This window comes from Coregonus clupeaformis, chromosome 30 (assembly GCF_020615455.1).
Source record: "Coregonus clupeaformis isolate EN_2021a chromosome 30, ASM2061545v1, whole genome shotgun sequence".
Lineage (NCBI taxonomy): Eukaryota > Metazoa > Chordata > Actinopteri > Salmoniformes > Salmonidae > Coregonus > Coregonus clupeaformis.
Window position 1 is genome coordinate 2,373,365 of NC_059221.1, and position 288,358 is coordinate 2,661,722.

At 44.4% G+C, this 288,358-nt stretch overlaps 11 protein-coding genes and 1 pseudogene across 19 annotated transcripts in view; 5 read left to right on the forward strand and 7 right to left on the reverse strand.

The window, feature by feature from the left end:
* Positions 1–7,989: 7,989 nt before the first annotated feature.
* vps13d (vacuolar protein sorting 13 homolog D) lies at positions 7,990–89,552 on the forward strand. 2 transcript variants are annotated; one of them, XM_041856098.2, is made up of 65 exons: positions 7,990–8,544; positions 9,291–9,510; positions 9,744–9,821; positions 12,166–12,356; positions 13,902–13,982; positions 14,065–14,181; positions 14,270–15,110; positions 15,528–15,695; positions 17,451–17,581; positions 17,681–17,747; positions 17,891–18,070; positions 27,492–27,622; positions 27,906–28,038; positions 28,249–30,528; positions 30,679–30,833; positions 31,026–32,138; positions 32,292–32,382; positions 32,585–32,711; positions 32,889–33,069; positions 33,951–34,133; positions 35,829–36,024; positions 36,234–36,450; positions 36,767–36,938; positions 37,067–37,185; positions 37,354–37,578; positions 38,157–38,431; positions 38,554–38,687; positions 38,944–39,099; positions 39,352–39,559; positions 39,805–39,879; positions 40,003–40,206; positions 40,490–40,579; positions 40,753–40,893; positions 44,209–44,337; positions 45,315–45,389; positions 48,302–48,407; positions 48,561–48,713; positions 49,001–49,136; positions 49,300–49,347; positions 49,629–49,779; positions 49,971–50,187; positions 50,880–51,133; positions 51,535–51,726; positions 51,883–52,009; positions 57,393–57,535; positions 59,061–59,191; positions 59,414–59,589; positions 60,039–60,162; positions 60,384–60,619; positions 60,815–60,917; positions 61,131–61,288; positions 62,311–62,419; positions 62,865–63,035; positions 71,173–71,277; positions 71,696–71,845; positions 72,125–72,277; positions 72,677–72,773; positions 73,108–73,256; positions 73,490–73,624; positions 78,382–78,549; positions 82,436–82,568; positions 82,808–83,003; positions 86,902–87,033; positions 87,830–88,070; positions 88,311–89,552. In XM_041856098.2, exons 2-65 carry the CDS (start codon positions 9,414–9,416, stop codon positions 88,440–88,442), a joined length of 13,287 nt encoding a protein of 4,428 aa, XP_041712032.2. In that variant the 5' UTR covers positions 7,990–8,544; positions 9,291–9,413; the 3' UTR covers positions 88,443–89,552. The 2 variants fall into 2 exon arrangements, with proteins under 2 accessions (XP_041712032.2, XP_041712033.2); XM_041856099.2 differs by lacking the exon at positions 45,315–45,389.
* Positions 89,553–96,213: 6,661 nt separating this feature from the next.
* Positions 96,214–105,528, reverse strand: LOC121545517 (short-chain dehydrogenase/reductase 3-like). 2 transcript variants are annotated; one of them, XM_041856097.2, is made up of 7 exons: positions 105,094–105,503; positions 104,830–104,929; positions 102,774–102,920; positions 100,950–101,069; positions 97,299–97,537; positions 96,864–96,989; positions 96,214–96,653 (listed from the first exon to the last, which is right to left on the reverse strand). In XM_041856097.2, exons 3-7 carry the CDS (start codon positions 102,885–102,887, stop codon positions 96,569–96,571), a joined length of 684 nt encoding a protein of 227 aa, XP_041712031.1. In that variant the 5' UTR covers positions 102,888–102,920; positions 104,830–104,929; positions 105,094–105,503; the 3' UTR covers positions 96,214–96,568. The 2 variants fall into 2 exon arrangements, with proteins under 2 accessions (XP_041712031.1, XP_041712030.1); XM_041856096.2 differs by having other exon boundaries at positions 104,830–105,528.
* A 1,035-nt stretch (positions 105,529–106,563) lies between these two features.
* On the reverse strand, positions 106,564–140,114 carry LOC121545516 (immunoglobulin superfamily member 21-like). Of its 2 annotated transcripts, none has more exons than XM_045209401.1 (10): positions 139,786–140,114; positions 116,964–117,076; positions 113,550–113,671; positions 113,220–113,338; positions 112,335–112,450; positions 111,718–112,210; positions 110,256–110,356; positions 107,667–107,859; positions 107,527–107,565; positions 106,564–107,438 (listed from the first exon to the last, which is right to left on the reverse strand). In XM_045209401.1, exons 1-10 carry the CDS (start codon positions 139,838–139,840, stop codon positions 107,359–107,361), a joined length of 1,431 nt encoding a protein of 476 aa, XP_045065336.1. In that variant the 5' UTR covers positions 139,841–140,114; the 3' UTR covers positions 106,564–107,358. The 2 variants fall into 2 exon arrangements, with proteins under 2 accessions (XP_045065336.1, XP_045065337.1); XM_045209402.1 differs by lacking the exon at positions 139,786–140,114 and adding an exon at positions 122,939–123,077.
* Positions 140,115–141,090: 976 nt separating this feature from the next.
* Positions 141,091–177,854, reverse strand: LOC121545515 (rho guanine nucleotide exchange factor 10-like protein). Of its 4 annotated transcripts, XM_041856093.2 has the most exons (28): positions 177,204–177,854; positions 174,306–174,362; positions 164,982–165,269; positions 164,785–164,812; positions 164,252–164,316; positions 163,956–164,024; positions 161,880–162,182; positions 161,654–161,793; positions 157,670–157,750; positions 157,170–157,278; positions 156,450–156,631; positions 156,012–156,191; positions 155,748–155,864; positions 155,329–155,421; positions 154,484–154,654; positions 152,630–152,775; positions 151,210–151,364; positions 150,409–150,524; positions 150,126–150,253; positions 149,527–149,627; positions 149,232–149,353; positions 144,984–145,070; positions 144,566–144,786; positions 144,060–144,217; positions 143,622–143,764; positions 143,229–143,400; positions 142,790–142,915; positions 141,091–142,590 (listed from the first exon to the last, which is right to left on the reverse strand). In XM_041856093.2, the coding sequence occupies exons 2-28, from the start codon at positions 174,340–174,342 to the stop codon at positions 142,016–142,018; spliced, it is 4,113 nt and encodes a 1,370-aa protein (XP_041712027.1). In that variant the 5' UTR covers positions 174,343–174,362; positions 177,204–177,854; the 3' UTR covers positions 141,091–142,015. The 4 variants fall into 4 exon arrangements, with proteins under 4 accessions (XP_041712027.1, XP_045065338.1, XP_041712028.1 ...); XM_045209403.1 differs by lacking the exon at positions 157,670–157,750 and having other exon boundaries at positions 177,204–177,853; XM_041856094.2 differs by lacking the exon at positions 163,956–164,024 and having other exon boundaries at positions 177,204–177,851.
* A 720-nt stretch (positions 177,855–178,574) lies between these two features.
* LOC121545514 (protein RCC2 homolog) lies at positions 178,575–189,106 on the forward strand. 3 transcript variants are annotated; one of them, XM_041856089.2, is made up of 11 exons: positions 178,575–178,682; positions 179,664–179,884; positions 180,085–180,178; positions 180,349–180,492; positions 185,016–185,236; positions 185,354–185,468; positions 185,634–185,800; positions 186,866–187,046; positions 187,312–187,490; positions 187,666–187,743; positions 187,881–189,106. In XM_041856089.2, the coding sequence occupies exons 2-11, from the start codon at positions 179,678–179,680 to the stop codon at positions 187,983–187,985; spliced, it is 1,491 nt and encodes a 496-aa protein (XP_041712023.1). In that variant the 5' UTR covers positions 178,575–178,682; positions 179,664–179,677; the 3' UTR covers positions 187,986–189,106. The 3 variants fall into 3 exon arrangements, with proteins under 3 accessions (XP_041712023.1, XP_041712022.1, XP_041712024.1); XM_041856088.1 differs by lacking the exon at positions 178,575–178,682 and adding an exon at positions 178,715–178,763; XM_041856090.2 differs by lacking the exon at positions 178,575–178,682 and adding an exon at positions 178,882–179,010.
* A 1,444-nt stretch (positions 189,107–190,550) lies between these two features.
* Positions 190,551–194,764, reverse strand: LOC121545513 (60S ribosomal protein L22). Its single transcript, XM_041856087.1, has 4 exons — positions 194,667–194,764; positions 194,068–194,181; positions 191,439–191,563; positions 190,551–190,742 (listed from the first exon to the last, which is right to left on the reverse strand). The coding sequence occupies exons 1-4, from the start codon at positions 194,676–194,678 to the stop codon at positions 190,598–190,600; spliced, it is 396 nt and encodes a 131-aa protein (XP_041712021.1). The 5' UTR covers positions 194,679–194,764; the 3' UTR covers positions 190,551–190,597.
* Positions 194,765–195,891: 1,127 nt separating this feature from the next.
* Positions 195,892–213,198, forward strand: LOC121546460 (annotated as a pseudogene).
* Positions 213,199–215,946: 2,748 nt separating this feature from the next.
* On the reverse strand, positions 215,947–218,581 carry LOC121546556 (protein-S-isoprenylcysteine O-methyltransferase-like). The gene is made up of 5 exons (XM_041857809.1): positions 218,338–218,581; positions 217,781–217,869; positions 217,173–217,342; positions 216,528–216,745; positions 215,947–216,168 (listed from the first exon to the last, which is right to left on the reverse strand). The coding sequence occupies exons 1-5, from the start codon at positions 218,551–218,553 to the stop codon at positions 215,983–215,985; spliced, it is 879 nt and encodes a 292-aa protein (XP_041713743.1). The 5' UTR covers positions 218,554–218,581; the 3' UTR covers positions 215,947–215,982.
* Positions 218,582–233,526: 14,945 nt separating this feature from the next.
* Positions 233,527–236,061, forward strand: LOC121545510 (transcription factor HES-5-like). Its single transcript, XM_041856085.2, has 2 exons — positions 233,527–234,789; positions 234,912–236,061. The coding sequence occupies exons 1-2, from the start codon at positions 234,526–234,528 to the stop codon at positions 235,332–235,334; spliced, it is 687 nt and encodes a 228-aa protein (XP_041712019.1). The 5' UTR covers positions 233,527–234,525; the 3' UTR covers positions 235,335–236,061.
* A 5,341-nt stretch (positions 236,062–241,402) lies between these two features.
* On the forward strand, positions 241,403–242,664 carry LOC121545511 (transcription factor HES-5-like). Its single transcript, XM_041856086.1, has 2 exons — positions 241,403–241,512; positions 241,663–242,664. The coding sequence occupies exons 1-2, from the start codon at positions 241,447–241,449 to the stop codon at positions 242,101–242,103; spliced, it is 507 nt and encodes a 168-aa protein (XP_041712020.1). The 5' UTR covers positions 241,403–241,446; the 3' UTR covers positions 242,104–242,664.
* Positions 242,665–251,111: 8,447 nt separating this feature from the next.
* On the reverse strand, positions 251,112–259,938 carry LOC121546555 (taste receptor type 1 member 1-like; the record flags this gene model as incomplete). The annotated part of the gene is made up of 7 exons (XM_041857808.2): positions 251,112–252,185; positions 253,063–253,186; positions 253,346–253,567; positions 255,928–256,683; positions 257,051–257,354; positions 257,534–257,681; positions 259,917–259,938. Coding segments are annotated over 7 exons (2,502 nt in total), but the record flags the coding sequence as incomplete, so codon positions are not given.
* An 11,186-nt stretch (positions 259,939–271,124) lies between these two features.
* The window catches only part of LOC121545509 (intermediate filament family orphan 2-like), a 32,443-nt gene continuing 15,209 nt past the window's right edge, over positions 271,125–288,358 (reverse strand). Inside the window, exons 2-9 of the mRNA XM_041856084.1 lie at positions 277,217–277,277; positions 275,760–275,858; positions 274,604–274,789; positions 274,241–274,404; positions 273,565–273,736; positions 272,918–273,016; positions 272,640–272,776; positions 271,125–272,358 (exon numbers count right to left, since the gene is read on the reverse strand). Of these exons, the coding sequence (XP_041712018.1) occupies positions 272,253–272,358; positions 272,640–272,776; positions 272,918–273,016; positions 273,565–273,736; positions 274,241–274,404; positions 274,604–274,789; positions 275,760–275,858; positions 277,217–277,277 (1,024 nt within the window). The 3' untranslated portion in view covers positions 271,125–272,252. The remainder of the gene's footprint in view (positions 272,359–272,639; positions 272,777–272,917; positions 273,017–273,564; positions 273,737–274,240; positions 274,405–274,603; positions 274,790–275,759; positions 275,859–277,216; positions 277,278–288,358) is intronic.

Below are 288,358 nucleotides of genomic sequence, written 5' to 3' on the forward strand. Positions count from 1 at the left end.
TGGATATGGTGTTAGTCCAGATGTAAATGTTGCCCTGGGATTAGAATTGGCACCTGGTCGCACGAGATTGCATTTCTGTAAACCTACTAAAGAGCAGCACAAACTGGACACTGTTTCCAGTGACAGCGTTGCACAGGCCACCTTATTGGAGCATGTGGTAGGGGAATGAAATCAAACTTTTTTTCAAGTGCATTTTGACTTTTTGATACAATTTACAGTAAAATAAAGAATAAAGGTTACAAAACATATATATATACTTTTTTTAACACTTCAATCATAAAAATATGGTAAAAGACAAAATGAAAACCTAAAAGAATGAAATCATACCAGTTATAGGCTACAGTGGCTTGCGAAAGTATTCACCCCACTTGGCATTTTTCCTATGTTGTTGCCTTACAACCTGGAATTGAAATTGATTTTTGGGAGGTTGGTATCATTTGATTTACACAACATGCCTACCACTTTGAAGATGCAAATTATTTTTTATTGTGAAACAAAACAAGAAACAAGAAGAAAAAAAAAGAAAACTTGAGCGTGCATAACTATTTGTAGAGCCACCTTTTGCAGCAATTACAGCTGCAAGTCTCTTGGGGTATGTCTCTATAAACTTGGCACACCTAGCCACTGGGATTTTTGCCCATTCTTCAAGGCAAAACTGCTCCAGCTCCTTCAAGTTGGATGGGTTCCGCTGGTGTACAGCAATCTTTAAGTCATACCACAGATGCTCAATTGGATTGAGGTCTGGGCTTTGACTAGGCCATTCCGAGACATTTAAATGTTTCCCCTTAAATCACTCAAATGTTGCTTTAGCAGTATGCTTAGGGTCATTGTCCTGCTGGAAGGTGAACCTTCGTCCCAGTCTCAAATCTATGGAAGAGTGAAACAGGTTTCCCTCAAGAATTTCCCTGTATTTAGCGCCATCCATCATTCCTTCAATTCTGTCCAGTTTCCCAGTCCCTGCCGATGAAAAACATCCCCACAGCATAATTCTGCCACCACCATACTTCACTGTGGGGATGGTGTTCTCGGGGTGATGAGAGGTGTTGGGTTTGCGCCAGACATTTTCCTTGATGGCCAAAAAGCTCAATTCTAGTCTCATCTGACCAGAGTACCTTCTTCCATATGTTTGGGGAGTCTTCCACATGTCTTTTGGTGAACACCAAACGTGTTTGCTTATTTTTTTCTTTAAGCAATGGCTTTTTTCTGGCCACTCTTCTGTAAAGCCCAGCTCTGTGGAGTGTACGGCTTAAAGTGGTCCTATGGACAGATACTCCAATCTCCGCTGTGGAGCTTTGCAGCTCCTTCAGGGTTATCTTTGGTCTCTTTGTTGCCTCTCTGATTAATGCCCTCCTTGCCTGGTCCGTGAGTTTTGGTGGGCGGCCCTCTCTTGGTAGGTTTGTTGTGGTGCCATATTCTTTCAAAAAATGTTTTATGGATTTAATGGTGCTCCGTGGGATGTTCAAAGTTTCTGATATTTTTTATAACCCAACCATGATCTGTACTTCTCCACAACTTTGTTCCTGACCTGTTTGGAGAGCTCCTTGGTCTTCATGGTGCCACTTGCTTGGTGGTGCCCCTTGCTTAGTGGTGTTGCAGACTCTGGGGCCTTTCAGAACAGGTATATATATACTGAGATCATGTGACAGATTATGTGACACTTAGATTGCACACAGGTGGACTTTATTTAACTAATTATGTGACTTCTGAAGGTAATTGGTTGCACGAGATCTTATTTTGGGGATCCATAGCAAAGGGGGTGAATACATATGCATGCACCACTTTTCCGTTATTTATTTTTCAGATTTTTTTTTAACAAGTTCACCAATTTGGACTATTTTGTGTTTGTCCATTACATGAAATCCAAATAAAAATCAATTTAAATTACAGGTTGTAATGCAACAAAATAGGAAAAACACCAAGGGGGATTGTCACAGTTGAGTGTAGAAGTGGTGTGGAATCAAGCGCAGGACACACAGAGGCTTCGTACTGACGTCTTTAGTGAAGACAAAAAGAACAAGCCAAACACGGCTACATACAACCTGGCAGGCAAGCGAACTTTACGCACACCGGTAAAGTACATACAAAGGCACAAAAGTGCGGAGCACTCTACTACACCGAAAAGAGAGACAAAACAAACTAGCATCCCACAGTGACAACGAACAATTACACACAACACATGACAAAACTCAAGAGAACTTATAGGACGCATAATGAACACTAACAAGGAACAGGTGTAACAAAACAGACAAAACCAATCAAACATCGAAACGGAGACGACGACCGCCGAAGCCTGCCCGAACAAGGAGAAGGAGCAGCCTCGGCCGAAACTGTGACAGTACCCCCCCCTTGACACGCGGCTCCAGCCGTGCGCCGACCCCGGCCTCGAGGACGACCAGGAAGACGCGGAGCAGGGCGCGTGGGATGACCACGATGGAACTCGGTCAGAAGAGACGGGTCTAGGATGTCCCTCCTCGGCACCCAGCACCGCTCCTCCGGGCCGTACCCCTCCCACTCCACGAGATATTGGAGACCCCCCATCCGGCGTCTCGAATCTAGGATGGACCGAACAGTGTGCGCGGAGCCCCTCGATGTCCAGCGGGGCGGAGGAGTCTCCTCTATCTCATAGTCCTGGAGTGGACCAGCTACCACCGGCCTGAGGAGAGACACATGGAACGAGGGGTTAATATTCTTGTAATCAATTGGCAGTTGTAACCTGTAACACACCTCGTTCAATCTCCTCAGGACTTTAAAAGGCCCCACAAACCGCCGACCCAGCTTCCGGCAGGGCAGGCGGAGGGGCAGGTTTCTGGTCGAGAGCCAGACTCGATCTCCAGGTGCGTACACTGGCCCCTCACTGCGGTGGAGATCGGCGCTCGTCTTATGTCGACGGATGGGCTCGCTGCAGATGGATGTGTGCAGCGTTCCACGTCTCCTCCGAGCGCCGCACCCACTCATCCACCGCAGGGGCCTCGATCTGGCTCTGATGCCAAGGTGCCAGAGCCGGCTGGTACCCTAACACACACTGGAAAGGAGTTAGTTTAGTGGAGGAGTGGCGGAGAGAGTTCTGTGCCATCTCGGCCCAGGGAACATACCTCGCCCACTCCTCTGGCCGGCCCTGGCAATACGACCTCAGAAACCTACCCACATCCTGGTTGACACGTTCGACCTGCCCATTACTCTCCGGGTGGTAACCCGAGGTAAGGCTCACCGAAACCCCAAACGCTCCATAAACGCTCTCCAGACTCTGGAGGTAAACTGGGGGCCTCGATCAGACACTATATCCTCGGGTACCCGTAATGCCGGGAAGACGTGGGTGAATAGAGCCTCAGCGGTCTGTAGGGCAGTAGGAAGACCCGGCATGGGAAGGAGACGACAGGCCTTCGAGAACCGATCCACAACGACCAGGATGGTGGTATTCCCCTGTGAGGGGGGAAGGTCTGTAACAAAATCCACCGAGAGGTGAGACCAGGGTCGTTGTGGAACGGGCAGCGGTTGTAACTTACCCCTGAGCAAGTGTCTGGGCGCCTTACACTGGGCACACACCGAGCAGGAGGAGACATAAATCCTCACATCCCTGGCTAATGTTGGCCACCAGTACTTTGTGCTAAGGCAGTGCACTGTCCGGCCAATACCTGGATGCCCAGAGGAGGGTGACGTGTGAGCCCAATAAATGAGTCGATCCCGGACCTCGAGCAGGACGTACGTCCGACCCACCGGACACTGTGGAGGGCTAGGGTCGGTGCGTAACGCCCGCTCGATCTCCATATCGACCTCCCACACCACCGGTGCCACCAGACAAGACTTAGGTAGTATGGGAGTGGGCTCAACGGACCTCTCCTCTGTGTCATACCGCCGAGACAGGGCGTCTGCCTTCCCGTTCTGGGACCCAGGGATGTAAGTGATCTTAAACACGAACCGGGCTAGAAACATAGTCCACCGAGCCTGGCGAGGATTTAGTCTCCTAGCCGCCCGAATGTATTCCAGGTTACGGTGGTCAGTCAAAATGAGAAAAGGGTGTTGAGCCCCCTCAAGCCAATGCCTCCACACCTTTAGGGCCTGTACCACGGCTAACAGCTCCCTGTCCCCTACATCATAATTTCGCTCCGCCGGACTGAGCTTTTTCGAGTAAAAAGCACAGGGGCGGAGTTTAGGTGGTGTGCCGGACCGTTGCGAGAGAACGGCCCCGATACCGGCTTCTGACGCGTCCACCTCCACTTGGAATGGTAAAGCGGGATCCGGATGCGCCAGCACCGGAGCCGAAGTAAACAGGTCCTTCAGTCTCCCAAAAGCCCTGTTCGCCTCAGCTGACCACCGCAAGCGCACCGGACCCCCCTTCAGAAGGGACGTTATGGGAGCTGCCACCTGTCCAAAACCCCGGATAAACCTCCGGTAGTAATTCGCAAAGCCCAAGAACTGCTGCACCTCTTTCACTGTGGTTGGGGTTTGCCAATCTACGCACGGCTGACACACGGTCAACCTCCATCTTCACCCCTGACGCCGGACAACTGATAACCCAAAAAGGAGACCGACTCCTGGAAGAACAGACATTTCTCTGCCTTGACATACAGGTCATGCTCCAACAGCCTCCTCAACACTCGGCGCACCAGGGCTACATGCTCGGCTCGGGTAGAACTGTACACTAGAATATCGTCTATGTACACCGACCACTCCCTGCCCCTGCATGTCCCGGAAGATCTCATCCACAAAGGATTGGAAGACTGATGGAGCATTCATTAACCCGTATGGCATGACGAGATACTCGTAATGACCCGAGGTAGTACTAAATGCTGTCTTCCATTCATCGCCCTCTCTAATGCGCACCAAGTTGTATGCGCTCCTGAGGTCCAATTTTGTGAAGAACCGTGCCCCGTGTAATGACTCCGTCATAGTCGCAATCAGAGGGAGTGGATAACTATATTTCACAGTAATCTGATTGAGACCGCGGTAATCGATACACGGGCGCAAACCTCCATCTTTTTTCTTCACAAAAAAGAAGCTCGAGGACGCAGGGGAAGTGGAGGGCCGTATGTATCCCTGTCTCAGAGACTCGGCAATGTATGTCTCCATTGCCCTTTTCTCCTCTTGTGACAAAGGATACACATGGCTCCGTGGGATCCGCAGCTCCTGCCTGGAGGTCTATCGCACAATCCCCCCGTCTATGAGGTGGCAATCGCGCCGCCCTCGCCTTGCTAAACACGAGTGCTAAATCCTCATACTCGGGGGGAACATGCATTGCAGGCATTTGGTTTGGACTCTCCACCGAGGTCGCCCCTACGGAAACACCCAGACATAGCCCCACACACTGGGCAGACCACCCCTTAAGAGCCTTCTCTCGCCACGAAATGGTAGGATCGTGAGTAATCAACCAGGGAAGCCCCAGCACCACCGGATACGCAGGAGAGTCAATCAGGTATAGCTGAATCGTCTCCTCATGACCCCCCTGCGTCTCCATCCTAAGTGGCACTGTGACCTCCCTGATCAACCCGGATCCTAACGGACGGCTATCTAGGGCATGTACAGGGAAGGGATTATTAACCGGTAGGAGAGGGATCCCTAACTCTATACAAAATTTACGATCTACAAAATTCCCAGCTGCGCCTGAATCTACTAGCGCCTTATGCTGGGAACGAGGTGCAACCTGTGGAAAACAAACAGGTATGGTTATGTGCACGACAGAAAGCTCTGGGTAAGTGGGGCGCCTACTCACCTGGGAGGACTCCCCAATGTGTGGCCTGCCGTCTCGTCCTCCAGGAGACCCTCCCCAGCACCTAGCCGCGGTGTGCCCTCCACGGCCACAGTTGGTGCAGGGGGACGGCCCCACTCTGGCTCCTTCTCCTCCGTTCTCTAGCGCCAGCACCCCGAGCTCCATAGGACTCGGCTCGGAGGTGCTGGAGGGTGGAATGGGCGACCCCCCACCCAGGACGTCCGCGGGTGGCGAGCAGGGTGTCTAGCCGAATGGCCATGTCAACCAATTGGTCAAACGAAAGAGTGGTGTCCCTGCACGCCAACTCTCTACGGACGTCCTCCCTGAGGCTGCAGCGGAAGTGATCTATGAGGGCCCGCTCATTCCACCCTGCATCTGCCGCTAGTGTCCGGAACTCCAGTGCAAACTCTTGAGCGCTCCTCATCCCCTGCCGGAGGTAGAATAGACGCTCCCCCGCCGCCTTCCCCTCAGGTGGATGGTCGAACACTGCCCGGAAGCGGCGGGAGAACTCTGCATAGGTGATCGTTGCGGCGTCTATCCTCCTCCATTCGGCGTTGGCCCACTCCAACGCCTTGCCGGTGAGACAGGAGATGAGGGCGGAAACGCTCTCGTGTCCCGAGGGCACCGGGTGTACGGTGGCGAGGTAGAGTTCGATTTGCAACAGGAAACCCTGACACCCGGCCGCGGTGCCGTCGTACGCCCTCGGGAGCGAGAGCCGAATCCCACTGGGTTCCGGAAGTTGGACAGGTGGACTGACCGATGGTGATGGTGTGGTAGGTGGGGGCGTGGGTACCCCGCTGGCCTCCCATCGATGGAGGGTGTTCATCACCCTATCCAGAGCGTGCCTGATCTGGTTGATCCTGTCCTCCTGTCCACGAAGGCGCTCCTCAATAATCTCGGTAGGTGCGGCTGCTCCTGCTGATTCCATAGTGATGGTGTGTAATTCTGTCACAGTTGAGTGTAGAAGTGGTGTGGAATCAAGCGCAGGACACACAGAGGCTTCGTACTGACGTCTTTAGTGAAGACAAAAAGAACAAGCCAAACACGGCTACATACAACCTGGCAGGCAAGCGAACTTTACGCACACCGGTAAAGTACATACAAAGGCACAAAAGTGCGGAGCACTCTACTACACCGAACAGAGAGACAAAACAAACTAGCATCCCACAGTGACAACGAACAATTACACACAACACATGACAAAACTCAAGAGAACTTATAGGACGCATAATGAACACTACCAAGGAACAGGTGTAACAAAACAGACAAAACCAATCAAACATCGAAACATAGAACGGTGGCAGCTAGTACTCCGGAGACGACGACCGCCGAAGCCTGCCCGAACAAGGAGAAGGAGCAGCCTCGGCCGAAACCGTGACAGGGATGAATTCTTTTGCAAGGCACTGTATTTTCTACAAGGGTGTCTTAAAACCTCAATGGACGGCACTGAGCTATCTGTTCCTCTTGATTGTGAGCACTGCAGCAGTGTTATGGATAGCTAATTTAAAAGTGAATCAAGCTAATTTAAACAAAAGTGTAATCTTGTCTAATAAATACTCCATCACACGCCCATCACGGTCTGCTTTGCTGACTCATTAAGCTACAGCTCCAGGCAAACACACCCACTCCAAACACACCCACTCCAAATTCTACTACTTCGGCCAAAGATGGGTTTTGTCAACATAGTTTCCTCCTTATTTCAACTTAATTCATCAACATGGCTGTGTATCACTGTGGCAATTTGGTTGAATTAGTAAAATGTCATCATGTACACTGTTTCTGGTCTTTGTAATTTATTATCCCCATGGAATATGCCACAAGTAGGCTACAATGTATCAGCCTGGAGATTAAATCACCTTAGTTTCTGACATATTGAATGCTGGAAGGTTGTTTGGTATGCCAGGTGATTTGTAGATCAGTCTGCAGCACCAATAACTGACAGACAAATTACACCCCCTTGTGATGATAGCTAGATAGCAGGATCACATAATTAATGCATCTCTATGGGAAAGCTATAGTATACATTTTGGTCAACTGTTGAGCCATAAATGACAGCATTGCTATTTCTGAGGAAACTGAAATGGGCTCACATTTTAATTATTGATGAATTTAGTGTCGCTCAAGCCCATAGTTAGATGGTAAATATAAGACAATCAAAAAATCTCAGATCGATTTCACTTCCAGGCACTAGGGGTCCTCAGTGGCTAGCGGTGCATGATGGCTCAAAATGTATTTGTTTTTGTCACATGACAGGAAAGTCCCCGTTGGAACGTTTGCCAAACAAGGAAGAAATCCCACAGCTAGCTAGCTTGCTAATGCCCGCGACTTTGCGACAGCTAGTGGGGGTGAAGTTCGAAACAAAATATGAAGACGTTTATGATCACAGTTAACTAGCTTCACGTCCTGTGGCTAACTTTCGTTACATTTAGCAAAGACTGTCTACTCACTCTTGTCTTGCTGCTAATGCTATAAGATCCAATGAAGCTTGCAATACCAGTTTAGCTACTGGGCTAGAATTCTCCTTGTCGATTAGTGTCGAGTAGTGTGTGTGCTGTCTGCATTCCTGTGTTGAGTTTTTGACAGCGGACTTTTCACTTCTTTTGTCTTTCGCCCTAACGTTGGGTGACTGTCCTAGGTAGCTAGCTAGGTCATTGTCCACTCAGTCACTTGTCATGCTAGGCTTTTGAATAGAAAGCTAGATAGCTAGCTAGGTGGTTAGTAACGGCGCTTTTTGACTGTCATTCTTTTCCTTTGAGTTTTTGACACATCACATCGGACTAGCTGGATCATGGGCTCAAATCACCTTAACAACAACTAGCTAGCTAGCTAACTAGCTTAAGGTAAGTTGTCTTTTCTAAAGTCATTGGCAGCTGGTCTGGCAACTTTAGCCATAACTAGCTAACGTTATCTGATTTATCCAGGTAGTGACACACTGTAGCTATCGTTGTCAAAACAGAAACGACCTGTGATGTCCGCCTAGAATCTAGTTTGGCATTAGGGTCATTCCACTTCAAAAAGCACAAGAAAGAGGATTTCGACACGCACCATCTCAGATTGTTCTGAAATCGTTTCTGTTGTTAGAAACAGATAATATTAGTATTCCTGCAACATTAACGTATTTCGTTGAAATATAATTTGATCTAATTATGGTAAATAATTTCATCCAAATTGGCCATTTTAATTTATAGGATTCATATAATATTCAGTAAATATAGTACCTAACATCTGATTTGGACAACTTTTTTCTAACAATGGGTTCGGCATGAGGAATCCAAAATAATTGTCAAAAGTCACCCACGGACACCCCACATTAATCCCACCCCAACAACCAATATATAGTAACAGTTCTCTGTGTCTGACAAGTAGTATGGAGCTGTAGCTAGCTACTGTCAGATTTAGTATCTAGGCTAGCTGTCAGGGAAACTGCCATCATATGACAATTGTGAAGAGCACCATCAGGTGTTATGTTGCAATGCAATCTTAACTTTGTTCTAAATAATGTGTGTTGCCACTTACCAGTTCACTATGGAATGAGGCCTCAAGCCATGCTGCTTTAATGTTTGGTTGTCTTTACCTTTTTCACCAGATTTCATGTTATTCTGGAGAGGCTGTCACAAGAAGATTCCAGACCTTTTCATCCAAGATTTCCCCCCACACCTTCCCCACTAAGCCCCACCCCCTCTCCACTCCCTCTCCCTGACCCCTCATAATGTTGGAGGGACTTGTTGCCTGGGTACTCAACACATACCTAGGCAAATATGTCAGCAACCTAAATACAGACCAGCTCTCCATCGCCCTCCTCAAAGGTAGCCTGTCTGTCTGTCCGTTTGTCTGGCTCAGGGTGTCCACTGTCAGTTTCTACGATGACATCATCCTCGCTCTTACCCTCATTGAATTTGACAGCTCTTCAACTTGCCAAACATCCTATGCTACCAGAATCCCTGCAATATACAATATAGCACAATAAATATAATAATGTATCATGCATTTACTGTAACTGAAGTCTAGGCCCACCCTTGATAACCCTTGTCTTCCCTAGGGGCGGTGGAGCTGGAAAACCTTCCCTTAAGGAAAGATGCCCTCCGAGAGTTTGATCTGCCCTTTGAGGTCAAAGCAGGTGAGTGATCCATCAAAAAGGTTATCTTTGAAAACATTCACAATAACTATATATATATATATATACAGTGAGGGAAAAAAGTATTTGATCCCCTGCTGATTTTGTACGTTTGCTCACTGACAAAGAAATGATCAGTCTATAATTTTAATGGTAAGTTTATTTGAACAGTGAGAGACAGAATAACAACAAAAAAATCCAGAAAAACGCATGTCAAAAATGTTATAAATTGATTTGCATTTTAATGAGGGAAATAAGTATTTGACCCCCTCTCAATCAGAAAGATTTCTGGCTCACAGGTGTCTTTTATACAGGTAACGACCTGAGATTAGGAGCACACTCTTAAAGGGAGTGCTCCTAATCTCAGCTTGTTACCTGTATAAAATACACTTGTCCACAGAAGCAATCAATCAATCAGATTCCAAACTCTCCACCATGGCCAAGACCAAAGAGCTCTCCAAGGATGTCAGGGACAAGATTGTAGACCTACACAAGGCTGGAATGGGCTACAAGACCATCGCCAAGCAGCTTGGTGAGAAGGTGACAACAGTTGGTGCGATTATTCGCAAATGGAAGAAACACAAAATAACTGTAAATCTTCCTCGGCCTGGGGCTCCATGCAAGATCTCACTTCGTGGAGTTGCAATGATCATGAGAGCGGTGAGGAATCAGCCCAGAACTACACGGGAGGATCTTGTAAATGATCTCAAGGCAGCTGGGACCATAGTCACCAAGAAAACAATTGGTAACACACTACGCCGTGAAGGACTGAAATCCTGCAGCGCCCGCAAGGTCCCCCTGCTCAAGAAAGCAAATATACAGGCCCATCTGAAGTTTGCCAATGAACATCTGAATGATTCAGAGGAGAACTGGGTGAAAGCGTTGTGGTCAGATGAGACCAAAATTGAGCTCTTTGGCATCAACTCAACTCGCTGTGTTTGGAGGAGGAGGAATGCTGCCTATGACCCCAAGAACACCATCCCCACCTTCAAACATGGAGGTGGAAACATTATGCTTTGGGGGTGTTTTTCTGCTAAGGGGACAGGACAACTTCACTGCATCAAAGGGATGATGGACGGGGCCATGTACCGTCAAATCTTGGGTGAGAACCTCCTTCCCTCAGCCAGTGCATTGAAAATGGGTCGTGGATGGGTATTCCAGCATAACAATGACCCAAAACACACAGCCAAGGCAACAAAGGAGTGGCTCAAGAAGAAGCACAATAAGGTCCTGGAGTGGCCTAGCCAGTCTCCAGACCTTAATTCCATAAAAAATCTTGGAGGGAGCTGAAGTTTCGAGTTGCCAAACGTCAGCCTCGAAACCTTAATGACTTGGAGAAGATCTGCAAAGAGGAGTGGGACAAAATCCCTCCTGAGATGTGTGCAAACCTGGCGGCCAACTACAAGAAAAGTCTGACCTCTGTGATTGCCAATACGGGTTTTGCCACCAAGTACTAAGTCATGTTTTGCAGAGGGGTCAAATACTTATTTCCCTCATTAAAATGCAAATCAATTTATAACATTTTTGACATGCGTTTTTCTGGATTTCTTTGTTGTTATTCTGTCTCTCACTGTTCAACTAAACCTACCATTAAAATTATAGACTGATGATGTCTTTGTCAGTGGGCAAATATACAAAATCAGCAGGGGATCAAATACTTTTTTCCCTCACTGTATATATATATATATATAAGTAAACTCAATATGCACAATTAGAGTTATTTTGAGTTGAGCAGAAGATTGGCCTTAATTTCTGTGCACTCACTACACTTATCTCCAGTCCTTGCTGATCAGTCCTGCTTGGTTGACCTTTTGTTCACTAAAAGAACGTCAACAAACAATCAGTGTTATTTAGTCTGGTAACAAGCATGCACCCATAATGGCAAAGGAAATCAATTATTCAACATGCCTTTCTTTCAACCAAACCAGTGATTGGTTTAATTGTTAAGACAAGGCCAACTGGCCGATAAGTGTCTGTAGTCAGTGCAGCACAGTGATTAGTATTACAACAGTCTACAGTTCTTAGACATATGATAATAAATACACAACAGCAGCACAATGCATTTCACACAGTACATGACAGCCACAGCTACACTGAGAAAGTATAGAAGTACACAAAAGTCCTATTTCAGGTTGAGCAATGTTCATTTAGTCACATCGAATGAATGTTATCTCAGCTTTTATGACGTTTATCTTCATTATTTGATCTTCATTATAGTGTATAGATAAGGAAAAGGGGCATCATTGTTATCTTCAGTAACTTCTTTACTAAGATAAATCGGGACACAATACGCAGAGCATTATGAGTATTTTAGTACTTCATGCTACACCCTGCTTTCGCTCTCCAGGCTTCATTGGGAAGATCACGCTCCAGATCCCGTTCTACCGACCCCACAGTGACCCCTGGGTCATCTCCATGTCCCAGCTCAACCTCATCATCGGCCCGGTCCGACCCCAGGAGTATGACGAGGAGACGGAGAGGGAGGCCGAGCGCGAACGCAAGAAACAGCTGCTTAAGGCACTAGAGGACAAGTGGAAGGTGTGTGGGAACAGTGCCAAGAATCCTGGAATCAGGCTCAGTTGTATTCTTATCTGTAGACTGTGTATGTATGCAGTATACACTGAGTGTACAAAACATTATGAACACCTGCTTTTTCTCTGACATACACTGACCAGGTGAAAGCTATGATTCCTTATTGATGTCACTTGTTAACCTCTATGGGATGGGTGTCCCGTATACCGGACGGTTGAGCTAATGTGCGCTAATGTGATTAGCATGACTGTTGTAAGTAACAGCAAACTTTCCAGGACATAGACATGTCTTATATGGGCAGTGAGCATACATTCTTGTTAATCTAACTGCACTGTCCAATTTACAGTAGCTATTACAGTGAAAAAATACCATGTTATTGTTTGAGGAGAGTGCAAAACAACAAACCTATCACGGCAACTGGTTTGATACATTCACCTCTGAAGGTAAATAATGTACTTACATTCAATAAGCTTGCTCTGATTTGTCATCCTAAGGGTCCCAGAGATCAAATGTAGCATAATTTTGTTTGATCAAATCAATTTTTATATTCAAATGTAGGAACTGGGTTCTACAGTTTGAACCCCTGCTGTCTCTGGCTCCACACCCACCCCGCCCGGCCTCTAGATGTGTGAAAGTTAGTGTATAAGCTAATGATCCATCATGTATGACATTCCTGGGAGTGTGTAAACTTACATTTTGTATTACCATATCATTTTTGTATGTTCTCTATAGTTATGTACTTGAAAATGTATCAATTGACCAATTCAGCACATTTGGGCAGACTTGATACAAAATAGTCCAGTATTGCAATGCTTCACTGGATCAATCTGAAACTTTGCACACACTGCTGCCTGCTAGTGGCCAAAATCTAAATTGCGCCTAAACTGCAATATTATATTGTGGCCCTTCTCTTGCATTTCAAAGATGATGGAACAACAAAAAACGCATGTTTTTTTGTTTGTATTATCTTTTACCAGATCTAATGTGTTATATTCTCCTACATTAATTTCACATTTCCACAAACTTTTTCCTTTCAAATGGTATCAAGATTATGCATATCCTTTCTTCAGGTCCTGAGCTACATTCAGTTAGATTTGGGTATGTCATTTTAGGCGAAAATGGGAAAAAAGGGTTAGATCCTTATGAGGTTAAATCCACTTCAATCAGTGTAGATGAAGGGGAGGAGACAGGTTAAAGAAGATTTTTTAAGCCTTGAGACAATTGAGACATGGATTGTGTATGTGTGCCATTCAGAGGGTGAATGTGCAAGACAAAATATGTAAATGCCTTTGATCAGGGTATGGTAGTAGGTGCCAGGCGCACCGGTTTTTGTCAAGAACTGCAATGCTGCAGTCATTGTATTAGGCTATTGCAGTGAAGAGTGGATTGCTACCTACTTTTGCTATGAAATCATATGTATCCAGGAGTTCCACCAAGCCGCAAGTTTACATGTGATTGTGATATGTATAGTATGTTCAGCATTGTAATGATAGTGACATGTTGCTCATTAGACAACTAGTTGATGTCTTGATTGATGTACCTTTCCCTCAGAGCGAGTGTGAACAGAAAGGAGAGTCCTACTGGTACTCTGTCACTGCCTCTGTAGTCACCAGGATCGTGGAGAACATTGAGGTAAAATATCAAATGTCATTGTAATCCACTTGACTTGTGTTTAGAATCAGAACTGACTTTTCCCTTTGGGGTTTCTCTTCAGCTAAAGATACAAGATGTCCACTTGCGATTTGAGGATGACTTGACCAACCCAGGGAAGCCATTTTGCTTTGGTGTCTGCATCAAGAACGTATCTGCACAGAACTCTTCAATAGAACCGGTAAGTTACATGTACCAGTCAGACATCGCTTGCCATATCAAGTGGGTATGGCTGCTCGGTCTAACAGTGTGTTCCTCCTTCTTTACAGGCACAAAGGCTCATGCGGCAAAAGCAACTGGAGATTAAAGAATTCAGTGTCTACTGGGACACAGTGTCTAGCATGTTGGGTGATCTCCCCGCCAACGAGATTCAGGAGGCCATGACCAAGTGCATGCAGAGCCGAGAGCACCAGTATATCTTTGAGCCGGTGTGTGCCTCGGTGCTGCTGAGGAGGAATGCCTCCAAGGAGCCTCTGAGGTCTCGCAACGCGCCCCGCATCGAGGGCCAGGTTCAGCTGGAGCCTCTATCTCTACGACTGTCACAGGTGCAGTACCAGCAGATCATGGCCTTCCTCAAAGAGCTGGACCGCAGGGAGAGGGAGATGATGTTCCGCCAGTGGAGACCCAAAGTCCCCATCATTGGAAACTGCCGGCATTGGTGGATGTTTGCCATCCAGGCCAACCTGAGTGAGATTCGAGAGCAGAGGCGGAGGGGGAACTGGGAGTTTGCCCTGCGGAGGGCACGGGACGCCCTGCTTTACACCAACCTCTACTTCCAGAGGCTTAAAGGAGCCCCCCTCAATCCCCTGGAGGAGTGTGAATTGCAGAGAGTGGAGGACGAGCAGAATCTGGAGGAGTTGCAAAGCCTTAGGGGAGTTGTCCACGACTGCTTCCGCAAACAGGAGGAAATCGCAGAGAGTGTGAGAGAACCTATCGCTGAGAGCCCACCACCCTGTTCTCCCACAGGGAGCTCCATCCCCAATAGTGGCAGCTCTGGCATGATCCAGTACCTGCAGTCGTGGTTCCCTGGCTGGGGCGGCTGGTACGGAGCGTACCCTGAGACGGGCCCTGATGAGCTGCTACCAGGCCCTGGCACCTGGGACATCCTGGGTAAGAACTAAGGGGCAAATTCTAACTTTCACTAACAGTCATAAATTGATGTCAATGGGAGACTGAACATTTGAAGTTGAAGTTAGGATTCAACCCTAAGAGCTTTTCTCCTGGATCGTTGAACAAAAAAGTATTGTGTGTATGTTGCCATTGAGTGAGTGTAGTCAAAATAATGGGATAGCCCTTTAATACGAAAGAGAGAGAAAATGCTATGTTGGAGTGTAGTACAGATGCACTCTCAGTGTCTTTCAAGGACCTCACACGCTCTAAATTGAAAATGGTTGCTTTTCCCCCCTCGCCCATTCCCTATACATTTGTGTCCTGCTGTAAGGGACGAAAAGTCACAGTGCCATATGTCTCACAGTCTGTGCCAACCTCATCAACCAGATCGTGTCCCTCTGTCTGTCCCCTGTACAGAGGAGGACCTGTTTGACCCTCTGGAGGACTCTCAGACCCTCAACACCTTCACCAGGAGAGACCACCTGTTTGCCCGGCTAGAGTTCCTGCTGGAGACGGGGGCCGTCACCCTGTTCCACCAAGACAAGAGGGGAGCTGAGAGTGGCGTCATCGAGCTCAGGTTCTCAGGTACAGCATGGTGTCCGAAATGGCACCCTATTTCTTATACAGTGCTTTCGGAAAGTATTCAGACCCCTTAACTTTTTCCACATTTTGTTATGCAATACCCCATAATGACAAAGCAAAAAACGTTTTTTTTTTTTTTGCAAATGTATAAAAAATTACAAAATGAAATATCACATTTACATAAGTATTCAGACCCATTAATCAGTACTTTGTTGAAGCCCCTTTGCTAGCGATTACAGCCTAGAGTCTTCTTGGGTATGACGCTACAAGCTTGGCACACCTGTATTTGGGGAGTTTCTCCCTTCTCTGCAGATCCTCTTAAGCTGTCAGGTTGGAAATGGAGCGTCGCTGCACAGATATTTTCAGGTCTCTCGAGATGTTCGATTAGGTTCAAGTCCGGGCTCTGGCTGGGCCACTCAAGGACATTCAGAGACTTGTCCCGAAGCCACTCCTGCGTTGTCTTGGCTGTGTGCTTAGGGTCGTTGTCCTTTTGGAAGGTGAACCTTTGCCACAGTCTGAGGTCCTGAGCACTCTGAAGCAGGTTTTCATCAATGATCTCTCTGTACTTTGCTCTGTTCATCTTTCCCTCGATCCTGACTAGTCTCCCAGTCCCTACCGCTGAAAAACATCCCCACAGCATGATGCTGCCACCACCATGTTTCACCGTAGGGATGGTGCCAGGTTTCCTCCAGACGTGACACTTGGCATTCAGGCCAAAGAGTTCAATCTTGGTTTCATCATACCAGAGAATCTTGTTTCTCATGGTCTGAGAGTCCTTTAGGTGCCTTTTGGCGTCTGGCCCACTCTACCATAAAGGCCTGATTGGTGGAGTGCTGCAGAGATGGTTGTCCTTCTGGAATGTTCTCCCATCTCCACAGAGGAACTCTGGAGCTCTGTCAGAGTGACCATCGGGTTCTTGGTCACCTCCCTGACCAAGGCCCTTCTCCCCGATTGCTCAGTTTGGCCGGGCAGCCAGCTCTAGGAAGAGTCTTGGTGGTTCCAAACTTCTTCCATTTAAGAATGATGGAGGCCACTGTGTTCTTGGGGACCTTCAAAGCTGCAGAAATGTTTTGCTACCCTTCCCCAGATCTGTGCCTTGACACAATCCCGTCTCGGAGCTCTACGGACAATTCATTTGACCTCATGGCTTGGTTTTTGCTCTGACATGCCCTGCCAACTGTGGGACCTTATATAGACAGGTGTGTGCCTTTCCAAATCATGTCCAATCAATTGAATTTACCACAGGTGGACTCCAATCAAGTTGTAGAGACATTTGAAGGAGGATCAATGGAAACAGGATGCACCTGACATACATGTCGAGTCTCATAGCAAAGGGTCTGAATACTTATGTAAATAAGGTATTTCTGTTGTTTCTTTTTAATAAATTTGCTAGCATTTCTAAAAACCTGTTTTCGCTTTGCCATTATGGGGTATTGTGCGTAGATTGATGAGGAAAAAATTACTTTTACCCATTTTAGAATAAGGCTGAAACTTAACAAAATGTGGAAAAAGTCAAGGGGTCTGAATACTTTCCGAATGCGCTGTATATAGTGCACTACTTTTGGCCAGAGCCATAGGGGAATGGAGTGCCATTTCAAAGGCAGATTTACTTTATAGGTGACTCCTCTCCCAAATTCTGATATTTGTTTGAGAACATAAGTTGATTGAGAATGCATGCTCATGTGGGTAGTGGGTGCGGTGTGATGATTATTGATGGTTTGCCCTGAGCAATGCTGTAACAGTGTCTCCTTTCCTCAGGGGTGAAGGTGGGAGTGGAGTCTCTGCCTCGCTCTGAGTCCTCTCTTCTGTCTGTCAAGCTGGGGGGCTTATTCCTCAGAGACCTCACCACCCAGGGCACCATCTTCCCCGTCCTCGTTTCCCCCAAACCGGTGAGGGAGTAGCAGGCCTGTTTGAGTTGAACATGTGAATAGATTGAACATGTGCTATATGTACAGAATATTAATCTGTCATTATTATCTCTCTAAAAGGACCAGGTTGTGGTTGCCATAAACCAGCCTTTTGGCCAGCCTAGCAGTGCTGAAACGAGCAGCTCAGGTGAGTGTTTAGGTTTACTTGCGAAACGTCCTCTTGAAATCCCCAAGAGGATTGCAAAGTGCATTAATCACCTGTTAAATTAATTATGTTTATTTCATGAAATGGAATATAAAGACAATAAATGTTTATATTTTGTTTGGCAGTCCCTAGCTTAGAGTCATCGGCGTCCCCTGTGTTTGAAATGATATACGAGCGCAACCCGGTCAGGTGTAAATTTGAGCGGAGACTGGAGGTGAACACTAGCCCTCTGAACATCATCTACAACCCTCAGGCCATTAAGAAAGTCACTGAGTTCTTCTACAAAGGAAGAGTCCACACCTCAGGTAAGATAGATATATATATATATATATATATATATCTATATATAGTGGGGAGAACAAGTATTTGATACACTGCCGATTTTGCAGGTTTTCCTACTTACAAAGCATGTAGAGGTCTGTAATTTTTATCATAGGTACACTTCAACTGTGAGAGACGGAATCTAAAACAAAAATCCAGAAAATCACATTGTATGATTTTTAAGTAATTAATTTGCATTTTATTGCATGACATAAGTATTTGATACATCAGAAAAGCAGAACTTAATATTTGGTACAGAAACCATTGTTTGCAATTACAGAGATCATACGTTTCCTGTAGGTCTTGACCAGGTTTGCACACACCGCAGCAGGGATTTTGGCCCACTCCTCCATACAGAACTTCTCCAGATCCTTCAGGTTTCGGGGGCTGTCGCTGGGCAATACAGACTTTCAGCTCCCTCCAAAGATTTTCTATTGGGTTCAGGTCTGGAGACTGGCTAGGCCACTCCAGGACCTTGAGATGCTTCTTACGGAGCCACTCCTTAGTTGCCCTGGCTGTGTGTTTCGGGTCGTTGTCATGCTGGAAGACCCAGCCACGACCCATCTTCAATGCTCTTACTGAGGGAAGGAGGTTGTTGGGCAAGATCTTGCGATACATGGCCCCATCCATCCTCCCCTCAATACGGTGCAGTCGTCCTGTCTCCTTTGCAGAAAATAATCCCCAAAGACTGATGTTTCCACCTCTATGCTTCACGGTTGGGATGGTGTTCTTGGGGTTGTACTGTCCTTCTTCTTCCTCCAAACACGGCGAGTGAAGTTTAGACCAAAAAGCTCTATTTTTGTCTCATCAGACCACATGACCTTCTCCCATTCCTCCTCTGGATCATCCAGATGGTCATTGGCAAACTTCAGACGGGCGTGGACATGCGCTGGCTTGAGCAGGGGGGACCTTGCGTGCGCTGCAGGATTTTAATCCATGACGGCGTAGTGTGTTACTAATGGTTTTCTTTGAGACTGTGGTCCCAGCTCTCTTCAGGTGATTGACCAGGTCCTGCCGTGTAGTTCTGGGCTGATCCCTCACCTTCCTGATGATCATTGATGCCCCACAAGGTGAGATCTTGCATGGAGCCCCAGACCGAGGGTGATTGACCGTCATCTTGAACTTCTTCCATTTTCTAATAATTGCGCCAACAGTTGTTGCCTTCTCACCAAGCTGCTTGCCTATTGTCCTGTAGCCCATCCCAGCCTTGTACAGGTCTACAATTTTATCCCTGATGTCCTTACAGCTCTCTGGTCTTGGCCATTGTGGAGAGGTTGGAGTCTGTTTGATTGAGTGTGTGGACAGGTGTCTTTTATACAGGTAACGTGTTCAAACAGGTGCAGTTAATACAGGTAATGAGTGGAGAACAGGAGGACTTCTTAAAGAAAAACTAACAGGTCTGTGAGAGCCGGAATTCTTACTGGTTGGTAGGTGATCAAATACTTATGTCATGCAATAAAATGCAAATTAATTACTTAAAAATCATACAATGTGAAAAAAATTACAGACCTCTACATGCTTTGTAAGTAGGAAAACCTGCAAAATCGGCAGTGTATCAAATACTTGTTCTCCCCACTGTGTGTATGTGTATATATATATATATATATATATATATATATATATATACTGCTCAAAAAAATAAAGGGAACACTTAAACAACACATCCTAGATCTGAATGAATGAAATAATCTTATTAAATACTTTTTTCTTTACATAGTTGAATGTGCTGACAACAAAATCACACAAAAATTATCAATGGAAATCAAATGTATCAACCCATGGAGGTCTGGATTTGGAGTCACCCTCAAAATTCAAGTGGAAAACCACACTACAGGCTGATCCAACTTTGATGTAATGTCCTTAAAACAAGTCAAAATGAGGCTCAGTAGTGTGTGTGGCCTCCACGTGCCTGTATGACCTCCCTACAACGCCTGGGCATGCTCCTGATGAGGTGGCGGATGGTGTCCTGAGGGATCTCCTCCCAGACCTGGACTAAAGCATCCGCCAACTCCTGGACAGTCTATGGTGCAACGTGGCGTTGGTGGATGGAGCGAGACATGATGTCCCAGATGTGCTCAATTGGATTCAGGTCTGGGGAACGGGCGGGCCAGTCCATAGCATCAATGCCTTCCTCTTGCAGGAACTGCTGACACACTCCAGCCACATGAGGTCTAGCATTAGGAGGAACCCAGAGCCAACCGCACCAGCATATGGTCTCACAAGGGGTCTGAGGATCTCATCTCGGTACCTAATGGCAGTCAGGCTACCTCTGGCGAGCACATGGAGGGCTGTGTGGACCCCCAAAGAAATGCCACCCCACACCATGACTGACCCACTGCCAAACCGGTCATGCTGGAGGATGTTGCAGGCAGCAGAACGTTCTCCACGGCGTCTCCAGACTCTGTCACGTCTGTCACATGTGCTCAGTGTGAACCTGCTTTCATCTGTGAAGAGCACAGGGCGCCAGTGGCGAATTTGCCAATCTTGGAGTTCTCTGGCAAATGCCAAACGTCCTGCACGGTGTTGGGCTGTAAGCACAACCCCCACCTGTGGACGTCGGGCCCTCATACCACCCTCATGGAGTCTGTTTCTGACCGTTTGAGCAGACACATGCACATTTGTGGCCTGCTGGAGGTCATTTTGCAGGGCTCTGGCAGTGCCCCTCCTGCTCCTCCTTGCACAAAGGCGGAGGTAGCGGTCCTGCTGCTGGTTTGTTGCCCTCCTACGGCCTCCTCCACGTCTCCTGATGTACTGGCCTGTCTCCTGGTAGCGCCTCCATGCTCTGGACACTACGTGACAGACACAGCAAACCTTCTTGCCACAGCTCGCATTGATGTGCCATCCTGGATGAGCTGCACTACCTGAGCCACTTGTGTGGGTTGTAGACTCCGTCTCATGCTACCACTAGAGTGAAAGCACCGCCAGCATTCAAAAGTGACCAAAACATCAGCCAAGAAGCATAGGAACTGAGAAGTGGTCTGTGGTCACCACCTGCATAACCACTTCTTTATTGGGGGTGTCTTGCTAATTGCCTATAATTTCCACCTGTTGTCTATTCCATTTGCACAACAGCCTGTGACATTTATTGTCAATCAGTGTTGCTTCCTAAGTGGACAGTTTGATTTCACAGAAGTGTGATTGACTTGGAGTTACATTGTGTTGTTTAAGTGTTCCCTTTATTTTTTTGAGCAGTGTATGTATATATATATATATATATATATATATATATATATACACACACACACACATATACACACTACCGGTCAAAAGTTTTAAACACCTACTCATTCAAGGGTTTTTCTTTATTTTTTACTATTTTCTACATTGTAGAATAATAGGGAAGACATCAAAACTATGAAATAACACATATGGAATCATGTAGTAACCAAAAAAGTGTTAAACGTATCAAAATATATGTTATATTTGAGATTCTAAAAATAGCCACCCTTTGCCTTGATGACAGCTTTGCACACTCTTGGCATTCTCTCAATCAGCTTCATGAGGTAGTCACCTGGAATGCATTTCAATTAACAGGTGTGCCTTCGTAAAAGTTAATTTGTGGAATTTCTTTCCTTCTTAATGCATTTGAGCCAATCAGTTGTGTTGTGACAAGGTAGGGGGGTATACAGAAGATAGCCCTATTTGGTAAAAGACCAAGTCCATATTATGGCAAGAACAGCTCAAATAAGAAAAGAGAAACGACAGTCCATCATTGCTTTAAGACATGAAGGTCAGTCAATACGGAACATTTCAAGATCTTTGAACATTTCTTCAAGCGCTATGATGAAACTGGCTCTCATGAGGACCACCACAGGAATGGAAGACCCAGAGTTACCTCTGCTGCAGAGGATAAGTTCATTAGAGTTACCAGAAATTGCAGCCCAAATAAATGCTTCAGAGTTCAAGTAACAGACACATCTCAACTGTTCAGAGGAGACTGTGTGAATAAGGCCTTCATGGTCGAATTGCTGCATAGAAACCACTACTAAAGGACACCAATAAGAAGAAGAAACCTGCTTGGGCCAAGAAACATGAGCAATGGACATCAGACCAGTGGAAATGTGTCCTTTGGTCTGGAGTCCAAATTTCAGATTTTTGGTTCCGACCGCCGTGTCTTTGTGAGACATGGTGTGGGTGAACAGATGATATCCGCATGTGTATTTCCCACTGTAAAGGATGGTGGAGGAGGTGTGATGGTGTTGGAATGCATTGCTGGTGACACTGTCTGTGATTTATTTAGAATTCAAGGTAAACTTAACCAGCATGGCTACCACAGCATTCGGCAGCGATATGCCATCGCATCTGGTTTGGCTTAATGGGACTATCATTTGTTTTTCAATATGATTCCATATGTGTTATTTTATAGTTTTGTTGTATTCACTATTATTCTACAATGTAGAAATAAAGAAAAACCCTTGAATGAGTAGGTGTGTCAACTTTTGACTGGTACTGTGTGTATATATAGCAAAAACAGGTTTTTAGACATGTTTGCAAATGTATTAAAAATAGAAAACTGATGTTACATTTACATAAGTATTCAGAACCTTTACTCCGTGCTTTGTTGAAGCACCTCTGGCAGCGATTACAGCCTCAAGTCTTCTTGGGTATGACGCTACAAGCTTGGCACACCTGTATTTGGGGAGTTTCTCCCATTCTTCTCCATTGATCCTCTCAAGCTCTGTCAGGTTGAATGGGGAGCGTCGCTGCACAGCTATTTTCAGGTCTCTACAGAGATGTTTGATCGGGTTCAAGTCCGGGCTCTGGCTGGGCCACTCATGGCCATTCAGAGACTTGTCCCGATACCACTCCTGCGTTGTCTTGGCTGTGTGCTTAGGGTCGTTGTCCTTTTGGAAGGTGAACCGTCGCACCAGTGAGGTCCTGAGTGCTCTGGAGCAGGTTTTCATCAATGATCTCTCTGGACATTGTTCCGTTCATCTTTCCCTCGATCCTGACTAGCCTCCCAGTCCCTGCCTCTGAAAAACATCCCCACAGCATGATGCTTCTTCCACCACCATGCTTCACCGTAGGGATGGTGCCAGGTTTCCTTCAGACGTGGCACTTGGCATTCAGGCCAAAGAGTTCAATCTTGGTTTCATCAGACCAGAGAATATTGTTTCTCATGGTCTGAGAGGCCTTTAGGTGCCTTTTGGCAAACTCCATGCGGGCTGTCATGCACCTTTTACTGAGGAGAGGCTTACGTCTGGCCACTCTACCATAAAGTCCTGATTGGTCGATTGCTGCAGAGATGGTTGTCCTTCTGGAAGGTTCTCCCATCTCCACAGAGGAACTCTGGAGCTCTGTCAGAGTGACCATCGTGTTCTTGGTCATCTCCCTGATTATTCAGTTTGGCCGGGCAGCCAGCTCTAGGAAGAGTCTTGGTGGTTCCAAACTTCTTCCATTTAATAATGATGGAGGCCACTGTGTTCTTGGGGACCTTCAAAGCTGCAGAAATGTTTTGCTACCCTTCCCCAGATCTGTGCCTTGACACAATCCTGTCTCGGAGCTCTACGGACAATTCCTTCGAACTCATGGCTTGTTTTTTGCTCTGACATGCTCTGTCAACTGTGGGACCTTATATAGACAGGTGTGTGCCTTTACCACAGGTGGACTCCAATCAAGTTGTAGAAACATCTCAAGGATGATCAATGGAAACAGGATGCACCTGAGTATCAATTTCGAGTTTCATAGCAAAGGGTCTGAATACTTATGTAAATAAAGTATTTCTGTTTTTTTATTTATAATACATTTGCCAACATTTCTAAAAACCTGTTTTCGCTTTGTCGTTATGGGGTATTGTGTGTAGATTGATGAGAATTTTTTTATTTAATCAATTTTAGAATAAGGCTGTAATGTAACAAAATGTGGAAAAAGGGAAGGGGTCTGAATACTTACCGAATGCACTGTGTGTGTATGTGTGTGTGTGATATATATATATATATATATATATATATATATATATATATATATATATATATATATATATATATATATATATATATATATATATATATATATATATATATACTGCTCAAAAAAATAAAGGGAACACTTAAACAACACATCCTAGATCTGAATGAATGATATAATCTTATTAAATTTTCTTTACATAGTTGAATGTGCTGACAACAAAATCACACAAAAATTATCAATGGAAATCAAATTTATCAACCCATGGAGGTCTGGATTTGGAGTCACCCTCAAAATTAAAGTGGAAAACCACACTACAGGCTCACTCAACTTTGATGTAATGTCCTTAAAACAAGTCAAAATGAGGCTCAGTAGTGTGTGTGGCCTCCACGTGCCTGTATGACCTCCCTACAACGCCTGGTTATGCTCCTGATGAGGTGGCGGATGGTCTCCTGAGGGATCTGCTCCCAGACCTGGACTAAAGCATCCGCCAACTCCTGGACAGTCTGTGGTGCAACGTGGCGTTGGTGGATGGAGCGAGACATGATGTCCCAGATGTGCTCAATTGGATTCAGGTCTGGGGAACGGGCAGGCTAGTCCATAGCATCAATGCCTTCCTCTTGCAGGAACTGCTGACACACTCCAGCCACATGAGGTCTAGCATTGTCTTGCATTAGGAGGAACCCAGGGCCAACCGCACCAGCATATGGTCTAACAAGGGGTCTGAGGATCTCATCTCGGTACCTAATGGCAGTCAGGCTACCTCTGGCGAGCACATGGAGGGCTGTGCGGCCCCCCCCAAAGAAATGCCACCCCACACCATGACTGACCCACCGCCAAACCGGTCATGCTGGAGGATGTTGCAGGCAGCAGAACGTTCTCCACGGCATCTCCAGACTCTGTCACGTCTGTCACATGTGCTCAGTGTGAACCTGCTTTCATCTGTGAAGAGCACAGGGCGCCAGTGGCGAATTTGCCAATCTTGGTGTTCTCTGGCAAATGCCAAACATCCTGCACGGTGTTGGGCTGTAAGCACAACCCCCACCTGTGGACGTCGGGCCCTCATACCACCCTCAAGGAGTCTGTTTCTGACCGTTTGAGCAGACACATGCACATTTGTGGCCTGCTGGATGTCATTTTGCAGGGCTCTGGCAGTGCTCCTCCTGCTCCTCCTTGCACAAAGGCAGAGGTAGCGGTCCTGCTGCTGGGTTGTTGCCCTCCTACGGCCTCCTCCACGTCTCCTGATGTACTGGCCTGTCTCCTGGTAGCGCCTCCATGCTCTGGACACTACGCTGACAGACACAGCAAACCTTCTTGCCACAGCTCGGTTTGATGTGCCATCCTGGATGAGCTGCACTACCTGAGCCACTTGTGTGGTTTGTAGACTCCGTCTCATGCTACCACTAGAGTGAAAGCACTGCCAGCATTCAAAAGTGACCAAAACATCAGCCAGGAAGCATAGGAACTGAGAAGTGGTCTGTGGTCACCACCTGCAGAACCACTTCTTTATTGGGGGTGTCTTGCTAATTGCCTATAATTTCCACCTGTTTTCTATTCCATTTGCACAACAGCATGTGAAATGTATTGTCAATCAGTGTTGCTTCCTAAGTGGACAGTTTGATTTAACAGAAGTGTGATTGACTTGGAGTTACATTCTGTTGTTTAAATATTCCCTTTATTTTTTTGAGCAGTGTAATATAAATATATATATATATATATATATATATATATATATATATATATATATATATATATATATATATATATATATATATATATATATATATATATATATATATATATATACACACACACTACCGTTCAAAAGTTTGAGGTCACAAGTTTGCTAATCCAAGTTGATCATTTTAAAAGGCTAATTGATCATTAGAAAACCCTTTTGCAATTATGTCTACACTGTATTTCTGATCAATTTGATGTTATTTTAATGGACCAGAAAATTGCTTTTCTTTCAAAAACAAGGACATTTCTAAGTGACCCCAAACTTTTGAACGGTAGTGTATATGTATATATACTACCAGTCAAAAGTTTGGACACACCTACTCATTCAAGGGTTTTTCTTTATTTTTTACTATTTATTACATTGTAGAATAATAATGAAGACCTGAAAACTATGAAATAACACATATGGAATCATGTAGTAAATATATTTTATATTTGAGATTCTTCAAATAGCCGCCCTTTGCCTTGATGACGGCTTTGCACACTCTTTGCATTCTCTCAACCAGCTTCACCTGGAATGCTTTTCCAACAGTCTTTAAGGAGTTCCCACATATGCTGAGCACTTGTTGGCTGCTTTTCCTTCACTATGCAGTCCAACTCATCCCAAACCATCTCAATTTGGTTGAGGTCGGGTGATTGTGGAGGCCAGGTCATTTGATGCAGCACTCCATCACTCTCCTTCTTGGTAAAATAGCCCTTACATAGCCTGGAGGTGTGTTGGGTCATTGTCCTGTTGAAAAACAAATGATAGTCCCACTAAGCCCAAACCAGATGGGATGGCGTATCACTGCATAATGCTGTGATAGCCATGCTGGTTAAGTGTGCCTTCTAAGTGTCACCAGCAAAGCACCCCCACACAATAACACCTCCTCCTCCATGCTTTACGGTGGGAAATACACATGCGGAGATCATTCGTTCACCCACACCGCATCTCACTAAGACACAGCGGTTGGAACCAAAAATCTCAAATTTGGACTCATTAGACCAAAGGACAGATTTCCACCGGTCTAATGTCCATTGCTCATGTTTCTTGGCACAAGCAGGTTTCTTCTTATTATTGGTGTCCTTTAGTAGTGGTTTCTTTGCAGAAATTCGACCATGAAGGCCTGATTCACACAGTCCACTCTGAACAGTTGATGTTGAGATGTGTCTGTGACTTTAACTCTGTGAAGCATTTATTTGGGCTGCAATTTCTGAGGCTGGTAACTCCTAATGAACTTATCCTCTGCAGCAGAGGTAACTCTGGGTCTTCCATTCCTGTGGCGGTCCTCATGAGAGCAAGTTTCATCAAAGCGCTTGATGGTTTTTGCGACTGCACTTGAAGAAATTCCTCATATTAACTTTTAAGAAGGCAGACCTGTTAATTGAAATGAATGCCAAGGGTGTGCAAAGCTGTCATCAAGGCAAAGGGTGGCTATTTGAAGAATCTCAAATATAAAATATATTTTGATTCGTTTAACACTTTTTTGGTTACTACATGATTCCATATGTGTTATTTCATGGTTTTGATGTCACCACTATTATTCTACAATGTAGAAAATAGTACAAATAAAGAAAAACCCTTAGGTAGGTGTGTCCATACTTTTGACTGGTACTGTATAACCACACGGTATTGTTTGCCCTTTTGTTGATGCACCAAAAGGGTGGAATGTAAGTGCTGTAGCTAGTACTGTAGCCTATTTTTCCAATTTGCTCATGAAACATTTTAATTCTCAGGAAAATAAAAGGTATCAAAAGATATTATGATTTGTTTTTCAGGTTTTGGGTACCAGTCGGAGCTGGAGGCGAGAGTGGCGGAAGCTGCCAGGAGGCAATACAACAAGCTCAAGATGCAGACCAAGGCAGAGATCAGACAAACCCTCGACCAGCTACTAGTGGGAGAGTTCATTGTAATAACTTTTTTCTTCTTTCCTCTCACCCCAGGTATCATTCAAATGTTGTAGGTGAACAGTAAAGTTGATGATATGATAATTGATCACATAATTGCATAACAAGCATTTCGCTACGCCCGCAATAACTTCTGCTAAACACGTGTATGTGACCAATAAAATGTGATTTAATTAATGGTTATTGAATATTTTAAAACTAATTGCCCCCTTTTTTAAGTGTCTGTAATTGGTATATGCTAATGTTGTGTGTGACTTTGTGCTTTTGCTCTATTTCTCATTACAGGAGAACAGTAAGCGCTGGACTATGAAGTTGGATATCTGTGCCCCCCAGGTGATTTTCCCAGATGACTTCCAGTCACAGGACCCCATGTTAGTGGTGGTTGACCTGGGACGGATACTCCTCACTAACTCACAAGGTAAAATTAGCTTGCCTCTTCGCACAACACATTTGACTAAGCTGATTCTTTCAAAGGTAGACTCAGCACAGTTTGCAGTCTTGTAAAATGGTTGTTGTTGATGTTGGTAAACAATAAGCAGTAAGTTATTTCTGTCATTTTGCTTAGTCTATATTGTATGAAAGATATTCTGTATCTGTTTAAAATCTTCATTTTATTTTCTCTTTAAAGATGACACTAAAACAAAGTCGAAGACCACTCAGCCAGAGGGGGAGGAGTATAACAGTGATGAAGAGTACCAGACTCCACTGGCCACACCCCCAAATTCTCCCCCCCCTGAAATGGAGACGGAGTTCAAAGACCAGAACAACTACCCCCAGCTCGCAAGCCTTAAATCCCCCGACGGGGTCCAGGCCTTCAGCAGAAACCTCTACGAGAAGTACTCGCTGTCCTTCAAGGACTTGCAGATCATGGTGGGCCGCTACAAAGACAACTGGAAGCACCTGCAGGAGAGCGAGGTGGGGCCCACCCACGTGGTTGAGAAGTTCAACGTGCTGCTGGAGCTGGAGCAGAGGCTGCGCTACACCTCAGACCCCCAGCTCCCTGGGGCTGTGCTTTCCGGGACCCTGCCAGATCTCAAGGTCCACATCAACCTGGAGAAGATTACCGCCCTCAGGAGCTGCCTGGCCCGACTGGGCAGCCCCGCTGAGGAGGACGAGAGCCAGGAGAAAGCAGAGAGCGCCAAGACGCCTGACCCCTCCAACCTGCGCCATGAGAAGATCTTCCAGAGGGAGGACAGCCAGTGGAAGCTCCAGGGCTCAGCCAAGAACCTTACCCAGAGCGTGATGACCCTGGAGCAGCACACGAGGGAGGTCCTGGTGGAGTCACGCCTCCTCCTGGCTGAGTTCAACATCAACTACATGCAGCTGGGCGTGGAGAGCAACGGACGATACATCTCCGTCCTTAAGGTCTTTGGCACCAACGGCCATTTTGTGAAGCGGCCTTACGACGCAGAGGTGTCCCTCACCGTCCACGGCCTGCTGCTTGTGGACACACTACAGACCTACGGCTCCGACTTTGACCTCCTGGTGGCCTCCCACAAGCACCTGAGCTTCGATGTGCCTACGGGCAGCCTCCGAGAGAGCCAGCCCTCCTCCCCTGCCGGGCCCGAGGGGATGTCGCCCGAGCACCCGGCCCTTCACCGAGACTCCTCCTCTGGGCTACTCTTCGACAGATCCTCCCCGTTCAGCTCCTTCCTCAGAGACCAGGAGGCCCTCATCAAACTGGAGTACCAGTTTGTCAGCTCGGACTGCCCGTCCATGAACCTGGACAGCTCCCTCCAGGTGACCACCATGCAGGTCAACAACCTGGACATCATCCTCAACCCGGAGACCATGGTGGAGCTGCTCAAGTTCCTCCAGAAGTCTTTCCCCAAGGAGGAGAGCCCCTTGACCCAGCAGCCATCGCCCCTTCCAGCGGGCCAGGGCCAGGAGGGTCAGGAGGAGACCTACCAGTCCACCTACGACCAGAACAAGGAGCTGACAGTAGAGATCCACAGGCTGAACCTGCTGCTGCTGAGGACCGTGGCCACTGGCAGCGTACTGGGCAGAGAGAAGAAAGGCTTGAAGATCGCCACGGCCAGCATCAACGGCACCAAGGTCAACGTGTCCATGGGCAGCCGGTTGGACGTCAATGGCTCGCTGGGTTCTATCCAGCTAGTGGACCTGACCCAGGAGGGCGGCCGGAGCCAGTTTGTGGTCAGCATTGGCAATGTAGAAGACGACCCCTCGGCAGCAGGAGGCGTAGCCTTCTTTTGTGGCTCTGAAGGAGCCCCCTCAGAGGCTTTGAACTTCCGACTGCTGGAGCGCTCCCAGGGGGAGTGCTCATTGACACTGCAGATGGCCTCACTGCACTACAACCACTCCGCCAAGTTCCTGAAGGAGCTGAGCCTCTCGGCCAACGAGCTAGAGGACAACTTCCGCTCCATGCTCAAGACAGCCGCCACCAAGGTGTCCACGGTGCTGGCAACCAAGACGGCGGAGTACAGCGGCATGGTCTCCCTGTTCGAGACGCCGTCGCGGCGCTCCAGGACCCAGAGCCAGAGCAACTGGAGCAACTACCCATTTGAGGATGAGGAGGATCTGAGCGTGCAGGAGGAAGAACCCACCATAGACTCGTTTATGGTCAAGCTGATCCTCAATGTCAGCATCGAGTCACCAGTCGTGTCCATTCCCCGTAAACCTGGTCACCCCGAACTCCTGGTGGGTCACCTGGGGAGTATCACCATCCAGAACTTTGTTGCCGGGCAGGACTCGGAAGGGGAGAGACTACAGGTGCTAGTGAAGGATATCCGACTCTACTCACTCAATACCAGTCACCTTGTGTTGCGGAAGGTAGCTAGAACTGACAGCAGTTCTTCTACCCAATCGCCTTCTCACAACGGAAATGTCAATCAGGACGAGCCACAGTTTACTCGCCATGACTTCTTTGAATACCTGAGTCGGGGAAAAGGTGAGGAGAAACGATTTAGAATGGGAAGTGAAGAGAGTGTCCCCCCCATTTCCTTTCAATGGTTTTGCTAGATTTAGAGTTACTGTATTGGTATTGTTGTATTACGGTGTTGGGTTGTTATGATGACTCCCACTTTTCTCTCTCTCTCAGCCTTCCATATTCTGAAAGACACCACCATTCAGTTCACCCTGGAGAAAGTTCCTCCCATTGATGAGGATACCCAGTTCACCTTTCTAACCACAGACGAGCCCTATAACAGCACAGGGTTACTTCGGGTGGAGGGCAAGTTTGTCAACTCTGTGCAGGTATACTTTGCAAATGTCAAATATGTCCAATGTCTTTTCGTCTTTGGCTGAATCAAATGACCTGAATATAATTAAATCTTAATATATTTTATGTTGTGTTTTCTATTGCAATGAGGGTAGAGGTATGCAAATACATGCAAATGTTTACTGTCTATTTCGTTTTTAGATGATGTTTTGACTTTGTGCTCTCAGGTGTTCCTGGCCAAGCCTGTGTATGAGCAGGTTCTGCAGACACTGGATAACCTTACCCTCACTGAGCCCCAGAGAGTGACGCCCAGTCAGCCTCCCACCCCGCCGCCCCCCACCCCCTCCTCCACCAAACCCCACCGCTTCCCAGATCCCCAGGGTGGGCTCTTTGCCCGGGACCCCCCGCTCATCGGCCTCTCCTACACCTCCCTGTCCAACTCGCTGTCGTCCCCTAAGCCCCTGCAGTCCCACAGTCCCCCACTGCAGACACTCTCCTTCACCCAGGTGAGGGCCACCTTCAGGGTGACAGAGCTCCAGGTGCAGCTGAGTGCTGACCTCAGCCAGGGTTCCCAGGGGCTGGTCAGCCTATGCTTCCAGGACCTGGAGGGAGACTTCACCAAAGACCACCCCCACTGCCTGTCTGTCCAGCTCACGTTGCGCTCCCTTCTCATGGAGGACCTCCTTGAGCAGAACCCTGAGTCCAAGTACAAGCACCTGATGGTTTCCAGGGGCGCTCCCAAGCCCTCCACATTCAGCCCCAAGGAGTACCTGTCCCAGTCGTGCCCATCGGCCTCTAACGCCCTCTACCCCGAAATGCCCCGCTCGCTGCCCGCCCATATGGAGGAGGCCCAGAATGTCTTCCAGCTGTACCAGAGACACCCCAGCACCCCGTCGGCCGCCAGCCGTAAGAGCGGACCCAAGAAGGACCCTGCCTGCCCCAGCACCCCGCCGCCCTCCCCCACCCACAATACCCCTTCGCCCCACCCACCGCCCTCCGACTTTGACGAGTCTCTTGTTCACATCAACTTGCTGCTGGTGGACCCGCGCCACCCAGAGTTCCAGAGCCGATACGGTGGAGTGGGGCGGAGCATCGACGTGGACTTCAACTGCCTGGATGTGCTGATCACGCTGCAAACATGGGTGGTCATCCTGGACTTCTTCGGGATCGGCTCCACGGCCAACAACCACGCAGTCAAAGTGCCCTCGGCCTTCCCCCAGCAGCCCATGCCGGGACATCCTCTGTTCCAGCCAGGGAACCCACACGACCTGGGAGACATGTACCCAGATCTCAGCCAGGAGGAAGTTGCTGAGGTGGTCAACACTAAACTGGATCTCAAGGTGCAGTAGTCTCTCAGTAGCAGCACTGAAGACACATTGACATGGATTTTCAGTGATGTTGTGAGAGTTACAAGGAATCTAAATAAATATAGGTACAATGGTGAGTATGATTACATTTCCTCAATGTATTTAACACCATGTTTTCCTCCTCAGGTCCATGCGCTGGCTCTTGTGCTAAACAAGAAAACCAATGAGCTTGCTAAAGCTAGTGTCTCCAAACTGTCTGCCCACTGGGAAATGATTGGTAGGTAATCAACTTAATGTTGCACTTAGAAATCAACAGTTAAATCATAGTAAATCATTGAAAAAACGGTTGTATGAATATAATACAATATCAATCATGGTACATTCATGTGAAGTATTTCATTTATGGTTTGTTGTATCACACTGTTCAAGAACAATGAGTTTGCATCTCATGCAGTGTGATGTCATATCCTATATTTCAGATGGCGACCTAGCGCTGCAGGGGAGTCTGGGAAGCCTGTCTCTGAGTGACCTGACCCCACACGGTGACCTCTACAGGGAGCGCTTCACCACGCGAGGCGGAGAGGCCCTTGTCTTCAACATACACAAGTAGGCTAGATTTACTTTATACAGGAATCACATCCCTACAGCTACATTAGCTTGACAGCTAGCTCTGGTGCATAAAACAACTTGTAGGTGGTCCTTGACAAATATTTTTTTTTATAGACCTTCATTGTCTCATTGATTTAACACTGGGTCTCACTGACTGTGGTTGTCTCTCTACAGATATGGGGATCCTGACCCCTGGCTTGAGCGGAAGTGTGACATGAAGGTGTCTCTCCAGATGGCCTCTGTGCAGTATGTCCACACGCAGCGCTTCCAGGCCGAGGTGGTGGCCTTCATCCAGCACTTTACCCAGCTGCAGGACGTCCTAGGCAGGCAGAGGGCCGCAATGGAGGGCCAGGCTGTGAGTACGGCCTCTGGGTCCACCCTGCGTTTCAGTTTTAGTGTTCCTCAAGGCTCTGTTCTCGATCCACTACTGTTGTCATTATATATGCTACCTCTTGTTGATGTTATTTGAAAACAGTGTCAACTTTCACTGCTACGTAGACCATACACAGCTGTACATTTCCATTAAACATGGTGACGCTCCACTGCTGATGTGTACGGCTTTGTAAATACATTTGATTTTCAATTTGATTTTCACAGTACTCCTGAGACACACAGCCCCCTGTTCTCCACTTAAACGTTCATTGAATGGATTACATTTGCTTTGCGCCAGTGGCCTAGCTATAGCTAATTTAACTAGTGTCTACCCTGGCATTATGGCAATCCCTGCCAGCTAAGATGGCTGCGGGTGGCCCAGGGAGTTGTCACCTCCCATCACCGTCAGGCTGACCTCAGGTCACCTTCCTCAAGACAGTGTGGCCGTCTCTGCTGCGATCAGACTGGACACTGAGTACCATGTCTGGCCTGCTTGTTAAATCCCAACTGACGTACGGCACAGGGCACTGCTTTGGACCAACACACCAGGAGGCATCCAATCTCTCCAAGTCCTAGTTTCTTAATTTATGTGCCTAAATTTGCAACATATATTTTAGATTCAAATGATCTTTAGAGACCATTTATAGTTTGTTCTTAAAGATTCAATTGTAATTAATGTAATGAATATTTGGATTGTCCTTTAGTGCTTTTACACCTGGTCAGGATTTGCAGCAGAGACCAGTCTGTAGTATTCAATCCCCTATCCATTTGATCCTAGGCAAACACCAGTCTGCCTTAATGTCATTAGCAGAAGCTAAAGATAGACAACCACCCCCTCACTTCACCCTGCCTCCTTCCCCACAGGTGCGTGAGCGACCTCAGCGGGCATCCCGTGTGCTGCTGGACATCGAGGCGGGCGCCCCCGTGCTGCTCATCCCCGAGAGCTCGCGCTCGCCGCGCCTCATTGTTGCCAACCTGGGCCAGCTGCGCGTCCATAACTCTTTCCTGCCGGCTGGTACCCACGGTACCTTCTCTCTCAGAGACAAGGTAGAGAAACTTACCATGGCACATTCCTTTTTCCCCTCTCTGGTGAGTCCTGATAGCGCGTCTACCGGTCGTCCACAACCCTGCTACTGGACTAATATGGTCGTATTTATGAAGCATTTTACATGACTAGATGTTTTGATATGACGAATGTGATGCAATGATTTATAACGTTTTATAGGCTTATATGATACCCGTTTGTAATGGCAAAAGCCTAAATCCATAATTTGTCCTCATCATTGTTTGGCTGCAGAACAATCAACCATAAACATTCTCCAGTAACAATGCTCAACGGTTGCTTTTTTGATGGCACTTGTCTTTATCCCCCATCAGACTTTGAATGAGGTATGATGTTCGCTGGCGCCTACATTGTATATTCAGCATTTGTGGTACAGTACGTACTTGCATTGTTGTTGTGCGCTCCAGCGTGTGACATTCAAATGGAAAATGCTTTATGAATACAGGCCTCCCTGAGTTTTCAATTGAGCATGAGAATGTGGCCACTAGATACTAGCACTGTATGAGAAATTTGTTTTTTTATACTTAACCTAACTTTAGTTTTTTCTTAACTCTAAAAGTAATGACCGCTTCAGATGGAGTTTGATGTGGTAGCAGACAGTGTTTCATCACCATTTTGTATTTTGTTTGTGAAGAATTTGATATTGCATGCTAATTCGTACAAGGACCCTTCCCACTACAAGGTACAAGGGCATGTGTTTGGTGTGCTGCTTGGTTTGGGGTGTGAACCGTCTGCACTCTAACTCAGATGGTTGTTTTGTGGACTTTCAGGGTTAACAGTCTTTGTGTGTTTTCTATCCTGAACCACTTGTATCAATTGCCTGGGTGTTTATTTCTATATTTGTATTATTATTCAGTGTTTTCCTGGTCATTTACTTGATCTTAAAGGGGCAATCAGCAGATGCTACATACATTTTTGGACTTAAAGTATACATTAATTCTATAATAATATAATAATATGCCATTTAGCAGACGCTTTTTATCCAAAGCGACTTACAGTCATGCGTGCATACATTTTTTTTGTGTATGGGTGGTCCCGGGGATCGAACCCACTACCTTGGCGTTATAAGCGCCGTGCTCTACAAGCTGAGCTACAGAGGACCACGTTCTATGTACCCATCGATTCTTGAGAACTTATGAATGCATCGTGAGCTTAGTTCAATTGTCGTACACCATCAGAACCCAAAATATAAGCTTGTTTTTAAATAAAGTAAATGTTTGTAAATAATGTAAATGTTTAAAAAATAAATATAAATATATATATATAGCCTCAAAATATGGTTAAAATTATAATTGTGATATCATGGATGGTCAGTCCTTGCATCCATAGCTCTGTCTATGAATTTGAAAGTGATTGCATTTATCCAGCCTCATCACTCAGTTTTTTATCGAAACAGGGCCAGGGAAGTTTTTTATCGAAACAGGGCCAGGGAGCATGCTTTGTTATTGTTTCAACTGCTGATTGCCGCTTCAAATTCACTGTTTAGGCTGGGAAGAGCAATTGCACCAGTTCCTTCCTACACTATGATAGGGGAACATTAGCTAAGTTGTTGTGCTAATTAGGTTTTGTCAGATGTGAAATAATAAGAGCACATTAATGTCAATGGCTCTTCCAGATGTTACAGTGTACGTTCATTACGCAGTTCATCACTTGGCTAACCTTTCATCTTGTTTCCTAAGGATCGCGTGAGGGACAGCCAGTCACAGACTGGACCAGCAACGATTAGTGAGGATGAGGAGGAGTCAAGTGGGAAGCCCAAAGCCTCCTCTAGCACCTCCTCCACCCCCGCCTCCTTTGTTTTCACCCTGGGAAGGCCCCAGGCCCAGCCCACTGCTGGGAGGATCCCTGGCGAGGACGACCCACCCTTCATCCTGGGTGAGCCCAGTGACCTCTAAGCGTTGTTTAAATGTTGTGTGAAGATATCATGCTAATACTGAAGATGAATATAGTAGTCTTCTACTTGTTCATGGTCTCAAACTCATATATTCTCTGCAAATGTGTTTGAATCGCTATACTTCTCAATCAATCAATAAATACTTGAAATTAATAGTCACAATAAGCTCCTTGATGTTGTGTGTTCCCAGAGGATCATGTGTGTCTGCTGGACTGCATAGCCTTGGACCTTCAGGAGATGGACATCTTTGCTGCGGAGCGTCTGCCCTGCCAGCCGTGGGACAGCGCCGCAGGGAAGCAGCCCGACTCAGACCTGGTCTTCCCCTCCTACTCGGTCCGCCGTACTGCCGCATCTCTGCTCAAGGAGCGCTGCCACCTCAAACTCAAAGTGGAGCGCAACCTGGACAGGTGAGCCTAATGGGAAAGACGGGCACTAATAGTGGAAATTAGACATTAGTGGGCTTGCTTCAGCAACAACACTACTATTCTCTTGCTTACATAATTGTTACCCACTGGGCAAAACTTACGTCATTTCAACCAGTTTTGTCTGCTGGGTAATGGATATTCTTAATGTCTTAAACTGACTGTCTTTGTTGTATGTGTTTGTATGTTGCTGATAACTATTGATTAATAATAGTTGTTCCTGTGTGCTGATGTCTTTTCCAAGTGGGACAAAAAAAGATAGTATTGGTTGATTTGACTGAATTATTGATTGATTGACTAGTGCGCTGAGCCATACGGTACCAGACATGTCCATCCACGGCAGCCTGTCCTCGGTGCACTGCTCCCTGGACCTGGAGCGCTACCAGCTGATCCGAGGCCTGCTGGACAACAACCTGGGAGAGCCTGTTGAGGAGTTCCTCCGCCCGTACAACCTGCAGGACCCCAGCAACTATGTGAGTACACACACACGTACGCACACACACACTCTGCACTGTGGCTGACTGCCAATTATAGACTGTTAATTTAGTAACAATGTTCTTCTGAGAGGGATTCTTCTGAGTGACTCCATGTGTGTCCCCAGACGGTGTTGAGTGGTGACGTGTACACCAGCCTGTCCGTCCTGGTGGACATGATGAACGTCAGCCTGGAGTTGCTGGACAGCCCCAAGGCCACGGGACAGATACCATGCTCACTGGCCAGGTTGGTATTAACGCTTCATTTTGAGCACGAGGTAATATCAAACATTTGCTGTGTAGTTACTTTTGCCAATTACCAGGGGTCGGGGTCAATTCCAATTTCAATTCAGGAAGTAAACGGACAATCCAAATCCAGTGTTCCTCACTGAAGCGCTCCTCTCCTTATCTGCAGGTTTGATTTCATGAAGTCTAAGCTGTTGTTTGAGAGTTTCTCCAACGGCTCCAAGTCGGTGAATCTGGTGTCTCACTCACTCTTGGCATACGACACCCGTTACACCGGGCCTGGCATGGACACAGGCAGCAGTGCCAGGGGCAAGCACAATGTCTTCGACTGCATCCTGCAGCCCTCCAAGACGGGCACCAACCGGGCCACCCTCCAGCTGGAGCTGCATTACAGGTACAAGACATGTCTGCGGATAACATTTCGAAGTGGTAATATGTATGCGAAAATAACAGGGGTCCAAGCACAGAGCCTGTATTGGCAAATCTAAAATGGATGCATACGTAGGGTACTACATGGGTAGTAATAAGGTACCCTTTAAAGGCGCTGCATGGTCAATCCTACGTCTGCATTGGCTGTACAGCATTTACAGTGATATGGCCTCTGCAGAAGTCAGAGCATTCATAGTTCTTGCGCTTCGCAGAGCTGTTGTGAAGGAAGTTGTCAAGGAAGTGAGCTTGTGTTTGTACAGGACCTCCCGCCCTCACCTACCATCAACCAATCATGCAATGCGGAGCTATACGGAGCCCTCCGCATTGTTCCAAAATTTGAGAGGCTCACAGCGATGTGGTATGGAGCTCAATTTGGCCTGAGCGTGCCTCCGGAGGCGCTGCAATTGTGTCGCACCATCCATACGCCGCCTCCGACCACATTTTCGGATCAAGCATGAATTGGCTCTTAGGCCTGACGTAGACAGACACACAGACCCACACTTACTAATCATGATCTTCTCCTCCTCCTTTCTCTCCTGTCAGGTCCACTAGAGATGCCTCCTGTTTCACCATTGTCCTCAACAACCTGCGTGTTTTCCTAATCTTTGATTGGCTCCAGCTGGTTCGGGACTTCCTGCGCATGCCCACTGAGAAGGGGGCGGATGGCGCGCCTCGCCAGCGCTGGCCCAGTGGCAGCAGTGACCCAGGCACCACAGGTGCCGTCATGCCCAAGACAGTCAAGAGCGGCGTGGTCACCAAGAGGTCCACTGTGCCCGTCATGCAGGATCGGTACCTGGAGGTCAAGATCAATGTGACAGGTGAGGAGCTACAGCAGACACACTCCCCTGTTTTAAGTATCTGTTGTACAATAGAGATTTAGATATTGGCAAGCACACATTAAGATATCATAAAGATACATAAAATACATGTTTTGCCCAAGGTACTGAGTTTGTGGTGGTGGAGGACTCATCTTGTCTGGACACCAATGCCGTCATTCTGAAGGGCACCACTGTACTCACCTACAAACCCCGTCTGCTGGACAGACCCTTCTCTGGCAGCCTGGCTGGCATCGAGGTGACTGACCACTACTTTCACAACTATGTCCTGAAACCACTGGACTACTATATCAATACAGAGCCCTATGTCAATTTCAGTTAGTTTGTGTCAATTTGAATATGGGTCTATGTTCCATGGAGTTAGAGGGTACAGAAGCTATCACAGACGTGATAATGGCAAAGATAGGGGGTGGGCCCTCTTTCCAACTCTTATGCTCTACACAAGGCTGTTTGAAGCTGTTTTGTCATGTTGGTGTCCTTCTGTCCATGTCCAGGTGTTCTCCTGTCGGCTTGGCAGTGAGCAGGAGACAGCCCTGTCCATCATTGACCCTGTCAACGTGCAGGTGGAGCTGTGTGGCAGTCCCACCTACCAGAGCAGCTCTGGCCTGCTAGACGCCTTCAACATGGCAGACTTCCCGCCACTACTGGAGGTCAGGGTTCAGTCAGGGGTGGGGATGGGGGGGGGGGGGTAATGTTCAGTAGGCACCAAATAGGAGAACACTTTTGCAGAAAGTCCATTGAAAGCACCTGTTAACTTTTTCTGTTTCAACACATTTTGTCCTGTTTCATGCCTACAGACTGAACTGAACATAACCAGGGTTTATTGGAAAAAACAAAATTTTGTGATTAGAACACATTTTGTGCTCATGCAAAACGTCAATGGGTCTCTGTTGCCCTCACAGATCCAGTTCCCTGCTTTGGACATTCGGCTTTCTTACAACGACGTTCAGCTCTTCCTGGCTATCGCCAAATCCATCCCCACCGCCGGCTCGCCCGGGCCCAGCGACACTGCCGAAGGCACCCAGGCCCTGGTAGTACCATCCACAGCCAACCATGACCCCTCCAGCTCCCAGAAAGACACCTTCAGGCACAAGACCGAGGCCCTGCTAGGTATGTCACCTCAGAGGCCTACAGGGGTGTAGTTGAGTTATATGGTGAATAGTGTTGACGTAGCTATTATGTTAGAATAGTCATGTTAGCATTAGCATTTCTATTTCTTTACCACTACCTCTGTTATTGTTCCTGACCATGAGTGTTGAACTCACAAGCTGTAATAACTCAGTTATAATAATAAAAGATACGTAGCACAGCTTGCTACCATAACCCTGGTATGATATGATATGTTTTGTCCTCAGAGGGCCAGCTGACTCGGTTACAGGATCTAGGCTTCAGGAAGGAGGACTGCAAACGAGCCCTGATCCACAGCAAAGGTGAGGAGGCTCTCGCTACAATTCTCTAACAATGCCACGTCTCCTCTCACTAGGAATGGAATATGGCCACACTTTTCATACATGATATGGACTTGACCACCTTGTCTGTCTGTCCCCTCCCAGGCCAACTGGACCAGGCTGCCACATGGCTGCTGGAGAATGCAGAGACCATGGTGGGTCAGGCCCGGGGCAGAGCAGACCCGGACTCGGCCAGCCACTCGTCGCACCCTCTGTCAGGGGTGGAGGTCAAGGCGGAGACTGTGTGTATCTGCTTCATCGACGATTGTCTTGACTGTGACGTCCCACTGGCCGAGTTCACCTTCTCACGTCAGTTTGTGCAGCTTGCTCTCCATATATGTGGAAGGAAATCCCATGTTCATGTCATTTCCACCTTGTGTTTTGGAAGTTTGGATGAAAGCAACAGAGAGAAGCTGGAACATTCACCTTTCTGAAAACTGTTCTATAGCTACTTAATGTTCAGATACCATGCATACTGATAGTGTGTGTAATATAATGTTAGTGGTATGTACTATAGTCAGTGTTAATACTATAACATAACAACAACGTAATGTAATCTGAGAGCTCATTCTCCTTTGAACTCCCATGGCAGGGCTGTATGTGCTGCAGCGGATCGGCTCGACCCAGGAGGGCAACGGCAGCTTCACTTTGTCAGGGGACTACTACAACAGAGAACTGTCAGGTGAACATGCTGGAGCATGCTTTAACCCAGAGCCAAATGATCCTGTAATGATCTTAACCGCTGTTCCATTGTGTGTGTGTGTGTGTGTGTGTGTGTGTGTGTGCGTGCGTTTCTCTCTGTCCGTATCCATATCTCTGTGTGTGTGTCCATGTTCATGTTCACGTGTGTGTCAGGTTGGGAACCCTTCATCGAGCCCTGGCCCTGTTTCCTGACTTGGCAGCAGCAGGCTGCAGGGCGGCTCCACCCACCACGCCTCAAGATGGGCGTCCGCGCCAAGCAGAGACTGGATGTCAACATCACCTCTGTCCTCCTGGGTATGACCTGCACTGCCCACTATTTGGACACAGGATGCGTTTGACATGGCACCCTGTTCCCTATGTTGTGCACTACTTTTGAACAGGGCCCACAGGGCTCTGGTCAAAAGTAATGCACTATGTAGTGAAAGGGTGCCTTTTTGGACACAGCCAGTGTCTTTGACTTCTTCACACCATGTTTAACTAAAGTGGTTTAGCCCTGGATATATACTGAACAAAAATATAAACGCAACATGTAAAGTGTTGGTCCCATGTTTCATGAGCTGAAATAAAAGATCCCAGAAATGTTCCATACGCACAAAAAGCTTATTTCTGTCAAATGTTGTGCACACATTTGTTTACATCCGTGTTAGTGAGCATTTCTCCTTTGCCAAGATAATCCATCCAGCTGACAGGTGTGGCATATCAAGAAGCTGATTAAACAGCATGATCATTATACAGGTGCACCTTGTGCTGGGGACAATAAAAGGCTCTCTAAAATCTGCAGTTTTGGCACACAACACAATGCCACAGATGTCTCAAGTTTTGAGGGAGTGTGCAATTGGCATGCTGACTGCAGAAATGTCCACCAGAGCTGTTGCAAGAGAATTGAATGTTATTTTCTCTGCCATAAGCCGCCTACAATGTCGTTATAGAGAATTTGACAGTACGTCCAACTGTCCTCGTGACCGCAGACCACGTGTAACCACGCCAGCCCAGGACCTCCACATCCGGCTTCTTCACCAGCGGGATCGTCTGAGACCAGCCACCCGGACAGCTGATGAAACTGTGGGTTGGCACACCGAAGAAGTTCTGCACAAACTGTTAGAAACCATCTCAGGGAAGCTCATCTGTGTGCTCGTCGTCCTCACCAGGGTCTTGACCTGACTGCAGTTCGGCGTCGTAACCGACTTCAGTGGGCAAATGCTCACCTTCGATGGACACTGGCACGCTGGAGATGTGTGCTCTTCACGGATGAATCGCGGTTTCAACTGTACCGGGCAGATGGCATCATGTGGGCGAGTGGTTTGCTGATGTCAACATTGTGAACAGAGAGCCCCATGGTGGCGGTGGGGTTATGGTATGGGCAGGCATAAGCTACGGACAAAGAACACAATTACATTTTATCGATGGCAATCTGAATGCACAGAGATACCGTGACGAGATCCTGAGGCCCATTTTCGTGCCATTCATCCGGTGCCATCACCTCATGTTTCAGAATGATAATCCTGGAAGCTGAAAATGTCCCAGTTCAATCAATTGAGCATGTTTGGGATGCTTTGGATCGACAGGTACGACACCGTGTTCCAGTTCCCGCCAATATCCAGCAACTTCACACAAGCATTGAAGAGGAGTGGCACAACATTCCACAGGCCACAATCAACAGCCTGATCAGCTCTATGCCAAGGAGATGTCTTGCGCTGCATGAGGCAAATGGTGGTCACACCAGATATTGACTGGTTACTCCACGCCCCTACTTTTTTTTTTTAAGTATCTGTGACCAACAGATGCATACAGTGGGGGAAAAAAGTATTTAGTCAGCCACCAATTGTGCAAGTTCTCCCACTTAAAAGGATGAGAGAGGCCTGTAATTTTCATCATAGGTACACGTCAACTATGACAGACAAATTGAGAAAAAAATATCCAGAAAATCACATTGTAGGATTTTTAATGAATTTATTTGCAAATTATGGTGGAAAATAAGTATTTGGTTACCTACAAACAAGCAAGATTTCTGGCTCTCACAGACCTGTAACTTCTTCTTTAAGAGGCTCCTCTGTCCTCCACTCGTTACCTGTATTAATGGCACCTGTTTGAACTTGTTATCAGTATAAAAGACACCTGTCCACAACCTCAAACAGTCACACTCCAAACTCCACTATGGCCAAGACCAAAGAGCTGTCAAAGGACACCAGAAACAAAATTGTAGACCTGCACCAGGCTGGGAAGACTGAATCTGCAATAGGTAAGCAGCTTGGTTTGAAGAAATCAACTGTGGGAGCAATTATTAGGAAATGGAAGACATACAAGACCACTGATAATCTCCCTCGATCTGGGGCTCCACGCAAGATCTCACCCCGTGGGGTCAAAATGATCACAAGAACGGTGAGCAAAAATCCCAGAACCACACGGGGGGACCTAGTGAATGACCTGCAGAGAGCTGGGACCAAAGTAACAAAGCCTACCATCAGTAACACACTACGCCGCCAGGGACTCAAATCCTGCAGTGCCAGACGTGTCCCCTGCTTAAGCCAGTACATGTCCAGGCCCGTCTGAAGTTTGCTAGAGTGCATTTGGATGATCCAGAAGAGGATTGGGAGAATGTCATATGGTCAGATGAAACCAAAATAGAACTTTTTGGTAAAAACTCAACTCGTCGTGTTTGGGGGACAAAGAATGCTGAGTTGCATCCAAAGAACACCATACCTACTCTGAAGCATGGGGGTGGAAACATCATGCTTTGGGGCAAAGGGACCAGGACGACTGATCCGTGTAAAGGAAAGAATGAATGGGGCCATGTATCGTGAGATTTTGAGTGAAAACTTCCTTCCATCAGCAAGGGCATTGAAGATGAAACGTGGCTGGGTCTTTCAGCATGACAATGATCCCAAACACACCGCCCGGGCAACGAAGGAGTGGCTTCGTAAGAAGCATTTCAAGGTCCTGGAGTGGCCTAGCCAGTCTCCAGATCTCAACCCCATAGAAAATCTTTGGAGGGAGTTGAAAGTCTGTGTTGCCCAGCGACAGCCCCAAAACATCACTGCTCTAGAGGAGATCTGCATGGAGGAATGGGCCAAAATACCAGCAGTGTGTGAAAACCTTATGAAGACTTACAGAAAACGTTTGACCTGTGTCATTGCCAACAAAGGGTATATAACAAAGTATTGAGACACTTTTGTTATTGACCAAATACTTATTTTCCACCATAATTTGCAAATAAATTCATTATAAATCCTACAATGTGATTTTCTGGATTTTTTTTTCTCATTTTGTCTGTCATAGTTGACGTGTACCTATGATGAAAATTACAGGCCTCTCTCATCTTTTTAAGTGGGAGAACTTGCACAATTGGTGGCTGACTAAATACTTTTTTCCCCACTGTATCTGTATTCCAAGTCATGTGAAATCCATAAATTAGGGCCTAATGAATTTATTTCAATTGACTGATTTCCTTATATGAACTGTAACTCAGTAAAATCTTTGAAATTGTTCCATGTTGCGTTTTATATTTTTGTTCAGTGTATGTAAGCCAGAGACAGAGTGGTCTGTAATGGGGGCCTTGTATGGATTTGAGTGTCCTCCTCACCTTGCTACCACCCTCTCCTGGCCACACAGAGCAGTACAGCCTCACCAAGAGCTCCTGGCTGGCTGACTACTGCAAGGAGGAGGAGCAGCAGCCTCCCCAAGCCTCGGCAGCCCTATCCTGGATGGGTTCCTCAGTGGACCCCCCCTGTTTTGGTCAGAGTGAGTACTGTTTCCCCCAAGTTTACACAAACACACACACACACAGTCTGACACATCATGCCCACAGCTTACATACTCTATAACATCTGTACAGTTACATATGAAACCACATACCGGTAAGCACATGTACGCGTATCAGTTGTTATGGGCTAGAAAATGTAAATAGCCACAGTAGAAAAAAAGTAGGGCCCTCCTACTCAATTGCTCCAGCACATATCAAACATTATTGGTTAGTGAGTAGTGACAACAATCTGATTGAATATACTGTAGGTATGTGTTGGAGTATTTGATTGTGTGGTTCCCACTTTATTATAATAATGTTTAGATAGTACCAGAATTTATTTGCTACTGTATCACATGTCATTTTGTGTAGATTAAGATTACACTGATTGAGAGTGACTTTTTGACAACGCAAAAATGCTTTACACAGATGCATTGGAAACCTGCCTGAATAATCGCTGCCTTCGCTTGGTTGTTGCACAATTGGAGAGTTTGAAGAAAGTGTTGCCACAAGTGTTGGGAATGACTGTCTACTAACACGAACACAGCTCCTTTGCCTTGTCAAATGGTGTATTAAGAGTTAAGACTCACTCATGTTTCGATCAAAACGTTTTGTTAACTCTTTACTTGAACTCTCCGTCCTAGGCCTAGATAAGTCTATTGTGTCTAAATTATGCTAACCATTATGCTAAAGACTGTTTCCGACATGTTTTATCGCCTTATTATGACAGTGGTGGAGGGTTTCAAGTCAAAGGGTGGAGGGTTTCAAGTCAAAGTTAGATTTTTGTTAGGATTTTATTGAGCTCAGATCCAGGTCTATTGATTGGTTGTATGACCACATAATATAAAATGAAACATACTTGGTCATGGTGGGTAAAAAAATCAATAATAATCCTCCCATACTGACCTTTGTCCTCTCTTCTGACCCCTTGCATGTCTTTTTCCTCTCTGTGGTAACTGTCTCTCTCTGCTGTCAGGTGTCCCCCTTGCCCACCTTAGAACTAGGAGCACAGCCAGCTTGACTTGCCTTGAGCAGCAGATTCACTCCAGAGGTACAGTCTAAAGACCATAGATCAGACAGGCAGCAGTTGGCCTCCACCAAGGAAATAGAATTACTAGAATGGGAATCCTTAAGTAGAATGGGTGGACCGGTGGTCAGAAGTGGTACTTGTAATTCTATTTCTATGGTCTCCACACCATGGGGTTCCCCATCTCAATGCTTTTTCTTAATCATGTGCATCATTGCTATCCTTACTTAAGTGCAACGTTAATGCAAAGTGACTCAGTTGGTAGAGCATGGCGCTTGAAATGCCAGGGTTGTGGGTTCGATTCCCACATGGGGGACCAGTACGAAAGAAAAACAAATATGAAAATGTATGCACTCACTCTACTGTAAGTCGCTCTGGATAAAAGCATCTGCTAAATTACTAAAATAGAAATGTAACACTAGTGTTTCACTATCTTGTAACGATATCGGCAAATATGTCCAAGGTTAAACTAATGTCAGTATAATTCACATCTTCAGAGATGGTATTTAATTGATCCGTAATCCAACAGTGATTTTAGAAAACCAATAGGTTGGATGCTAACGATGCACTTTTAAGTAGGATTTACTGATGAAAGTAACGCCCCCGCCCCCATTATAGATGTTAGAACTTAACCATTGTGTCTGGTGCCAGAGTCATGTTAGATTATTAGCATATTCCCAGTGACAGACTTTCCTTTTTGTTCTCTCTCTCTGTTTGTTTCATGTTGTTTCACCTCCCCCATTCAATGTCAATCTATAGAAATCGAATCCATTGTGATTATTGTTTACTATTATTATTTACCTCTGAGTAATGGTTTATTTTTGCCTTACCAAGCTTAAAAGAGCATGCTTTGTCAATGTGAACCGTTGGTACAGTTGAAGTCGAAAGTTTACATACACTTAGGTTGGAGTCATTAAAACTTGTTTTTCAACCACTCCACAAATGTCTTGTTAACAAACTAAAGCTTTGGCAAGTCGGTTAGGACAAGTAATTTTTCCAACAATTGTTTACAGACCGATTATTTCACTTATAATACATTGTATTACAGTTCCAGTGGGTCAGACATTTACATACACTAAGTTGACTGTGCCTTTAAACAGCTTGAAAAATTCCAGAAAAAGATGTCATGGCTTTAGAAGCTTCTGATAGGCTAATTGACATCATTTGAGTCAATTGGAGGTGTACCTGTGGATGTATTTCAAGGCCTACCTTCAAACTCCGTGCCTCTTTGCTTGACATCATGGGAAAATCAAAAGATATCAGCCAAAACCTCAGAAAAATAAGTGTAGACCTCCACAAGTCTGGTTCATCCTTGGGAGCAATTTCCAAATGCCTGAAGGTACCACGTTCATCTGTACAAACAATAGTACGCAAGTATAAACACCTTGGGACCATGCAGCCGTCATACCGCTCAGGAAGGAGACACGTTCTATCTCCTAGAGATGAACGTACTTTGGTGCGAAAAGTGCAAATCAATCCCAGAACAACAGCAAAGGACCTTGTGAAGATGCTGGAGGAAACGGGTACAAATGTATCTATATCCACAGTAAAAACAAGTCCTATATCGACATAACCTGAAAGGGCGCTCCGCAAGGAAGAAGCCACTGCTCCAAAACCGCCATTAAAAAGGCAGACTACGGTTTGCAACTTCACATGGGGACAAATATCGTACTTTTTGGAGAAATGTCCTCTGGTCTGATGAAACAATAATAGAACTGTTTGGCCATAATGACCATCAATATGTTTGGAGGAAAAAGGCGGTGCCTTGCAAGCCGAAGAACACCATCCCAACCGTGAAGCACGGGGGTGGCAGCATCATGCTGTGGGGGTGCTTTGCTGCAGGAGGGACTGGTGCACTTCACAAAATAGATGGCATCATGACGAAGGAAAATGATGTGGATATATTGAAGCAACATCTCAAGACATCAGTCAGGAAGTTAAAGCTTGGTCAGAAATGGGTCTTCCAAATGGACAATGACCCCAAGCATACTTCCAAAGTTGTGGCAAAATGGCTTAAGGACAACAAAGTCAAGGTATTGGAGTGGCCATGACAAAGCCCAGACCTCAATCCTATAGAAAATGTGTGGGCAGAACTGAAAAAGCGTGTGCGAGCAAGGAGGCCCACAAACCTGACTCAGTTACACCAGCTCTGTCAGGAGGAATGGGCCAAAATTCACCCAACTTATTGTGGGAAGCTTGTGGAAGGCTACCCGAAACGTTTGACCCAAGTTAAACAATTTAAAGGCAATGCTACCAAATACTAATTGAGTGTATGTAAACTTATGACCCACTGGGAATGTGATGAAAGAAATAAAAGCTGAAATAAATCATTCTCTCTACTATTATTCTGACATTTCACATTCTTTAAAATAAAGTGGTGATCCTAACTGACCAAAGACAGGGAATTTTTACTAGGATTAAATGTCAGGAATTGTGAAAAACTGAGTTTAAATGTATTTGGCTGAGGTGTATGTAAACTTCCGACTTCAACTGTATATCTCATCTGTGCATCCTCCTCCCGTCTTTATTTGAATGAGCATCTTGGTGGTAGGTCATGTTGTTATCGGACCACCATGGAACCATCTGTCTAACACATGATTGAATACTTACATTCGGAAATTCATGCTGACATTTGGAATTGATTAATGATGTTGTGCATTAACTTTGGAAGCATCCAATGAATGGCATTTTGATGTGGATATCTGCATTTAATTTTTTTAAAGCCATTGTTTTTGTCATTGTTTTTCAAATGCAATAGATGGAAATTCAAGTTCATGTTTTATATTCCAGAGAGCCCAATATATTCTTTAATATATTGAATATATTTTTTAAGTAACTGTGAGGAAAGTGGTTGAAAGTTTGAAGTTACAGTTATAGGCCCGGTCCATAGTAAAGAATACCACTCATGTCTTTGACTGTCTTTGCCTGCTTTATAGCTGACGTGAAGCTGTCCAAGCGGAGGCAGCCGTTTGTACCCTACGCCCTGCGCAATCACACAGGGTGTACCATGTGGTTTGCCACCCTCACCACCACCCCTACAAGGTCAGTGGAGCAGAGTCTTCCCACTGATAATGTCATATTGCTGAGTCTACCTTTAAAAATGTGCAGCCTAGGCATTCTACATTTTATTGTTGAGCCTTCCTGAATCATGGAATCATTGCATGTTGGTAACCAGAGTGCTCCATTTCCCCACAGGGTGGCGCTGTCTCACAGTGGCAGTGCAGACTCCATATCCCACGTGCACGGCCCAGGCACAGACGATACCCACAATGTCAGCCAGTGGCGAGAGGTACTGCCCGGAGAGGAGATTCCCTTTGAGTTTGAAGCTCGAGAGAAACTCAGGCATAGGTATGGTTTCTGGCGCATCACCGTTATTTTCATATAGGGATTAAAACCGAAAGAACAAAAAAGTCAACGGACAAGAGAGGGAATAAGACTTTAAACTGGTGATCGCACACAATTCATAATTCATAGCTGTGAATGCCAATCTGGGGAACTAACTACCTTGTATTAAATATAATCCCTCTGGATAAGAGCGTCTGCTAAATTATTAAAATGTAAAAATGAATGCAAACTTGGACTGAGATCTGTCTATCTGTGTATTCTGAACTGTTGGTTATTGTGTTTCTCTGCAGACACACTCATGAGCTGAAGCTGCATCAGCTGCTGGTGCGTGTGGGTGGCTGGGAGCAGGTCAAACCTGTGTCCGTGGACAAAGTGGGCGTGTTCTTCCGCTACGCCGCCCCCGACCGCAACAACCCCTCTAACACGGTGAGTCTTCAGATCAAAGGTCAAGAGCGGTGGTCTTACTTGGCTATTAAAAAACTACAGCTGTATAGTTTATTCCATCAACATGGCTCTCACGTTTCCTATATATCATTGGCATTATGCTGCTTTGTGCTTATTGTTTGTGATATTTCTTTACATTTTCTAGGTGGGCAGCCCTATCAGCAGGACCAACATCATACACCCACATGTCTATGTAAGTGTTCTTTCAATCACATTTCTTCTATAAGCCAGTACTTGCCCCCTTTTATGTGTGGTTCTAGGTTCAGATATGTGTGTGGTTCTAGGCTCTGGTATGTGTGTGGTTCTAGGTTCTGATATGTCTGTGGTTCTAGGCTCTGGTATGTGTGTGGTTCTAGGCTCTGGTATGTGTGTGGTTCTAGGTTCTGATATGTGTGTGGTTCTAGGTTCTGATATGTGTGTGGGACTAGGCTGATATGTGTGTGGGACTAGGCTCTGATATGTGTGTGGTTGTAGTTCTCAGCTCTGCCGCCGGTGCGCGTGGTCTTCTCCATCACCATGGAGGGTAGTGCCCGGAAGGTGATCACAGTGCGTTCAGCCCTCATGGTCAAGAACCGCCTGGAAGTCCCCATGGAGGTGCGGCTAGACAGCCCCTCAGCACCAGACAGTGAGTTCACCCCAATGATACATGATGGGTTCACCCTCACACTGGGAGGCGCCATTTCCCATGCAAAAAAAACACTGAATAGTGAAAACAATTGACATGAAGATTAGACTATTTATTTGTTAAAGAAGGAAAATAAGTAAATTGAATTGTTAAAAGACGGAATATAAGTATCTCAAACTGTGTTTGTTCAGAGCCTGTGGTGCTGCCGCCCATCCTGCCCGGCGAGGCCCTGGCGGTGCCCCTCCACCTGACGTCGTGGCGGCTGCAGGCACGGCCCAAAGGCCTAGGCCTGTTCTTCTGCAAGATGCCCATCCACTGGACCAGCGTGGAGAGACCCGGTGAGGTCAAGAGTAACAAGAGGGAGTGCCAGTCAGCAGACTTTGAGGACCACCTCAAACGGAGCTTCAGGTAAAATTCCAGTGCAATACACAGACAGTCTGCACCCAGCACACTGAGACAGTAGAGTCTGCTCAGTCCAGAAATAAATCAAACAAATCATACAAAATCAATCAATCAAATGTATTTATAAAGCCCTTTTTACATCAGCAGATGTCACAAACTGCTATACAGAAACCCAGCCTAAAACCTCAAACAGCAAGCAATGCAGATGTAGAAGCACAGTGGTTAGGAAAAAGTCCCTAGAAAGGCAGACACCTAGGAAGAAACCTAGAGAGGAACCAGGCTCTGAGGGGTGGCCAGTCCCCTTCTGGCTGTGCCGGGTGGAGATTATAACAGTACATGGCCGTTAAGGCCAGATGTTCAAATGTTCATAGATGACCAGCACGGTCTAACAATAATCACAGTGGTTGTAGAGGTTGCAACAGGTCAGTACATCAGGAGTAAATGTCACTTGGCTTTTCATAGCCAGGCATTTAGAGGTTGAAAATCATGTATTTATTTCTAGTCTAACCCTGCCCTGGTTTTGATAGAATTGGTCTCCCAAATTTACACTACTTGTTTAAACCACAAGTGCATGTTATTGGCATTTCAACCCTCAGGCTAAATGTATAATATTCTTTTTTTTCTTACATGTGATACATTCTCAGTTACTCTCTTCCACTCCTCTCCCATCTCTCCTCCTCTCTCCTGCCCTCTCTTAGGTTCTGCGTGGTGATCAAGAAGGAGAACTACCCGGACCAGCAGCCTGCCAAGACTGTATCGGGTTCGGGCAGCTCCAAGCAGATCTACTGGCAGCCAGGCCACACCATCTACCTGCTGCCAACGCTGGTGCTGGCCAACCTGCTGCCCTGCGACCTCAACTACTACATCAAGGGCACGTCTATCAAGGGCTCCCTGAAGCCGGGCAAGGAGGCTGTGCTGCACGCTGCAGACACCTCTCAGAACATGGAGCTAGGTCAGAGTCCCATTGCTGCCATTCTCATCTAATCACCTCTCCACCTATTAAGAATCTCAATGTGCATGACCTGGAAATAATACTATATCATAGCCATGTAATCTAGGTATACTAGGGCCATGGTCCTGGACTCTTTGTGGGCTAAGCCTCAGAGGTGGAAACACTGGTGTAAAAACCAAGGACTGGTGTAAAACTCCATAATGGAAATGCACTATTGATGTAATGATAATATATATAGTATATATAGTGCCTTGAAAAGCATTCACCCTCTTGTTCAGTTTTTATAGTTTGTTGCCTAGAGCCTGAAATCACATATTTGGACTTTTACATGATCTACACAGCCTACTCCACACTTTTTCACCCTGACCCTGACTGTGCCCCCCTCCTCCTCCTTCCACTAGGGGTGCTGCTAGAGAACTTCTCTGTGTGTAAAGAGCTTCTGATTCCCCCTGGTACCCAGAACTATGTGGTGCGCATGCGGCTGTATGACGCCAACAAGCGCCTGCTCTGTCTCACCATACGCATCATCCTGCGGGCACAGGGGGCGCTCAAGATCCTCATCTCAGCACCCTACTGGCTCATCAACAAGACCGGTGCTTACTCTATCCCTCCTCATAAGCAGAACACATGCACACACACACACACACACACACACACACACACACACACACACACACACACACAGACACACAGTCAATGGAATTAAAATAAGTATTGACCTTTTGACGGTTCTGTTTTCTTCCCCTCAGGACTGCCGTTGATCTTCCGTCAGGACAATGGGAAGACGGATGCGGGCGGTCAGTTTGAGGAGCACGAGTTAGCCAGGAGTCTCAGCCCCTTGCTCTTCTGTTACACTGACAAGGAGCAGCCAGCCATGTGAGTGCGCTGTAGGGCCTGGTTCCACTTCTGATTCTAGACCTGATCCCTTTTATTGTTCACATACAGTACCAGTCAAAAGTTTGGACACAACTACTCATTCAAGGGTTTTTCTTTATTTTTACTATTTTCTACAATGTAGAATAATAGTGATGATATCAAAACTATGAAATAACACCTATGGAATCATGTAGTAACCAAAAAAGTGTTCAACAAATCAAAATATATTTTATATTTGAGATTCTTCAAAGTAGTCACCCTTTGCCTTGATGACAACTTTGCACACTCTTGGCATTCTCTCAACCAGCTTCATGAGGTAGTCACCTGTTCCCACATATGCTGAGCACTTGTTGGCTGCTTTTCCTTCACTCTGCGGTCCAACTCATCCCAAACCATCTCAATTGGTTTGAGGTCGGGTGATTGTGGAGGCCAGGTCATCGCATCTGATGCAACACTCCATCACTCTCCTTCTTGTTCAAATAGCCCTTACACAGCCTGGAGCTGTGTTGGGTCATTGTCCTGTTGAAAAACAAATGATAGTCCCACTAAGGGAAAACCAGATGGGATGGCGTATCGCTGCATAATGCTGTGGTAACCATGCTGGTTAAGTGTGCCTTGAATTCTAAATAAATCACTGACAGTGTCACCAGCAAAGCACCCCCACACCTCCTCCTCCATGCTTCACGGTGGGAACCACACATGCGGAGATCATCCGTTCATCTACACAGCGTCTCACAAAGACACGGTGGTTTGAACCAAAAATCTCAAATTTGGACTCATCAGACCAATGGACAGATTTCCACCGGTCTAATGTCCATTGCTCGTGTTTCTTGGCCCAAGCAAGTCTCTTTTTCTTATTGGTGTCCTTTAGTAGTGGTTTCTTTGCAGCAAATTGACCATGAAGGCCTGATTCATGTATTCTCCTCTGAACAGTTGATGTTTAGATGTGTATGTTACTAGAACTCTGTGAAGCATTTATTCGGGCAGCAATCTGAGGTGCAGTTAATTGCCGATTTCTGAGGCTGGTAACTCTAATGAACTTATCCTTTGCAGCAGAGGTAATTCTGGGTCTTCCTTTCCTGTGGCGGTCCTCATGAGAGCAAGTTTCATCATTGCGCTTTATGGTTTTTGCGACTGTACTTGAAGAAACTTTAAAAGTTCTTGAAATGTTCCGTATTGACTGACCTTCATGTCTTAAAGTCATGAAGGACTGTCGTTTCTCTTTGCTTATTTGAGCTGTTCTTGCCATAATATGGACTTGGTCTTTTACCAAATAGGGCTATCTTCTGTATACCAACCCTACCTTGTCACAACACAACTGATTGGCTCAAATGCATTAAGAAGGAAAGAAATTCCACAAATTAACTTTTGACAAGGCACACCTGTTAATTGAAATGCATTCCAGGTGACTACCTCATGAAGCTAGTTGAGAGAATGTCAAGAGTGTGCAAAGCTGTCATCAAGGCAAAGGGTGGCTACTTTGAAGAATATAAAATATAAAAATATATTGTGATGTCACGAGAGGCTGTGTCCTGGAGGGACGTTACATCCCCCTGAGGTGGCTGCAAACCCGGACAGCTATGGCTCCATCTGCTGGTATGGTCGGGAACTCCAACCCTCTATGGCCAATCTTCCCACGCAGCTGAAACCAATCAGGAGCTGATGAGCGGGAGGTTTGTTGAAGGGAAGAGACACGGTCTCCAAGCTGGGCTCTCTGGAGGACAAGAGTGCTGCACGTCCACTTCCATGAGGAATATAAGGATTTGGAGATACTTACCTTTGGGAAATACTCACCTTTGGATATATGCACCTGTGGAAATACGTGTGGGACATTTGGAAGGACGTTTTGCTGGGTTGGCCACTAGCTGCAACGTGGAATACAGTAAGACTGGGGAAAAGTTATTTGAGCGAGGGAGAGTTATGATTTTGGATGTGGAAGAGACATCCCTGAACTGTTAACCCTTAAAGAGCCACCAGAGAACAGAATTGTGTTATACTTTCGTTAGTTTCCCAAGACCTTTAATAAAATCCTTGTTTTGGTTGAACCTGGTCTCCTTGCACTACTTGAGCAATCCCGCTGAAAGCTGTGTAGCCTCTCGTGACATCACAGATGGTGGTGAATACGGGCAAGCTCAAGCGTTAATAGTGCATGTCAGAGGAGGATACCGAAGGTTTGATCACCCAGTTTTCCAAGTTGGCCGTAGGCTCCCCGCCGACTGAAATGGAGGACATATTGAAAGCCCTTGTTGCTGGCCAGCAAGCCCAGATGCAAGCAAACGTGGCTCTCTTGGAGGAGCAAAAGAAAGCCAACCTTCTGAAGGCAGAGGAATTGCAGTTGCAGAGACAGAGGGTGGTCCAAAATACCCGCCCAATAAAGGCAAGTGACTTTATATCTAAGATGGGAGCTACCGATGACATTGAGGCATACCTGCATGCATTTGAGGCCACGGCCACTAGGGAAGCCTGGCCCAAGCAACAGTGGGTTGGTCTGTTAGCCCCCTTTCTAACCGGGGAATCGCTGAATGCTGTCCGGGACCTGGGCCCTGACCAGGTTACTGACTATGATGCCCTGAAGTCTGAGATCCTCAGCAGATATGGACTCACAAAGTTTGGTATGGCCCAGCGCTTTCACAGCTGGACCTTCCAACCAGACCAACCTCCTCGGGCGCAGATGCATGAACTTGTCCGAATCGCAAGGAAATGGCTGGATCCGCAGAGGAATACAGCAGCGGCGGTGGTGGAGGCCGTTGTGGTGGATCGTTACCTACGCGCCCTGCCTTATGAGGCAAAACGGTTCATCAGTCAACAGGCCTTGACCACGGCTGATCTGACCGTGGAAGCTGTGGAAAAGTACCAGGCCACAGCGGAGATGCTGAATGCTTCCCGAAAAGACCCCAGGAGTGCGGCCCCACCACAAATGGGAAGAACCCGTCAAAAGGACCCCAAGGTCTCGAACCCAGCCACGTCAGGACTTATCCCGGCTCCAGGGGGAGCCAGAAACCAGGCGGGTCCAAGAAGAGTACACCAGGAGGGGGAAACTCGAGTGTTACCGGTGTGGGGAGATGGGACATATCTCCTGGCAGTGTGGGAAACCAGCCGATGAACCTATGCCCACTGCGGAGTCCTCCAGCTCAGCACCCACACACCGTTTTGCCTCGCTCTTGGGAGTCGTCGATGGCGGCCCAGATCGACCCCCCACCTGCCCGGTAACTGTGAATCACCATGATGTGGAGGCCTTACTGGATTCTGGTAGCCGGGCCACCCTGGTGCGTAAGGATTTGGTGGGCCCAACGTGTCTGACCCCCGGGAAAGTCCTCCCAGTTTCCTGTGTCCATGGGGACACCAGAGAATACCCCATTACTGAACTTACAATGACCAGCACACGGGGAACCATACACACGACGGCGGGGGTGGTTGATTCCCTCCCCGTCCCTGTCCTAATTGGACGAGACTGCCCAGCCTTTTACCCACTCTGGAGAGAGTCTCAGGAGAGGATAACCCGAGTACCTCGGAAACGGAGAGGCAAGACTCATCCTGGGAAGGCTCCGGTGCAATCCTCCGAATTACTCACTCCCGCCCGGGCTCTGATAGGGATGGCAGGTGCCCAGACCGACACAGAGACGGAGCTACAGAATCTGGACAAAGAACTGTCTGGTCTGAAGGGGACCGCTGAGAGGTATCGTTTGTTAAAGCAACAGTTAGACATGAAGACAGAAGAGTTAGATATCCTCCAGGCTAAACTCCAACAGAGCTCCTTCCATAAGCAACAGGAGGAGCTGGAGAGGCTGCGCAGGACCATCGAGGAGTGTGAGGAGACCCTGCGCAGTAGTAAGGAGGTCCAGAAGAAGGCAGAGGAGAAGTACAAGGTGTTGGAGAACAAGATGAAGAATGCGGAGGCAGAGAGAGAGAAGGAACTGAAAGCTGCTCAACAGAAGCTAAACTCTGCTAAAACCAAGGCTGATGCGTTCAGTAAGAAACTCAAGGAGAGACAACAGGAGGCTGAGTCCCTGGTCCTAGAGTTGGAGGAGTTGAAGAGAGAGCAGTCTGGCAAGCACCACGGCAATGCGGACGCCCTCTCCCGGCGTGATGCCTTCTTCGCTGCCTTTACCCCGACGAGGACGTCGGTCCCGAGGAGGGGGATGTGTGATGTCACGAGAGGCTGTGTCCTGGAGGGACGTTACATCCCCCTGAGGTGGCTGCAAACCCGGACAGCTATGGCTCCATCTGCTGGTATGGTCGGGAACTCCAACCCTCTATGGCCAATCTTCCCACGCAGCTGAAACCAATCAGGAGCTGATGAGCGGGAGGTTTGTTGAAGGGAAGAGACACGGTCTCCAAGCTGGGCTCTCTGGAGGACAAGAGTGCTGCACGTCCACTTCCATGAGGAATATAAGGATTTGGAGATACTTACCTTTGGGAAATACTCACCTTTGGATATATGCACCTGTGGAAATACGTGTGGGACATTTGGAAGGACGTTTTGCTGGGTTGGCCACTAGCTGCAACGTGGAATACAGTAAGACTGGGGAAAAGTTATTTGAGCGAGGGAGAGTTATGATTTTGGATGTGGAAGAGACATCCCTGAACTGTTAACCCTTAAAGAGCCACCAGAGAACAGAATTGTGTTATACTTTCGTTAGTTTCCCAAGACCTTTAATAAAATCCTTGTTTTGGTTGAACCTGGTCTCCTTGCACTACTTGAGCAATCCCGCTGAAAGCTGTGTAGCCTCTCGTGACATCACAATATTTTGATTTGTTTAACAGTTTTTTGGTTACTACATGATTCCATATGCGTTATTTCATAGTTTTGATGTCTTAACTATTATTCTACAATATAGAAAATAGTAAAAATAAAGAAAAACCCTTGAATGAGTATGTGTGTCCAAACTTTTGACTGGTAGTGTATATAAAAGGAGCAGTGTTGCACAGTTTAGTAATACTACCACAAAACCATCATTTGAACAAATGTTCAATATACGATTATTTAGGTATCAAAAGTCTAAAAGCACTTTGCGTTTGCGATGAGGAAAACATGTTACTGCGCAATGTAGCTGAATAAATCAACTAGATTGCTGTAAAAAATTATAATAATCTAGTTTTCTCAAGGGAGATCCTTTCCAGTGGCTGCACTGCGAGTTCTGTCCGTAATGTGAATTTCTGTGTATACGTTTGCATCGTCTGTGTGTGTGCGCGACGAGAGGGAGAGAGACATTGCAGAAGGATGGTAGGCTATATATTAATAGACAACACATTAGCAGCTAGAAATCAAACTCTAAACTAGTTAGTTCATTAACCATGTATTAATTCACATCCTAAAAAACAGTTGAGCTTCCACCATATTGCTTCCACAATTCCGGTTCTCTCATCTCTCCATTTCTCTCAGGTGCACCATGCGGATAGGGAGAGGGATCCATCCGGACGGGGTTCCCGGTTGGTGCCAGGGCTTTTCCCTGGACGGTGGGAGTGGAGTGAGGGCAGTGAAGGTCATCCAGCATGGGAATAGACCTGGACTCATCTACAACATAGGCAAGTAGCCTAACAACAACCACAAGTAGCCTAACAACAACACCTCACATTGGTGCCCATTTGTTGACCTTGGCCTTGTCTATTACAGTGCATTTGGAAAGTATTCAGACCCCCTCCCTTTCTCCAAATGTTGTTACGTTACAGCCTTTATTTAAAATTGATGAAATACATGTTTTCCCTCATCACTCTACACTCAATACAAAGCGAAAACAGTTTTTTAGAAATGTTTGCAAATATATTACAAATAAAAAACAGAAATACCTTATTTACACAAGTATTCAGACCCTTTGCAATGATACTCGAAATTGAGCTCAGGTGCATCCTGTTCCATTGATCATCCTTGAGATTTTTCTACAACTTGATTGGCGTCCACCTGTGGTAAATTCAATTGATTGGACATGATTTGTAAAGGCACACACTTGTCTATATAAGGTCCCACAGTTGACGGTGCATGTCAGAGCAAAAACCAAGCCATGGGGTCGAAGGAATTGTCCAAAGAGCTCCGAGACAGGATTGTGTCGAGGCACAGATCTGGGGAAGGGTACCAAAGCTCCATAGTTCCTCTGTGGAGATGGGAGAACCTTCCAGAAGGACAACCATTTCTGCAGCACTCCACCAATCAGGCCTTTATGGTAGAGGGGCCAGATGGAAGCCAGTCCTCAGTAAAAGGCACGACAGCCTACTTGGAGTTTGCCAAAAGGCACCTAAAGGACTCTCAGACCATGAGAAACAAGATTCTCTAGTCTGATGAAACCAAGATTGAACTCTCTGGCCTGAATGCCAAGCATCACATCTGGATGAAACTTTGCACCATCCCTACGGTGAAGCATGGGGGTGGCAGAATCATGCTGTGGGGATGTTTTTCAGTGGCAGGGACTGGGAGACTTGTCAGGATAGAGGGAAAGATGAACGGAGCAAAGTACAGAGAGATCCTTGATGGAAACCTGCTCCAGAGCACTCAGTACCTCCGACTGGGACGAAGGTTCACCTTCCAGCATAACAACGACCCTAAGCACACAGCCAAGACAACGCAGGAGTGGCTTTGGGACAAGTCTCTGAATGTCCTTGAGTGGCCGAGTCAGAGCCCGGACTTGAACCCGATCGAACATCTCTGGAGAGACCTGAAAATAGCTGTGCAGCGACACCCCCCATCCAACCTGACAGAGCTTGAAAGGATCTGCAGAAAAGAATGGGAGAAACTCCCCAAATACAGTTGTGCCAAGCTTGCAGCGTCATACCAAAGAAGACTCAAGGCTGTAATCGCTGCCTAAGGTGCTTTAAAAAAGTACAGAGTAAAGGTTCTGAATACTTATGTAAATGTGATATTTCCTGGGTTTTTTTAACAGTTTTTGCTTTGTCATTATGGGGTATTGTGTGTAGATTGATGAGGGGGGAAAACAATTTAATCCATTTTAGAATAAGGCTGTAACGTAACAAAACGTGGAAAAAGTCAAGGGGTCTGAATTCTTTCTGAATGCATGTCCTGTTGCAGCGCTGAAATCTGCTGTTTTGTGTTTTCACACAGGCATCAACGTTCGTAAAGGCAAGGGCCGCTACAGAGACACCCACATCGTGACCTTTGCCCCTCGGTACCTGCTGGACAACCGCTCCACCCACAAACTGGCCTTCTCCCAGAGGGAGTTTGCCAGGGGAAAGGTGAGTGACTGACAGTGCAAAGACAGGAATTAGACACATCCAAATGGACAAAACAAAGCAATGAAAAGAAAGCAAATGTCCGCTGTTTTAGGCCTCAAGAAAGCAAATGTCCGCTGTTTTAGGCCTCAAACATTATCTTTATTGGAGCTAGTCATACAGCAGCAATGCTTCAGGATAAAGACCATGTCAATAACCCTTATTGTTGTTGTTGTATGACTCCAGGGCACAGCGAACCCAGAGGGCTACATCTCCACCCTGCCGGGTTCCAGCGTGGTTTTCCATTGGCCCAGGAACGACTACGATCAGCTTCTGTGTGTGCGCCTCATGGACACCCAGAACTGCACATGGTCCGGAGGCTTCGAGGTCAACAAGCCCAAGTCCTTCCATGTCAACATGAGGTAAAAGACTATACGACTATCTGAGAAAACGGCTATACTGTACATACATCCAAAATGGTGCTCTGGTGAAAATAAAGTAAGAACAAATCCCTCACACCATAGCTGCTCCAAAGGTTTTAAAAATGATATATGTAACTTAATATTACAATATTTTTGGTTATGGAAAATATATTTCACAGCTGTTTTAGATGGTACAAGGATTCTCTACACTATACTTGCTTGTTTTGTCACATAAACTGAAATTAGGCAAACTTATAATTTTTGCAACCAGGAAATGGCGGAGCGATTTCTGCATAGTGCACTTTTAATGTTTATAAATTATTAAACACTTGTCTGAAACCCCAGAGATAGCCAACTTTATAATGCCATACCCAACTCATTATAATGGTTAACTATTACAGAAAATGCCTCTACTGTAGTTGTGCTGTAATGTGTTGTTTCCATGACAGAGACACACTGGGCAACTGTTTCTTCCTGCGAGCTGAGATCACACTGAAGGGAGCCACTTATCAGATCTGCTTCAGCGACACCGACCAACTGCCACCGCCGTTCCGCATCGACAACATCTCGGAGGTACTGTACTGGAAACGTCTGCAGGGGTGAACTCTCATATCACAGTTTCTCTCAGAGCCATAGATGTAGATACAGAGATCGGGAAACTAACAATGTTGGAGCCAAACACTCAAATAAAACATTGGAGTTTGCATTGTAACTGGCATGCTGTTATTTTTGAATTTTCTGCGCCCATAATGTTATTGAGATTCTAAATCTCAAACCGAGTTTGATTACTGCAGGTGCCCATCCAGTTCTGGCAGCATGGGGTGGCAGACATCCGGCTTCACACGGAGGTGAAGGCGGGATCAGTGATGGACTTTGCTTGTGACGAGCCCACCCTGCCGCCCTACCTCACTCTCATCGTTAAGGGTGCTGGCTCGTCCGAGGTCACCGCAGACATGAACTTCTTCCGGGAGTACAACAAGCTCTACTATGAGAACTTCATCTACATCGCTGCCACATACACTTTTTCTCAGTGAGTATGAGAGAGACGGAGTATGGACAGGCATAGCTCAGAGCCAGGGTCAGGTTCATTGGATACCAAACGGACAAAAACAGACAAACAGGAAGGGACTAACTGGACTTCGTTTTCAGTTATAAAATGTTTTGCTACGGTATGCTCTAATGAACCCAAACATAAACGCTGATTCATGTTGTTGTGTTTCTACAGGGATGCAGGGAAGAGACCGGTGGGGAAAAAACGGGTGGTGGCAGGTGCTGAACTGGTGCTAGATGTGGAGACCAAGACCCAGAGAGTCATCCTCAAGAAAAAGGTACAACGATTATATCAAATACACCCTTAAACGTAGCAGTATCTACTTCACCCATTTTGTTTGACTGGGGCAGAACTCTCCATTGGGTTTCATAGATCTTTCAGTAGTGAAGTGACCACTTGAAAACCCATGAATAAAAAGGCTTTAAGACAGTTTACAGACTATTTTTCCAACTTCAAAATAACAATATTCCAAACGTTCCTGTTATCTCAGGAGCCGGGGAAGCGTTCCCAGCTTTGGCGGATGACGGGAACAGGAATGCTGTGTCACGAAGGCTCCTCCCCCCCACAGAGCAAGCCTGCTCAGCCACGCCCCCTGGACTCCTCCCTGGTGCTGGACATCGCTGGGCTGGCAGCGGTCACCGACAATCAGTCAGTCACTGCTTCCCTGACTATAAACCATTCTTATGTGTGGTTTCATCTTTATAGTATATGCCTGTATCTACACTTAACAAAAATTCAGTATAAACACAACATGTAAAGTGTTGGTCCCATGTTTCATGAGCTGAAATGAAAGCTCCCAGAAATGTTCCATCCGCACAAAAAGCTTATGTCTCTCAAATTCTGTGCACACATTTGTTTACATCCCTGTTAGTGAGCATTTCTCCTTTGCCAAGACAATCCATCCACCTGACAGGTGTGGCATATCAAGAAGCTAATTGAACAGCATGATCATTACACAGGTGCACCTTGTGCTGGGGACACTAAAAGGCCAATCTAAAATGTGCAGTTTTATCACACAACACAATGCTACAGATGTCATCACCTCATGTTTCAGCATGATAATGCACGGCCCCATGTCGCAAGGATCTGCACACATATCCTGGAAGCTGAAAATGTCCCAGTTCTTCTATGGCCTGCATACTCACCAGACATGTTTCCCATTGAGCATGTTTGGGATGCTCTGGATCGACGTGTTCCAGTTCCCGCCAATATCTAGCAACTTCGCACAACCATTGAAGAGGAGTGGGACAATATTCCACAGGCCACAATCAACAGCCTAATCAACTCTATGCGAAGGAGATGTGTCGCGCTGCATGAGGCAAATGGTGGTCACACCAGATACTGACTGGTTTTCTGATCAACAGATGCATATCTGTATTCCCAGTCATGTGAAATCCATAGATTAGGGCCTAAATAATTTATTCAATTGACTGATTTCCTTACATGAACTGTAACTCAGTAAAATCTTTGAAATCGTTGCCTGTTGCATTTATATTTTTGTTCAGTATATATTTACCTGTATCTGACATCCTTGTCCTCTCTCTCTCTCTCTCTCTCTCTCTCTCTCTCTCTCTCTCTCTCTCTCTCTCTCTCTCTCTCTCTCTCTCTCTCTCTCTCTCTCTCTCTCTCTCTCTCTCCCCCCTCTCTCTCTTCCTTCCCCTTTTCCCTAGCTATGAGCCCTTGATGCTGAGGAGGCCAGACCCGCGGCGCAGCACTACCCAGACTTGGCACTTCTCCTCAGGCATGCTGACCTGTGGCCTGCCCCGGCTGGTGGTACAGGTGGGTAGAACGCCTCTTACTATCTGCAGATCAAACATACTTTTGCAGTTACACTTTATTTTAGAAGTATTTTAGGTGTCCATATCAAATTCTTATAATCTGATTATAATTCCAGAATTCATTAGTTCTTTGTATCTAATCTTGCATTGTTAAACACTTAATAGGATTTTTCCGAGATTAAGTAACACTTCATTTACAGGTGAATGTCTTGAAATGTGTAATAGGTACTTCATAATGCTGTTGAGTAAGGTTCTTATAATTAGAGCTCAGAGACACTTTTGACAATGTGACCTACGAAGCTTAGAAACACTTAGCTAGTATATTAGTCCTATACTGTATGTAGACACCTAAAACAAAGTCTTACCAAATGTTGCTTCCAATCTGAAATATAGCTCCATTTTTATTTACTGTGCCCCTCTGTGTTAACCTCTGACATCCCCCGTAGGCGAACGGTGGTGTGGAGGGGCTGTTTGACGGGGCAGAGGTGGTGCTGGGTCCGGCTGCAGGCCTGCTGGAGCTGGGCCCAGAGCAGCAGTTCATCAACCAGAAGATGAGGCCTGGCTCTGGTGTGCTGTCTGTCCAAGTCCTGCCTGACGGACCCACACGAGTGCTGCAGGTTAGTTTTGGGGGTATTTTGGGTAAGAGTTTACATACACTTAGGTTGGAGTCATTAAAACTCGTTTTTCAACCACTCCACAAATTTCTTGTTAACAAACTATAGTTTTGGCAAGTCGTTTAGGACATCTACTTTGTGCATGACACAAGTAATTTTTCCAACAATTGTTTACAGACAGATTATTTCACTTATAATTCACTGTATCACAATTCCAGTGGGTCAGAAGTTTACATACACTAAGTTGACTGTGCCTTTAAACAGCTTGGAAAATTCCAGAAAATGATGTCATGGCTTTAGAAGCTTCTGATAGTCTAATTGACATCATTTGAGTCAATTGGAGGTGTACCTGTGGATGTATTTCAAGGCCTACCTTCAAACTCAGTGCCTCTTTGCTTGACATCATGTGAAAATCAAATGAAATCTGCCAAGACCTCAGAAAAAAAATTGTAGACCTCCACAACTCTGGTTCATCCTTGGGAGCAATTTCCAAACGCCTGAAGGTACCACGTTCATCTGTACAAACAATAGTACGCAAGTATAAACACCATGGGACCACGCAGCCGTCATACCGCTCAGGAAGGAGACGCGTTCTGTCTCCTAGAGATGAACGTACTTTGGTGCGAAAAGTGCAAATCAATCCCAGAACAACAGCAAATAACCTTGTGAAGATGCTGGAGGAAACAGGTACAGTGAGGGGAAAAAAGTATTTGATCCCCTGCTGATTTTGTACGTTTGCCCACTGACAAAGAAATGATCAGCCTATAATTTTAATGGTAGGTTTATTTGAACAGTGAGAGACAGAATAACAACAAAAATATCCAGAAAAACGCATGTCAAAAATGTTATAAATTGATTTGCATTTTAATGAGGGAAATAAGTAATTGACCCCCTCTGAATCAGAAAGATTTCTGGCTCCCAGGTGTCTTTTATACAGGTAAAGAGCTGAGATTAGGAGCACACTCTTAAAGGGAGTGCTCCTAATCTCAGCTTGTTACCTGTATAAAAGACACCTGTCCACAGAAGCAATCAATCAATCAGATTCCAAACTCTCCACCATGGCCAAGACCAAAGAGCTCTCCAAGGATGTCAGGGACAAGATTGTAGATCTACACAAAGCTGGAATGGGCTACAAGACCATCGCCAAGCAGCTTGGTGAGAAGGTGACAACAGTTGGTGCGATTATTCGCAAATGGAAGAAACACAAAATAACTGTAAATCTCCCTCGGCCTGGGGCTCCATGCAAGATCTCACCTCGTGGAGTTGCAATGATCATGAGAACGGTGAGGAATCAGCCCAGAACTACATGGGAGGATCTTGTCAATGATCTCAAGGCAGCTGGGACCATAGTCACCAAGAAAACAATTGGTAACACACTGCGCCGTGAAGAACTGAAATCCTGCAGCGCCCGCAAGGTCCCCTTGCTCAAGAAAGCACATATAAAGGGCCGTCTGAAGTTTGCCAATGAACATCTGAATGATTCAGAGAACTGGGTGAAAGTGTTGTGGTCAGATGAGACCAAAATGGAGCTATTTGGCATCAACTCATCTCACCGTGTTTGGAGGAGGAGGAATGCACCTATGACCCCAAGAACACCATCCCCACCGTCAAACATGGAGGTGGAAACATTATGCTTTGGGGGTGTTTTTCTGCTAAGGGGACATGACAACTTCACCGCATCAAAGGGACGATGGACGGGACCATGTACTGTCAAATCTTGGGTGAGAACCTCCTTCCCTCATCCAGGGCATTGAAAATGGGTTGTGGATGGGTATTCCAGCATGACAATGACCCAAAACACACGGCCAAGGCAACAAAGGAGTGGCTCAAGAAGAAGCACATTAAGGTCCTGGAGTGGCCTAGCCAGTCTCCAGACCTTAATCCCATAGAAAATCTGTGGAGGGAGCTGAAGGTTCGAGTTGCCAAACGTCAGCCTTGAAACCTAAATGACTTGGAGAAGATCTGCAAAAAGGAGTGGAACAAAATCCCTCCTGAGAAGTGTGCAAACCTGGTGGCCAACTACAAGAAACGTCTGACCTCTGTGATTGCCAACAAGGGTTTTGCCACCAAGTACTAAGTCATGTTTTGCAGAGGGGTCAAATACTTATTTCCCCCATTAAAATGCAAAATCAATTTATAACATTTTTGACATGCGTTTTTCTGGATTTTTGTTGTTGTTATTCTGTCTCTCACTGTTCAAATAAACCTACCATTAAAATTACAGACTGATCATTTCTTTGTCATTGGACAAACGTACAAAATCAGCAGGGGATCAAATACTTTTTTCCCTCACTGTACAAAAGTATCTATATCCACAGTAAAACGAGTCCTATATCGACATAACCTGAAAGGCCACTCAGCAAGGAAGAAGCCACTGCTCCAAAACCGCCATAAAAAAGACAGACTATGGTTTGCAACTGCAGATGGGGACAAAGACTGTACATTTTGGAGAAATGTCCGCTGGTCTGATGAAACAAAAATAGAACTGTTTGGCCATAGTGACCATCGTTATGTTTGGAGGAAAAAGGGGGATGCTTGCAAGCCGAAGAACACCATCCCAACCGTGAAGCACGGGGGTGGCAGCATCATGCTGTGGGGGTGCTTTTCTGCAGGAGGGACTGGTGCACTTCACAAAATAGATGGCATCACGAGGAAATAAAATTATGTGGATATATTGAAGCAACATCTCAAGACATCAGTCAGGAAGTTAAAGCTTGGTCGCAAATGGGTCTTCCAAATGGACAACGACCCCAAGCATACGTCCAAATTTGTGTCAAAAATGGCTTAAGGACAACAAAGTCAAGGTATTGGAGTGGCCGTCACAAAGCCCTGACCTCAATCCTATAGAACATTTGTGGGCAGAACTGAAAAAGTGTGTGCGAGCAAGGAGGCCTACAAACCTGACTCAGTTACACCAGCTCTGTCAGGAGGAGTGGGCCAAAATTCACCCAACTTATTGTGGGAAGCTTGTGGAAGGCTACCCGAAACATTTGACTCAAGTTAAACAATTTAAAGGCAATGCTACCAAATACTAATTGAGTGTATGTAAACTTATGACCCACTGGGAATGTGATGAAAGAAATAAAAGCTGAAATAAATCATTCTCTCTACTATTATTCTGACATTTCACATTCTTAAAATAAAGTGGTGATCCTAACTGACCAAAGACAGGGGATTTTTACTAGGATTAAATGTCAGGAATTGTGAAAAACTGAGGTTAAATGTATTTGGCTGAGGTGTATGTAAACTTCTGACTTCAACTATATATACAGTGGGGAGAACAAGTATTTGATACACTGCCGATTTTGCAGGTTTTCCTACTTACAAAGCATGTAGAGGTCTGTAACTTTTATCATAGGTACACTTCAACTGTGAGAGACGGAATCTAAAACAAAAATCCAGAAAATCACATTGTATGATTTTTAAGTAATTCATTTGCATTTTATTGCATGACATAAGTATTTGATACATCAGAATATTTGGTACAGAAACCTTTGTTTGCAATTACAGAGATTATACGTTTCCTGTAGGTCTTGACCAGGTTTGCACACACTGTAGCAGGGATTTTGGCCCACTCCTCCATACAGACCTTCTCCAGATCCTTCAGGTTTCGGGGCTGTCGCTGGGCAATACGGACTTTCAGCTCCCTCCAAAGATTTTCTATTGGGTTCAGGTCTGGAGACTGGCTAGGCCACTCCAGGACCTTGAGATGCTTCTTACGAAGCCACTCCTTAGTTGCCCTGGCTGTGTGTTTCGGGTCGTTGTCATGCTGGAAGACCCAGCCACGACCCATCTTCAATGCTCTTACTGAGGGAAGGAGGTTGTTGGCCAAGATCTCGCGATACATGGCCCCATCCATCCTCCCTCAATACGGTGCAGTCGTCCTGTCCCCTTTGCAGAAAAGCATCCCCAAAGAATGATGTTTCCACCTCCATGCTTCACGGTTGGGATGGTGTTCTTGGGGTTGTACTCATCCTTCTTCTTCCTCCAAACACGGCGAGTGGAGTTTAGACCAAAAAGCTCTATTTTTGTCTCATCAGACCACATGACCTTCTCCCATTCCTCCTCTGGATCATCCAGATGGTCATTGGCAAACTTCAGACGGACCTGGACATGCGCTGGCTTGAGCAGGGGGACCTTGCGTGCGCTGCAGGATTTTAATCCATGACGGCGTAGTGTGTTACTAATGGTTTTCTTTGAGACTGTGGTCCCAGCTCTCTTCAGGTCATTGACCAGGTCCTGCCGTTTAGTTCTGGGCTGATCCCTCACCTTCCTCGTGATCATTGATGCCTCACGAGGTGAGCTCTTGCATGGAGCCCCAGACCGAGGGTGATTGACCGTCATTTTGAACTTCTTCCATTTTCTAATAATTGCGCCAACAGTTGTTGCCTTCTCACCAAGCTGCTTGCCTATTGTCCTGTAGCCCATCCCAGCCATGTGGAGGTCTACAATTTTATCCCTGATGTCCTTACACAGCTCTCTGGTCTTGGCCATTGTGAAGAGGTTGGAGTCTGTTTGATTGAGTGTGTGAACAGGTGTCTTTTATACAGGTAACGAGTTCAAACAGGTGCAGTTAATACAGGTAATGAGTGGAGAACAGGAGGGCTTCTTAAAGAAAAACTAACAGGTCTGTGAGAGCCGGAATTCTTACTGGTTGGTAGGTGATCAAATACTTATGTAATGCAATAAAATGCAAATTAATTACTTAAAAATCATACAATGTGATTTTCTGGATTTTTGTTTTAGATTCCGACTCTCACAGTTGAAGTGTACCTATGATAAAAATTACAGACCTCTACATGCTTTGTAAGTAGGAAAACCTGCAAAATCGGCAGTGTATCAAATACTTGTTCTCCCCACTGTGTATGTGAATATATATATATATATATATATATATATATATATATATATATATATATATATATATACACACACACAGTGAGGGGAAAAAGTATTTGATCCCCTGCTGATTTTGTACGTTTGCCCACTGACAAAGAAATTATCAGTCTATAATGTTAATCGTAGGTTTATTTGAACAGTGAGAGACAGAATAACAACAAAAAAATCCAGAAAAACGCATGTCAAAAATTTTATAAATTGATTTGCATTTTAATGAGGGAAATAAGCATTTGACCCCCTCTCAATCAGAAAGATTTCTGGCTCCCAGGTGTCTTTTATACAGGTAATGAGCTGAGATTAGGAGCACACTCTTAAAGGGAGTGCTCCTAATCTCAGTTTGTTACCTGTATAAAAGACACCTGTCCACAGAAGCAATCAATCAATCAGATTCCAAACTCTCCACCATGGCCAAGACCAAAGAGCTCTCCAAGGATGTCAGGGACAAGATTGTAGACCTACACAAGGCTGGAATGGGCTACCAGACCATCGCCAAGCAGCTTAGTGAGAAGGTGACAACAGTTGGTGCGATTATTCGCAAATGGAAGAAACACAAAAGACCTGTCAATCTCCCTCGGCCTGGGGCTCCATGCAAGATCTCACATCGTGCAGTTGCAATGATCATGAGAACGGTGAGGAATCAGCCCAGAACTACACGGGAGGATCTTGTCAATGATCTCAAGGCAGCTGGGACCATAGTCACTAAGAAAACAATTGGTAACACACTACGCCGTGAAGGACTGAAATCCTGCAGCGCCCGCAAGGTCCCCCTGCTCAAGAAAGCACATATACAGGGCTGTCTGAAGTTTGCCAATGAACATCTGAATGATTCAGAGGAGAACTGGGTGAAAGTGTTGTGGTCAGATGAGACCAAAATGGAGCTCTTTGGCATCAACTCAACTCGCCGTGTTTGGAGGAGGAGGAATGCTGCCTATGACCCCAAGAACACCATCCCCACTGTCAAACATGGAGGTGGAAACATGCTTTGGGGGTGTTTTTCTGCTAAGGGGACAGGACAACTTCACAGCATCAAAGGGATGATGGACGGGGCCATGTACCATCAAATCTTGGGTGAGAACCTCCTTCCCTCAGCCAGGGCATTGAAAATGGGTCGTGGATGGGTATTCCAGCATGACAATGACCCAAAACACACGGCCAAGGCAACAAAGGAGTGGCTCAAGAAGAAGCACATTAAGGTCCTGGAGTGGCCTAGCCAGTCTCCAGACCTTAATCCCATAGAAAATCTGTGGAGGGAGCTGAAGGTTTGAGTTGCCAAACGTCAGCCTCGAAACCTTAATGACTTGGAGAAGATCTGCAAAGAGGAGTGGAACAAAATCCCTAATGAGATGTGTGCAAACCTGGTGGCCAACTACAAGAAACATCTGACCTCTGTGATTGCCAACAAGGGTTTTGCCACCAAGTACTAAGTCATGTTTTGCAGAGGGGTCAAATGCTTATTTCCCTCATTAAAATGCAAATCAATTTATAACATTTTTGCCATGCGTTTTTATGGATTTTTGTTGTTGTTATTCTGTCTCTCACTGTTCAAATAAACCTACCATTAAAATTATAGACTGATCATGTCTTTGTCATTGGGCAAACGTACAAAATCAGCAGGGGATCAAATACTTTTTTTCCCTCACTGTACATACATACATACATACATACATACATACATACAGTACCAGTCAAAAGTTTGGACACACCTACTCATTCAAGGGTTTTTCTTTATTTCTACATTGTAGAATAATAGTGAAGACATCAAAACTATGAAATAACACATATGGAATCATGTAGTAACCCAAAAAGTGTTAAACAAATCAAAATACATTTTCTATTTGTGGAGGCCAGGTCATCTGATGCAACACTCCATCACTCTCCTTCTTGGTAAAATAGCACTTACACAGCCTGGTGGTGTGTTTGGTCATTGTCCTGTTGAAAAACAAATCATAGTCCCACTAAGCGCAAACCAAATGGGATGGCATATCGCTGCAGAATGCTTTGGTAGCCATGCTGGTTAAGTGTGCCTTGAATTCTAAATAAATCACTGACAGTGTCACCAGCAAAGCACCCCCATACCATAACACCACCTCCTCCTTGCTTTACGGTGGGAACTACACATGCGGAGATCCGTTCACCCACACTCATCCGTTCACCCACACCGCGTCTCACAAAGACACGGCGGTTGGAACCAAAAATCTCAAATTTGGACTCCAGACCAAAGGACAGATTTCCACCTGTCTAATGTCCATTGCTCGTGTTTCTTGGCCCAAGCAAGTCTCTTCTTCTTATTGGTGTCCTTTAGGAGTGGTTTCTTTGCAGCAATTCGACCATGAAGGCCTGATTCATGCAGTCTCCTCTTAACAGTTGATGTTGAGATGTGTCTGTTACTTGAATTCTGTGAAGCATTTATTTGGGCTGCAATTTCTGAGGCTCGTAACTCTCTGATGAACTGATCCTCTGCAGCAGAGGTAACTCTGGGTCTTCCTTTCCTCCTCATGAGAGCCAGTTTCATCATAGCGCTTGATGGTTTTTGCGACTGCACTTGAAGAAACTTTCAAAGTTCTTAATGTTCAGGTTTGACTGACCTTCATGTCTTAAAGTAATGATGGACTGTCGTTTCTCTTTGCTTATTTGAGCTGTTCGTGCCATAATATGGACTTGGTCTTTTACCAAATAGGGCTATCTTCTGTATACCACCCCTACTTTGTCACAACACAACTGAATGGCTCAAACCCATTAAGAAGGAAAGAAATTCCACAAATTAACTTTTAACAAGGCACACCTGTTAATTGAAATGCATTCCAGGTGACTACTTCATGAAGCTGGTTGAGAGGATGCCAAGAGTGTGCAAAGCTGTCATCAAGGCAAAGTGTGGCTACTTTGAAGAATCTCAAATATTAAATATATTTTGATTTGTTTAACACTTTTTTCGTTACTACTTGATTCCATATGGGTTATTTCATAGTTTTGATGTCTTCACTATTATTCTACAATGTAGAAAATAGTAAAAATAAATTAAAACCCTTGAATGTAGGTGTGTCCAAACTTTTGACTGGTGCTGTATATATCTTTTTTTAAAAAAGTAAATTCCAATGATAAATTGAAATTCAACTCTAGAATTAAATATGAGTTCTGACCCTGTATAGTTGACTGTATAGTTTCAATACTTTCGTGTTGGTTCCATGTCTGCCGGTAATTAGAATATTCTGACTGGCTGTATGTGATGCTGATGCTACTGTAGATCAGTGACTTCAACCAGCGGCGAATGAACCGGACGTCCCCGAGCACAGAGGAGGACCAGAACAAAGACAACATTCAGAAGAAGGAGCCAGAGCAGGAACTGGAGGTACACTTACTAACCATTAAAAGTGTATAAAACTACATTTCCTCTTCCTACCCATAGCAAAGACCTTTCAGTCCCTCAGAATGAGTTTTTTTGTGATCGTTGCTGGACGAAATGCTTGATTTTGCTGTGGCAATAATGACATTTCGCATGGTAATTTGTAATAATTTTGTCCAATTTGTCACAAATGCACTGATGAGGGAAAAGGTTTGTTGACTTGTTGCTTGGGTAACCATTTTATGCTGTAATATTGAGATGATTTGATTGTTTTATGCAGTAATAGTGCGGTGATTGGTCAAATTTGCATGCCCTTGCATAACATGCGAGAAATTCACAGAATTGCAAAATCCTGGAGGGATTGTCACATAAGGCTAACCTACCATGACCACCGTTCTGTCTGTCCGTCTTGTCTGATGGTCAGGTGTTGGTGAACTTGGAGGAAGGCGTGGGTCTCTCCCTGGTTAACAAGCTGCCAGAGGAGCTGGTGTTCACTACGTTGTCGGGTATAGATGTCCACTTCACTCGCACCGCTGCCAACGAGGTGCTGGAGCTGAGCATCCAAAACATCCAGGTAACCCCACCTAAACCATTCACACTTTCTTAACCCCTTTAGTGCACCTTTTAGACATAATAATAATAATAATAATAATATGCCATTTAGCAGACGCTTTTATCCAAAGCGACTTACAGTCATGCGTGCATACATTTTTGTGTATGGGTGGTCCCGGGGATCGAACCCACTACCTTGGCGTTACAACATCAACTGAGGAGTTTGATTTGTAGTTGTGCCTACATGTATTGAGTCTTTCTCTCTTTTTCGCCCTCTCTCTTTCTCCCTCTCCTCCACCAGGTGGATAACCAGCTCCTGGGCACCACTCAGCCGGTGATGCTGTGTGTTTCCCCAGGCTCCAATAGTGAGAGCAGCATCGTGGACACTGGCGCCGCCCTGCAGGTCAACTCTGTTAAGGTCCCCAGCAGCCTCGTTCTCACCGACCTCTTCAAGGTAAGGCTTGACTGCCAAGTTCACTTCACAGCACCTCAGGCATGACCTGACTCAACCAGGGTCATATTCATTTGGCAGGAAATTGAAGAAAACTAATTGAAACAGGGAGTGACTACCATGTCTTGTCCAAAAAGAAATGCTACATTTTGTTTTCCGTTGCAATATGTTTTTCTAATGTGTGCCCCAATGAATACGACCCATATGAACAATCACTAACACTTGCTAGCAAATTCAAACTAGTTTCAGTTTGCCATACAGTAAGCATTAGCTAACAGACTGCAGAGGAGGCAAGTTCATGAAAGTGTTTATGAACCCAGTAGTGAAACTGCTAACTGAATGACTGTTAAGGCTGAGGAGATGTTGTAATACTGAGGTCATGACACAGTGTTTTCTGTGCAGCATCTCATGGTGACAGCGAGGCGCTTCACTGTCATCATCGAGGAGAAGCTCCTGCTGAAGCTGCTCAGTTTCTTTGGTTACGGCCACACAGAGGCAGGTGGGTAGACCCCTGGTTCCTGAACGGACATCATGACAGGTTTTTGGACCGTACGAGAGGCACTCTATAGATAGTAATTTATACACGGTCCGCTTATAAATGTGTATAGACATCATTGCATAGTTTGTAAGCCATTAAATCAGGGGAATACGTGTATAATACATGGATAAGGCCTGTTGACCATGATGATCAACACTATTATATGATTTATAATCAGACAATCAGTTAAAGTTAGTGCAATTATAAAGAACAGATGGTATGTCTGTGCTGTGTGTGTATCTTGTATTTGGGATGGTCAGTGTTCATTGTCTGTCTGTCTGTCTTATGGTTCCAGAACTGGAGAGGTTGGATGAGAGTCTGTATGAGAAGGCCAGTGAGGACCAGGGAGCTCCCAAGCGCTACTACTTTGAGAACCTGAAGATCAGCCTCCCTCAGGTCAAACTGAGTGTGTTCACCTCTCACAAGCTCCCACCTGACCTCAAGGTAAATGGTTACTAAATTCAGTACAAATAAATTATACAGAGCCGTACTAGGATATTCTTACAGTGAAGCATAGCGTGCTTTCTGCCTTCATATGGCTGCCTTTGCCTGTTGGTTTTCTCTTTGGCATTATAAGACAAACAAATGTACATAATTCTCCACTTACCTTGACTGTTGTGGATCCACCCAGACCATTTTATTGTGCCTGTTCTAAAAGTGCTCTGTGCTCTCTGTAGGCCCTCAAGGGCACGCTGGGTATCCCGCTGATACGGTTCGAGGATGCAGTGATCAACATGTACCCCTTCACCCGGGTCCACCCTTACGAGACGCAGGAGATCATCATCAACGACATCCTCAAGCACTTCAGAGAGGTGAGGGGAAAATGAACAGATAGACAGACTTTCACTGGAGGTGATATGTAATGCCAAATTCCAAAATTATGCATATGGCTTTAGCATTCATTTATGTTAATAAGCAGCTAAAGGTGCAATCTGTTGTAACTTTCAATTTTGGTGAAACATATTAACCCAGCAGACCTCAACCAGTTACTCAGACACCTAGCAGTTTCCCTTATACATAGAACAAGAAAGAAGTATTATCTAAAAAGAGCACGACCTAGTCATTTACTCACTTTGAAACTTAAGACCAACGAACAGTTTGCGAACATTGCTTCAATTAAATTACCTAATGGGAACTCTACTACAGATCCAACTGAAATGAATAATACATTTCAGATATTTTATTCAAATTTGTACTGCTCAGATGTGACCTACAATCGCTTTCTAAACCCTTTACAGCTCCCATGCCTTTTCTTGGATGCCTGGCACTCATTAGATGCCCCTATAACACTGTCAGAGCAACAAAGAATATGAATAAATGTACAGTGCATTCGGAAAGTGTTCAGATCCCTTCCCTTTTCCACAATTTGGTACGTTAGTCTTATTCAAAAATTTATTAAATAATCAACACACAATACCCCATAATGACTAAGCGAAAACAGGTTTTTTGAAATGTTAGCAAATGTATTACAAATAAAAAACATAAATACTTTATTTACATAAGTATTCAGACCCTTTGCTATGAGACTCTAAATTGAGCTCAGGTGCATCCTGTTTCCATTGATCATCCTTAAGAGGAGTCCACCTGTGGTAAATTCAATTGATTGGACATGATTTGGAAAGGCACACCTGTCCATATAAGGTCCCACAGTTGTCAGAGCAAAAACCAAGCCATGAGGTCGAAGGAATTGTCTGTAGAGCTCCGAGACAGGATTGTTTCGAGGCACAGATCTGGGGAAGGGTACCAAAAAATGTCTGCAGCATTGAAGGTCCCCAAGAACACAGTGGCCATCATTCTTAAATGGAAGAAGTTTGGAACCACCCAGACTCTTCCTAGAGCTGGCCGCCCGGCCAAACTGAGCAATCAGGTAAGAAGGGCCTTGGTCAGGGAGGTGACCAAGAATCCGATGGTCACTCTGACAGAGCTCCATAGTTCCTCTGTGGAGATGGGAGAACCTTCCAGAAGGACAACCATTTCTGCAGCACTCCACCAATCAGGCCTTTATGGTAGAGGGGCCAGATGGAAGCCAGTCCTCAGTAAAAGGCACGACAGCCTACTTCGAGTTTGCCAAAATGCACCTAAAGGACTCTCAGACCATGAGAAACAAGATTCTCTGGTCTGATGAAATCAAGATTGAACTATTTGGCCTGAATGCCAAGCGTCACGTCTGAAGGAAACCTGGCACCATCCCTACGGGGAAGCATGGGGTTGGCAGCATCATGCTGTGGGGATGTTTTTCAGCGGCAGGGACTGGGAGACTAGTTAGGATCAAGGGAAAGATGAACGGAGCAAAGTACAGAGAGGTCCTTGATGAAAACCTGCTCCAGAGTGCTCAGGACCTCAGACTGGGGCCAAGGTTCACTTTCCAACAGGACAACGACCCTAAGTACACAGCGAAGACAACACAGGAGTGGCTTCGGGACAAGTCTCTGAATGTCCTTGAGTGGCCCAGCCAGAGCCCGGACTTGAACCCGATCGAACATCTCTGGAGAGACCTGAAAATAGCTGTGCAGCAACGCTCCCCATCCAACCTGACAGAGCTTGAGAGGATCTGCAGAGAAGAATGGGAGAAACTCCCCAAATACAGGTGTGCCAAGCTTGTAGCGTCATATCCAAGAAGACTCGAGGCTGTAATCGCTGCCAATGGTCCTTCAACAAAGTACTGAGTAAACGGTCTGAATACTTATGTAAAGGTAATATTTCTGTTTTTTGCAAAGAAATTTGAAAAAAGCTGTTTTTGCTTTGACATTATGGGGTATTGTGTGTAGATTGAGGGGGGGGGAACAATTTAATCAATTTTAAAATAAGGCTGTAACGTAACAAAATGTGGAAAAAGTCAAGGGGTCTGAATACTTTCAGAATGCACTGTACATCTCCGGGGCTGGATGGCATACCACCAACATTTTACATCACATTCTGGAACGAATTAGGTCCACTCTTATTAGATGTGATTCACTTCTGTGACCAACGAACAGTTCATTTCCCAAAAATGATAATATTGCCATTATTTCACTGCTTTTAAAGGACAGAGACAATTCTTAAATGTTCTAGCTATCACCCCCTATCTCTGCTAAATGCAGACATTAAACTTTACGCCAAAGTGTTGGCATCTCGCCTGGAACCCTTTATGACCACTCTAGTTCATAACGACCAAACATGTTTTATAAAAGTACGCCTCGTGGCTGATAATATTTGCCGCCTCCTATATCATCGAAGCATCAGATAGTGCTGAGTCTCATAATGCAGTTCTCTCACTTGATGCAGAAAAGGCTTTTGATCGCCTAGAATGCCATTATCATTAAGTGTTACACTACATGGGTATCGGGGATTATTTTATATCAATGATCCAAACCCTTATGCCAACCCATCTGCAATGGTTCTAACTGGAAACATCTGCTCCTGTCAGTTCTCCTGTCAGTTCTCTCCAGGGCTGTCCTCTTTCTTTGTTGTTATTTGTCTTATCGGTTGAACGCATAGCCCAGACAGCACGCCAGTCAGTCTGCCATGATCCTATCATAATCTATAGCACCAAACATCACTTATCGCTAAATGCTGATGACATTGTTATTCTTCCATAATGTTCCTCAGTCTCTTCCCCACCTCTTAGATATTTTCAGTTCTTTAAGCAAAATTGCAGGATACAAGATCAATTGGGGAAAGTCATTACTACCACTAAACTATAGACCAGAGTCGTCTATTCCTTTAAATAACCCAGTGGTCCACAATTTTAGATATCTGGGTGTCCAAAAGAGTCAATATTTTCAGTGTTGACCCTTCTTTTTCAAGACCTCTGCAATCTGCCCTGGAATGCTGTCAATTAACTTATGGGCCACATCCTGACTGATGGCAGCCCATTCTTGCATAATCAATGCTTGGAGTTTGTCAGAATTTGTGGGGTTTTATTTGTCCACCCGCCTCTTGAGGATCGACCACAAGTTCTCAATGGGATTAAGGTCTGGGGAGTTTCCTGACCATGTGAACCCAAAGTTTCGATGTTTCGTTCCCCGAGCCACTTAGTTATCACTTTTGCCTCATGGCAAGGTGCTCCATCATGCTGGAAAAGGCATTGGTCGTCACCAAACTTTTCTTGGATGGTTGGGAGAAGTTGCTCTCAGAGGATGTGTTGGTACCATTCTTTATTCATGGCTGTGTTCTTAGGCAAAATTGTGAGTGAGCCCACTCCCTTGGCTGAGAAGCAACCCCACACATGAATGGTCTCAGGATGCTTTACTGTTGGCATGACACAGGACTGATGGTAGCGCTCACCTTGTCTTCTCTGGACAAGGTGTTTTCCGGATGCCCCAAACAATCGGAATGGGGATTCATCAGAGAAAATGACTTTACCCCAGTCCTCAGCAGTCCAATCCCTGTACCTTTTGCAGAATATCAGTCTGTCCCTGATGTTTTTCCTGGAGAGAAGTGGCTTCTTTGCTGCCCTTCTTGACACCAGGCCATCCTCCAAAAGTATTCGCCTCACTGTGCGTGCAGATGCACCTGCCTGCTGCCATTCCTGAGCAAGCTCTGCACTGGTGGTGCCCCAATCCCGCAGCTGAATCAACTTTAGGAGACGGTCCTGGCGCTTTCTGGACTTTCTTGGGCGCCCTGATGCCTTCTTCACAACAATTGAACCTCTCTCCTTGAAGTTCTTGATGATCCGATAAATGGTTGATTTAGGTGCAATCTTACTAGCAGCAATATCATTGCCTGTGAAGCCCTTTTTGTGCAAAGCAATGATGATGGCACGTGTTTCCTTGCAGGTAACCATGGTTAACAGAGGAAGAACAATGATTTAAAGCACCACCCTCCTTTTTAAAGCTTCCCGTCTGTTATTCTAACTCAATCAACGAAGCTTAGCCTTTATCCCTTTCATAAGTTACTGCTTAGAAAAAGAGGTCTCGTCTCTGAAATGTATTCCCTTCTAGTAAAGACTTAATCCAAGCCACTTTCAATTGACAGATTGTGGAATAAAGATCTACAATCATTCAACAATGTTCTCAATTGGCAAACAATATAGCTCTAGCTTCCAGAAATCCGAATCACCAAATTATTCACTTTAATTTTGTTCACAGAACTTATTTTACTCCCCGGAAATTATATCAAATCAATGCCCAACCATCACATAATTGTACTCTCTGCTCTAATGACACTCATGGCACCTTCGTCCATATGATGTGGGAATGCCAAAGGGTAAAATAATTCTGGAATATGATCTGCCCTGTGCTCTCCGTTTTAATATATAAAAACAATCCCATGTTTACCATCTGTTCTACTACTTAATGACAGCTCAAAAGTAGAGCTCTCTATTAAACAGAGATGCCTTTGGTGAGTCAACATAAAAAAATGTATCCCCCTCAAAAAAAGAAGGGTCTTTGCAAGTGTTATCCACACGGATTGTTTTAAATCAAACTTTTTTTTTGTGTCTGGTCAATGCTTCACTTCAAACTTCCATTCAAGCCCTGGCCACTGGTCACATTGAGGTAACCAATCAGGTACTGCTGCATCTCACAGCCGATCAGGTTTTGTTGCTGTTGCATCTCACTGCCAATCCCATTGTTGTGTTCCTCTTCAGGAGCTGATTAGCCAAGCGGCTCAGATCCTCGGCTCGGTGGACTTCCTGGGTAACCCCATGGGACTGCTCAACGATGTCACCGAGGGCGTCTCCGAGCTCATCAAGTATGGCAATGTGGGCGGGCTCATCCGCAACGTCACCCACGGCGTGTCCAACTCCGCCGCCAAGGTATCGTTGTTGGGGTTTACCTTCCTGTTTACTTGTGCTCTGTGTTGATGTTGATTGTGTTTAACTTTGCATTATGAAATTACAGTAGGTGTCCCAGTTTCAAGACTACTACGCTGAAATGAGGCAAGGCCAAGGTCTCCTCTCCATTGACTTGACACACACACACACACACACAGGTTGTTCTGTGCACTGAGGCTTTTCTATCACTTTCCATGAAAATTGGCCTCTGCTTGCTTTGATGGATCAGTGTGTGTGTCAGCTCTGTCACTAAATGTTATGTGGCTTCCAGGAAAGGAGATGGAACAGCACAGAAAGCTCAGGAGCATTGCAGTTGTATAACGACCTAACCTTAGGGCTGACCAACTCTTAGCTTGGCATTGCAAACATCTTTAATAACAAATTTAAAAAGCTTGTTGTGTTGTTATATTTAATGGCTACTCTTAGGGAATACATAGAGTATATGTCGATTTTATAGCAGGTCTGTATATGTTCTATTTTCTTGATCAGTAACCTTCCAAGGACCAGTGTAATGCCCCAACACTTAGGCCATTCTGTCCCTGGACAGTAATCGGGTAATCTACAGTACAATGAGACGTGTCCTGTTCCAAGCTAAAGGACCCATTCTGGTTTTGGAACGTTTTCAGTCCAGAACCCAGGCATTTAGCCCCACAGTCCTCCTCTCTCCCCTATCCTCAGCCAGCTCTCAGCAGGCCTCTGGAAGAGACAGACAGGCCCCCACACTCCCCCTGCCAAACTATGTCAGCCAGCTTAGTGTCAGTCAGCTCTCTCTCTCTTTCTGTTTCTCTCTCTCTCCCCCCTCTCTTTCTGTGCTCTAGCTCTCTCTCATTCCCTCCCTCCCACTCTCTCTGTGCTCTCTTTGTCCCTTCTCACTGCATGGCAATTTACTCATATTTGTGCTGCGGCATTGATGTCATGTAGGCATTCAGATAGCCAGTAGGCCCGGTCACACAGCCCCTGTCTTAGCTCTTGACCAGCGCATGTCCCCAGGCCCCCACACACCACACACACCAATCGCGTCCTGCGCCAGATTTCAGCTCTGCTCTGCAACTGTAACTTGCTGTTGCTTATAGCAAATGGAATCACTGGGTCTGTCTACGCTTGGGAACACACACATTGAGGTTGTGAGATCCTGGGCACCAACTTTTCCTATTGAGGCTGAGGCTAATCCATAATCCTAGTTTAATGCAGCGCTGCTCCTGTTGACTGGTTGAAATCTTTGTATCTGCGAGCCTAAAGATTGATAAATGTTTTGTCTCAGCTCTGTCAAGGCAGTGTCCTGCAACGTTTGCTCTCCTGAAAATGAAGGATGACTTCTTCTCCTCCACTGACTTGACATACTCATCCCTCTCTGAAGAAAAACGAAATGTCATCATTGGTTTACTTTATTGTTTTTCTTTCTTCCAATCAAAGGTTTTTCCCCTTGTTAACAATCGCTTTGTTTGCTGAACATAAACAAAATAGGAGGAGCGCACGCACGCACGCCCGCTCGCACACACACACACACACACACACACACACACACACACACACACACACACACACACACACAGGGGTTTCAAACTTCTAATAAAAATGTATTGCCAAGACGTGTGCCTCATAAAAATTCCATGCCACAGTATTCAATGGAAAAAAGTTCATCTCAAAATGGTATTTAAGTGTCTTGATGAAATTAATTACCTTTTAAATGAGTTAATAACAATCAGCTCAGGAAGTATGGTGTCAAAAATAAGCAAAACACTAGTTTAGTCACTTAACCATGTTAAACCAGTCATCTAATTATGCATAATTTCTCACTTGTAGGCATCTACAGCCATGAACCATTGGCCTAACTGCTTCTGCATTTCCACTTGATGGTTGTTATGCTTACTTTATGGATGTTATTTTTCTATTTTTTATGGGTTGGTCTGCTCAACTCATTCCCTGGCCCGGGTAGCAGACCTGCTACTAAAAACTATTGCTATATAGACCTATTTGACCTGTTCCACATACATAGCTAGCCTACATTGAGGACATTCTTGCAGGTTTTATTGAGACTTCAAAATTATTGATAGGAAAATGGCAGAAAGGTGCGAATAGAACTTGGTCAAAAAATGTTGGTGTGCACGTGCTTATGTTAGTGCGTGTGTCATCTTGCTGCTGGTCACCTACACACCACATGTAAAACAACACTGAATAGTTTCCTTGTTCCTTGCTGGGTTTAGTTTCACCTGGTGCACCTCCACCCCTGTAATGACTGACACTCCATGTAATCTCTGAGATCCCTTAAACCTTCCTTGATCACCCCTCACCAACGTTAATACACCTGACGGGCCCCATTTTCGCATTGTGTGTGTCCTTCTGCATAGAAAGGGGGGGAAGCGTTGTAAACTTAAAAGCATCTTTATCTCCCCCTCACTCCCCTGGGACACAGGTCTGGTAGTACATTGGTTTAGTTTGACAAAGAGAATAAAAGAGAAAATGAAGAAGGAGAGAGTTGGCGCTGGCCTTCCAATGAACTCTCCAGGGACTTTGCTTGGTGGGGTCATCCCAAGTTCAGGCCTGGCGCTGGCTGCAGAGCGCGGCGGAGGGCCGGGTGTGTTTACACAGAACCCAGCCTCCTCTGAGCCCCCCCCGTAACACAAACCCACTTCCAGCAAGCACCTGGCTGGAAAGAGACAGGTCAGCGCTGGGGAAAGATGGGGGTGGGAAGGCACTTCACTCCAGCAGACAAATGACTCGCTGATATATTGGCCAGATGGATGAGGCAGGCGACGTGTAAAATCAGTTATCTCTCCTCTGTCAGTCATCGTCGTCGTCCCCCCTTGTCTCTCTAGTTCAGCTGTGGGGATGAGAACCAGCTACTGTAGAACCTTTTCACTCAGTGAGGTTGTGAGCTCTGGATATGTGACACGCATTTATTGTGTTTTAATATGGCCATTCAACAGCAGCACATCCCTGGAATCACTGATAAACGGTGTCTTTTAGTCGTTAGAAATTGGGCTTGGATTTGCCAGGGACCTCACAATATGATATCATCACAATATAATATCTATACTATATTTAGGTGCCGATATGTATTGCGATTGTATATGAATTGCGATTCAATACTGCGATTTTATTGCTATTTTATATATTGCTGACTATATCTGCTGCAGAGGGACAAGCGAGAGCAATGAGAACGTGTTGGCTCACTATTTAAAAAGAAGATGGAGAACAAGCTATAGAAAGAAATACCAGAGTTTTGGTGCAGGAACAGCCGACTAGCGCTAGCTAACGTTAACTAACAACATCAACAAATGATCGATACTTGGAGTCATACCATCTATATAATATTGTGATACTGTATCGATTTCTTCCCCCATCACTAGAAAGAAATGGACAACATTTTCAGTATGAGTTAGGGGGTTTTGTTAGATGGCTTAGACTTGAGTTAGTATCCTTTTATAAGTTTGAAAGAGAGAGAGACATCATGCCTGTGTGAATTGAAAGGTATTTGACTGGGACAAATGAGAGCCAGTCCATCATTCCACTGCAAGGCCTAGAGTGAGGGCTGCACTGGTCTAATGGTCCCTACCTAGTATGTGGGAGCAAAGAGCTGTACTGTGTGGTTGACCTGAATCAGATTAGACTGCAGTGAGCAAAGTAACATCTTTTTAATACCTTTTAAATAATGTATAAATATAGAGAAATGAAGGGGGGGCAAAACTGAGCCTTGAGGTACACCTTTTCTAAGACGTGATAAGTAGACGTGATGCTGCATTATTCAAGACTATTTCCAAATACTGCAATATACTGTGTGTAAAACATGCTTGAAATGAAGGGTTCTGCTGATATGGTGTGAAAAATACTGACCGAAGTGACACTCTCTCTCTCTCTGTCTTCTTAGTTTGCAGGGACTTTGTCGGATGGGTTGGGCAAGACCATGGACAATCGACATCAGAACGAACGAGAGTACATCCGTTACCATGGCGCCACCAGCGGAGAGCATCTGGTGGCTGGGATTCATGGATTGGCTCATGGTATGTACTATTACAGTAATACTGTAGTGCTACTAATAATACTGTAGTAATACCACTACTGACTGTAGTCCGTCTTTCACTTTCAATATGTGACTTGCATTTTATTAATCTAACATTATATAGATCCACTGGGTTCCATTGCACAGTGAGGACTATCAGGCCTTTTAATCTGTAATAGATCAGAATCCATTGTGCTGTTCGTGAGGAGTCTCACCTGGTTCTTATCTGGTGTTCCACAGGTATAATCGGAGGGTTGACCAGCGTCATCACGTCCACAGTGGAGGGGGTGAAGACTGAGGGAGGAGTCAGCGGCTTCTTCTCTGGCCTGGGGAAAGGCCTGGTTGGTACGGTAACCAAGCCGGTGGCCGGTGCGCTGGACTTTGCCTCGGAGACCGCACAGACGGTCCGAGACATGGCCAGCCTCAGTAACCACAGGTAAGTCCCTAAACCCGGAGAGACAACATGTCATAACACCAATTTTACAATGAGAATGACTCCTAAATGGCAACTTTCAAAGAAAAACGTTACATCCCTAGTGCTTCTCTCAATGGGAGTGGCATGTGTGGAAGATCGCTTCCACTTTTGATCAATTGTTACATTCAACATAGAAAGGGTTTGAATCTTAACGTAACTGTCCAGTGTAAATCTAACTATTAAAAGTTAATATTCTGTTAACCCATACCCAAATAATGTTGTTGACTCATCCTACAGTCGTATTTGTTGCCAAAGCATTAATTGGAGAAAACACTTCAAAAACCTCATCTCAAACATGTATCTCAAACAGACCGTTTAAGAAATGCTTGCTATTTCCTCAGAGGTTGATGTAGGATGATCTGGCCAGTCAACAGTCTACTCGCATTAATATTTTTTATGACTGGTATATGCCCACACCATTCCAACACAGAAAAGCTGCTTTTTAGCATACTTAAAGGTCCAATGCAGCCGTTTTTATCTCAATATCAAATAATTTCTGGGTAACAATTAAGTGCTTTACTGAGATTGTTTTCCAATAAAAATTCTATAAAAAAAAGCTAAGATAATTGCTTCTTAGCAAAGAGTAATTTATCAAGCAATAATTTTGTTAGGACTGTCTGGGTGTGGTCTGAGAGTGGGGAGGGGAAAACTGAAAACTAGCTGTTATTGGCAGAGAGGTTTGGAACTCTCTTTCTTATTGGTCTATTAACTAATTTACCAAAAACTCCATCCCACCTAAACAGGCTAAAATATAATTTTCACAATTTCACAGTATTATTCTAACCTCAGTGTAGAAATGTATATAAAACACAGGAAAATCTCGTTTTGACTGCACTGGGCATTAAATCTTTTTTTTTACTAACTATTTAACTCATGTTGTAATTAATTATAGGTCATATTTCATAGAAATCTGGAAACACTGTATAGTTACTTTAATATTGGTGCAGGGTCTCATGTATTTCAGAATTGTGTGTGATACTCACATACTCCTGTGTGTGCACGCCAACTTGACTAGGAAATGGTATGGTATGTGTGTGCTCGCATTTAAGGGGTTGATTAGAGAAGGTGTGCGCATGTACTTGGAACGCGAAGGGACCTGCAGATGAACTGTTTCTGCTGTATAAGCGAGGCCCTATTCAGGGAGGGGAGTGGAGGAAGCGGGAGGGGAGAGGAGGGGAGAGGAGTGGAGAGAAGGGGGGGATGAGGGAGGGGGCATCCGAAGCGTGCCTGCCACAGTGTGTCTACGAGTTCAGCCAGAGTTCAACCCAGAGAATGTGCCGGAATCATGGGTCACAGCGGACACTGATCACGCTATCACACCCACTCAATAACACACTCAAACAGGTAGAGACTAAACACACACATTTATGCTTTCACTCGCATACACACTTATACTCTCACATATCAACACACTCACATACTCACTCACACACACACTTGCTCCCCAACACTGTCATACCATCGCGTACAGAAGAAAAGCTGTAAAATGATTTAAGGGAATAATGGGGGGGTTATATAGAGTTCTTCCTACTGTGGATTGAGTTGCTCATCACAACCTTCTACACTGTGCATGCAGCCCTTTCCTTTTCCCTCTGTGTGACTGGCTCAGATCACATCTCCAGAAAAACACACACTAGGAAACAAACAAGTCAATGAGAAGCAGACGTTGTGGGATGGTTCGCACTCCCGTTGCTCTCCTGCCCTGCTCGTGAACTCTCCCTCCTGTCTTTCACACACACACACACACACACACACACACACACACACACACACACACCTTCCCTCAGTCCTGGCAACCCTCTAGAGCCAGCTCAATTACAATTCCCAAACAAAGGGGGAGAGACGCACTCCTCACACCCCTTCAGCACACTGTCAACCCAGTCCTAGGCGTTCCTTCACTACAGTACACTACACTGAGGAGAAGCAGAACATTAGACTAATGTTTTCAAAACCCGCTTATAAGAAAGATATACAGCACATTACTGTAAGTAATTGACCTAGGTAGCATTGTTGGCGATCTATTAGTTAGGTATAGTCATGGCATCAGATTTAGACGCTTATTCAATCTGTTGGTTTAAATGAATGAACCAAGGAGAAATCTACAGTATGCACAAAGCAAGTCCACCAACTCTTTCTATCCCAACTTAGAAAATGAGCATGACAACAGTGAAACCACAGGGCTGGAAAGTGAGAGGAGAGGAATGTTTTTATTTTGTCAACCCTGCATAAGAAATGCCAGACAGACATGCTAATGATGTGTCTCGCCACAAGCCATCTACACACTGGTACGGAATGTGTTTTAGCATGACCGCCATTCCACATCTCTAGGAGGATGGGGGTTATTCCACCAGCATGCCAAGATATTAACTTCTGTATAGTCTAGAGACACTCTATAATCTATATCTTCTTCTAACAAGGTATACCTCTCTGCAGTGCATGCCATGAAAACTTGAGCCAAATGCTGTTAGGTGTTCCCACACGGCTGTAGGGTCACATTTTGTAGGCTCCATAAGGTTTTCAAATGGAGGAACTACCACCTGAGCTTGTCCAATAGGAAAGGTCCTAAGTGACGACCTCTTATATTAATTTGGATCTGCAAATTCATTCGAGCCTTCCAGATGGCATAGTGGAGTTATTAGCATATTGCTTATGCAGTAACTACCCATCCAATCCACTCTGATCTACATGAAGTGCCTAGGGCCAGGGGCGATGTGGGAGATTGGGCAGTGCTGTCTCCTGGAGGAGAACAGCCGGAGCAGGGCAGTGCTGTCTCCTGGAGGAGAACGGCCGGAGCAGGGCAGTGCTGTCTCCTGGAGGAGAACGGCCGGAGCAGGGCAGTGTGTGTAAGCTGCTGACAGCAGTCTGTTCCTCCTCCAGGCAGGCCTCCAGAGCCTGACCCACAGATGAACCACTTAGCCAGGCTAGCGGGCCAGATCTGCCCTCTCGTCTCATCTCCAGAGCTGCCCACAAGGCTGGAACGCTTCTCCCTCTCCTTCTCGCATGTCACAGCTACACTGCCATTCTAGTCAACCTGGCTTGTCCTACGCTATTCACACTGATGTGGAGCTGTGGCTTCCCCCCCAATTTTTCACCCGTGGCTGACAACGGCCGGCGCCTCTCTCCGTCTCTTTGTCCACACACCCACTTACTTACTTACCTACCTACCCAGCCAGCCAGCCAAAGGAGCCCTCCTCATATACAGCCCCCTGGCTCCCGGCGCCCAGACTGCCCACACACTCCCATTCCACCACAGCAGCGGTTCCAGCTGCAGACAGCCTGGAACCTGTCTCTCCCCAAGAAAAGCAAACCCCCCCAGCCCAGCCAGGCAGAGCAGAGCAGCACAGTGCCGCCTTTGTGAATCCACCAGAGCCCATCGGGCCCTAATCAAAAGACCGCAGCCCGGGCAGATTCAAGCCAGATGTGGGAATTCCAGCCGGGCCCGGGCTGACTCTGGCAGTCAGGAATAAGAGGGGTAGGGGGTGAGATGGAGAGGGGGGGGTGGTGGTGTTGTCTGAAGGGGAAGTGAGACCTTAGCTCAAACCTGGGCCTGGCACTGGCAGGTTGGCACCAGGGCACTGTGACCTCTTCACCTCTCAACAGCCTCACAGGTCCTTTCCAGTCTGAATCAGTCTCAACCAGTGTTCTATATACCACCTTACGCACTGTGTTGAGCTGTCATGTTGACCTGCCATGTTGACACCGTATTTGGCACCTATTTAAAGCTGCTGTGCTAAGCTGTTATGTTGATGCTATGTATTTGGTAAAGCTGCTGTGCTGAGCTTTTGTTATATTGATGGTCTGTATTTGGCAGCTATACTGACTGCTGCTGCTGCTCTCTGTTTTCCATCCTGTGTTGCAGGTTGAGTGTGCTGCGGGTGAGGAAGCCACGCTGCTGTAAGGGACCCCAGGGCCTGCTGCCCCGCTTCTCCTCCACCCAGGCCGACGGACAGGAGCAGCTCTTCCACCTCACTGACAACATCCACTCTGAGTTGTGAGTCACACTCCTGTTCTGAGCTTCCAGAGTTAAACCACTATCTGGCCATTCACCCTTGTTTTGGTTGGGCAACAGTGTAAGAACACAGTGTAAGAACAGTGGCCACAGTGGGTGTAGACTTTTGCTCCAGCCCTGCTCTAACACACCTGATTCAACTCATCATAGACTTTCATTTACACCACAATGAGTTGGTGATGATCTGGAACAAAAGCCTGCTGAATATGTTAACTTATTTAAAAGGTTTGGAGAAATGCTATTGCATCACACGGAAAACTGTTTAGTTTAATATTGCATTGAATTTAAGTTTATGTTTATTAATACAGATTTAGTATCTCTAGAGTGAGAAAGAGACATGAAATCCCTAGATGGGTCACTAGCCTATCCTGTAGCCAGTCTCTCTGCTGGCCCTGAGAACATTTGTCACCTCAGAGGCTAATAAATCCAGAGAGGCAGCAGAACCCTGTCTCTAGCCATTGACCTCTGACCTTAGAGATGTTAACCAGACAATTACTCAGCTCAGCCTCTGGGCTGCCTGGCCCACACTTCACTGTTCCCATGGGACTGCTGCTCACACCATGTGTGTTAATGTTAGCATGTGTTGTGCAAAGCTTTTGTGTGTGTGAGAGTTTTAGGAAATGACACACATAGTGGTTACTTGAAAGCAAGTGCCTCCAGCTTTTTATTTTCGTCAGGGAATCAACTCCGATCTCTCTAGCTCACTCATTTTTGCCAAACAAGTCATGATTTCTAAATATTTATCTCTCTCTCCCTTACTCTCTCCCTCCCCACTTAGCTTCATTGCTGTGGAGCCCATAGACACCTACTGCGTGCTCATATCTTCCAAAGTGGTCTACTTCCTCAAGCCCGGGGAATTTGTGGACCGCGAGGCCATCTTCCTGGAGGTCAAGTATGATGACCTGTACCACTGCCTGGTCTCAAAGGACCATGGGAAGGTGTATGTACAGCTCACCAAGAAGGCAGAGAGCACCAGCAGTGGCGTAGCCATGCCAGGCCCTTCCCACCAGAAGCCTATGGTAAGACTTCCACAACCCTATAAGAACTATTCTGTAGTGTTAATGAATTAACTTCTTAATAATTGCATTTGTATTATTTCTTCATTTATTTAAGCAAAATCTTGCACATTTTAAAATCGAAAAACAGTCTTTTTTTTACTTGTCAAGTATAACATTTTTTATTTACTTTTTATATTGCTAATGGTTTTCATAGGTTGCCTCAATGTTAAATTAGGGTCATTTTCCCTCATGTCCTAATAGGTTCATGTGAAGAGCGAGAATCTTGCTGTAAAAATCTCTCAAGAAATCAACTATGCCAAGAGCCTTTACTACGAGCAGCAGCTCATGCTGCCGCCCAATGAGACTGAAGACTGCCTACTATTGGACTCATAACTGACCCCTGGAAAGGGTGGCACATACACATGTTCCTCCTGTTTCTTCCCACTGAAAGTAGTCTTTAATATGTTGCGACAGTGTCTGAAGATATGATCCACAATCACTAGAGAATATCTCCTATGTCTCTCTAAGGACGGAATGCCCTATCCTGGTCCTGGAAGGCAACAGCCTGCTAATTTTCACCGCCCTGATATGAAGAAAACTAGCCCAGTGCAAAGTGAATGGGCTTGTTGGACTGACCATCTGTATGGGTATGGGTATAAGGGCTTTGCAGCTTTGTGTGAAGTGAAGCCCATCTTGGGTCAGGATCGTCCTCTGCTGCACTTGGTTTAGTAGCGCAACATAGTTTAGACTTAGAGGGTCCGACATCCCAAGATGCACACGATTTAAACGATGAAAATAAATATGCTAACAGGTGTTTTATTGACTTCTGTATATTTAGAACACAATACGATGACACAGATGTTTTATTTTACAAAAATGTTTATAAGATAAGACTGGTATATGTCAGTAGATGTACGGGTAGTGTTATATTATGTTTGTGAATAGACACCTATGTACATGTATAGCTACATACCAATATAACACTATAGCTATGTACATCACCAGGTTGGAGAAACAATATTATTATAATTATGGAGGTTGATATGAAGTGAAATGCTGTACAAAACTGCCTTTAAAATGTCTTTATTTTGTGTATAAAAGTATTTTCGGGTTGAATTCATTGCACTGACACTTAGTTTGGACACACTGGCTGCTCTTTCCCTCCACCTGGCCACACCCACCCCACAGGGAAGGCAGTCGGGGGAGCTGCCACTCAAGTCCCTAGCCTTTTACAATCATGGGCCTCTGTCTGGTTTCGGTCACCGTTTTATTTAATGACTTTTTTACCAGTGTCCTTTTTAACCGATTTCTTCTGAGAGCTCTAGGTTTGGGAATGTGTTCCTTGAACATTGAGTTTCTATCTACTGTGATCAGACCAGGGGCCTTAGTTACACCCAATGCTTGTGAAAGGTGGAGGACATGAGCTTTAACCTATGGAGGAGGAGGAAAGAGATTGAATTGATGACATTGCTTATAATAAAGCACCACAGCTGCAGTACTCGATACTATTGACCCTCTGTGCCTGTTACTGAACCAAATATCATGATTTCCATATCATCCGGTGCATCCTTACTGTTTATTCACCCAAATTAAAGGCATAATCTGTAACTACCTCTGCACTCTGCACATAAATTAAGCACCCACTGCTAGCACCTCATTTACAGTGGTGATTTTTGCATGTAAATCTTGGTGGGGCAAAAAACATATACAGTGCTATGAAAAAGTATTTGCCCCCTTTCTAATTTTCTCTACTTTTGCGTATTTGTGATTCTGAATGTTTATCAGATCTTCAACCAAAACCTAATATTAGATAAAGGGAACATAAGTGAACAAATAACACAACAATTACATATTTATTTCATAAACAAAGTTATGCAACACCCTGTGTGAAAAAGTAATTGCCCCCTTACACTCAATAACTGGTTGTGCCACCTTTAGCTGCAATGACTCCAACCAAATGCTTCCTGTAGTTGTTGATCAGTCTCTCACGTCGCTGTGGATGAATTTTTGCCCACTCTTCCATGCAGAACTGCTTTAACTCAGTGATGTGTGGGTTTTCAAGCATGAACTGCTCGTTTCAAGTCCTGCCACAACATCTCAATTGGGATTAGGTCTGGACTTTGACTAGGCCATTCCAAAACTTCCAATTTGTTGCTTTTTAGCAATTTTCATGTAGACTTGATTGTGTGTTTTGGATCATTGTCTTGCTGCATGACCCAGCTGCGCTTCAGCTTCAGCTCACAGACGGATGGTCTGACATTCTCCTGTAGAATTCTCAGATACAGAGCAGAATTCATGGTTCCTTCTATTAAGGCAAGTCGTCCAGGTCCTGAGGCAGCAAAGCATCCCCAAACCATCACACCACCACCACCATGCTTGACCTTTGGTATGATGTTCTTACTGTGGAATGCAGTGTTTGGTTTTCGCCAGGCATAATGGGACCCATCTCGTCCAAAAAGTTGACTCAAGTTTGCCAAAAAGCACCTGGATGATCATCAAGACTCTTGGAAGAACGTTCTATGGACAGATTATTCAAAAGTATAACTTTTTGGACGACATGGTTCCAGTAATGCCAATGTTGAATGTTTATCGTTTTAAGCTTGGAAAAGAGACCCTTAATCCCAGACTTGGGACCACACAGCCACTCCACTGAATAGCAGGCTAGTGATTGCTTTGCAATGCTTGCAGTTAGCCGCTGATTCCTTCCAAACCACTCATTGTTGAATTTGCGATTTCCAACTTGTTGTGTAATGTTTATGTCCAATGGTCAATGAGCACCGATATATTTTATCTATAATTTCTCTTCATTATTTTTGTTCATATGACAAGGATTAAAAAGGATTTGCCAGTAGATTGTCTACTTGATTCATGATGATGACTGTTAGCTAAGATTTTGAAAGTATGATGTTGACATGATCAGTCCAATCAAAGCTACTGTAGATATAACGTGATTTGACGTCATTTTATCTGTGGCCAATGACCTTGAGCCTTCTTGAATGGGCACTTCTAATGTAACTATGGCAGCACCCAAGGGGCTTGGATTTTCGAGCTCCACCCTTAGACTTGGCGGTGACGTAGTGTCCCCGTGAGTGACAGAACACTGAGACAATCACGGCGCAACTAGACTACATCTCACTGTTAAGATCATGGAGACAGTGGCAAGGAAAAGCTCAATCAAATTCATGGCCAGGGTTTTGGTGTGTTTGATCAATGATTGGACGCAGGCTCTGAATTGAAGTCAATCTGAAGTGTCTGTTTGATTGCAGAATTCATGTGATTATAAAAATATGTACAAAGCTTGGATAATTACACAGATTAGTTTTCCTTACAGTTTCATATCAGATGAACGTTTTATGAATGTTGTAAGAGAGCCTACATTACGGAGAGAGAGATGCCCTGAGGTTCTGAGTGGTAGGAGTTCAGTGCCTCGCTCACCCACATAAAGACTGTGAGGAGGAGCCTTTGCATACCGAGGTCATTGGTAGTCATGGAGAGGTTACACACTTCATTTGCATCGAGTAAAACGAGGTAGTGGCAAGGAAAAGCTGCCTTCACAGAGAACATTAGTCAATGTATCTAAAGCCTAACTAGGAGCATTACTACACTGAACAAAAATATAAACACATGTAAAGTGTTGGTCCCATGTTTCATGAGCTGAAATAAAAGATTCCAGACATGTTCCATACACACAGAAAGCGTATTTCGCTCAAATATCTGTGACCAACAGATGCATATCTCTATTCCCAGTCATGTGAAATCCATCGATTAGGGCCTTTTGAATTGATTTCAATTGACTGATTTCCTTATGAACTGTAGCAGTAAAATCTTAGAAATTGTTGCATTTTGCATTTATATTTTTGTTCAGTGTATTTTGTATGAGTAAATTGTCTGTCTACCACATGGGCCATGGTGTAAACTGTTTTGGTCCTTCCCTCGCATGCTGCAGCATCCCACTTCTCCTCTAGTTTCACAAGTCAGACAAGAGTTTTGTTAATGTGAAAGACTGGTAATTGATGGACCTCTCGTCCAACTGAGCCTCCGCTACCTGCCTGTCCAGGCATCAGAGTGAAGAGTTTAGCACCCGGGGAGTCATCTGTTTGTTCAACCACCGTTTGGCTAACCTTGCGCTAAACTCGTCCCTTGAGATTTGAGCTGTCTTCTCCAACACACACTCACAGAGACAGTTTAGGGCCTAGATTCAATCAGATCAAGCATTAACCGGCGATAGCAGACACCCGCATAGCGGATGTTTTGGCGGTGTCAGAGGTGCTTTGGAGCTGGCAAATCGGTGAGCAGCTGCTCTTGCAATCAGTTTCGCCATGAAGCCACAGCCGCCCCACTCGCATTGGAAGTTCAGAACGAGAACGTGTAGGCTATATAGAAATAATTACACTCAAATTGAAAAATCATTCAACTAAATGAGGATTTTTATCATCCTAATCGAGGTGTAGATTACATCTCACATTCGTGTTTGAAATTGTAAACAGGGCTGCATGGGAATTGTATTAATATGACTCCGTGGAGCTAATGGCAAAGTCTACTTTAGGTATAATGCCGGGAGCCACTTGGGGATTTGACAGCTCTAACGCAGTTCCACCCCCGCTATGCGGATGTTGGCTAAAGCGGATCTGATTGAATCGAGCCCTAGATTGGACCCAATGATTTATACATACAGTACCAGTCAAAAGTTTGGACACGGCTACTCATTTTCTACATTGTAGAATAATAGTGAAGACATCAAAACTATAACACATATGGAATCATGTAGTAACCAAAAAAGTGTTAAATCAAAATATATTTTATATTTGAGATTCTTCAAAGTAGCTACCCTTTGCCTTGATAACAGCTTTGCACACTCTTGGCATTCTCTCAACCAGCTTCATGAGGTAGTGTGGTCCTGTGTAGCTCAGTTGGTAGAGCATGGTGTTTGCAATGCCAGGGTTGTGGGTTTGATTCCCACAGGGGGCCAGTATGAAAAATGTATGCACTCACTAACTGTAAGTCACTCTGGATAAGAGAGTCTGCTAAATGACTAAAATGTAAAATGTAGTCACCTTGAATGCATTTCAATTAACAGGTTTGTATAATTTATTTCCTTCTTAATGCGTTTGAGCCAATCAGTTGTGTTGGGACAAGGTAGGGGGGTATACAGAAGATAGCCCTATTTGGTAAAAGACCAAGTCCATATTACGGCAAGAACAGCTCAAATAAGCAAAGAGAAACGACAGTCCATCATTACTTTAAGACATAAAGTTCAGTCAAACCGGAAAGTTTCTTCAAGTGCAGTCGCAAAAACCATCAAGCACTATGATGAAACTGGCTCTCATGAGGACCGCCACAGGAAAGGAAGACCCAGAGTTACCTGTGCTGCAGAGGATACATTCATTAGAGTTACCAGCCTCAGAAATTGCAGCCCAAATAAATGCTTCACAGAGTTCAAGTAAAAGACACATCTCAACATGTTCAGAGGAGACTGCGTGAATCAGGCCTTCATGGTCGAATTGCTGCAAAGAAACCACTACTAAGGGACACCAGTCCAAATTTGAGATTTTTGGTTCCAACCGCCGTGTCTTTGTGAGACGCAGAGTAGGTGAACGGATGATCTCTGCATGTGTGGATCCCACCGTGAAGCATGGAGGAGGAGGTGTGATGGTGCTTTGCTGGTGACACTGTCAGTGATTTATTTGGAAATCAAGGCACACTTAACCAGCATGGCTGCCACAGCATTCTGCTGCGATACGCCATCCCATCTGGTTTGCGCTTAGTGGGACTATCATTTGTTTTTCAACTGGACAATGACTCAACACACCTCCAGGCTGTGTAAGGGCTATTTGACAAAGAAGGAGAGTGATGGAGTGCTGCATCAGATGACCTGGCCTCCAGAATCACCGACCTCAACCCAATTGAGATGGTTTGGGATGAGTTGGACCGCAGAGTAAAGGAAAAGCAGCCAACAAGTGCTCAGCATATGTGGGAACTCCAAGACTGTTGGAAAAGCATTCCAGGTGAAGCTGGTTGAGAGAATGCCAAGAGTGTGCAAAGCCGTCATCAAGGCAAAGGGTGGCTACATTGAAGAATCTTAAATATAACATATTTGGATTTGTTTAACACTTTTTTGGTTACTACATGATTCCATATGTGTTATAGTTTTGATGTCTTCACTATTATTCTACAATGTAGAAAATGAGTAGCCGTGTCCAAACTTTTGACTGGTACTGTATGTATAAATCATTGGGTCCAATCTAGGGCTCGATTCAATCAGATCCGCTTTAGCCAACATCCGCATAGCGGGGGTGGAACTGCGTTAGAGCTGTCAAATCCCCAAGTGGCTCCCGGCATTATACCTAAAGTAGACTTTGCCATTAGCTCCACGGAGTCATATTAATACAATTCCCATGCAGCCCTGTTTACAATTTCAAACACGAATGTGAGATGTAATCTACACCTCGATTAGGATGATAAAAATCCTCATTTAGTTGAATGATTTTTCAATTTGAGTGTAATTATTTCTATATAGCCTACACGTTCTCGTTCTGAACTTCCAATGCGAGTGGGGCGGCTGTGGCTTCATGGCGAAACTGATTGCAAGAGCAGCTGCTCACCGATTTGCCAGCTCCAAAGCACCTCTGACACCGCCAAAACATCCGCTATGCGGGTGTCTGCTATCGCCGGTTAATGCTTGATCTGATTGAATCTAGGCCCTAAACTGTCTCTGTGAGTGTGTGTTGGAGAAGACAGCTCAAATCTCAAGGGACGAGTTTAGCGCAAGGTTAGCCAAACGGTGGTTGAACAAACAGACGACTCCCCGGGTGCTAAACTCTTCACTCTGATGCCTGGACAGGCAGGTAGCGGAGGCTCAGTTTTCTACAATGTAGAAAATAGTTTTTTTTTAAAGAAACACTGAGTAGGTGTGTCCAAACTTTGGACTGATACTGTTTATACACTAGATGACTGACAGGGGGTGCTGTTTTCAAGCCACCACCCCTCCATCTTGGCACTCCCCCAGCATTGTATTTTGGAAGCTATAGAAATTGATTTATTAATGTCTACATTTATTTTTGCCACGTTCATTCTATTACAGACACCTTAATGCATATTTTTATATTATGTGAGCTAAAACAATTTAAAATATATAAACATTTTCCTTAAATTATAATTATTAGAAAGTTCTGTTACTGACCCCACTACAACAACAAAAATACATTTAATTGAAATACTATAGAATTCTATTTATTCCTATGGAGGACTGCTTCTTCTGGGGAGTGCCAATATGGCCGACTGGTGGCGTCAAAGCCTCTCATTGGCCATTACATAGCATCTGTAATCCAGGGTTTATATACATCATTGGTTGGACCATTACATTTAGGCTTCCATTCTGAAAATGTTCTGGTCTAAAACAAATAATCACTGTTATTTTATTGACCAGAGTAGTATGATTGCAATGGTTGTGCCTCCCTTGCTTTTGTGCACTAAATATGTCCACGTGAGTTTGTTTTATCAAAACTTTCTCCCCCTCAAGAATTATTTGAACAAGATTCAGATACATCACTGTACACAAGTTTGAATGTTCAATATCTACGCCTACTGTAAATGCTAACCATAATAACCACTGTAACCCTAGATAACCAGAAGTTCTCAACAGAATGTGGGAAAACTGATATTGGACAATAGAGCCCACCAGGCCAGGTATGATTCTCCAGCTGTCTCTGTGTTCCAGATTGATAACAATACTAAAGAAGATTAAAAGACAGAGCCAAGAGGGACAGATGAAGAAAGAGGGTACCAACAAGTGTGTTCAGTAGGCACAGTATAGGATCAAATAAATGTTCTCCCATTTGTGTCAGCTGAATGATGAATCTAAGAATGTTGATTGTATTGCATTGCCTGTGTCCCCCTGAACCCATTTCTATGGGTCTTCCAATGGAAGGAACTTCTCCGGTATACTTTCCTGCGGAGCTGAGAGTGTTATGACAACCCTTACAAAACGAACAATGACCTCACAATTGGCAGGGCTGCAGCACAGGAATGTTGACCATGAGAAGGCTGGAGGCTTTGGCAGACCATGAACAAGCACAGAGAAGACTGGATCTGCACGCACACACACACACAACAGCATAGTCACAATACTGTCAAGTGGTAAATCCCAAAAAATATGACTATTATAACAGATTTACTACCATTTATTTCTAAACACAAAAACACCAAGAAACCTGGAATTAAATGCAACTACCAGAAGTTACTCGCTTGTTAACATCATGAGTACAATCCATTCAACCTAATCTCTGCATTTTCAAATTAGTAAAACAGATGGGAAGTTTACCACAGTGGTAAGGCTTGATCAGTTCTGAATACCAGTCCATCTAGTGCTTAGTCCATGATTCCACAGCATCCTCTTCTTACACCATCAGGGCACTGTGACCCCAAGTACCCATAGTTCCTAAGGCCTCTGTCTTGGAGATACTTCCACTTTTTTGACAGGAAGCTGTTATGCAGTTCTTAGTGACGTAGCCTCTCCGTTCTTATGTCCGTCCCTTGAAGGTGTCCATGCAGGTGTAGCACCCTGTGAAGCGCTGGATCTCCTCCAGAGCCGCCTGAGGCAGGAAGCTGTTGGAGATGGGAATGGAGCATGTTAGTGTAACAGAAGTAGTTCAGTGAACTTACATGATCATTAACCTTGTCTGAGACCTGAATTAGCACCGTAAACTAATCCCTACGGCTAAGAGTGTCCGGTTCTCAGAAGACCTGTTGTCACAGCCTCATCCATCTAACCCAGTACACTACTTTGGTGTCATGACTGAGATTGGGTCCCCCTACCTCTTGAGAATAACGAGAGCGTGCATGGTCCAAGGTAAGTAGACGAACGAGGTGTTGGTCCGGACTGCGTCCACCGTCCGCTGGGCCACCAGCTCAGGATTTAGCGGGGGAAAGAGCTGAGGGAACCTGGGCGATGAACACAACACTTTACCTTCACTCGTATTTAGCCATGCAAGACATATTGTGAACTGTGTCTTGGTGAATTCTTATCACAAAATAGATACTGAACTTATTCCTCCAGCCATTGATGTGTGAATGGGAATGGTTATTCCATCTATTGTTTTCTTATGGAACCTCTATCTGAGCCCATGTGTCATTTATGTGAGCTGACTGACTATATACTGGTTGACCCATAGCAAAACTAGAGTGCCATGTATAGTAGACCCAACATACGGTAGACCCAACGTATGGTAGACCCATGGTGGTCCCACTCACCTGACTCTCATGCCCTGGAACATGTCAGTGTTGGTGTGGAAGGGGAGCATGGTGGTGCAGCCCACCCCAGGGCAGTCCAGCAGGCCCAGGGTGAGGCTCTCCATGAACGCCAGGGACGAGGCCTTGGAGGTGCAGTAATCTATGGCCCCCGGGATGGAGGACAGGGACAGGATGGAGTTGATACACACCACGTGGCCATGGCAAAGCTCCAGCATGCGGGGTAGGAAAGCTTTGGTGGTCTAGAGAAAGAGAGAGACTAACATTTAAATAAGGAAATAATCTCTGAAAAATGTTATCCTGTGTGCTACCTATATCCCCCCACTAGAATCCCCATACTTTAATAAAGACAGCTTCTCTATCCTAGAGGGGGAGATCAATCATTTCCAGACCCAGGAACATGTACTAGTCTGTGGCGACACAAAACGCCAGAAACTGACACCTCAGCACACGGGGGAAAAACACCTACCTGGAGGTGACAGCATTCCCGCCCCAACATGCCCCCCTAGACAACTACGACAAAACCACGTCATAACTCCTGCAGCTATGTCACACGCTGGGTCTGTACATATTCAATAGTAGGCTTTGAGGGGACTCCTACGGTAGCACCACCTATAGCTCAGTTCTTGGCAGCAGTACTGTAGACTACTTTATCACTGACCTCAACCCAGAGTCTCTCAGAGCGTTCAGTCAGCCCACTGACACCCCTATCAGATCACAGCAAAATCACAACCTACTTGAACAGAGCAATACTCAAATCATGAGGCATCAAAGCCAAACAAACTGCACACTATTAAGAAATGCTATATATGGAAGAAGGGTAGTGCAGAAACCTACCAAAAAACAATTAGCCAACAACCAATTAAATCACTTTTAGACAACTTCCTGGAGAAAGCATGAGCCTACACCTTCACTATGGTGAAACAAACAATACAGAAATACACCAAGAAAAAAGAAAGACAGCACGTCAGACATCAGCTCAATGTAATTGAAGAATCTAAACACTTCTGGGAAAATTGGAACACACTATACAAACATGAAGTGCTATCTATCCAAAATGGAGATGTATGGATAAACCACTTCTCCAATCTTTTTGGCCTTTAATAAAGAACAAACAGCAAAAACATATACATGATCAATAAAAAAAATCTTAGTCCGCTCTTAAAGATTCATTGAATGAACTACAGGACAAAATACAAACCCTTCAACCCAAAAGGCCTGTGGTGTTGATGGTATCCTAAATTAAATGATAAAATATAAAGACCACAAATTTCAATTGACAATACTTAAACTCTTTAACATCATTCTCAGCTCTGGCATCTTCCCCATTACTTGGAACCAAGGACTGATCACCCCAATCCACAAAAGTGGAGACAAATTCAACCCCAATAACTACCGTGGGATATGCATCAACAGCAACCTTGGGAAGATCCTCTGCATGATTATTAACAGCAGTCCTACATTTCCTCAGTGAAAACAATGTCCCGAGCAAATATCAAAATTGGCTTTTTACCAAATTACTGTACGACAGACCACGGATTCACCCTGCACACCCTAATTGACAAACAAACCAAACAAAAGCAAAGTCTTCATGCTTTGTTGATTTTAAAAAAGCTTGACTAAATTTGGCATGAGTGTCTGCTATATAAATGATGGAAAGCAGTTTTGGGGGGGAAACAACATTACAAAATCCATGTACACAAACAAGTGTGCGGTTAAAATAGGCAGAAACAGATTTTTTCCCCTCAGGGCCGGGGGGTGAGACAGGGATGCAGCTTGAACCCAACCCTCTTCAACGTTTATAGCAACAAATTGGTGAGGGATCTAGAACAGTCTGAAGCACCCGGCCTCACCCTACTAGACTGAAGTCAAATGTTTACTGTTTGCAGATGATCTGGGGCTTCTGTCCCCTACCAAGGAGGGCCTACAGCAGCAACTAAATATTATTCACAGTCTATCAGTCTTGGGTCCTGACAGTTAATCTCAGTAAGACAAAAATAATGGTGTTCCAAAAAATGTCCAGTTGCCAGGACCACAAATACAGATTCCACTTAGACACTGTTGCCCTAAAGCATACAACTATACCTACCCTCTATGTATGAGGTCAACTCACCAATAATTCACAAAATAGGACAAACACCAAATTGAGCCTCTGCATGAAGAATTCTGCAAAAACATCAGTGTACAACATAAAACACCAAATAATGCATGCAGAGCAGAATTAGGTAGATTCCCGCTAATTATCAAAATCCAGAAAACAGCAATAGAATTTTACAACCACCTAGATAGAAGCGATTCTAACCTTCCATAACAAAGCCCTCACCTACAGAGAGATGAACCTGGAGAAGAGTGCACTCAGCCAGCTTGTCCTGGGACTCTGTTCAAACACAAACAGACCCCACAGAGCCCCAGGACAGCAACACAGCTAGACCCAACCAAATTATGAGAAAACAAAAACATTACTTGACACATTGGAAAGAATAAACAAAAAAACAAGCAAACTGGAATGTTATTTGGCCCTAAACAGAGCCTACACAGTAGCAGAATACCTGACCACTGTGACTGATCCAAAATTAAGAAAAGCTTTGACTATGTACAGACTCCGTGAGCATGGTCTTGCTATCGAGAAAAGTCACCATAGCCGGTCTTCTCGAAAGCCAGGTCTGCCTATGTGCCCACAAAATGAGGTGGAAGTCGAGCTGCACTTTCTCACGCCCTGCCAAATGTATGACCATAGCAGAAACATATTTTCCTCAGATTACACAGACCCACAAATAATTTGAAAGCAAATCCAATCTTGATAAACTTCCATATATTTTAGGTGAAATACCACAGTGCCACAAAAGCAGCAAGATGTGTGACCCGTTGCCACAAAAAAAAAAAAAAAGGGGCAACCAGTGGAACACAAACACCATTGTAAATACAACCTATATTTATCTGTTTATTTATTTTTCCCTTTCATACTTCAACTATTTGCACATTGTTACAACACTGTACATACCCAATAATATAACATTTGAAATGTTTATATTCTTTTAACTTTTGTGAGTAATGTTTACTGTTCATTTCTGATTGTTTATTTCCCTTTAGTTTATCGTCTATTTCACTAGGCTTTGGCAATGTAAACATACGTTTCCCATGCCAATAACGGCCATTGAATTGGAGAGAGCGAGAGCGAGCGAAACGTGACAGTCTGCACATTGTTCTGCTCCACTCAGTACTATTCCCTAGCTGTTCCTTCACTCTTCTCTCAATCTAGGTTCCCTCTTTACTTCCTGGAATTCACAACATTAACAGAGAGGTTGCAGCACTCCGAGAGAAGGGGAACCAAACCTGTTCCACATCCCATCAGTGTAGATCAGAGGACAAACGCCAACATAATGTAAGATCCCTTTATTAAGAGCGTGTCAGCCAGCACTCTTTTGCCAGCGTTTTACCTTAGATCCAATGATTCAGTAGTTAGAGTAAAATATAATTTCTCCCCTTCACATGTGGGATCAATACATGTTGAAAGATGACCCTAACATTTCCAATACTGAGCCTCGGAACTGAAACAAATAAAAATTCATACAATGCTTCAAAATATAATACAAGCCATAGTGAATGAGCACTTTCCTGAATAATTATCTAAAGTACATATTTTTCAACACTCACCCAGAACTGTCCCAGCGTGTTGATGTGTTGAGTCTTCATCAGAGCATCATCGTCACTGTCCAGCAGACTTCTCCCATGAACCACTGCTGCGTTATTCACCAGAATGGTGACGTCGCCCACCTAAGAGACAAAAATAAACATCTTCTTTAGATGTAAAACCCAAATCTCTTGTTTTATGCCAAAAGTAAGCATTTCACTGTTAGTCTACAATGGCTGTTTACGAAGCATGTGACAAATAACATTTTATTTGATCACTTTGTTTTGCCTTGGTATAATTGAAAGGATGTTAAGTGAGCGATAATTATGTCATGTTAATCCTTGTCTTATCTTAAGGCTTGAGTTAAGCTCAGTGGTGTAGTGGAGGGTATATGCAGGTATATGCCATATACGTTTATTGCGTATTCTCACTTCTTAATCCCCACGATGTACATCAAAGTAGCCTTGTGTATTGGAGGTATATGCTGTATCAATGAATATGGCTGATGGAACAGATCATAATGTTTACCATAAAAATTTTGATAAACTATTATTTCTTCACATTTTAGGCGCAGCAATGTGAAAAACGGTGGTAGGCCTACGCACAAATGTTCCAAAATGCAATTTGCGGGAAGTTCTAAAATGCACACGCAAGCGTTTTAAATGGACAGAGATGGAAATAGCCGTTACACATTTAGAAAGAGGAGATCTAAAGATGCAACAACTATCATGGGTTGCTAATATGACTAGGATAATGCCTTCGGCTGCTAGACAATGAAAGAAAGTTGAAAGAACCAATAGAACAGGAGAACACATGAAGTCTTTATAAAATAATTGCCTTCACGTTTCTATGGTGGGATTTTGGCTACTTTAAAGCAAGGTAAGACATGCCTCATAATATGAAGTAAAACATCCAGGTTTCAAACAATTAAGGAACAGGGAAAATATATAGATGCTAATGATAGGACCAAGCAAGACGGAAAGGCTTTCCCAAAAACCTTCTCAATTAAATGTTAACTACCTACAAAGTAGCCTACACCTAACTGGCAGAATAATATCATGATTTGCATCAATCCAGTTGCCATTTGTTTTGCAAATTCCAACTAATGTGCTACTGAAAGACCACTAACCAAACAGTGCTAGTGAATTAAAGGGAAAGGGGGATACCTAGTCAGTTGTACAACAATGCATTCAACTGAAATGTGTCTTCCGCATTTAACCCAACCCCTCGGAATCAGAGAAGTGTGGAGGGCTGCCTTAAATCGACATCCACGTCGTTGGCGCCCGGGGAACAGTTAAAGGGTAACTACACTCCCAAAAATATTATTTAGATTATTCCCAGACCTCAAAACTAGTCTCCTGATGTGGTTTAAGAACATCCAATTGTATTGTTTTACTATTAAAAACAGTAACTTTGAGAGTGAAAATCAAAAACCTGTACATTTCTGACTCAAGTTGTCAGCCTCATTTATCGGCCTACTTGCACAGTACGCTTGGGTTGGCCTGACTGTGAAAGACCAATATGGGATTTATAATTTTAGGTCATTCAGAGTGTATGTCACTGTTTCTCATTGAATTTTTCATACAAGGCAGCTTGTCTTCGCTGGGCAGGCCGTTTGGGAAATTTTGGGCAGAATTAGTATACTCACTTCTCCAGGCACCACTACACCACTGGATAAGTTCATACATCACACTGTATATCCCTGTGAAACACTGGAAGATTCCAAAGGCAACCTTTGAAAGTGTTGAAAATTGCCTTACACAGTCCAACCAGTCATGTGTTTGTTATCTACTGTAAATGACATTGGAACTAGGTCATTCATTTGGGTGGAGCCATCTCTACTGTACCTTCTCTCGGACCACCTTGGCCTGCTTGTACACATCCTCCCGATTGGCCACGTCACACAGGAAGTAATGGCACTCGGCTCCGGTGGTGAGCGAGATCTCCTCACAGGTCTCCATCAGACACCTCTCAGTGCGGCCCCACAGGATCAACTGACAACAGGCAGAGAGGGGTCAAAGATTAAAAAAGGGCAGGCCATTGACCTGAGAATGCATATTTGGACTTGTGTTTGCTTGTAGGAATCACAAATAAATATAGGCTTTCTGGGTGGCAAGAGGTTAATATAATGGTTAAGTATTCAGATCAACGGTTGTAGATTATTATCATAAAAATCATTTTGTCAAACCAAAATGTGTGTCATCATTTTATGTTTCAAATTGTATTGGTAAAATGTTGCATGCATTTCTTGAACCAGTGCTCAGGTAGCTTACAGTAGGTTCAAGCTATATTCTATTACGTTAACATATTTCCCATCTGTTTGAGCTTGCTGTGCTTTGCAGAGCTCTATATGATAAATTGCTAATTGAGGAGGCATTGGCTAGAGATTGAGCAGCCACAGACACAAGTTCTTTGATTTGCAGTTTGGGAGGGAAATCCAGAGACTTAGGGCTCTGAACTTTACAGAGTGTTTGAAATTTAAAGGCAACGTTCCCGCTTTAGCGGAGACTGCATTCATGGTAAACGCTGCATGTCACCTCAAAGAAGTCTAACGCTTCAGCTTTACAGATTGAATAGAGCCCTATGCGCTCTATTTAATCAGATCAAGCGTTAACCGGCGATAGCCGACATGCCATAGCTGATGTGTTGGAGTTGTAACTGGGTTGGTGCCATCAAATCGGTGAGTAGCTGCTCTTGGTCATTGTCATGAAGCCATGTGTCCCTCTTACGTTAGAAGTTCAGAATGAGAAAATGTAGGCTATATAGAAATAATGACACTCAAATTGAAAATCATTAAACAAAATAATGAGGATTTCTATCAGCCTAATTGAGGTGTAGATTACATCTCACATTCTAGTGTTCGAACTTGTAAACAAGGCTGCATGGGATTTCTCTTAATGCGACTCCGTGCAGCCAATGGCAAAGTCCGCCAGGAGCCACTTGTGGATTTGACAGCTCTAACGCAGTTCCACCCCCGCTATGCGGATGTCGGCTAAAGCAGATCTGATTGAAGGAGCTTTAAGATCTAATATCCGTCTCCAGAGGTGCCCCTGTGCACTGATAACCCTGGATGGCTGGCTACTGGCCAGACCACTACACAGACACACATACAAGACACGCACGCACACACAACCATCAGATCATTTTACAACAATGACAAATGCTTTGGTGATAAAAGGAATATTTTCACCTTACTCTGAACTGTGCTTTCCACTACCCTGTCAGTGAACTTTATTGAACAGTCACTGGGGACCCAGACGGGCTAGAGTTGAGGTTAAAAAGGCAACATCATTGTAGTACCACGGAGCCATCCACCCAAACTGTCATCACCCCCATTGTATAGCACAGGGACTGAGGAAACACCTGTGTTTGTGTGTCTTTACAATATGAGGAAAGGGAACACTACGCATCATACATCACCCAGATCAGCTAGGGGGCAAGAGTTCAGGCTCCTTTCCACTAGTGTAGTAAGTACTGGTGCTTTCCCATTACTTTTCACATGGAAAACACACCGAAGGTGACTATCAAGTTTTTAATTGAACTGAAGTAATACAAAAATATACTCGATTCTGAAGTTATGCTAGAATAGAATAAAATAGAAATCATAAAACATTTCCAAACTGTCCCTTTTCCCCAACTTTCAGATTAGTTAAATTGTTAATGGAATATTATTATATTTATGAACACCAGGATAGCAAAGGTGCTGTACAAAGTGATGTGAGCTGGCTACAGTGTTGGTTATGACTGTTTGGCAATGCATTGCTTTGTTGTTGTTGTTATTATTATTATTATTATTATTATTATTATTATTATTATTATTATTATTATTATTATTATTATTAGTGCATTTAACAAGTATATAAACGCACAAATGGGTAATAAATAGCGCAGTGATTAGTTTACCTTTTTGGCCCCGTGTTTTGCAAACTCCTTCCCCAAATGCCGACCGATGCCCCGTCCACCGCCGGTGATCAATACCACCTCTCCGCGTAGGTCTTTCCGTCTGCTCGGGAGCAACAACCCCAAGCATGCTTTTAATATGTAGAAGATGATGTGGAACGTGAAAAGCACCGCGTTTCCCAAATTATTTAAATCCATTACGACTTTTAGGTATAAAATGCCTTTTGCTGAGAATACAATTGGAGTAAGCACATAGACTATGCGCACCTTCCCAAAGTGCGTGGATCATGCCAGATGGATGTTTAAGTGTTCTCCATAGCACTACCCCTCTACGACAGAATTCTCATCACTCCAGTTTTAATATCAGAGGTCCGACGCACATACGTCTTTGTCATAATATGCACAGTACGAAAAAGCAGTGATAATAGCTGGAGAGCCACTGCCAACACAGTGCGTGCGCACACCAACAAAACTAATGGCTCTCGCGTCTTCGCCTGCCTATATGCTCAGCCCTTTCTACCCCAGCACTGTCTAACTACCGGCACTGGCATTATATAGCCCATTAATCTTGATTGACAGTTTAAATGTTGGAGATTAGCCAATAGCCACTCCGACTTGACTGTGCGTGCGGCTGTAGCGCTTTTTCTCTCTTCCAAAAGAGCTGCGAGAGGAGAAAGTCGCAGAAAAAATAAATAATTTGTAGAGGTTACGTCAGGGTTGTCGAACGCATTCCAATGAGGGCCGAGTGTCTGCGGGTTTTTGGTTTTTCCTTTAAATTAAGACCTAGACAACCAGGTGAGGTGAATTCCTTACTAAGTAGTGACCTTAATTCATCAATGAAGTACAAGTGTGGAGCGAAAACACGAAGAGACTCGGCCCTCCGTGGAATGAGTTTGACACGTGGGTTACATGATCAAGTTTACAACCACCACTGTCTTCATGGTATGAATTGCCAATAGACTGCAATACCATATAGTCTGTAGCCTATAATTGAAATTGCCTTGGATTATATGATTTATTGGGTGATATAAGCAATCAGTAATGCCATAAACATCTAATTACATATTCATGTAGGTGTTTTAAGGTGGCAATATTCAGCATGACAGTTTTTGAACTGTCTCATGTCATTGTAGGCTCAAGTTTCATCATAGATCTCTATGCCCCACACAGCACATATCCAAACGATAGGCGACCCGTTCGATATATTGGTATTTTATTAGGATCCCAAATAACTGTTGCTAAAGTAGCAGCACTCTTCCTGGGGTCCACACAAAACATGAAACTTGATAATACAGAACATTTATAGACAATAATAGCTCAAAGACAGAACTACACAAATGTAAAACGTCATACATAGCCTATATATCAGTACATACACACAAAATATCTAGGTCAAATAGCAGAGAGGCGTTGTGCCATGAGGTGTTGCTTTATCTGTTTTTTTTAACCAGGTTTGCTGTTCACTTGAGCAATCTGAGATGGGAGTTCCATGCAATCATGACTATTTAATACTGTATTTTTTCTTGAATTTGTTTGGGGACTGTGAAAAGACCCCTGTCTGGTGGGGTACGTGTGTGTCAGAGCTGTGTGTAAGTTGACTATGCAAACAATTTGGAATTTAATTAATGTTTCTTATAAAAAGAAGAAGTGATGCAGTCAGTCTCTCCTCTACTTTTAGCCAAGAGAGACTGGCATGCATAGTATTGATATTAGCCCTCTTAATACAGTGAAGAGCAAGACGTGCCGCTCTGATCTGGGCCAGCTGCAGTTTTTCTAGGTCCTTCTTTGCAGGACCTGACCATATGACTGGGCAATAATCAATATAAGATCAAACTAAAGCCTGCAGGCCTTGCTCTGTGGAGTGTGGTGTCAAAAAAGCAGAGCATCTCTTTATCACGGACAGACCTCTCCCCATCTTTACAACCATTGAATCAATATGTCACATTGGCTCCGTGGTAAAATAAACTTGGCTGTGTATTCAAGTATGGCCAGTAGGCCTACCCCAGACCTTACATTTTTCTTAACAAAAATATATAGCTCTTTACCTATTTCAATTATTTTTTCCCCAACCAAACATTTATTTTATTAAAGGTCTGGCTTACCAAGATATTTCAAAAACATGTCATATTGTATGCGTTCTGACCTTCAAATAACAGGAAGATGGGAAGAAGCATCTAATGCGGGCCAGCCCACACCAGCTTGGTTAAAAAGACCTCTAAAACACGTTGGGGTCTACCATAAAACACAACCACAGTGATAGTTGATCATAGGATGTTGACAAGACAAAAAGGGAGGATGCTGTTAGAAAGGCAGAATGACAACATAAACGCTTAGAGAGTTGGAATGCATGTAGTTCTTATCTTCTTTCATATTTCGGACAATGTTTTTCTTTTCATAAGCTACTTTATGAAAAGTGAACAGTGCTTCTTCAGGTCCAGTGGCTGGAACTTCAGTAGATGGGGAAGTGAGTGACAGAGGAAGAGACTGGAGAGATTAGAGAGACTGGAGAAGGTCATGGGTCCATTTTGCTGCTCACGTCATCTCCCATGTCAGGGCTAACATTAGCACCATGGTGGTCAGCCCCAGTGCCTCATTGCAATAGGCTGCATCTACTAATAGAAGGAAATAAGTGTTAGTTACTTCATCTTCAGTAGGATGATATGTCTTACTTTGACCATTGTCCATTCTCTCTATGCTTACCAACTAAATTGTGTCTCCCCTTCTTTAGTCTGGGGTTCTCTGTTAAAACAGAGAAAACAAAGTAAGTAATGTGGATGAGGAGAGAGGGTAACTTGACACCGAGAATCCTCACACACACACACACACACACACACACTCACCAAACACGATAAGCCGTGTATATGTGTCTGTGGAGCCCAGAGGGTTCTGGGCAGTGCATCGAAACATGGAGCCGTTGAGCTTGGCCGGTACTCGCTCCAGCACCAGCTCCCTCCCATTATGGTCCTCTCTCCCGTCCAGCAGAGGACCTCCCACCCTGGTCCAGGTGAATAATGGCTCAGGGAACACCATGTTCTGGAAGTGCATAGGGATAAGCATCCTTTGTAAATAATGTGTGTACGTGATTGACAACATTGGAGTCAGACTGCACAAGATCACTGATATGCAAGACACCTTGCATCCCAAATAAATACTATGTGATCAAGATTATCGATTGTGTGCCTTGCCAGCTCGCCTTACTCTAACTGATTCCCTCAAACATGCTGAATGACTTTCATTCAAATGTATCTGCGACTTTCATTCAAATGTAGCTACCAGTTGTATTATATAGTCGTGGCGCGACACCTGCTGGAGAAGTGATTTCTTTTTTAAGAAGGTTTGCTTTCAATGATAGTGATATGTGGTTGTCTTTCCTACAGTTGAATGTAGTTACTGTCACGGTCGTTATGAAAAGCGGACCAAGGCGCAGCGTGGTAAGCGTACATACTTTATTTAATTAACGTACTAAACACACGATCAAAACAAAACAACAAACGATACGTGAAGTCCTAGGTTAAACACCAAAACAAACCTTACGGAACAAGATCCCACAAATAACTAGTGCCAACAGTCTGCCTAAGTATGGTGCCCAATCAGAGACAACGAGAATCAGCTGCCTCTGATTGGGAACCACCCTGGCCAACATAGAAAACAAGAACTAGAACAAAACATAGAAAATCACACATAGAAAGTCCACACCCTGGCTCAACATTTAAGAGTCCCCAGAGCCAGGGCGTGACATTACCCCCCCCCCCAAAGGCGCGGACTGCGACCGCGCCAACCAAACACAACAGGGGAGGGGCCGGGTGGGCATTCCGCCTCGGAGGCGGATCCGGCTCCGGGCGTGACCACCACTCTCTCGCTACCCCCCCGTAGCGCCCCTGGTCTGGTCTGGCTCCGGTGTGGAGCAGCTGACCGGTGCCTGACCAGGCTGTGCCGGACTGACGACGCGCACCACTGGCTTGGTGCGGGGAGCAGGAACAGGCCGGACCGGGCTGGCGACGCGCACCACTGGCTTGGTGCGGGGAGCAGGAACGGGCCGGACCGGGCTGACGACGCGCACCACTGGCTTGGTGCGAGGGTCAGGAACAGGCCGGACCGGGCTGACGACGCGCACCACTGGCTTGGTGCGAGGGTCAGGAACAGGCCGGACCGGGCTGACGACGCGCACCACTGGCTTGGTGCGGGGAGCAGGAACAGGCCGGACCGGGCTGGCGACGCGCACCACTGTCTTGGTGCGGGGAGCAGGAACGGGCCGGACCGGGCTGACGACGCGCACCACTGGCTTGGTGCGGGGAGCAGGAACGGGCCGGACCGGGCTGTGGAGACGGACTGGAGGTCTGGAGCGAAGAGCTGACACAACCCGTCCTGGCTGAATGCCTATTTCTACACACTCTGTGTGAGGCATCAGCACAGGACGTACAGGGCTGTGCACTCGTACTGGCACTACAGCACGTGGCACTGGCACAGGATATCCGGGACCGAGGAGGGGTACTGGAGGCCACGAGCGTTGAGCCGGCACACTCCGTCCTGGCTGCATGCCCACCTTAGCACGACACGTGCGTGGTGCTAGCACAGGACGTACAGGACTGTGCCGGACCACTCGCGGCACAGTACGCAGCTCCGCATAACTCGGAACCTGCCCAGTCTCACGCTGCCTAGCCTGAGTACGGGGAATTGGCTCTGCTCTACCTCTAGGCTCCGCCAACCTCCCTTCCAGCCCCCCAAACCTGGTGGCCTCCTCTCCTAATCCGCCGATACGTCCTGTAGCTGCCTCCAGCATCCCCGTCGTCCATGCCGTGTGCCCCCCAAAAAAAATGTCTTGGGGTTGCCTCTCGCCTGTCCGACGACGACCCGGTTGGCACCGCTTCTCCTCTCCTGCCTGGGCATCCTCCCTCATCGCCCTCCAGTAGCGGACGGCCTCCTCCTCTGTGATTCTCCCCCAACCGAGGAGGACGTCTACCAGAGTAACCTCCTGTTCCATACCCTGCGTTTGCTCCTGCACACGCTGCTTGGTCCTATTCTGGTGGGATCTTCTGTCACGGTCGTTATGAAAAGCGGACCAAGGCGCAGCGTGGTAAGCGTACATACTTTATTTAATTAACGTACTAAACACACGATCAAAACAAAACAACAAACGATACGTGAAGTCCTAGGTTAAACACCAAAACAAACCCTACGGAACAAGATCCCACAAATAACTAGTGCCAACAGGCTGCCTAAGTATGGTTCCCAATCAGAGACAACGAGAATCAGCTGCCTCTGATTGGGAACCACCCTGGCCAACATAGAAAACACGAACTAGAACAAAACATAGAAAATCACACATAGAAAGTCCACACCCTGGCTCAACATTTAAGAGTCCCCAGAGCCAGGGTGTGACAGTTACTGGTATAAGTAATATAAGAATAAAGCATTTCTCTTGTGCTCACCCCAGTGGATGAGATCTGGAGGCCCTGAACTGTAATGCGGACGGTGTCTCCTACTTTAGCCTTACCAGGCATCATGGACAGTTTGGGGGCCCTGGGAGCAGCTAAAGGGAAACAAATACAAACTATGAATGTTACCTATTTTCTATATTTTAACAAAACACTATTTTTCCTTATGTGTCTCAAACTATTTCTAAAGGAATAAATGAAACATCTATATTCTCTGTATGCTATGCAAAAAGCTCTCACCCTTAGAATCCATTTTTATATGAGCATGCATGCTAAACCATGGCAGACTGGGAATAGCTGTTTTTGATTATGATAAATCTCCTCTATATCTAGTAATCCACTCATACTAACTGATATGAGGTTTGCCGTGTATTCATCATGAACTGATGCCCGTGGATGTGCTGCATACAGAGTATGCGTGTGTAGGTGTGTGTGCTTATGTAATTACATATGTAACTGTGTAGAAAATGGCTAATCTGCTGTGAGATTTCTAGAGCATTTCTAAGCAGAACTAATGGATCCTCTGAACAAAATACTCCATTAAAGAGCATCCTCATTAAGTGAGTCACTGCCTCTAAATAGTTGCTGGCTGCTGCTGGATCCTGAGCTAAAGCATAGTGTTAATAGTGATCAGGTTCTCTGTACTGTATTTTCCTGTAGTTGGCTGATGCTTTAGGCTGGAAAGTGCCTGTTTTCTGCCATTACTGAATGCATTAGATCTAAGTAGGGTTGTATATATACTGAGTACACCAAACATTAGGTACACCTTCCTAATATTGAGTTGCACCCCACCCTTTAGCCATCAGAACAGCCTCAATTCGTCGGGGCATGGACTCTACAAGGTGTCGAAAGGTTTCCACAGGGATGCTGGCCCATGTTGACTCCAATGATTCCCATAGTTGTGTCAAGTTGGCTGGATGTCTTTTGGGTGGTGGACCATTCTTGATACACACAGGAAACTGTTGAGCGTGAAAAAAACAGTAGCATTGCAGTTGTTGACACACTCAAACTAGTGTGCCTGGCACCTTCTACCATACCCCGTTCAAAGGCACTTCAATATTTTTGTCTTGCCCATTCACCCTCTGAATGGCACAATCCATGTCTCAATTGTCTCAAGGCTTAACAATCCTTCTTTAACCTGTCTCCTCCCCTTCATCTACACTTCATAAAGTTTTGTATACTCAGTGTATATTCCCCAAATTACGAACTTTCAGACACCATGTTCATTTTCCGTTAATTCAGGAAAAATACCTATAGTGAATTTTAACTATTATTTTAGAAAGGTATTATTTTAGAATGTTCTCTCCCCTTGCATCCCTAGCTCTGATAGGTTAATACAGACATGGACTCCTTGGGTATCCAGTATCTGGTTGGCATTAAAAAGTGGGTTTATGTTCTCAGAGAGAGATTACTATTTGGTATCCAGCTGATTTTCATGGTCTAATCTGGTACTCACACAGAGTGACCTCAGCCTGCATGGGCATGGACAGAGCTGGGTGCTTGACCTCGCAGCTGAACAGGGCGTCGTTGTCCAGCTGGGGGTTGAGGCTCCAGGTGAGCATGGCTCTGACCTCCATGGTGCCGTCGCTGGACGCCTGCCGCCGATGCTTGAAGTAGTAGAGCGGGTCAGTGCTCTGCACCCAGCGGGGGAACTCCCGGCTTACCACCGTCTCTGGGATCACCTCCGTGGTGGTGGGGCTGGGCTCAGACCCCTCCAGACTTCCTGGCTCACCCCCGGCCCCTCCCATCTTCCCCGTCCCTCCGATCCCAGGGGTGTCCAGGTCCAGCAGGGAGAGGGACTTCTTCAGCTTGGTGTCATCCAGGTCTCTGCTTATCAGAGGCCTAGAGCCCCGTAGCCCTGCCAGGCCCCTGCCCTGGGATTGGCCCCCTCCACCCTCCATAATAGAGGGGACCACCTCAATCAGCTCGCCGTCACGCTTGAAGTACACCTGAAAGGATAATGACATCGTAAGAGCCCGTAACAACCAATCACACCCGTCATTTCAAAAGTTCAGTGAGTGTTTCTACCTATATATTTCAGTATGAGGACTGTTTGCATGTTGTCAAACTCACCATAGGGGCTGGCTTTCCTCCCATGACGATGCAGACTAGAGTGAAGTTCTGGGCATCATAGCGACTGAAGGGGGCCGGGCAGTCTGCTGCCACTACAGAAATGGACTTAGGAGGCACTATGGAGGAAAAGAGCATAGAACCTGTGACTCAAAACAAGAAATCCATCCACATATAGGCACATTTTGCATCTAGAATTTTCAGAAGGGCTACATATAAAACAAACTAAAACATGAAACAGACAGGTCTTTCATGTCTGTACTGTACTTGATGGCACAAAGTTAGTCTCGTAGACCCGACCCTAGGCAACAGCAGTGACTAGGGTCTGGTATACAAGATGGACTCTCTTGGTAACTTCGATAAGGGGGAGGGGATTCCAGGGTGGGTCAGACAGACAACTCTCACAACAAATCACAAGGTAGACATCCCAGAACGTCGCAATTCGAAACCAAAGTTTGCAGGCAAAACCTTTACAATGATTTTAGTGAAGTTAGTTGATGCAAACTAGCCACTTGCGAAATGCACTCATAAAAATAACCTCTGTGATCTCCATCTTGCTAGCTATTATTTTGTATTTTATTCAAGCGGATCAGGCAGTGGCGTAGGCAGTGCCAAACTGACATTCTATTATGTACAGACATGTTAAGCTGGAACATTGTGGGAGGCAACCCGGATTTCTAGAAAGACTAGCAGAAAGTAGTCTCCTGTGCATTTCCCACATCTCAACAGTAGGGGGAGGCAGAGGTGATAGAAATACTAATAGACAGATAGAAGCGTGGATGTTGGACGAAGGCTACAAAACCTGCCATTCACAAAACCCTATCAAATACCATATGATCATATCATTCATGATCATATCAATATAGCGTTAATTCTCTTGAATCTTACCCATGACAATGAGCACGATGCTGCCAGAGGCTAAGACAACCCTGTCTCTAGAGGCCTTGTCGTAGATCCCCACGTGGCACTCATACGGCCCATCATCTTCCATCTGGACCTCAGGGAGCCTGGCAACACAACAACAAACCAATGAAGAAAATAACCATACAGGTTAGGAGTTTTCCAGGTACTCAAAGCATTGAATAAGATCAATTAAAATACAATAAGATACGATAAAATAAGATAAGAGACGAACAAATAAAATAAGCCTACACTTGGGGGTGAAAACACTGACCAATGCTCTCTTTCTTGAGGCTGCCGCCTACAGTTCAAGCTTACCGGACAGTTGATTGGTAGACCAAGTCTTCTCGTCTGTGGAAGTCCTCCATATGGGAGAAGTTGGTGTTGTACATGGCATCGTAGGTGAAGATCTTCTGCTTGGCACTGCCACCCTCTGTCACCTAGAAAGTGAAGGAATACATCACATTACACACCCTTGACACTTTTCATCTATATTATTCGTAGCCGTCTATTTACCACCACAAACCGATGCTGTCACTAAGACCGCACTCAACAAGCTGTATAAGGCTATAAGCAAACAAGAAAATGCTCATCCAGCAGCGGCACTCCTAGTGGCTGGGGACTTTAATGCAGGCAAACTTAAATCCGTTTTACCTAACTTCTACCAGCATGTCACATGTGCAACCAGAGGAAAAAAAACTCTAGACCACCTTTACTCCACACACAGCGACGCATACAAAGCTTTCCCTCCCCCTCCATTTGGCAAATCTGACCATAATTCTATCCTCATGATTCCTGCTTACAAGCAAAAACTAAAGCAGGAAGTACCAGGGACTCGCTCAATACGGAAGTGGTCAGATGACGCGGCTGCTACGCTACAGGACTGTTTTGTTAGCACAGACTGGAATATGTTCCGGGATTCATCCAATGGCATTGAGGAGTATACCACTTCAGTCACCGGCTTCATCAATAAGTGCATCGATGACGTCGTCCCCACACTGACCGTACATACATATCCCAACCAGAAGCCATGGATTACAGGCTACATCAGCACCGAGCTAAAGGCTAGAGCTGCCGCTTTCAAGGAGCGGGACACTAATCCAGATGCTTATAAGAAAATCCCGCTATGCCCTCAGACGAACCATCAAACAGGAAAAGCATCAAAACAGGACTAAGATTTAATCCTACTACACCGTCTCTGACGCTCATCGGATGTTGCAGGGCTTGCAAACTATTACGGACTACAAAGGGAAACCCAGCCGCGAGCTGCCCAGTGACGCGAGCCTACCAGACGAGCTAAATGCCTTTTATGCTCTCTTCGAGGCAAGCAACACTGAAGCATGCAAGAGAGCACCAGCTGTTCCAGACGACTGTGTGATCACGCTCTCCGTAGCCGATATGAGCAAGACCTTTAAACAGGTCAACATTCACAAGGCCGCAGGGCCAGACGGATTACCAGGACGTGTACTCAGAGCATGCGCCGACCAACTGGCAAGTGTCTTCACTGATATTTTCAACATCTCCCTGACCGAGTCTGTAATACCTACATGTTTCAAGCAGACCACCATAGTCCCTGTGCCCAATAAAGCAAAGGTAACCTGCCTAAATGACTACCGCCCCGTAGCACTCACGTCGGTAGCCATGAAGTGCTTTGAAAGGCTGGTCATGGCTCACATCAACACCATCATCCCAGAAACCCTAGACCCACTCCAATTCGCATACCGCCCCAACAGATCCACAGATGACGTAATCTCAGTCACACTCCACACTGCCCTTTCCCACCTGGACAAAGGGAACACCTATGTGAGAATGCTGTTCATTGATTACAGCTCAGTGTTCAACACCATAGTGCCCACAAAGCTCATCACTAAGATAAGGACCCTGGGACTAAACACCTCCCTCTGCAACTGGATCCTGGACTTCCAGACAGGCCGCCCCCAGATGGTAAGGGTAGGCAACAACACATCTGCCACGCTGATCCTCAATACTGGGGCCCCTCAGGGGTGCGTGCTTAGTCCCCTCCTGTACTCCCTGTTCACCCACGACTGCGTGGCCAAGCACGACTCCAACACCATCATTAAGTTTGCTGACGACACAACAGTGGTAGGCCTGATCACCGACAACGATGAGACAGCCTATAGGGAGGAAGTCAGAGACCTGGCAGTGTCGTGCCAGGACAACAACCTCTCCCTCAATGTGAGCAAGACAAAGGATCTGATCGTGGACTACAGGAAAAGGAGGGCCGAACAGGCCCCCATTAACATCGACGGGGCTGCAGTGGAGCGGGTCGAGAATTTCAAGTTTCTTGGTGTCCACATCACCAACAAACTATCATGGTCCAAACACACCAAGACAGTCGTGAAGAGGACACGGCAACACCTTTTCCCCCTCAGGAGACTGAAAAGATTTGGCATGGGTCCCCAAATCCTCAAAAAGTTATACAGCTGCACCATCGAGAGCATCCTGACCGGTTGCATCCCTGCCTGGTATGGCAACTGCTCGGCATTCGACTGTAAGGCGCTACAGAGGGTAGTGCGTACTGCCCAGTACATCACTGGGGCCAAGCTTTCTGCCATCCAGGACCTATATACTAGGCGGTGTCAGAGGAAGGCCCCAAAAATTGTCAGACTCCAGTCACCCAAGTCATAGACTGTTCTCTCTGCTACCGCATGGCAAGCGGTACTGGAGCGCCAAGTCTAGGTCCAAAATGCTCCTTAACAGCTTCTACCCCCAAGCCATAAGAGTGCTGAACAATTAATCAAATGGCCACCCGGACTATTTACATTGAGATCCCCACCCCCCTTTGTTTTTACACTGCTGCTACTCACTGTTTATTATCTATGCATAGCCACTTTACCCCTACCTACATGTACAAATTACCTCGACTAACCTGTACCCACACACATTGACTCGGTATCCCCTGTATATAGCCTCGTTATTGCTATTTTATTGTGTTACTTTTTATTTCATTTTTTACTTTAGTTTATTTAGTAAATATTTTCTTAACTATTTCTTGAACTGCATTGTTGGTTAAGGGCTTGTAAGTAAGCATTTCACAGTAAGGCCTAGACCTGTTGTATTCGGCGCATGTGACAAATACAATTTGATTTGATTTGACATACATGTAACACAAGTTTCTACACAAAACACAATCTTGGTATTTGGTATTTTATTAGAATCCCCATTAGTTGTTGTGAAAGCAGCAGCTACTCTTCCTGGGGTCCACACAGAACATAAAACAGCTAAAGGACAGAACTACATACATTTTAAAACGGCACACATGGCCTACATATCAATACATACACACAAAATATCTAGGTCAAATAGTGGAGAGGCGTTGTGCTGTGAGATGTTGCTTAATCCGTTTTTTTTAATCGATGCACACAGTTATTATTTTCCAAGTCATGAAGGCTAGAGAGCTTTGAAGCCTCTTCTTTTGCCACTTTAATCAGTTTAGTTAGTTCATGAGAGTTTGAAGTAAATTTTCACAAGGAGCTTATCAAACCGAGTAGCTCTTGAGAAGTCATTAGATATAGTACAGTTATGTACTGTATCTAATGCTCTCTCTCTTTGCGTCAAAATATTTGACACATTTGTCAGGAAAATGGAAAATGGCAGAGAACAAAGCCGACCTAGTCAAAAGCTTCTCATAGAAGTAAACACAAGATACAGTATGTGCTGTTGCAAACAACCATACAGTTCATACACAGACATCAAGGCCCCCCTACTCACCCGAAACCACACAATCTCTCGCAGGTTGCCATCCGTCCTGAAATTGCACTTGAGCGTTACCGTGTCTCCAATCACAACGGGAGGGAGAGGCTCAATAGTGACAGTTAAATAGCCTGTGGGTCAAAGAAAGAGGTAAAATATGTTACACACATTTCCACACACATTTCTCTCCACAACATACAGTCCCTTCTATGAAACCCATAGCATAGTCTTTTATTCTATGATTCCTAATGACCCTCTTGTGTTTTTGTTACTATACTTCTCAAATGACCATACCTCCCTGTCTCTGGAGCATTGGAAATCAAACCTTATAGGCTAGCTGTAATTACATGGATTGTTAATAGTGCATAATCAAGGCTATATGGCCAAAACGTCATCTGTTTTGTCACAGGCTATTACAGCTTGGGATAGCATTATTGTGTGCACACATTTCCCCCTTTACTTTCATGATCATTAACTGTGGTGCTGTAATAGTAGGTGTCCATATCTATGTAAAGGTAGGGTGGCAATGGCAGCACAAGTGCATGTTTATGGTGCTCTATTTCTCCCGTTATCGTGGTCTTAGTGTGTGCTAAGTGCTGTGGCTCTGTCAGGGTAAAAAGTAAAGTATGGTGAATTAAAAGCCAACCTGTGTCCTAAACAAGCCAAAGACATGATATAGTGCTTAGAAGCACTGGTCTCTATCTCTACCCTGCAGAGGCATCTGAGGACAGAGAAACCCTAGTAGCGACCTCATTCTCTCTGATAATTAATGCACTGTAATGATATGTTTTCATTTATAATAATTAGGTGGTTGCTTATATTTGTCCTATTTCCCATGTACAAGTGTGTATTATATGCATGTGTGAATTGGAAATGTATTTTTTGCATATCCCAACTCCCCCTGAGACACCCTCGGAGAGTGGGGTCATGGCCAGGGTCTGCCATTATCAACGGTGACCCTGGAGCAATTAGGGTTAAGTTCCTTGCTCAAGGGCAAATAAGTAAATATTGTGAGTGTTATAGTGTTGTATGGGTCATTCCACAAAATGAGTCCCTTTTGCGTCCCTTTGATATTTTACGTAGAAATTGTGCACCAATATTGGATTTTAAAAACCTGTTATATTAAATGAAGTGCCCTTTAATATAGACCACATAGAAAATTCAATAAATCAGCATTTTGACATGTCCCTCTGTGCACTCTCTGTGACTTCTATGAAGATTTTAACCCACTTAACCCCAACATTTCTCCAAGTTTTCATCATCATTGTAAAGCCCTAGTTATTTTGTTGCTTTGACAACATCATTTCTGAAGTTAGTGATTCACTTTAAGCTAATAAAAACAACATGTCCCTCATTTTAAGGTTCACCTTGTTACATGAACTGAACTCTCGTTTTATAATGGTAAAACTATTCCTTTTAAATACATTCTTCTTAATATTATATATTTTTGTACCCCCTTTTTCTCCCCAATTTCGTGATTATGATCTTGTCTCATTGCTGCAACTCCACAACGGGCTCTGGAGAGGTGAAGGCCGAGTCATGCGTCCTCCGAAACATGACCAGCCAAGCCGCGCATCTTAACACCCGCCCGCTTAACCCGGAAGCCAGCTGCACCAATGTGTCGGAGGAAACACAGTTCAACTGACGACCGAAGACAGCCTGCAGGCGCCCGGCCCACCACAAGGAGTCACTAGAGCGCAATGAGCCAAGTAAAGCACCCCCGGCCAAACCCTCCCCAACCCGGATGACGCTGGGCCAATTGTGCACCGCCCTATGGGACTCCCAGTCATGGCCAATCCCAGGCTGTAGTGACGCCGCAACACTGCGATGCAGTGCCGTAGACCGCTGCGCCACTCGGGAGGCCTTAAATACATTTTTCTAAAGAAACATTGAACATCTAATAGTGAAATCATAGCAGTTGAGCTGGTTCTACTCTTTTTGGCCATTTTCTGTTGTTTTGTGGTAGAAAACTGAGTGGGTCGAGCATAACACGTCAACCCTGTTACCCATAGATAGACAGGCAAGAAATATTTTAACAATTAAAACATTTTTGTGAAGTTTGCATTCAATTGCCCCTCCCGGTTGTACACAACGAGCTTCCATTCCCCCTGTCACGAGGGGATTTATGGCTGATTTAAGGTTAAATTGTCAACCCTGTTACAATCACTGGACAGTTTTATCTCCATCTCTTCATTCAATGACTCAATCATGGACACTCTTACTGACAGTTGTGGCTGCTTCACGTGATGTATTGTTGTCTCTACCTTGCCCTTTGTGCTGTTGTCTGTGCCCAATTGTGTTTGTACCATGTTTTGTGTTGATACCATGTTGTGCTTCTGCCATGTTGTGTTGCTACCATGTTGTTGTCATGTTGTGTTGCTACCATGTTGTGTTGTCATGTGTTGCTGCCATGCTAGGTGGTTGTCTTAGGTCTCTCTTTATGTAGTGTTGTGGTGTCTCTCTTGTCGTGATGTGTGTTTTGTCCTCTATTTGTATTTTGAATCCCAGCCCCCGTCCCCGCAGGAGGCCTTTTGCCTTTTGGTAGGCCGTCATTGTAAGTAAGAATTTGTTCTTAACTGACTTGCCTAGTTAAATAAAGGTTAAATAAATCTAATATATACACTGCTCAAAAAAATAAAGGGAACACTAAAATAACACATCCTAGATCTGAATGAATGAAATAATCTTATTAAATACTTTTTTCTTTACATAGTTGAATGTGCTGACAACAAAATCACACAAAAATTATCAATGGAAATCAAATGTATCAACCCATGGAGGTCTGGATTTGGAGTCACCCTCAAAATTAAAGTGGAAAACCACATTACAAGCTGATCCAACTTTGATGTAATGTCCTTAAAACAAGTAAAAATGAGGCTCAGTAGTGTGTGTGGCCTCCACGCACCTGTATGACCTCCCTACAACGCCTGGGCATGCTCCTGATGAGGTGGCGGATGGTCTCCTGAGGGATCTCCTCCCAGACCTGGACTAAAGCATCCGCCAACTCCTGGACAGTCTGTGGTGCAACGTGGCGTTGGTGGATGGAGCGAGACATGATGTCCCAGATGTGCTCAATTGGATTCAGGTCTGGGGAACGGGCGGGCCAGTCCATAGCATCAATGCTTTCCTCTTGCAGGAACTGCTGACACACTCCAGCCACATGAGGTCTAGCATTGTCTTGCATTAGGAGGAACCCAGGGCCAACCGCACCAGCATATGGTCTCACAAGGGGTCTGTGGATCTCATCTCGGTACCTAATGGCAGTCAGGCTACCTCTGGCGAGCACATGGAGGGCTGTGCGGCCCCCCAAAGAAATGCCACCCCACACCATGACTGACCCACCGCCAAACCGGTCATGCTGGAGGATGTTGCAGGCAGCAGAACGTTCTCCACGGCGTCTCCCTACTCTGTCACATGTGCTCAGTGTGAACCTGCTTTCATCTGTGAAGAGCACAGGGCGCCAGTGGCGAATTTGCCAATCTTGGTGTTCTCTGGCAAATGCCAAACGTCCTGCACGGTGTTGGGCTGTAATCACAACCCCCACCTGTGGACGTCGGGCCCTCATACCACCCTCATGGAGTCTGTTTCTGACCGTTTGAGCAGACACATGCACATTTGTGGTCTGCTGGAGGTCATTTTGCAGGGCTCTGGCAGTGCTCCTCCTGCTCCTCCTTGCACAAAGGCGGAGCTAGCAGTCCTGCTGCTGGGTTGTTGCCCTCTTACGGCCTCCTCCACGTCTCCTGATGTACTGGCCTGTCTCCTGGTAGCGCCTCCATGCTCTGGACACTATGCTGACAGACACAGCAAACCTTCTTGCCACAGCTCGCATTGATGTGCCATCCTGGATGAGCTGCACTACCTGAGCCACTTGTGTGGGTTGTAGACTCCGTCTCATGCTACCACTAGAGTGAAAGCACCGCCAGCATTCAAAAGTGACCAAAACATCAGCCAGGAAGCATAGGAACTGAGAAGTGGTCTGAGGTCACCAACTGCAAAACCAGTCCTTTATTGGGGGTGTCTTGCTAATTGCCTATAATTTCCACCTGTTGTCTATTCCATTTGCAGAAACAGCATGTGAAATTTATTGTCAATCAGTGTTGCTTCCTAAGTGGACAGTTTGATTTCACAGAAGTGTGATTGACTTGGAGTTACATTGTGTTGTTTAAGTGTTCCCTTAATTTTTTTGAGCAGTGTATATTTATTTAACTCTTACTTTATTTGTCACTTAATAGGCACTTACTATAGTCATTTATTGTTATTTAACCTCTTGAGATAGTAAAACATGACAGAATGTTAAAATTAGGTTAAATAAAATTACACTACCCAAAAGGACTAATTCTGTGGAACGATCTATATAATAACACCAGGGCGTAGATAGTACATTTTAAATCTGTAGGATCAGGTATCCACGATGACCCTTGACTTTCTGGCATGTTGAGTGTGATGGTGCGATGGCCCAGGACTGATCCCAGAGCACTTAAAGAGACATAAGCGTAGCACAGTGCAGGGCAACTGGTAAAGAGTGTAATCTCCTGTTTCATACTGCTACACCAGTATAGAATCCCCACCACTTCTCTCACCTTGGCCTCTACACCCTGATGTCACATGGATTATTTTTCCTCATGTTTCTCCCACTAATCCCCCATCTTTTCATCCACAGACCCAGCCAGTCGGCACATCGCTCTGCATCCTGCTACAGATACTACATGGATGGGAGGAGAGAGCTGGAGGGGCTTGTGCTTCATACTCACAAACACATTTGAAAAAGAAAAAAAGAAACGGCAGCTTTTTGGAGCAAAGAGAGCTGCCATTCAACTATGTAAGCGTGAGCCCTGTAGGTGAAGGCAAAAATATTTGACTCAGGTGTTTTTATGATGTCAGTTGACATTTCTTAAAGGGGCCCTTCCACTAAGAAACTATAATCCCAATCAGGGTCATATTCATAAGGGTTTCTTATAGGACAAGGTAGTCCGTCCCTGCTTCAGTCCGTTTTCTTCTGTTTGGTGACTATTGAACATAACCTAGCTATTTAGGCTGTCAGCAATATCCTCCTCATCAGTTACTGCTGGTGAGGTTAGGCCTTGAGGGCCCGATTCCGACCCGAGTTAAGCATGCGTAAATGGAACGTAATTCAGTTTTTATGCACTTTTCTCTCTATGCCTATTCTGACCTTGAACCTCAGCATGAGAATAGCATGCTATTCACCAGCTATTCCTTTGGGGTGGAGATCGAATAAATGAAGGTGTGGTGGAGGTGTTGTTAGATTAATTTGTATTTTAAGAATAATGACTAAAGGATTTCACCCCAAATACAGTATAAATGTGTGAACGGTGTTAAGAGTTATAATGTAGTGGAAACCCACTAACAGAGGGGGGCGGGACTAAACATTCCAGGGTGAAGGGGACTGAGAAAACGGGTTAAAAAAAGCCTCCTAAAGGTGGGCGGAGCAAAGTGCCTTTGTGTGTCAAGGGGTATAAAACAGTATGTATGGGTTTTGGCGCCAGAGCTCTCCATGAATAAAAATACAGATCATTCTTGCTGGTTGTGGACCTTGAATCATTTATGATTAAAACCAGAGCCTTACAACCCCTGGTAATGATTCAAGCTTAGGTTGAATTAGAGATAGAAATTCTCGTGACAAGTGGTCCTTCGAGCGGAGCTCAAAAATACGTCTTTGTCGTTCTAAGGACACCGAAACCGTGCACGGGTGTCACGCCCTGGCTCGGGGGACTCTCGTATGTTGAGCCAGGGTGTTAGTTTCTATGTTTTGTTGTGGGTCTAGGTATTGTATTTCTTTGTTTGAGTGACTCCCAATCAGAGGTAACGAGTGTCAGCTGTTGGCTCGTTGTCTCTGATTGGGAGCCATATTTAACTATCTGTCTTTCACGTTGTGTTTGTGGTTTCTTGTTCATTTCGGTTTGTGTTAAACTGTAGACGTCACGTTATCGTTTATTGTTTTGATCGTGTGATCAGTAAATAAAAGATATGTTCACCTTCAACGCTGCGCCTCGGTCTCCCTCCTTAAGCGATCGTGACAACGGGCGGATGATTGCATCCGTTGAGAATAGTCCTGGCCTTCGACGTTAAGGTTATAAACAGGCCGGTGATTAATCTTATGAACGATAAAGACGTTAACGAGATTGAAAAAGCATTTAAATCCGAACTGCAAGGAGAAGGTCAGTAATTTTTATTCATGGATTTTGGTGTAATGATTTGAACTTGTATGAGAATAGTAATTATTGTGGAGGGCAGAGAATAGTTACCAAAATCTCATAAGAGAATTAAAAGGAAGGGGGTCTGAAATGACTCAAGGTGAATGACCATCACCAAAATAAACTAGTTAATATTGAGATTGTATGGGGTACAGTGTTACAATATAAACAGGAAGGGAGATAATTATCATCGTGTAAGATAGATAAGTCAAAAGTCGCATAAACAACTGGGGATTTGCTCTAACTCTGTCTATTTCATGAAACTGGAGCAGTTACGACCTCTAGGTTACGGATAGTGTTAGCAAAAAATCGTATAATGTTGTATACGTGTGAGACTTAATGATCCATCGAAATACGTGATAATTGTTTCAAGGAAGGAACTAAAATAGGTCGCGTGAGAAAAAATGGTTGTCCGATCCCTTTCATGAAACTGGAGTAAAAAAAAAACTCTGGGTTACGGGTTAGATAATTTAAATGGTTAATTACAAAAGCAGATCATAAACATTGGCTCAAGAGTCGCACCTAATAATAAGTCCCAGGAAAATAATTCTGGATTGAATTATTACTAAACGGGGGGATTTCTTATTTTTCCACCATGGGAAATAAATATTCTAAAGAGGTTCGAGAATTAACGGGGGATGAAAGATATATGTTAGGAAGAGATCGAAGAAATATGTTTTATGGGTCCATTTGGGAGAAGAGGTATGGATTTATTGGGCATCTCGATGTGGAGAAGTTAGAAGTTATGATTAAGCAGATGCATGTAAACTGTGGAACGGATTGGAAGAAACAGTGAGGGGAGGGGCTAGAGACAGCGAGGTTATGGCTTTTGGAAGCGCGAAGGAGAGAGGAAGTGCTTTAACTGTAACAAAGAGGAATATTTGGCAAGGGAGTGTAAGGCCCCGTGTAAATACTGTAACAGAACAGGTCATAACCATCGTGACTGCAGGGATAAAGGAAAGAGCAGTGTCGGAGATAGGACAGTCTATTTTTTGGTTCCACGGGTAAAATGTTTGAAGAAATTATTCGTGTCGATTAAGAATTGGCTAAAAACACCACAAAGCGATTATTTGAGAGGTACCTATACATTTCTAACGATATATACGTATGAACTTTCTCACCCAAACGTAGACGTACGTCATGAGTGAGAAAGTAGAGAATATTTACATTTGCATTTTTGGTCATTTGGCAGACGCTCTGGTCCGGAGCGACTTGCAGGAGCAGTTGGGGTTGGGTGCCTTGCTCGGGGGCACATCGGCAGATTTTTCGCCTAGTCGGCTCGGGGATTGGAGCCGGCGACCTCTCGGTTGCTGACACAGTGCTCTTGGTTACTGGGCTACCAGCCGGCCGATATGAGTTTAAGGTTGTGCCGTTGTTTGATTAGGTGATAAGGTTATGTGATAAGGTTTAATCGGTAATCGGACCATAACTAAAGTGGTTATAGAAGTAATGTATAAATAGTAGAGAGCCAATAGAGGGTTCCATTGAACTATTATGTTTTGTTGGGCATTTGAATGGCATAAGGTGAAATCTGTGTGTATGAGGGAATTCAACGGCTGGTATGAATGGTAACCGGATACTACTTAGTATTTGGTTGGTTAATACTATGGAAGATTTGAAGCGTGGTTGGGGGTTAAATAGAAAGACTCACTTATTCAATAGGGAATGGGTGGAGATAGAGAGAGTTTTTACGTGTATTAAAAGTTGCATTAGATAGCTTTAGAAGTATTCTAGATAGGTCTATGAAAATAAAATTGAGTTGAGGACAAAGGAGAATAATTTATGGCTCTGGTTAGCGGGGAAAAATAGAGACAGTCCAGCGAGTTAGATTGAGCTGGAAAATTTCAAGTAGAGGTCTAAAGACTTTACTGGAAGGAAGTGCTTTGATGAATTCAAATGGTTATTACTTTATTATATAGGTTGAGTAACACCAGTGGTGTATGTTGTGTAACAATTGTGGTCCTCTGTAGCTCAGCTGGTAGAGCACGGCGCTTGTAACGCCAAGGTAGTGGGTTCGATCCCCGGGACCACCCATACACAAAAAATGTATGCACGCATGACTGTAAGTCGCTTTGGATAAAAGCGTCTGCTAAATGGCATATTATATTATATTATTATTATATTGTATGAAAATAAATGGTGGATTCTAAAAAAATAATTTAGTTTTGTTACGTGAACAATGGGATATCGTTTTTACTATTAGGATGATGGATTGAAAAAACATTGGTTATAAGTATGACGTTATTAAACAATAGGTTTACATTTTAAGAACATCAATGCAACAAGTTGCAATGATTAAAGTAATAGTAAATTGGGAATGTAAAGGTAAAAATAACTGAATTGTGTAATAGAAGGGGAGACAGATTTTCCTAGGGGGTTGATCAAATAATTGATAATGGATCATTTGAGATGAGATCACATGTAGCAGATTTAGGGTAATCAATTAAATAATCATTGTATACTCGAGGAATTTTGAGTGGTTTTATGGATTAGTTATGAGGAATTAGATTGATACAAACATTATTGATGGGTTAGGACTGGGGATATCTGTATCATGTTTTGTGTGTACTACCATCTTTAGATTACTGATGGTAATTGAAGGTTAACAAAATGTATAACCAGGAGAAAGAGATTAGTTTATCTCATTGGAATGTTGCTCAGGGCGAGGGGGAGCAGTAGTGAAGTTAGGCAGTATTTAGGTCGTAACAGGGAGCTACCAAATTAAGTTGAGCCTGGCTATCTTTGATTGTTGTTTTTCAATTGGGTTTTTCAAATAAAAAACAACACACATAGCATGATGTTTATAAAGGGTTGTTATGTTGAATTTAGGGGATTTTCAACAGTTAATAGGTGGTGTTTACTATGCTGTGGGATGGAACGGTTTGTTGGGTGATATTTGAAACATTAAGATAACAGAGGAGGGAGAGAGCTTTCCCTTAATGAAAGATACCTGTTGCTAGTCAATTGTACTAATCTTGGATTACTTTTACGGGATAGAAGTAAGTTGAGATATTATCAAATGTTGTCATGTACATTTCATTTTTATTAGGCTTTAATAAACCACAAGTTTGTATTTGAAACTAAATTAATGCAATGAGCTGCAGTAATCAGAGGAAGGCACAATCTAATGCGAAACAGCTATTGCCTAGATCATTGATTTAGCAATAAGATCAGGAAGATAGGGACTAGATGTCCAAAAATAGATGAAGAATTATGAGCTTTTTGGTAATGATAGACTGCTGTAAAGCTTGGGTACTCCATTATGTACTGCATATGGTAAATTAAGTGATCTTATCTATGGGAAGGCAATGGCAGCCCGTGGTAAAATCATTTGGAACTCTGAGGAGGAAGAACAGTTTATGTTGTTGCTCTCTTCCCAAACAGTCTTAGCTTTTCCTACATATATCAGGGATGTTACCCAAATGGTAGAGAGTAAAGAGGGATATGACATTGGTCGTGATTTAAAGATGGTGATGTTTTTTTTTTTTGGTGGGCTATTAGATATAACTGGGTTAATCACGAACATAGAGTTTTTTATTCTTTGTTGCTAGGCAGAAGACTTAGGTGATCTAGGGTCGAAGTGCTTGGTCTTCCTTCAATCCATGGCTGTCTTTTGTCTCTCTTCAAACATTGTGAAGGGAGCGGCACCAGGATTAAGCAGAGTTCAGGCTAAAACCTGTCTCTCCTTTGCTATCTTCTTGATTGATTACAGCTTGAAGGGGGGTTGTGTTAGGTTTGAAAGATTTAAATATGGACTTGTCATGTCCAACAATCAGTCTTCAGGTCAAGCCCGGGAGAGCCGGGGTAGAACAGAGTTTGAACTAAACATAAGTGTTTTTACAAGATAAGAGATTGATTGATTGGATTACTAATTGATTCTGAACTGAAAGAAAGTCGAATTTAGCCGCCATAAAAGACAAAGGAAGTGGGAGGAGCGATAAAGAAGCAAAAGACAGTCTAAAAAATAAAAGGCATGGCAATTGGTTGATAAATTACCTAAGTGATTGTTTAGGTAGGTGGTAATATTGACACATGAGCAGAACTATGTGTCAAGAGGGGGGAAGAGGCTAATGGTAGGATTAAATAATATACGAAGGAGAGAAAATACTTTTAAAAAAATAAAAAAAGCATCCAGTCCCTAAAGAAGAAAAACTGGAAGCAGGCCTGTTGGGAAGGGCCCTATCAGGTTATATTGGTCACTGCCTTTGCCATTAGAATAGCAGAAAGAGCAACCGGGTTCCATGTTACCCACTGCAAGAAGGTAAGACCACATACAAGCACCACTGAACACACGCAGAGTTGGAGAGAAGAACTGGAACCAAAAGGGTCCGGGGGTCACCTCTGTTAATGAAGATCTCCTACCCCGACCTATCATCACTGTAGTGTGTTCTTAGGGTATGAGTATGGGGTGGTACCAAGCAGAAGGACTAAAGGCAGGAGAGGGTTGGCGGTTTTTGGGAATATGGGTGACCCTGAGCTGCATCATAGTCTCGGCAATAGTCTTGGTATGTCAAGATCCACCACCACCCCGCACCAATTAAGCTATGGCCTTACCATTATTAAGAAATAAAAGGGAAGCGACCCGACATACTGACCGTCAAGGACGAGTGATCTACAAAATAGGAGTCAGAGAAGGGTGGGGAGTAAGATTCAAAATTAGGATTAGGGATTTTATCAGGGCGGATAAGCAAGCAACGTGGGATTATAAAATCCCATTGTATTTATGTTCAGCTCCCTCTGCGGATTGTTCCTGGGCTCAGGTATTTAGACATACTGGGGGACGGAGATATGAGACGGGGGGGTGGTAGAGATGGTAGAAACAATAGTAAAGGTCACTAAAGAGGACATGAAAAGAACTTACTGGGCTTGTGCGGACGAATACGGACGGGATACTTGTCTAAGATTACATTTGATGGAGTCGAAAGATATGGAGGGCACAGGTACTGTCATTAATCCATTAATAGCAATAGACCGAGTAGATCAGTCAAGGGATGACGGAGTCAATTCGACTAACCCGTCTACTATGAAAGATTTTCTCCTCCAAGAATGGAACCAAGGGGAAGTGGAGGGGGTCCCTGATGAAAATCTCTGGTTAAAGTGGATGAAGTACACCGCTAGGGCCTTGGGGGAGACCAATTGTTATGCATGCTCCATTGGGCGACCGACAATGTTGACCGCCCCAATGCCAAAGGCAATGTTTCCCTGTGTATTAGACCTGGGGTCCAATCAAAAAGAGCCCAATTGCACAGGGATTGGGCTGGCAAAGTTGACTTACTCGGCCAGCCCACCTAGATTCACTTTAACTCCTGGCGAATACCAGTGTTACAGACATAGAAATGGCACCCGTAACTTGGGTGATTTTGATGGCTGAAAGGAGATAATTAATGCGACTGATTTAGATAAGGAAAGGAGGGGAAAAATTATGAACCTTACCATCCCTCTGACTGATGTGTGGTGGGCATGTACTAACAAAGGGAGCATTCGACAGACATTACCAGAAGGATGGGTGGGTACTTGTGCACCAGTATTGTTGGTCCAAACCTGTAAGAATTAGTCATCAAAGACCAGTGACAGGAAGAATAATCAGGAGGAGAAGAAATATAGGTCAGGAAGGAAATAGCCCAATTTGGATAGATGGTATAGGCATCCCCAGGGGTGTTCCAGACGAATACAAAGCTATGAATCAAATATGGGAGGGTTTTACCACAATTTTTTTCTGGTGGGTGACAATAAACAAGAATGTGGATTGGATAAATTATATCTATTACAACCAACAACGATTTATTAACCAGACTAGAGATGCAGTAAAGGGGATCTCCGAGCAATTATCCGCCATCCCACTCATGACTTAGTAGAGGTTGGTTCTAGATCAGGCAGAAAGGGCCGGTGTCTATAGAATGATAAGCCATTGTTGCACATTTATCCCTAACAACACCACACTGGATGGGACAGTCACCAGAGCTCTTGCAGAATTAACTGCATCGTGGATAGGGTGGTTTGATGAAATGTTTGGTAAATGGAAAACCATAGCAGCCACCATTTTAGGAGCGGTCAGTGTTTGTATGGGTATTCTTGTATTATGTGGTTGTTGTCTTGTTCCCTGTGTCCGAGGATTGGTGAGTCAGGCGTTGGTGAAATGCAGTATCTCAACAATGATGAGAGATGGACTGACTCCGGACTCTGACCAGGGAAATGTGAAAAACGATCCTCCAGGCTTGGTGGATGACAAGGATTTGGACCCTGAAAGACCGCAATTGGATGAAATGTTTATTAGTTCTGACGTAATCTCTGAGATTAATCATGCTTGTAAAATACATTTATCCTGAATGTGAAAACATTTAGTCAAAGGGTGGATTGTTAGATTAATTTGTATTTTAAGAATAATGACTAAAGTATTTCACCCTAAATACAGTATAAATGTGTGAACGGTGTTAAGAGTTATAATGTAGTGGCAACCCACTAACAGAGGGGAGCGGGACTAAACATTCCAGGGTGAAGGGGACTGAGAAAACGGGTTAAAAAAAGCCTCCTAAAGGTGGGCGGAGCAAAGTGCCTTTGTGTGTCAAGGGGTATAAAAAAGTATGTATGGGTTTTGGCGCCAGAGCTCTCTGTCAGTGCTGAATGTGGATGTGGTGCAGGAATCAGGCGCAGGACACAGAGGCTTCGTCCAACAGACTTTAGTATATTCACGAAAACAAACAGGCCTCAAAAAGAGCCCGGAGGCAAGTGAAATTACGCACACACTGCGTAAAACACAAAGTACCAAAAATAGCGCGCACACAAGTGCGGAAACTCTCTCCAAAACAATGGAGGAAACTAACACAGCACCTGCTGACCGGTGAACAATTACACACGACACATGACTAAAACAACGAGAACTTATAGGACACATAATAAACACTAAACGGAAACAGGTGTACCAATAAGACAAAACCAAGCAAACATCGAAAACATACAACGGTGGCAGCTAGTACTCCGGGGACGACGACCGCCGAAGCCTGCCCGAACAAGGAGGAGGAGCAGCCTCGGCCGAAACCGTGACAGTACCCCCCCCTTGACGCGCGGCTCCAGCCGTGTGCCAACCCCGGCCTCGGGGACGACCAGGAGGACGCGGAGCAGGGCGCGTGGGGTGACCACGGTGGAACTCAGTCAGAAGAGACAGGTCTAAGATGTCCCTCCTCGGCACCCAGCACCGTTCCTCCGGACCGTACCCCTCCCACTCCATGAGATATTGGAGACCCCCCATCCGACGTCTCGAATCCAAGATGGACCGAACTGTGTACGCCGGAGCCCCCTCGATGTCCAGTGGGGGCGGAGGAGTCTCTCCTATCTCACAGTCCTGGAGTGGACCAGCTACCACCGGCCTGAGAAGAGACACATGGAACGAGGGGTTAACATGATAATCAATAGGCAGTTGTAACCTGTAACACACCTCGTTCAACCTCCTCAGGACTTTAAAAGGCCCCACAAACCGCCGACCCAGCTTCCGGCAGGGCAGGCGGAGGGGTAGGTTTCTGGTCGAGAGCCAGACTCGATCTCCAGGTGCGTACACCGGCCCCTCACTGCGGTGGAGATCGGCGCTCGCCTTGTGTCGACGGATGGCCCGCTGCAGATGGATGTGTGCTGCGTTCCACGTCTCCTCCGAGCGCCGCACCCACTCATCCACCGCAGGGGCCTCGATCTGGCTCTGATGCCATGGTGCCAGAGCCGGCTGGTACCCTAACACACATTGGAAAGGGGTTAGGTTGGTGGAGGAGTGGCGGAGAGAGTTCTGTGCCATCTCTGCCCAGGGGACATACCTCGCCCACTCCTCCGGCCGGCCCTGGCAATACGACCTCAGAAACCTACCCACATCCTGGTTCACTCGTTCGACCTGCCCATTGCTCTCCGGGTGGTACCCCGAGGTAAGGCTCACCGAGACCCCCAAGCGCTCCATGAACGCTCTCCAGACTCGGGAGGTAAACTGGGGACCTCGATCAGACACTATATCCTCGGGTACCCCGTAATGCCGGAAGACGTGGGTGAATAGTGCCTCAGCGGTCTGTAGGGCAGTAGGGAGACCCGGCATGGGAAGGAAATGACAGGCCTTCGAGAACCGATCAGGATGGTGGTATTCCCCTGTGAGGGGGGAAGGTCTGTAACAAAATCCACCGAGAGGTGAGACCAGGGTCGTTGTGGAACGGGCAGGGGTTGTAACTTCCCCCTGGGCAGGTGTCTGGGCGCCTTACACTGGGCACACACCGAGCAGGAGGAGACATAAACCCTCACATCCCTGGCTAACGTTGGCCACCAGTACTTAGAGCTAAGGCAGTGCACTGTCCGGCCAATACCTGGATGTCCAGAGGAGGGTGACGTGTGAGCCCAATAAATAAGTCGATCCCGAAGCTCGAGCGGAACGTACGTCCGACCCACAGGACACTGTGGAGGGCTAGGATCGGTACGCAACGCCCGCTCGATTTCAGCATCGACCTCCCACACCACCGGTGCCACCAGATAAGCTTTGGTAGTATGGGAGTGGGCTCAACGGACCTCTCCTCTGTGTCATACCGCCGGGACAGGGCGTCTGCCTTACCGTTCTGGGACCCAGGGATGTACGTGATCTTAAATACGAACCGGGCTAGAAACATGTTCCACCGAGCCTGGCGAGGGTTCAGTCTCCTAGCTGCCCGGATGTACTCCAGGTTACGGTGGTCAGTCAAAATGAGGAAAGGGTGTTGAGCCCCCTCAAGCCAATGCCTCCACACCTTTAGGGCCTGTACCACGGCTAACAGCTCCCTGTCCCCTACGTCATAATTTCGCTCCACCGGGCTGAGCTTCTTAGAGTAAAAAGCACAGGGGCGGAGTTTAGGTGGCGTGCCGGACCGTTGCGATAGAACGGCCCCTATACCGGCCTCTGACGCGTCCACCTCTACCTGGAATGGTAAAGCGGGATCCGGATGCGCCAGCACCGGAGCCGAAGTAAACAGGTCCTTCAGTTTCCCAAAAGCCCTGTCCGCCTCAGCTGACCACTGCAAGCGCACCGGACCCCCCTTCAGAAGGGATGTTATGGGAGCTGCCACCTGTCCAAAACCCCGGATAAACCTCCGGTAGTAATTCGCAAAGCCCAAGAACTGCTGCACCTCTTTAACCGTGGTTGGGGTTTGCCAATTACGCACGGCTGACACACGGTCAACCTCCATCTTCACCCCTGACGCGGACAACTGATAACCCAAAAAGGAGACAGACTCCTGGAAGAACAGACATTTCTCTGCCTTGACATACAGGTCGTGCTCCAACAGCCTCCTCAACACTCGGCGCACCAGGGCTACATGCTCGGCTCGGGTAGAAGAGTACACCAGAATGTCGTCGATGTACACGACCACTCCTTGCCCCTGCATGTCCCGGAAGATCTCATCCACAAAGGATTGGAAGACTGAAGGAGCATTCATTAACCCGTATGGCATGACGAGATACTCGTAATGACCCGAGGTGGTACTAAATGCTGTCTTCCATTCATCGCCCTCCCTAATGCGCACCAAGTTGTAGGCGCTCCTGAGGTCCAATTTTGTGAAGAACCGCGCTCCGTGTAATGACTCCGTCATAGTCGCAATCAGAGGGAGTGGATAACTGTATTTCACAGTAATCTGATTGAGACTACGGTAATCAATACACGGGCGCAAACCTCCATCCTTTTTCTTCACAAAAAATAAGCTTGAGGACGCAGGGGAAGTGGAGGGCCGTATGTATCCCTGTCTCAGAGACTCAGCTATGTATGTCTCCATAGCCCCCTTCTCCTCTTGAGACAAAGGATACACATGGCTCCGCGGAAGCGCAGCTCCTGCCTGGAGGTCTATCGCACAATCCCCCTGTCTATGAGGTGGCAATCGCGTCGCCCTCGCCTTGCTAAACACGAGTGCTAAATCCTCATACTCGGGGGGAACGTGCATTGCGGGCACTTGGTTTGGACTCTCCACCGAGGTCGCCCCCACGGAAACACCCAGACATCGCCCCACACACTGGGCAGACCACTCCTTAAGAGCCCTCTGTTGCCACGAAATAGAGGGATTATGGGTAATCAACCAGGGAAGCCCCAGCACCACCGGATACGCAGGAGAGTCGATCAGATATAGCTGAATAGTCTCCTCATGACCCCCCTGCGTCCTCATCCTAAGTGGCGCTGTCACCTCCCTAATCAACCCCCGATCCCAACGGGCGGCTATCTAGAGCATGTACAGGGAAGGGAGCATTGACAGGAAGGAGAGGAATCCCTAACTCTACACAAAACTTCCGATCAACAAAATTCCCAGCTGCGCCTGAATCTACTAGCGCCTTATGCTGGGAACGAGGTGCAACCTGTGGAAAACTGACAGGTATAGTTAGGTGCACAACAGAGAGCTCTGGGTAAGTGGGGCGCCTACTCACCTGGAAGGACTCCCCAGTGCGTGGCCTGTTGTCTCTTCCCCCTGGAGACCCTCCCCAGCACCTAGCCGCAGTGTGTCCTCCACGGCCACAGTTGGTGCAGGGGACGGCCCCCCTCGGACTCCTTCTCCTCCTTTCTCTAGCGCCAGCACCCCCGAGCTCGGAGGTGCTGGAGGGTGGAATAGACGGCCCCCACTCGGGACGTCCGCGGGTGGCCAGCAGGGTGTCGAGACGGATGGCCATGTCCACCAACTGGTCGAACGAGAGGTTGGTGTCCCTGCAAGCCAGCTCTCGGCGGACGTCCTCCCGTAGGCTGCACCGAAAGTGGTCGATGAGGGCCCGCTCATTCCACCCTGCATCTGCCGCTAGAGTCCGGAACTCCAAGGCAAACTCCTGGGCGCTCCTCTTCCCCTGCCGGAGGTAGAATAGACGCTCCCCCGCCGCTTTCCCCTCAGGTGGATGGTCGAACACTGCCCTGAAGCGGCGGGAGAACTCCGCGTAGGTGATCGTAGCGGCGTCTATCCTCCTCCATTCGGCGTTGGCCCACTCCAACGCCTTGCCGGTGAGACAGGAGATGAGGGCGGAAACGCTCTCGTGTCCCGGCAGCGGTGCCATCATACGCCCTCGGGAGCGAGAGCCGAATCCCACTGGGTTCCGGAGCTTGGACGGGCGGACTGACCGATGGTGGTGGTGAAGTAGGTGGAGGTGTGGGTACCCCACTGGTCTCCCATCGGTGCAGAGTATTTATCACTCCCTGCAGGGCGGTCCCGAGTTGGTTGATCCTGTCGTCCTGTCCGCGGACGCGCTCCTCGAACGACTCGGGTGCTACTGCTGCTCCTGCTGATTCCATCGTAGTGGTGTGTAATTCTGTCAGTGCTGAATGTGGATGTGGTGCAGGAATCAGGCGCAGGACACAGAGGCTTCGTCCAACAGACTTTAGTATATTCACAAAAACAAACGGGCCTCAAAAAGAGCCCGGAGGCAAGTGAAATTACGCACACACTGCGTAAAACACAAAGTACCAAAAATAGCGCGCACACAAGTGCGGAAACTCTCTCCAAAACAATGGAGGAAACTAACACAGCACCTGCTGACCGGTGAACAATTACACACAACACATGACTAAAACAACAAGAATTTATAGGACACATAATAAACACTAAACGGAAACAGGTGTACCAATAAGACAAAACCAAGCAAACATCGAAAACATACAACGGTGGCAGCTAGTACTCCGGGGACGACGACCGCCGAAGCCTGCCCGAACAAGGAGGAGGAGCAGCCTCGGCCGAAACCGTGACACTCTCCATGAATAAAAATACAGATCATTCTTGCTGGTTGTGGACCTTGAATCATTTATGATTAAAACCAGAGCCTTACAACCCCTGGTAATGATTCAAGCTTAGGTTGAATTAGAGATAGAAAGTCTCGTGACAGGTGTGTCCACAGTATTCTTACCTTGATTTAATTCCCTAATAATTCCACCACCTATATGCGCGAGGAAACCATGAATAAGGTCTAGCGAACCTACCGGTTCCAAGTGGAAAAATAATCTAGGCCTACTTAATATTTTCAGACAGAAATAACACCATTCTCCATGCACTGTAATTTACAACTTGATAAGAGCTATTGATAAGAGCTAGGTAAATGAGTAATCTGTTAGGATAAGGGAATTGTAAATATAAATTACGTATGTTTTAGATCTATTTTACCTTATAATCGCTGGAGACAAATGTGAAACCAGTCATATGGCAGCAAACTGAAGCATGTCAACATATCAACTTTCCCACAGTAAGGTTTATGAAATGCTGTGCCATTATGAAGAATTTAATTGTACAGCCATTTAACTTCAAATCAAATCACATTTTATTTGTCACATGCGCCGAATACAACAGGTGTAGACCTTACAGTGAAATGCTTACTTACAAGCCCTTAACCAACAATGAAGTTTTAAGAAAAATAAGTGTTAAGTAAAAAATAGATAAGTAAAAAATAAAAATAAAAACAAAATAATTAAAGAGCAGCAGTAAAATAACAGTAGCGAGGCTATATACAGGGGGTACCAGTACAGAGTCAATGTGCAGGGGCACAGGTTAGTCAACAATGCAAATAGTCTGGGTAGCCATTTGATTAACAGCTTCTACTTGGGGGTAGAAGCTGTTAAGAAGCCTTTTGGACCTAGACTTGGGACTCCGGTACCGCTTGCCGTGCGGTATCAGAGAGAACAGTCTATAAATAAGGTGGCTGGAGTCTTTGACAATTTTTAGGGCCTGCCTCTGACACCGCCTGGTATAGAGGTCCTGGTTGACAGGAAGCTTGGCCACAGTGATGTACTGGGCCGTACGCACTACCATCTGTAATGCCTTGCGGTTGGAGGCCGAGCAGTTGCCATACCAGGCAGTGATGCAACCAGTCAGGATGCTCTTGATGGTGCAGCTGTATAACTTTTTGAGGATCTGAGGACCCATGCCAAATCTTTGCAGTCTCCTGAGGGGGAATAGGCTTTGTCGTGCCCTCTTCACGACTGTCTTGGTGTGTTTGGACCATGATAGTTTGTTGGTGATGTGGACACCAAGGAACTTGAAGCTCTCAACCTGCTCCACTACAGCCCCGTCGATGAGAATGAGGGCATGCTCGGTCCTCCTTTTCCTGTAGTCCACAATCATCTCCTTTGTCTTGATCACGTTGAGGAAGAAGTTGTTGCCCTGGCACGACACTGCTAGGTCTCTGACCTCCTCCCTATAGGCTGTCTAATTGTTGCCGGTGATCAGGCCTACCACTGTGGTGTCATCGGCAAACTTAATGATGGTATTGGAGTCGTGCCTGGCCATGCAGTCATGGGTGAACAGGGAGTACAGGAGGGGACTGAGCACGCACCCCTGAGGGGCCCCCGTGTTGAGGATCAGCGTGGCAGATGTGTTGTTACCTACCCTTACCACCTGGGGGCGGCCCGTCAGGAAGTCCAGGATCCAGTTGCAGAGGGAGGTGTTTAGTCCCAGGGTCCTTATCTTAGTGATGAGCTTTGAGGGCACTATGGTGTTGAACGCTGAGCTGTAGTCAATAAATAGCATTCTCACGTAGGTGTTCCTTTTGTCCAGGTGGGAAAGGGCAGTGTGGAGTGCAATAGAGATTTCATCATCTGTGGAACTGTTGGGGCAGTATGCAAATTAGAGTCTAGGGTTTCTGGGATAATGGTGTTGATGTGAGCCATGACCAGCCTTTCAAAGCACTTCATGGCTAAAGACGTGAGTGCTACGGGTCTGTAGTCATTTAGGCAGGTTACCTTAGTGGGCACAGGGACTATGGTGGTCTGCTTGAAACATGTTGGTATTACAGATTCAGTCAGGGACAGGTTGAAAATGTCAGTGAAGACACTTGCAAGTTGGTCAGCGAATGCTCGGAGTACACATCCTGGTAATCCGTCTGAATGTTGATCTGTTTACAGGCCTTACTCACATCGGCTACGGAGAGCGTGATCACTCAATCGTTCGGAACAGCTGATGCTCTCATGCATGCTTCAGTGTTGCTTGCCTCGAAGCGAGCATAGAAGTGACTTAGCTCGTCTGGTAGGCTTGTGTCACTGGGCAGCTCGTGGCTGTGCTTCCCTTTATAGTCTGTAATAGTTTGCAAGCCCTGCCACATCCGACGAGCATCGGAGCCGGTGTAGTGCGATTCAATCTTAGTCTTGTATTGACGCTTTGCCTGTTTAATGGTTCGTCGGAGGGCATAGCAGGATTTCTTATAAGCGTCCGGGTTAGAGTCCCGCTCCTTGAAAGCGGCAGCTCTACCCTTTAGCTCAGTGTGGATGTTGCCTGTAATCCATGGCTTCTGGTTGGGGTATATACGTACGGTCACTGTGGGGACAACATCATCAATACACTTATTGATGAAGCCAGTGACTGATGTGGTGTACTCCTCAATGCCATCGGAAGAATCCTGGAACATATTCCAGTCTGTGCTAGCAAAACAGTCCTTTAGCTTAACATCTGCGTCATCTGACCACTTCTTTATTGACAGAGTCACTGGTGCTTCCTGCTTTAGTTTTTGCTTGTAAGCAGGAATCAGGAGGATAGAATTATGGTCAGATTTGCCAAATGGAGGGCGAGGGAGAGCTTTGTACGTCTCTGTGTGTGGAGTAAAGGTGGTCTAGAGTTTTTTTTGCACATTTAATATCCTGGTAGAAATTAGGTAACACAGATTTATGTTTCCCTGCATTAAAGTCCCAGGGGTTTCTCTGTTTCCTATTTCTATCATGTTAAATATTAGCCACTATCAGTATCGACCATCAGTAGCCACACATTTTCAACTACCAATTTACTGTTAGCTCTCTTCAGTTGGTATAGCCTACATTATCATTACATTACATTGTTTTGTTTACCTTTATTTGCTTCCTGTGTAAACGCCCTCACGGCCATGTAGTTGTTGCTGAGGATCATTAGTAACAGTTGATAATATAAAAATGTAGGCTAATTAAATCATTATGGAGTGGAGCGCAGACCAATCAGTAACAGTTTGAACCCGACGCATTGCGAAATACTTGGCCGTGTCATCACACAGTTCCATGGTTAGAGTAGACAATAGAGGGGGATGTAACCTACTATTGTACACTATTCTCCTTATTATCATTATATGTACACTAATCTTCCAACATTACCATGGGTTGTAGAACTGAATGTGGCAATTTTCTGAATGAATTAAACCACAGTTTTCTTTATTTTGTGCGTAGAGGCTCTCCTAACCAGTTTATGATTCATAAATACTTTCCTAAACCTAAATAATCTACAAGATCAGAGTATTTTTTTAATCTACCAATTGGTGCTGAAACAGAGATGAATATGCATATATTTAGATGGCTTTCTTTCATTGATCACTAATATTCTGAACCAGCTTCCAATCACACCTGCACATATATATATATTTTTAATCTGTATTGTTGTCTATTACCTGTTATCTTCAGTGCTAATACATTTTACTAAATGAAACATTGCAAATACCCATGGTGCACTTCCTCTCATGTTAGTGCTCTACTATGACCAACAAGCTCCTCAGGCTCCATATTCTGAACAGACACATGACGGACAGCTGTCATCTGCTGTATTTAACAGAGGACACTGTAGGCCTTCAATACAGTACACCCAGTCCAATTCTTTTGGATTATACGGTGATCAGAGAATTAGACACTGGCGCTGTTGTGAGACTTGATTCTTCTGAAAATAGGCTCACTCAAGGCCTAAGCGTAGGCTTGAAGCCTGCAAGCATTAACTCTGCAAAGGAGGAGGAGGTGAATGGAGCACTGACAGAAAGCTAGCAAGGAGATTACGTTCTCTCTCTCTCTCCCATTCACAGACCAACTTGATCTCACAAGCCACTGGGGGTGGAGTGCCTTTCGTCTGGCAAGCGAGACTACAGACCCAGACACAGATCCAGGCAGAAACACACGCGCACACACACACAAGTGACTGAGCACCTTCAATAGGAACTGCATTCACTGAATTCACAATTACACTCTCCCTCCCCTCAATTTCTATAGCATCTATTACTGCCATATGATGGGATTGAAATCCTATACTTACATGTGATCACAGATCCTGATTGCAATTAATGTTACTAATATTAGATACTTGAAATAATGCATATCCTCAAAGTTTTGTTGGCATGCATTCTGTCAGGTCTAGAGCCTTGGGATAGTGGCATTTAATCATTTTAGAGTACAGATTACCTGTAAAATGGGTCAGCCAAACAAACAGCCCTTATCCCTCAGATAATCAGTCAAAAACTGGATTGGGTAACTAGGATTGTGACATCATAGACTCACAGGCATCAGACAACTTTTTGCCTATTTAAGTCAAACATGCATTGAGTGAGTATACTCAATGTACAGACTACAGAAATTGCAGCAAGGTTACACTGTATGATACAGTGCATCTCCTCATGGACAAACTAATAATTTTGGATGGCTGTCAATGACTTGGAACTGTTTACAGTCAATCTAGGCTACTTAGTGTAATGAGTTTCAAACATGTAAGAAAATAACCTCTGCAGCCTATAATCATTGCAATGTAATTTCATTCTGCAGGCTTTAGAGCTATAGCCTAACACAGAAGTATATTAAATGTGAAATAGATAGGTTAGTAAAAATGGTCTACTGCATGGAGCTTTAGAAATAAAATCAAAACATTTTAGCTAATAAGAACAAAACGCTCCTTATAGTACAAAAAACGGAGACATACCAACAGCTACATCCAAAATATATACGAGGATACACTGAGAAAAAGCACAACTCATCTTCCCAGTTCGTGTGGTCAAATTGACACTCCATCTGCTTCAGGCGATAAATCGTCGATAAAGTGCCATCCACTATGCCCGCGGCACGGGATCTGGTCCCCATTCGGAACGCTTCATTCTGCACCGGAACGCAGAGCTACTTTTCTGTTTCTGTCAAGCGACCAGTGAGGAAAAAAAATAATCCTCATCACAATATTGCCACCAGAATAGTGTGAGCTTTAAAAACTGCATCAGATTTGATTTGAATGAATTATCATCTCGCTCTCTCGCTTGCTTTCTCTCTCTCAACACACGTTTACGCGTGCGCGCACACACACACACACACACACACACACCTAGGTGCACCCCCCACCCCCCATCTCTCTCTCTCTCACACACTCACATAACATTAAAAAAAATGTATATACACACACTGAGTGTACAAAACATTACATTAAGGACACCTTCTTAATATTGAGTTGCGCACCCCCCCCCCCCTCTCAGAACAGCCTGAATTTGTCAGGACTCTTGAAGGTGTCAAAGCCTTCCACAGGAATGCTGGTACATGTTGACTCCAATGCTTCCCACAGTTGTGTCAAGTTGGCTGGATGTCCTTTGGGTGGTGGACCATTCTTGATACACACAAGAAACTGTTGAGCGTGAAAAACCCAGCAACGTTGCAGTTGTTGACACAAACCGGTGTGCCTGGCACCTACTACCATACCCTGCTCAAAGGCACTTAAATAATTTGTGTTGTCCATTCACCCTCTGAATGGCACACATACACAATCCATGTCTCAATTGTCTCAAGGCTTAAAAATCCTTCATTAACCTGTCTTCTCTCCTTCATCTACACTGATTGAAATGGATTTAACAAGTGGCATCAATAACAATAAGGGATCATAGCTTTCACCTGGATTCACCTGGTCAGTCTATTCCATGGAAAGAGCAGGTGTCCTTAAGGTTTTGTACACTCAGTGTATTTTTTAAATGCATTTTAGGATACATGTGAAATATAAAAACATTGGCCAAATGTTTTTTTTAATGCATTTTGAAATGTATTTTAATGCTTGACATACATTTGTAAATGTATTTGTAATACATCCATTTGTTTGGAAATACTGTATATAATTTGGACAATTCCTTATATTTCCTATGTAATAAAAATGTCCCCCTCTGTGTCCAAGATAATAACAGTCTGTTAGCTTGTATCTCAACGGCCTCCCCAAAGTCATTCACTGAGTTTGCAAAAATCAGCAAAAGAGCTTGTATCAGACCATGATCTCTTTATTCCAATAACACAGTGTAAACACACTGTGAAAAAGAAGTACCTGTCAAGCATACAGTAGCTGATACATTCTTTCCCTTGGTGCTGTTTCTTCTTCACATTGTTTGGAAAACAGGACATTAGACAACATTCTCACAGAAAGACAGGACAATATATTATTACACGGTATGTTGATCATCAAGTTGATTTATGAAAAATGTTATATGTAGATTTCTCTTTTTCCCAAAAGCGGGATACCTGTCAGTGTACTGTATCTCTACTATACATTAAGTTAACTGGTAACACTTTAAAGGTACCCTTTAAGGGGGGTTGTAAAGAGTTTATAAGTACTTCATAAACATGCTACCATACACCCTAACATTAACATTAGCTGTCATGTTCTGTGTTAGCAACACACTTGATACACTGGCAATAGGAGTCAATTAGAGTGACAACAAAACAATCGAAATCTAACGTTCGTAACTGTCACTTTTCAATCACTTGGCAATTATACTTTTTTTAAGAACGTGCAAAATGCAAAATCATGTTGAGTGAGCCTCCTCAAATTCCATTTGACGAGACCCCCTGGTCTAGATCTGCCAGACTGAAGCAGCATCTGCTGGGAGGAGTGCGTGTGAGAGTTTAGAGCTTTCTCAGTTGGGACTAGGACATGGCCCCAGGACCTGAAACACGTCAGACACAGTTTGCAGCACACCACTACTCCCTCAGACACCACTACTCCCAAATCCAACCATCAAGGTGGTAGAGGAATGTACCATACTCTATAGCCCTTCCTGAAACAGTGTAGTCTATCATCCTGAAAATATATTGTTTAATAGTGTCTCTTCTTCATAGAGCACGCAATACATCAGGCGAGTGGGAGGAGCCTGCGGAGCCAGCTCTCGTCTCGTCCAATCAGCCTTGTATCCTCATGGGCTCACTGTTAGTGGGAGTTGCCAAACCATGAGCGTACTTTCATCTGGGTCCCCATTGGCTGCTGTAGTCTCCTCCCCAAGTCGACGGAACCCTCTGCCTCCGGAGAAGACGGCAGCCGATGTCACCTTGTCCTTCCCGCGCCCCTCCCTGGCCGGGGGCTGCCCCCGCACCCATATCTCAGGGTCCTCGCTCAGCTCGTAGATGGAGCCGTCCTCAGGGCTGTGCTCCGGGGTCTCCGGTGGGGCGTCGCAGGGGCTTTGGTCAGGTTCGGCTGTCAGCAGCTTGCCGGGCAGCTGAGTGGTGGAGCGGAGGCGATACTGAAGCAGCATTCCTTTGGCCTTTGTGGGCTCTCCTTGGGGGGAGGAGCAGTCCGGTTGTGAGAGTGACTCCTGGGACAATTCATTCCTCCGCTCCCCACCCTCTCCTCCTCCTCCCGCTCCCCCATTGGCCTGGTCGGCAGTGTCGCAAAACGAGTCCCGTTTGAGCATGTCTGGGGACAGGGTGCTGGAGGTGACCACAAGGAAATCCACAGGGCCACAGTGAGCGTTTAGAGATGTCATCCCTTTACCTGTGGGACAAATAGCACACACGGCCTCGGTTAGAAAACACACAGCTTGATTGGTTGATTGGTGGGTTGATTAATTGGTTTTATTAGACAATTATAATACATAATACAGCCAGTCACACCAATGCAATGGGAGTAACCTGATGCAACCTGATGCCAGCTTTCATGTGCAAACGTTGGTTGTGTCTGTGCCAAGCCTGACCTGTTATTTTGGGGATTCCCTCCAGTTTGGGCACGGGCAGGGTGACGATGATGCCCTGGGCAGTGCCCACCCACAGTAGCCCCTGGCAGATGAGTAGGCTGGTGACCCGGACACTGCCCTGCTGCCCTGGAAGAGACACACAACCACCATTCTGTCACTTCCTCCTTTTCATGTCAACGTTACACCTGCCCACTTCCACATTTATGATCCATCCCTAGCCTCTATGCCTTAGCCTCTTCTGTATATCTGAAATAATTTCATAGATTATCACTAGGGTTTAAATTCCACCTAGCCTTACATAGGGCAATGTGGAGCTAATAACAGATTGCTCATACCTGTTCCAATCCTTTTAGACCTACACAAGTGTCTAGGGGCTGGTTTTGAATCATGTAAGTGAAACAAGTAGTTGGTGACCTGTGACCTTCTACACTGTACTTGCCTGGGCTGAGGAAGGTGGAGCGCGTGGAGATGTTGATCTCCTGCAGGTGCTCCAGTGTCTCCGTGTGGAACAGGCGGATGGATGAGCCCTCGGAGAAGGCCATCCACACCCCTCCCCCCGCCCGCACCATGTGACTCACACTGACCGCGGGCTCCGGATGCGCGTCAAAACTCTTTAAGAGGGGGAGAGTGAGTGAGTGAGTGTGAAAGAGGTGTTATCATCAAGAGAGAGAGAGAGGAAAGAGGTTGTCAATGTGTCCTCTTCATACTAGCTACAGTATCATATTACACCTATCCAATCCTTTTCATGTCATATAGTCCCTCGCTCTCTTCTCTTCCTCATTCCTTCAGCCCTGTGTAAATGAGGGTGTATAGAAGGGTGTGTTTTGCCCACCTGGGTGTGGAGGTTGGAGCCCTGAATGACGGTGACGTGGTTGGCACAGCTGGCCCACACAGCATTCTCTAGGGTTAGGAGGGTGCGGATGGGGCCACTGCCCACAGTCACCAGCCTGCACGACTCAGGGTCCCACAGCCCCTCTGGACACAAGAGAAAATGGTCAGTGTTACTGATGGTTACTTATTTATCCATCACATTGACTTAATCAGGTAGATTATTGAGAACACCATAGAGAAACATGATATCCTGTTGTTCTATTTAAGTCTATGAGAGCATTGTCCAGGAGGGTGTAGTGGTACAACAGCAGACAGAGAGGCAGACCTATAAACCTATAGTATGTTAATCTTAACGTTGTCTTGTAACTTGTAATGGAATACCTTGATTATACAAGGAAATGTCAGGATATGATATTATACAGTTGGATTGCGGTCTCACCTCCACTCTTCCGAGAGTAAACAGACACTTTTCCATTCCCCAGCCCAGCGAACAGGAAGGAGGCAGAGTGTTTCAGGCACAGAACTGGACAACTGTCTGGGTTGGAGAAGGTCAGCAGGCATTGGGCCGAAGTGTCCACGCTACCGTACACAAGAATGCTGGGAAATGGAGTTCATGAGAAATAGGGTGACCTTTACTAGGTATTTGACAATAACATGAGCCAACTTGAATTCTACTGATAGAGTTGTGTGTGGCCACTCGGGCTGATACGTTCCGGTTTCTGCTAGCATTGCTATGGACAATACAAAAGTCACAATGAACTGAATGGTAAATGTCTGTCACTTTTTTCTGATTTGTTGGTTCCTTGATGGAGAATAGTCGATAACCAAATCCAAAAGGTGCAGCATGAAAAATTCTGCCATGTTCAATAAACACATGGGTGTCAGCATATTGTGTAAACTCATTTTGCAGTGTTTGTTTGTACTACAGCACACCCGATGACTCACTTGCCATCCTGCAGGCCTACACAGATGGTGTTTCCAGTCCTGGCTGTGCTCTTGACAGCAGCCTCCCCCTCCTCTTCCTCGTCGGTGGGACAGGGCTCCATCACGTGGTCCAGACACAGGACTGGCACCCCCAGCTGGATGGACTTGACCGTGCGCGGCGTGGAGCGGTTCAGAGAGAAGATTTCCACTTGACCGTGGTTGCGGTCACCTCCACTGGCCACCTGGTCATGACAGATACAGGATGTTAATGGGGCCGACCAGCTTTTGAACACAGATCTACTACGTGACTCTAGATCGCATCAGCCCTCTGAGCAAAAGAGCTAAAGCCTAGGCTTAGGATACTCATCACATGAAAACCATTATAGTTAATTGGACCACCTTGCAACACTTCATCCCAACCACAGTTTGCAGTACTCACCCAAAGGTAGCCCTGCGGCAGAGAGGTGCTGGCTGCAGAGAACGCCAGCAGGGCACACTGGACCGGGTTGTGAAGGGCCGTCAACAGCTACAGACACAACACAACAAAAGCTCAGTTTTACCCACAGACCTACTATACTCAGTTACAGTGAGGGAAAAAAGTTTTTGATCCCCTGCTGATTTTGTACGTTTGCCCACTGACAAAGACATGATCAGTCTATAATTTTAATGGTAGGTTTATTTGAACAGTGAGAGACAGAATAACAACAACAAAATCCAGAAAAACGCATGTCAAAAATGTTATAAATTGATTTGCATTTTAATGAGGGAAATAAGTATTTGACCCCTCTGCAAAACATGACTTAGTACTTGGTGGCAAAACCCTTGTTGGCAATCACAGAGGTCAGACGTTTCTTGTAGTTGGCCACCAGGTTTGCACACATCTCAGGAGGGATTTTGGCTCACTCCTCTTTGCAGATCTTCTCCAAGTCATTAAGGTTTCGAGGCTGACGTTTGGCAACTCGAACCTTCAGCTCCCTCCACAGATTTTCTATGGGATTAAGGTCTGGAGACTGGCTAGGCCACTCCAGGACCTTAATGTGCTTCTTCTTGAGCCACTCCTTTGTTGCCTTGGCCGTGTGTTTTGGGTCATTGTCATGCTGGAATACCCATCCACGACCCATTTTCAATGCCCTGGCTGAGGGAAGGAGGTTCTCACCCAAGATTTGACGGTACATGGCCCCGTCCATTGTCCCTTTGATGCGGTGAAGTTGTCCTGTCCCCTTAGCAGAAAAACACCCCCAAAGCATAATGTTTCCACCTCCATGTTTGACGGTGGGGATGGTGTTCTTGGGGTCATAGGCAGCATTCCTCCTCCTCCAAACACGGCGAGTTGAGTTGATGCCAAAGAGCTCCATTTTGGTCTCATCTGACCACAACACTTTCACCCAGTTCTCCTCTGAATCATTCAGATGTTCATTGGCAAACTTCAGACGGGCCTGTATATGTGCTTTCTTGAGCAGGGGGACCTTGCGGGCGCTGCAGGATTTCAGTCCTTCACGGCGTAGTGTGTTACCAATTGTTTTCTTGGTGACTATGGTCCCAGCTGCCTTGAGATCATTGACAAGATCCTCCCGTGTAGTTCTGGGCTGATTCCTCACCGTTCTCATGATCATTGCAACTCCACGAGGTGAGATCTTGCATGGAGCCCCAGGCCGAGGGAGATTGACAGTTCTTTGTGCTTCTTCCATTTGTGAATAATGGGACCAACTGTTGTCACCTTCTCACCAAGCTGCTTGGCGATGGTCTTGTAGCCCATTCCAGCCTTGTGTAGGTCTACAATCTTGTCCCTGACATCCTTGGAGAGCTCTTTGGTCTTGGCCATGGTGGAGAGTTTGGAATCTGATTGATTGATTGCTTCTGTGGACAGGTGTCTTTTATACAGGTAACAAGCTGAGATTAGGAGCACTCCCTTTAAGAGTGTGCTCCTAATCTCAGCTCGTTACCTGTATAAAAGACACCTGGGAGCCAGAAATCTTTTTGATTGAGAGGGGGTCAAATACTTATTTCCCTCATTAAAATGCAAATCAATTTATAACATTTTTCACATGCGTTTTTCTGGATTTTTTTGTTGTTATTCTGTCTCTCACTGTTCAAATAAACCTACCATTAAAATTATAGACTGATCATTTCTTTGTCAGTGGGCAAACGTACAAAATCAGCAGGGGATCAAATACTTTTTTCCCTCACTGTACTGTATATAGATACACAGTGTCCCAGACATTAGGAACACCTTCTTAATATTGAGTTGCACCCCCTTTTGCCTTCAGAACAGCCTCAATTCATCAGGGCATGGACATTACAAAGTGTCGAAAGCGTTCCACAGGGATGCTGGCCGATGTTGACTCCAGTGCGTCCTACAGTTGTGTCAAGTTGGCTGGATGTCCTTTGGGTGGTGGACCATTCTTGATACACACGGGAAACTGTTGAGCATGAAAAACCCAGCAGCGTTGCAGTTCTTGACACACTCAAACCGGTGTGCCTGGCACCTACTACCATACCCCGTTCAAAGGTACGTCAATATTTTATGTTGCCCATTCACATACACAATCCATGTCTCAATTGTCTCAAGGCTTAAAAATCCTTCTTTAACTTGTCTTCTCTCCTTCATTTACACTGATTGAAGTGGATTTAATGTTTTGTACACTCCGTGTATATGTATTCGGTATTATAGGCAATATATTGTATATTATAGCTAAATTCTCTCTATGAACGGGATATAACAGCAGAGGAATGGAGAGAGTGTGGATACCCTTCCAGAAAAGAACACTGGGTTGAGTCCAAAATGCCCGCACAGGGGGAATAGATTACCATTTTGCACACAGGCTGGTCTGTGATTTACTGTTTACTTGTAATTTATGCAGGCATATTTGTGTTAGAGCCTATCCGGAGAGTCCAGGGGGGGGGGGTTTAGTTTAGAGAAACCAGCAGTTAGTCTTTCAATTTCAACTTGGAAAGATTACTTGGAATAGCATCTAGCATTTTCCTCGCTTTATGGTTTATCTTCAGGAGTCAATGGCCTCAGCCGAGTCCCCAGAAATAAGGCGCTTACCCTTTGATCTCTCCTCTATCCCAAGACAGAGAATATGAAAGTGTCTCCCGAGTGGCGCAGTGGTCTAAGGCACTGCATTGCTAGCTGTGCCACTAGAGATCCTGGTTCGAATCCAGGCTCTGTCATAGCCGGCCGCGACCGGGAGACCCATGGGGCGCCGCACAATTGGCCCAGCGTCGTCCAAGGTAGGGGAGGGTATGGCTGGCAGGGAGATAGCTCAGTTGGTAGAGCATGGCGTTTGCAACGCCAGGGTTGTGGGTTTGATTCCCATGGGGGGCCAGTATAAATAAATTATGTATGCACTCACTAACTGTAAGTTGCTCTGGATAAGAGCGTCTGCTAAATGACGTAAAATGTAAAAAAAAAATGAAAGAGGGGAAACTGAAGCAGATTCACTTATTTTAAAGGGAGAGTAAAACCAGCGGTTGAGTATGTTGATACGGTGTCGGCAGTGTGTGTGTTCAATCATCAATCAATCAAATGTATTTTATAAAGCCCTTTTTACATCAGCAGTTGTCACAAAGTGCTATACAGAACCCCAGTGTAAAACCCAAAAGAGCAAGCCATGCAGATGTATAAGCACAGTGGCCACACACACACGCACAGGCGCACTTTTATTTTACAGAAGGTTTCCTTTCAACTACAACTGCATTATTCTATTATAATGAGTTAGTTTGGCACATTCAAGGTGCCAACAGTGCATATTTCATATCCTCTTCAACAACCTTTGTTTCTTTAACCTTGCCAGGCAAACTAAGGTGGTGTATTAGCATGGCATAACATTACACCTTTCATCTCAACATACCTGCTTTTTGCTCAATAATGGCTTCTTTTGTAACAACTCGAAATACTGCTTTGAGTTATGTTGCTGATTTTTTTCTCTGAGTAACAGAAATGTGCCGGGGGGAAATGCGCAGACGAGACCAAGACTTCATATCATCATACCAATGATAATATAGATGAACTCAACTCAGCAGTCTTGAAATACAATCAAGTGTCGGTCGTTGCAATGGTAATTTAGTGGTCCCTTAGATGAGCAAGGACTGATGTTCTCATCATGCGAGTGAAGGATTCCATTTTCTTTATCAAACAGCTTCCATAATCTCATCAGTCAGTTTGGCTGCATTGTTCAGCTCAGCTGCCAGGAGAAGTAAGAGAGATTGGCAATGAATGAGATGGGACTATAGCATAAGCTGCTAATCATAGCCTGAGACACACAAAGAAACCCCAGTCACACTTCCTTGAGTGCCAATTATTTGATGGTGTTCTGATTCCCCTGTTGGTTCAAGCCAACGCCTGCTACTTCTTGCCCCTGCTCTCCGTTCGACAGCAAATCCAGCATTGTATCAAATACCTTCAGAGGAACTCTTTGTGGTAATGATGATATTTTCCCCACATCTCAAACTTGATTTTTATCTCTACTTTCCCCCGAAATCTACCCCAAAACGCTCTTCTTCATTTAAACTGCATCATTAAGGTAGCACCTCTACTTCAGTTCTTTGAGCACCATAAAAAACAAACATAAAACATATCTTTCTGCTGTCTATAATAGCTTTCATCCTCTCTTACATGGCTTTGATTGGCTGTCAAAATAGGTCCACTCTACCACTGAGCTTCCTCACAGCTGTAGCTGCTTACCTTTTGGTCTTGTGTTTTGGAGGAGAAGATGGGAAGTCGGCAGGCTAGCAGGGGACACCAGAATGGAGGTCTAGTCTTCCCATCATCCTCTGCACACACCCAGCCTGGCGTGTTCTCTTCCCCTGTGTCAACAGTGATATGTTTAGTTGTACACCTCTGCAACATCCTATCCCAGTGGGCAAATGATGACCAATATGCCAAAAAGCTACAAAATGTATTAGGTCTGTGTTAGGAGTCCAAAGCTAAGCTAGGCTTGCTATAATGTTAAATAGCATCGTTGGAGAGCTCGACTCACTCTTGGCTATCTTGGCGAGGTGCAGGCGGTTGACCCAGGAGATCTTGCTGAGGGGACTGGGGGTGTTGAAAACCACCATGAAACTGACTGGTCGTCCAGATCTAAGGAGCAACAAAATACATGCATTAACATCATGTAACACACGTGCATGCACACACACATAAACAGACAATCACAAGTAAGGATGGTGTGGATGGGAATGGAGAGGGACTTTATGAACATCCAGACTACATTCCAGCTCTCCCTGTTCTAGCCATGTCCCTGCTTTCTAGGGCTATGGGCTAGTGGATATATTTGCTAATGCTTGACCTTGAATTGCTTTAGTAGAGATTGAGTTTCTATCAGAAACATTAATAAACGTGTAAGCTCTAACTGCCTATTTTGGCATTAAATAACAGGCTGTAGGAATAGACTAGAGCTGAGAGAGTTCCATTCACAGCTTGGCAGTAGAGGATTAAGAATGTGCCAGGCCTTGCCACCCACTCCAAGCTGCCCTGCCATCTGCTTACCACCTACCTACACACACACACAAACCCCCCCCCCACACACACAGACAGACACACACACAGACACACTTCTTTGGGCCCCTGGGCACTCACTTGTCAGGCTTGCCTGGCACAGCCAGCCGCAGCCGGCACTTGTTGGCACACTGGATCTGTTCCTCTTTGATGTGGATGAGCCTCTGCAGTGCTAGGCACCAGTCCTGCCCTACTGTTGTGTTCAGGTTCTGGAGAAAAACAGAAAGAGGGTGGTAGAGGGATGGTATCACATGATAAACTGTCAAGGTGATGCTGTCTGTCCAATAAACAGTGTTGAAAAGAAAACGTAGGTGTGTGTGTGCGTGAGTGTGTGTGTGTGTGTGTGTGTGTGTGTGTGTCTAACCTGGTAGGTGCCTTGTAAAGTCCCCACCAGCAGGGTGATGTTTTCAACCACAGACAGGTCGTGTTGTAGCTCCTCCAGCTCCTGGTACAGTCTGGGAGGGCCCAGGAACACTTTACCTGGCACACACAGTGTGATCATCACCATCATCATCCTCTATCTCATCCTACTCTTACTCCTCTCAAAGCAGGCATGTCCAATCTTATTTACAAAGGTCTGTTGTGGTTGAAGGCTTTCTCAGTAATACATCTGATTCAACTAATGATCTTTCTTGAGGAGTGGACTGTGATTAGTGGATCAGTTGAATCAGGTGGCTGTAGAAAAAGACGGCTCCTACTACTGCTCTTTGTGGATAAGATAGACAGGATATCCTTGTCACTGTCCCTGTCACCATCATTCTCTGGCATTTCAAGAGTTGGAAATGTTCTGCTGGGTTTCTCCACCAAAACACTTCCACTTGTCATCAACAGTAAGTTAACTCCAAATGAGACTGAACCTCAAAATAATACAGGGATGTTTATCTCAGAAATTAGACTTGAGGGACAACATCTGAACTACTCCCAGAGGGTTACATGCAGCCTCTTTTATCACTCAATTAGGGCACTGAAGCCTTTAGAGATTTCAAAACTAGTCAGTTCTCCCCAAGCAGGTGCCCGTAGAGACACACTTTGAGCTCATACCCAGATTGCTGACAGGCTGGCATGAGTTGCTTTTTCATAGCTTACAATAGTATTTTGTCTTGAATGTGAACGTGTACAATGCATAAAACATTGTTATTGAACTGAATTGAATGTGTGTTCTTACCTGGAACATTTGCAACGTTTAGCCGTTTCCCTGTATCTTTGCTCTGGAAGCTCTCCTGTCCCACCTCCACTACCTGCATCTGCAGCAAGGGGGCACTCCACTTCACCGTGTATTTAGGACCAATGGGAACTAGGCTGCTGATTTCAGGGGGACCCCTAGTGGAAGAAATAGGGACACATTTCACTGGCCTGATCATAGAGATGTTCCCAAAGCTTGTTCTCAATAGTGCCTCCCATGCTGTCAAAGAAGCCATCATTGCAAAGATATTGTCCTCTCTTTTTCCATCTCTATGGGCCTGAACTATAGACCGGTTGGTTGTTTAGCAACAAAACTAATGCGTGTGCAACTATGGGGCAAAACGGAAAGGGTTGGCTTAGATTGTTGACAACATGTAAACTATGTTTAGTCTCCAAATGTTTTTTGGAAAACATAAATACAACTCTTGAGCACTGGTTGTCTCACAAATACATCGTTACAGTTGTTGGTTAGTTAGCTATCAAATGTTTTGCCATATTAGCATAGACATGACATGAGTCAAAACACCTCAAAACATAACATGGTATCAATAACAAGATACAACGAGCTGAAACGAGCCACCTGTGATTCATGTCATTGTTGCTAGCTATCTGACCGTTCAGAATCTTCACACTGTCACACGGGCTTCTGCCTCATCGATGCGTGCATCATTTTCGTGAACAAACTTTGAATGTAAGAGATAACACAATCCTAACAGCAATTGAGAAATCCTGTAAATGTGTCAGTGCTCTTTGAATCAACAACATGAAAGGAGGTCAAGGAATACATCATGCAATTACAGTCCATCTGATCAGTTGAATCCTTCTCCAAACACCAGGACCCCCTACTGATTTTCAGGGCACATTGCTAATCATCAATCCCCATAATTGTGCATGAGAAGAATTGTGATCCGTTCCTCTGGAAATGTGTAAGTTGAGGGCAAAGTTGGCATGAGGCATGAACCGAATCAAGTAGAGTGCAACAAATAATTTATCAGGCTCTCTGATCAAAACTGAGGTTTTGAAGCGCAAAGTTGTAATACATTTTGGGGAAAACTTTACCTTTGTTCATTTACGACATTATCAATGCCGTAATTCTCATATCTACAATAGTCGTGTTGGACAAGATGGAGAAAAAGAGAGTTGGTCGACATTAATACACAGTGTGGTTGTCATTCGACAACACAACATTAGATCAGTGGAGGCTGGTAGGAGGATCTATAGGAGGACAGGCTCATTGTAATGGCTGGAATGGAATAAATAGAATGGAGTCAAACATGTGGTTTCCATATGTTTGATGTGTTTGATACCGTTCCATTAATTCAATTTCAGCCCTTCCTCCTTTAGCTCCTCCCACCAGTCTCCTCTGCATTAGAAAGTATGTCTCATCCGTAGTGCTGACTCACTTGACGTTGATGTTTGCACAGATGAGGGTGTCGTTCAGCAGGAAGATTTTGCGCTCCTTGGACTTAAGGACCTGTCCTTTCTCCCCGTACACCGTCTCAATCAGCACCTCACACAGTATCAGCTGCCTCTGGTCTGAGTTCAAGAGCTATAGAGGGGACACAAATATCACACACTATCCACATCACACACACACACACACACACAACACACTTCCTCACTAACACTTACACACAATGGAATTGACTAAAACATTTGTTTTTCTTATTTACCTTTAAAAAATACATGTCGTTTCGAGAAAGACAGACAGACAGAGGAAATCATTGGTGGCGTCTTTAGCATATGTACAGTGGCTTGCGAAAGTATTCACCCTCCTTGGCATTTTTCCTACTTTGCTGCCTTACAACCTTGAATTAAAATTGATTTTTTGGGGGTTTGTATCATTTGATTTACACAACATGCCTACCACTTTAAAGATGCACATTCTTTTTTCTTGTGAAACAAACAAGAAATAAGACCCAAAAAAATGACAACTTGAGAGTGCATACATATTCACCCCCCTCCCCCCTCTTTAAGCTTGGCACATCTAGCCACTGGGATTTTTTCCCATTCTTCAAGGCAAAACTGCTCCAGCTCCTTCAAGTTGGATGGGTTCCACTGGTGTACAGCAATCTTTAAGTCATACCACATATTCTCAATTGGATTGAGGTCTGGGCTTTGACTAGGCCTTTCCAAGACATTTAAATGTTTCACCTTAAACCACTCAAGTGTTGCTTTAGCAGTATGCTTATGGTCATTGTCCTGCTGGAAGGTGAACCTCCGTCCCAGTCTGAAATCTCTGGAAGACTGAAACAGGTTATCCTCAAGAATTTCCCTGTATTTAGCGCCATCCATCATTCCTTCAATTCTGACCAGTTTCCCAGTCCCTGTCGGTGTTCTCAGGGTGATGAGAGGTGTTGGGTTTGCACCAGACATAGCGTTTTCCTTGATGGCCAAAAAGCTCAATTTTAGTCTCATCTGACCAGAGTACCTTCTTCCATATGTTTGGGGAGTCTCCCACATGCCTTTTGGCGAACACCAAACGTGTTTGCTTATTTTTTTTCTTTAAGCAATGGCTTTTTTTTTTTTGTGGTCCTATGGACAGATACTCCAATCTCTGCTGTGGAGCTTTGCAGCTCCTTCAGGGTTATCTTTGGTCTCTTTGTTGCCTCTCTGATTAATGCCCTCCTTGCCTGGTCCGTGAGTTTTGGTGGGCGGCCCTCTCTTGGCAGGTTTGTTGTGGTGCCATATTCTTTCAATTTTTTAATAATGGATTTAATGGTGCTCTGTGGGATGTTCAAAGTTTCTGATATTTTTTTATAACCCAACCCTGATCTATACTTCTCCACAACTTTGTCCCTGACCTGTTTGGAGAGCTCCTTGGTCTTCATGGTGCCGCTTGCTTGGTGGTGCCCCTTGCTTAGTGGTGTTGCAGACTCTGGGCTTTTCAGAACAGGTGTATATATACACTGAGATCATGTGACAGATCATGTGACACTTAGATTGCACACAGATGGACTTTATTTAACAAATTATGTGACTTCTGAAGGTAATTGATTGCACCAGATCTTATTTAGGGACTTCATAGCAAAGGGGGTGAATACATATGCATGCACCACTTTTCCGTTACTTATTTTTTAGAATTTTTTGAAACAAGTAATTTTTTAAATTTCACTTCACCAATTTGGACTATTTTGTGTATGTCCATTACATGAAATCCAAATTAAAATCCATTTAAATTACAGGTTGCAATGCAACAAAATAGGAAAAACGCCAAGTGGGATGAATACTTTTGCAAGGCACTGTATATGTGTCACCTTGCTCAGTTGACGGTCACCAATGCTGCGTGCCAGCTGCTGGATTTCAGCGACCTGGTCAGCGACTCGTTTCTGCTCGTTCAGCCTCTCGGCCAACGTCTCCAGCTCGGTGAGGGCCAACTGCAGGGGCAGGCGGTCAGGGTGGGCCCGGGGAGTGTTCTTCAGCATGTCCTGAAGGAGGGAGAGAGCAAGAGTGGGGGGGAGAAGGAGAGAGAGTGTGTGTGTGAGAGAGTGTGAGAGAGAGAGACAGACAGACAGACAGAGAGAGAGAGAGACACAGACAGACAGACAGACAGACAGACAGACAGACAGACAGACAGACAGACAGACAGACAGACAGACAGACAGACAGACAGACAGACAGAGAGACAGAGAGACAGAGAGACAGAGAGACAGAGAGACAGAGAGACAGAGAGACAGAGAGAGAGTGTGAGAGAGAAAACAGTCTTCAGTTAGGGAGCCACATTTCACTACAAACACTCTCCTTCTGACTTCCTCAGTAATAATGAAGTCATAGGATTCCCCTAAGAGAGCTGTCTGGGTTTCTACCTGATTCGCTTGGCAGAGCACACTATAATAAGGCCTTTTTCTAAATATAAATGTTTATGAGAAGCTTTAAAATAGTTTGGGTTTTCCTTGTTCCTCTTCTCTCACATGCTTTGTTCCATGGAGCTTAGTACAGAATACTTAAACCTAATCAACACATAAACTAAAATATAAGTAACGATGAGTACACGTTAGTGTATAGCCTATAGCATAGATTTATATAAATCATGAACAACAAGTATTATAAATGTATCTTCAAAAATATAAGATGCTTGTTTTTGCTGTGTCTTGGTACTAACCTGTAGCAGCAGGATGAACTGAGGGAAGCGCTGGATTGGTTTAACCATAAGGCCATAAAGAGTGATTCTGTCAGGACTGGACACTTGCTTCTTCTGTGGGGGCACAAGCATAGAGGCCAAGTCAACAGGGAGTTAATTACGTCGTATCACAGTCTACAGAGGATGCTACAGTATATGGTAGCCTTGAGGTGTCAAACACATTCTCACATTCAAATTCAGAATTAACCGTCTGGAGAAGAATCTGACTGACCGTTTCACCAAATGCTACTAGATAACATTGAATGCAAATAGATGACGAACTTTGAACTTATTGCATACGGATAGATATACTGTATCAGCAAACAATTCTACAGCCTTGGGAGAGGAAAGAAGTCTAATTCATTGTAAACTGAATGATCAAAGAGGAGAGAGTAAGCCACCTTGAGAAACTCCAGGAAAGCTGGCTTGGAAATGCAGGCTTTCTTGATGAGCGCCATAGCGTTGGTGAAGTTGTTGACATAATCGCTGTACACATCTAGTACCATTGACTTGGAAAACTGTGGAGAGAAAAATGGATACAACATCCAGTCATGTAATATTAGTGGAAGGATACATGAAAGGAAAGGATACATTTTCAAAGTATTCCAACAGGGCCGTGTTCATTTCCGTTGCGTGCCCTAATGAGATCCATCCTCCATACTGACCGAGGCCACAAAGAGGTCTCCGATCTTCTCGCTGAGGTCCCACTCGGCCACGCGGGATGCCAGGGCGATCTGGAACATTGAGTGGCACTGCAGGATCTCCCGCAACCGGTAGAATATCGGCCGGACCTTCTTATCGCTCAGGATCCTGCCCTCTGGCTCAAGCAAGGGCTTCTGGTACTCCTGAGAGCAGCGAGGAGGAGAACCAATCAGAGTGATGCTCACTGGTATCTGGTTAGCTGGATAAGGTGGACTCATCATCACAGTGTTTACACCTATCCAGTCAGTTCAGATCTACACAAGTGCTAAGGGGGGTAGGGGCTGCAACCAGCCACCCGGAGGAAGACCTCTGAAGTTAATGTCAGTGAATCAAAATGACTTCAGACTGTCTGGATATGGTTCACATTAAGTGTTGAAAAAATAACAGTGGAGGTCACTCACCACTAAGATTCTCTTGAGAGAGTCCACATAACTCCTCTCACTTTGTACGATGGAACCAATGATGTGGCGTCTAATAATCTGTTGGGTGGTAAGCCCCTCTGGCATAGGGCTCAGCTGGGGTGGCGGGTGCTTCATTTCAGACACCGTCACATCCAAATAACCAGCATCATCGTCACTCTCCTCTGTATGGTGACAGTGACATACACATACCTTTAAACTCATTTGCCTGTCTACCAATACTGCTCTCCTCATGTTCTCATATGGCCGGAGGATATAGAGTAACCCCACCCCAGCCCAGGGTCCTATTCATTAGGGAATGCAAATGTTTTGCAATAGAAAACAAAACTGTGTTTCTTATTGAACAAGTCAAGGTTGTCCCTGTATGTTTCAGTCCGTTTTCTTCCATTTGGTGCCCAATGAATATGACCCAGCCCACGCCTTGTCTCCTTGTCTGTAGTTGTCTGACACCTTCATGATGGAATTCACAGCGCAGTGCCTACCACAGCCATCTCAAGAACCGAATCAATGAGCTGTTAAATCTCTGATAAACGTATTTGATAACTGGGACATTTCACTTCTATATTTGTTTAACGTAGCAGCATTGACTAGTGATATTGACAACAACAATGATGCTAAAAACATGACACAATATATGAGCTTTGACAACTGACATCAATCAAAAAGAAGAAGCTGTAAATAATAATAATAAATAATGCTTACCCGTGGTTTCTTTTTTCTGCAGGAAAGAGACTTTACGCATCATAGCTAACTTTGTCTTTTCCAGTCCGTCCTTGGTGCCATTTCTCGCTGCTTTCATCAGCAGCTGGACCTGAAAGAGAAGTGAAGGAGAAGTGAGGGAGAGAGAGAGAGAGAGAGAGAGAGAGAGAGAGAGAAAGTAATGCTCTGTAAATATGTTAGGAAAGAGAGGAGAAACCTCAGAGTTATGCTTCCCCTTTAAAGGGACCACATCAACCAGCCTTTAGCCAGAACTAGGCAACTCTGAGGCTGTGTCCAAAATGTTTTGTGTTGCCTCCTATCCCTTCTGACCACTTGATACCCAAACTATCCAGATTACAATTATAGACTAGTATATAGACTAGTCATTTCACTTACCAGCGGTCAAGGCAGGTAAGATAAGGTAAAGGAGTCATTTAAGAGAAATGGGACACAGTCGCTGTCTAACAGTACTTTTACTGTACTCTACAATGATGATGCAGTACCTTGAAGTCACAGCTGCGCATGGCCAGATCCTGCTTGGTCTTGGCACAGCGCTCCTTCAGTCGCCACATGTCCTGAGAAAGCTAAGTTCATCGCCATGCCAATGACCCCCGACCCCACAAGCAAGTTGGAAGGACAGGACAGGACACCAGATCAGGTGAGCGGACAGAAGAGTTGAGGGAAAGAGAGAGGAAAGAGAAGGATAGTCAGGGCGAAAGCAAGAGAGGCAACCAGTGAAATCACAAGATGTGAAAAGGGTTGACAAAATGATGTCAATTGGAGGTAGAAGAATAATTGGTTTCAGAAAGTACAGAGAATCTCAAATATACACCTTCTTGTCATTCTCCTTAGATAGCCATTATAAAAAGACATTGGTTCTACTTGTTGAATTGTCTTTTGAATAGCCTTTCATTCAGCAAGCAAAGACAAGACACTTTTGTTGCCCTTTCTTAAAAAAGAGACCATTTCCACTTGCTCCTAACCCACACAAACACAAAATATAATTTCAAATATACAATTAAACCTTCTTTTTTTTATATATTGAAAAAAACATACAAGCATATCAACAACACCTCATATTATAAGAACCATACTCCTGCCTCTTCACAAAAACAGATCTTAATCAACACAGACTCAGGGAAGAAATCAACTTTAGCAGCAGCAGTGGGAGGAGCAGCAGTGAGTGGATGGACAGGGAAGAGCCAGAGAGGAAGAAGAGGAACCAAGAGAGACTGCTGACAAAGCCACTAACTACTAAACACGTGTATCACTTCCTCACACACCCAGCGGACAAAGCAGTGCATTTAAACCAGCTGTGCACAGTTCCTCCTCAGTATATAAACCCTCATACACAAAAGTATGCTGGAGTCACACCATGAGAGGGCACTAGACAACACCCCCCCACCCAACAAACTAAACTCCACCATGTTCCTCCACATGTATTGTTGTCTATAGGTATACTCTAGGGTTCCCCAACTGGCAGCCATCGGGTGATTTTATTTGGCCCTTAAGTTAAAAAAATAATACATTGTTGAACATAAGACTGTAAAAACACAAGCAAATCAGCTCCAAGTGATTTTAATTTGGGAAATCTGTTCCAAAGTATTCCCACGCGTAATAGAGAGATACACTACATTATCGAACATCTCATTCCAAAATCATGGGCATTAATATGAAGTTGTTCCCCCCTTTGCTGCTATGACAGCCTCCACTCTTCTGAGAAGGCTTTCCCGAGTGGCGCAGTGGTCTAAGGCTGTGCCACTAGAGATCCTGGTTCGAATCCAGGCTCTGTCGTAGCCGGCCGCGACCAGGAGACCCATGGAGCGGCGCACAATTGGACCAGCGTTGTCCAGGGTAGGGGAGGGAATGGCCTGCAGGGATGTAGCTCAGTTGATATAGCATGGTGTCTGCAACGCCAGGGTTGTGGGTTCGATTCCCACGGGGGGCCAGTATAAAAAATAAAAATAAAATGATGTATGCACTCACTAACTGTAAGTCGCTCTGGATAAGAGCGTCTGCTAAATGACTAAAATGTAAAATGTAGGTGTTGGAACATTGCTATGGGGACTTGCTTCCATTCAGCCACAAGAGCATTAGTGAGGTCAGGCACTGATGTTGGGCGATTAGGCCTGGCTCACAGTCGGCGTTCCAATTCATCCCAAAGGTGTTCGATGGGGTTGAGGTCATGGCTCTGTGAAAGCCAGTCAAGTTCTTCCACACTGATCTCGACAAGCCATTTCTGTATGGACCTCACTTTGTGCACGGGGGCATTGTCATGCTGAAACAGGAAAGGGCCTTCCACAAACTTTTGCCACAAAGTTGGAAGCACAGAATCGTCTAGAATGTCATTGTACTGTATGCTGTAGCATTAAGATTTCCCTTCACTGGAACTAAGGGGCCTAGCCCGAACCATGAAAAACAGCCCCAGACAGTTGGCACTATTCATTCGGGCAGGTAGCGTTCTCCTGGCATCCGCCAAACCCAGATTAGTCCGTCGGACTGCCAGATGGTGAAGCGTGATTCATCACTCCAGAGAACACGTTTCCACTGCTCCAGAATCCAATGGCAGCGAGCTTTACACCACTGACGCTTGACATTGCGCATGGTGATCTTAGGCTTGTGTGCGGCTGATCGACCATGGAAACCCATTTCATGAAGCCCCCGACGAACAGTTCTTGTGCTGACGTTGCTTCCAGAGGCAGTTTGGGACTCGGTAGTGAATGTTGCAACCGAGGACAGACGATTTTTACGCGCTACGTGCTTCAGCACTCAGCGGTCCCATTCTGTGAGCTTGTGTGGCCTACCACTTCGCGGCTGAGCCATTGTTGCTCCTAGATGTTTCCACTTCACAATAACAGCACTTACAGTTGACCAGGGCAGCTCTAGCAGGGCAGAAATTTGACAAACTGACTTGTTGAAAGGTGGCATCCTATGACGGAGCCACGTTGAAAGTCACTGAGCTCTTCAGTAAGGCCATTCTACTGCCAATGTTTGTCTATGGAGATTGCATGGCTGTGTGCTCGATTGTATATACCTGTCAGCAACGGGTGTGGCTGAAATAGCCGAATCCACTCATTTGAAGGGGTGTCCACATTCCTTTGTATATATAGTGTACCTTTGTATAGTCAAGTGTAAAGTAGGGCATGCACACTCAAATTCTACGACAACCAATACTTTTATTGGTTACGTTCTGGGATTGAAAAGTGATGTGCATTTGACTTCATAATGTTCTATTCATATCCAGTGAGCTCCAAAATTATTGGGACAGTGACACATTTGTTGTTGTTTTGGCTCTGCACTCCAGCACTTTGGATTTGAAATGATACAATGACTATGATGTTAAAGTGCAGATTGTCAGCTTTAATTTTAGGGTATTTTCATCAATATCGGGTGAACCGTTTAAAAATGACATAACTATTTGTACCTAGTCCCCCCATTTTATGGGACCAAACGTATTGGGACAAATTCACTTATATGTGTATTAAAGTAGTCAACAGTTTAGTATTTGGTCCCATATTCCTAGCATGCAATGATTACATCAAGCTTGTGACTCTACAAACTTGTTGGATGCATTTGCTGTTGTTTTGGTTGTGTTTCAGATTATTTTGTGCCCAATAGAAATGAATGGTAAATAATGTATTGTGTAAATAAGAATAGCATATGTTTCTAAACACTTCTACATTAATGTGGATGCTACCATGATTACGGATTGTCCTGAATGAATCGTGAATAATGATGAGTGAGAAAGTTACAGATGCACAAATATCATACCCCCCAAAAAATGTTAACCTCCCCTGTTATTGTAATGGTGAGAGGTTAGCATGTCTTGGGGGTATGATATTTGTGTATATTCTATTCTTATTTACAATATAAGTTACTCCAAAATGACATAATACATTTACCATGAATGTCTATTGGGCACAAAATAATCTTAAACAGTTTGTAGAGTCACAAGCTTGATGTAATCATTGCATGCTAGGAATATGGGACCAAATACTAAACTTTTGATTACTTTAATACACATAAGAGAATTTGTCCCAATATTTTTGGTCCCCTAAAATGGGGAGACTACGAACAGAAAGTGCTGTAATTTCTAAACGATTCACCTTGTATGGATGGAAATACCCTCAAATTAAAGCTGACAGTCTGCACTTTAACCTCATAGTCATTGTACCATTTCAAATCCAAAGTGCTGGAGTACAGAGCCAAAACAACAACAGAAATGTGTCACCTTCCCAACCTTCCCAACCTTCCCACCTTCCCAACACTTTTGGAGCTCACTGTATGTGAGCCTACACAGTACTGCCATCTTGTGGAAAATACATAGCATCAGACACAATGCCTACATTGATTCAACAGACATCCTTGGGTGTCATTAAATAATTGTAGCAAGTATTGTATAGTATCAAGGTCTGAGCAACAAATACAACACATAATATAGGCATTGCAAAAGCAGCAGAGTGGAGTTTACAAGACAAGAGGCTTACTTTACTACTGCTTCGGGCAACGGTGGGTATTTTGGTCTCGCTGTCTGACTGCTCATCATAGCTCTCAAACTCACTGTCACTCCAGCCGTTGTTGGTGCCATGATGGCTTTCTGGCCTCTGGACGTCCTCGTAGATGTCATCTGAAACAACAGGGGAGACATTAATCACACACACAAACATGCATGCATGCATGCACACACAAACACCACTGTATCAGAGTCCCCACCTTCCAGAGGAGAGAGGAGGCTCTCACAGGGCACGTCATCATAGATGACCTCTGGATGACTGGTCCTAAAGATGGCCTCTGGACTGGTCATGATGATGTCATCAGGGCTGGTCGGGTTGGTCATGATGTCATGGCGGTGGGTCGGATCGGTTATGACGTTATCGGGGCTGGTGGGGCTGGGTGGACTGTCTGTGCAGGCCATACCATCCGGACTTTGCAGGCCCTCCGGACTAGACACATTTTTATTTTCAGGACTTGCTGCATCACCTGGACCTCCTACATCAAGCATAGGGGGAGGTTTCCCTGGAAGAAAGAAGTGCACCATTCCAACCTTAGATAATTGGTTAAAAGGCTACATTGGGCATTACTACCACTCCCAGGTTTTTTCGTCATAAACAGAGTGAATAGCTAAGTAACCAGACTAAAATTGTGGGTTGCAGGCCAATAGACTACGTTCAAGGTTACTACAAGATTACCAAAGCAAGGTCACGAGAAGAGAAAGAGCAGAGGCAAGTCAATCTGGTGTACAATCCCACTGGATTTTCCTCTGCAATGGGTATTGTGAGCTGCTTTCTGTAGAGTATGCAATCACGGTACATCATCATCATTGAGGACGTCACATACCAAAGCGAGGTGTCTGAGGGAAAGTGTTTATGCCGGCAGGAATCTGCAGGGTGACCTAAGGCAGCGGCATTGCACAGGCATTTCTGCCCGGCAACAAGAGCATTAGAGACGGGAGTCGGTGAAAATCTCAACCATCCCTACGAGTCTGATTAGTGTGGGGCAAATTAGCTATGGCCCTCTCAGCGTTGAGAGAAAGCCTGTTTCCGTGTGGAAATGTATCCCCTATCGCTGAAGAATAGGATTCATGTCCTGGTCAATATAGCATGGTCAATAAATACACTCCTATTACAGAGGTGAAAGTGTCTGAATGGTAAAGTGACAGATCTCTGGCCCCTGTAAGAAATCCAGTTCTATCTCTAGCTCTACAGTACTTGCGTGTTTTGTATTTATATCAGGGAGTATTCCGTTTGCCAAGGGGTGTAATATGTCTAATATCCAATAATGAGGTTTGCACAATGCAATGTCTATTTTCTATGAACTTTTACCCACACTTCCCTGTATAACTAGGTATTTCTAGGAAATTAAAAGCATGACCAAGAAAGACGAATTCCCAATTTCCTAATATTTAAAATAAAAATGCTAAATTATTTTCTAAATGAATTTTGCTAGGCCTGCATTGGGTAGGATTTTGCTATGCTGGGTAGGGTTGAGGTTGAGGTGATAGTGACTAGGGTTGCAAAATTCCAGGAACTTTCAATAAATTCCCTGGTTTTCCAGAATCCTGGTTGGAGAATTCAGGGAATTTATTGAAAGTTCCCGGAATTTTGCAGCCCTAATAGTGACAGGTGGCTTATACTAGAGGAGCTTAGACTGTGGGTCACGTACAGGGTGGCTAGACTAGACTAGTCTGGTGTTTAATATACCTTTATGCAGTCGCAGAGTGAGCTCTGAGACCACACTGAACCACTCCTTGGCTGAGGTGGCTCCGTACGGTGCCTGAACTGAACAAATAATGCACACACTGCTGTGAGGACACACACACCACTGAGATCACACACACGTGGAACCTGGACATCTCATACACACACACACACATACACACACGCACAGCTGAGATCACACATGCAACTGAGATCTCTCATAAACACACACACACACACACAAAGCTGAGAGAGAGACTCTGCCTATGCACGTAGTGGGATCTGTAGCCTATCATGTACTATTGTACTCAAATAGATGTCTCTGTTTTAGAGCAATGATTACTCTGTACTTGATTGATACAGCCTTGATTTGACTGTATTTGATTGATAAGGCATCCATTTCCATTGGATCGATAAGGATCTGATTAGTCCTGGTTTGATTGGTTCAGTGTGATTCTGGGCTAGTGTCCCATGCAGTGCTGATGTCACATGCTGTGATTGTGTATGTGCTGCTTGTGACTCAGTATGATTGTAAAAGTAGGGGAGTGCACAATGTGTGACACCACAGCCCTGCTGTAAGATGGTCACAGACCTGTCTGAGTGTTTATGCGGTCAGCCTTTTTTAAGACAGGGGTGTAGTAGCACTCATTCATAGATCCTGCTGGAGATGGCATTGACAGAGATAAGGCTAGAACATTACAATGTGTACTGGCTTATGGCATTGTATCACACAATGCCAAATTGCCAGGGAAAGTTTTGTCTCAATAGACCATAAAACAACAAGGAAAAGTCAGATGTTACTTCTGAGTGTAATCATATTTTACAGTACATGTACAGTGGACCTTGGACCTACAATTTGAACTGAAAGCGGTCAAGACTGTCCCTTACCTTCATAAATGCTATTTCTTCTCCCAGAGCCCTCTGTATGTCCTGACACTCCCAGCTCAGAGCGACTGAAAAATGGACAACAAATATGGGCATCAAAACATCTGGGAGTGACACTGCTGACATGGATGGTTAATTAAGGAGAGATGTAATTTGAGCAGTAATTGATGTCACAGCCGACAATACAGTGGACATTGTGGTATATACCATAACATTACAGTGGACATTGTGGTATATAGTATAACATTACAGTGGACATTTTGGTGTACTGTATAACATTGTATAGCTAAGTTGTTCAGTAGTGTTAGTGACATTGAGCAGTAACAGTGACTAGATTCTCCTCAGAGTTAATGATGTCTAGTAACTTATGAGAACATCTGCTACTGTTAAACTTCTGCTCTCACCCAACTGAAACAAAGTTCGGGAATAAACTTTTGATGATATTACAGATAAGATGTTTGAATAAATATATTAATGGGTTTCGTCTATACAGTTTAATCATAAGTCATTATAAAATTAAAAGGTAAATATCCTACCCCTCAGGAGACCTTCTTCCCACCATCTCTGTGGAAAACAAAACACACCCGTTTAGACTAACTTATTACCTAGGTAAAAACAATGCAGGTCATAGTAGTCTCATTCTACCAGCTTATCTACGATAGCATGGCAGAGCTCACCCTAGCAATTATGAATGAGATCCAATGGGACCATGACTATGCTGAGACAGACTCACCTGAGCTATTGGAATGAGGGAGTGAGTGCATGCTCTGGTCCTCCTTTCCAGCAGACGGCCCTCCATTGAGCCTTGGCTTTACTGCTGGGTCTTGGGCAGAACTAGGGCCCATTGTGTTCCTTTTTAATGCAAGCCCCGCCATCACAGTGGCTTCAAAGCCCTTGGCCATGGCAGAGACAGAGTTTGCTGGTGTCGTACCGCGCTCTTCGTCACTGTTGTCAAAGTCAAACTTCATACCTTCCTCTTCCTCATCATCCTCCATCTTAGAGGCCCTGTTGGACATAGGCACTGGAAACATGAAGGGAGAAAGTTAAATAAAATGAGATATGTGCTGTAATAAATTACAATTACACAATGCATCTTAAGTCGTACCTGAGACAACACATTATTTCCAAAACACTGCAGTGATCTCATATGTTGTCAGTGTACTGTTGACTACCAGCTTATCTGATACTGATCAGCCATTTCTCTCAACAAATACTGTAGGTCTAAATGAGGTCTTCTCACACTAAGGCAGAGTACTGGGAAGATTGAGGTTTGCAACAGCATTTACAGTATACAGTGCATTCAGAAAGTATTCAGACCCCTTCCCTTTTCCCACATTGTTACGTTACAGCCTTATTCTAAAATGGATTAAATAAAATCTACACACAATACCCCATAACGACAAAGTAAAAACAAGTTCTTAGAAATGTTTGCAAATGTATTAATAATAACAAAACAGAAATAACTAATTTACATAAGTATTCAGACCCTTTGCTATGAGACTCGAAATTGAGCTCAGGTGCATCCTGTTTCCATTGATCATCCTTGAGATACTTCTACAACTTGATTGGAGTCCACCTGGGGAAAATTAAATTGATTGGACAGGATTTGGAAAGGCACACATCTGTCTATATAAGGTCCCACAGTTGACAGTGCATGTCAGAGCAAAAACCAAGCCAAGAGGTCGAAGGAATTGTCCGTAGAGCTCCGAGACAGGATTTTGTCGAGGCACAGATCTGGGGAGGGTACCAAAAACTTTCTGCAGCATTGAAAGTCCCCAAGAACACAGTGGCCTCCATCATTCTTAAATGAAAGAAGTTTGGAACCACCAATCCTCTTCCTAGAGCTGGCTGCCAGGTCAAACTGAGCAATCAGGGGAGAAGGGCCTTGGTCAGGGAGGTGACCAAGAACCCAATGGTCACTCTGACAAAACTCCAGAGTTCCTCTGTGGAGATGGGAGAACCCTCAGAAGGACAACCATCTCTACAGCACTCGGCCAGACGGAAGCCACTCCTCAGTAAAACGCACATGACAGCCCGCTTGGAGTTTGCCAAAAGGCACCTAAAGGACTCTCAGACCATGAGAAACAAGATTCTCTGGTCTGATTAAACCAAGATTGAACTCTTTGGCCTGAATGCCAAGCGTCACGTCTGGAGGAAACCTGGCACCATCCCTCCGGTGAAGCATGGTGGTGGTAGCATCATGCTGTGGGGATGTTTTTCAGCGGCAGGGACTGGGAGACTAGTCAGGATCGAGGGAAAGATGAACGGAGTAAAGTACAGAGAGATCCTTGATGAAAACCTGCTCCAGAGCGCTCAGGACCTCAGACTGGGGCGAAGGTTCACCTTCCAACATGACAACGACCCTAAGCACACAGCCAAGACAATACAGGAGTGGCTTCGGGACAAGTCTCTGAATGTCCTTGAGTGGCCCAGCCAGAGCCCGGACTTGAACCCGATCTAACATCTCTGGGAGAGACCTGAAAATAGCTGTGCAGCGACGCTCCCCATCCAACCTGACAGAGCTTGAGAGGATCTGCAGAGAAGAATGGGAGAAACTCCCCAAATACAGGTGTGCCAAGCTTGTAGAGTCATACCCAAGAAGACTCAAGGCTGTAATCGCTGCCAAAGGTGCTTTAACAAAGTACTGAGTAAAAGGGTCTGAATACTATTTTGAATACCTTTGCAAACATTTATAAAAACCTGTTTTTGCTTTGTCATTATGGGGTATTGTGTGTAGATTGATGGGGGGGGGGAAACAATGTAATCCATTTTAGAATAAGGCTGTAACTTATCAAAATGTGGAAAACGTCAAGGGGTCTGAATACTTTCCAAATGCACTGTACATATTATAATGAGACTATGTTGACCATGCAGCTCCCAAGAACTGGTTTTGTTCAATGTTTTAGGATACCACTCTGCTAAGAGAAATGGAAACATGCTGTAGTGCTGTAGAAAGGGTTGATATGTTACTGTTATTGCCTCGTGTGCCATCATCATAACAGCCATCAGCCATCTCCAGAACCATAGGCATTGTAATATTGGAGAGAAATATAACTTTGAATTCATTACTGGTTACATTTATGGAAATTATACAAGAACTAGCAGACAAAATATGGGCTATTTACAGTATGAGTAACTGTGTGTATTGTTGACCAAAGTTCTGGTTCTTTTTGTTCTCAAACATACAGAAAAAATAAACACTACTCTGTCTCGCACTCTAAATTGAATCATAATGAGCATGCCGACACAATACTCCACCAGCTCATGGTCAACATCATATAAAAGAGAAATGTGACTAGTTATGAGAAACTGAAGACATAAGCTCCAAGAAACACATACAAGCCCTTTTCGTACCAACAACTATTCTTGAGAACTGGTCTTATCAACCGTTTTTCAGAATTTTCACTTCAACCTAGTTAGAATGGACAGATTGCAGTCAAGTAACTGGGCAAGAATATCTTGGATATAATTGTTTGATTGGTTGGCTAAGGATAGTCCTTCTTGATGGCTGATTATATAAATGTACTGTAGGTGATTTATATACTGTAATCAATGTTTTAATAATGGGTTGGAACAAAAGCCTGTACCCCTGGTACTGTAGCACTCCAGCAACAGGGTAGGTGACTACCACATTAAACACAATGGTCTAGTCCAGCCATACTCAATAGGCAGACCACTGCAGTTTGCATCCGGACCCAGAACGGGGTCAATGTGGACCGCGGGTCCCGACCAAAAAACCACAAAAAACATTTGATTTTTTAAGCCTCCTGGCAGTCTTTGTAATTTTATTTTTAAATCATCACTGTACAGTGGGGGAAAAAAAGTATTTAGTCAGCCACCAATTGTGCAAGTTCTCCCACTTAAAAAGATGAGAGAGGCCTGTAATTTTCATCATAGGTACACGTCAACAATGACAGACAAAATGAGGGAAAAAAATCCAGAAAATCACATTGTAGGATTTTTTATGAATTTATTTGCAAATTATGGTGGAAAATAAGTATTTGGTCAATAACAAAAGTGTCTCAATACTTTGTTATATACCCTTTGTTTGCAATGACACAGGTCAAACGTTTTCTGTAAGTCTTCACAAGGTTTTCACACACTGTTGCTGGTATTTTGGCCCATTCCTCCATGCAGATCTCCTCTAGAGCAGTGATGTTTTGGGGCTGTCGCTGGGCAACATGGACTTTCAACTCCCTCCAAAGATTTTCTATGGGGTTGAGATCTGGAGACTGGCTAGGCCACTCCAGGACCTTGAAATGCTTCTTACGAAGCCACTCCTTCGTTGCCCGGGCGGTGTGTTTGGGATCATTGTCATGCTGAAAGACCCAGCCACGTTTCATCTTCAATGCCCTTGCTGATGGAAGGAGGTTTTCACTCAAAATCTCACGATACATGGCCCCATTCATTCTTTCCTTTACACGGATCAGTCGTCCTGGTCCCTTTGCAGAAAAACAGCCCCAAAGCATGATGTTTCCACCCCCATGCTTCACAGCAGGTATGGTGTTCTTTGGATGCAACTCAGCATTCTTTGTCCTCCAAAAACACGACGAGTTTAGTTTTTACCAAAAAGTTATATTTTGGTTTCATCTGACCATATGACATTCTCCCAATCCTCTTCTGGATCATCCAAATGCACTCTAGCAAACTTCAGACGGGCCTGGACATGTACTGGCTTAAGCAGGGGGACACATCTGGCACTGCAGGATTTGAGTCCCTGGCGGCGTAGTGTGTTACTGATGGTAGGCTTTGTTACTTTGGTCCCAGCTCTCTGCAGGTCATTCACTAGGTCCCCCTGTGTGGTTCTGGGATTTTTGCTCACCGTTCTTGTGATCATTTTGACCCCACGGGGTGAGATCTTGCGTGGAGCCCCAGATCGAGGGAGATTATCAGTGGTCTTGTATGTCTTCCATTTCCTAATAATTGCTCCCACAGTTGATTTCTTCAAACCAAGCTGCTTACCTATTGCAGATTCAGTCTTCCCAGCCTGGTGCAGGTCTACAATTTTGTTTCTGGTGTCCTTTGACAGCTCTTTGGTCTTGGCCATAGTGGAGTTTGGAGTGTGACTGTTTGAGGTTGTGGACAGGTGTCTTTTATACTGATAACAAGTTCAAACAGGTGCCATTAATACAGGTAACGAGTGGAGGACAGAGGAGCCTCTTAAAGAAGAAGTTACAGGTCTGTGAGAGCCAGAAATCTTGCTTGTTTGTAGGTGACCAAATACTTATTTTCCACCATAATTTGCAAATAAATTCATTAACAATCCTACAATGTGATTTTCTGGAATTTTTTTTCTCAATTTGTCTGTCATATTTGACGTGTACCTATGATGAAAATTACAGGCCTCTCTCATCTTTTTAAGTGGGAGAACTTGCACAATTGGTGGCTGACTAAATACTTTTTTTCCCCACTGTATGTAAAAGAATTATCACTGTGTGTCTTAATTTAATGAAAATAACTCAAAAATATATTTTTTATAATTTATTTCCGAGCCTCCTTTGGTCCTTGAAAAGCTCAGTCTGATCGTGTGGGCGTAATGAAACAAATGTGAAGATATTTACACAGCCATGATTGGCTGAAAGGATGGCCTAGAGCCCACCCCCTTACGCAGATGAAAAAGTAATTGGTCTATTATAATCAGATCACATTGGGATGTCATGATGTGGGACAAAAGTTCCATACTACCTCAATTTCAGTGTTGTTTCGACCTCAGTGTGGAAATATCTTTTTTATCAAGTTTTTAACTGCACTGCTCCTTTAAAAAAGGTCCAATGCAGCCATTTTTATCTCAATATCAAATCATTTCTGGGTAACAGTTAAGTACCTTACAACTGTGTCTTCGCAAAGGGCAATTTCTCAAGAAAAATTTTGCTAGGACTTTCTAGGAGTGGTCTGAGTGGGGAGGGGGAAACAAAAAAGTACCTGTTATTTGCAGAGAGGTTTGGAACGCTCTTTCTTATTGGTTTGTTAACTAATTTACTGCATGGATATGTCACCATGGAAGGCAAAAACTCCATCCCACCAAAACAGGCTGAAATTTCAGGCGACCTTTTCAAACAGCTTTTACACTGAAAGGGCATTAACATCATTTTCACAATTTCACAGTATTATTCAGAGTTATTACACAGAGTTTCATTCCAAAACGCTATATATACATTTTTTGCTTTTATTGTTTAAAGAACTTACGAAAGAGATTGGTGTGTTTTTTTCACTTTCTAATCATGGCATGGGATTGCTTAATAACAGACATGTATTTGTTTGAAATGTATTTGTTTGAAATATATAACTTGATTGTTTCATTTCAAAGAGACAAATAATTTTAAAAAATGTTTTGCAAAACGCTACAGTGCCATCCACATTTTGTTGTGTTACAAGGTGGGATTAAAATGGATTTTGTCAACGATCTACACAAAATACTCTGTAATGTCAAAAGAATAATCTAATATTTGTACAAAATGTATGAAAAATAAAACACTAATATCTCTTGATTACATAAGTATTCAACCCCCTGAGTCAATACATGTTAGAATCAATCACCTTTGGCAGCGATTACAGCTGTGAGTCTTTCTGGGTAAGTCTCTAAGAGCTTTGCAAACCTGGATTGTACAATGTTTGCACATTATTCTTTTAGAAATTCTTCAAAATCAGTCAAATTGGTTTTTAATCGTGGCTATATAGACATTTTCAAGTCTTGCCATAGATTTTCAAGCCGATTTAAGTCAACTGTAATTAGGCCACTCAGGAACTTTCAATGCCGTCTTGGTAAGCAACGCCAGCATATATTTGGCCTTGTGTTTTAGGTTATTGTACTGTTGAAAGGTGAATGTGTCTCCCAGTGTCTGTTGGTAAGACTGAACTAGGTTTTCCTCTAGGATTTTGGCTGTGCTTAGGTCTATTCCGTTTCTTTTCATCCTAAAAAACTCCCTAGTCCTTGCCAATGACAAGCATACCCATAACATGATGCAGCCACCACCATGCTTGAAAATATGAAGATTGGGGCAAATCCAACACATCACTGAGTACCAAACATAACGCTTGTATTCAGGACATGAAGTTAATTTCTTTGCCACAAATCCTTTGCAGTTTTACTTTAGTGCCTTATTGAAAACAGGATGCATGTTTTGTAATATTTGTATTCTGTACAGGCTTCCTTCTTTTCACTCTGTCATTTAGGTTAGTATTGTGGAGTAACTACAATGTTGTTGATCCATCCTCAGTTTTCTCCTATTACAGCCATTCAACTCTGTAACTGTTTTAAAGTCACCATTGGCATCATGCTGAAATCCCTGAGTGGTTTCCTTCCTCTCCGGCAACTGAGTTAGGAAGGACGCCTGTATCTTTGTAGTGACTGGGTGTATTGACACACCATCCAAAGTGTAATTAATAACTTCACCATGTTCAAAGGGATATTCAATGTCTGCTTTTTTTTGTAAGGCATTGGAAAACCTCCCTGGTCTTTGTGGTTGAACCGGTGTTTGAAATTCACTGCTAGACTGAGGGACCTTACAGATAATTGTATGTGTGGGGTAGAGATTATGTATTCATAGAAAATTCATGTTAAACACTATTATTGCACACAGAGTGAGTCCATGCTACTTATTAAGTGATTTGCTAAGCAAATGCTTTACTCCAGAACTTATTTAGGCTTGCCATAACAAAGGGGTTGAATACTTATTGACTCAAGACATTTCACCTTTTAATTTTAATTAATTTGTAAAAAAATCTAAAAACATACTTTTTGTGTTGTGTGTAGGCCGGTCACGCAAAATCTCAATTTAATCAATTTTAAATTCTGGCTGTAACACCAACAAAATGTGGAAAAAGTCAAGAGGTGTGAATACTTTCTGAAGGCACTGTATATATCTGCCTCACTCTCAGATAAATAAGTAGTACTGCTAGGTTTTACACCGTCAAACGCAACAAATAACTACATTTTTAATAAACAACTAATGATACATTTGTGACATCAATATATATATATATTTTTTTAATTCAAAAATTAATCAATACAGTAACATGAGATCTGTATGGAAAACATTTATATTTGACATTTTAGTCATTTAGCAGATGCTCTTATCCAGAGCGACTTACAGTTAGTGCATTCAGCTTAAAATAGTTAGGTGAAACAACCACATAATCACAGTCAAATATACAGTATACGAATATTCCATTCCATTCCAATACACATCTAAAATCTATGAATTAAGATCTGAGAACAGTCATATTTTATACACACACACACACACACACGAAGGTACCCATAAAATAATTTCTATTGAAAAAACACAAACATGAAAAATTGGTGGATATAGCATTTTGGAAATAAACTCTTCATATATACAACACAGGAAAATCATGTTTTTTGACTGCACTGAGCAATTAAGAAACTCAGTCGGGCTTTCAACTTACTGTTGAAAGTTGTAATAATAGAATGCACAAGTTGCAATTTTGAAATTTGGTAGTGCATCAGCAGTTTTCCTCTTGTTATGTCAGTCATTGCAGACCTTAGAATGCTAATTAAAAAAGTTAGCTGACATGGGTTAGTTGATCAACTGTCATAATTAAGCTAGGTTTTGTAGCCCATTGATTTTGCTGTAATGTTTGACACACATAAGACATGGCAAAATGTGTAGAATTGCAGGAAATAAGCTTTAAACATGCTCACCTTTGTCTCTGCCAACAAGAGGGGTGTGAACAGTTTGTGTCATGGACCGTGCTTGTGGCCATAGAAATAGACGTGGTGCAGGTTGCTGAGGGGGTGGGGGGGTTGTTACTACGCCGATAAATGACAATATCCATGCAGACCTTTGGCACCGAGGAAATTTGTGTGACTGGTCCTTCTCAAATAGTATTTGAGTGCCCCTTGTCTAGCCGCTATAGGTCTAGCGGATTATAGGTCATAGTGGTGCCAAGTCTAATAAGGAAAACAGTCGAAGGGCATGACTAAACCTTAACATACGGGAGCATTTGGCTTTAAGGAGCGTAGGAATAACGTCACCTTGCTCACTTACCTGACATCAATCAGTAACTTAGCAATATAAATCCCAGGACTCTTGGCCCTGTAGATGACAGTGGCTAACTGACACGCCACGCACTGTTATTCTGCTCCATTAAACCTTACCCTGCCTAAAAAATTATTAAACTTTAACAGGTACATTGATGCTAAGTTGATGGCCATCCTCTTTCATGCCACAAAAACTATAGGAGCAATGGACCTACCTAAAAGAGAAGCATGTCATGTCAGGGCCTAACATTGCTCTGGCTAGTGCATGTTAACTGCCCATTGGCCTATTCTTAGCAGGTGGATTCGTTTGGAGGGTATAAGGCATGACATATGGCCCGGGTGGCAGCAGGATTCCTTCTGACGCAGCATATGGTCAGTAGGCTAAGGCCCCATGCCGGGAGCTCTCACCTTTTCCCCTAGCCCTGAAGGGATTAGGTAGCTCCAAACCGTAGCCTGAAGCCTTAGCTGCCAGGACGTTATCTCAGTGAAGTCAATGACAGCACTGCACTCTTACTTACTTACTTACTTTATTGTCCCCATGGGGAAATTTTGTTGCAGTGTCATGTACACATTTAAAGTGGCATTAAATACAAAACTCTCTGTTTGTCTGGGACAGGTTCCTTGTTTAATGTTTGAGTGTACAGATTCCTCAGGTCCCACGTAACACTAGTACTGTTGCTGCTGCTGCTATGTCACTGTGTGGCTGCTGACCTAATTTAAGTCACTGTCTGTCTCCACATTGTTACCAAATTGGGTTTGTAAGGAATGCTTCTCAGATGGAACTTCTGCTTGAGGAAGCACAAATATATTCACAAATCCTTTACCACACATAAATATACAGTACATGAATATACACTTATCTCCCACCTCTGCTTCATTGTGGTTACATAGTACTAATTGCTTTGTAATTGTATATAAATGGAGTTGTTACTGAACAGTTCTCATAACTCTTGTTTTTTTATGACTGTGTTCTAATAAGATTTTTCCTAAATATCCTCTTTGTAAGGCAGAAATATACAGCACATACTGATACTGAAGATAGTAGAAACTCACCTGAGGTTGGAGGGATGAGGGGGGGTAGAGAAGCCATTGGTGTTCACATCAGCCTCTCTGTAAAAACAAATCAACCCATTGAATGTACAATCACTGAGAACATTTTTTAACCTGATACGATGTGACAAAATGTCAATATCAGATTTGCTCTGATATAGATTTTTGAGGCCATTGGACTTTTGGGTTTCATAATGAGCTTTTTGAAAGTCTCAGCATACAAGCTTGTTTTTCTTGTAAATATCCATAAATGTTACATCACTGACTTATGGTAACATAGTTTGCCGGGGTTAACTATCCAGTAAACAACTTCCTGAACGCTTGTTGCTGCATGTCATGATGACTAAACACTGAACAACTCAGTCACATGGTCTGTAATAGTTGACACGTCACCTCTCTCAACCTCAAACCTACACTTATCAAGACGGCCTATGTGGAGACTCCCCGGACATCTAGTACCGGGTCGGACGCCCCTTTGCCTCCAGAACAGCCTGAATTCTTCTAGGGCATTCTACACGGTGTCAGAAACATTCCACAGGGATGTTGGTCCATGCTGACGCGATAGCATCACGCAGTTGCTGCAGATTGGAAGGCGGTACATTCATGCTGCGAACAGCCCGTTCCATCTCATCTCAAAGATGCTCTATTGGGTTGAGGTCTGGGGACTGCGCAGGCCACTCAAGATAACTGAACTCGCTGTCAAGTTCCAGACAATGTTTTTCCACTCTTCAGTTGTCTAGTGTTGGTGATCGCGTGCCCACTGGAGCCACTTCTTGTAGTTTTTAGCTGATAGGAGTGGAACCCGGTGTGGTCGTCTGCTGCCATAGCCCATCCATGACAAGGATCAACGAGTTGTGAGTTCCAAGATGCCATTCTGCACACCACTGTTGAACTGCGCCCTTATTTGTCTGTTTGTGGCCCGCCTGTTAGCTTGCACGATTCTTGCCATTCTCCTTCGATCTCTCTCATCAACGAGCTGTTTTCGCCCATTCTCTGTAAACCCTAGACACTGTGGTGCGTTAAAAGCCCAGGAGGGCGTCCATTTCTGAGATACAGGATCCAGGGCGCATGGCACCGACGATCATCAAGGTCACTAATTTTGCCCATTCTAACGTTCAATCGAACAGTAACTGAATGCCTTGATGCCTGTCTGCCTGCTTTATATATCCATTTTCATGAACGGGCTGGTGTACCTAATAAACTGTCAGGTGAGTGTATATGTGCAGTCCAAACACACACACACACGTACACCTGGCGGCAGTTCCATGCATGCTCGCAGTTGACTGTTCTGCCATAGGCTACCTGAGTGTGTTACATTCCTAAGTGTGTGGCAGATCCAGACATGCAGTACAGACTGACTTCAGTCCACCATGAGCTGGGCAAGGCAGGCAGAAACCATAAACACATCCTAACACAGGATGACTATCAGCTCAGGCATGAAACATCGTAAATGCTCCTCATTAATGATTAACAAATCAAAATGGCTCCCAACTAGGTGGACCTTTTAATTCTAAAGACACACCTACACTGTGGTCAAAGGGCTTCATTCAAAGAACGCTTATCAAAAAAACTAATGGCTGTAGCTGAATGCAAACATTCTGGTAAATGAAGGTGGTATCAGCGTGCTCTTTGAGGGGGCGTATTGAACTTCTAGCTCTCACACTCCAGGGAGGATCATTCCTGGGCTGTGTCCCAAATGGCACCTCATTCCCTATATAGTGCACTACTTTTGAACAGAGACCATAGGCCCATAGAGTAGTGCACTATATAGGGCATAGGGTGCCATTTGGGACGCAGCTCTGATGAATAATTCACAAGGCTATGGGGAGAAGGACGCCCATAGATGGAGTGGTCTTATGAATAGACCCCAGCAGAGAGAAACCTCTGATCTACAGTCAGTATGAGAACAGAGAACAGCGCATGGATTGTTTGGCTGAAGGGAACCCTAGTCAGTGGCTGATTCCATACTCCCACACCAAGGACATTACTCAATCGAAACCTCTATCCCGGTTTCTGGGACGTATGTTGCAAACATCACTACCCCACTGCAGCAAGAAAGCATGTAAAAACTACTGACAACATGTGTTGCAGCGGCAACAGCGAAGTGTTAATAGTGCATGTGTGTGTCACTTTTAATATTAATATCTATAACTATATTCAACTAGTAGATTAGTTGTGTTTGTATTTAAAGTAATAAGGGTGGTTAATGTATTTAGTCAGGGACAAGAGCTTTGACTACTGTGCAATAGTCAGTTCTGCTTGATCAAACATAAGAGTCAGACAATACTGTGAGAATGAAAATTAATCTGCATAATTTTATGACCAGCAATTAAGTTTTACATTTCAAAATGCACCACATAACATTGCAACAAAATATGCCCACACATGACATTTCCCAGACTTTATGAGAGCATGACAGACCACATGCATCAATAAAGGTGATAGCTGTTCTTACAGCAGGTGCTGCAAACCAATGTTTCCCATGTCATCCCATCCAAAGATGTGAAAATATTATGATACTGTTGTACTATACATCATTACACCTAGACTTATCTCCCTAAGTAAAACCACTGGATATTTTATAATAAGATACTTACACCTCTCTCTCTCCCTCCAGCAGTCGAAGGGACTCACCTCAGGCATTTAAAGACCCTGTGCAGTATTGCAGACTTATGTTTTTCCTCTGAATTTGTTATCTACAATATTTTCAGAATGCACTTCTCCTCAAAATGGGTTGCTCTGTAAACCTATCAAGTGCACCAGGTCACTCTCCTGAAATCTGGAGGTCACCCCCCACCACACACACCTCCCCATCCTCAGTAGTGGGGTCCAAGCTTTGTTGCAATGTGATGATGCAGAGAAACATAGCGTATTGTACAGCCACAGACAATGAGATCTCACCTCCTTGTTCTCTGTAAAGATAGCCACCAGCCAGCCAAACGCCTTCCTTCAGCCCTTAATCCCAAGGACTCTCCTCTGCACACCCACAAGCGTTAACAACGAAGCCGGTTTGTCGAGTCTGCACCACCCATCCCTAATACCCTCACTTGACTTGATGACCAAGCACCATCCCTGAAGCTAAATCCAAGGAGGGTTGTAGATGTCCTCTGTACGGTTCACTCTCACACAACAGGGTTAGCCCTGAGCTCCTGGCTCTATCCACACAAAGGCTGTCACTAGTTGCTGCTCCCACACTAGGATCAGGAAACTATCCTCTCTCTATGCTTTAGCGCTCTCCCGCCCTCCCTTTTCCTCCTTCTCTCCCCGCAGTGCGATGTTAACAGGCACAGCCCTACACTACAGAGGCATAAATGCGCTCAACACCCCACCAGCCAATCAGGAGCACAGGGTCAGCATTTCCACCAATCACAGATTTGTGTGAATCCTGGTACATCATTCTTAAGACATGTGGGCTGAGCTACGATAAGGAAGAGATTAATGGTCGAGTTCGTTTTGGATGGCCCGGTGCCCCACGTGAATGGAGATTTATCTTAAGGACCAATGGAATGATCTAAAATGAACAAACTCTGCCTACACTGGGCACCGGGCCATGCAAAACAAACTCGACCATTGTCAGACGTCAGAGGCAAGACTGCCACCTATAGGCCTGCACTAAATTACACAGGCATTTTGAAAAATATTTTTTATTTTTTATTTAACATTTATTTAACATTATAATGTTGTCACTAAGCTTACCCTATCATAAAACTCCAAGGTTGTATTTTTTATACATTGTCTACAATGTATAGCTCCAAATATGTTTCAAACTTTCAGTCATTCTGAATTTCAGTGGTAACATTTCCCAAGTCCGTTCCCTAAATTTACCAAACAAAGTGGCAGGGTCAGGCTGTTGAAATTAACAGTTAAAACGTATGTCATTCACTGACATTGAGCAATTAGCTCTGGCCAAAGAATTGTTTTAACTAAATCCCCTTTAATCTGTGGCTCTATCCTAAATAATATGGTCCTCTGTAGCTCAGCTGGTAGAGCACGGCGCTTGTAACGCCAAGCTAGTGGGTTCGATCCCCGGGACCACCCATACACAAAAAAAATGTATGCACGCATGACTGTAAATCGCTTTGGATAAAAGCGTCTGCTAAATGGCATATTTTATTATACATTTGTACAACATTTGCCACTCATGGATGGTATTCACACCCCCGTCACAAGAGGGCGACATGATACTTTGGTAGATGACTGGGTTGTAGTTTCTTTACATTTTCCAAATCCCATGTGTTTTGTAGTACCGACCGGTATGTCACGTCTCCGCACATATTTACATTTTAACAAAGAAGACAGACGACGAAGGGGGAGGGCTCCTAACGATAAAAGACCATCAATCAAAAGACCTATAGGCCAGTCATCCACAACGAATCCCAGGTAAGCAGTGAAACATATAGCTAGCTATATTTTACAACTTTAATCACATGCAGCAGCAGCTAATATACATAAGGGAGAGTTGTAAGTATTTGAAAAGTTATGGCTTTTTGCATTATCCGACTAACTAGCTAATTTAACGAATGTAAGGCAGTACCCACGTGGTTTCATAGAGCCGGAGACAGCAGATTCTATTGTTTAAAATCAATCAAAAAACGAGGAAGACGGACAGATGCACGAAAGCCTCAGAATTGGGAAATCCCTCTGCAAGCTTGTTAATTACAGTAGTCACCGAATTAACGCTAGAAGGAAGATTATCTGAAGCCAAAAGGTTTAGCTACATTTTCTTCTCACCTTCAACTTTTACAGTTGGGGAAAGAAAGTATTTTAATCGGGTGTATTGCAACTAAGTTAGCTAGCTAACGTTACCCAATGTTTGTGTCTTTGTTTAGCAATCGATTGTTAGATTACACTAGCTAGCTACTTAGCTAGCAGATGGCCTTAGTTAGCACAGATGGCTAGCTAAGTTGGCTAACTAACTTAGTTCGCTAATTCATTGAACAAAGTCCAGTAAACCTCCATTGTGTGGCTATTTTCGTCATTTTCCGTAACTAACGTTAGCTATTGGTATGTTTGTTCACATGCCGTTTTTTACTTAACAACTAGCTAGTAGCCACTGATTATGCTAGCACGTAGACAACAAAGAAAAGCGGACAAGAATGCTAGCTAACCCGCGAGCCGCTATGGCTAATCATTGATAGCATATGTTGCTTTCTAACTTAGTCTTTAATGTAAAGTGTACGTTTCATTGACAAGTCATTTATGCTTAGTTTTCTTTGACTGTTTGTTTGCATGTCTTTCTCAAGTTCAAAAGCATTGCAAATCGCAATATCTCATCAGTTCAGCATAGCAAGATTATTTTGGTTTCGGTTGTATTGATATCACAATGCATGTCTTGTTTTCCCCACACACTCTCCCCCCCAGATACCTTTACAAACATGCCACGCAAGAAGGTAACCGAAGTGTCTGGAAATGGTGGGATCAAGAGGAAGCGGGCAGGAGGTAAAAAGAAGGAAAGGGAGTTCAGCAGTGATGATGAGTTTGATGATTATGAAGAGCAGGAGAACACAAAGAAACCTGGCAAGCCTGCTGCAAAGTCAGGCCTTCAACCAGTCACTGTGCCTGACGACATCAAAGAGAAAATTGTAAGTGTCCTGACCTGCATGAGGTAAAATCAATTGTTCAGATCAGCAAACGAGGGGTTTGTGATGTGACTATAGAATTGTGGTTAACATGAATAGAGAATGTAACATGGCTACAAATGTTTTTAGTCACATGAATAAGGGGTGCTTATGCAGGGCTAAAACAAAATTAAGAGCCACTGATCTGTCTGTCATTTCTGTAGAAACTTGACTTACCTAAAGTCAAAGGTCAACTGCTCATTTTCGGAGCCACCAATTGGGATCTCATCGGAAGGAAAGAGGTGCCAAAAGCACAAGGTATAACCTTGCCCAGTCCTGTAATGAAAACATAGCTTTATGCATGGCTCCAGACTGAAAGATGTCCCTCAATAGCACTGGTGCTACCTACTTTGCACATTTTTTTTCAAGCAATCCTCCTAATTGACTGCAGTATTGAAGTCAAGTGTTTCGTGTGTGTGGTCTCTCAGCGGCCTTCAGGAACCTAGGCCAGAACCTGTGGGGTCCTCACCGCTACGGCTGCCTGAATGATGTGCAGGTCAGCAGCGTGGTGTCTGGGCCCTGTGCCGCCCACAGCCTCCTCATCACCACAGAGGGCAAACTCTGGAGCTGGGGTAGGAATGCTGTACTGTAATAGATCGTAGTTTATATACAGTGCACTCGGAAAGTATTCAGACATTACTTTTTCCACATTTTGTTACGTTACAGCCTCATAAAATTGTTTCCCTCCCCCTCAATCTACACACAATACCCCATAATGGCAAAGCAAAAATGTTAGCAATTTATATAAAAAAAAAAAAGCTGCATTTACGTAGGTATTCAGACCCTTTACTCAGTACTTTGTTGAAGTACCTTTGGCAGCGTTTACAGCCTTGAGTCTTCTTGGGTATGATGCTACAAGCTTGGCACACCTGTATTTGGAGAGTTTCTCCCATTCTTCTCTGAAGATCCTCAAGCTCTGTCAAGATGGATGGAGAGCGTAGCTGCACAGCTATTTTCAGGTCTCTCTAGAGATGTTCGATCGGGTTCAAGGCCGAGCTCTGGCTGGGCCACTAAAGGACATTCAGAGACTTGTCCTGAAGCCACTCGTGCATTGACTTGGCTGTGTGCTTAGGGTCGTTGTCCTGTTAGATGGTGAACCTTCGCCCCGGTCTGAGGTCCTGAGCATTCTGGAGCAGGTTTTCATCAAGGATCGCTCTACTTTGCTCCGTTCATCTTTCCCTCGAACCTGACTAGTCTCCCAGTCCCTGAAAAACATCCCCACAGCATGATGCTGCCACCACTGTGCTTCACCGTAGGGATGGTGCCAAGTTTCCTCTAGATGTGACGCTTGGCATTCAGGCCAAAGAGTTCAATCTTGGTTTCATCAGACCAGAGAATCTTGTTTCTCATGGTCTGAGAGTCCTTTAGGTGCCTTTTGGCAAACTCCAAGTAGGCTGTCGTGCCTTTTTCCTGAGGACTGGCTTACATCTGGCCCCTCTACCATAAAGTCCTGTTTGGTGGAGTGCTGCAGAGATGGTTGTCCTTCTGGAAGGTTCACCCATCTACACAGAGGAACTCTGGAGCTCTGTCAGAGTGACCTTCGGGATCTTGAGGCCCTTCTCCCCCGATTACTCAGTTTGGCCGGGCGGCCAGCTCAGGAACCACCAAGGCTCTTCCTAAACTTCTTCAATTTAAGAATGATGGAGGCCACTGTGTTCTTGGGGACCTTAAATGCTGCCGAAATGTGTTTGTACCCTTCCCCATATCTATGCCTCGACACAATCCTGTCTCGGAGCTCTACGGACAATTCCTTCGACCTCATGGCTTGGTTTTTGCGCTGACATGCAGTCAACTGTGGAACCTTTTATATACACGAGTGTATACCTTTCCAAATCATGTCCATTCAATTGAATTTACCACAGGTGGACTTCAATCAAGTTGTAGAAACATCAAGGATGATCAATGGAAACCGGATGCACCTGAGCTCAATTTCAAGTCTCATAGCAAAGGGTCTGAATACTTATGTAAATAAGGTACAGTATCAGTCAAAGGTTTGGACACACCTACTCATTCAAGGGTTTTTCTTTTCTTTTTACTAAACTCAGCAAAAAAAATAAACGTCAACTGTTTATTTTCAGCAAACTTAACGTGTAAATATTTGTATGAACATAAGATTCAACAACTGAGACAAACTTCCACAGACATGTGACTAACAGAAATGGAATAATGTGTCCCTGAACAAAGGGGGTCAAAATCACAAGTAAGTCAGTATCTGGTGTGGCCACCAGCTGCATTAAGTACTGCAGTGCATCTCCTCCACTTGGACTGCACCATATTTGCCAGTTCTTGCTGTGAGATGTTACCCCACTCTTCCACCAAGGCACCTGCATGTTCCCGGACATTTCTGGGGGGAATGGCCCTAGCCCTCACCCTCCGATCCAACAGGTCCAAGACGTGCTCAATGGGATTGAGATCCGGGCTCTTTGCTGGCCATGGCAGAACACTGACATTCCTGTCTGGCAGGAAATCACGCACAGAACGAGCAGTATGGCTGGGTACCACATGAGGGAGGAGGATGTCTTCCCTGTAACGCACAGCGTTGAGATTGCCTGCAATGACAACAAGCTCAGTCCGATGATGCTGTGACACACCGCCCCAGACCGTGACAGACCCTCCACCTCCAAATCGATTCCGCTCCAGAGTACAGGCCTCTGTGTAACGCTCATTCCTTCGACGATAAACTAGAATCCGACAATCACCCCTGGTGAGACAAAACCAACTCGTCAGTGAAGAGCACTTTTTGCCAGTCCTGTCTGGTCCAGCGACGGTGGGTTTGTGCCCATAGGCGACGTTGTTGCCGGTGATGTCTGGTGAGGACCTGCCTTAAAACAGGCCTACAAGCCCTCAGTCCAGCCTCTCTCAGCCTATTGCGGACAGTCTGAGCACTGATGGAGGGATTGTGCGTTCCTGGTATAACTCGGGCAGTTGTTGCCATCCTGTACCTGTCCCGTAGGTGTGATGTTCGGATGTACCGATCCTGTGCAGGTATTCTTACACGTGGTCTGCCACTGCGAGGACGATCAGCTGTCCGTCCTGTCTCCCTGTAGCGCTGTCTTAGGCGTCTCACAGTACTAACATTGCAATTTATTGCCCTGGCCACATCTGCAGTCCTCATGCCTCCTTGAAGCATGCCTAAGGCACGTTCACACAGATGAGCAGGGACCCTGGGCGTCTTTCTTTTGGTGTTTTTCAGAGTCAGTAGAAAGGCCTCTTTTAGTGTCCTAAGTTTTCATAACTGTGACCTTAATTGCCTACCGTCTGTAAGCTGTTAGTGTCTTAATGACCGTTCCACAGGTGCATGTTCATTAATTGTTTATGGTTCATTGAACAAGCATGGGAAACAGTGTTTAAACCCTTTACAATGAAGATCCGTGAAGCTATTTGGATTTTTACGAATTATCTTTGAAAGACAGGGTCCTGAACAAGGGATGTTTGTTTTCTACATTGTAGAATAATAGTGAAGACCTCAACTATGAAATAACACACACAATCATGTAGTAACCCAAAAAAGTGTTAAATCAAAATATATTTTATTTGAGATTCTTCAAATGGGCACCCTTTGCCTTGATGATGGCTTTGCACACTCTTGGCATTCTCTCAACTGAGCTTCACCTGGAATGCTTTTCCAACAGTCTTGAAGGAGTTCCCACATATGCTGAGCGCTTGTTGGCTGCTTTTCCTTCACTCTGCCGTCCGACTCATCCCAAACCATTTCAATTGGGTTTAGGTCGGGATTGTGGAGGCCAGGTCAACTGATGCAGCTCTCCCATCACTCTCCTTCTTGGTAAAATAACCCTTACACAGCCTGGAGGTGTGTTGGGTCATTGTCCTGTTGAAAAACAAATGATTGTCCCACTAAGCCCAAACCAGATGGGATGGCGTATCGCTGTGGTAGCCATGCTGGTTAAGTGTGCCTTGAATTCTAAATAAATCAGTGTCACCAGCAAAGCGCCATAACACCTGCATGCTTTACGGTGAGAAATACACATGCAGAGATCATCTGTTCACCCACACCGCGTATCACAAAGACACGGCGGTTGGAACCAAAAATCTCAATTTTGGACAACTTTGGACCAAACAACACATTTCATAGTGGTTTCTTTGCAGCAATTTGACCATGAAGGCCTGATTCACACAGTCCCCTCTGAACAGTTGATGTTGAGATGTGTCTGTGACTTGAACTCTGTGAAGCATTTATATGGGCTTCAATTTCTGAGGCTGGTAACTCTAATGAAGTTATCCTCTGCAGCAGAGGTAACTCTGGGTCTCCATTCCTGTGGCGGTCCTCATGAGAGCCAGTTTCATCATAGAGCTTGATGGTTTTTGCGACTGCACTTGAGGAAACTTTCAAAGTTCTTGACATTTGCCGTATTGACTGACCTTCATGTCATAAAGTAATGATGGACTGTCATTTCTCTTTGCTTATTTGAGCTGTTCTTGCCATAATATGGACTTGGTCTTTTACCAAATAGGGCTATCTTCTGTATACCCCCCACCTTGTCAGAACACAACTGATTGGCTCAAACACATTAAGAAGGAAATAAATTCCACTAATTAACTTTTAAGAAGGCACACCTGTTAATTGAAATGCATTCCAGGTTGAGACTACCTCCATGAGCTGGTTGAGGGAATGCTACGTGTGCAACGCTGTCATCAAGGCAAAGGGTGGCTATTTGAAAAATCTCAAATAAAATGTATTTTGATTTAACACTTTTTTTCTTTTTGGTTACTACATGATTCCATATGTTATTTCATAGTTTTGATGTCTTCACTATTCTTCTACAATGTAAAAATTAAGAAAAACCCTTTAATGAGTAGGTGTGTCCAAACTTTTGACTGGTAATGTATTTGTTTTAATTTTTAATAAAATAGATTTCTAGTCCTGTTTTCGCTTTGATTATGGGGTATTGTGTGAAGATTGATGGAAGAAAAACATTTAATCTATTTTAGAGTAAGGCTGTAACGTAACAGTGGTAGAAGTCAAGGGGTCTGAATACTTTCTGAATGCACTGTATCTATATCTCAGATGTAATCATTCTAGCTGGTTTGAGTCCAGGAGGAAGGGTCCTTGTTGACCTCTTTCTGCCTCTGTTAGGTCGAAATGAAAAGGGTCAGCTGGGTCATGGGGACACCAAGCGCCTGGAGGCCCCAAAGCTGATTGAGGCCCTCGCAGACGAGGTGGTGGTGGCTGCAGCCTGTGGACGCAACCACACCCTGGCATTGACTGAGGGTGGCACCGCCTACTCGTTTGGAGAGAACAAACTGGGTCAACTGGGTCAGGGCAACCAAACTGATGCAGTCCTCAGTCCAGCCCCGGTAAGCAACATAAACCTCCCTATTCATCTGCCTCATTATTGTTGCTTCTTTATTATAAGTGTAATATGGCCACTTAGTGAGCCTGTGCTTATTGAAGCTTCTCCTTGCCCCTCTCAGATCCAGTACAACGGGCAGCCCTTGGTCAAGGTGGCATGTGGGGCAGAGTTCAGCATGGCGGTGGACTGCAAAGGGAACCTCTACTCGTTCGGCTGCCCAGAGTATGGCCAGCTAGGTATGTCCTCAACTAAGGAGCAGTACTGGACAGATTAATGCTTTTTAAAGTTTCACCAAAGTTGCTCTTTTGAAGAGGAAAATGGTAGCACAATGACCCAGTTAAAGTCATTCCAAATCCAACACTGGCGTAGCACTTATTTTTACCTTGTGTTTTGGGTCACAGGACACAACTCTGATGGAAAGTTCATTGCCCGTGCCCAGCGCATCGAGTTTGACTGTGAGACCATTGCACGTCGCGTGACCATCTTCATCGAGAAGAGTAAGGATGGCCAGGTGACGCCCGTACCCAACGTGGTGGTCCGAGACGTTGCCTGCGGAGGCAATCACACGGTGAGGAGAGAAAAGACCGGGACCCGTATTCATGGTCTTAGAGAAGGAATGCTGAGGGCCTCCCGAGTGGCACAGCGGTCTAAGGCACTGCTTGAGGCGTCACTGCCGGGAGACCCATGAGGCAACGCACAATATGCCCAGCGTTGTCCGGGTTAGGGGAGGGTTTGGGCGGCCGGGATTTCCTTGTCCCAACGTGCTCTGGTGTCTCCTTGTGGCGGGCCGGGTGCCTGCAAGCTGACTGCGGTCGCTAGCTGGACGGCTGGCTTCCGGGTTAAGCGAGCAGTGTGTCAAGAAGCAGTGTGGCTTGGCAGGGTCGTGTTTCGGAGGAGGCATGGCTCTCAACCTTCACATCTCCTGAGTCCGTAGGGGAGTTGCAGCGACGGGACAAGACTGTAACTACCAAATGGGGAGAAAAAGGGGTAAAAAAAATGAGGGCAGGAATGCTGAATTTAGGATCAGTTTGGCCATTTAGATTATAATGAATAAGATTACATGTAGAGGGGGGACCTGATTCTAGATCAGCACTCCTACTTTGAGACACTTTATGAATACATGCTTTGATCCCTACTGCCACAATTACCCCATCAGCCAGAAATGTGAATTTTAGAAATTTGTGTTTAGCCGAAATGTTGATGTACATTAATCCCCCCACCCCCCTACGTTTTATTTATTTAGCAGACACTCTTATCCAGAGCGACTTACTGCAGTGAGTGCATACATTTTCTTACTGGTCCCCCGTGAGAATCGAACCCACAACCCTGGCGTTGCAAGCGCCATGCTCTACCAACTGGGCCCACTCTACTTTTGCATAATTGCTGAATGTAGTGTTCCCTTCATATTTAATTAATTAACCTGCAGATGGAGACCTCTGCATTCTGATCCTTAAATCTGGGTGCAAAAAGGGAGCTGGTCTGATAGCATTTGGTACCAGACTGCATTGAAAGCGATAGTCTACTCAAAATGTGTTCACTTTCAATGGCTGTAGTTAATTCACAAAAACCTTTTTTTTTTTACCACTTTTTTTTTGTTATCACGGTCAACAGTGTGTAAACTTTGTGTGTGCAGCTGATATTGGATTCCCAGAAGCGGGTGTTTTCCTGGGGCTTTGGTGGCTACGGGCGGCTGGGTCACACTGAGCAGAAGGATGAGATGGTGCCCAGACTGGTGAAGCTATTTGACTTCCCCGGGCGCGGGGCATCTCAAATCTACTCTGGCTACCAGTGCTCCTTCGCTGTCAATGAAATGGGTATGGGACACAATGCTTAACTCCTCGGAATGTTGAGAAATTAATAGATATCTTTTTTTTAAAGTATCAATATAATGCCCATAATACTACTGCTACTTTCCTAAGTACCTGATGTATATTGTAGTGATTTCAAAGGGTATACCAATCAGGATTTGAAGCTAGCGTCTGTCAGTCTAACACCGTAGCTATTACGCGAGTTGGAAACTCTTGACCAGGATGCAGGTGTTTTAATAAGGAAGCTACACTATTAACCTTTCGTGTGCAGGAGGGCTGTTTTTCTGGGGGGTCACAAATACCTCTCGGGAGTCTACCATGTACCCCAAGGCTGTGCAGGACCTGTGTGGCTGGAAGGTCCGCAGTCTGGCATGCGGGAAAAGCAGTATTGTTATCGCTGCAGACGACAGCACCATCAGTTGGGGACCCTCCCCCACCTTTGGCGAGCTGGTAAGATTTAATCATAATTAATTGTATGTATAAAGCAAATTTCTCACACCCAAGGTGGTATACAACATTATAGAAACATACTATGGTGCTGGTGTGCTCATAAAAGACTGCTGAATTGGCGCACGTGTTCCGGGTTCTCCACCCATTATGACATGTGGATTTGTGTTTGTTACAGGGTTATGGCGACAACAAGGCAAAGTCCTCCACTACTGCTCAGGAGGTTAAGAGCCTGGATGGAGTTTACGCTGAACAGGTGCGCAGCGGCAACAGTGACTGAATAAACAATGATGAATTTGAATTCCCACTTATGTTTTCTGTAGATGGGAACTGCATTTAGGTGTGTGTGTGTTCGCTCTAGTTTGGGCCATTCTCACTGTGGTGTGGTTGCAGGTGATGATGGGATACGCACACTCCCTGGTCATCGCCAGACAGGACACTCCACAGGAACAAGAGAAGCTCAAGAAGCTGCCAGAGTACAACCCACGCACACTCTGATATGGTATCATCCAGCCACCTCTCACTTTTTTTTCTTTCTTTCTTTTCACTTCAGAGAGGCAACCGATTCTCTCCAGAATGCATCTGCCCTCTAGGTCACCTGTGTAAGTTATGATGGCTGGGGAGGGTGGGCTCTCACGAGTATGTATGTATGCATACGCCTTGAAAAGAAGTCTGGTCTACATAGATTCTGAGGTTAAATTGCAGAAAATGTGTCGCAAAAACGTAGACTGAAACAAATCCACTCTGGACAGAATTCGTCCTGTCCTCACAACACTCATCAGACATCTACAGCTGGAGAGAGAGGAACTCTACCACTCATCTCCAAACACATTCTTCCACTAGGAGTTCTACTTGTACTCCTCCTGCAAGTCCACTGAAGCGTTCTCTATTTTCATGAAGTCTCTTTTTATTCTTCAGTTGTGAACTGATCAATGCCCTCGTCTCCCTCACAATAATGGGTGCTACATCAGAAGTCCTCTTTGGGCTGATTTAATTTCCAAGCGAGGGATCAATTCAAGACCAACACTCCATATCTGTGCCTTTTGAAACAATGTATTTCGGGGTATGGAGTAAATGTGTTTATTTGTTCACAGACCAATTGCAAAATTTAGTTTTAAACTTTGTCCATGGCAGTATTACTGTGTTTGTGTCTGGTCGATCGGTGTGCACTGTCAGTAGAACACAATCAGGATCTGAGATGTGCCACCTCTCCAGCCATTGACTTCTGTTACATTCCTTGGTTTTCTGTTTCTTGAGGATGTGTAACTAACTGTCCCTTAAAGGCCAGTGTCTGCTTGTCATTCTTGCCTTTTTTTCCAGTGACTCCTTTTTTAGCCTGGGAAACTAGGTGTGGGCACTGTGCGCTCTTGGCAATGAAAACCAGCAAGAATGTGGTTTGTGAGGACTTGAGTCATGCGCCTCTGTTTTAGTGCAAATGGTCAACAAGGTGTGTATGTAATGAGTGGATATCCTGGTTTTAAATCAAGATGGGTTTTTTCTTAATTTGTTAGTCTACCTGTATTGCAACAAATTATTTCAGTGGTGTCTGGGTCAGAAGGTTTGCATCTGGTTTAAAATGTTGAAACTTTTTCATTGTAATAAAGGTTTTATGTAAATTGGTTGATTTTCTTCTGTCTGTTCTCTGCCCCCTACCCCCACCACTACTTGAATTGGGGCCACACTTCTAATTCAACTCATCAGGCCTTGTCCCTGCTCAGTGGAATTTCTGTCATGACAACCGAACTTCCCCATTTACTAATGAACATATCACACCTTACACAGTTCCAAGTTACCAAATAGGAACAATTCATGATGTACAGGTAACTACCAAAATAATGGAAACATGAGTAAATGAGGGATATAACATATTGAAAGCAGGTGCGGTTCCTAAATTCAGTAATTAACATCCCATCATGCTTAGGGTCATGTATAGAAATACTGGGCAGGCCATTATTGTGCCTACCATGGTTATGCCCCCATCCACAGGGCACAAGTGGTCACTGAATGGTTTGATGAGCATGAAAACAATGTACCTTATGTCTGTCACCAGATCTCAACACTTATGGGAGATTCTGGAACGGTGCCTGAGACGGCGTTTTCCACCATCAAAACACCAAATGGTGGAATTTATTGTGGAAGAATGGTGTCGCATCCCTCCAATAGAGTTCCAGACACTTGTAGAATCTATGCCAAGGTGCTTTAGAGCTAGTGTGGCCCAACTTCCTATTAAAACACTTATGTTGGCATTTCTTTTATTTGGCAGTTACCTGTACATTTAGTTATGCTGGATTAACATTGCAGTAGGTTGACTCTTGTCTGGATTTTTTAAATACATTTTAGTCATTTAGCAGATACTCTTATCCAGAGCAATTTACAGTAGTGAGTGCATACATTTTCACTGGTCCCCCGTGGGAATCGAACCCACAACCCTGGCGTTGTAAGCGCCATGCTCAAACACCTGAGCTACACGGGACGTGTGCAGGGATGGGGGCCGCGTTTGCATGGTCTGTGTACCCACGTGCATCCCCCCACATTGCGAGGAAAACATTTGAGGCCCACCTTGACAGTGGAGAGAACCTTTGTTTTAGTTAATTTTGTGCAATTCTACACTTTGCCATGGGGCATAGAGAACATGTTGCAGTTTTAAAGCAAGTTTGCAATTGTACACATTTTTACATGGGGCAGAGAATATTTTGCCATGGGGCAGGGAGGAAAATGCTGATGCACAACCAAATTTCACCTTGTGTATTTTACTATTCTAACTAGCAACAGTAGGCTTAAACACCGAAAATTTCAATTTTATTTTAAATTGATCTAATGGCCTTCAAAAGGCCATCCCTGATCTAGTGTACTGCATTGTCACAACAGTAGGTTGACTGATCGTCACCCATATATATAGGGTGTATTCAGTAATGCACACTGCAGCAAACTTGTTTCTTGTTGGACAAATTCAGTTCGATCGCTCCCCGTTTTGGACCATTTGCTGTTGTTGGTTCCTAGTGTATACTCCTGTTGTCTTGTCACCATAGAGAAAAACATTTTTAAAAATAAAATACAACAGGAGTACTCTAAGAATTTATTAAATGTACAAAATCCAGCAGACTGGAGGTTTAATCCTCATCATCTTCCTCCTCCTCATCCTGGTTGATCTGGAAGTAGCGTAGCTCGTAGCTCTCCTTGGTGTTGGCCACAACACGCAGCCAGTCGCGAAGATTATTCTTCTTCAAGTACTTCTTGGTCAGATATTTCAGATATCTGGAGAAAGATGACATTCAGATGTGTGAGGTTGGGCTTTGTCTTTCAATGTTTTCCCCAATGCAATACACATACAAAACAACCTAGTAAAGCAAACGTTTTCTTTGTTGCTATACACCTCAACCCAACTTAATGAATCACAAAAACACAGCACAGGTTGAAGAATGATACTGTAGCGCAGTCACGTGCGATTAGGGTATTCATCGGCAGGGGTGGGTAAACTCGACAAGGAAGTCTGAGGGAGAATTCAGTTCACTGCCAGTGTATACTAACATTAATGCACATAATGTTACTGGTGCATGACAGATGCAGGAGATAACTCCTGAATGCTTTATGGCTTAAGTGGGAATTATGAATAGATGAATTCTACATAGCCAAAAGTCAATATTGCCATCATCAATATCAACACCAGAAACTAAACAAAAATACTACAGATAGACCTCTATAATAACAAGTGGCCTCATTTATCCATCGTAAGCAGTGCGAAAGTAAGTAAATTATTCATATGAGCAATTATTGTGACGACGTAAGCATTTACCAAAGCTTTAGTAGCTCGAACATGTAAACAGACAATTTATTGGGTGAAAGACGTTTGATAAATCTTTTTTTTTTTTTTTACAATAATTAATATACACATTTTGTCTGAATTGCAATTTTGATTACTACAGTCTTGAGTTGCCAGTGCAGTTACTGTACCTTTTGGAGAAGGGGACCTCAGAGGAAACTGTGATCTTGCTCTTACTCCTCTCAATAGACACCACACCACCACCCAGGTTGCCAGCTTTCCCGTTCACCTTGATGCGCTCCTGGAGGAACTGCTCCTGTAACCATTAAAACATACTGTGTAAGCATATACAGTTGAAGTTGGAAGTTTATATACACCTTAGCCAAATACATTTAAACTCAGTTTTTCACAATTCCTGACATTTAATCCTAGTAAAAATGCCCTGTCTTAGGTCAGTTAGGATCACCACTTTATTTTAAGAATGTGAAAATGTCAGAATAATAGTAGAGAAAATGATTTATTTCAGCTTTTATTTATTTCATTACATTCCCAGTGGGTCAGAAGTGTACATGCTACCAAATACTAATTGAGTATATTGCCTTTAAATTGTTTAACTTGGGTCAAACGTTTCGGGTAGCCTTCCACAAGCTTCCCACAATAAGTTGGGTGAATTTTGGCCCATTCCTCCTGACAGAGCTGGTGTAACTGAGACAAGTTTGTAGGCCTCCTTGCTCGCACACGCTTTTTCAGTTCTGCCCACAAATGTTCTATAAGTTTAAGGTCAGGGCTTTGTGATGGCCACTCCAATACCTTGACTTTGTTGTCCATAAGCCATTTTGCCACAACTTTGGAAGTATGCTTGGGGTCATTGTCCATTTGGAAGACCCTTTTGCGACCAAGCTTTAACTTCCTGATGTCTTGAGATGTTGCTTCAATATATCTACATAATTTTCCTTCCTCATGATGCCAACTATTTTGTGAAGTGCACCAGTCCCTCCTGCAGCAAAGCACCCCCACAGCATGATGCTGCCACCCCCGTGCTTCACGGTTGGGATGGTGTTCTTCGGCTTGCAAGCTACCCCTTTTTTCCTCCAAACATAACGATGGTCATTATGGCCAAACAGTTCTATTTTTGTTTCATCAGACCAGAGGACATTTCTCCAAAAAGTACGATCTTTGTCCCCATGCGCAGTTGCAAACCGTAGTCTGGCTTTTTTATGGCGGTTTTGGAGCAGTGGCTTCTTCCTTGCTGAGCGGCCTTTCAGGTTATGTCGATATAGGACTCGTTTTACTGTGGATATATATACTTTTGTACCGGTTTCCTCCAGCATCTTCACAAGGTCCTTTGCTGTTGTTCTGGGATTGATTTTCACTTTTCGCACCAAAGTACGTTCATCTCTAGGAGACAGAACACGTCTCCTTCCTGAGCGGTATGACGGCTGCATGGTCCCATGGTGTTTGTACAGATGAACGTGGTACCTTCAGGTGTTTGGAAATTTCTCCCAAGGATGAACCAGACTTGTGGAGGTCTACAATTTTTTTTCTTCTGAGGTCTTGGCTGATTTCTTTTGATTTTCCCATGATGTCAAGCAAAGAGGCACTGAGTTTGAAGGTAGGCCTTGAAATACATCCACAGGTACACCTCCAATTGACTCAAATGATGTCAATTAGCCTATCAGAACCTTCTAAAGCCATGACATCCTTTTCTGGAATGTTCCAAGCTGTTTAAAGGCAGTCAACTTAGTGTATGTAAACTTCTGACCCACTGGAATTGTGATACAGTGAATTATAAGTGAAATAATCTGTCTGTAAACAATTGTTGGAAAAATTACTTGTGTCATGCACAAAGTAGATGTCCTAACCGACTTGCCAAAACTATAGTTTGTTAACAAGAAATTTGTGGAGTGGTTGAAAAACAAGTTTTAATGACTCCAACCTAACTGTATGTAAACTTCAACTGTACTTCTAATTTCCAAAAACAAAAGATTGACAGATGCATAACATTCCTAGTGTAAAGGATGTGAAACTACCCTGTTGGCTGGAGCACATCGGTGACATCACACCTTCACTGGGATCTAAAGACAACTGTCGCACATGGAGTGACCAACTAGTCTCTTGCTCTATCAGCAAACACAGTAGGCTTTGAGTTGTGTGTGTTGTTGTGCAGGTTGCTAGCTGGTGTAAACCCCGCTTGGAATTTAAAGGACCAGTTTTATGTATATTTCCACACTATGAGGTTGGAATAATGCTGTGAAATTGTGAAAGCCCTTTTAGTGTAAGAGTTGTTTGAAAAGACAGCCTGAAATGTAAGCCTGTTTTGGTGGGATGGTGTTTTGTCCTTCCTGGTGACATCACTAGGCGGTAAGTGTTAATAGACCAATAAGAAAGAGTTCCAAACCTCTACCAATAACTGCACATTTTCAGTTTCTCCTTCCCCACTCAGACCACTCCCATAGTCCTAGCAAAATTCTTGCTTGAGAAATTGCTCATTGCTATGTTTCTTTATCATTTTAATTGAAAACAATCACAGTAAGGTAACAATTGTTACCCGGAAGTTATTTGATATTGAGATAAAAACGGCTGCATTGGACGATTCTGTTCAACATGACTCATGTCGATCCCATGAACTGTCATTTCACAAGCTCCTTCCATCCTTCAGTTTATACTAAACCAAGTGGCCACTGCGGAAGGGCTGAAACAATTCAGGATTGTGGCTAAAGAGGGTTTCGAATAAGGGTGTTTGTGCAACTTAAACATTTGATTTTCATTGCAACCAGGCACAGGTATAAAACCTGTCAGTGCAACTGCAAAACTACTTACAAAGTTGGCAGCATCCATGATGCCATCTTCCACAGGGTGGGTGCAGTCCAGAGTGAACTTCAGGACCTGCTTCTTCTTCTTGCCACCCTTGGACCCCTTGGTGCTCTGCTTCTTCTGCAGATCAGATTGACAGCCAATTAAAAATAACCCTGTCACTACCATTGTAGCTGTTCCGTTTAGATTCTAGACAGCTAACTAGCTAACGTTAGTTCACCACCATACGCACTACAACCTTAGACATCAACTATGTTTTAACTAATCCCCAATTCAGAGGAAGCTTTAGTCAGGTGGCTCCTTAAGTAATAACCAGACCAATATTTTTGCAATTTAACTAATCAAACTACTGCTGACCATAAAACGTTTTGTGTAGCTACAACGTGGTGGATCTGGCTAGCTCTCGTTAGCTAAACTAGCACCAAAAAAAAACTTATTTAGCGGGCCTCGTGAATTACAAAACCCAATTCAGTGCCTTGTTTAGCATTATTAAGGATTACATAAGCCCTCCCAAATATGCCCCGATGTATACAAATAATGTACAGCCGTTTTAATCGTGAAAAAGTGACATATTTGAAAAAAAATTCACACGCGATTGTACCCACCACAGGAGCCATGGCGAAGAATTTAGCAGAAAGGAAGAGCGGGGTTTGCGCGTGCGTTGAATTTTGGCTTGATGAATCAATCGCCGATCTAGTCGATACAATCACGGCATCAGAGTTTGATTAAAAGGCTTAACATTTTTTTATATATCTTATTGAAATTCCATACATTTAGAAGAATAAGAAGTACAAATGTGTTAGAAACGATACATCTTTCTACAAATTGTAATAAAAAACATCACAAACAAACAATAAACACAAAAACACATAGGATGTTGTTGTTTTTAGGTCCATAATGACCAATTAGGGAAAGGGGATACTTAGTCAGTTGCACAACTGAATGCATTCAACCTAAATGTGTCTTCTGCATTTAACCCAACCCCTCTGAATCAGAGGTCAATCATAATGACATTGTCAAAACCCTGCTCACTCATTGGTTCTTCATTACGCTACACTCTAATTGGTCCCTTCATTACAACGTCGTCATAACCCTGTTCCCTGATTGGTGGTCCCTTCATGACTACGTTGTCATAATGCTGCTCTCTTATTGGTTCCTTCATAACGTCATCATCATGACCCTGCTCTCTGATTGGTCCCTTGATTACGACATCACCATAACCCTGCTCTGATAGGTTGTTTATTATGACATTGCCATAACACTGCTATCTGATTGGTCCCTTCATAATGAAATTGTCATAACCCTGCTTTCTGATTGGTCCATTCATTATGACTTTGTCAAAACCCTGCTCTCTGATTGGTGACTTCATAATGGCATCTTCATAACCCTGGTCTTAATGACAAATACAGTTCTTGGGCTATAGTTCCTTGCCAAAACTGATGTAATAAACTCTGGCATAGTGAGCAGGGAGGCAGACAACAAGGTGAAAAATGACAAGATATACTATGTGTGCCCATTATTGTTCCATTCTGCATTAGGAACCAATGCATGACATTTGACAGGAGTCAGTGGAGCCTGTAGTGTCCCCTATGAGGCTCTACTGAAACATCACCGACATAGATTAGCATCACTGTGATGGGCTTTCCTGTGTTGTATTTTCAGATATGTGGAGCAGTGGAGGCTGCTGAGGGCAGGACGGCTCATAATAATGGCTGGAACGGAGCAAATGGAATGGCATCAAACACATGGAAACCATGTGTTTGGTGTATTTTATACCATTCCACGAATTCCGCTCCAGCCATTACCACGAGCCTGTCCTCCCCAATTAAGATGCCGCCAACCTTCTGTGGTGTATTCTACCCTTTGGAGAAGCTATATGAACCAGACAGTACCAACTGTCACCCCTTGGTATGCCACTTGAGCCATGAGCAGAACGAACACCCCTGTCTGCTGAACCGTTACCACACATTCTGTGCCAGTTGTCTGCGTGGCAGGGCCATGGAAGGCCAACTCTCCTGCCGCCACTGTGGGTAAGAAAGCTTGTTTTCTTATGACTGCATTACAGCAGCTTGGAAACATAAAATGGGTCATTCCATTGATTTATTGGATGGCATGATATATGTATTTTAATTTCATATGGACCTTTGCTTTATCAAATCAATGACCAACTCAGGGGCCTTGTGCTTTGAGTGTACGCCCGGAGATTGGAACGTTGGGGGTCGAGTCATGTACACCCGGTCGAGTCATGTACACTGAAAGATATCTAGAGCAACACACCCTCTCCAGTTAGCAGTGCCAGGATGAAAGTCCTAGGGGATTATCTGGGGGAAATGAACAGCTGCAGTGTAAATCTTGCCTTTGTTTCATCCTGCCTGGCATGGAGCACAGCGTGGTCCTAGAAACCTGGCAACTTTCAGTGAGAAGATAAAGAGAATTTGAATGATTGATCCCTCTGGGCTTAGGTGAAGTTCATTGCTGTGACCTCCAGGGCTAGATTATGTAATGGTGTTGTCATTATGTAGTACTGTAGATATGGATATGTTAATGTCAGTGCTAACTAGTTTAGATGAGATTGTGGTGGTATTTCCAGGATGCATATTCGTTTATTTTGCCTGAGTCACATGAAGCTCAACATGACATACAGTTGAAGTCAGAAGTTTACATACACTTAGGTTGGAGTCATTAAAACTAGTTTTTCAACCACTCCACAAATTTCTTGTTAACAAACGATAGTTTTGGCAAGTGGGTTAGGACATCTGCTTTATGCAAGACCCAAGTAATTTTTCCAACAATTGTTTACAGACAGATTATTTCACTTATAATTCACTGTATCACAATTCCAGTGGGTCAGAAGTTTACATACACTAAGTTGACTGCATTTAAACAGCTTGGAACATTCCAGAAAAGGATGTCATGGCTTTAGAAGGTTCTGATAGGCTAATTGACATCATTTGAGTCAATTGGAGGTGTACCTGTAGATGTATTTCAAGGCCTACCTTCAAACTCAGTGCCTCTTTGCTTGACATCATGGGAAAATCAAAAGAAATCAGCAAAGTCTGGTTCATCCTTGGGAGCAATTTCCAAACGCCTGAAGGTACCGTTCATCTGTACAAACAATAGTATGCAAGTATAAACACCATGGGACCACGCAGCCGTCATACCGCTCAGGAAGGAGACACGTTCTGTCTCCTAGAGATGAACGTACTTTGGTGCAAAAAGTACAAATCAACCCAGAACAACAGCAAAGGACCTTGTGAAGATGCTGGAGGAAACAGGTACAAATGTATCTATATCCACAGTAAAACGAGTCCTATATCGACATAACCTGAAAGGCCGCTCAGCAAGGAAGAAGCCAGACTACGGTTTGCAACTGCACATGGGGACAAAGATCGTACTTTTTGGAGAAATATCCTCTGGTCTGATGAAACAAAAATAGAGCTGTTTGCCCATAATGACCATTGTTATGTTTGGAGGAAAAGGGGGGTTGCTTGCAAGCCGAAGAACACCATCCCAACCGTGAAGCATGGGGGTGGCAGCATCATGATGTGGGGGTGCTTTGCTGCAGGAGGGACTGGTGCACTTCACAAAATAGATGGCATCATGAGGAAGGAAAATTATGTGGATATATTGAAGCAACATCTCAAGACATCAGTCAGGAAGTTAAAGCTTGGTCGCAAATGGGTCTTCCAAATGGACAATGACCCCAAGCATACTTCCAAAGTTGTGGTAAAATGGCTTAAGGACAATAAAGTCAAGGTATTGGAGTGGCCATCCCAAAGCCCTGACCACAATCCTATAGAACATTTGTGGGCAGAACTGAAAAAGCGTGTGCAAGCAAGGAGGCCTACAAACCTGACTCAGTTACACCAGCTCTGTCAGGAGGAATAGGCCAAAATTCACCCAACTTATTGTGGGAAGCTTGTGGAAGGCTACCCGAAATGGTTGACCCAAGTTAAACAATTTAAAGGCAATGCTACCAAATACAAATTGAGTGTATGTAAATTTCTGACCCACTGGGAATGTGTAGAAAGAAATAAAAGCTGAAATAAATCATTCTCTCTACTATTATTCTGACATTTCACATTCTTAAAATAAAGTGGTGATCCTAACTGACCTAAAACAAGGAATTTTAACTAGGATTAAATGTCAGGAATTGTGAAAAACTGAGTTTAAATGTATTTGGCTAAGGTGTATGTAAACTTCCGACTTCAACTGTAACTAACTTACTGACATGGATATTACATGCTCTGTAATATAGGCTGTGTTACGTTCTCCCCTTGGGTGTAGTCTGAGGAGACGTAAATGCCTGTGACTACGCACACAAGGTAAACTAGATGGATGGGAAAGAAATGTGGGGTGTAATGAACTAAAATAACCAGACAACAACCAGAACTCAATGTTAGCCCTCGGGGGACGTTTAGTAAGGTACTTAAACAAAATATTCAACACCCATAAAGAAACAGTAAGAAAACAAAACATCAAACAAACCAGAGAAGGGAATATTTGGGAACGGGGTCCAGGTAATGAAAATAAACCAAAGGTCCCTTCTCTTCTACACACCTAATCCTTCCTATCACTCTAAACCCTAATCCACTTTCCTACCTGTTTACCAAAAATACAGGGGTGACACCCGCCCGGCTAACCTAGTGTGTAAAACAATGGGTTATCTACGTGTGAATGTACACCCATGGGCAGATCTACCTTTCCCATCTCCAGGACCTAGGTAGGGTGGAGTACATCAGGAGGACCGGCTGGAACACAAACAAAGATAAATTAAAATAACCAAATCCTCAAACAGCCAAACAAAAAGTTCTCCCTCTCGAGCTCACACGGCAAACAGGTATACTCTCGTCAATCAGCTACAGCTGCCAGGACTCTGTAAGTAGCTAAATGTGTTGGATCCTATTTGTGTATCATCTTGTTATCAAAAGGACAATTTGGTATTTACAGTAGTATGGCCTCAACGACTATAGGGTTTATGTAGCCACTCATTGGTTGTTTAGGTATAGACAACAGTCAATTGTTGAAGCCCTAAGTGTGTTACCCCAGGAGGCCCGCCTGCTCCAGTTTCTGGTGGATAACTCTTCTGACTGCGCGGAGACTGTTCAGTGTTCCAGCTGTGATCTGGAGTGCAACATTTCTTTTCACAAACACAGGCTTAGTTCATACCTGTAGTTTCTGTCTGCAGTACAAGCTTTTTATCTTTTTGTGGTCTTGCGTGTGTTGACAGAATGTGGATGCAATGTATTATTGCAACACTTGTAGCCAGCTGCTGTGTGGAGCTTGCAGGGAAACAACTCACAAGGCCAAGATGCTCTCCAGCCACGATATCGTCTCCCTTGCTAAGCGCACGATGGAGGCCCACAAAACGTGTGGTGTGTTAAAACTCAGATCTTCTTCAATCTTAAAGTGTTACTTACCCCTTTAAAAACAGCTAGATATATTTTATGGATAAACTAGCAGGTGCACAGAAAATGTTGGTGAAAATGTTGGTGAAATCCAAGCTCAAATTCTCTGTTCTCTGAGATTCCATTGTAATGTCTGTATGTCTGTCTGTCTGATCATGACTGTCTGTCTGCCCACAGCCCTCCACGATGAGCTAGCTGCACATCATGTTCTCCACAGAGAAGTCCATGCTGTCGATCAACTGTTTCAGAGATATTACAGTCAGCTCCTATCCCTAATATTTTATCACTTAAATAATTAAATAATCAACCATTAAGCAATTAAAACTGTGTGTGTGTCATTCAGCATGAGCAGAGCCCACTGCATTGACATTGAGACAGCGTATATGCAAAGCTGTGAAAGGCTGGACCAAGCCGTCATAGTGAGTGCATTCTCCTAATTATAACTCTATTACCTACTTGTTCGATATTGCTGTAGGACAGGCATCATCAACTAGATTCAGCTGTGGGACGATTTTTCCTTGAGCGGATGAGCCGGAACATAATAAAAAATAATTTGTAGACTGCAAATTGACCGCAAGAAGCCTAAACAAATATAATATTTGACTAAAACATAATCATTTCAAACCTTTTCCAGCATGATGGAGCACCTTGCCATGAGGCAAAAGTGATAACTATGTGGCTTGGGGAACAAAACATCGAAATGTTGGGTCCATGGCCAGGAAACTCCCCAGACCTTAATCTCATTTAGAACTTGTGGTCGATCCTCAAGAGGCGGGTGGACAAACAAAAACCCACAAATTCTGACAAACTCCAAGCATTGATTATGCAAGAATGGGCTGCCATCAGTCAGGATGTGGCCCAGAAGCTAATTGACAGCATGCCAGGGCGGATTGCAGAGGTCTTGAAAAAGAAGGGTCAACACTGCAAATATTGACTCTTTGCATAAACTTAATGTAATTGTCAATAAAAGCCTTTGACACTTATGGAAAGCTTGTAATTATACTTCAGTATAACATAGTAACATCTGACAAAAATATCTCATAACACTGAAGCAGCGAACTTTGTGAAGACCAATACTTGTGTCATTCTCAACTTTTGACCACGACTGTACACTATACAGTGTATTCGGAAAGTATTCAGACCCCTCGACTTTTCCACATTTTGTTACGTTACAGCCTTATTCTAAAATTGATTAAATTGTTTCCCCCCTCATCAATCTACACACAATACCCCATAATGACAAAGCAAAAACTGGTTTTTAGACATTTTTTCAAATGTAAAAAGAAAAAGAAAAACGGAAATATCGCATTTACATAAGTATTCAGACCCTTTACTCAGTATTTTGTTGAAGCACCTTTGGCAGCGATTACAGCTTCGAGTCTTCTTGGGTATGACGCTACAAGCTTGGCACACCTGTATTTGGGGAGTTTCTCCCATTCTTCTCTGCAGATCCTCTCAAGCTCTGTCAGGTTGGATGGGGAGCGTCGCTGCACAGCTATTTTCAGGTCTCTCCAGAGCTGTTCAATCAGGTTGAAGTCCGGGCTCTGGCTGGGCCACTCAAGGACATTCAGAGACTTGTCCCGAAGCCACTACTGCGTTGTCTTGGCTGTGTGCTTAGGGTCGTTGTCTTGGTGGAAGGTGAACCTTCGCCCCAGTCTGAGATCCTGAGCGCTCTGGAGCAGGATTTCATCAAGGATCTCTCTGTACTTTACTCCGTTAATCTTTTCCTCGATCCTGACTAGTCTCCCAGTCCCTGCCGCTGAAGAACATCCCCACAGCATGATGCTGTCACCACCGTGCTTCACCGTAGGGATGGTGCCAGGTTTCCTCCAGACGTGACACTTGGCATTCAATCTTGGTTTCATCAGACCAGAGCATCTCGTCTGAGTCCTTAAGGTGCCTTTTGGCAAACTCCAAGCGGGCTGTCATGTGCCTTTTACTGAGGAATGGCTTCCGTCTGGCCACTCTACCATAAAGGCCTGATTGGTGGAGTGCTGCAGAGATGGTTGTCCTTCTGGGAGGTTCTCCCATCTCCACAGAGGAACTCTGGAGCTCTGTCAGAGTGACCATCGGGTTCTTGGTCACCTCAGTGACCAAGGCCCTTCTCCCCTGATTGCTCGTGTGGCCGGGTGGCCAGCTCTTGGAAGAGTCTTGGTGGTACCAAACTTATTCCACTTAAGAATGATGGAGGACACTGTTTTCTTGGGGACCAATGCTGCAGACATTTTTTGGTACCCTTCCCCAGATCTGTGCCTCGACACAATCTTGTCTCGGAGCTCTACGGACAATTCCTTCAACCTCATGGCTTGGTTTATGCTCTGACTTGCACTGTCAACTGTGGGACCTTATATAGACAGGTGTGTGCCTTTCCAAATCATGTCCAATCAATTTAATTTACCACAGGTGGACTCCAGGGTGGGGTGTTGTCCAGTGCCCTCTCATGGTGTGACCCCTGACTCCTAGGCGGTGAAGGAGCTCCAGACATCGGCCAGAATCCTGCTGAAGGCCATGATCGAGGCAGTCTGAGAGAATGTGGATGAGGAGGAGAGCGCAATCAGCACTATTTTCAACAACGTGCAGGTGAACTGACACAGTCATCGTCCATTTTGAAAAACTGCTCCCCGGGAGGTGATGACGTGGACATTACAGACGCTCTTATCCAGAGCAACTTACAGTTAGTGTGTGCATACATTTTCATACTGGCCCCCCATGGGAATCGAACCCACAACCCTGGCGTCGCAAACGCCATGCTCTACCAACTGAGCTACAGAGGGCCACATTAGGTTAAGAGGGCCACATGGATTAAGGCAGCCCCCCGCACCTCTCTGATTCAGTGGGGTTGGGTTAAATGCGGAAAACTGTTGTGCAATTTCCTTCTATTTTCTCAATCAATCAATGTTGTCGTTGTTTTGTTTATGCAGTTCCAAAAATGTGTTTACATTTTACCACAAGGTGTCACTCTTCAAGTCCTATCTCCTAAAGTAGCCTAAGGTTCAATACCTTGCACAACATTATATTAGAGCAACATTTGATTGAATTATACTGGATACAGTTGTAATGCTCAAGTAGTGCTTTTCATTTACAAACTTAACTGAGAGGAAATTTACGTAAATTAGTTTTGGTTGGGAAAGTATTCATAAGAGTACAGTTAATTTCATCTTGAGAGATTTGCAATGCAATTAAATGACCCAGATAATATCGTCCTCTTTTGAAGGAAAAACTGGCAGAAAGAAAAAAGATTATCCTGAAAGCAGTGCAAATGTGAACATTTATTTTGCTTCATGCTGCCTTGCTTGAAAATCATGTTTATCATGTAGCCCTAATGTGTAGCCTATGCTCAGAGAAACTGTGAAATATTTGACATTTACCTGTCATTGTTTGAATGGGCCATCCAAATAGAGATTCATCCTCAATGGTTGCCTCTAGCCATTAAAAATCACTATAAACTCAATTAACTCTCAAAGCAGGAAGTCTTGCCACAGACAGACGGGTGCGTCTCAAATGCCAACATATTCCCTTTATAGTGCACTACTTTTGACCAGAAGTAGCGCACTATATAGGAAATAGTGTGACATTTGGGTGCACAAGACTTCCTGTTTTGAGAGTTCATTAGAGTGTTCAAAACCCAGAGATATTGAACAGCCTAATGGCTCGTCTAATGCCTGCCTAATATGTATCCTGTTCCACATTTATATATAGATCCTACTGGGAGATTAAGGTATCCATGGCAGCAGACCAATATAGATAAAATCCAAATGAATAATAATGTGTCAGGACCAGCTACATCAGGCTTGCCTGGCAACACTTTCAACCCAGTAGTAAATGAGAACAGCTGTCTCATCTGGCTGCACTCTTACCCACTCTCCAGGTAATGTCCTGTCTATGGTATGCCTGTTTATCCTGGAGTTGTGATACATGTTGCCTATTTTTAGAATGTCTTATTCACAGTGCCCGACTGTATTTGTAATCCTAATGGATGTTCCATCTTGAGCAGGTGTAATATAATCAACTCAAGCCAATGTTCTCCTCCACCTTGCCCTTCCCTTCTCTACGATCATCTGGTCACTTGTTCAGCCTTCCTAAATTCAGCTAACAAGTTTGAGTTTCTTGATATGTAAGTAGAGTGTAGTATGATGCATTAAGCCCAATATGTTTCTATGAATCCAGAAGGGCACAAACCAAAACATTAAATGAAATACTAGCAACTATGAATACAGTCTTTAAGCAAATTTGTTTGACTTTGATATCTGTTTTCCAGCAACTGAAGAAGATTGACAAACTGCCACACAGATTGAGACCAGCTCAGAGTATCAAGGTTAAGTCCCTCTCTCTCTTGTCATCTTGCCTCCTCAACTGATGTTTGGTCATGTCACATCCCAAATATACACCCCATGTGTCTTCTTCTATGTTTCTGGTTTAGGTCAACACAGAGTATCGGTCCGAGTTTGCTTATTGCCTTGAGTCTCTGTTACTGCTGGGCCAAAGACGCTCTGTGTCCATTGCTGGGAGTGTTGGGATTGAGTTTGGGCAATGCCAGTGGACTGTGAGTCATATTTCACCCCTACCATAAAGAAATTGTGCAGACCTACACGCTCAAAGGGAAAATGTAATCAGCTTGTTACTGATGTTCCCAATGAGTGAAACTTCAACATTCAAGACAGTATGCTTATACTTTCCAAATATGCTCTTGTCGTGTTCTGAAATAGTCAGCAGAAAATGAGGACACCCCTACTTGATGTGCAAAATGTTATGTCAATATATTTATTTGTTCATTGTTTTGTGTAACTGTCCCTCTGTCTCCTCAGCCTGTAGTCATCCCTGTCCGTGCCCTGCCACTCCCCTGCCATCAGTGACATGTCCCTGGGTTCATCCGTGGTGCGGAAGCCCACCGCAATATCATCACCAAGGTCCTCCTGGTAGAGAGTGGGGAGACTCCCGTTTACCGAGCACTGTCGCAACTATGAGAACAGCTACAGGGTGAGTGAGCTTCGACAACACTTTAGTTACTGTACAACTCTGATACGCATTGTTACGACATTACTGAGGGCTTTCACAGCCAATCACAGTGTTTTTGTATGTGTATTTGAAATACGTGTCATGAAAAGACCTTCCTGTGTTTTCCTTACTGTGTCCAGACGCTGCAGACATCCATTCAGCAGCTGAAGGACTAGGTGCAGGAGACCCACAGGGATCTGACCAAGCACCCCTCCCTCATCAAGACAGACACCATGGGAGACATCATGGAACTCATGAGGGCCATGTTTGAGGAGGTGGGAATCACCAAAGCAATGAGGATTCTGGAAAAGTATTCAGACAACACTGTTTATAAATGTAACCCAGCTCTCCTTTTAAGGCTCATCTCCATCCTGTTATCCTTCCCCTATGTCTGGGAGGAGACCTTTCAAAGGGTTGCAAATTAACAGGAAATCTATGAAGGTAAAGGGGATTTTGTTTTTCTGTTAGATGTGAGATAGATATGGTCAAGTTGGTGTTTTATATACTGCATGTGTCCATTCAGTTTTCTGCCCAGCTTCACGATCTGATGCAGTCAAGGCAAGAGAACAGCTACCTGACCACCATCGCCAGGCAAATTGGCCCCTGCATCCGATCCATCGCCAAGGTGAAGGAACGCCTTGAACCCAGGTACTGGAGCACAGCCACTATAACTACATATCACAAACTACAACAATGTTTTGACTAACAAGTTACTCTGGCAAATGTACAATTTACTCTGACGAGGGTCCCCGACTGAAATGTTTGTTTCTATCATGGTGACTGTGCAAGACATGGTGTTCCATGAAGTATTCTCTATTCAATGTTCCCACAGACTGAACGAGCCTAAGGAGCTGAAAGATGACCGTACAGAGGACATGCTGAAGATCTATGAGGACACCACTATGGCCACAGATACTAAACAAACCATTTTAACAACACTGACGTAAGCTAGCTAGGAGATTACTGAATAACTTGTAGGAAGAATTGATCATTGATTTGAGTGAGAACTAACTTCTTTGATAAATCGATCAATTAAATAATTATACTTTTAGCAAAAAAAAATATTTTCAATTCACAATCTGTAGAAACAATGAGAATAGAAAGGTTCAGAACTTTTGTAAAACATCACAGTACAGTTGAAATATATATGGCAAATATAAATCCTATATGGATGGTGTTAAGAGATAGATGGGAGGTGTTGAATGGAATTGAAGGATGGGACTAATAACAACTAACAACAAATAATAACAAGATAACTAATAATGTAAGCATACTGTGTCCATAATAAGTATATATTGTAGGTTGGGAGCTTTTGTGAAAGAGCACAGTTAAAAAGATATGGCATATAGAAGCAAACCGGATGGACATCATGAAAATGATCGGAGAGGTTGAGAGTAGAAGAAGTTCAGGAGAAAAAACAAACAAAATATAATTATTGTAAAATTGACTGTGTCCATAAAATGTAGATGGTAAATATAAGCTAGAAGTAGAGGCCTAAGCATTGTTGTTCACTAATTTACTCCAAGTAGGGAAAGGGTGGAATAACAACAAAAAAAGAACAACAAAAAAATCCAGAAAACGCACGTCAAAAATGTTATAAATTGATTTGCATTTTAATGAGGGAAATAAGTATTTGACCCCCTCTCAATCAGACATTTTTCTGCCTCCCAGGTGTCTTTTATACAGGTAACGAGCTGAGATTAGGAGCACACTCTTAAAGGGAGTGCTCCTAATTTCAGTTTGTTACCTGTATAAAAAGACACCTGTCCACAGAAGCAATCAATCAATCAGATTCCAAACTCTCCACAATGACCAAGACCAAAGAGCTCTCCAAGGATGTCAGGGACAAGATTATAGACCTACACAAGGCTGGAATGGGCTACAAGACCATCGCCAAGCAGCTTGGTGAGAAGGTGACAACAGTTGGTGCGATTATTCGCAAATCGAAGAAACACAAAATAACTGTCAATCTCCCTCAGCCTGGGGCTCCATGCAAGATCTCACCTCGTGGAGTTGCAGTGATCATGAGAACGGTGAGGAATCAGCCCAGAACTACACAGGATTTTGTCAATGATCTCAAGGCAGCTGGGACCATAGTCACCAAGAAAACAATTGGTAACACACTACGCCGTGAAGGACTAAAATCCTGCAGCGCCCGCAAGGTCCCCCTGCTCAAGAAAGCACATACATGCCCGTCTGAAGTTTGTCAATGAACATCTGAATGATTCAGAGGAGAACTGGGTGAAATTGTTGTGGTCAGATGAGACCAAAATGGAGCTCTTTGGCATCAACTCAACTCGCCGTGTTTGGAGGAGGAGGAATGCTGCCTATGACCCCAAGAACACCATCCCCACCGTCAAACATGGAGATGGAAACATTATGCTTTGGGGGTGTTTTTCTGCTAAGGGGACAGGACAACTTCACCGCATCAAAGGGACGATGGACGGGGCCATGTACCCTCAAATCTTGGGTGAGAACCTCCTTCCCTCAGCCAGGGCATTGAAAATGGGTCGTGGATGGGTATTCCAGCATGACAATGACCCAAAACACACGGCCAAGGCAACAAAGGAGTGGCTCAAGAAGAAGCACATTAAGGTCCTGGAGTGGCCTAGCCAGTCTCCAGACCTTAATCTAATAGAACATCTGTGGAGGGAGCTGAAGGTTCGAGTTGCCAAACGTCAGCCTCGAAACCTTAATGACTTGGAGAAGATCTGCAAAGAGGAGTGGGACAAAATCCCTCCTGAGATGTGTGCAAACCTGGTGGCCAACTACAAGAAACGTCTGACCTCTGTGATTGCCAACAAGGGTTTTGCCACCAAGTACTAAGTCATGTTTTGCAGAGGGGTCAAATACTTATTTTCCTAATTAAAATGCAAATCAATTTATAACATTTTTGACATGTTTTTCCCGGATTTTTTTGTTGTTATTCTGTCTCTCACTGTTCAAATAAACCTACCATTAAAATTATAGACTGATCATTTCTTTGTCAGTGGGCAAACGTACAAAATCAGCAGGGGATCAAATACTTTTTTCCCTCACTGTATGTATGTGTGTATGTATGTGTGTATAAGAATGTGTATGTTTACAGTGGGGAGAACAAGTATTTGATACACTGCCGATTTTGCAGGTTTTCCTACTTACAAAGCATGTAGAGGTCTGTAATTTTTATCATAGGTACACTTAAACTGTGAGAGACGGAATCTAAAACAAAAATCCAGAAAATCACATTGTATGATTTTTAAGTAATTAATTTGCATTTTATTGCATGACATAAGTATTTGATCACCTACCAACCAGTAAGAATTCCGGCTCTCACAGACCTGTTAGTTTTTCTTTAAGAAGCCCTCCTGTTCTCCACTCATTACCTGTATTAACTGCACCTGTTTGAACTCGTTACCTGTATAAAAGACATCTGTCCACACACTCAATCAAACAGACTCCAACCTCTCCACAATGGCCAAGACCAGAGAGCTGTGTAAGGACATCAGGAATAAAATTGTAGACCTGCACAAGGCTGGGATGGGCTACAGGACAATAGGCAAGCAGTTTGGCGAGAAGGCAACAACTGTTGGCGCAATTATTAGAAAATGGAAGAAGTTCAAGATGACGGTCAATCACCCTCGGTCTGGGGCTCCATGCAAGATTTCAACTCGTGGGGCATCAATGATCATGAGGAAGGTGAGGGATCAGCCCAGAACTACACGGCAGGACCTGGTCAATGACCTGAAGAGAGCTGGGACCAGTCTCAAAGAAAACCATTAGTAACACACTACGCCGTCATGGATTAAAATCCTGCAGCGCACGCAAGGTCCCCCTGCTCAAGCCAGCGCATGTCCAGGCCCGTCTGAAGTTTGCCAATGACCATCTGGATGATCCAGAGGAGGAATGGGAGAAGGTAATGTGGTCTGATGAGACAAAAATAGAGCTTTTTGGTCTAAACTCCACTCGCCGTGTTTGGAGGAAGAAGAAGGATGAGTACAACCCCAAGAACACCATCCTAACCGTGAAGCATGGAGGTGGAAACATCATTCTTTGGGGATGCTTTTCTGCAAAGGGGACAGGACGACTGCACCGTATTGAGGGGAGGATGGATGGGGCCATGTATCGCGAGATCTTGGCCAACAACCTCCTTCCCTCAGTAAGAGCATTGAAGATGGGTCGTGGCTGCGTCTTCCAGCATGACAACGACCCAAAACACACAGCCAGGGCAACTAAGGAGTGGCTCCGTAAGAAGCATCTCAAGGTCCTGGAGTGGCCTAGCCAGTCTCCAGACCTGAACCAAATAGAAAATCTTTGGAGGGAGCTGAAAGTCCGTATTGCCCACACGGGGGGACCTAGTGAATGACCTGCAGAGAGCTGGGACCAAAGTAACAAAGCCTACCATCAGTAACACACTACGCCGCCAGGGACTCAAATCCTGCAGTGCCAGACGTGTCCCCCTGCTTAAGCCAGTACATGTCCAGGCCCGTCTGAAGTTTGCTAGAGTGCATTTGGATGATCCAGAAGAGGATTGGGAGAATGTCATATGGTCAGATGAAACCAAAATATAACTTTTTGGTAAAAACTCAACTCGTCGTGTTTGGAGGACAAAGAATGCTGAGTTGCATCCAAAGAACACCATACCTACTGTGAAGCATGGGGGTGGAAACATCATGCTTTGGGGCTGTTTTTCTGCAAAGGGACCAGGATGACTGATCCATGTAAAGGAAAGAATGAATTGGGCCATGTATCGTGAGATTTTGAGTGAAAACCTCCTTCCATCAGCAAGGGCATTGAAGATGAAACGTGGCTGGGTCTTTCAGCATGACAATGATCCCAAACACACCGCCCGGGCAACGAAGGAGTGGCTTCGTAAGAAGCATTTCAAGGTCCTGGAGTGGCCTAGCCAGTCTCCAGATCTCAAGTTGAAAGTCTGTGTTGCCCAGCGACAGCCCCAAAACATCACTGCTCTAAAGGAGATCTGCATGGAGGAATGGGCCAAAATACCAGCAACAGTGTGAAGACTTACAGAAAACGTTTGACCTGTGTCATTGCCAACAAAGGGTATATAACAAAGTATTGAGAAACTTTTGTTATTGACCAAATACTTATTTTCCACCATAATTTGCAAATAAATTCATTAAAAATCCTACAATGTGATTTTCTGGATTTTTTTCTTCTCATTTTGTCTGTCATAGTTGACGTGTACCTATGATGAAAATTACAGGCCTCTCTCATCTTTTTAAGTGGGAGAACTTGCACAATTGGTGGCTGACTAAATACTTTTTTCCCCCACTGTATGATAAAAATTACAGACCTCTACATGCTTTGTAAGTAGGAAAACCTGCAAAATCGGCAGTGTATCAAATACTTGTTCTCCCCACTGTATGTGTATATACAGTGGGGAAAAAAAGTATTTAGTCAGCCACCAATTGTGCAAGTTCTCCCACTTAAAAAGATGAGAGAGGCCTGTAATTTTCATCATAGGTACACGTCAACTATGACAGACAAAATGAGATTTTTTTTCTCCAGAAAATCACATTGTAGGATTTTTTATGAATTTATTTGCAAATTATGGTGGAAAATAAGTATTTGGTCAATAACAAAAGTTTCTCAATACTTTGTTATATACCCTTTGTTGACAATGACACAGGTCAAATGTTTTCTGTAAGTCTTCACAAGGTTTTCACACACTGTTGCTGGTATTTTGGCCCATTCCTCCATGCAGATCTCCTCTAGAGCAGTGATGTTTTGGGGCTGTCGCTGGGCAACACAGACTTTCAACTCCCTCCAAAGATTTTCTATGGGGTTGAGATCTGGAGACTGGCTAGGCCACTCCAGGACCTTGAAATGCTTCTTACGAAGCCACTCCTTCATTGCCCGGGCGGTGTGTTTGGGATCATTGTCATGCTGAAAGACCCAGCCACGTTTCATCTTCAATGCCCTTGCTGATGGAAGGAGGTTTTCACTAAAAATCTCACGATACATGGCCCCATTCATCCTTTCCTTTACACAGATCAGTCGTCCTGGTCCCTTTGCAGAAAAACAGCCCCAAAGCATGATGTTTCCACCCCCATGCTTCACAGTAGGTATGGTGTTCTTTGGATGCAACTCAGCATTCTTTGTCCTCCAAACACGACGAGTTGAGTTTTTACCAAAAAGTTCTATTTTGGTTTCATCTGACCATATGACATTCTCCCAATCCTCTTCTGGATCATCCAAATGCACTCTAGCAAACTTCAGACGGGCCTGGACATGTACTGGCTTAAGCAGGGGACACGTCTGGCATTTGAGTCCCTGGCGGCGTAGTGTGTTACTGATGGTAGGCTTTGTTGCTTTGGTCCCAGCTCTCTGCAGGTCATTCACTAGGTCCCCCCGTGTGGTTCTGGGATTTTTGCTCACCGTTCTTGTGATCATTTTGACCCCACGGGGTGAGATCTTGCGTGGAGCCCCAGATCGAGGGAGATTATCAGTGGTCTTGTATGTCTTCCATTTCCTAATAATTGCTCCCACAGTTGATTTCTTCAAACCAAGCTGCTTACCTATTGCAGATTCAGTCTTCCCAGCCTGGTGCAGGTCTACAATTTTGTTTCTGGTGTCCTTTGACAGCTCTTTGGTCTTGGCCATAGTGGAGTTTTGAGTGTGACTGTTTGAGGTTGTGGACAGGTGTCTTTTATACTGATAACAAGTTCAAACAGGTGCCATTAATACAGGTAACGAGTGGGGACAGAGGAGCCTCTTAAAGAAGAAGTTACAGGTCTGTGAGAGCCAGAAATCTTGCTTGTTTGTAGGTGACCAAATACTTATTTTCCACCATAATTTGCATATAAATTCATTAAAAATCCTACAATGTGATTTTCAGGAATTTTTTTTCTCAATTTGTCTGTCATAGTTGACGTGTACCTATGATGAAAATTACAGGCCTCTCTCATCTTTTGAAATGGGAGAACTTGCACAATTGGTGGCTGACTAAATACTTTTTTTCCCCACTGTATATATATATATATAAAAACATGGGGGATTGGAAGTGATGCAGACAATTACAATCTATCTGCAATATTAAGCTGATCGACAAAAAGAAAAAGAGAAAGAAAAAAACATATTTGTTAAACCTCAACCTTTATGCTTTACCTCAACAGAAATGACCTGACCTGTACCACAGATGATAACCACACTCTCAGCAACCTCTCTGACGAGGCTGCCCTCAAGAACAAGAATCTACTGGGCCAGGGAAGCAGAAGAACACCGAGATAGCCATTTGGAAGATGTCTCCCTAAGCAACTGGATGGGGTCACGAGACTTCTTCAGTGTTCACCCATGATTTATGTAAATGTATTGAATATAACATTTAAATGTTTCTAACATTATCCATATTAGGACTACAGTGGCAACATGAAAGAAAACCTAATGAGAGGAAGACAATTTTCTTAGGATAAACTTTTTATTTTATTTCACAGGACAATGGTGTTCAATCAATTCAGAAAATGTCAGTCAAGTGAATAAAAGTAAATCAACCAAGAGATAGATAAGTATTCCCTCTGCATGATACATTTACATTACCTGTAGTAAACTGCAGTATTTGTTATACTGTAGTGCAACAACTGGCTTTTTCCATGTTCAGCTCAGCTGGATCATGCTTGGAGCAGTAAACAGTTGTACGTCTGCAGCCAACAATGTGCTCTTATATTAATCTACAGATAATCTTCTCATCTTTATTAATCTAATACACATTACTTTTACAGTGCTCTTGACTGTCCTAATTTCAGGAATTCTCTTTCAATCACACACACATACACACACTCCTCTTGCACTCCATACAGTCTGGGCATACAGAGTGGAGGGCAGAGGCAACATTTCACCTGAGACAAGCGGTAGTTCAGGAGGAAGCCATGCTGGGTTGAGCTTGTCGCAAAGGAGACGACCTTCCTCTGAACCCCTTAGCCATAGGAATGCAACTTTTGGTTGGTTTCAATACAAATAAATAACAGATGGACTGATGATCAAGTGGGGGTTGAGAGAGAGACAGTCTTTCTTGAGTGCATTTTAAAGATGACTTGTAACCATTTGAGGGTGCCTCTATAGTTAAAACCTTATGGAAGGAACAACACCCCTGATTCATAGTCTATATAACCAGGAACAATGTTAAGACTTACAACAGACTGGAATAGAACAGTGAATGGATTGTCAGTGTTCATTATGTTTTCATTATTCACAAAGTAGACATTTCTGACTTGATACGCCGTACCGATTGGAAGAATCCGAGTACCAGGCTGCAACTTGCTCAGATTGTAAAATGAGAAAAGAATATATATTTGTGATTGTACAGCCTTTTGATCCTGAGTGGGCATGGGATGTGAATTTAAAATAAATCATTATTTTGTGTAAGGATGCATCAATATAGAAATTCTGGGCTGATACCTAAAACCAATATTTTTTTTATGGCATACATTCTTTTAATAACTTTGACATTCATCAAAAGGCCTTTTTCTTAGAATTTATGAAAGTGCTAATTAACTTATTGGGCAAAGACCATGTTGCAAGCGACCACTTTTCCGTAACTTTCGCGCATTTTTGTAAATGTACAACAAAGTCACTCAGAAATAAATGCTTCTTACCGGGACAAAATACACAATATATATACAAAAGTATGTGGACACCTCGTCAAATTAGTAAATTCGGGTATTTCAGCCACACCCGTTGCTGACAGGTGTATAAAATCGAGCACACAGCCATGCCATGCAATCTCCATAGCCAAACATTGGCAGTAGAATGGCCTTACTGAAGAGCTCAGTGACTTTCAATGTGGAACCGTCATAGGATGCCACCTTTACAACAAGTCAGTTCTGCCCTGCTAGAGCTGCCCCTGTCAAGTGCTGTTATTGTGAAGTGGAAATGTCTAGGAACAACAACGGCTCAACCGCGAAGTGGTAGGCCACACAAGTTCACAGAACGGGACCGCTGAATCGTGTAGAAATCACCTGTCTTCGGTTGCAACACACTACCGAGTTCCGAACTGACTTGGAAGCAACGTCAGCACAATAACTGTTCGTCGGGAGCTTCATGAAATGGGTTTCAATGGCCGAGCAGCCGCACACAAGCCTAAGACCACCACGCGCAATGCCAACCGTTGGCTGGAGTGGTGTAAAGCTCGCCACCATTGGACTCTGGAGCAGTGGAAACGCGTTCTCTGGAGTGATGAATCACGCTTCACCATCTCACAGTCCGACGTCCGAATCTGGGTTTGGCGGATGCCAGGAGAACGCTACCTGCCCGAATGCATAGTGCCAACTGTAAAGTTTGGTGGAGGAGGAATAATGGTCTGGGGCTGTTTTTCATGGTTCGGGCTAGGCCCCTTAGTTCCAGTGAAGAAATCTTAACGCTACAGCATACAGTACAATTACATTCTAGACAATTCTGTGCTTCCAACTTTGTGGCAACAGTTTGGGGCAGGCCCTTTCCTGTTTCAGAATGACAATGCCCCCATGCACAAAGCGAGGTCCATACAGAAATGGTTTGTCAAGATCGGTGGAAAAACTTGACTGGCCTGCACAGAGCCCCAACCTCAACCCCATCGAACACGTTTGGGATGAATTGGAACGCCGACTACGAGCCAGGCTTAATCGCCCAATATCATTGCCCGACCTCACATAATGCTTTTGTGGCTGAATGGAAGCAAGTCCCCGCAGAAATGTTCCAACATCTAGTGGAAAGCCTTCCCAGAAGATTGGAGGCTGTTATAGCAGCAAAGGGGGGACCAACTCCATATTAACTCGTGATTTTGGAATGAGATGTTCGACAAGCAGGTGTCCACATACTTTTGGTAATGTAGTGTATGTACTAGGGCCGATACATTTTGCAACCAGGGCTCTACAATTAGTAAAAAATGTATGGGTAGCACTGGTGCTCCAAACTTTAAAAACGTTAAGAGCACAACCTGACATTTTTTTATGTTCTTGTCCCAGAATGCACCGTGCGGCCCATTGACGACGCATGGGCAACGTACACAATGGGCGTAAATACGATTCCAATGGAGTTTCCCATCTCAAAAGTATCTCTGATATGGATCAGATCTTTTGAACTGTTTGTGTTAGAAACAAGCAATTTTCGCTGTAGTAAAGGTGCAAGCTAACGAATCTGCGCCCAGGAAACAACGGTACAGCGAAGCCTTATCATTACAACGATTGTTATAAAAATATTGATATATTTTGTTTTTTTCCACTGGTGCTCACAAATTAAAACTGCAGGTCGCACAGCAAAATATTTTGTTGCATATCCAACCAAATTGGGTCACACTTTAGATCCCTGTCTGCATCCCTAATATTGTGTAAAACCATTCTGATGTCAACGCTGAGGCCTAATAATGATGACTCTGTGATATGCCAGACAAACAAGGAATAGCAGAAACTCAACCAGGCTCATTACAGCACTTCTGATTCAGTAACCCAAGCTAAAATCAATTCAGCATCCACTTAAGGCCAGGTACCACAGGCTAAAATGAAATTGTTGTAAGAACTTATAAATTTTGGTCCATTAATTAAAAAAAAAAAATTTAAGTGAAAAATAAAAATTTCAAAAGCTTTATGAAAATATTCTTGTTAGTTTATCATACTAATGTCATCAAAATCTCATAAATTGTAAACACTTTTAAATGGACATACATCCATTGAAAGCTACATTGAATCACACATCACTTAAAAGTACATTTCATAGAGAATGTTACTTTGAAGATATGGTGATTGGTTGTAAATAGTGTTTGGTAGTCCTAATTCAGTGTCCTTGTCTAACTGCCATTTCCTGAAAATCAGACTCTTCCCAAACGCCAATTTATTTTTCTCAGCCTCAAAAGCATCTGCATTTACCAAATTTGGTGTGGTTATCCAGAGATGTATTCTCCAGATTTATACATAGGGAATTGTTGATATGTTGTAAAAAAAAGTATCTTCTAGATGACACAATCGGCTATTTGTAAGTTCAGTCCTGGAAAATGTATTTGTGTTATATGCAAATATTTAATGGTATAACCTAATTTGCATACAATGTTTCAGGAAAATATATAAGTGATATACAAAAATGTATTATATTCATGTCCACATTCAACTGGTAAAAGTTGATTGTGATATGATTAAGGGGGGGGGGGAATAACCTATTAGGGTGTGGTGCCTGGCCTTAAAAAACTAAACTCTTCCCTAAGGAAAACACGGAAATGGGAGCCTTTAGCAGAACATTGGAGATTAAAGAAAAATACAAACTCAAGTCTCTAGTAGTCAATTTAACCAAACAAAAGACAGAAAACAGAGAGGTGGTTGAATGTATGGGGGGTGTAGTTTCCTTTTGAGTGAGTCTACTCAGGCCTTGGGGGTGGTATGGGGATGGGAGCTCTTTACCACACTTATAGGTGTCAGTCTCCGTGAGCTTTAGGCCCCCCAGGGCGGGCGACCACAGGGGCTAATCCACAGTACGCTGACCACGGCTGCACCTCACAGTGCCTGTCTGTCTGTCTGCCTGCCATGTTCATACGTCCAGGACCCATCTCTCACACCTAGGAGCTGTTGATGCGGATGCCTGAAATAAAGGGCAGGCCGGTGCCCACCTTCTTTTTGTACTCCAGGTAGTCCTCTGCGAAGAAATGGATGAGAGAAAGCTCCTCCTCCTCGATCCGTTCACGGAAGAAGCGCCAGCTTGCCATAGTGTAGCCCGCGATGCAGACAGGGTTGCACAGCATCACCTGGAACATTGGACACAGAAAAGTGAAATCAGTGTTAATGGGCTTGACTGGAACATGTTTAAGAAACAAACATGTCTGGATTCTTAAAAGGGAACAGAGTTTAGCTTATATATTAGCCTGCATGCTAATATTGCTGTGACAAGGGTTGCAATATTCTGGTAACTTTCCCAAGATTGCAAGGATTTCCAGAAATTACAGTTGGAAGATTCCGGATTTCCTGTTTCTTCCCTCCTGATTCAAGGAATAATTCAACTGGGATTTCTGAAAAATCTGGGAATTCTGGGAACATTTCCAGAATTTTGCAACCCATGCTGTGCCATTCAAGAGTTTCCTTAGCTATTGACAGAATAGGCCGGTACCTGTGTGCCAATGCTCCAGTAGAACCATCCCACGTAGGAGGGGTGCCTGAAGAAGGCGTAGACCCCATCCGTGACCAGCACGTGGCTCTGGGCCTTCTCGTTCTGGACGATGTGGTTGAAGTTGGAGCCGGCCGTCAGCATGGCAGACTTACGCAGGAAGTCCCCACACAGCACCATCACCAGACCCACCAGGCTGAGCCAGCTCAGCTGCTTCAGCTCTGAGACACAAAATTCACAGCCTATTGAGACATTTAACTCCTATTGTGACAACGTTTTTTGTTTTTTGTTTTTTTTGGGTCATTTAGCAGACACTCTTATCCAGAGCAATTTACAGGAGCAATTAGGGTTAAGTGCCTTGCTCAGGGGCACATCAACAGATTTTTCACCTAGTCAGCTCGGGGATTAGAACCAGCAACCTTTCGGTTACTGGCACAATGCTCTTAACCACTAAGCTACCTGTCATGCCCATTTCAACTGAGACATTGAAAAGTTATTGGCTGCGTTCCAGCCTGACTACATCGTAGAAGCCTGCCCGACTGCAGTTGATGACGTGGCACACAATCATTGGTTGATGCAATGCAACGCCAGCAATGTAGTCAGGCTGGAACTTTCCCATTGAGCCCAAGTGTGGTATGAAGGACAGACCTGGGACAGTGAGCTTCTCTATGGTGAACTCCACCCATGAGGACACAGCAGCCACGGTGTACTCCACACTGTGGTTGAGAAGGAATGAGTCCAGAGACAGGCTGCGGGGGTTAATGATGGCCGTCACCAGGTACTCGGAGTAGTGGAAGAAAGACAAGGAGCACATGTACCTGCAAAGACATGCATTGACTGAGAACTATGCATAACAGGTATCAAACTAACGGTTAGTATTGTGTGTGTGTGTGTGTGTGTGTACGTGAGAGAGAGAGGCAGTGTTCGAGAGGATCAAAACCGTAATGTATCATGGGTAAATTGTGACTGACTGATCTACAAATAATAATGAGTTGTTATTTATGATACAAGGTTCTTTGTAGATCTGTCAGTCAGCAGTCGCCTGTAATATCGAACAAGCCCAGAGTGCATGGGAGAGAGAGAAAGAGGAGAGAGCATGTACAGGGGTGTATTCATTACGGAAACCGTTTACCGTTTAAGAACCAAACGGAAGCAAACAGAGCAAAACTAGAGTTTCTATTGGACAAACGCAGGTAGGTACCTCCCCATTTCGTTCTGTTTAAGAAACATTTTGCAAGAAGTTATTGGATGCTTACCAGCCAAAGTGTGTCCATGTGGTTTGGGAAAAGCTTATGATCAAGCCACACCCAAAAGTAAAGCCAAGGAAGCAGGCTCGCACAGCAACCTGGGAGAAAGAAGAGTAAGCTTATGTAACATTTCTACCTTCAACTGGATAAGAGCGTCTGCTAAATAATGTAAATGTAACTTGTGAAACTAGCTAGTTATCTAACTATACAAGTAGAAAGCTGGCTCCAAATCAATAGCTAACACAATAACATAATCTTAGGCATAGCATATCTAACTAACTTCAATAGTGTTATCTAATTTACAGTTTAGGGCTCTATCTTTAGCCAATCAAGGTGACAGCTGTCTCAATCCAATTCAGATAATAGGATTAGCCAGCTAGCTAGCTCAACATATTAGGAAGAAGAGGGGCAATGAAAATGTAATGATAATTTAGATAGCTAATGCCTAGCTAGCTGGCTGCCGTTTTGGCAAATAAAACTGAACTCAAGATGGCTAGCTATCTAAGTAGCTTAGCTAACGTTACAGCTAGCCATCTTCTTTCAGACGTTAGTTAGCTAGCTCTTACCTTATATAGAGGTCCCTTGTATATGATAAGCAAGAAGCCATTGATAATAGCGATGTACACAGCAATAGCTATTTTCCCCCTCACTCCAGTGAGATAGTCGAATACCCAGTCAAGATGTCCTGCGAATGTTCTAATAAGAGGAATTATAACAACACCCAGTCCTAAAAGAAAGCTTATAATACTTATTTTTCCCTCTAACACCAACTTGCCTGCCATGATGAAGTACCGTTCCTCCCAATGAGCTCGCGCGAGTTCTTCTTCAGTGTGGGTTATCGGCGGTTGGCATCCAACGTTATGGTGCATTACCGCCACCTACTGTACTGGAGTGGGGGCCAGAGACTGGGAGAAACTAAATCCTACCTGCCAGCCCTGTTTCTCATAAAAAAGATAACAAAATATTTGAGACTATATCTAATGACGTTCTACTCAATATACTCTTTAAACTAATTTCCTGTATCCCCTTCTCCTTCATACTAGATCTCATCCTCTCTCTTTCCCTCTGATACTGCCCACACTGTAGCAATACATGCTCCACGGTCTCTGTTTCCTGACAATAATCACACTTTCCTGTTGGATGCTTTCCTATCACATTTAATGTCTTATTCAACTGGCTGTGTCCCACCCTTAATATTGTAAAAAAAAGAGCCTCCTCTCTTCTGTCACTTCCTACCGTCCTCCCCGACTTTCCTCTGTACTTGAAATAAATGCCTTCCCTTATTATCTCTATTACACTGCTCCTGCCATCTCTGCACCATCACTGTATATATCAGTATTTTTGCCTCTGCCTTGCTCATTGAAACTTCAACATCCCCACTACTAGTGCTTGTTTAGCCTGTTCTTCTACTGCCTCGTTCCCCTCCACCCCCACATGGGCTGGGACCCAAGTAAATCTTATCTGAATACCTATCTGTTTAATCCTGCCATAGGTTTGTAGCACCTCATAAAGTAGGTATTGTCTGCTTCGTGACCTAAAGGACTGGAGACTCATTAACACTGCACATGAATCAGACCAAATAACTACTCTGTCTTGTTTGACTTCCTCCACCCACTGCAAGGCCAACAGTATGGCCATCAACTCTGCCGTATATCCAGCCAGATGATCTGTAATACGTTTCCTAACTTCCACCCCACATTCCTGCACTACAAATGCTGACCCAGTACATCCTGTCCTTGGATCTTTTGAACCATCTGCGTAAATGGCCACAAAATCCTGATACACCGTTTCCAGACGTCTCTTAAAGAAATCAGCTGGATCCTCTCGCGAGTTTTCCACAATTACAGAATTTACTCACTAATCTTGGCTGCGTTCCAGGTGGTCGCGCTGCGCAGATGATCACTTCATCATCACACACACTTATCAGGAACCACATCAATATGACAGAAATCTTCTGAGCACATCTGAGAAGATTGCTTTATTATATTTATGTTGTTCCTGACACGTTAAACACTCCTCCAGGCGTTGTGAAATGTGATCAACTGCGCAGCGTGACTCTAATAAAGACTACCTACCTGGAACGCCTATATACGTGACGTTGAAGAGGACATTTTACTATTTATTGGCTGTAGATGGCGCTTTAAAGCCATCTAATCAAACGTCTCTCCTTGATGGCTAGCAAGAAATGTTTGACCAGGCATCACTTTCGCAACTGTCTAGCAGAGGACATAGCACAGACCAATGACTGCATACATAAATGGACAAAGCCCTTGATCACGTGACACCATTCATTCCTATGAGAAGCCTCAATAGCGCCACAGAGTTTCTAAACCCAGAGGCACAACATCGTGAGACTTTCGGGAACCCTTGTGAAGCAGACCATCCCGGGAGTTTGAGAAGTCAATGAGCCTATGAGAGAAGTGAAAAATTATTCCTTATTTGTTAATTTTCTTGAAATCTAAAAGCACAACCTACATTCGAGCCAATGTCTTAAGTAGTTGAACATGTTATTACTCCAACCTCGTGAAAGTGACAAACTTAGTGTGCCTTTGATTTGTGCCTTTGATTTGACAGCATGCACATTTGTAGTTCGGCGCGAGATACCTACAAATTCTAACCTAAACTTAAGACCAAAAAGCATATTTTTGTTTTTATGAATTTTTACGATATTGCTAATTTAGACTTTGTGGCTGTGGTAACTAGTGAAACCCCGTTAGACCCAATGATAACTGATAGTGGGTGCTGTATTGAAGCCACCGCGCAGCCATCTTGGTACTCCTCCTCCGTTGAAAATAAAAATATTTTGGAAGCTATAGAAATACATGTATTAATGTCTAGATTCGTTTTTGACATGTTTATTATATTACAGACACCTTAATGCATACTTTTAAAATATATTATGTTAGCTAAACATGAAAAATATAAAATATACAAATCAAATCTTGAAGTATACCAGGGCTGCAGGTAGCTTAGTGGTTAAGAGCGTTGTGCCAGAAACAGTAATAGATGTGCCCTTGAGCAAGGCACTTAACCCTAATTGCTCCTGTAAGTCGCTCTGGATAAGAGCGTCTGCTAAATGACTTATTATTATTATAGAGTACTAATGTTACTGTCCCCATTACAAAGCATTTCTTAAATACATGTAATTTAGTCCTTAACATTTAATTTCAATACTGTAAAATTCCATTAATTCCTGCTCCTACTGGGGAGTGCCAATATGGCCGACCGGTGGCTTCAAAGCATCTCAATGACCAATACATAGCATCAGCAATCCAGGGTTTATACACATCATTGGTTAGACACGATGACATGTTTCTGCGCATGAGCTTAGCTAGCCAACATCGCCATGTCATCGCCTACAAGCGTGATCGGGATTTTCTATTGGTGTAAAATAGGCCGTCCTGCTCCTCTCCTCTCTACCTAACTTTCCCTCACAGTCCCTTCAGTTTCCCTTAAATCCCGTTCGTTTGGCTGCTCAGCCTCCCTAAATTATCCCTCACCCATCATTGCCCTGCCATTCCCAACCAATCAGAGCGCTTGGAAATGCGCATCTGGACACTGCACCCACCCACTCAGGTCAGAGTGTTATCGTCGTCCAAAGGGAGAAGAAGCATGTTTCTGAGGACTTTTTATTGTCGACATTAACACGAATGTCTGAATGCTGTGTGTGCATCGAAATAACCACAACAATAAGATTCCAAGTCATTCGGATTACCAAAATCATATAAACATTCTCAAATGGAAACAGCTGTGTCTGTGTGTGTGTCTGTGTGTGTGTGTGTGTGTGTGTGTGTGTGTGGTGAAGACAATCAAGAGTACAGTGATGGGCCTCAACATCATGTTCTAACCAGACAGCACTACAGAGGGCAGAATCAAACCAATCAGTTATAAGTATATGTCCCCTGTAGCTCAGTTGGTGGAGCATGGCGCTTGCAACGCCAGGGTTGTGGGTTCGTTTCCCACGGGGGGCCAGTATGAAAATCTATGCACTCACTAACTGTAAGTCGCTCTGGATAAGAGCGTCTGAAAATATAAAATAAAAATAAGTATATAGCGGGTGAGGGCATTCACAGCCGACCGCTCAAACGGCTGAGGGCATACCAGCCAACCATTTTTATGTGGTCCTTCTAGACGGATTTAGTGACCAAAGTTTTTTACATGGTCCGTCATTTCTCCGGATTTAGCGACCAACAGTTTTGACAATTGGAGAAGCAGTTTCTAACTATCTTCATACTGTACTGTATTTGATAGTGCACTGAAGCCATTGAGCTATAATAAGAACTGGAGAGACAGCCTCCAAGATGGCCGACCGTTGAAGTAATCTATAGTGCATTCAGAAAGTATTCAGACCCCTTGACTTTTTCAACAAAAAAAATTACGTTACAGCCTTATTCTAAAATGGATTAAATTGTTTTTGTCCCCTCATCAATCTACACACAATACCCCATAACGACAAAGAAAAAACGTGTTATTTGAAATTGTTGCTAATTTATAAAAAAAATACAAAACTGAAATATCATATTTACATAAGTATTCAGACCCTTTTACTCAGAACTTTGTTGAATCACCTTTGGCAGCGATTACAGCCGTGAGTCTTCTTGGGTATGACGCTACAAGCTTGGCACACCTGTATTTGGGGAGTTTCTCCCATTCTTCTCTGCAGCTCCTCTCAAGCTCTGTCAGGTTGGATGGGGAGTGTCGCTGCACAGCTATTTTCAGGTCTCTCCCGAGATGTTCGATCAGGTTCAAGTCCTTGGCTCTGGCTGGGCCACTCAAGGACATTCAGAGACTTGTCCCGAAGCCACTCCTGCGTTGTCTTGGCTGTGTGCTTAGGGTCGTTGTCCTGTTTGAAGGTTAACCTTCGCCCCAGTCTGAGGTCCTGAGCGCTCTGGAGCAGGTTTTCATCAAGGATCTCTCTGTACTTTGCTCCGTTCATCTTTCCCTTGATCCTGACTAGTCTCCCAGTCCCTGCCGCTGAAAAACATCCCCACAGCATGATTCTGCCACCACCATGCATCACCGGTGCCAGGTTTCCTCTAGACGTGACGCTTGGCATTCAGGCCAAAGAGTTCAGTCTTGGTTTCATCAGACCGGAGAATCTTGTTTCTCATAGTCTGAGAGTCCTTTAAGTGCCTTTTGGCAAACTCCAAGCTGGCTGTCATGTGCCTTTTACTGAGGAGTGGCTTCCGTTTGGCCACTCTACCATAAAGGCCTGATTGGTGGAGTGCTGCAGAGATTGCTCAGTTTGGCCGGGTGGCCAGCTCTAGGAAGTCTTGGTGTTTCCAAACTTCTTCCATTTAAGAATGTGTCACGCCCTGACTCAGGGGGCTCGTATATGTTGAGTCAGGGTGTGTATGTTCTATGTTGTGTATTTCTATGTTGGTTTTCTAGTATGTGTATTTCTATGTTGGCCGGTGTGGTTCCCAATCAGAGGCAGCTGTTGCTCATTGTCTCTGATTGGGGACCATACTTAGGCAGCCTATTGGCACTAGTGGGTTGTGGGATCTTGTTCCAGTTAAGGTATGTTGTGTTGTGCTGCCTTGGACTTCACGGTTCGTTTTGTTGTTTTGTCGGTTGTTTATTCCTTTAAATAAACATGTATGCATATCAAGCTGCGCCTTGGTCTGACCCGTCTGTAAGCGAACGTGACAGAAGATCCCACCAAACGAGGACCAAGCAGCGTGTCCAGGAGCAGACAGCCTGGACCTGGGAGGAGATCCTGGACGGTAAGGGATCCTGGACTTGGGAGGAGATTCAGGCCGGGATGGATCGCCGTCCTTGGGAGGAGACAGTGGAGGCGCGGTATAGAGAGGAGCAGCGGCAACGCGGAAGGCGCCGGCCGAGGAAGAAGCCCGAGAGACAGCCCCAATAATTTTTTTTTGGAGGGCTAAAAGGGTGGTTGGCGGAGCCTAGTGTTAGAGCAGAGCCAACTCCCCGTACTCACGCGAGGAGGCGTGTGACTGGGCAGGCTCCGTGTTATGCGGAGCTACGTACTGTATCGCCAGTACGCGTGCACAGCCCAGTGCGTCCTGTGCTAGCACCACGCACGTGCCGTGCGAAGATGGGCATCCAGCCAGGACGGGGTGTGCCGGCTCAACGCTCCTGGTCTCCAGTACGCCTCCTCAGTCCCGCGTATCCTGCGCCAGTTCTACGAGCTGTATCGCCAGTGAGCGTGCACAGCCCAGTGCGTCCTGTGCCAGCGCCCCGCACGTGTAGTGCGAAAGTGGGCAGCCAGCCAGGACGGGTTGTGCCAGCTCTCCGCTCCAGACCTCCAGTCTGCCTTCGCAGTCCGGTCCGGCCCGTTCCTGCTCCTCGCACCAGGCCAGTGGTGCGCGTCGCCAGCCCGGTCCGGCCTGTTCCTGCCCCTCGCACCAAGCCAGTGGTGCGCGTCGCCAGCCCGGCCCGGCCTGTTCCTGCCCCTCGCACCAAGCCAGTGGTGCGCGTCGCCAGCCCGGTCCGGCCTGTTCCTGCCCCTCGCACCAAGATAGTGGTGCGCGTCGCCAGCCCGGTCCGGCCTGTTCCTGCCCCTCGCACCAAGCCAGTGGTGCGCGTCGCCCGCCCGGCCCGGCCTGTTCCTGTCCCTCGCACCAAGCCAGTGGTACGCGTCGCCAGCCCGGTCCGGCCTGTTCCTGTGCCTCGCACCAAGCCAGAGGTGCGCGTCCACCGGTGCCTGATCCAGCTCCGGTCAGCTGCTCCACTCCGGAGCCAGAGCAGTCCGCTCCACCGGTGCCTGATCCAGCTCCGGTTAGCTGCTCCACTCCGGAGCCAGAGCAATCCGCTCCACCGGGGTCCAGTCCAGCTCCGGTCAGCGGATCCACTCTGGAGCCAGAGCAGTCCGCTCCACCGGTGCCTGATCCAGCTCCGGTCAGCGGCTCCACTCCGGAGCCAGAGCAGTTCGCTCCACCGTCGTCAGGTCCAGCTCCAGTCAGCGGTTCCAGACCCAGACATCAGCCCCTCTCCAGGTTCGGGGTCTCCCACACCAGGGTCCAGACAGGGCTTGGTACTTCGTGGGAGGAAGGAGAGGGGAGGCAGCGCGCCGAGGTCCAGACCAGACCAGGGGCACAACAGGGAGGCGGAGAGTAAGAGGTCGTCACGCCCGGAGCCGGATCCGCCTCCGAGGCGGAATGCCCACCCGGCCCCTACCCTGTTATGTTTATGTTGCGCGGTCGGAGTCCGCACCTTTGGGGGGAGGGTACTGTCACGCCCTGACTCAGGGGACTCGTATATGTTGAGTCAGGGTGTGTATGTTCTATGTTGTGTATTTCTATGTTGGTTTTCTAGTATGTGTATTTCTATGTTGGCCGGTGTGGTTCCCAATCAGAGGCAGCTGTCACTCGTTGTCTCTGATTGGGGACCATACTTAGGCAGCCTATTGGCACTAGTGGGTTGTGGGATCTTGTTCCAGTTAAGGTATGTTGTGTTGTGCTGCCTTGGACTTCATGGTTCGTTTTGTTGTTTTGTCGGTTGTTTATTCCTTTAAATAAACATGTATGCATATCACGCTGCGCCTTGGTCTGACCTGTCTGTAAGCGAACGTGACAGAATGATGGAGGCCACTGTGTTCCTGGGAACCTTCAATGCTGCAGACATTTTTTGGTACCCTTACTCAGATCTGTGCCTCGACACATTCCTGTCTCGGAGCTCTTATGGACAATTCCTTATACCTCATGGCTTGGTTTTTGCTCTGACATGCGCTGTCAACTGTGGGATCTTCTATAGACAGGTATGTGCCTTTCCAAATCATGTCCAATCAATTGAATTCACCACAGGTGGACTCCAATCAAGTTGTAGAAACATCTCAAAGATGATCAATGGAAAAAGGATGCACCTGAGCTCAATTTTGAGTCTCATAGCAATGGGTCTGAATACTTACAGTACTAGTCAAAATGTTGGACACACCTACTCATTCCAGGATTTTTCTTTATTTTTACTATTTTCTACATTGTAGAATAATAGTGAAGAAATCAAAACTATGAAATAAAACATATGGAATCATGTAGTAACCCAAAAATGTTAAACAAATCAAAATATATTTTATATTTGAGATTCTTCAAATAATAATATGCCATTTAGCAGACGCTTTTATCCAAAGCGACTTACAGTCATGTGTGCATACATATTTACGTATGGGTGGTCCCGGGGATCGAACCCACTACCCTGGTGTTACAAGCGCCATGCTCTACCAATTGAGCTACAGAGGACCACAAGGACATAATAGCCACCCTTTGCCTTGATGACAGCTTTGCACACTCTTGGCACAGTTTGCTGATGTCAACATTGTGAACAGGGTGCCCCATGGTGGCGGTGGGGTTATGGTATGGGCAGGCATAAGCTACAAACAACGAACACAATTGCATTTTATCGATGGCAATTTGAATGCACAGAGATACCGTGACGAGATCCTGAGGCCCATTGTCGTGCCATTCATCCACCGCCATCACCTCATGTTGCATGATAATGCAAGGCCCCATGTCGCAAGGATCTGTACACAATTCCTGGAAGCTGAACATTTCCCAGTTCTTCCATGGCCTGCATACTTACCAGACATGTCACAGATTGAGCATGTTTGGGATGCTCTGGATTGTAGTATAAGACAGCGTGTTCCAGTTTCCGGCAAAATCCAGCAACTTCGCACAGCCATTGAAGAAGAGTGGGGCAATATTCCATAATCAACAGCCTGATCAACTCTATGCGAAGATGTCTCTCGCTGCATGAGGCAAATGGTGGTCAGACCAGATATTGACTGGTTTTCTGATCCACGCCACTACCTTTTTTTTAAAGGTATCTGTGACCAACAGATGCATATCTGTATTCCCAGTCATGTGAAATCCATAGATTAGGGCCTAATGAATTTATTTCAATTGACTGATTTCCTTATATGAACTGTAACTCCGTAAGATCTTTGAAATTGTTGCATGTTACTTGCATTTGATATTTTTGTTCAGTATATATTTGCACCTCAGGAGACAGTTGTATGATATTTTCTGTTTAACACATTTACATTTACATTTAGGTCATTTAGCAGACACACAACGCAATAACACAACCACGACTTGAGGCAGCCGCAGCTTGGTAACATCAAGTGTACTCTGGGAACTGTAGTCCTCCTAATTCAGCAAATCACAAAGGTGTTTTTGATTTTGTATAATTTTTTTGTTGTTGTTGAAGACTGATCACACCAAATCAAAAAGACAACGGTTTATTAGACCTTGGAGTAGGCTACAGTACATTCTGACTCGAGTCCCCTTCCTGGTGCCTCATGTTTGTTTTTTAGATAATACATTCCCTTATTGTGAAACTAAATGTAGAAAATGTATAGTTCAAGATTGTGATGATGCTGTATCTGGTGTGTGCTCCCCATCCTGACATGTCCCCACTGAGTTGACCCTGCCTCTTAAGTGCACTGAAGTGCCAGTGCATCAGTAGATACATGTACATGGATGAGAAGTAGAGGCAGTTTGGTATGGAAAGTCAATGCTGTCTTAAGGCTTCAGCATGCTTCAGTTCGGCTGGCGCCTAGCCGAACTTCGCTAGTCGAACGAGTGTGCTCTCACTCCCTTAAAAGACCTTCGCTTGAAAAATGAGAAAAAAGCGACAATAGTACTGTTTGTCAATTTTGAGACGCAGTAGCCAGTCTCACAATAGTCAGAATTAATCTAAGATAACTCAAGAAATCTGTCATTAATTCTGATCTTTCTGCCGAAGAGATCTTAGTCGTGCAATTTTACATCTAACTAAGATGTTTGGTACAGTATTTTTCAATGAAAGACTGTGCATGAAAACGAGTCGTCTCTCGTTGAATGACAACAAATACTTTATTGAAGAACCCCTACTGTTGACCAATCACCGACGAAGGGGCGTAGACTTTGGCTCCGAACTTTGGCTTGCCTCCAGATTTTTTTTTTTTGTCCGAACAGCCGAGAAACCCCTCACTGAAGTCCAAAACTAACAAAATCATCACAAAATACAGTCATAATACAGTGGGGAAAAAAGTATTTAGTCAGCCACCAATTGTGCAAGTTCTCCCACTTAAAAAGATGAGAGAGGCCTGTAATTTTCATCATAGGTACACGTCAACTATGACAGACAAATTGAGAATTTTTTTTCCAGAAAATCACATTGTAGGATTTTTTATGAATTTATTTGCAAATTATGGTGGAAAATAAGTATTTGGTCACCTACAAACAAGCAAGATTTCTGGCTCTCACAGACCTGTAACTTCTTCTTTAAGAGGCTCCTCTGTCCTCCACTCGTTACCTGTATTAATGGCACCTGTTTGAACTTGTTATCAGTATAAAAGACACCTGTCCACAACCTCAAACAGTCACACTCCAAACTCCACTATGGCCAAGACCAAAGAGCTGTCAAAGGACACCAGAAACAAAATTGTAGACCTGCACCAGGCTGGGAAGACTGAATCTGCAATAGGTAAGCAGCTTGGTTTGAAGAAATCAACTGTGGGAGCAATTATTAGGAAATGGAAGACATACAAGACCACTGATAATCTCCCTCGATCTGGGGCTCCACGCAAGATCTCACCCCGTGGGGTCAAAATTATCACAAGAACGGTGAGCAAAAATCCCAGAACCACACGGGGGGACCTAGTGAATGACCTGCAGAGAGCTGGGACCAAAGTAACAAAGCCTACCATCAGTAACACACTACGCCGCCAGGGACTCAAATCCTGCAGTGCCAGATGTGTCCCCCTGCTTAAGCCAGTACATGTCCAGGCCCGTCTGAAGTTTGCAGTGCATTTGGATGATCCAGAAGAGGATTGGGAGAATGTCATATGGTCAGATGAAACCAAAATAGAACTTTTTGGTAAAAACTCAACTCGTCGTGTTTGGAGGACAAAGAATGCTGAGTTGCATCCAAAGAACACCATACCTACTGTGAAGCATGGGGGTGGAAACATCATGCTTTGGGGCTGTTTTTCTGCAAAGGGACCAGGACGACTGATCTGTGTAAAGGAAAGAATGAATGGGGCCATGTATCGTGAGATTTTTGAGTGAAAACCTCCTTCCATCAGCAAGGGCATTGAAGATGAAACGTGGCTGGGTCTATCAGCATGACAATGATCCCAAACAAACCGCCCGGGCAACGAAGGAGTGGCTTCGTAAGAAGCATTTCAAGGTCCTGGAGTGGCCTAGCCAGTCTCCAGATCTCAACCCCATAGAAAATCTTTGGAGGGAGTTGAAAGTCCGTGTTGCCCAGCGACAGCCCCAAAACATCACTGCTCTAGAGGAGATCTGCATGGAGGAATGGGCCAAAATACCAGCAACAGTGTGTGAAAACCTTGTGAAGACTTACAGAAAACGTTTGACCTGTGTCATTGCCAACAAAGGGTATATAACAAAGTATTGAGAAACTTTTGTTATTGACCAAATACTTATTTTCCACCATAATTTGCAAATAAATTCATTAAAAATCCTACAATGTGATTTTCTGGATTATTTTTCTCATTTTGTCTGTCATAGTTGACGTGTACCTATGATGAAAATTACAGGCCTCTCATCTTTTTAAGTGGGAGATCTTGAACAATTGGTGGCTGACTAAATACTTTTTTCCCCCACTTTATATGCACAAACTCTACCGAACTGTTTCAGCTAGGAAGCATGCGGACGCCTTTAGTCTGCCTTGCAAGATTGTCTGGAGTATTAATACACACATAATTGTGTTATTCAAAGGCTGTTACATTCCTAGGCAATCTGGGCAGCAAAGTTATACAATAGCCTTACTTTTTGAGTCAGATAAGCATGAGTTGATTGGAATTTGTTTCAATACAGCTCATGCAAACAAAAACAGTAGACAGTTAAAACAGTATTACAAAATAAAAAACAATACTCTAGATCTCGAGGGCCACTGTACATACTAGTGACAACTGCTAGTATTGTCCTCACTAAAGTGCCTGTGAGAGGAAGCCACAGTATGTATCCTCAAGGTGAAGAGGTGTTGAAGTCTTCTCGGGCGAACAGGAACTGCAAGAAGTCGGCCATCATGGTGCGGAAATCTGGGTGCTGCCGCAGGTACGAGGCATGCTCCGCCTTCAACTACTCCTGTAACACCCTGTGTAACACACACACATCAGGTCATGTTGGAAACTTAGGGGTTAGTGGTTTGAAAGTAAGAAGCTAGGCCAGGGTGAGAGTAGGGGGTAATGGGTGGGGTGTAGAGAGAGACTTAATATGTCACCTTTCTGTTCAGGAAATTGGAGTGCATCTGCAAGTCCTAACACACCAGACACCTCTTCTCAAACACTAGCTTATCATCCCTCACCTCTGACACACATACACCCAAACATGTGTCATGACTTGCCCTCATGGGTTGAGGATCAAAGATGCCGGCTAGGCAAAGGTTTGAACACCCCCTTTCCTGGATGAGTAAATACCGTGCAGACTTTCTCTTCCTTGCCATGAAGTATTGGGAGAAAGAACCCCTTTTTTAACAAAGGAAGTCTTCCCGCCAAGAATCCAACATCCAAAAGGCGATAATGAAACAATATTCCTACTTAAAAGAATGTAGGAAATGGTTGGTGGGGACTTAAAGAACAATCATGTCAAATTCATTACTATGTTGTGATGTCATTAAAGACGGTGGAACAACATAACTGTATCTCTGGGGGGCTACACTTCCCAGTTATAAGGTTTGCATCTAATTGTTGTGTAAAACAAATGATTAAGTATAATAACAATGTGATTTTAGCATTCTAGATGAGATGATTGTTTTCCATATTGATTTGTTCTCAGTCAGTGGCAACGCCCAGATGAGCACAAACATGATGGAACGCCCCTTTTACCCCGAGTGCATAAAAAGCCTTGTGATGAAATTCACCTCAGACCAGCAGACGTGAAGCGTGAGCTAAACATTTCAAATGGTTGAATTTCTACCAGACCAGGAAGCCCAGAAAACGTGAGACGTTAGTCCACACATTTGAAATGGAGAAACTCTGAAACTCTCTACACGAGGTGAAGAAGAAGACAACGCACCAGACCTTATCATCTCAGTCTGCAGCTGGCATGTATAGTTGTCTAGAGAACTTTCACTAAAGACACAAGAGGAGAGGACAATCCCTCTCAGACAACAGGTGGTACATTTGAAGTATCCATTCTAACCAGCACTACGACCAGAAACTCTACCAAGGACATTGGGATCTCTGGTGGGCAAACCAGAGTCCTACATCATCAACTCAACTATCGAGGACAGCTACACGTACATGTAGGTTACATGGACATACGAAAAGACTGTCTGGTAGAGCTGCAAATTTAGTACTATTATGTTCTAACAGTTATTAGGGAAATACTTATTGAAGAAATGTGGTGTACTCTTTTCATGATCCATAGTTTTGTGGATAAAAAATATCTTAAATTGTCAAGTGATTTAGTAAGCAATAGAGAAGAAATTACTGAGTATGAACAAAAAAAGCAGACATCAGTTTGTTTTTACAATAAATGTTTTACATTTCATATCAGAAATATAATTTCACTCATGATCTAACCTACCATGAGGCTCTACCATAGCCTATACCAGGGGCGCAACTTTCACTGGGGATGGGGGGGGGGGGACATGTCCCCCTCACATTCTGAACTTGCATTTTCGTCCCCCCCAGTTTTATCATTGGAATGTGATACAAAACTAGGCAACGGTGTGCTTTAGGATCATGCAGATGCCTCCGAGCGGTCGGGTAGGCTGTTTGGAGTGTTTATCAGACTGAAGTTATTTCCCCCTCACTTCTAAAACCAAAGTTGCGCCCCTGGCCTATACTATACTTATTTCAACATATGCATAGGCATAAACAACATAATATTGTTCCTTTGTATGCAGGAATATGGCTTTCAGTTACAACTCTTTCCTCAGAGAGTAGTCTTCAATGACCATCTCTGCAAGGAATACTAAAGCAATTCATGCTTTTCTTAAGGCCTACAATGCACATTCTATGGTTATTTTATTGACCAAAGAACATCACAGTCTGGATGGCATATACATACAGTATAGAGTCAAAACTCTGTCATTACAAACCATTGACTTAATCTATCGCTTTATCAAAAATAATCTCTGGAAATATATATACATCATTATATCAACAACAAAAAATATCCCAATCATTTCAGTTGCAAAATAGTCCACAACAATTTACATAGTCCACATCTTTAGATCTTCAAGAGATGAAGATGGATTTGGTGTGAGAGTAACTTTGCAAAGGGTACAGTAACTGCTCAATGTAACTATGCTCAGTCCCACTGCTGGTTTTGGTGTTTCCATGGAGATCCTTACTGGATAAACAGTGGGGCATCATCTTCAGCAGGTAATGGAGACAGTCGTAGAGTATCTCTGGAGTACTTTGAGTAGCCATTGTGGAAGAGCAGGGGACTCTTGACTGAGAAGAAGGAGACAGTCTTGTCCCACACGTCTGTGCTGGAGACCCCGTTGTGGCGTTGGCTCTTGAGAGCCGTGTAAAGTTTCTCCACCCTGTCAGTGCACTTTTTCTCTTTACCCCTGTGGGAACAAAGAAAGGAAACATATGTTAAATAACCCTAGAGTACATACCTCCCATAAGATTAATTGATAAACATCCACATCAGTTTAATATCCAGGTCCATTTGATGTTGTCTTTACCAGGTCTGTTGGTCCCTCATGCAGGGCTCTACAGTGTGACCATTTTACTCACATATGCGCCTAAATATTTTGCTGTGCGACCTGGAATTTAAATGTACGATTCTAGCTTTATTACCTCAAATATTTTTCATTGTGCTCCTAAATTTCTTTGTGTGCACCTAGATTTTTCAACTTAGGCGCACACGTGCTTCTTGTAAAAAAGGTCAGCGTAGAGCTCTGTCATGTTGGATGTGCTGTAAGATCTTTGTATTTTGCCTGCTTTGACATGAGGATGACTCTGTGTATCTCATGTGACAATAGGAAGTGCACAAATTGCTTGAATTAATTCAATACAATGGTCCTGATCCAAATGAACAGGTTGGAGGTGCCCGGCTGTATCACAACCGGCCGTGATCAGGCGTCCCATAGGGCGGCGCACAATTGGACCAGCGTCGTCCCTGCCAGGGTAGGCCGTCATTGTAAATAAGAATTTGTTCTTAGCTGACTTGCCTAGTTAAATAATGGTTAAATAAAATAAAATAAAAATCAAGGTGTCCATGGCAGAGAAAGACGTTTTCACTCAGCGAAATTCCTTTAAATGCATTCATTGCTGTGAATATTGCTAAACTATTCAAATAAAACTTTAAATCTATTTCATTGCATCATATAAACAACTAAATCAAGATGATTAAATACAAATTGACATTTTAATGGCTATTACAACTGCAATAGCAGTGGTATTGCTACTATTTACATATTTTTACTTTTTAGTCATTTAGCAGACGCTCTTATCCAGAGCGACTTACAGTTAGTGAGCGCATACATTTTTCATACTATTGATATTAGTAATTTGTATAGACTATTTTATTTGGTGGTAATAGTATAATTAAGCAATAAGGCCCGAGGAGGTGTCGTATATAGCCAATATACCATGGACAGCAACGCAGAGTGCCTGGACACAGCCCTTAGCCTTGGTATATTGGCCATATATTACAAACCCCCGAGGTGCCTTATTGCTATTATAAACTGGTTACCAACATAATTAGAGCAGTAAATGTTTTGTCATACCCATGGTATACAGTCTGATATATCATGGCTGTCAGCCAATCAGCATTCAGGGCTTGAACCACCCAGTTTATAATATAAAATCGTACATTTTAATGTATTTAGTCAAATAGTCATCATTATATCTAAAAGACTTTGAAGTTCAATTATTATTTTTTCCCTTCTCTTACTTTCTCACTCTTTCTATTTCATCTCCCTGTTTCTCACAGAGCAGGTCTCACATGGTCCATTGGGTGATAACAGTGTCCTATCTCTCCAGATGGTGTTCCTGTGAGAGCCCTGTGAGAGCCTTGTTGACTGCACTGTGGATGGGCAGGAGGGAGGAGGAGGAGGGCCCTGGTCACTCGAGCTTTGTGTGACGGGGCACACTTCCTTTGTGTGTCTGCCCCAGTGTCATTAACACTGAAGTGTGGGAAGCTCAGGAGCACGGCGGCTCTCACGTTCCACTGGGGCAGGAAGGGAGCGTGTGACTGGGACAGTGCGGGCAGGTGTGTCCTGTGTGTGTGTGTGTGTCTGCATGTAGCAATGCTGGCAATCCATATCTACATGTGTAGCTTTCCAAAACTCAATTTTGGATATATATACTGGGTTAAAGTTCAGACTATACATGGCAGTTACAACTGTGCAATGTTTATAACACATAAATCTACTACCTGACAAATATACAGATCACACCAAAGTCTAACTTAAAACTTTAATGTTACCCAATCATCACTCCATTGATACATCTTTACATGACATGACACCAAAGATCCAAGGGTATGAACAGATCCTCATGGATATGAAGTTAGGCTATTGAAAACAACCTGTTTGATTAAGCTAGTGGACACACAGTAGCCCCATGAGCTATTTGACTCACAGTCCTGTCTGTCTCACACCCACGTGTGCCCTGTGCCAAAACACTTTGTGCTCACCCTTTATTCTGTGATCCTGGCAAGAGACGAGCACACTCCTTCCTCTGGGGTCACCACTTTCCCAGATCCACAACGCAGTGCCATGTCTGCCCCCCTCCCTCCACTCCCTCTCCCTCCCCATCCCTCCACCTGCTCCCTGGAGGCACACTCTTTGTCCCCTCAGCAATAAACACTTCATTGAGCATGTGGCAGCCCAGCATCTCTCAATGCCCTTCCCAGCCCTCTCATTGGCTCCGGACTGTGAGAAACTCCAACAAGCCCAAGACCCACACATTCATATGGAGATTTAAGAGTATAAATAGGAGGGAGAACCAGAGGGAAGACAGCACATATCCAATTGGCTCTTTACTGAGACTTCAGCTCAACAGAATTACTACTGCTACAGCCATGGCACCAACTATGATTAGACAGATGACCAACCCTAAGCAGCACCTCTCACTTACTAAGGTAAACAAATGCTTTCAAATCTTTGAATACATAAATACATTTCATTCTTATTATATTGCTGTTGATACTAGTACATGGCAGATCAAGTTGACTAAATTGTTCCTTGTTTTCTCTTTGTGCAGGTAAGGAAGCCAGTGGTGGAGAAGATGCGTAGGGATCGCATCAACACCAGCATTGAGCAGCTCAAGTCCCTCCTGGGTCCTGAGTTCCTCCGCCAGCAGCCCGACTCCAAGCAGGAGAAGGCCGACATCTTGGAGATGACTGTCTATTTCCTGAGCTGCCAGCAGCAGGCAGGAAGTTCCTCCACCACGGCAGCCAATGAGGGCTACTCTCGCTGTGTGCAGGAGGCTGTCAGCTTCCTGTCTCAGTGTGAGGTGAAGACACAGTCCCACAGCTCGCTGTTGAGCCACTTCCAGAGCCTGCAGACATCCAGCCAACACAGCCAGGCTCCCTGGTCCTTCTCCCCACCGGGCTCCCCAATCCACCAGGCCACCACCAAGGGTGTGATGAGCCCCGTCTCCCATCCACTCTGGAGGCCTTGGTAGAGCAACGCTTCAGACTTTTTCATGTCAGACAAACGGAACTGGACAGGCCAGTCTATATTATGACAGGCATGGACAGTGGTGTTCGGAGTGACGGATGTCTAATTCTTTTGCATTTGGTAAGAGATGCTACGTCGATAGTCTTCATGAAGCAAGGCCAGATGAAGCAAGGGCATATTTTGCCAGTATTCCTTTGAAAGGAAGGATTCTATGAAATGATTCAGATTGGTTTGGATACATACTCTGTATATGAAAATGTACACTGATTTAATAATGTTTCTATTATGCTTGTTCTTGTCTGAGAACGATAACTCTGAAAGTACAAACAGAGTTAAATTATGCTAATAACATACTTTTATTGTATGTCTAACCCATAATGGGTTGCTACTGTTTATTTGGTGTCTGTGACACCGCCTGTTTGTTTGCATTTTTAAAAAACTATTTACAATGAATTGTCACTGAATGATACAATGTATCAATTTGGTGATGTATGAATATTATGCTACAAATGGATCCAATGGATCTACTCTAAATGTACATCAAGTTATGATTATGTAACATTTATGTTATTAATAATACAAATATTAAATGTTTAAGGAAAACGCTAAAACGTTAATTCTAACTTCGAAATAGACACCTTTCATAAAAGCATTTTGTGTATTCAACAAAAGTTTTTGTAAGTTTGTTTGCCTTTATTGGTTTAAATTACACTATTTGGAGTGACATGCCATAAAGCTTTTGAAAATAAATTAAAAACTTCAATTGATGTTTCTCAAAATTTGAATTTTTGGTTCTATCTTGTCTGTCGTATCAACTCATATCTGCACAAAGTTCACCATCCACATCCATTCTGATGACATCAGTAGTATGGCTAACTTTTTCATCCACACATTTATAAAGAACACCGTATATTGAATACATTGATTGATTGACTATATTCACAAACCTAAACCTAGATTGTGAGGAGCACCTATCCACTGCCCAGAGATGTCAGATCGATATTGGTTCCTGGTTGATAAACCCAAACCTTGAAACCTATTGTTGATTTGTGGTTGGACAAAATATGTGTAGCCTAAAATAATGACTTTTTGTCAGAGGAATGCATGCCCATAATTATCAAGGGCTCCCATCAAGAACACCACATTACTGAGGACACCTGTCTACATTTATATCCAATCTACTATATATGCCTATACTTCACTCATATAGAACATAACCTATTCTTCTTAACTGGTTCTGTCACACTAATGAATCACTGTACAGATTAAGGGAGGTGATTAGTAACTTATTATATATAGTATGTCCTTATCTTTAGCAGTAAATTGTATTAATGGGACAACAGTGCAACAGAGTAGTGGCTAAAAGTGAGTCACCATCAACTTGAACATCTATATAGTTATTAACCTCTTAACTGCCCTGTGGGAGACTCCCCAAACATATGGAAGAAGGCACTCTGGTCAGATGAGACTAAAATTGAGCTTTTTGGCCATCAAGGAAAACGCTATGTCTGGTGCAAACCCAACACCTCTCATCACCCCGAGAACACCATCCCCACAGTGAAGCATGATGGTGGCAGCATCATGCAGGATCGGACCCTTTTTTTCAATTGTCGCATAAAATGACATACCCATTTCTAACTGCCTGTAGCTCAGGACCTGAAGCAAGGATATGCATATTATTGATACCATTTGAAAGGAAACACTTTGAAGTTTGTGGAAATGTGAAATTAATGTTGGATAATATAACACATTAGATCTGGTAAAAGATAATACAAACAAAAAACATGCGTTTTCTACTATTTTTTTTGTTCCATCATCTTTGAAATGCAAGAGAAAGGCCACAATATAATATTGCAGTTTAGATTTTGGCCACTAGATGACAGCACTGTGTGTGCAAAGTTTCAGATTGAGCCAGTGAAGCATTGCAATACTGGACTATTTTGTATCAAGTCTGCCCAAATGTGCCGAATTAGTCAATTGATACATTTTCAAGTTCATAACTATAGAGAACATACAAAAATGATATGGTAATACAAAATGTACGTTTACACACTCCCAGGAATGTCATACATGATGGATCATTAGCTTATACACTAACTTTCACACATCTAGATGGCCGGGCGGGGTTGGTGTGGAGTCAGAGATAGCAGGGGTTCAAACTGTAGAACCAAGTTCCTACATTTGAATATAAAAATGGATTTTATCAAACAAAACAATGCTACATTTTATCTCTGGGACACTTAGGATGCCAAATCAGAGCAAGATTACTGATTGTAAGTACATGATTTACCTTCAGAGGTGAATGTATCAAACCAGTCCCCCCCCGCGGCAGGCTGAAGTGACATGGCTGAAGTTTCTCAGGGTTAGTCTTGCAGATGGTCTGGCAGTGGCTACGGCCCCCTCTCTCCCTCCAACCAGAGATCAAACACCATAGTTAATGTGATGTGTAACAAGACACACTTCTATTGTCCCCTTATTGAGGCCGGTGAATGGACAGAGAGTGTGGGAAACAGGGGCTAGCACACTCCCAAAGGCAGAGGGCTGATGGGAACCTGCCTTACTCCGCAACAGGCCTGGCAGTCCAGAGTGTATGGCAGGAATTCAGTCTGTGGGTGTGTCACTGTTCACACACACTTAAAGAGCCACGGACAAAGGCTAGTCAAAATCTTCTCGTCACCACACTGTCAATGTGGTCAATGCATGGCTAGCCCAAAAGGGAATGTCTGCTAACAGGTAAAAAACATTTTTGTATAGATGAAGTTGACAAATTACAGTTTATGAGTAGCTCTAACTGCCTTCATGGAAAACGTTCAAGGTTCATCCAGGCCAAAGTGGAAAAAGAAGACAGGGTGATCTTGTAGCGCTTTGTCGATGTGCAAGGCCCTATTAACTAGATTTTTTTCCAGATGGTCTGTGACATAGGGTTTCTGTTTGTCATGTGACAAAGGATCAATTAACATTCCCAATGGGGCATTGGGGGAGCGGCCTGGCTTTTGTAGCTGATCTACCCCAGTGCTGGTGACTGGTGGGAAACCAGGGAGAGAGAGTTCTCCTCACAGCACCCACAGGCCAGGCCACACATCTGTGACCTTTGCGCTGCCTGAACCACAACCATGGCACAGTGCCAGTGACTGTGGCATTGTCCCCAGTCTCCCCACCCTGACCCAGCAGCACATAGTCCATCATAGATCATAGATAGAAGTTCTGGGATTTGTCTTGGGAAAGTAACCATTTATCTTATTAGTTACAGTGTTATACTGTAGTGCCTCTTTTTTGTATTCAATGCCATAATATTTACCTTCAGGAGATATAAAAACTATTCAGTCATAGGCCTACTTTCAGTTGGAAAAATGTAATAAACACTTGATGTGAGAGAATGCATTCTTGAATGAACATTTCCTGGGTAAAATAAATCCACGCGTGGGCATGAGTTGTCTTGAGCTTTCCCACACTCAACAGCCAATGAGAATAGAGATACAGACAATAGATAACACAATGGATCAACGACTCAACTGTCTGTCAGTGGGGAGACTGCTTGTCTGGATGGAGTGTGTGTGAGGGGTGTGTGTGAGGGGAGTGTGGTGTGTGTGGGCACACAACCTCTTCCCACCGCACACCGCTGGATGTGTGAGAAAAGTCTGAACTATACACACAGTTGAAGTCGGAAGTTTACATACACCTTAACCAAATACATTTAAACTCAGTTTTTCACAATTCCTGACATTTAATCCTAGTAAAAATTCCCTGTTTTAGGTCAGTTAGGATCATCACTTTATTTTAAGAATGTGAAATGTCAGAATAATAGTAGAGAGAATGATTTATTTCAGCTTTTATTTATTTAATCACATTGCCAGTGGGTCAGAAGTTTACATACACTCAATTAGTATTTGGTAGCATTACCTTTAAATTGTTTAACTTGGGTCAAACGTTTCGGGTAGCCTTCCACAAGCTTCCACAATAAGTTGGGTGAATTTTGGCCCATTCCTCCTGACAGAGCTGGTGTAACTGAGACAGGTTTGTAGGCCTCCTTGCTCGCACACGCTTTTTCAGTTCTGCCCACACGTTTTCTATAGGATTGAGGTCAAGGCTTTGTGATGGCCACTCCAATACCTTGACTATGTTGTCCTTAAGCAATTTTGCCACAACTTTGGAAGTATGCTTGGGGTCATTGTCCATTTGGAAGACCCATTTGCGACCAAGCTTTAACTTCCTGACTGATGTCTTGAGATGTTGCTTCAATATATCCACATAATTTTCCTTCCTCATGATGCCATCTATTCTGTGAAGTGCACCAGTCCCTCCTGAAACAAAGCACCCCCACAGCATGATGCTGCCACCCCTGTGCTTTACGGTTGGGATGGTGTTCTTTGGCTTGCAAGTACCCCACTTTTCCTCCAAACATAACAACGGTCATTATGGCCAAACAGTTCTATTTTTGTTTCATCAGACCAGAGGACATTTCTCCAAAATCTTTGTCCCCATGTGCAGTTGCAAAACCGTAGACTGGCTTTTTATGGCGGTTTTGGAGCAGTGGCTTCTTCCTTGCTGAGTGGCCTTTCAGGTTATGTCGATATAGGACTGGTTTTACTGTGGATATAGATACTTTTGTACGTGTTTCCTCCAGCATCTTCACAAGGTCCTTTGCTGTTGTTCTGGGATTGATTTGCACTTTTCGCACCAAAGTACGTTCATCTCTAGGAGACAGAACGCGTCTCCTTCCTGAGCGGTATGACGGCTGCGTGGTCCCATGGTGTTTATACTTGCGTACTATTGTTTGTACAGATGAACGTGGTACCTTCAGGCGTTTGAAAATTGCTCCCAAGGATGAACCGGACTTGTGGAGGTCTACAAATTTTTTTCTGAGGTCTTGGCTGATTTCTTTTGATTTTCCCATGATGTCAAGCAAAGAGGCACTGAGTTTGAAGGTAGGCCTTGAAATACATCCACAGGTACACCTCCAATTGACTCAAATGATGTCAATTAGCCTATCAGAAGCTTCTAAAGCCATGACATCATTTTCTGGAATTTTCCAAGCTGTTTAAAGGCACAGTCAACTCAGTGTATGTAAGCTTCTGACCCACTGGAATTGTGATACAGTGAATTATAAGTGAAATAATCTGTCTGTAAACAATTGTTTGAAAGATTACTTGTGTCATGCACAAAGTAGATGTCCTAACCGACGTGCCAAAACGATAGTTTGTTAACAAGAAATTTGTGGAGTGGTTGAAAAACGAGTTTTAATGACTCCAACCTAAGTGTATGTAAACTTCCGACTTCAAATGTAAGTGTGTGTGATCCCCACATTCCAACACAGCGACAGCCTGTGTCTTTGTGATTGTCTTCTGTATCAGATATTAGCATAATTTAGCATTAGTATCATTTCATAACAATACTAGCCTACTGGTTATGATACCACTTACTTTAAAAAGTGTTCTAAACACTCTATTGCACAATTGGCTGCTTAAATAAAATGAATTGTATCCAAATTGTATGTCTTTTGTTGAAACTATGCAACAATTCAACTCATTTTTGATTAATTATAATGAAAATTGTCTGGAGAGAAAGAAAACTCTAAAGATTAATTTGATTTGTGAATTCTATACTGGCTTGATTGTGTTAGATGAAAGGGTTCTCAGGACGTCAACTAGGACATTTAGTGCACTGAAATTACTTAGATATTTTCTTTATGGTCTAATTTAGATATTTTCTTTATGGTCTAAATGACTCTCTTTGAAGAGGGCCCTTGCCTTCAGAAGTGTGTCTGCGTTTCACCTGTTTTTACCTGTCATTATTTTCTCATTTGATAAGTATGTTGTAATGTTAATTGCATGTGTAATGTATTCATGTATTAATCAATAGTTGCTGCTTATCTTGGGAAAAATCCCTGTATTGCCTCTACTACCCGTTACCCATCAGGTTATTGATGTTTCTCCTATTGTTGCGATGGGCAGCCCTGTGGTCTCAGTAGTGTGGGAACCCCAGCTGGGCCAGGGCCACATGGCTTTGTCATGCTAATCCATTGCTATAAAAAGGGGGAGAGATCCCTCAGAGGGCCCAGACCACACTCTGCAGCCCAGGAGAAGTAGCCGACAGACCTGTCACTCTCTCACACAGACATGGCTCCCTGCTTAACTAACTTATCCTCTTTCCACCATCTGAAGTTCGCAGAAAAATACATTAAGGTATGTGTTAGGTTCAATCAATGTATGAGTGTGTATAAAGTATAAAATGTGTATTTTCATGTATATTGTGGCTTTTTTAAGTATTTGACTGAATTTCTTGGTGTCATATATTAGAACTGTCGACTAATCAAATGTTCTCTGCCTCCTCAGATAAGGAAACCCATCGTGGAGAAGATGCGTCGAGATCGCATTAACGGCTGCATCGAGCAGCTCAAGCTCATCCTGGAGAAGGAGTTCCACAAAGAGGACCCCAACACCAAGCTGGAGAAAGCCGACATCCTGGAGATGACCGTGAGATTCCTGAGGCAACAGCTGCAGCCGCAGCCGGCTCCATCTCAGAGGGACTACAGCGAGGGTTACTCACATTGCTGGAGGGAGTCTCTGCAGTTCCTGTCTGGAAGCCCCATGAGAGACACCACCACCACCTCCGCTGGACCTCTTCAGGGGCTCCAACAGCAGCTCTCCTCCCAGGCCCAGAGATCCTGCAGCAGCCCGATGGTCCGCTCCACTTCCCCAGTCTCCTCCATCTTCCGTCCGACCGCCACGCTCCAGGACACAGGAGTTAAAGGTCCAGTCTGGAGGCCCTGGTAGAGAGAGTTACTGGAGTCACTGTAAAATCTGAGGGAAACTTTGGACTGTATGTCCCTCACTATGTAGGAAATATGCATTTCCAACCTCCTCCACCATTGTGGGTTTACTGAGCTCTTATTGTCTCATCACATTGATGGCCAGATATGTGTGGCAGATTATTTGATTTCTTGCATATTTTAAGTGACTTTTTTGTGAAGATTGTTATTTCTCTTACTTGTTTTATCACATTAGTTTTTTTTCCGTTTGCATTGAAGAATATAGCTAATTATTGAGTTATGATATTTTATTGTGAAATTTGAATTTATTGTGAAATTATTGCTTACTCCAGTGGAGTTCATGTGTTATGCTAGAGGTAACAGTAACTACAATAGGCTACTGTATTTTCACCAGCAATTATTTGAGGATATTTCTCTTTTATTATTAATATGTTATGTTATGTTTTGGATGGATGTATCTTTTATAAAGGGACTAGTGTGTTGTTATACTTTGTAATATCACTGTTGTTATTGTTCTGATGTTTTATAATGCATTAAAGAAGCTCTTAAACTATGTATGACATGTGTATGACAATAAAACTATAATAATTGTTTTATATATAATAACCTGTCTTTTGTCCAGGATTGTTCTTTTGGACCAAATTGTAATGGATCTTGCAGTCCACCAATTCTGTTCTAACCAGTTCATATAATCCTCCTCCATGAAATGTCTTCTCCCATTTGATTAACAAATTCAGGAAAATCCACATATAACTTTTGCAATAGTTTCCCTTATCTGTATAGGTTTAAATCAGCTGTCCCATTGAGCTCCTGAATCCTGCCACCACAGACACCCAGTGAGAGGGCACACAGAAACACAGGCACTCACACCAACATAAGGCAAGGCACCTCTCTATGGCCTGCCCATATTACCACTTTGTATTCTTCTAAAGAGAGGCCAGACATATGCCACACAGACACTGAAGAAAGACCACAACACCAGCTGCAGCTACTAGTTTTAAAACTACAATAATGTTTTAATATATAATAACCTTTTGTCCAGGATTGTTCTTTTTGATGAAATTGTAGTGGATCTTGCAGTCCATGAATTATATTCTAACCATTTGATCCCCCTGTATGAAATGTCTTGTCAAATTTGATTAACAAATTCTGGAAAATTCACATATAACTTTAGCAATAGTTTCCCCCTAAGAGAATTGGGTTAAGTATGAACGTTTTACATTATGGAAAAAAAAAACGGGTTTACACATTAAAGGGCAATTCTACCACTTTTCAACCTCATTCATTCTCTCTAAAGCAGAGTTTATTCCGTCGTACACAATGGCGCTGGATAGCGACACACAAAAACAGGCACAGGGGAAACGATCTACCCTGGCAATACACGGTACAGGATACTCCAACAATATACAGGCACAGGGGAAATATCTACCCCGGCAATACAAAGTGCGAGTAGCTCCACCGAGCAACACTACTCTCACAAACAACAATCACCCACAAGGACAAGGGGGGCAGAGGGAACACTTATACACAGACTAATGAGGGGATAAGAACCAGGTGTGTGTAATTGACAAGACAAGACAAATGGAATGATGATATATGGAGCGGCATTGGCTAGTAAGCTGGTGACGACGAACGCCGAAGCCTGCCCGAACAAGGAGGGGAGGCAGCCTCTGCGGAAGTCGTGACAGTACCCCCTTTACGCGCAGCTCCAGCAGCGCGCCGACCCTGGCCTCGGGGACGGCCAGGAGGACGTGGAGCAGGGCGAACCGGATGGCGACGTGGAAATCCCGCAACAGGGAGGGATCGAGGATATCCCTCACCGGGACCCAGCACCGTTCCTCCGGACCGTACCCCTCCCACTCCATGAGGTATCCAGCATGGAACAGACAGAGTACACCGGGGCCCCCTCGATGTCCAGAGGAGGTGGAGGAACCTCCCGCACCTCAGACTCCTGGAGCGGACCAACCACCACCGGTCTGAGGAGAGACACATGAAACAAGGGGTTAATACGGTAATCAGGGGGAAGTAATAACCTATAAGTGACCTCGTTGATTCTCCTCAGGACTTTGAACGGCCCCACAAACCGCGGGCTCAGCTTCCGGCAGGGCAGGCGGAGGGACAGATTCTGGGTTGAGAGGCAGACCCGATCCCTCGGAGGCGGTCAGCGTTGGCCTTCTGACGACGAATGGCGCACTGGAGGTGAACGTGGGCAGCGTCCCACGTCTCCTCCGCACGCAGAAACCAGTCATCCACCGCAGGAGCCTTGGTCTGGCTCTGGTGCCACGGTGCCAGAACCGGTCGGTAACCTAAAACACATTGGAATGGCGTTAGGTTAGTAGAGGAGTGGCGGAGAGAGTTCTGGGCATATTCTGCCCATGGCAAGAACCCCGACCTCTCCCCCGGCCGGTCCTGGCAGTAGGACCCCAGGAACCTAACCACGTCCTGATTTACCCATTCCACCTGCCCATTACTCTCGGGGTGGAACCCAGAGGTCAGGCTGACCGAGACCCCCAGACGTTGCATGAACGCCTTCCAGACCTTGGACGTGAACTGGGGATCTCGGTCGGACACTATATCCTCTGGTACCCCGTAGTGCCGGAAGACGTGAGCAAACAGGGCCTCCGCAGTTTGCAGGGCCATGGGGAGACCGGGCAGAGGAAGGAGGCGGCAGGACTTGGAAAAGGGGTCCACAACGACCAGGATGGTTGTGTTACCTTGGGAGAGGGGAAGATCAGTCAAAAAATCAACACTTAGGTGAGGCCATGGTCGTTGTGGAACTGGTAAAGGTTGTAACTTACCTGCTGGGAGGTGCCTAGGTGCCTTACTCTGGGCGCATACCGAGCAGGAGGAGACGTGCACCCTCATGTCCTTAGCCAAGGTAGGCCACCAGTAATTTCCGGTCAGGCAGCGCACTGTACGACTGATACCTGGGTGACCAGAGGAGGGTGACGTGTGTGCCCAGTAGATCAGACGATCATGGATAAGAGCAGGGACGTACCGCAGCCCAGCTGGACACTGAGGTGGAGATGGATCTGTGCGTAATGCCTGCTCTATATCCGCGTCCATCGCCCATACTACCGGCGCCACAATGCAGGAGGCCGGGAGTATGGGGGTGTTGTCTCTGGGCCTCTCCTCTGTGTCATACAGCCGGGACAGTGCGTCTGCCTTCACATTCTTCGTACCCGTAATGTATGACAGTGTAAAATCAAACCGGGTGAAGAATAGGGCCCACCTGGCCTGGCGAGGATTCAGCCTCCTCCTGCCCGGATGTACTCCAGGTTACGGTGGTCCGTCCAGACGAGGAAAGGGTGTTTCGCCCCTTCGAGCCAATGCCTCCACACAGTCAAAGCTTGGACAACAGCCAACAGCTCCCGATCACCAACATCGTAGTTCTGCTCCGCCGGGCTGAGCTTCTTAGAGAAGAAGGCACAGGGGCAGAGATTTGGTGGCGTACCCGAGCATTGAGATAGGACAGCGCCTATCCCTACCTCGGACGTGTCCACCTCCACTACGAATGGTAGTGATGGATCGGGGTGGGCCAGTACCGGGGCTGAGGTGAACAGACCCCGCAGTCTACTGAAGGCCAGGTCAGCCTCAGCAGACCAGCGCATCCGGGACGGCCCACCCTTCAACAGGGATGTAATGGGAGCTGCGACCTTGCCAAAGCCCCGGATAAACCTTCGATAGTAGTTGGCAAAGCCAAGGAAGCGCTGCACCTCCTTAACCGTGGTTGGAGTCGGCCAATTACGCACGGCTGAAATGCGATCTCCTTCCATCTCCACACCTGAAGTGGTAATGCGGTATCCGAGGAAGGAGACAGAATGCTGGAAAAACATACTCTTCTCTGCCTAACATAAAGGTCATTTTCCAACAGTCGGGCCAGCACTTTGCGAACCAGGGACACATGCTCAGTGCGCGTGGCGGAATACACCAGGATGTCATCGATGTAGACCACCACACCACGACCAAGCATGTCCCGAAACACCTCGTTCACAAAGGACTGGAAGATGAATGGAGCATTCATCAAACCGTAGGGCATCACCAGGTATTCATAATGCCTTGTGGTTGTGCTGAATGCTGTCTTCCACTCATCCCCCTCCCGAACATGCATCTAATTTAGTGAAGAAGCGTGCCCCATGCATTGACTCAATCACTGAAGGAATGAGGGGGAGAGGATAACTAAATCTTATCGTCTCCTTTCCCAATGCACGGGCACAGACCGCCGTCTTTCTTCTTCACAAAGAAGAAACTCAAGGAGGCGGGTGAAGTGGAGGGACGTATATACCCCTGGCCCAGGGACTCAGTGACGTATGTTTCCATAGCCTCCGTTTCAGCCTGCGACAGGGGGTACACATGACTACTGGGAGGTACAGCGTCTACCCGAAGGTTTATCGCGCAATCCCCCGCCCGATGAGGTGGTAATTTTGTCGCCTGCGTCTTAGAAAATGCGTGCACCAGATCGAGGTATTCGGGGGGAATGTGCACGGTGGAGGTACCGTCTGGACTTTCCACCGTGGTTGCACCAACGGAAACACCTAGACACCTACCCTGACACTCTCACGACCACCCCGTGAGAACCCTATGCGGCCATGAGAAGGTGGGGTTGTGGAGTGCTAGCCAAGGGATACCTAATACCACAGGGAAAAAAGGAGACTCAATAATAGAAAAAGTAACCTGCTCACAATGAGTCTCCTGGGTGATCATGGTGACTGGTACAGTAACTTCCTTAACAAACCCGGACCCTAATGGTCGACTATCAAGTGCTCTGATGGGGAGTGGAATGGATAGGGGAACCAATGAAATGCCTTGACGGCGTGAGAATGCCCTGTCCATAAAGTTCCCAGCTGCGCCTGAATTGACTAGCGCCTAACACTGGGGAACTACCATGTGATCGGGAAAGTAGATAGGTAGGCTACAGTGTGCAGCAGAGGGCTCTGAACGAGTGTGGGTGTTCGATACTTGGGGTGATGCGAGAGTGCCCTGCCTGCCGCCTCCAGACCTAAAAGAGCGTTGATGACTATGTGTGGTGTACTGTGCCACCAGAGTGGCACTGTCGCTGTCATCGTCCACTCTCTCGGACGGCGGCTCCACCCAGCTCCATCAGCTCGGGATCTGAGTCGTACAGGGTGGAAACGGGCAGACCCCTACCAGGACGTCCTCTGGCTGCCAGCAGGTTGTCCAAACGGATGGCCATGTCCACCAGTTGCGTGAAAGACAACATGGTGTCCCGGCAGGCTAGCTCCCGTCGGACGTCCTCCCGCAGATGGCACCGGAAATGGTCGATCAGGGCCCGCTCGTTCCACCCGGACCACGCTGCAAGAGTCCGAAACTCCAACGTGAAGTCCTCCGCGGTCCTCGTCCCCTGCCTCAGATGGACCAGCCGCTCGCCCGCCTCTCGACCCTCGGGCGGGTGATCGAAGACCGCCCGAAAGAGGCGAGCGAACTCCCCGTAGTTCTCCAACGCGGCCCCTCCTTCGTTCCAAACCGCGTTGGCCCACTCCAGGGCTTTCCCCGTGAGGCAGGAAACGAGGACGGACACCTTCTCCCGCTCCGATGGGGCCGGCCTGATGCTGGAGAAGTAGAGCTCCAGTTGGAGGAGGAATCCTTGGCAGAGCGCCGCCGTCCCGTCGAACGTCCGTGGTCGGGATATCTGGATCCGTCTGGGTGCTGGGGTGTAGGTGGCTGAATCTGGTTGGCCAGCTGGTCTCGACAGATTGGGTCCTCTCCTCTCCAGGCGTTGGACGACCTGAAGAACCCGATCCATTGCTTCCCCCAAGCTGGCCAGCATCATGGAATGCTCCTGGACCCGTGCCACGACTCCAGACATGCGCTCCACTCCCGCTGACTCCATAGCGGGTGGGTGATTCTGTGATGAGTGTGATAGAAGGAGTCAGGCGCAGGAGGGTAAATCACTGAATACAGAGTTTATTCCGTTGTACACAATAGCGCTGGATAGCGACACACGAAAACAGGCACAGGGAAAACTATCTACCCTGGCAATACACGGTACGGGATACTCCAACAATATACAGGCACAGGGGAAATATCTACCCCGGCAATACAAAGTGCGAGTAGCTCCACCGAGCTACACTACTCTCACAAACAACAATCCCCCACAAGGACAAGGGGGGCAGAGGGAACACTTATACACAGACTAATGAGGGGATAAGAACCAGGTGTGTGTAATTGACAAGACAAGACAAATGGAATGATGATATATGGAGTGGCAGTGGCTAGTAAGCCGGTGTCGACGAACGCCGAAGCCTGCCCGAACAAGGAGGGGAGGCAGCCTCGGCGGAAGTCGTGACAGTAGGCACTGGTATGGTGCTGGAGATAATGAGTATGACGTTGAAAAGTGGTGGAATTGCCCTTTAAGGAAATACAAAGAAGGAAAACAAGGTTATTTATTTACTTTAAATAGTTTTTTTTATTTGGTTATTTATTTCAAATAGTAAAAAGCGCTATACAAAGAAAAGTCTATTAATTGATTAAAGCAAAAAGAATCATATGCAGATTCTTCAAAAAGTTGAGGTAAAATGTATAGTCTATCAGAGTACCAGAATATTGTTCTAGAATATTGGACCGTTGGGTTTCATACTTTTCAAATTCTCAGTGAGCTAAAGCAATTTTTCCAACTGTCAACACATTCAAATTAATAGAGGACGCGTACCAAGAGACGCATTGGTTGGGAATTGTGGGGAGGTGTGCGTTCATTCTGTGCGTCCCGCGTGGATGGTCGTCTAGCTATGTCACAATGGGACGCCGGACTATCGCGTTTTAGCGTCTGTGCACTAAGATTTATGTCTTGTACAGTGCATTCGGAAAGTATTTAGACCCCTTGACTTTTTTCACATTTGGTTACGTTACAGCCTTATTCTAAAATTGCTTAAATGGGGGGGGTTCTCATCAATCTACACACAATACCCCATAATGACAAAGCAAAAACTGGTTTTTAGACATTTTTGCAAATAAATATCACATTTACATAAGTATTCAGACCCTTTACTCAGTACTTTGTTGAAGCACCTTTGGCAGCGATTACAGCCTCAAGACTTATTGGGTATGACGCTACAAGCTTGGCACACCTGTATTTGGGGAGTTTCTCCCATTCTTCTCTGCAGATCCTCTCAAACTCTGTCAGGTTGGATGGGGAGCGTTGCTACACAGCTATTTTCAGGTCTCTCCGGAGATGTTCGATAGGGTTCAAGTCCGGGCTCTGGCTGGGCCACTCAAGGACATTCAGAGACTTGTCCCGAAGCCACTCCTGTGTTGTCTTGGCTGTGTGCTTAGGGTTGTTGTCCTGTTGGAAGGTGAACCTTCGCCCCAGTCTGAGGCCCTGAGCGCTCTGGAGCAGGTTTTCAACAAGGATCTCTCTGTACTTTGCTCCGTTCATCTTTCCCTCAATCCTGACTAGTCTCCCAGTCCCTGCCGCTGGAAAAAATCCCCACAGCATGATCCTGCCACCACGCGTCACCGTAGGGATGGTGCCAGGTTTCCTCCAGACGTGACGTTTGGCATTCAGGCCAAAGAGTTCAATCTTGGTTTCATCAGACCAGAGAATAATAATATAATAATAATATGCCATTTAGCAGACGTTTTTATCCAAAGCGACTTACAGTCATGCGTGCATACATTTTTTTTTGTGTACGGGTGGTCCCGGGGATCGAACCCACTACCTTGGCGTTACAAGCGCCGTCCTCTACCAGCTGAGCTACAGAGGACCACAGAATCTTGTTCTCATGGTTTGAGAGTCTTTAGGTGTCATGTGCCTTTCACATTTACATTTTAGTCATTTAGCAGACGCTCTTATCCAGAGCGACTTACAGTTAGTGAGTGCATACATGTTCGTACTGGCCCCCCATGCTCTACCAACTGAGCTACACGGGACTACTGAGGAGTGGCTTCCATCTGGCCACTCTACCATAAAGGCCTGATTGTAATGTATCAAAATGTGGAAAAAGTTAAGGGGTCTGAATACTTTCCGAATGCACTGTACATACTGCACTGTACATACTGACTCACACATTTGGATTTAAAACCATAAAGATAGATAGAATACTCATCTTTGTATATGTGTAATTATAGTGTCTGTGACATCATGGGCAGCACCATTGAGGCTATCTCAGTTTTTAAGTAGTCCATTTTCTTCTTCACTACTGGCTGATCCCTCCTGATGACCCGGTTGGACATGACTCCAACCAGGTCACCAGGAAGGATCAGCCAATGAAGTTGGAAGTCCCACCCAGTTGACTACACTAACATGGTGGAAGCCCTCAATGGCGCTGCCCATGATAATATGGCCTTTCAGCCACTAGAGCCTCTATCATTCTCTAAGTTTAAAACAGAGCACTATGGGGCATGTGTATGGGTATTTGGGATAGCTGGGTTTAAATCACAGGCTTATACAGATGTAGGATCTCAATTTGATCACTCTTTTGTTGCTGAGAATGTTCCTGCACAGCAGGGAATGCAAACGTGTAGTGTATTTTAGTTTTTAAAAGGCTTCTAAAGTTTGTCATTTACACTTTGAAATTTCAGACTTGATTTGCCCTAACGAAAAATTACAAAATGTCCATGAATTATAATCCACATAATAATTCACATTTACTATTGCTGCAGGATTATTTTCCTGCTGTAACAAACTGGCTCACATTAAGGTCCTACATCTGTAGGCATCTGTATGGGTTTAAATCAGCTGTCCCATTGAGCTCCTGAATCCTGTCACCGCAGATGTCAAGTGACAGGGCAAACAGACAGACGGGCATTCACACCAACAGAAGGCAAGGCACCTCTCTATGGCCTGCCCATATTACCACTTTGTATTCTTCTAAAGAGAGGCCAGACATATGCCACACAGACACTGAAGAAAGACCACAACACCAGCTGCAGCTAAAGAGGGTTAGCTTTGGGTTTTCTCAATTCCCCCCAGTAAAAACACACACTTAAAAATAAGTACTTTAAAAAGATATCATAACTACATTACAATCATGTTAGAGAAAGTTATACATACACTTAAATGTTCAAGGGCAATATTTATTTTCTACTAGCTAAGAGCAGAGCAACATTTACTATGTCATTTTTAAAGCCACCTACCTATACAATGGATTGGGAATAAGTATCCAGAAATACAAAACGCAAATCTATGATGAACACATATCTTTCACTCTTTGTTCATGGTATACATCTGAATACAGTTTTGGAAATGGGCTGTTGTGTTCATTTGGGGCCTCAGCACAATGATGTAGACCTTGGGCATGAAGTAGCCACTGAGTATACCGAGCACACTGGACACTATGGCCAGCACATGCATGGCCATGGCAAACTCCCCCCTGCTGACAAAATAGATTGTGAAGAAGCTGATCCAGGAGATCATGTATATCATGAGACTAACGGTGATACACTTGGCCTCGTTGTAGTTGGCTGGCAGGTCTTTGCCCATGTAACTGAAGGAGAAGCAGAGCATGCTGAGCAGAGAGACATAGGCTAGCTCTATCATGGCCCCGAAAGAGAGGGTGTTACTACACTCTGTGACGATGCTGTCGGAGTAGAAGGCCACATCCAGGGAGGGGTACGGGGGGTTTAGAGTAACACGGAGCACAGAGATCAACAACACTATCATGGAAACAACGAAGACGGTGACTTCAGGCCCGTGGTTCTTAGCCCAGGTATCATAGGCCCGGGGCAGCTTGGAGGACAGCTTAAAGATGCACACCACCTGGAAGGAGCGGACTGTGACGCAAGCCAGACACACGGTAAAGCTGAAGACGAAGAGCGGCTGCTTGAGAAGGCAGGCAGTCCGAGACGGGAGGTCAAAGTGGCACAGGGCACTGGCAGCCGCGGCGGTTAGGGCTAGAAGCATCACCAGGCAGGTGCGCCCGCCGGCCGACTTGGCCACAGGGGTGTGCAGGTTGAGGAGGAAGATGACCCCTGTCCCCAGGGTCATGAGCAGGGTCAGAGCCAGGAGGAGCAGCAGGGCGACAGACAGGGGGCCACCCCAGGCCAGCAGCAGGACCGTCCGATCTAGACACACCTCGCTCTCCGCTGGGGACCACTGGTAAAGCTCACACTTCTGGCACCTGGTGGATCCTATAGAGTGACATACCATAACATCAATGCTGGGGTCAGTTCAATATTTATAGTGCAGAGTTTCCAAAGATGAAGGGGCTTAGCTACATTCACACATTGAGATTAAAAGCATCCCCATAATTGAATGGATAGCAGTGATTACAACATCATCAGAGACTGTATTCCCATCATGTGCTATTCGAGTAGACTGCTAAATAGCTAACTAAATAGCTAACAAAATGTTTACACAGACTATCTGAGTTGACCTTTGTATTTTATTCTCTATGCACACTGACAGGGCCCTACACACTACACCCACTGATACTCCAACACACATATAAATACTCACTCCATCATTTGCTCACACACATAATATGCACATACATTTATACTGACTCTACACACACTCACATACAATCATCATATATGCTGCTGCTACTCTGTTTATCATATATCCTGATGCCTAGTCACCTTACCCCTATACATATCGACCTCTAACGAGCCAGTATCCCTGCACATTGTAAATATGGTACTGGAACTGACCCTGTATATAGCATGCTTACTTACTTTATTGTGTTCTTCTTGTTTCTTATTTTTACATCTTGTGTGTTTTAGTTCTACCTTGTTATTTGTAGTATTACATTGTTATTGATTACTGCATTGTTGGGGTTAGAGCTAGCAAGAAATGCATTTCACTGTACTTGTGTGCATGTGACATTAAAACTTGAAACTTGAAAGCTAGTGCTACCACCTGCTATAGGAGACAGTTTATGGAAGGGCAACATATGCCACCTGCTGGACACTTTTAAACAGTAAAAAATTTATATTCTTTAACAGACAGGGCTTGGACAATGGATGAGCATACAAGACAACTGGTTGGTGTAATCTGTAATCTCACCAGTCTTGTTGAGGAAGGTTTGAGCAGCACAGGCCAGGCAGTCGAAGCAGCACTTGTGTTGTCCCGTCTGCAGCTTCCTGTGTCCTTTAGGGCATTCTGGGGAGCATATCGACGGAGGCACCTCCTAGACACAACCAGAAACACACACCGATGTTCCTAGTCCACCTATAACCAGGGTTTCCTCTTTCTATTTATATAGTACCCAAAACTATTCTAAAATGTAATCTGACAATGGGTATGATTATAATACTACTGTGTAAATGCTGTAATACTGAGCCTTTACTTTTCCTGTGTATCCGTTGTCACCATCCCATTCAATTTGAGCAGGGTCCACTGTTAGTTCAGTGGGGTCTGGTGTGTAAGAGCCCACTTCAAGGAGAGACCACTCTGTTCCCCTCCAAACCCAGGTTACGATGTCATATCCTGTGGGCGGGTCTCCGTTCTCATAAAAGTAAATAGAGGAGTTCCCAACAGAGAATCTCACCTGCTTCAACAGTGGCAGAAGCTGAGGGATAGACAGAAGATAAAGAACATAGCTGTGACAGTAAACATGGTTTACTGTAGATTTACAATAGTACATGGCAATCAAGTGTGTAGTGGACTTGTACTCCCTTTCTTTAGAGTGGGCTTTTTACATTTTAGTCATTTAGCAGACGCTCTTATCCAGAGCGACTTACAGTTAGTGAGTGCATACATTTTCATACTGGCCCCCCTGTGGGGTCTCCTGGTCACGGCCAGTTGTGACACCGCCTGGGATTGAACCCGGGTCTGTAGTGGCACCTCAAGCACTGCGATGCAGTGCTCAGATACCCACTCGTGAGTATCTGAGGGTGGTTTTAACCTAAAAGACTTGGAATTGTATCAACTCGCTACCCAAGGCTTTTACTTGCGACATATAGTTAAATGCACTAAAGAGGAACAATAGGTACATATTGAAGATGCGCATGCTCATCCACAGAATACTTTTACGTATCAATTTTCAAAGGATAAATCTAAGAACATTAACAACTTCATAGTTAAGAACACTATAACAATATTGAAGAAAATGAAACGTATTCTACAAGAATCAAAATTAATCCCTAAAAACACAACCTTATGGAACAATCCATGGATAGCATTTCAGAAATCACAGATAAATTGGTCCACAAGGAAAACTAAAGGCATAGAAACCGTAAATGACTTGGTAACAGGAAAGACATTTATTTCAGTGAGAGAATTATAAAGTAACTTTGGGCTACAGTAGATACAATACATGACCAGAAGTATGTGGACACCTGCTCGTCCAACATCTCATTCCAAAATCATGGGCATTAATATGGAGTTGGTCCCCCGTTTGCTGCTATAACAGCCTCCACTCTTCTGGAAAGGGTTTCCACTAGATGTTGGAACATTGCTGCGGGGACTTGCTTCCATTCAGCCACAAGAGCATTAGTGAGGTCGGACACTGATGTTGGGCGATTAGGCCTGGCTCGCAGTTGGCATTCCAATTCATCCCAAAGGTGTTCGATGGGGTTGAGGTCAGGGCTCTGTGCAGGCCAGTCAAGTTCTTCTACACCGATCTCGTCAAACCATTTCTGTATGGACCTAGCTTTGTGCATGGGGGCATTGTCATGCTGAAACAGGAAAAGGCCTTCCCAAAATTGTTGCCACAAAGTTGGAAGCACAAAATCGTCTAGAATTTCATTGTATGCTGTAGCGTTTACACCACTCCAGCCGACGCTTGGCTTGTGTGCGGCTGCTCGGACGTGGAAACCTATTTCATGAAGATCCCGACGAACAGCTCTTGTGCTGACGTTGCTTCCAGAGGCAGTTTGGAACCCGGTATTGAGTGTTGCAACCGAGGACCGATGATTTTCACTCGCTACGCGCTTCAGAGGTCCCGTTCTGTGAGCTTGTGTGGCCTGCCACTTCGCGGCTGAGCCGTTGTTGCTCCTAGATGTTTCCACTTCACAATAACAACACTTACAATTGACCCGGGGCATCTCTAGCAGGGCAGAACTTTGCCGTACTGACTTGTTGGAAAGGTGGCATCCTATGACGGTGCCACGTTGAAAGTCACTGAGCGCTTCAGTAAGGCCATTCTACTACCAATGTTTGTCTATGGAGATTGCATGGTGGTGTGCTCAATTTTAAACACCTGTCAGCAACAGGTGTGGCTGAAATAGCCGAATCCACTAATTTGAAGGGGTGTCCACATACTTTTGTATATATAGTGTACGTCATGACTGTAAACACATCTTGCTTTAACAATTTAACATTTGCTAAACAGCACCCCGATAGACTACTGCAGCCTCACTCTACCCATGACAAAGTAATTTTTTTATCACGCGAAAATGAAAATAAATGATTTGGTTTCATTTTTATTATGGAAGATTGAATAAGTTATGTTTCAAATAGTTTGCTTGGAATGATTTGTAGCTATCGTCTCGACTATCTGTGCATTAGAGTCCATCCAACTCAGTTTCCCTGCCGGAAAAACGCGATTCCGTAAAGTGTATTCGCGCACGCAAATTCGAGCAGATGGTTTGACCACGTTTTGCGAGTGTAGGCTCACTTGACCGCAGTCAATATTGGGCTAGGAATCCCCCTCCAGAGTAGTACAATGGAATTGCAGTATTGATGAGGGCAAGTCCATTCTGTGAGACATTTAAGTTGTGATTTTGCGTGAAAATAACGTTTTGTTGTTAGCTTGTTGATGGTATACACACCTTACAGTGTAGCTTTATCAATTCCTACATTAAAAAACGACATATTTAAGCTCAGAACTTAATTTTAAAACCACGCATCAGTTCAACAACTCCTCCTTTCAAGACAGTAACATTACTTACTTTTTGACTACAGTACCACCATTTTGAAAACACTAACCTGCCAAGGTAGCACTTCAGACTTTTGGCATTCACCCAAGCCACAACCAAGTGCTTGGTGCAGTGCATGGGCCACAGCATATACAGCCTTGTAAACATTATAAGAGGATTTGATGTCATAGTCCTCCAAAGAGAAGTTTTCTGCTGCCATGCTGGAGAGGTCCATATTTTGCAAACATTCAACACTCAGGTCCATCGTGCCATTGGAGGTGCCACTAAGTAACTTTGGAACAGCATGGCTTTCGAACTCCTCAAACCCAGCTAAGGCTGCGTATTTGATGGAGATGCCTAGTACAGTCCCAATGGTGCGGATCCCTGGTATCCCCAACACTAGAGTGGCCACTGACCAGTCCTCTGTCCCTATCCACACCTTACCAGTTACACCCTGCTCTATGACAAACGGGAAGAACTGACTGACTTTGGTCTTGCTGGAGAACACAACAATAGTGTTGACCTTGGTCTTCACAATGTTCTTGACTATGTTCCTCATGGTCTGGTTGTTGGCGGAGGTGAGTTCGGGGATGACCCCTTGGTAGGCGATGCAGATGTCAAAGTGGGCAGCCTGATGGGAGAGACTCTCTATGCCCTGGAGGCCATAGGAGTCGTCGCTGCCCAGTAGAACGATCCAGGTCCAGTTAAAACGCACCAGCAGCTGGACCATGGCGTCCACCTGGTTCTTGTCACTGGGGATGGTGCGGAAGAAGGCTGGGTAGAGGAGCTTGTTACTCAGCATCTCATTGGAGGCTTCATAGGAGATCTAGGAAAAATATCACAGATAAGAGGAGGAGGAGGAGGAGGAGGAGGAGGAGGGGAAGGAGGAGGGGGAGGAGAGGGAAGTAACGGAGGAGGTGGAAGAGGAGGAAGAGTAGGAGGGGGGAAGGAGGAGGAAGAGGAGAGGGAGGAGGAGGAGGGGGAGGAGAAAGAAGAGGAGGAAGAGGAAGAGGAGGAGGACAAAGTATAAAGTATAGATAGGTTCAAAAAAACCTAAGATAAGATCAAAATGAAGAGCAATAGAAGACTAAAACAAATGGTCACAACTGTATTCCATTCTCAGTCTAGGGAGCATAGAGATTAGCATCAGTTTTACTGGTGACCAAAAACTGGATTTAGAGAATACACTGTACCTGTGGCACTAGATAAGAGCCCAGCACTGCAGCAGGGGTGAAGGTGTAACTGCTACTATCAGGCCCGATCACTGCCACTGCCCTCTGGTCACCACCTGTCTTGTTCCCTAAAGTTCTCTGGTATTGTTGGGCCAGCATGTCCAGAGTGGCCAGCACACTGGCTGGTAGGTTGCAGGTGTCATACACCTGGTAACCCAGCGTTACCCCTGGGAGAAGATGCTGGTTTTTGGTGCCATTGTTGATCTCCTCCACAGCGAATCTCATGGCTTGTATCAAATGATAGCCATGTTTATTAGATTTGCCTCTGAATAGGATAATTGATTGCAAGCAGAATCAAAAGAAATGAAACCATGAATCCATTACTTAAAGAAAGTGTTTGATTCAAGTCACAATAACTCACTGATTCTCTATAATTAACTAAAATTCCAGGGAAATAGATTAACAAAATATGTCCTCTTGTGAGATCTTTGCTATTGGACTTACTCTTTACAGGCTCCCAGGTCTGGTAGGTTGGAGCTGGAGGTGGCCAACTTATGTAGGGGAAAGAGACCAGAGATGGAGTAGTCCCCTGGAAGCTGCAGACCGGTTCCCTCAGTCAGTTGACGGCCAGCCAGGATCAGAACCAACCAGCCCAGGACGACACACACACCACCACACACACTCATACCTCAACATCAACAAACCACAGCTCTGAACTGGAACTATGGGCATTCTACCTTTTTTTTATAGTAGAATGGATGGATGGGTGGAGTGGAAAGAAGGTGGAATGGAGGGAGAGAGGGAGGGAGGGGATGTGGATGTGGATGTGGATGGTTTTGCATCTTTCCCAGTGATGATGATGAAGTAAGGAACATTTGCATTTTGAGATTGGTTTTTCGTACAGTAGAGTTAGCTTACCATTGAAATGAACTGCATGAATGTACAAGAGTAGAATCTTAATTTGATCACTCTTTTGTAGCCTACTTTTGGCCAGCTATAGCCTAACCACCGATCAAGCAACATAATGGACTAAATGTTCAAATCCTGTTGCTGCAGGATTATTTTGCTGTGACAATATAGGTCAAATTAAGATCCTAGATCTGTAATAGCCCATGAAAAAGGAGTCCGTTGTGTCAATATCAATCACAGGCAAGTGACAGTGCAATTAACTGGCGTTCGACTGTAGTTTCATGGTTGTATCAGTGGTATGTTGGACTCAAGGTCCAGACTGGGCTGCTAAAATGCAGGAGTGATTAAGGGAGCCACCACACACTTAAAATCAATGCAAATGTCAGATTGCTTTGACTGGAAAGTTAGCCACAACTTAAATCAGAGCTGGTATTTTTCCTGTCTTATCTGTTTTGTAGTGATTCTTGAGGGAGGGGGAAGGGAAATCATGATTAGAATATGTTGGGGGGGGGGACACCTTTTCTAACAAGAGCACATCAGGGTACTAAAATCATTCCAACATATCTTCTGCTCCATTTTCCATGAGTGGTGGACAGTCAATATAGAAACCTTCCATAAGTTGTTATTGCTGCTATCACTGGTTAGGCTGAATTTCCATTCTCTATCCATTATTTTTAGCAAAACCACAGTGAAATTTGAGGCCCAGATTGTGCCCCATGTGTAAACACACCTTTAACCACTGACAGCCTATTTGCCTCATGCTCACACACTGCAGGATCTGCAAACTCAAAAGGAGACCACAGTTTCCCTTTGTTTTGACAGCAATATTAGACATTTTGTCAACCTCATTATTACAAATGCAAATGCCATGTAAAGTAAGAACATTGTACAAGCTTGGCAAAATAAAGTATTTCCATGTCCATCAACATAGTTGCACTGAGAACATTTGCCTAGATGTAGGTTTCCAGCCATGGGAGGGGCAAAAAATGCATCTGTGGTTTTTAGTGCTGAGAGATTAGTGCTTTTTGACAGGGGCGCAACTTTGGTTTTAGAAATGGGGGGACAAATTATTATGATTATTATTATTTTTTTGTGTGTCATAAAGGCAAGTTCACACATATACAGTACTAGCCAAAAGTTTGGACGCACCTACTCATTCTAGGGTTTTTCTTGATTTTTTACATTGTAGAATAATAGTGAAGACATCAAAACTATGAAATAACACATATGGAATCAAAAAAGTGTTAAACAAATCAAACTATATTTTATATTTGAGATTCTTCAAAGTAGCCACACTTTGCCTTGATGACAGCTTTGCACACTCTTGGCATTCTCTCAACCAGCTTCATGATGTAGTCACCTGGAATGCATTTCAATTAATAGGTGTGCCTTGTTAAAAGTACATTTTTGGAATTTCTTTCCTTCTTAATGAGTTTGAGCCAATCAGTTGTGTTGTGACAAGGTAGGGGTGGTATACAGAAGATAGCCCTATTTGGTAAAAGACCAAGTCCATATTATGGCAAGAACAGCTCAAATAAGCAAAGAGAAACGACAGTCCATCATTACTTTATGACGTGAAGGTCAGTCAATCCGGAAATTTCAAGAACTTTGAAAGTTTCTTCAAGTGCAGTCGCAAAAACCAAGAAGAAGACTGATGGAGTGCTGCATCAGATGACCTGGCCTCCACAATCCCCCGACCTCAACCAAATTGAGATGGTTTGGGATGAGTCGGACCACAGAGTGAAGGAAAAGCAGTCAACAAGTGCTCAGCATATGTGGGAACTCCTTCAAGACTGTTGGAAAAGCATTCCAGGTGAAGCTGGTTGAGAGAACGCCAAGAGTGTGCAAAGCTGTCACCAAGGCAAAGGGTGGCTATTTGAAGAATCTCAAATATAACATATATTTTGATTTTTTGGTTACTACATGATTCCACATGTATTATTTCATAGTTTTGATGTCTTCACTATTATTCTACAATGTAGAAAATAGTAAAAATAAAGAAAAACCCTTGAATGAGTAGGTGTGTCCAAACTTTTGACCGGTAGCGTGTATATAAAACACAAGGAAATCATGTTTTTGACTGCACTGGGTCGTTAAAGACTCCACATATCCTGATTCCACCATCCTACTTAAGGACAGGAACCATGGGTGTTGCCCATTCACTCACGCTGACCGGCTCCAGTACTTTGTTTATGACTAAAGCGTCCAAGTCAGCCTTGACTTTTGGTCTGACAGCATTGAGGATGCCTGGTTGTTCTTTAAAAGTGCTTTCCTCTCAATCTCTTAAATAAGCATGCCCCATTCAAAAAATTCAGAACTAAGAACAGATATAGCCCCTGATTCTCCTCAGACTTGACTGCCCTTGACCAGCACAAAAACATCCGGTGGTGTACTGCATTAGCATCGAACAGCCCCCGCGATATGCAACTTTTCAGGGAAGTCAGGAACCAATATACACAATCAGTTAGGAAAGCAAAGGCTAGCTTTTTCAAACAGAAATTTGCATCCTGTAGCACTAACTCCAAAAAGTTTTGGGACACTGTAAAGTCCATGGAGAATAAGAGCACCTCCTTCCAACTGCCCACTGCACTGATGCTAGGAAACACTGTCACCACCGATAAATCTACAATAATCGAGAATTTCAACAAGCATTTTGCTACGGCTGGCCATGCTTTCCACCTGGCTACCACTACCCCGGCCACCAGCTCTGCACCCTCTGCTGCAACTTGCCCATGCAAGACCTCTGGCAGTCTCTATGGGGGTGCCACAGGGTTCAATTCTCGGGCCGACTCTATTCTCTGTGTATATCAATGATGTCGCTCTTGCTGCTGGTGACGCTCGGATCCACCTCTATGCGGACGACACCATTTTGTATACATCTGGCCCTTCATTGGACACTGTGTTAACAAACCTCGAAACGAGCTTCAACACCATACAACACTCCTTCCGTAGCCTCCAACTGCTCTTAAACACTAGTAAAACTAAATGCATGCTCTTCAACCGAACACTGCTTGCACCCGCCCACCCGACTAGAATCACTATTCTCGGCGGGTCTGACCTAGAGTATGTGGACAATTACAAATACCTAGGTGTCTGGTTAGACTGTAAACTCTCCTTCCAGACTCACATTAAGCATCTCCAATCAAAAGTTAGATCTAGAATCGGCTTCCTATTTCGCAACAAAGCCTCCTTCACTCATGCTGCCAAACATGCCCTCGTAAAACTGACTATCCTACCGATCCTTGACTTCGGCGATGTCATTTACAAAATAGCCCCCAACACTCTACTCAGCAAATTGGATGTAGTCTATCACAGTGCCATCCGTTTTGTCACCAAAGCCCCATATACTACCCACCATTGTGACCTGTACGCTCTTGTTGGCTGGCCCTCACTACATATTCGTCGCCAAACCCACTGGCTCCAGGTCATCTATAAATCACTGCTAGGCAAATCCCTGTCTTATCTTAGCTCACTGGTCACCATAGCAACACCCACCCGTAGTCTGCGCTCCAGCAGGTATATCTCACTGGTCATCCCCAAAACCAACACCTCCTTTGGCCGCCATTCCTTCCAGTTCTCTGCTGCCAATGACTGGAACAAACTGCTAAAATCTCTGAAGCTGGAGACTCTTATCTCCCTCACTAACTTTAAGCATCAGTTGTCAGAGCAGCTTACCGATCACTGCACCTGTACACAGCCATTCTGCCAACTACCTCATCCCCATATTGTTATTTATTTTGCTAATTTGCACCCCAGTATCTCTATTTGCACATCATCTTTTGCACATCTATCATTCCAGTGTTAATACGAAATTGTAACTATTTTGCACTATGGCCTATTTATTGCCTTACCTCCATAACTTTTTTTTATTTTTTATAACTTACTACATTCGCACACACTGTATATATATTTTCTGTTGTATTTTTGACTTTATGTTTTGTTTACCCTATATGTAACTCTGTGTTGTTGTTTTTATCGCACTGCTTTGCTTTATCTTGGCCAGGTCGCAGTTGTAAATGAGAACTTGTTCTCAACTGGCTTACCTGGTTAAATAAAGGTGAAATAAAAATAATAATAATAAAAAGAAAATAAGGTATGGGCCATGCTTTCAGAAACGTTGGTTGTTGTCTGACTTAATGCTAAGCTTCACTGTAATGTATCTCATGCTGCCCAGCTCTCCATTAAATACTTCTCCATGTTTCTTTAAGATGGTGGGTAGGCCCGTGTCTCTGTGTGTTATTGTACGCACTGATGGCCAGTCCAGTGTGATTTGCTCCAGCCACGAACATCCCAGAAGCGATGGATAGTCTCATTTCACAACGTAGAGTGGCAGCTTTTAAGTTTGTACATTTATCTGAGCTGTGACCTCAGTGAGGCCTCTCACGGCAACAGATTTATCTGTGTAAGTCTGACACAGTTGAGGCTCCTCAGAGGAGAAAGGGGAGGACCATCCTCAGTGAATTTCATAAAAAAATTTATAGCGAGAAAAAAAGAAGAAACCCGCACACTGCTCTTGATAGTATCACTGCTCTTTAATAAGCTTTACGTATCGGCCTCAATTGCCTTTTTAAATAGTGAAACATTTGAAAAGTTATGCTTTTTAGAGAAAACTATACTAAATATATTCACGACACCAAATAATTGATTAAAACACACACAAAGGTCTACAGTAGCCTCAAAAGCACTCTGTAGGGTAGCACCATGGTGTAGCCGGAGGACAGCTAGCATCCGTCCTCCTCTGGGTACATTGACTTCAATACAAAACCTAGGAGGCTCATGCTTCTCACCCCCTTCCATAGACTTACACAGTAATTATGACAACTTCCGGAGGACGTCCTCCAACCTATCAGAGCTCTTGCAGCATGAACTGACATTTTGTCCACCCAATCAAAGGATCAGAGAATTAATCTAGTACTGAAAGCATAAGCTACAGCTAGCTAGCACTGCAGTGCATAAAATGTGGTGCGTAGTTGACTCAAAGAGAGAGAAAGACAAGAGTTGAACAGTTTTTAACAAATTAATTTCTTCAAAAATGAAGGAGCAGAGAGAGAGCTAGCAATATTTACTCATTTTTTTCCACTTTCACTTACTTAGCTAGCTAATGCAGCTAGCTAGTTAAGCCTACTCAAACACCTGGCTCAAACAGAGGGATGCTATGTTAGCTAGCTGGCTGTGACTATCCAACACTGGAACTCTTCCAAGTCAAGTCAAGGCTTTTGGTTGTACTAATTTATTGCCACTGGGCCCGTCGGTGTAACAGCTAAACTGCTTACTGACTGTACACTAATGTTACTGCATGATTGTAGTGGGTTTACTAACTCGTTAGTTCTATTAGTTATGTTGACTATGACATTACTTTAGCTAATATGGTGACAACGATGTAGGCTGTGTGTAGCGGTTAGCAGTTATGTTATGAAGGTTTGGCTTGGAAAGGTTTTCCCCCTGGTCACAGTCAGCTGATGTGTTGTGCATTGAAGTCCACAAGCGAAGGGAAAAGGTGAGAGGAGGAGAGCGTGTAGATGCGAGAAGGAATACAACGAGCTGTTTGTATGTGGCTGCTATGAAAGTGAACTGTGTTAACGTGATCAGGGGTGTATTTATTCCGCCGATTCTGTTGAAAGACTTTTCTTAAACGGAAGCAAACAGAACGAAACGGGGATAAACATACCTGAATTTGTCCAATAGAAACTCTCGTTTGCAACTGTTGGACTAATGATTACACCCTAGATCAGCTAGATGCAGGCAAGAGTGCGCAAGGCGGTATTGAATGTGTCACTGTCTATCCATGTGTCACTGTTTGCCACCTCAAATTTTTCTCTCGACTTGTGTGCACCTACCGTTGTAAATGTTCATTCATAGGCCAGGTTGTAGCAACCTCATGATAGGTATAGGTACAATTTGAGTATCATGTAGTAGCCTAAACCTATTGATGTTATGTTGAACTGGGTGAATGGAATATGAATGACAGTCATCCAATATGCTGTAATAGAAATAAGGCCATGCTCATAAAAACAACAATAGTTCCTATTGATCGCCCAGAGGAAGGTTTGGTCTATGTCCCATGAACTTGATGATAAACTTAATTACAACTATTTATTATGGAATCGGTGGCAGCTGGGAAAAGTGTCAAGAGTCAGACACTGTCTTATCAACATTTTCCATGAGTAAAAAACAATCAGGGAAGCTTTTTTCCTCTGAACCTATTCATGCCTTTACTGAGGAGGCAGAGAAGAGGTTGTTGCTCACGTTTGTCATCCAAAGTTTCCTGGGGGGAAGATTAGGAAGCCTCAAAAACCTCCAACTGGTGTCTCTGGCCAGAAAAGCTCAAGCAGCATTTCTTGTGGAGGCTTTTTGGTCTCTAACAACTCCCCACAGGTCTACGACAATGCTGTGAATCTGTTCACAAAGGCCATGGCCCAACAAATTATGGACAACTTCTCCCAGTTTTCTGATCCCTCAATTGCGATAGAGCCCACAGGAAAGCAAGGAATATCTCAAGATGAAGGCAACATCCATGTCAGAGAGGTGACGTCTGTTCTCCCCACTGAGTCTGCTGTTGAGAAACAGCTATGCCAGTTCTCCTGGCTGACCAGAAAGTCAAAGATGTTCAAGATAAACTCTAAAGTAGACGAGATATATGTCTAAGTTATCATTGAGCAGCCATGTGAAGTGTAGAAATATTCAAGAAATGTACTAACAATATTATCCATTAACATTGTATTTTTTTGTGGTAACAATTAGCGGTCCAAGAAGAGCAACAAGAAAAACAGCCAGGCCTCAGAGGCAGTACAGGACCAGGCTAAGATTTCCCCACGAGGATGACTATTACATAAATAAGTCCATACATTAAGACCCCTCTGCTCTAGGGTTATGTTTAAATACATAGTGTAAATAGTTTATAAAAAAGGTTATTGGGCTTTTATACAATTCCACTACCTATGCCTCCATCATTACAGTGAATAGAAAAGTTGGTGGGAAAATGTTTGACGGACACAAAATCATGCTCATGTCAACCCTCTCTCCTGTCTCTAACACCCAACATGGCACCAGAAACGGCCATGTCTCCACTACAGAAGCACTCCCTGTTTGTGAGGATGTTTTCAGCAATCAACTGTTTCAAAAAGTCCTTCAGCAAGACCTTGTAGAGGAAGTCTAATTATACACTCATTAAATATCATTGCATTTATTAATTATATAGCTTTGGTCTTTACTATATATATTTTCTGTCTAATATCTAATACCTAATTTCACACAGTGGTGAATGTAACGGTCTGAAATGTGTTGCAACATTCTAGTAATTCAGCTGAATTATATTTGTCATCAAGCAAAGAAAAGCACAAATTGAAATCTTACACAGTAGGCTATCAATTTGCTATCTGCCCCAAGAAAGAATGTTAAAATAAAGAGCAATCTTTTTATTAAATTACATTTTATTCAATATATGGTTGTCATACAGTACATTTGCAAGCATCAGCATTCAGCTGCATTCTGCACATAAAATACAAATACGAAACTTGCAGCCAGCAAATCCCTGGCAGCCATGACTTTTCCCAAAGAAACTAACAGATATATTCAAATAGTAATGTCAAAAATCATGAACAATTAAAACATGATTATCCTTTTTTATGATTCAAAATCGCTCTTTATTTTTTATTTTTTGGAGAGCATACAAACGATACTGAAATCTAGACAAACATCAATAACAGGCTGTGTGTATCATAAATAATAAATGTTAGTGCTAAAGTAGCATTTAACAAAAATAGAACAAACGTAATAAGGCAATTCATATTAATTCTGAGTCCAGCGTACATACAGTGGGGAGAACAAGTATTTGATACACTGCCAATTTTGCAGGTTTTCCTACTTACAAAGCATGTAGAAGTCTGTAATTTTTATCATAGGTACACTTCAACTGTGAGAGACGGAATCTAAAACAAAAATCCAGAAAATCACATTGTATGATTTTTAAGTAATTAATTTGCATTTTATTGCATGACATAAGTATTTGATCACCTACCAACCAGTAAGAATTCCGGCTCTCACAGACCTGTTAGTTTTTCTTTAAGAAGCCCTCCTGTTCTCCACTCATTACCTGTATTAACTGCACCTGTTTGAACTCGTTACCTGTATAAAAGACACCTGTCCACACACTCAATCAAACAGACTCCAACCTCTCCACAATGGCCAAGACCAGAGAGCTGTGTAAGAACATCAGGGATAAATTTGTAGACCTGCACAAGGCTGGGATGGGCTACAGGACAATAGGCAAGCAGCTTGGTGAGAAGGCAACAACTGTTGGCGCAATTATTAGAAAATGGAAGAAGTTCAAGATGACGGTCAATCACCCTCGGTCTGGGGCTCCATGCAAGATGGAGCCCCAGTTGTGTCTTAGCTCTCTCTAATAACACCTGTGACTGCTTTATGCCTCTCTCCCATGTCAATTATGCCTTGCCTATTGCTGTTTGGGTTAGTTCTTATTATACAATTTCACTGTAGAACCCCTAGTCCCTCTCAAACTACCTCATATAGTTCCTTTGTTCCACCCCCCATACACGCCAAGACCGGCTCAATCGATGCCTCCAATGACGCTATCTCTTTCATTGTTACCCAACGCTTAGGGTTACCTGAACTGTACTCATATCCTTCCATATCCTTTTCTGTACATAATGCCCTGAATCTTTTATACAACGCCCGGAGAACTGCCCCCTTTATTCTATGTACCCAACGCACTAGAAGACCAGTTCTTAAAGCCTTTAGTCGTATCCTTATTCTAGTCCTCCTCTGTTCCTCTGGTGATGTAGAGGCTAACCCCTGCAGCCCCCAGTATCACTCCTATTCCCCAGGAGCTATCATTTGTTGACTTCTGTAACCGTAAAAGTCTTGGTTTTCTGCACATAAATATCAGAAGCCTCCTTCCTAAGTTTGAGTTATTCACTGCGTTAGCACACTCCGCCAACCCTGATGTTCTAGCAGTGTCTGAATCCTGGCTTAGGAAGGCCACCAAAAATTCTGAAATTTCCATCCCCAACTATAACATTTTCCGTCTAGATAGAACTGCCAAAGGGGGTGGAGTTGCAATCTACTGTAGAGATAGCCTGCAGAGCTCTATCATACTATCCAGGTCTGTGCCCAAACAGTTTGAGCTCCTACTTCTAAAAATCCACCTTTCCAGAAATAAGTCTCTCACTGTTGCCGCTTGCTACAGACCCCCCTCAGCCCCCAGCTGTGCCCTGGACACCATATGTGAATTGATTGCCCCCCATCTATCCTCAGAGTTCGTACTGCTTGGTGACCTAAATTGGGATATGCTTAACACCCCGGCCATTCTACAATCTAAACTAGATGCCCTCAATCTCACACAAATTATCAACGAACCTACCAGGTACAACCCTAAATCCGTAAACATGGGTACCCTCATAGATATCATCCTGACTAACTTACCCTCTAAATACACCTCCGCTGTCTTCAACCAGGATCTCAGCGATCACTGCCTTATTGCCTGCGTCCAGTAACGGGTCCGCGGTCAAACGACCACCCCTCATCACTGTCAAACGCTCCCAAAAACACTTCAGCGAGCAGGCCTTCCTAATTGACCTGGCCCAGGTATCCTGGATGGATATAGATCTCATTCCGTCAGTAGAGGATGCCTGGTTGTTCTTTAAAAGTAATTTCCTCTCAATCTTAAATAGACATGCCCCATTCAAAAATATAGAACTAAGAACAGATATAGCCCTGGTTCTCCTCAGACTTGACTGCCCTTGACCAGCACAAAAACATCCTGTGGCGTACTGCATTAGCATCAAATAGCCCCCGCGATATGCAACTTTTCAGGGAAGTTAGGAACCAATATACACAAGCAGTTAGGAAAGCAAAGGCTAACTTTTTCAAACAGAAATTTGCATCCTGTAGCACTAACTCCAAAAAGTTTTGGGACACTGTAAAGTCCATGGAAAATAAGAGCACTTCCTCCCAGCTGCCCACTGCACTGAGGCTAGGAAACACTATCACCACCCGATAAATCTACAATAATCGAGAATTTCAACAAGCATTTTGCTACGGCTGGCCATGCTTTCCACCTGGCTACCACTACCCCGGCCACCAGCTCTGCACCCTCCGCTGCAACTTGCCCATGCCCCCCGCTTCTCCTTCACACAAATCCAGACAGCTGATGTTCTAAAAGAGCTGCAAAATCTGGACCCCTACAAATCATCTGGGCTAGACAATCTGGACCCTTTCTTTCTAAAACTAGCCACGAAATTGTCGCAACCCCTATTACTAGCCTGTTCAACCTCTCTTTCGTAACGTCTGAGATCCCCAGAGATTGGAAAGCTGCCGCGGTCATCCCTCTCTTCAAAGGGGGTGACACTCTAGATCCAAACTGTTACAGACCCATATCCATCCTGCCCTGCCTTTCAAAAGTTTTTGAAAGCCAAGTCAACAAACAGATCACCGACCATTTCGAATCCCACCGTACCTTCTCCGCTATGCAATCCGGTTTCGAGCTGGTCATGGGTGCACTTCAGCCACGCTCAATGTCTTAAACGATATTATAACCGCGATCGATAATAGACAGTACTGTGCAGCCGTTTTCATTGACCTGGCCAAGGCTTTCGACTCTGTCAACCACCGCATTCTTATTGGCAGACTAAATAGCCTTGGTTTCTCAAATGACTGCCTCGCCTGGTTCACCAACTACTTCTCAGATAGAGTTCAGTGTGTCAAATCGGAGGGCCTGTTGTCTGGACCTATGGCAGTCTCTATGGGGGTGCCACAGGGTTCAATTCTTGGGCCGACTCTTTTCTCTGTGTATATCAATGACGTCGCTCTTGCTGCTGGTGACTCTCAGATCCAACTCTCACGAGACGACACCATTTTGTATACATCTGGCCCTTCATTGGACACTGTGTTAACAAACCTCCAAACGAGCTTCAATTCCATACAACACTCCTTCAGTAGCCTCCAACTGCTCTTAAACACTAGTAAAACTAAATGCATGCTTTTCAATCGAACGCTGCTGGCACCCGCCCACCCGACTAGAATCACTACTCTCGACGGGTCTGACCTAGAGTATGTGGACAATTACAAATATCTAGGTGTCTGGTTAGACTGTAAACTCTCCTTCCAGACTCACATTAAGAATCTCCAATCCAAAGTTAAATCTAGAATCGGTTTCCTATTTCGCAACAAAGCCTCCTTCACTCATGCTGCCAAACATGCCCTCGTAAAACTGACTATCCTACCGATCCTTGACTTCGGCGATGTCATTTACAAAATAGCCTCCAACACTCTACTCAGCAAATTGGATGTAGTCTATCACAGTGCCATCCGTTTTGTCTCCAAAGCCCCATATAATACCCACCACTGTGACCTGTACGCTCTTGTTGGCTGGTCCTCACTACATATTCGTCGCCAAACCCACTGGCTCCAGGCCATCTATAAATCACTGCTAGGCAAATCCCCGCCTTATCTTAGCTCATTGGTCACCATAGCAACACCCACCCGTAGTCTGCGCTCCAGCGGGTATATCTCACTGGTCATCCCCAAAGCCAACACCTCCTTTGGCGCAATTCCTTCCAGTTCTCTGCTGCCGATGACTGGAACAAATTGCAAAAATCTCTGAAGCTGGAGACACTTATCTCCCTCACTAACTTTAAGCATCAGTTGTCAGAGCACCTTACCGATCACTGCACCTGTACACAGCCCATCTGAAATTAGCCCGCCCAACTACCTCATCCCTATATTGTTATTTATTTTGCTCATTTGTACCCCAGTATCTCTATTTGCACATCATCTCTTGCACATCTATCATTCCAGTGTTAATAGCAATTGTAATTATTTTGCACTATAGCCTATTTTATTGCCTTACCTCCATAACTTGCTAAATTTGCACACACTGTATATTATATGTATTTCTGTTGTATTTTTGACTTTGTTTTACCCCATATGTAACTCTGTGTTGTTGTTTTTATCGCACTGCTTTGCTTTATCTTGGCCAGGTCGCAGTTGTAAATGAGAACTTGTTCTCAACTGGTTTACCTGGTTAAATAAAGGTGAAATAAAAAAAAAGAAAATAAAAAAAGATCTCAACTCGTGGGGCATCAATGATCATGAGGAAGGTGAGGGATCAGCCCAGAACTACACGACAGGACCTGATCAATGACCTGAAGAGAACTGGGACCACAGTCTCAAAGAAAACCATTAATAACACACTACGCCGTCATGGATTAAAATCCTGCAGCGCACGCAAGGTCCCCCTGCTCAAGCCAGCGCATGTCCAGGCCCGTCTGAAGTTTGCCAATGACCATCTGGATGATCCAGAGGAGGAATGGGAGAAGGTCATGTGGTCTGATGAGAAAAAATAGAGCTTTTTTGTCTAAACTCCACTCGCCGTGTTTGGAGGAAGAAGAAGGATGAGTACAACCTCAAGAACACCATCCCAACCGTGAAGCATGGAGGTGGAAACATCATTCTTTGGGGATGCTTTTCTGCAAAGGGGACAGGACGACTGCACCGTATTGAGGGGAGGATGGATGGGGCCATGTATCGCAAGATCTTGGCCAACAACCTCCTTCCCTCAGTAAGAGCATTGAAGATGGGTCGTGGCTGGGTCTTCCAGCATGACAATGACCCGAAACACACAGCCAGGGCAACTGAGGAGTGGCTCCATAAGAAGCATCTCAAGGTCCTGGAGTGGCCTAGCCAGTCTCCAGACCTGAACCCAATAGAAAATCTTTGGAGGGAGCTGAAAGTGCCCAGGGACAGCCCCGAAACCTGAAGGATATGGAGAAGGTCTGTATGGAGGAGTGGGCCAAAATCCCTGCTGCAGTGTGTGCAAACCTGGTCAAGAACTACAGGAAACGTATGATCTCTGTAATTGCAAACAAAGGTTTCTGTACCAAATATTAAGTTCTGCTTTTCTGATGTATCAAATACTTATGTCATGCAATAAAATGCAAATGAATTACTTAAAAATCATACAATGTGATTTTCTGGATTTTTGTTTTAGATTCCATCTCTCACAGTTGAAGTGTACCTATGATAAAAATGACAGACCTCTACATGCTTTGTAAGTAGGAAAACCTGCAAAATCGGCAGTGTATCAAATACTTGTTCTCCCCACTGTATCAGTAGCCTGGTCCCAGATCTGTTTGAGCTGTTTTGCCAACTCCTATGGTTGTTATCATGCCAAACCAACCATAGGAGTTGGCTAAAGAGCACAAACAGATCTGAGACCAGGCTAGTATATCAGTAGGCACATGGGTATTATTTAAATTACCATGTCTGTTCATATTTACCCTCTGAAAATACTGAGTGACACCATGTTGAGGCCAGATGTACTAAACGTTGGCACTGGTACAATGTTTTCACCTGCTCGTTTTAGAGAGATTTGAACATAAACATTTAGGAAAAAGGTAAAGAAATGTTAAGAGAAAGAATGAGAGTAAATGAAGACAGTGTTGTGGTTTAGTTTTTAGCTTTGTATTTAGGTCTCTGTTTTCTTTGATTGTCTTCTGAAAATGATAGGTAGTGCAAATGCTTAGTATATCTGCCCCCAAGTCTTCTAGGCTGTCAGATTAATAGACTAATCATAACTGGCCAGCAAAAAAAGTAATGGAGGTTAGTCCAGAAAAATAAGGCTTGCTTATTGCATAGTACAGTACTTAAACTCAGTTTACCCCTCCTGTGATGGCTGTGTCCAGATATGGGGGAACTAGGACACATTTACTGACTTTTACAGTATCTGCAAAGGCACTCCGGGCCTTCCTTGTATGCGCATAAGCAATGGCATCTACAGTAAGGCAATCTCAGAGTGCATCCGAATCTGACTTCAGTGTGTGAAGCCTGACCTCTTGTGTCTAGTACATGAAATGCAATTTCCCTGCCAACACTTATTCTGAAATATATCATATGGACCACTTTGATAGACCACTGGCTGAATATGTCCGGATTTCTGTATCTTAACATGGTTAGGATGAATACTGGGGTGAATACACAGTTAAATGACCATAGGTGTACAGTAAATTGAGTGTGTGTGGAGATACTCGTGTTGAGTAGGGGTGAACACTAGTCAGTGGTAGGCCAGTGAGAAGCAGTGAGGAAGAACCAAAACTGCACCTTGTTGAGGAATACAAGTTCATTCCTGTATGGGTAATAAACGGTGAAGCACCAATAGTTTACATTGAGTCCACAGGACTCCTCCTAGATCAACTGGAAACCTGCTGAAGGAGAGGGGATCACAGCATTTCCTCCATCATCTCCTCCGGATCAGGTGGTGGAGGGAGGGGCCGGAGGGTCAAGGGTCAGGGTTCAGTTATCAGCTGACCCCTCCTACTGCCTCTCCGTCCTTCTCCAGCTCCTCCTGGATCTCATCACTGTTCCCTGAGTCGCTGCTCGCCACCGAGCTGAATGATGGAGACTTCCTGTATCAGAGGAGGGAAATAAGGAAGATGTCAGTCATATCCTCTGTATGATTAGGCCTACTGTATTGACAGAGCAAGTCCAGAATGACTTTACTAGACTAGTGCTTGATAACATGTAAGGTGAAACAACTAACAATGTCTGATGGTAAATCCATTTTTTTGTACAAAAAACAACAATGAGACTGATTAATGTTGACGTTTCGGCATCAAATGGAAAAATGGCCAATTGCATTGAAATTACATTGTTTCTCATCATATGTGGAGAAAGAGGTGTGTCTGACCTGCCGTTGCCCCCTGAACCCTTGATGAGTCTTCTGCAAGTCTCCATCTGCACATCCAGGCCTCTCTTCATAGAACACATCTCCATGTACTCCTGTAGGTGACGGTTCATATCACTCTTAGCTGTAGCCAACTCATACTGGGGGGGATTGAAAGGAGAAGCAGAGGTTGAGGGATAAAGATGGGACTGTAGCCAAACATTAATAACAATGAATGACTAACACACAGGAGAGTGAGTCACACTACATTAACTGTGACCTCTGTTCTCTTCATCTCTCACCTCTATTTGCCCCATGGTCTCCTGGTACTCCTTCTCTCGGTTCTGGAAAAGCATCTCGGTCTCGTCGATCAGGCTGCCCAGACTGCCATCCTGAGAGGCCTAACAATCCACAACAGACCCATTTAAAGTGTGTACTGTAGCAACATTCAAAATACAGTAGTAGACTTTACTTTGCAAGTTTCAAGTTTTAATGTCACATGCACAAGTACAGTGAAATGCCTTTCTTGCAAACTCAAAACTCAACAATGCAATAATCAAACAAAATATCAAAGTTGGGTCGGAGCTTGCAAAACAGAGGTCATCCAGTACAGCGCCATCTTTTTGCAGCTTGGAGACTAGCGCTATCTACAATAAGCACTTTCATACAGTTAACATTCGTACAGTTGTAGAATGTAGATGGATAGATAAGGTAGATTAACATCGGTCGAACACAAAGTTAAACAACACACAATTAGACAATAAACAATAAAATAAATTCAAATAAATAATTACACAGTTGTATTGACATATTTCCTTTACATTCTCTGAGGCCACTCAGAATAAAGGCTTTACAGCGCAAGGGCATGAGGTGATTAAATCATCAACAGACATTTTTAGTTAAAGTTCCCAGACACTGCTTTTGGATGAGCAGTAGGGGGAGCACTAACCTGCCCAGGGCCCTGCCCCTGTCCTTCTGCTGCAGCACAGGCGCCTGCAGTAGCGCTGGCTGCAGCACAGGGGGTGTTGTAGTTGGCGAAGTCCTCCCAGAGGAGCAGTGTCTCCCCATTCTCCTCCCAAGCCAGGCTGTCACAGTCGTCATCAAAGTCAAACGTTTCCCTCCTGGTGACAAAGGAATTATCATCTGAGCAAGTTCTGCATACAAGAGAGGGATGGAGAAGTGGGGAGAGGGAGGGACAGAGAAAAAGAGAGGAGACATGAAGGTGGAAAGGGAGGGGAGAAAAGAGAGAGGACAAAAAGAGAAGGGGGAAACCAAACCGAAAGGCATGCACATTTAAAAAGGGTTGCCAAATGAAGAGGACAGGGAAGAGAGAGAAAACAAACAGACAGACAGTGACTGACAGACAGATGAAAACATGACACAGTAACAAAGGACACATGAAACTGACTAGGAGATGCTATCTAACGAGACACTACGGTGGGGATATAATTCACAGAATCATACTGTATGGCTCAAACCACACAGTTAGTTGGATAACATATTGACCTTAGTCCTTGAACTAAACCAGGTCAAAATCGACATGTTCCGGGTCAACGGCAAAGATAAAATATCCAGCACTCATTAGCAATTTAGGCAAAACACAGGTCAAAGGTTGGGCCACTCACAACTGGTTGAGCATGCGTTTCATCTCGTCTGTGATGTTGAGTGACCCTACGACCTGCTCCTTCTCCTCCTCCTCTCCACCCCCAGACTCAGCTTCCATCTCAGGACTCCTCTCCTCACACACAGCCTTACGTTCTTTCCTCCTGCACGACGCAGCAGCAGCGCCCTGTGACAAACACACCACACACTAGTCAGCTGTGTGTGAACTCATTCATAGCACCTACTACATGTGTGTGAAGGGGAGTGAGAGTGTGTGTGTGTAAAATACAGAATTTCATGGACATCTTTATTCCTTCTTCATATGGAATGGCCCAATATACTGGCGTTTGACACTGTACCGTACATAAGCAAACATATCTATTTACCTTGCTCTCTGGGGGTGCTCTGGAGGGGCTCATGTGGGGACTCATGTTGAACATCTTGCTCATGTCTTCGGAGTTGCGTTGATGGGCCACATCACATAGCTTGGCCGTGATGTCAATGCGTCTGCAGATATCCATGTCCACCTTCATGGCCTTCTCCTGGATCGCAGTGTCCAATTCTGACATTTCCTAAAGGATGGAGTTGATTGTCACAGTCAGATAATATCCATGAGCTGAAGTCAACGCTTACATTTGCCTAATACTGTCAGAAAGAGAGTATCGTTTTCTGAGGCAACATTTTCCTATTACGTAGTTAAATCTAATTTGAAGGCCATGACTTGCACTTTAAAAGTAATAAACTAACTGAAAAGGCACTTAAAAGGTGCCATTGTTTGACAATAAACAAATGAACTTAAAAGGGTTCAGAAGTCACTGGGAAGGGCCAACAGTCATTGCGTGTGAAACAACAGTCTGGGTGGGTTTTGGCTAATCTGTGAGCGTAGCTACTCCAGACCACAGACTAGGAGAGTGTGGAGTGTTCATTAGAAAGCTGGCCAAAACCACAGGGCCTCAAAGAACAGGGGGAGGCTGTGTGAGGCGAGCCATAAGGGTTTCTCATCTCACTGCTACTCGGCCTCTGTCTGTCTGTCTGTCTGTCCGTCCGTCCATTTGTCCGCCCACCAACCGTTCATCTGTCTGTCTGCCTTTCTGTTTGTGTGTGCAGCTAATTTAGCTCCCACCAATTCCAAAGGAATTTCTTGGCCTCAGTGTTCAAGGGAGGGTGTCTATGTGAAGTATGATAAAAATGTGTGGTGAGCATTCTGACTGCCAGGCTGTACATATCACCTACAGCTGAGAGTGGCAGCATGCATCAGTTACAGAAGAGGTGGGTGGATGGATGGATAACTAAATGTACGTTGGGTGGGTGGTAATAAATGGGTGTAATTAAAAAATATACATAAAGTGTCAAAAAGTTGTATTAAAACAACTTACAGTAAGTTCAACCAGTCCACACAATTTAAAGTAGGTTGGGTGTTTCTAGTTTAAATGAAGCACACACTACTAAGTGATTACTTTGTACTTACTTTTTTACCATGCCATTTCTGTGTCAATAGGAGAATAAGGGAATGTTAAATAAATCCTATGCATCATTACTTACATTATCGGTCATGAGGCTCTTGAAGACCACCAGCTCTGTCTTGAGTCTCTCCACCTTGTCAGTGAGCTCCCCCTGAACCACCACAGACTCCTGGGCACTCTGGAGAGGGCAGACCATGGACACACAGCCACATCACACTCATCTCCTGACACACCAAGGTTCAATATCAAATCAAATGTATTTATAAAGCCCTTTTTACATCAGCAGATGTCACAAAGTGCTTATACAGAAACCCAGCCAAGCAATACATATGTAGAAGCACAATAAACTATTACACGTTTATGAATAACCATGCGTTAATTCTAAACCCCTTAAGGAGTTTATTCCATGTTTATCCCTTGTTTTCATTTTGAAAATGTGTCTTTAAACATCTTACAAACATTACAATTCAACTCCTATTGCAACAGTATCCCTTTCTCAAGAAAAAGTCTGCATAACATGTTGAAAATACATTTTATTACTCTACAATCCACTATTTTGATGCATCACAGCAACAAAATGTCAAAGTGGATTGAGTTCTGGGTTTTGGGCCAAGATCTCCAATAAAAGTAATCTGGAATTCAGCATTTTCTCCATACTGGTCCCCTGTGGGAATCAAACCCATAACCCTGGCATTGCAAGGACCCTACTCTACTAACTGAGCCACACGGGATACATATGTCAGAGGCATCCGGAGATAAGTTATCACAACTCCTGAATAGGTAGCTTACTGGCAGTCATGCAAAATACCCACACACATGACACAGAGTAGAGGTGTTCTTGCATCGGTTCCAAAAAGTTGGAGGACAATCAGACCCGGACGGACCCTATCATAAAAAAAAGAGGGACCAGGAACCGAATGGACCCGAGAACAATCAGACATAGACCCGTCTAGACCAGACCTGAGAGACATTTAAAATATATATCAGCCAAGTTGCTCTTCTGGTTAACAAATAGGTCTTTATATTTTGGCTACGCCTTCTATAAATAAATAAATTCACCTTATTAGCTAAAATAAATATGCTATAGGCTATGCAGAGCCGTGGTCAGGTCCACTCAGGTCTATCAGCTGTACTTACATAGACCCAAGACCCGATGACAATCAAACTGGACCCGACCCGGGCCTGAGGGAAAAGTTAGAATTTTGAACCCGGACCCGGATCTCGGGTATTCAGCTTCAGGTGGACCTGTGAAGACCTCTAACACAGAAGCTGAGCCTGCATCCCAAGAATCTGTATTTTCTCCCAGAGTGTGCACTTTTTCACTTCCTTTCATGGATTGTCCCTTTACGGACAATGCCGTTTGAACTTTGGATTTGAAAGGAAATGACTGGTATAAGAAATATGTTGGAAACTCCCTCTAGTCCAGCCCATGCCTAGATACTTCAGGAGAAAAGACACAGTATTGGGATGCAGTGAGCTAGAAGTGGGAGAGTGGTGTGGGTATGATGATTTAAGATGGCAGAGATGAGCGCTCACCTCCTGTAGTGTCTCCACCATGGCCTCCATCTGCTGGCGCTTAGACAGCTCCTCCTCCCATCTGGAACACATCACACACACACACACACACACACACACACACACACGCACGCACGCACGCACGCACACACGCACACACACACGCACGCGCACACACACACACGTTTGTTTTACTATCCTTGTGGGGACCAAACAATTGATTCCCATTCGAAATCCTATTTTCCCTAACCCTAAACCTTAACCTTGCCCTAACCCTACCACTAACTGTAACAATAACCCTTTAGCCTAAAATAGCCTTTTTCCTTGTGGGGACCAGCGAAATATCCCTACTTGTCCAAATGTTCCTTGTTTTACTGTCCTTGTGAAGACTTCTGTTCCCCACAAGGATAGTAAAACTAAAAACACACACACACACACGGTTTGGTCAGTGCAGTCCCAGGGTCAGCCCTGTATACATCCTAACCCAGATTATTAGATCAGACGCCCCTGTAGCCTGTTTACTCACAACTGCCATGGGAGCGCAACAGGGCTGGGTTCAATTCTAATTGAAAGCAGTCAATTCAGTGATTGTAATTTTAAAAATCCCCAAATTAAAAAACTTTTGAAACATATTTTTATTTAAAGGTAATTGAAAATAGATTCAATTTTTCCCAATTTTGAATTGTTATTTAAGTTTACTTCCTGAATTGACTGCCTTGAATTCGAATTGACCCCAGCCGTGGAGCGCAAGCAATCAACAAACCATGATGGTGAAATCATCAACTTGGAAGGCAGAGAGTCTTTTCTACTCATTCAGCCCTTTTCTTTGTCCTCCGTTTCGTTTGTCCACTAAATGCACGGAGGACAGTGTTAATATCAGGGCAGTCCATAACTGTCCACAGCATTACACTTCACCTACTGTAGCTTTGACCTTGTCCTTCTCACTGAGTCACAGCAACAACGTGACCAACTTTGGAAAAATTGACAAGCCATTATGAATTATCATATTGTGTCAGTCATACATCAAAAGTTACCAATGATGTAACTTATGTTGTGTGTGCAAGATAATGTCTAGGTTGAGTTTCCGCTGCCCCAAAGACATGTGAGCTTGTTATGTTGACATTGGCTCGTCTGCTATGTACATATACTTTTATATCAGTCTAAGCCCTGTATGGACAGTGATGACAGCAGCTTAATTAGACTAAGAGAGAGAGATGTAAAAGCCTTTAGGGTAATTCATCAAATAACATTGGACTGTTCTATATGCTATAACCATTTACCACCCTGTGGGCAAAGATTACTTACAGCGATTGGGAGAATAAAAGTGAAAAGGTGTGGGTAGTTGTATTGTATTTGCTCAGTTACACAATGCCACCCATTCAATGTTCTTAAACATTTTATTTGAATGTTTCAACATAATGCCCCCATAGACATCACTTACTAGACAATTATCCTTGGATACTGAGACAAATAGAGAACAGTGGCTCTCTTTTGAGGAACGCTACAAAATGGGCAAGGAAAAGATCTCACTGACAACACTATGCACTCAGTGGCCCCCCATCACCTTGAAGCATCAGGAGAGGGGTTGCCACTGCCAGATATGCTAACGACACAGGAATAGCCAAGAATCACCTCTTGATTAAATTACATCAGTGTGTTGTTTCAACCTAAAATGCACTTCAGATTATCTCTCTCTTTCTCATTTACACATCAGTTAGGTTTACTATATGGCCAAGACATAATTCTAGATCAGATTATGTACACAGACTTTTATCAGTTCAAGAACTACTTGTCTTTCTGGAGAGCCGATCTGTGGAGAGATAGCTGTTTACTCAGTTAATATACAGTCAGACTGTGACTGAGATTCACCCCTGTATCCTCTTACTCTTTGGTTCCCGTGGCTTGTGACCAAAATGGAAAAACATTGAAGCTAAATTTAGAGGACATACAGTATCTAATCCAAAAACACCAAGGCTGTTAACTTGTCAACATGGATATGCTTACTTATACATGCCCTTTAGCAGATGCTTTTTTCCAAAGCGACTTACAATCACACATTCATACATTTTTATATGGGTGGCCCAAGCGGGTATTTAACCCACAATCCTGCCGTTGCAAGCGCTATGCTCTACCTACACAGGTCCACCATGCTAATTTAGCAAAGGCCTTTTGACTTCAATGGTACAGTTTGATATACCATCTTCAAAGAAAGTGTTACTATGAACACAAAATGAAGCTAATAGTTTTCTTTTTGATCTGCAAAGTTGCCTTTGGGGATTTCATGCTAGAGGGGACTTGTGTGCTACCGTTCGTCACTTTTGCCAGCAGATTTTGGGTGGTCAGTTAAACCAGTGTTCTGCTCCAGGCTACTGATTTTCAAAGGTATAAAAAAGACGGGAAGGCTTGAGGAACTGGAGCAATGAAAGGGGACACCATTGTCTAGAAAAAGTAGCTCCTTATAACTAAGAGCCGTATTGTTTAACTACTGCCACCCATCCACTCACTCTTCTTTAGTATTTAAACTAACTAGGTCAAAACTGTAGTTCAAAAAAGGTACAAGCTTCTGCACAAGCTAAGCTGATATGACAATCAGAAACATTCATTATTAAAGTAGATGGAACGTGATATCAAGCATTCTACAGATAGAATATTCCAGACAGATCTCTTTCTCCTTTTAATGTATTTGGTGACTCACAAAGACACCAAAATAGGATAGGGGTTGAATTAAGGAGTGCACTCTCCATCTCTCTCTCTGCAGGACAGCTTGGGGCAGGGAGCGGAGAGGGGTGTTTACACAGCCAGACACCAATCCCATTAGGAGGCAGGTCCTTGTGCCAGGAGCCAGGATGCAGTGCTGGCTAGACACCCCTAACAGTAGCAAAACAACAGAACACACCCATCTTTAATACCACCATCCACTGGATAAGGATGGAACATGGGTGGGTTAGAATGGTGAAGGCCACTCTTAAAGCCACAATCTGTCATATTTCCAGCCACTAATTGATAATTTCAACTAATAAAATATAGGCTACACCTTTTTGGAAGAATATGGGATTAATTCAGAGGAAGCAGTCAACAGATAGTTTGCATGGGGCGTTATAGTAATCAGGTCAGTGGTCCCTGATCAGGGTTGGGTTCATTAGGGATACATTTTGAAACAGAGTGAAAAATGGGGAGGTACTATCTGAACATTCCAATTCAGTTGCTTGAAAGTGTAGAGCCCATTTTAATCCTGATGAATATCAACAAGCTTCATACAAAAATAATTCATTCAAGGGTATAACATCAAGTGTAAAAAAAATGTTTGAACTTTGAACCTGAAATTCACTGGTCAAAGGCCGCCAATACCCCCTTTGTCAAAAAATAAGTTGCTGACCATACAAACCTAATTGGTAGCACTCATATTAACACTTTGTCATCAAAGTCAGCTCATTCTTTCAGCGCTCTTTCTTTTTAAAACACAGCTTTCTCTGTTTGTTGAAACAATGGGCCCTTGTTAAAGCCTCACAACGTTAATGAGTGGAACACACCATAACTCTGAAGTACATGTAGACCCAAAACTTCAAACAATCAAATGCGAATGAAGCCCTAGTTAATAAACTAATAAATATATGCCATTTAGCGGTCATGTTCAGTTTGGCACGTCATATGACAATGGTTTGTTAGCCCATACAGTTAAGTCAGAAATTAGATTGATGAATGCCCATGCATTGCCTAACAGCTAGTATTCCACAATCCAGGTTTATAAATTGGACCTTTATCCTGGTTACTCTTATTGACGGGCGCTTTGAGAGAAATCGATCACGAACACTCATTGGTAAATTAGGTTTGAATTTTCAGAGGCACAGAGAAGGAAAATAAGAGGCCCCTCTCATAATATCAGATGTTTTTACCATCGAGGACCACTTTGGAAACAAGTGTTTTATTTAATACTTTTAAGTGCTATCCTCTGGGAATACAATGTACATCTTGTTGTAGGCTAAATGTTTTTACCCAAATAAATTAAATTTGACGTGGTTAATCCACCTCAGTGTGTGTGTGTCCATAATGCTTTAATAAATAGCCTATATTTTAAATTAAAATGTGCATTACATTGGCACTGGAATTCCAACCCAGGGCTAAATAACCCTGACATTGCATTCCACTGGAGAACAACAGGGCAAGGAGCACCTGAGCCCAACAGAGAGGCAGATGGGATACTCCTACTCCTCTGACGGTCCTACTGTGGCCTCCATCGGGTTGGGCCTCCTCCTACACTGTTATATTATTCCACACCTATCAGAGGAGGCATGGGTCAGTGTGGAGTGAAACAACATGCGACCAAACCTGTATGAGTGACAAAGTAAAATACCTGTTGTACAATATTCCCTGCCATTCTGGGTGCTACTTCACTCACCTGTTCTGACATTTGCATATTCTCCGGTCAGAATCTGACTGAACTTGTTGAGTGCAGCAGTGCATTTAAGTACCTTATCATAATGCATACTTCCTTAATTAGGTGTGCATGCAAAGCAATGCACAACTCTAGATTTCTTACATACTCATTATTATTAGATTTATTCCGCTCGCTCTAGCGCTTAAATGACTTAAGCTATTAACACGAAACCAACTTCCAAATGTGCCGACTGCCCCAATATTTTTTTTCTAGCATTTATACTTTTTGTACTACAACAATATTTAAAAGTGCCATAGACTTACAGTGCCTTCAGAAAGTATTCACACCCCTTGACTTTTAACACATTTGGTTGTGTTATAGCCTGAATTTAAAATGGATTGAGATTTTGTGTCACTGGCCTACACAGAATACCCCATCATGTCAAAGTGGAATTATGTTTTTTTAAATTTGTACAAATTAATTAAAAATGAAAAGCTGAAATGTCTTCAGTCAATAAGTATTCAATCCCTTTGTTATGGCAAGGCTAAATAAGTTAAGGAGTAAAAATGTGCTTAACAAGTCACATAATAAGTTGCATGGACTTAACATGATTTTTGAATGACCACCTCATCTCTGTACCCCACACATACAATTATATGTAAGGTCCCTCAGTCGAGCTGTGAATTTCAAACACAGATTCACCCACAAAGACCAGGGAGGTTTTATAATACCTCGCAAAGAAGGGCACCTATTGGTAGATTGGTAAAAATAAAAAAGCAGACATTGAATATCCCTTTGAGCATGGTGAAGTTATTAATTACACTTTGGATGGTGTATTAATTCACCCAGTCACTACAAAGATAAAGGTGTCCTTCCTAACTCAGTTGCCAGAGAGGAAGGAAACCGCTAGGAATTTCACCAATGGTGACTTTAAAACAGTTACAGAGTTTAATGGTTGTGATAGGAGAAAACTGAGGATGGATCAACAACATACTCCACAATACTAACCTAAATGACAGAGTGAAAAGAAGGAAGCCTGTACAGAATAAAAATATTACAAAACATGCATCCTGTTTGCAATAAGGCACTAAAGTAAAACTGCAAAGGATTTGTGGCAAATAAATTAACTTTATGTCCTGAATAAAAAGCGTTATGTTTGGGGCAAATCCAACAACATATCACTGAGTACAGCTCTTCATATTTTCAAGCATGGTGGTGGCTGCATCACGTTATGGGTATGCTTGTCATCGGCAATGAACAAGGAGTTTCTTAGGATAAAAATAAACGGAATAGAGCTAAGCACAGGCAAAATGCTAGAGGAAAACCTGGTTCAGTCTGCTTTCCAACAGACACTGGGAGACAAATTCACCTTTCGGCAGGACAATAACCTAAAACAGGTGAAAGCTATGATCCCTTATTGACGTCACATGTTAGATCCACTTCAATCAGTGTAGATAAAGGGGAGGAGACAGGTTAAAGAAGGATTTTTATGCCTTGAGACATGGATTGTGTATGTGTGCCATTCAGAGGGTGAATGTGCAAGACAAAATATTTAAATGCCTTTGAACGGGGTATGGTAGTAGGTGCCAGGCGCACCGGTTTGTGTCAAGATGTGCAACGATGCTGGGTTTTTCCACACTCAACAGTTTCCCGTGTGTATCAAGAATGGTCCACCACCCAAAGGACATCCAGCCAACGTGACAAAAGATAACTCACCAAACGTAACTCAAACAGTTTAAGCTAGAGATATAACATTTACATTTTAGTCATTTAGCAGACGCTCTTATCCAGAGCGACTTACAGTTAGTGAGTGCATACATTTTATTTTTATTTTTCATACTGGCCCCCCGTGGGAATCGAACCCACAACCCTGGTGTTGCAAACACAATGCTCTACCAACTGAGCTACATCCCTGCCGGCCATTCCCTCCCCTACCCTGGACGACGCTGGGCCAATTGTGCGCCGCCCCATGGGTCTCCCGGTCGTGGCCGGCTACGACAGAGCCTAAACCATCTTCCTCATGTTCCGGCTTTCCTAACTTCCAATTCTTAAGCACTTTGATCAACTATAACTATATACATTTGCATAAATTATTATAAAAATGACAGTAACTCTTCAACCATTCAAGCTAGAGACACCAAACCAACTTTCTCATGTTCAGGCTATCCTAACTTCAAATTCTTAAAAACTCTTATCAACTATAATTATATAAATTAACTATAATTATATACATTTGCATAAAATAACTAACCAACAGTAACTCTTGAACCGTTCAAGCTATAGGGACCAAACGACATTTCACATGTTCAGGCTATCCTAACTTCAAATTCTTTAAAACGTTTATCAACTCTAACTATATAAATGTGCATAAATTTGCATAAAAACAACCCACCAATAGTACCTCTTGAACCGTTCAAGCTAGACACCAAACCAACTTTCACATGTTCAACCGATCATATCCTATCAATCAATTGATTGATCGTTCACAAGCTAGCATGCACACCACTTTTCTAGTTGTATATTGTGTTGTCGTTTTCTACTTTAGCACAGCGAATCTAGTTATTTTCCATTGCTAATTAATTTGCACGTGGCGGCCTCATGCCCAGTAATTGGTACATGTATAGAGCATGTGTAGACAGTGTTCTTTATTATAGCTGCAGACACACAGATTGAGGTCAGCTTTTGAATGACTAGCAACATTTAGTGAAAGTACACTCTATTACAAGTGGTCCTTCGAATAGCTGGATTAGTACATCAGCTGCGCAATGGTATACTCCAGTGACAACTGCAAACACAGTGTCCCCGTCCCAGCAGGACCCGGCGGGTCCCGACACACCTGGAGGACTATGTGTTGAGCTTCCCTCCACAACACCATGTTCCAAAAGCAATGATGGAGCCATCCTACATGACAACATCAGAGGCATCACTCCCCAGCCAGGGGACTGGCATCAACTATTCAACTCCCCAGGTCGGGGAGAGAGAACACGAGGATGAGAGATTGCGACGCATGGAGGCATCTGTTGTGGACATGAGCAAGCAGATGAAGGAACTCTCAGTTGTTATGGGCAACCCAGCACGGGGGCCCTACCCCCACAACTACATATATCCTTATCTCAGCAGCCCATACCAATACCCCTCCTACATCCCGCAATACAGCAACCTCCCTCACCTGTAGCCTATCCCCATCCAAGCCCAAACACTAATACCGGGAGTCAGCCCAATTCACTCCCAGTGAGAAATCCTACAGCTGCTCAAGTTGAACTGACACAGCTGGTTCCAGCTTCTCAACCCGGGCCACAACCAGCTCCTCAACCCGGGCCACAGCCAGCTCCAAAACCCGGGCCACAGCCAGCTCCACAACCTGGGCCACAACTAGCTCCTCAGCCAGTACCACCATATCCAGTGCCTCCATTTGTACCTCAGCATATATCAATGTATCCCTATCCAGTGCATCCTCCTGTGCCCAACATGATGGAGATGGCCATTGCATCATCCTACGGTATCCCCAAGCCTAAACTACCCTCTTCATCTCTGGTAAGGAGAGTGACTTTATCATGTCAAAGAAGGGCCTGGACAGTGTACTCGGCCGACATAGGCACCTAACAGAGGACTACAAATACAAGGATTTGCTGGATCACCTTCAGCTGCCCAGTGCCTACCAGGTGGCTAAACGGTATGTGAATGATCCAACCCCATGTACCAAGTCTATGCAGGCCCTTCAGCAGAGGTACAGTCAACCCAGACAGTTGGTCCAGGGAGAATTAAAGGCCATCCTGAACTATCCTGCTGTCAAGCCCAGCGACGCCCAGGGGTTTGAAGATTTTTCCTAAGCCGTCAACACACTAGTGGGTCTTGAATTGCCTGGGTCTTCCAGGTCTGAACTAAGTTGTGGATCTCACGTTGACACATTGCTCACCAAGCTGCCCTCCAGCTACAGAAACAGTTACACTGAGCACTGTATATCCCGGGGAATCACCGCAGTGGCAGCAACAAAACCTACACACTACCGGATCTCGCACAGTAGCTCGAAAGAAGTGTCAGGCCATTCAAGTCTCCCGGTGACCTATACTAGCCAGCCAGACCTCCCACGAGTGGACTTCAGAGAGCAGAGATCCCACGACACAACACAAACAGTGTATTCGGAAAGTATTCAGACCACTTGACATTTTCCATATTATGTTACGTTACAGCCTTATTCTAAAATGGATTAAATGTTTTTTTCCCTCATCAATCTACACACAATACCCCATAGTGACAAAGCAAAAATGAGTTTCTCCCATTCTTCTCTGCAGATCCTCTCAAGCTCTATCAGGTTGGATGGGGAGCGTCGCTGCACAGCTATTTGGCTGGTTCTGGCTGGCCCACTCAAGGACAGAGGCCACTCCTGCATTGTCTTGGCTGTGTCCTTAGGGTCGTTGTCCTGTTGGAAGGTGAACCTTCGCCCCAGTCTGAGGTCCTGAGCGCACTGGTGCAGGTTTTCAACAAGGATCTCTCTGTACTTTGCTCCGTTCATCTTTCCCTCGATCCTGACTAGTCTCCAAATCCCTGCCGCTAAAAAACATCCCCACAGCATGATGCTGCCACCACCATGCTTCACCGTAGGGATGGTGCCAGGTTTCTTTCAGACGTGACGCTTGGCATTCAGGCTAAGAGTTCAATCTTGGTTTCATCAGACCAGAGAATCTTGTTTCTCATGGTCTGAGAGTCCTTTAGGTGCCTTTTGGCAAACTCCAAGCGGGCTGTCATGTGCCTTTTACTGAGGAGTGGCATCCGTCTGGCCACTCTACCATAAAGGCCTAATTGGTGGAGTGCTGCAGAGATGGTTGTCCTTCTGGAAGTTTCTCCCATCTCCACAGAGGAACTCTGGAGCTCTGTCAGAGTGGCCATAGGGTTCTTGGTCACCTCCCTGACCAAGGCCCTTCTCCCCTGATTGCTCAGTTTGGCCGGGCGGCCAGCTCTAGGAAGACTCTTGTGGTTCCAAACTTCTTCCATTGAAGAATGAAGGAGGCCACTGTGTTTTTTGGGGACCTTCAATGATGCAGAAATGTTTTGGTACCCTTCCCCAGATCTGTGCCTCGACACAATGCTGTCTCGGAGCTCTACGGACAATTCCTTTGACCTCATGGCTTGGTTTTAGCTCTGACATGCACTGTCAACTGTGAGACCTTATATAGACAGGCGTGTGCCTTTCCAAATCATGTCCAATCAATTGAATTTACCACAGGTGGACTCCAATCAAGTTGTAGAAACATCTCAAGGATGATCAATGGAAACAGGATGCACCTCAGCTCAATTTCGAGTCTCATAGCAAAGGGTCTTAATACTTATGTAAATAAGGTTTCTATTTTTTATTTGTAATAAATTTGAAAAGATCTCTAAAAACTTGTTTTCACTTTGTCATTATGGGGTATTGTGTGTAGATTGATGAGGATAAAAAAAAAATCCATTTTAGAATAAGGCTGTAACGTAACAAAATGTGGAAAAAGTAAAGGGATCTGAATACTTTCCGAATGCACGGTACATACACATTACACACACGCGCACACTCACTTTTACACTCATCATTTGCTGCTGCTGCGCTGCTCTTTCTTTCTTTAATTATCATCATCATCATCATCTATCCTGACGCCTAGTCACTTTACCCTGCCTTCATGTACATATCTACCTCAAATACCTTGTACCTCTGCACATTGGTACTGGTACTCCCTGTATATACAGTGAGGGAAAAAGGTATTTGATCCCCTGCTGATTTTGTACGTTTGCCCACTGACAAAGACATGATCAGTCTATAGTTTTAATGGTAGGTTTATTTGAACAGTGAGAGACAGAATAACAACAACAAAATCCAGAAAAAACACATGTCAAAAATGTTTTAAATTAATTTGCATTTTAAATGAGGGAAATAAGTATTTGACCCCTCTGCAAAACATGACTTAGTACTTGGTGGCAAAACCCTTGTTGGCAATCAGAGGTCGGACGTTTCTAGTTGGCCACCAGGTTTGCACACATCTCAGGAGGGATTTTGTCCCACTCCTCTTTGCAGATCTTCTCCAAGTCATTAAAGGTTTCGAGCCTGACGTTTGGCAACTCGAACCTTCAGCTCCCTCCACAGATTTTCTATGGGATTAAGGTCTGGAGACTGATTAGGCCACTCCAGGACCTTAATGTGCTTCTTCTTGAGCCACTCCTTTGTTGCCTTGGCCGTGTGTTTTGGGTCATGTCTATGTGAGGTCGTCGGAGGTCGTCGGGTAAGCTTGGCGTCGGGTAAGCTTGGCTTTATACATAGCTTGGGCTTTGTCGAATAAGGCTTAAACTATGTATTTAGATTGTAGTTAGGTATTGTAGGTAGTTATCGTGGGTTGTTGTATGTAATTATTGTAGGTTAGTATTGTATTCGGCTATGCCCGGTGTAGCACGAAGCTAGCTAGCTAACCCACCACCTGGACTAGCTGGCGAGTAGCTATTAGCAACGGTATAGTTGTTTCACGCCTGAGAGTGCCTGTAATTACGCCAGCTGGCTGCCTACAATAATTACATACAATAATTGCCTACCATTCAGCTGTTTTCTAACCTCATTGTCTGAACCGTTAACGTTAGGTAGCAAGTGGCTACTGTGTTTAAAATTTAGCTAGCTTGTTGCTACCTGGATAGCTACTAGTAAACAATAGCTGGAACGACCGAGCGAACAGACGCGAACTGGCTGAGTCAATTCAGTGGCTAGCTTTGCACTTGGCTAGCTAACAGTAGCTGCTAGGGGTAAGTCATAACCTACATTTGTGTTTTGTTTT

Excerpts from the sequence above, each read along its gene's own strand:
- vps13d (XM_041856098.2), top strand. The coding sequence starts at position 9,414 with ATGTTGGAGGGACTTGTTGCCTGGGTACTCAACACATACCTAGGCAAA. Across the intron at positions 15,696-17,450 it reads CATCGAGCTCAGGTTCTCAG|GGGTGAAGGTGGGAGTGGAG; the intron begins GTACAGCATGGT and ends TCCTTTCCTCAG. Across the intron at positions 17,748-17,890 it reads TGCTGAAACGAGCAGCTCAG|TCCCTAGCTTAGAGTCATCG; the intron begins GTGAGTGTTTAG and ends TTTGTTTGGCAG.
- LOC121545517 (XM_041856096.2), bottom strand. The coding sequence starts at position 105,024 with ATGGATTTAAATAATTTGGGAAACGCGGTGCTTTTCACGTTCCACATC. Across the intron at positions 97,538-100,949 it reads ACACGCTGGGACAGTTCTGG|ACCACCAAAGCTTTCCTACC; the intron begins GTGAGTGTTGAA and ends CTCTTTCTCTAG. Across the intron at positions 96,654-96,863 it reads GCTCTCGTTATTCTCAAGAG|CTTCCTGCCTCAGGCGGCTC; the intron begins GTAGGGGGACCC and ends CATCTCCAACAG.
- LOC121545516 (XM_045209401.1), bottom strand. The coding sequence starts at position 139,840 with ATGAGTTGTGCTTTTTCTCAGTGTATCCTCGTATATATTTTGGATGTA. Across the intron at positions 117,077-139,785 it reads TATTTTGGATGTAGCTGTTG|GCTATTTAACTGTCACTATT; the intron begins GTATGTCTCCGT and ends TTTGACCCACAG. Across the intron at positions 107,566-107,666 it reads TACACGGCTTATCGTGTTTG|AGAACCCCAGACTAAAGAAG; the intron begins GTGAGTGTGTGT and ends CTGTTTTAACAG.
- LOC121545515 (XM_041856093.2), bottom strand. The coding sequence starts at position 174,342 with ATGGCTTCTCTACCCCCCCTCATCCCTCCAACCTCAG. Across the intron at positions 144,787-144,983 it reads TGCCGCAGGGCTACCTTTGG|GTGGCCAGTGGAGGTGACCG; the intron begins GTGAGTACTGCA and ends TGTCATGACCAG. Across the intron at positions 143,401-143,621 it reads GCTCCAACCTCCACACCCAG|AGTTTTGACGCGCATCCGGA; the intron begins GTGGGCAAAACA and ends CCCCTCTTAAAG.
- LOC121545514 (XM_041856088.1), top strand. The coding sequence starts at position 178,730 with ATGCAGCAGCAGCTAATATACATAAGGGAGAGTT. Across the intron at positions 180,493-185,015 it reads GGGCAAACTCTGGAGCTGGG|GTCGAAATGAAAAGGGTCAG; the intron begins GTAGGAATGCTG and ends TGCCTCTGTTAG. Across the intron at positions 185,237-185,353 it reads CAGTCCTCAGTCCAGCCCCG|ATCCAGTACAACGGGCAGCC; the intron begins GTAAGCAACATA and ends TGCCCCTCTCAG.
- LOC121545513 (XM_041856087.1), bottom strand. Across the intron at positions 191,564-194,067 it reads TCATGGATGCTGCCAACTTT|GAGCAGTTCCTCCAGGAGCG; the intron begins GTAAGTAGTTTT and ends TAATGGTTACAG. Across the intron at positions 190,743-191,438 it reads GAGGTCCCCTTCTCCAAAAG|ATATCTGAAATATCTGACCA; the intron begins GTACAGTAACTG and ends ATCTTTCTCCAG.
- LOC121546556 (XM_041857809.1), bottom strand. The coding sequence starts at position 218,553 with ATGGCAGGCAAGTTGGTGTTAGAGGGAAAAATAAGTATTATAAGCTTT. Across the intron at positions 217,870-218,337 it reads ACAAGGGACCTCTATATAAG|GTTGCTGTGCGAGCCTGCTT; the intron begins GTAAGAGCTAGC and ends TCTTTCTCCCAG. Across the intron at positions 217,343-217,780 it reads ACATGGACACACTTTGGCTG|GTACATGTGCTCCTTGTCTT; the intron begins GTAAGCATCCAA and ends ATGTCTTTGCAG.
- LOC121545510 (XM_041856085.2), top strand. The coding sequence starts at position 234,526 with ATGTGGCAGCCCAGCATCTCTCAATGCCCTTCCCAGCCCTCTCATTGG. Across the intron at positions 234,790-234,911 it reads AGCACCTCTCACTTACTAAG|GTAAGGAAGCCAGTGGTGGA; the intron begins GTAAACAAATGC and ends CTCTTTGTGCAG.
- LOC121545511 (XM_041856086.1), top strand. The coding sequence starts at position 241,447 with ATGGCTCCCTGCTTAACTAACTTATCCTCTTTCCACCATCTGAAGTTC. Across the intron at positions 241,513-241,662 it reads TCGCAGAAAAATACATTAAG|ATAAGGAAACCCATCGTGGA; the intron begins GTATGTGTTAGG and ends CTGCCTCCTCAG.